This window comes from Panthera onca, chromosome X (assembly GCF_046562875.1).
Source record: "Panthera onca isolate mPanOnc1 chromosome X, mPanOnc1 haplotype 2, whole genome shotgun sequence".
Taxonomy (NCBI): Eukaryota; Metazoa; Chordata; class Mammalia; order Carnivora; family Felidae; genus Panthera; species Panthera onca.
The window spans coordinates 68,355,789-68,644,146 of record NC_138357.1 but is presented as its reverse complement, the minus strand read 5'-3'; the positions used below and the strand labels follow the sequence as shown (position 1 = coordinate 68,644,146).

The 288,358-nt window shown below is 36.8% G+C and overlaps 1 protein-coding gene and 2 pseudogenes across 1 annotated transcript; 2 read left to right on the top strand and 1 right to left on the bottom strand.

Moving 5' to 3' along the window:
* Positions 1–4,920: 4,920 nt before the first annotated feature.
* Positions 4,921–5,509, top strand: LOC145713772 (MARCKS-related protein pseudogene; annotated as a pseudogene).
* A 56,310-nt stretch (positions 5,510–61,819) lies between these two features.
* LOC145713508 (large ribosomal subunit protein uL3 pseudogene) lies at positions 61,820–63,044 on the top strand (annotated as a pseudogene).
* A 3,371-nt stretch (positions 63,045–66,415) lies between these two features.
* On the bottom strand, positions 66,416–229,576 carry ABCB7 (ATP binding cassette subfamily B member 7). Its single transcript, XM_081793471.1, has 16 exons — positions 229,377–229,576; positions 139,654–139,731; positions 137,361–137,447; positions 122,728–122,847; positions 104,911–105,043; positions 103,516–103,784; positions 102,793–102,881; positions 102,613–102,700; positions 101,572–101,746; positions 100,425–100,582; positions 99,700–99,863; positions 99,415–99,544; positions 96,173–96,344; positions 92,538–92,641; positions 88,664–88,771; positions 66,416–69,003 (listed from the first exon to the last, which is right to left on the bottom strand). Exons 1-16 carry the CDS (start codon positions 229,542–229,544, stop codon positions 68,788–68,790), a joined length of 2,259 nt encoding a protein of 752 aa, XP_081649597.1. The 5' UTR covers positions 229,545–229,576; the 3' UTR covers positions 66,416–68,787.
* Between the last annotated feature and the right edge of the window lie 58,782 nt (positions 229,577–288,358).

The following is a 288,358-nucleotide window of genomic DNA, read 5'->3' as shown; positions in this document are numbered from 1 at the left end:
AAGGGAAGGAGAACAAAAATAATATAAAAATAGGGAGGAGGACAAAACAGAAGAGACTCGTAAATATGGAGATCAAATTGAGGGCTGCTGGAAGGGTTCTTCGAGGGGGGATGGGCTAAATGGGTAAGGGGCATTAAGGAATCTACTCCTGAATTCATTGTTTCACTATATGCGAATTTTTATGTAAATTTTAAAAAATAGATAATAAAATAAAATAAAAAAGAATACTAGGTTGGGTTGAAAAAAGCATAGAAGACAAGAGAATCACCTTCAGCACAGACAAAAGAACTAAAACCCAGTCAGGCCAAAATTAAATGTTATAACCAACATGCAATATCAAATGGATGGATGCCATCATGGTGATGGTGGATGAATCGGTAGTGCATCAGTAATATAGAATATAGAATAGTAATATAGAAGATAAAATTATGGAAATTAATGAACCTGAAGAGAAAGAAACAAAGGCAAAATATTACGATACAACAGTTAGAGAATTCAGCAACTTACTAAAGAGGACTAACATTCGTATCATAGGGGCCCGAGAAGATGAAGAGTGAGAAAAAGGTACAGAACATTTATGTGAGCAAATTATAACTGAAGACTTCCCTAATCTGGAGAAGGGCACAGCTATCAAAATTCAAGAAGTACAGAGAACCCCAATTAAATTCAACAAAAGCTGACCATCACCAAGGCATACCATAATATCAAATCCACAAAATACACAGACAGGGAAAGAATCATGAAAGCAGCAAAGAGTAAAAAGTCCTTAACCTACAAGGGAAGACAGGTCAGGTTCACAGTTGATCTGTCCACAGAAACTCAGCAAACCAGAAAGGAGTGGAGGATATATTCAATGTGTTGAATCAGAAAAATATGCATCCACGAATTCTTTGTCAAGCAATGCTGTCATTCAGAATAGGAGAGATAAAAGAATTTCCCAGACAAACAAACACTAAAGGAGTTCATGACCACTAAACCTGCCCTGCAAGAAATTTTAAGGGGAATTCTTTGAGTGGAGAAAACAAACAAACAAACAAAAAAACAAAACAAACAAACAAACAAAAAAAAACCCAAAGCAACAAAGACTAGAAAGGACCAGAGAACACCACCAGAAACGCCTACTTTACAGGCAACACAATGTCATGAAATTAATACCTTTCAATAATCACTCTGAATGTAAATGGACTAAATGCTCCAATCAAAAGACATAGAATATCAGAATGAATAAAAAAACAAGATCCATCTATATGCTGCCTACAAGAGACTCATTTTAGACCTAAAGTCACCTGTATATTGACAGACAAACGAGATTTAAAAACAAGACTGTAACTAGAGATGAAGAAGGGCATTATATCATAATTAAGGGGTTTATCCATCAAGAAGATCTAACAATTGTAAATATTTAAGCTCCCAACTTGGAAGAACCCAAATATATAAATCAATTAATAACAAACATTAAAAAAAAAATCTTTGATAACAATACAAAAATAGTAAGGACTTTAACACCCCGCTAACAGCAATAGACAGATCATCTAAGCAGAAAATCAACAAGGAAGCAATGGCTTTGAATAACACACCAAAGCAGATGGACTTTACAGATATCTTCAGAACATTTCATCATAAAGCAGCAGAATGCACTTTCTTCTCAAGTGCACATGAAATATTCTCCAGAATAGATCACATAATGGGTCACAAATCAGCCCTCAACAAGTACAAAAAGATTGAGATCATACCATGCATATTTTCAGACCATAATGCTATGAAAGTTGAAAACAACCACAAGAAAAAAAATTGGAAAGACCACAAATACTTGGAGGTTAAAAAACATCCTACTAAAGAATGTATGGGTTAACCAAGAAATTAAAGAGGAAATAAATAGGTACATGAAAGCCAATAAAAATGAAAATATGACAGTCCAAAAACTCCAGGATGCAGACTGGGATGCAGGTGGTCATAAGAAGGAAGCATATAGCAATCCAGGCCCTTCCTTAAGAAGAAAGGTCTCAAATACATAACCTAATCTTAGACGTAAAGGAGCTGGAAAAAGAACAACAAACAAAGCCCAAAACAAGCGGAAGAAGGGAAATAATAAAGATTAGAGCAGAAATCAATGATATTGAAATTTAAAAAAAACACAGAAGAGATCAGTGAAACTAGGAGCTGTTTCTTTAAAGAATTAACAAAATTGATAAGCCCTTAGCCAATTGATCAAAAAAAAAAAAAAAAGGAAAAGACACAAATAAAATCATTAGTGAAAGAGGAGAAATCACAACCAACACCACAGAAATACAAACAATCATAAGAGAATATTATGAGAAATTATATGCCAACAATTTGGACAGTCTGGAAGAAATGGATGAATTCTTAGAAACATATAAACCACCAAAACTAAAACAGGAAGAAAGAGAAAATTTGAACAGACCCATAACCAGGAAAAGTATTGAATCAGTAATCAAATATCTCCCCACAAAGAAGAGTCCAGAGCCTCATGGCTTCCAGGGGAATTCTACCAGATATTTAAAGAAGAGTTAATACCTATTCTTTTGAAACCATTCCAAAAAAACATAAATGGAAGGAAAACTTCCAATCTCATTCTATGAGGCCATACTACCCTGATTCCAAAACCAGGCAAAGGCCACACTAAAAAGGAGAATGACGGACCAATTTCTTTTTAAATATGGATGCAAGAATTCTCAACAAGATACTAACAAATTGAATCCAAAAATACATTAAAAAATTATTCACCATGATCAAATGAGATTTATTCCTGTGTCACAAGGGTGGTTCAATATCTGCAAATCAATGTTATACACCACATCAATAAGAGAAAGAATAAAAACCACATGATCTGCTCAATATATGCAGAAAAAGTGTTTGACAAAATACAGCATTCTTTCTTGAAAAAAACTCTCAAGGAAGTAGGGATAGAAGGAGCATACCTCAACATTATAATGTCTATATATGAAAAACCCACAACTAATATCATCCACAATGGGGAAAAACTGAGAGCTTTCCCCCTAAGATCAGGAACACGACAAGGATGTCCACTCTCATCATTGTTGTTCAACAATAAAACTGGAAGTCCTAGCTTCAGCTATCAGACAACAAAAAGAAATAAAAGGCATACAATTTGGCAAGGAAGAAGTCAAACTTTCACTCTTCATGGATGACATGATACTGTACGTGGAAAACCTGAAAGAGTCCATCAAAAAACTGCTAGAACTGATACATGAATTCAGCAAAGTCCCAGGTTATAAAATCAACATACAGAAATCTGTTGCATTACTATACACCAATAATGAAGCAGCAAAAAAAGATATCAAGGAATCAATCCCATTTACAATTGCACCAAAAACCATAAGATACCTAGGAATAACCCTAACTAAAGGAGGTAAAAGATCTGTATGCTTAAAACTATAGAATGTTTATGAAAGAAATTGAAGAAGACACAAAGATATGGAAAAATATTCCATGCTCATGGATTAAAAAAAACAAATATTGTTAAAATGTCGATACTGCCCAAAGAAATATACATATAGAATGCACTCCCTATCAAAATGACATGAGCACTCTTCACAGAGCTAAAAAAAACAATGCTAAAATTTGTGTGGAACCAGAAAAGACCACGAGTAGCCAAAGTAATGTTGAAAAAGAAAACCAAAGCTGGAGGCATCACAATTTCGGACTTCAAGCTGTATTACAAACCTGTAATCATCAAGACAGTATGGTACTGGAACAAAAACAGACACATATATCAAAAGAATAAAACAGAGAACCCAAAAATGGACCCACAAATGTATGGCAAACTAGTCTTCAACAAAGCAGGAAAGACTATCCAATGGAAATAAGACAGTCTCTTTAGCAAATGGTGTTGTGAAAAATGGACAGCGACACGCAGAAGAATGAACCTGGAACCCTTTTTTATACCATACACAAAAATAAATTCAAAATAGATAAAAGACCTAAATGTAAGATAGGAAACCACCAAAGTCCTACAGGACAAAACAGGCAGCAACCTCTTTGACCTTGGCTGCAGCAACTTCTTACTTAACATGTCTACAGAGGCAAGGGAAACGAAAATAAAAATGAACATTGGGACATCATCAAAATCAAAAGCTTCTGCACAGCAAACAACCAACAAAACTAAACAGCAACCAACGGAATGAGAGAAGATATTTGCAAATGACATATCAAGTAAAGGGATAGCATCCAAAATTTATAAAGTCGTTATCAAAGTCAACACCCCAAAAACAAATAATCCAGTGAAGAAATGGGCAGAGGATATGAATAGACACTTTTCCATGAAAACATCCGGATGACTAACAGACACATGAAAAGATGCTCAAAATCACTCATCAGCAGAGAAATACAAATCAAAACCACAATGGGATACCACATCACACCTCTCAGAATGGCTAAAATTAACAACTCAGCAAACAACAGATGTTGGCAAGGATGTGGAGAAAGGGGACCCCTCTTACACTATTGGTGGGAATACAAACTGGTGTAGCCACTCTGGAAAACAGTATGGAGGTTCCTCAAAAAATGGAAAATGGGACTACCCTATGACCCAGCAATTGCATTACTAGGTATTTATCCAAACGATACAAAAAAACACAAAAAACAACACCCCATTGTTTATAGCAGTGCTATCACCAATAGCCAAATTATGCAACAAGCCCAAATGTCCATCAATGATGAATGGATAAAGTAGATGTGGTATAGATTCTGGCACAGGTCGGTGGGCACAGCTAGCGGGTCCTGAGATGGAAAGGGGGGTGAAGCTCTGTTCACCCCCATACTCCTCCCCCTCAGGTGCAAGCGTCACCCCTTTGCCAGCCAGGCCAACCCGGCTGAACTATCCACTGCAGCACAAGGGGAAGGGGGGGAGGCTCTGGGCGACCCCAGTAGACCCCCATCATGGGAAGCCAGAGTTCCAAGGCTCCCTGGGGCAAGGTGACCACCAAGGAGGCAGCTGGCACCTCCCCTGCTAAGGTAAAGTGACAGGAGAATGGCCACATGAAAAGCAATGGAAACTTATCCCCCAAGGGCGAAGGGGAATCGCCCTCCATGAACGGAACAGAGGAGGCAGCCAGGGGCCACTGGCGATCCCATTGAGCCAGTACCCCCTAGCCAGGGCATTGAGGTCAAGGGGGATGCCCCCACCAAGGAGACCCCCAAGAAGAAGAAGAAATTCTCTTTCAAGAAGCCTTTCAAACTGAGTTGTCTGTCCTTCAAGAGAAATGGGAACGAGGGTGGGGGTGATACATGACTCCTCACCCAAAGAGGAAGAGCAGAAGCAGGGGGAGATCAGTGCCTGTGGCAAGGAAGGCACAGCTCAGGAAAGGGCCAGGAGCCCCAGGCCAAAGGGGCAGAGGCTGGTGTTGCCTCCAAAGGAGGAGACACAGAAAAAGAGGCAGGGTCTACAGAACCATCCACTCCCGTGGGGCCAGATAGTGGCCCTACACCCACCAGTGAGCAGAATGAGCAGCTGGGTGAGGAAAGGTAGGTGAGCTCTAAGCTGCAAAAATTGTGCTGTCCTTGTGAGGTCACTGCCTGGACCTGGTGCCCTGGTTGCCTTCCTCTGCCAAGAAAGGAAGGGGCTGTTGCCCCCTCCCATCCACGTTCCCTCTCCTTTTCCCTCCTGTGGATTCTCCCATCCTCCATTTGGGCTTTCTCTTAAGGTCAGTTGAAGATGGTCCCTTGCAGTTTCCCAAGTTAAGTTAGTGATGTGAAATGCTCCTGTCCCTGACCTTACCTCTCCTGTCCCCACCCCTACAGAAGGCAATTGCTGGTTTTCTTCCCCAATTCTTTTCCAAGTAGGTTTTGTGTACTTTTTTCCCCAAATCCCTGAGCCAGATGTGGAGTACCTACACTCCCAAACCCTGAGGGTCCAGCATCCCCCTCCACCCCCATTGAGTTTTTAGTCTCTTGTCCTGTGCCTAGTGGCACCTGGGCTGGGGAGGACACTGCCCCTGTCTAGGTTTTTATAAATGTCTTACTGAAATTCAAACCTCCAGCTTGTGAATCAACTGTGTCTCTTTGTTGACTTGGTAAGCAAGTATTAGGCTTTGGGGTGTGGCAGGGAGGTCTGTAATGTGAAACAACTTCTGTTGTCTTCTTTTCCCCCTCCAAACCCCAGATTTGTACTTTTTTTCTAACTGCTAAAACCATTCATTTCCACGTGGTTTTAGTGTAACATTTGGAAAATGAATAAATGTCATCCCTTTAAAAGAAAAAGAAGTGGCTTTTATATATATATATATATATATATATATATATATATATATATATATATTGCATGTACATATGTACTATATGTATATATATAGTGTATGTACCTATGTAATATATGTACATATATACATATGTACAATGGAATATTATTCAGCCATCTAAAATAATAAATTCTTGCCATTTGCAACAACATGGATGGAACTAGAGTTTATTATGTTAAGCAACCTAAGTCTTTCAGAGAAAGTCAAATATCAGATGATTTCACTCAGATGTGGAATTCAAGAAACACAACAGATGAACATAGGTGAAGGGAAGGAAAAATACAATAAGATAAATCATAGAAAGAGGCAAACCATAAGATAATATAAAATACAGAGAACAAACTAAGGGTTGCTGGAGGGAAAGAGGGTGGGGAGATGGGCCCCTTGGGTAATGGACATTAAGGAAGGCACTGGGTGTTATATGTAAGTGATGAATCACTAAATTCTAAATTCTACTCCTGAAACCACTACTACACTATATCTTAACTAACTGAATTTAAATAAAATAAATAAAATAAATAAAATAAAATAAAATAATTTATTTCAAAGACTAAAACTATGCAGAGATCTCAAACTTTGATCCTCTCATTAGAAGGACCTGCTGGTTTAGATAAGGCTGGTCACTGTAAAGGAAATAAAACTGGTTAGTTTTTTGGTTTGATGCACATATTTGTGAAGACTGCAGAAACCCAGATTGCTTTTTCTAAGAGAGAAAATCCATGGCCAAGGTGTATACATCCCACTTCACCACTCCCTGCCCCTTCTCTTTATTTGAAGACCTACTTCAAATCTTTTAGTAGGTATCAACAGGGACTTCTGAGCAGAGTCAAAAAACAAAAAGAATGGCATGGATAACTAACTGAACTATCATTTCTCAGTCAAGACAAAGAAGTAGGGGAATTGAGTACTGGAGCTTGTAGCTTTGACTTGTTAGCTAATGGGTGGGTAGTTGCAGAGAATAAGAAGAGTGAATTGAACTATCCACAATGTAGTGCTTTGATAGGCAGCCAGTTCACAATATTCAGAACTTGTAAATGCTTCTGTGTTTTGCCTGAGTGATGAAAGGGGAGGCCAGAAAAGTGTTTTGATTAGGAAAAGACATTATGTGCTCTTTTTAAAGTTTATTTATTTATATTTGAGAGAAACAGAAATGGTGTGAACAGGGGAGGGAGGAGGGGCAGAGAGACAGGGAGAGATAATCCCAAGGAGACTCTGCACTGTCAGCAGAGCCTAATGCAGGACTCAAACTCATGAACCTGTGAGATCATGACCTGAGCTGAAACTAGGAGTTGGACACTTAACCAACTGAGCCACCTAGGTGCCCTTATACTTTATTTAATTATCTTAAATGCCTTTGTTTTTGTCAGATTTAATGAGGTACAATTGATAAATAAAATTCTAATATATTTAAAATATATATTGTCTTTATACACACAAACACACACACACATACACACACACACACACGCTGTGAAAGGATCCCCACCATCATCTAGTCAATCATCACATCCATCACCTTGCACATTTGTGAGTAGGGTAGTTTCATGAGAAAATTTAAGTTCTACTCTCTTAGAAACCTGAATTAGACATTTACACACCACTCTTGGATTTAAAAACTGTAACCAAGAGGGCTTAAATGTCTGCTGATAAAGTCTGCTGGGTAAAATCTAATATCTGGGTCTTATATGACCATGTCATAATGTGCTTAATGACAACAAGGAGTGCAGTGAGAATATACCATGTAGGAAATAGGTTCTATGGGGCTGATTTTACCAAATGAAGGTTGAAGTTGGGGTATCATTCATTAGACAAGTGTTTTTTGAGCACCTACTATGTGTAAAGCATTGTGCTATGCTATCTTATAGATCAATAAACTTTCACAAATATGGCAGATGCTATGGGGGATACATACTTCTGCCTTCAAAGAGGCTACAGTTTATTAGGGGAGATAAGACGTATACAAAAAAGAATTATAGAAATATAAAAGTAACAGTGGTTTAGTGTCATGTTAATGGTACACATGACTATGAAATTTCAGAGATGAAGAAATAATTTCCTAACAGAATGATCATGGATGTTTTACAGAGGGATGGACAGGATTTCGTGTATGCATGTATTTGGATTTCTTTGAAAATGTGAAAAGAGACTATAAGGAGGATGACAGAGCATCTGTTCTTGGATTCTAGCAACAGTAGGTAGGGAATAGGTTTAAAATACATCAGAGTAATTTGGGGTAACATATGAAAAGCATCTTCCTGATTCTATGGACAGTAAGACACTGGAAGACACAAGAAAACTTAGAAAGTTTACAACATTTTAAAGTTGAAGATTAGATAGTCATAAACCTGTGATAGTTTAAAATGAGTATTTTGTACAAGCAGGTAAATGGTACTACCTCCTTGGATGTTTTCCATAAGCACAGTTATAACATGTTTGAAAGGGAATTCATCTTTTTTCCTTCACCACCCTAAACTAGCTCCTCCTCTTGAGTTATCCATCTCAGTGAATAACTGGACCATTCACCTGCTCAAGGTCAGAATCCTTGATACTCTTCTCTCTCCTTCACTTCCTACATCTAAAATGCCACTAAGTCCTGGTTATTCTAGCTCCAGAATCTCTCTTGAGTTTCCCCACTTCTCCCCAACCCCACTGCCACTTCCCTAGTTCAGTTCCCCATCATTTTTCCCTAAAGTGCCATGTTAGTCTCCAAAGTGGTCTCACTGTTTACAAATGTAAGATAAAAGTTTCAAGGGAAACTCAAGAAGTGCTTTCATCTCCTTACCAGTGCATTTTACCACCATCCCCCAATATTATTGGAATTATCTTCCTAAGACACATGTCTAAAACTTCGGCTCACTTCTTAATAATAATTTTTCCCTACAAAGGCCAAATATCATTTTAGTGCACATTCTTAGTTCAATCTATGATAATAAAAGTCTGATGACTTCTTTTTCTTATTTTTTTCTTATTTATTTTTTTAAAATTTACATCCAAGTTAGTTAGTATATAGTGCAATAATGATTTCAGGAGTAGAATCCAGTGATGATTCATCCCTACATATAACAGTCAATGCTCATCCCAACAAGTGTCTTCCTTAAAGCCCCTTGCCCATTTAGCCCATTCCCCACCCACAACCCCTCCAGCAACCCTCAGTTGTTCTCTATATTTAAGAGTCAAAGTCTGATGACTGAGTAATAGGGAGAACAAGCTGGAGAGAGAGAGAATTACAGGAATAGAAAAATTTGTTCAGAGCTTTATTTGTTCACTGAAGGTGAACTCAAAGGCTACTACAAGAATTAAAAGGTGAGAAGCTCTACCACCAATGTTACACTAAGAATCTATTTTCATTTAATACACATTTACTAAACCTTATGCAAGGGCCTTAATAGATGCTGTGGGAGATACAAAAGTGGACAATTTGGTCACTGCTATTTAGGAGCTTACAGTCTAGTATGACATAGATAAGGGAAAAAAATCACAATGAGTACAAGCTTGAGTAACTAGAAGGATAACTGGTGCCTTAGCAGAGGTAATAAAAAAAAATCCATGTTTTTTTTTATTGGACCACCTGACTTTATTGTTAGAATCCATGGATTGTAACATGCCTTAAATGTTACACATTATTTATTTATTCTTGCTAAGTTTTTATTTAAATTCCAGCTACTTAACATATAGTGCCATATCAGTTTCAGGTGTTCACTTTGTTTATTTTAACAGTTCTCAAAATATGTGAATGAGTATAAATGGGGTATGTTGGGTTGGAAAATAAAAGACCACTTTATTCTTTTTTTCTTCCAAGATGTTATTTAAATTCAAGTTAGTTAACATATAGTGTAGTATTGGTTTCAGGAGTAGAATTTAGTGATTCATCACTTACATTTAACACCCAGTGCTCATCACAAGTGCCCTCCTTAACGGACATTACCATTGGGCCCATCCCCCCACCCACCTTCCCTCCAGCAACTCTGTTTGTTTTCTATATTTAAGACTCTCTTATGGTTTGCCTCCCTCTGTGTTTTTATCTTATTTTATTTTTCCTTCCTTCCCCCTATGTTCATCTGTTTTGTTTCTTAAATTCCACATGAGTGAAATCATGTGATATTTGACTTTCTTTGACTTCGGTGTTAGCATAATAGACTCTAGTTCCATCCACATTGTTGCAAATGGCAAGAATTCATTGTTTTTGATGGCAAAGTATTATTCCATTGTGTGTGTGTGTGTGTGTGTGTGTGTGTGTGTGTAATATATATACATTATTGGCTATTGTTGATTGTGATGTTATAAACATTGGGGTGTATGTGTCCCTTTGAATCAGTATTTTTGTATCTTTTGGATAAATACCTAGTAGTGCAGGGGCGCCTGGGTGGCTCAGCTGATTGAGCATCTGACTTCTGCTCAGGTCGTGATCTCGCAGTTCACGTGTTCGGCCCAACGTTGGGCTCTGTGCTGACAGCTCAGAGCCTAAAGACTGCTTTGGATTCTGTGTCTTCCTCTCTCTCTGCCCCTCCCCTGCTTGCACTCTGTCTCTTTCTCAAGAATAAATAAATATTTTAAAAAACTTAAAAACACCTAGTAGTTCAATTGCTGGGTCAGAAGATAGTTTTACTTTTAACTTTTTGAGAAATTTCCATACTGTTTTCCAGAGTGGCTGTACCAGTTTCCATTTCAACCAACAGTCTAAGAGGGTTCCCCTATCTCTGCATGCTTGCCAACATCTGTTGTTTCGTGAGTTGTTAAATTTAGCCATTCAAGACAGCTTTATTCTTAAGGCTAGCTGTGACATTCAACTTTTTATATTAAGGAATTCAATATATTTTCACATATAGTTTCACCCTCTTATGTCATTCCTTCAGGTACAGAGAGATAGACATTATCCAGAGTATGCAATAAAGTCATATTTCCAAAGTCCCTCAACAACAAATAGTAGAAACAGGACTGTAATGTAGGTTTTCTAATCCCCACTCTAATCTCCCCTAGTTTAAACTCCTCTCCTTCCCAAGATTATACGTAGAAAATGTTAAGTAAAATCTTCTCTATTCAGTACTGCTAACTATGATTCATTTATTACATTTTTGTTCACTTCAAATCTTAGTCACTGGAAATATCTTAAAGACATTGCATTGGAATTTACTGGAAATGGAATCTTAAGTATAGACAGACTTGGCAGGGTCTGCAGACTGAATTCCCAGTAATTTGTATGGAACCAGAAAAGACTCCGAATAGCCAAAGCAATCTTGAAAAAGAAAATCAAAGCAGGAGGCATCACAATCCCGGACTTCAAGCTATACTACAAAGTTGTAATCATCAAGGCATTATGGCACTGGCACAAGAACAGACACTCAGATCAGTGGAACAGAATAGAGAACCCAGAAATGGACCCACAAACGTATGGCCAACTAATCTTTGACAAAGCAGGAAGGAACAGCCAATGGAATAAAGACAGTCTCTGCAGCAAGTGGTGCTGGGAAAAGTGGACAGCGACATGACGAAGAATGAACCTGGACCACTTTCTTACACCATATGCAAAAATAAACTCAAAATGGATGAAAGACCTCAATGTAAGACAGTAAGCCATCAAAATACTCAAGGAGAAAGCAGGCAAAAGCCTCTTTGATCTTGGTCACAGCAACTTCTTACTCAACACGTCTCTGGAGGCAAGGGAAACAAAAGCAAAAATGAACTATTGGGACCTCATCAAAATAAAAAGCTTCTGCACAGCAAAGGAGACAATCAGCAAAACTAAAAGGCAACCGACAGAATGGGAGAAGATATTTGCAAATGAAATACCAGATAAAGGGTTAGTATCCAAAATCTATAAATAACTTATCAAACTCAACACCCAAAACCAAATAATCCAGTGAAGAAATGGGCAAACGACATGAATACACACTTCTCCAAGGAAGACATCCAGATGGCCAACCGACACATGAAAAAATGCTCAACTTCACTCATCATCAGGGAAATACAAATCAAAACCACAATGAGATACCACCTCACACCTGTCAGAATGGCTAACATCAACAAGTCAGGCAACAAGAGATGTTGGTGAGGATGTGGAGAAAGAGGATCTCTTTTGCACTGTTGGCGGGAATGCAAGCTGGTGCAGCCACTCTGGAAAACAATATGGAGGTTCCTAAAAAAACTAAAAATAGAACTACCCTACGACCCAGCAATTGCACTACTAGGTATTTATCCAAGGGATACAGGTATGTTGTTTCCAAGGGACACATGCACCCCCATGTCCATAGTAGCACTATCAACAATAGCCAAAGTATGGTAAGAGCTTAAATGTCCATCAATGGATGAATGGATAAAGAAGAAGTGGTATATATATACAATGGAGTATTACTCGGCAATTAAAAAGAATGAGATCTTGCCATTTGCAACTACGTGGATGGAACTGGAGGGTATTATGCTAAATGAAATTAGTCAGTCAGAGAAAGACAAAAATCACATGACTTCACTCATATGAGGACTTTAAGAGACAAAACAGATGAACATAAGGGAAAGAGAACAAAAATAATATAAAAATAGGGAGGGGGACAAAACAGAAGAGACTCATAAATATGGAGAACAAACTGAGGGCTGCTGGAAGGGTTGTGGGAGGGGCTATGGGCTAAATGGGTAAGGGGCATTAAGGAATCTACTCCTGAATTCATTGTTTCACTATATGCTAACTAATTTGGATGTAAATTTTTAAAAGTAAAAAGTAAAATTAAAAAAAAGAAAACAGGGGCGCCTGGGTGGCTCAGTCGGTTAAGCGTCCGACTTCAGCTCAGGTCACGATCTCACGGTCTGTGAGTTCGAGCCCCGCGTCGGGCTCTGGGCTGATGGCTCAGAGCCTGGAGCCTGCTTCCGATTCTGTGTCTCCCTCTCTCTCTGCCCCTGCCCCGTTCATGCTCTGTCTCTCTCTGTCTCAAAAATAAATAAAAACGTTAAAAAAAATTTAAAAAAAAAAAAAAAAGAAAACAAGTAACACACACACACATACTCAAAAGAAAGTAGTGGGGTATACTCCGTATCTTCATTCAGATAACAGAGGAGGATGAGCTTCAAATTGCCAAAAAGTTATTTATTATGAATAATCTAATTATTTAGTGCTATAATAGAAGAACACTTACCCTTGTTCTACAAAATATGAGGAGGCCATGCAAAAGTGAGAAAATGTAGGACTCAGGATGAGAAGTCCTTGTTTCTCTAAGATTTATCATTCTCTTATTCCTTTATTTAGATATGCATACAGCAAATACTTATTAAGAGTCTACATTGTGCTAGTTACTGGAGATACAATGGTGAACATTACTGTGTGACTATAGGTAAATTACCTCTCTTGAGCCCACATTTTTTCATCTATAAAAATGAAAGGCTGGCAAAAAAATGTCCCTAACTTACAAGGGAAGATCCATGAAGCTAGCTGCAGATTTCTTAACAGAAACATTTCAGGTCAAAAGAGAGTGGCAAGATATAGACAAAGTGCTGAAAGAGAAAAATCTCAGCCAAGAATACTCTATCCAGCAAGGCTATCATTCAGAATAGAAGGAGAGATACGGAGTTTCCAAGACAAAAACTAAAAGCGTTTGTGACCACTAAACCAGCCCTGCAAGAAATTTTAAAGGGAACTCTTTGAGTGAGAAATAAAGACCAAAAGTGACGAAAACTAGAAAGGAGTAGAGAAAGGTTCAGAAACAACACAAAACAAGTACTAAGATAGCACTAAATACATATATATCAATAATTACTCTGATTGTAAATGGACTAAACACTTCAATCAAAAGACACAGGGTGTCAGAATGGATTAAAAAAAATGAGAGCCATCTATCTGTTGCCTACAGGAGATTCATTTTATACATAAAGACACCTGCGGATTGAAAGTGAGGGGATGGAGAAATATTTATCATGGAAATGGACATCAAAAGAAAGCCAGAGTAGCAATACTTATATCAGACAAAGTAGACTTTAAAACAAAAACTGTAACAAGATGAAGGGCACTATATGATAATAAAAGGGACAATCCAAGAAGATCTAAGAATTGCAAATTTTTATGCACTCAACTAGAAACACCCAAATATATAAAATAATAATAAACATAAAGTAACTCATTGATAATAATACAGTAATAGTAGGGGAGTGTAACTTCCCACTTACATCAATGGACAGATCATATAAGCAGAAAATCAACAAGAAACAGTGGCTTTGAATGACGCACTGAACCAGATGAACTTAACAGATATATTCAGAACATTCCATCCTAAAACAGAATACACATTTTTTTCAAGTGCACATGGGACATTCTCAGAATAGATCACATACAAGGTCACCAAACAGGCCTCAACAAGTACAGAGACTGAGATCATACCATGCATATTTTCTGACCACAATGGTATGAAACTTGATAAACCACAAGAAAAAAATGGAAAGACCACAAATTATGGAGGTTACACAACATTCTACTAAACAGTGAATGGGTAAGCCAGTAAATAAAGGAAGAAATTTTAAAAATACATGGAAACATGAAAATAAAAACACAATGGTCAAAAATCTTGGGGATGCAGCAAAAGCAGTCATCAGAGGGAGGAATATAGCAACAAAGGCCTATTTCCAAAAAGCAAGAAAAATCCCAATTACACAACCCACAGTTACACCTAAGGAGCTAGAAGAAGAACAACAAAGAAGTCTGAAAGGAGAAGAAGGGAAATAATAAAGATTAGAGCAGAAATAAAATGATACAAAAACTAAAAAACAATAGAACAGACAAATGAAACCAGGAGATGGTTCCTTGAAAAAAATTGATGAAATTGATAAACACCTAGCCAGACATATCAAAAAGAAAAAATAAAGGACCCAAATAAATAAAATCACAAATGAGAATAGAGAAATAACAACCAACACTACAGAAATCAAAACAGTTATGAGAACTTTATAAAATACTTTATGCCAACAAACTAGACAACCTGGAAGAAATGGATGAACTTTTAGAAATTTATAAACTATGAAAACTGAAACAAGATGAAATAGAAAACTTGAACAGATTGATAAACAACAACGAAGTTGAATCAGTGATAAAAAAATCTTCCAATAAAGGGGCCAGATGGCTTCATATGTGGATTATACTAAACATTTAATGTTTATTTATTCATTTTTTGGAGAGAGAGAGAGAGTGTCTGAGCAGGGGAAGGGCACAAAGAGGGAGACACAGAATCTGAAGCAGGCTTCAGGCTCTGAACTGTCAGTACAGAGCCTGATGCGGGGCTTGAACTCATGAACTGTGAGATTATGACCTGAGCTGAAGTCGGCTGCTGAACTGACTGAGCCACCTAGGCACCCCTATACCAAACATTTAAATAAGAGTTAATATGTATCCTTCTCAAACTATTTCAAAAAAAACAGAAGAGGAAGAAAACTTCCAAATTCATTCTATGAGGCCAGTATTATCCCTGATACCAAAACCAAAGACTCCACTAAAAAAAAAAAGGAACTACAGGCCAATATCTGATGACATGGATGCAAAAATTCTAAATAGAATACTAGGAAAACAAACCAAACAGTACATGAAAGGAATCATTCTCCACGATCAAGTGGGATTTATTCCTGGGCTGCAAGTATGGTTGAATATTCACAAATCAATCAATGTGACACACCACATCAATAAGGCAATGATAGGAACCATATTATCCTTTCAATAAATGCTGGAAAAAGAAACATTTAACTAAACTACAATTCCATTCATGATCAAAACGCTCTAACAAAGTATGGTTAGAGGGAACATAACTCAACACAATAAAGACCATACACGAAAAACTCACAGCTAATATCATCCTCCATGGGCAATAAATGAGAGCCTTTCCTCTACATTCAGGAACAAGACAGAGGTGTCCACTCCCACCACTGTTATTTATCATAATACCTGAAGTCCTAGCTACAACACTCAGACAACAAAAAAGAAATAAAAGGCATCCAATATGACAGGGAAGAAGTCAAAATTTCACCATTTGCAATTGACATGATACTCTATATAGAAAACCCAAAGACTCCATCAACAATTGCTAGAACTGATACATGAATTCAGTGAAGTGCCAGGATACAAAATTAACGTACAGAAATCTGTTGCATTTCTGTACACCAATAATGAAGAAGCAGAAAGAGAAATCAAGGAATCAATACCATTTCCACATGCATCAAAAACCCTAAGATAATTAGGAATAAATCTAACCAAAGAGGTGAAAGACCTATATCTGAAAACTACAAAACACTGATGAAAGAAATTGAAGATTCACAAAGAAATGGAAAGATATTCCATGCTCATGGATGTCTATTGTTAAAATATTGTTAAGGGGCGCCTGGGTGGCTCAGTCGGTTAAGCGTCTGACTTTGGCTCAGGTCATGATCTCACCGCTCGTGAGTTCAAGCCCCACATCGGGCTCTGTGCTGACAGCTCAGAGCCTGGAGGCTGCTTTAGATTCTGTCTCCCTTTCTGCCCATCCCTGGCTTGCACTCTGTCTCTCTCTCTGTCTCTCAAAAATAAATAAACATTAAAAAAAATTTAAAATATTGTTAAAATGTCTATATTACCCAAAGCAGTCTACACATTTAATGCAATCTCTGTCGAAATACCAACAGCATTTTCCACAGAGCAAGAACGAACAATCCAAAAATTTGTATGGAACCACAAAAAAACAAGAATAGCCAAAATAACCTTGAAAAAGAAAAGCAAAGCTGGAGGCATCACAATTCCAGACTTCAAGTTATATTACAAAGCTGTAATGATGAAAACAATATAGTATTGGCACAAAAATAGACACATAAGTTAATAAAACAGAATAGAAATCCCAGAAATGAACACACAACTATATCATTAATTAAGCTTCAGGAAAGCAGGAAATAATATCCAATGGAAAGAGTTTCTTCAACAAAGGATGTTGGGAAAACTAGACAGCATCATGCAAAAGAATGAAACTGGACCACTTTCTTACACTATACACAAAAAGAAACTCAAAATGAATGAAAGACCTAAATGTGAGATAGGAAACCATTACAACTGTAGAGGAGAACACAAGCAGTAACCTCTTTGAAATCAGTTGTAGCGGGGTGCCTGAGTGGCTCAGTTGGTTGAGCATCTGACCAGCTCAGGTCATGATCTCACACTCTGTGAGTTCAAGCCCCACATTGGGCTATGTGCTGACAGCTCAGAGCCTGGAGCCTGCTTCAGATTCTGTGTCTCCCTTTCTCTCTGCCCCTCCCCTGCTCATGTTCTGTCTCTCTCTGTCTCAAAAATAAATTTTAAAAAATTAAAAAAAAATGAAATCAGTTGTAGCAACTTCTTACTAGGTATGTCTCCTGGGGTAAGGGAAATAAAAGCAAAAATAAACTATTGGTACTTCATAAAGATAAAAAAAAATTCTTCACAGTGAAGGAAACAATCAGCAAAACTAAAAGGCAACCTACAGAATGGGACAAGATATTTGCAAATGGTATATCTGATAAAGGGCTAGTATCCAAAATATATAAAGAATGTAGAAAATTCAACACACCAAAAACAAATAATCCAATTTAAAAATGTGTGAAAGACGTGAACAAAATTTCTCCAAAGAAGACATACTGATGGCCCACACACATACGAAAAGATTCTCAAAATCACTCATTATCATGGAAATAAAAATCAAAACTACAATGAGATATCACCTCACACCAGTCAGAATGGCTAAAATTAACAACACAAGAAACAACAGAAGTTGGTGAGAATGCAGAGAAAGGGTAACCCTCTTGCACTGTTGGTGGGAATGCAAACTGGTGCAACCACTGTGGAAAACAGTATGGAGATTCCTCAAAAAGTTAAAAATAGAAGTACCCTATGATCCAGCAATTGCACTACTAGTTATTTACCCAAAGAATACAAAAATACTACTTTGAAGTGAAACATGCAACCTGATGTTTATAGCAGCATTATCAACAATAGTCAAATTACAGAAAGAGTCCAAATGTTCATCGACTGATGAATGGATAAAGAGGTGGTATATATATATAATGGAATATTATTCAGTAATAAAAAAGAATGGAATCGACGAGGTGGAAGATGGCAGGTTAGGAGGACGCTGGGCTCACCATGTCCTGCGGATCACTTAGATTCCACCCACACCTGCCTAAATAACTCAGAAAACCACCAGAAGACTAGCAGAATGGATTCTCTGGAGCCAAGCATAGACAAGAGGCCCACGGAAGAGGGTAGGAAGGGCAGAGACGTGGTGTGCACTACACGGACTGGTGGGAGGGAGCCGGGGTGGAGGGGCAGCCCGCCGGCAAAGCAGAGCCCCTAAGTCTGGCTTCCAAAAGCAGAGGGGCCAGACGGAGTGTGTTCTGACAGCAAGAGGGACTTAAAATCTGGAAGGTTATAAGTTAACAGCTCTCCTTGGAGAGCGGGAGGGCTGGAGGACAACGGGAGGGAGAGTTGTTGAGCCTCAGACAACAGAGCTCAGCTTGGCGGGGAACAAAGGCACTTGCCAGCTCCATCTCCCTCGCCCATCCCCCAGCCAAAATCCCAAAGGGAACCAGTTCCTGTCAGGGAAATTGCTTGCACTGCGCAAACACCCAACACTGTGCTTCTGCGGATCCATCCCTCTGGTGGCAGGTCTGACTCCCTCCCGGTGCTGCAGGGCCCCTCCTGAAGCAGATCACCAAAGGAAAAGCGAGCTGAGCTTGCCCCTCCCGCTCTGTGCATCTTGCCGATCCACCCCAGCTAATACACCAGATCCCCAGCACCACAAGCCTGGTAATGGGTGGGTAGCCCAGATGGGCGACGCCACCCCACAGTGAATCCTGCCCCTAGGAGAGGGGAAGAGAAAGTACGCACCAGTCTGACAGTGGCCCCAGTGGTGGGCTGGGGGCAGACATCAGGTCTGAATGCGGCCCTGCCCACCAACGCAAGTTATTCAAGACAGCACAGGGGAAGTGCCCTGCAGTTCCGCACGACTCCAGGGACTATCCAAAATGACAGAACGGAAGAATTACCCTCAAAAAAACCTCCAGGATATAACAACAGCTAATGGACTGATCAAAAATGATTTAAACAATATAACAGAAACTGAATTAGAATAATAGTCATAAAATTAATCGCTGGGCTTGAAAACAGTATAAAGGACAGCAGAGAATCTATTGCTACAGAGATCAAGGGACTAAGGAACTGCCAGGAGGAGCTAAAAAATGCTATTAATGAGCTGCAAAATAAAATGGAGACAACCACAGCTCGGACTGAAGAGGCAGAGGAGAGAATAGGTGAACTGGAAGATAAAATTATGGAAAAAGAGGAAGCTGAGAAAAAGAGAGATAAAAAAATCCAGGAGTATGAGGGGAAAATTAGAGAACTAAGTGATGCACTAGAAATAATCTACGCATAATTGGTATTCCAGAGGAGGAAGAAAGAGGGAAAGATGCTGAAGCTGTATTTGAAGAAATCATAGCTGAGAACTTTCCTGATCTGGGGAAGGAAAAAGGCATTGAAATCCAAGAGGCACAGAGAACTCCCTTCAGACGTAACTTGAATCGATCTTCTGCACGACATATCATAGTGAAACTGGCAAAATACAAGGATAAAGAGAAAATTCTGAAAGCAGCAAGGGATAAACGTGCTCTAACATATAAAGGGAGACAAATAAGACAAGTGACAGATCTCTCTACTGAAACTTGGCAGGCCAGAAAGGAATGGCAGGAAATCTTCAATGTGATTAACAGAAAAATATGCAGCCAAGAATCCTTTATCCAGCAAGTCTGTCATTAAGAATAGAAGGAGAGATAAAGGTCTTCCCAAAAAAACATAAACTGAAGGAATTCATCACCACTAAACCAGGCCTACAAGAGATCTTAAGGGGGATCCTGTGCAACAAGGTACCAGAGACATCGCTACAAGCATGAAACCTATGGACATCACAATGACTCTAAACCCATATCTTTCTATAATAACACTGAATGTAAATGGACTAAATGTGCCAACCAAAAGACATAGGGTATCAGAATGGAAAAAAAACAAGACCCATCTATTTGCTGTCTACAAGAGCCTCATTTTAGACCTGAGGACACTTTCAGATTGAAAGTGAGGGGATGGAGAAATATTTATTATGCTACTGGAAGTCAAAAGAAGGCTGGAGTAGCCATACTTATATCAGACAAACTAGACTTTAAATTAAAGGTTGTAACAAGAGAGGAAGAAGGGCATTATCTAATAATTACAGGGTCTATCCATCAAGAAGAACTAACAATTATAAATGTCTATGCGCCAAATACGGGAGCCCCCAAATATATAAAACAATTACTCACAAACATAAGCAACCTTATTGACAAGAATGTGGTAATTTCAGGGGACTTTAATACCCCACTTAAAACAATGGATAGATCATCTAGACACATGGTCAATAAAGAAACAAGGGCCCTGAATGATACATTGGATCAGATGGACTTGACAGATATATTTAGAACTCTGCATCCCAAAGCAACAGAATATACTTTCTTCTCGAGTGCACATGGAACATTCTCCAAGATAGATCACATACCGGGTCACAAAACAGCCCTTTATAAGTATACAAGAATTGAGATCATACCATGCATACTTTCGGACCACAATGCTATGAAGCTTGAAATCAACCACAGGAAAAAGTCTGGAAAACCTCCAAAAGCATGGAGGTTAAAGAACACCCTACTAAAGAATGAATGGGTCAACCAGGCAATTAGAGAAGAAATCAAAAATATATGGAAACAAACAAAAATGAAAATACAACAATCCAAACGCTTTGGGATGCAGCAAAGGCAGTCCTGAGAGGAAAATACATTGCAATCCAGGCCTATCTCAAGAAACAAGAAAAATCCCAAATACAAAATCTAACAGCACACCTAAAGGAAATAGAAGCAGAGCAGCAAAGACACCCCAAACCCAGCAGAAGAAGAGAAATAATAAATCAGGGCAGAAATAAACAATGTAGAATCTAAAAAAACTGTAGAGCAGATCAAAGAAACCAAGAGTTGTTTTTTTGAAACAATAAACAAAATTGATAAACCTCTAGACAGGCTTCTCAAAAAGAAAAGGGAGATGACCCAAATAGATAAAATCATGAAAGAAAATGGAATGATTACAACCAATCCCTCAGAGATACAAGCAATTGTCAGGGAATACTATGAAAAATTACATGCCAACAAACTTGACAACTGGAAGAAATGGACAAATTCCTAAACACCCACATGCTTCCAAAACTCAATCAGGAGGAAATAGAAAGCTTGAACAGACCCAGAACCAGTGAAGAAGTTGAATCAGTTATCAAAAATCTTCCATCAAATAAGAGTCCAGGACCAGATGGCTTCCCTGGGGAATTCTACCAGACATTTAAAGCAAAGATAATACCTATCCTTCTCAAGCTATTCCAAAAAATACAAAGGGAAGGAAAACTTCCGGACTCATTCTATGAAGCCAGTATTACTTTGATTCCTAAACCAGACAGAGACCCAGTAAAAAAAGAGAACTACAGGCCAACATCCCTGATGAACATGGATGCAAAAATTCTCAATAAGATACTAGCAAATTGAATTCAACAGCATATAAAAAGAATTATTCACCATGATCAAGTGGGATTCATTCCTGGGATGCAGGGCTGGTTCAACATTCGCAAATCAATCAACGTGATACATCACATTAATAAAAGAAAAGAAAAGAACCATATGATCCTGTCAATCGATGCAGAAAAAGCATTTGACAAAATTCAGCATCCTTTCTTAATAAAAACCCTCGAGAAAGGTGGGATAGAAGGAACATATTAAAAACATCATCAAAGCCATTTATGAAAAGCCCACAGCTAATATCATCCTCAGTGGGGAAAAACCGAGAGCTTTCCCCCTGAGAACAGGAACATGACAGGGATGCCCACTCTCACTGCTGTTGTTTTTTTTTTTTAATTTTTTTTTAACGTTTATTTATTTTTGAGACAGAGAGAGACAGAGCACAAATGGGGGAGGGGCAGAGAGAGAGGGAGACACAGAATCGGAAGCAGGCTCCAGGCTCTGAGCCATCAGCCCAGAGCCCGACACGGGGCTCGAACTCATGGACTCACAGACCGTGAGATCGTGACCTGAGCTGAAGTTGGCCACTTAACCGACTAAGCCACCCAGGCGCCCCTCACTGTTGTTGTTTAAGATAGTGTTGGAAATGCTAGCATCAGCAATCAGACAACAAAAGGAAATCAAAGGAATCAAAATTGGCAAAGAGGAAGTCAAGCTTTCACTTTTTGCAGATGACACGATATTATACATGGAAAATCCGAAAGACTCCACCAAAAGTCTGCTAGAACTGATACATGAATTCAGCAAAGTTGCAGGATACAAAATCAATGTACAGAAATCAGTTCCATTCTTATACACTAATAATGAAGCAACAGAAAGACAAATAAAGAAACTGATCCCATTCACAATTGCACCAAGAAGCATAAAATACCTAGGAATAAATCTAACCAAAGATGTAAAAGATCTGTATGCTGAAATCTATGGAAAGCTTATGAAAGAAATTGAAGAAAATATACAGAAATGGAAAAACATTGCGTACTCATGGGTTGGAAGAATAAATATTGTCAAAATATCAATACTCCCCAAAGCTATCTACACATTCAATGCAATCCCAATCAAAATTGCACCAGCATTCTTCTTGAAGCTAGAACAAGCAATTCTAAAATTCATATGGAACCACAAAAGGCCCCGAATAACCAAAGTAATTTTGAAGAAGACCTAAGCAGGAGTCATCACAATCCCAGACTTTAGCCTCTACTACAAAGCTGTCATCATCAAGACTGCATGGGATTGGCATAAAAACAGACACATAGACCAATGGAATAGAATAGAAACCCCAGAACTAGACCCACAAAAGTATGGCCAACTAATCTTTGACAAAGCAGGAAAGAATATCCAATGGAAAAAAGTCTCTTTAACAAATGGTGCTGGCAGAACTGGAAAGCAACATGCAGAAGAATGAAACTAGACCACTTTCTTACACCATTCACAAAAATAAACTCAAAATGGATAACGGACCTGAATGTGACACAGGAAACCATCAAAACCCTAGAGGAGAAAGCAGGAAAAGACCTCTCTGACCTCAGCCGTAGCAATTTCTTACTTGACACATCCCCAAAGGCAAGGGAATTTTAAGCAAAAATGAACTATTGGGACCTCATGAAGATAAAAAGCTTCTGCACAGCAAAGAAAACAATCAAGAAAACTAAAAGGCAACCAACGGGATGGGAAAAGATATTTGCAAATGACATATCGGACAAAGGGCTAGTATCCAAAATCTATAAAGAGCTCACCAAACTCCACACCCGAAAAACAAATAACCCAGTGAAGAAATGGGCAGAAAACATGAATAGACACTTCTCTAAAGAAGACATCCGGATGGACAACAGGGACGTGAAAAGATGCTCAGCGTCACTCCTCATCAGGGAAATACAAATCAAAACCACACTCAGATATCACCTCACGCCAGTCAGAGTGGCCACAATGAACAAATCAGGAGACTATAGATGCTGGAGAGGATGTGGAGAAACGGGAACCCCTCGCACTGTTGGTGGGAATGCAAACTGGTGCAGCCACTCTGGAAAACAGTGTGGAGGTTCCTCAGAAAATTAAAAATAGACCTACCCTATGACCCAGCATAGCACTGCTAGGAATTTACCCAAGGGATACAGGAGTACTGATGCATAGAGGCACTTGTACCCCAATGTTTATAGCAGCACTCTCAACAATAGCCAAATTGTGGAAAGAGCCTAAATGTCCATCAACTGATGAATGGATAAAGAAATTGTGGTTTATATACACAATGGAATACTACGTGGCAATGAGAAAGAATGAAATATGGCCCTTTGTAGCAACATGGATGGAACTGGAGAGTGTGATGGTACGTGAAATAAGCCATACATAGAAAGACAGATACCATATGTTTTCACTCGTATGTGTATCCTGAGAAACTTAACAGAAACCCATGAGGGAGGGGAAGGAAAAAAAAAAGGTTAGAGTGGGAGAGAACCAAAGCATAAGAGACTCTTAAAAGCTGAGAACAAACTGAGGGTTGATGGAGGGTGGGAGGGAGGGAGGGTAGGTGATGGGTATTGAAGAGGACATCTTTTGGGTTGAACACTGGGTGTTGTATGGAAATCAATTTGACCTTAAATCTCATATATTACAAAAAGAATGGAATCTTGTCATTTGTAATAATGTAGATAGAGTGTATTATGCTAAGTGAAATAAGTCAAAGAAAGACAAATACCATATAATTTAACTCATATGTGGAATTTAAGAAACAAAACAAAGAGTCATAGGGGGGAAATAGTAAAACCAAGATGCAGTGTGTTTGTAAAGAACAAACTGATGATTATAAAAGATGAGGTGAATGGGGATATGGTTTAAATAGGTGATATGGTTTAAGGTATACACTTGTGAAGAGCACTGGCATTGCATTTAAGTGTTGAATCAGTAAATTGTACCCCTGAAACTAATATACTGCATGTTAACTAACTGAAATTAAAAAAAAACTTTTAAAAAATTATCTTTGGTTATGAAAATACGTTGCTTATGATAAAACATTGTAAAAATGTAATAGTATAACGCTAGGTATCCCATACCAAATATATCACATACTACAGTGTTTTGCCATAGTCATTGCCAAGGGTTAACTTACTTAATTTGCAAGGAGTTCAAATAGCCCACTCCAAGTCATAGCTGTGACAATGACTTCATCTGTTTAGAAACCAATGTCTTGGGGAATCTGGGTGGTTCAGTCAGTTGATTTCAGCTCGGGTTGTGATCTCTGGATAATGGGATCAAGTCCTGCATTGGGCTTTGTGCTGAGTGTGTAGCCTGCTTAAGACATTGTCTCTCTCTCTCTTCCTCTGCCTCTCTCCCTCACGCCTGTGCTCTCTCTCTTTTTCTCTCTCTAAAAATAAAATCTAGAAAAAACAAAACCAATTCTTTGTTTGACAAGAGCATACATTTCTAACAATTTTTGGAGATTTGAGTCATAAATTCAAGTCTTATAAGTAGAACACTTCTCAAACATTTTGGTCTTAGGACCCCTTTATAATTCATAAATTTTATCGAGGACCCCAAATAGCTTTTGTTCATATTGATTACATCTATCAATATTTACTGTATTGGAAATTAAACCTGAGAAAAATTTAAAATATCTGTTTATAAATTTATTTAAAGTGATAAACCCATTACATAACAGAAATGATATAACATTTCAGTAAGAAATATATTTTACAAAAAATTAGTAAGAATGGTGGCACTGTTTTACAGTTTTGCAAATCTCTGTAATGTCTGGCTTAAGCAAAGATGGCTGGATTTTCATATCCCTTTCCGTATTCAATCTTTTGTGATATGTTGTTTTGGTTGAGAAAAATTTGGCCTTACATGGATATATAGTTGAAAAAAGGGGGAGTATTTAAATAAATTTTTCATATAATTGTGAATATTCTGTTTTGATTGTACAATAAAACTTGACAAGTTGTAATTTCTTACAGTTTGCAGTGGGGAATCTGAAACCATGTTTATTAATTTTTCAGACACTTTTATGTGGAAATCCACTGTGTATATCTTGCACTTTGAATAAGTCTCTTTCCCATGCATGATTTTGTAAACACATCATTCATATGGGAAATACTAGTTCACTAAATTATGTAAGTTTCCATATGTTGATTCATTCCATTATAAAATATCCAAAATATCACATTTGTTAATATCACCAGTGATTAGTAAGTATTGGGAAGCTGTCAGGCTTGGAGTGTTGGATACAAATTTTTCAAAATTTGAATATATTCCTAAGAACTAAAATTTTATCACTGGTAATAAATACTGTTCATTACTCTCTTTGCTCATTTCATTAATACTTGAGAAAAAGTCTGTCAAACACGCAAATCTGAAGAGCCATGTTCTTTTGTCCTTCTTTCAAGTGAAAGCGGTGTTCCATGAAAAAAAGCTCAGCCCTCAACTCAATTGCACAAGTGCTTTTACTTAAGATAGCCAACATGTTTCAGTGTATGGTAAAAGTGCTTTATGTATATTTTCTATTTTATCCTACAGAATATTTTTTAAATGTGCTCAGTGGTCAAGATTTCACTTTCAGTGCTTTATCAAGAATATTTTTAAATAAAACTGCAAATTTATTTATTATAAGTACATGATGATGAAAAATACAATGACTATTACTACAGTTTGGTAACCACTATCTTGATTCATGCTAAGAGCCTGGCAGTTGTATCTACAACTGCTTTTGCACCATGAGTGCAAGTGTTGACATGGTTGTTCCTGGATAAACCATGAGATTCAAAAAAGTTATTCAGTAATTTGCATATTTCAACAATACCAGTATTTTTTCTTTTTTTTTTTTTAACTTTATTTATTTTGAGAGAGACAGAGACATCACGAGTGGGGAAGGGGCAGAAAGAGAGGGAGCAAGAGAAAATCCCAAGCAGGCTTTACACTGCCAGCTCAGAGCCTGATGAGTGACTTGAACCCACGAAACCACGAGATCATGACCTGAGCTGAAACCAAGAGTTGGACATTTAACCAACTGAGCCACCCAGATGCCCCATCATTTAAAAAATTTTAATTCCGGCATAGTTAACATATAGTGTTAAATTAGCTTTAGGTGTAAAATATAGTGATTCAACAATTCTATGATCCAGTAACTGCAGTACTAGGTATTTACCCAAAGGATACAAAAATACTAATTCGAAGGGATACATGTTCCCCAATGCTTAGAGCAGCATTATCAACAAAAGCCAAATCACGGAAACAGCCCAAATGTCCATCAACTGATGAATGGATAAACAAGATGTAATATATATTTACAATGGAGTATTACTCAGCCATAAAAAAGAATGAAATCTTGCCATTTGTAAGGACAAGGATGGAGCTATAGAGTATTATGCTAAGCAGAATGAGTCAGAGAAAGACAAATACCATATGATTTAACTTATATGTCAAATTGAGTGGCTAAAATGAACCACTCAGGAGACTATAAATGCTGGAGATGATGTGGAGAAATGGTAACCCTCTTGCACTGTTGGTGGAATGCAAACTGGTGCAGCCAACTCTGGAAAACAGTGTGGAGGTTCCTCAAAATATTAAAAATAGAACTACCCTATGATCCAGCAATAGCACTGCTAGGAATTTACCTGAGGGATATAGGAGTGCTGATGCATAGGGGCACATGTACCTCAATGTTTATTAGCAGCACTTTCAACAATAGCCAAATTATGGAAGGAGCCTAAATGTCCATCAACTGATAAATGGATAAAGAAGATGTGGTTCATATATACAATGGAATACTACTTGGCCATGAGAAAGAATGAAATCTGGCCATTTGCAGCAATGTGGATGGAACTGGAGGGTATTATGCTAAGTGAGATAAGTCAGTCAGAGAAAGACAGATACCATATATTTTCACTCATATGTGGATCTTGAGAAACTTAACAGAAGACCCTGGGGAGGGGAAGGGGAAAAAAAGAAAAAAAAGTTACAGAGAGGGAAGGAGGTAAACCATAAGAGACTCTTAAATACAAAGAACAAATTGAGGGTTGATGGGGGGTGGGGGAGAGGGTAAAGTGGGTGATGGGCATTGAGGAGGGCACTGGTTGGAATGAGCACTGGGTGTTGTATGGAAATCAATTTGACAGTAAGTTATATTAAAAAAAACAAAACAAAAAGGAAGCAAAATAAATGAACATAGGGAACAGAAGGAAGTAAACTAAGACTCAACTATAGAGAACAAACTGATGGTGACTGGAAGGGAGGTGGGGGGAGGGGGTTAAAACAGTGATGGTTGTTAAAGAAGGCATTTGTTGTAATGAGCATCGGGTGTTGTATGTAAGTGATGAATCACTAAATTCTACACCTCAAACTAATATTGCACTGTATGTTAACTAGCTGGAATTTGAATAAAAACTTGGAAAAAATTAGAAATATAAACCCTGGAGAGTGTTATGCTAAGTGAAATAAGTCATACAGAGAAAGACAGATACCATATGTTTTCACTCTTATGTGGATCCTGAGAAACTTAACAGAAGACCATGGGGGAGGGGAAGGAAAAAAAAGTTAGGGAGGGAGCCAAACCATAAAAAATGAGAATAAACTTAGGGTTGATGGGGGTGGGAGGGAGGAGAAAGTGGGTGATGGGCATTGAGGAGGGCACCTGTTGGGATGAGCAGTGGGTGTTTTATGGAAACCAATTTGACAATAAATTTCATATTAAAAAATAAATATAAACTTTGAATAAAAATAAAAGCAAAAACTATATATTGCTAATTGCTCATCAAGAGAAGTGTACTCAAACCGCGAGATCATGACCTGAGCCGAAGTCGGACGCCTAACCGACTGAGCCACCCAGGCACCCTGTACCTAGTTTATTTTGCATCTCATCTATAGCACTTTAAAATTTGCCCTATTTCTTATGTCTTTGATCTCTGAAGCAAGGGTTTCTCTGGTGTCTTCTATGCTTTTTTCAAGCCCAGCTAGTAGTGTTATAAATTTTTGTTCTAAATTATTGTTCAGATATATTGTGTATATCCATTTTGAGCAAGTCTCTGGCTGCAATTTTTTTTATATATATATATAAAGAAATTATATATATACATATATATATATAAAGAAATTTATAATATATATAATAATTATATATACTATATTAAAAAAGGCTCATACATTATTCAGGGCCTGGAACTCCAGAAAATATTTCTAGTGTTTGCTGCATGCACTCTGCTGTTGTTTTCTGGTTTCTCTTTCCCACTCGTCAGTCCTCTGCAGAGCTCCTCCTTGCTTGCAGTGGTGGAGTGTTTGGACTTTTAACTAGGTGTGCTTTGATTTGTTCGTTGAAGTAACTGTAGAATAAAAAGGTGTGTGTGTGTGGGGGGGGGGGGGAGCCTGATCCCATAAAAAGAGAAAAAGGAAAGGGGAGAAATGAAAGCCAAACAGAGAATCAAAAAACTATTCGGCTTATTCCAAGGAAAAAAAAGGAAAAGAAAGATGAAAAAGGCAGAAGAAAAGAAAAAAGAAGGAAAAAGAATTGAAAAAAAAAGGGTTGATAAAAAATAAAAATATATATAGTAAGAAATGGCAAAAAAATAAATAAATAAATCAGAAACTATGAGCCTGATTCCAAAAGAAAAAAAGAAGAGGGTGGAAAAAAGAAAAAAATAGTTGTCTGTTGGTGCCTGGGGGCAGCAGCTGTGCTGGTCTGGAGGAGAGGCCATCTGCATTGGGTCAGCAAATAAGCAGTTGCTAGGCACAGAGTTGCAGAGTTTGGTGTAAGTGTGTCCCACTTCCACTAAGGGACGGGGTTTGGTGTGAGTGTGTCCCACTTCCACTAAGGGACGGGGTTTGGTGTGAGTGTGTCCCACTTCCACTAAGTGGCCACTGAAGTCCCACCATGTTGGTGTTGGGGGAAAAATGGCATCAACCCACTCTCCACTCCAGAGCGGGGATTTCAACCCCCGCTGTTCAGGCAGCCCTCACAGAAGAGCAAGGACAGTCAGCTTGCCCTGTTCCACAATTTCTCCTGAGGCTTCTTCTAGGTGTTTGGCTGGGATTCAAAACCCAAAGTCTTTTTTTCTTAAAATTTTTAATGTTTATTTTTGAGAGAGAGAAAACATGAGCAGGGGAGGGGCAGAGAGGGAGACACAGAATCCAAAGCAGGCTCCAGGCTCTGAGCTGTCAGCACAGAGTCCAATATGGGGCTCAAACCCATGAATGGTGGGATCATGACCGGAGCTGAAGTCAGACACCCAACCAACTGAGCCACCCGGGTGCCCCAAAACCCAAAATCTTAAAGGATGTGTCATCATGCAGATCTGCTCCCCTTCTCAGGAGTAGAGCCTCTCCACCCTGCTAATGAAAGGCCTTTGGTTGGCACAGCAGGATCTTCCCAAAGTACACTAGGAAGGGGACTGTTCCTTCCCAGTGTGATCCAGGGATTACTACACCACAGAATGCACTTCAAGGTCAGCAACCTCCTCCCCAAGAGCACGGGCCAAGGCTCCACTCCACAGAAAGTCACGCACTTCCAAAACCTCAGTTTCAGCTCCAAAGGCTGTTTACAAAAGTGAACTGGGACACTCAGTACTTCTCACACCCTAGCCCATCATTCCAAGAGGATTTCCTCTTGTGCTAACTCAATGCTGCACTTTCACAACCCCTCTCTCTTTCTCACCCTTTTGTCTCTCCACGGAAAGGGTTCTCTCTCCTCCATAGCTCCACCATTTGATCTCCCTCAATTCATATACACGCACCTTGATCCTTCCAAACTATCTCCCTCCAACTGTGGAGTTCCTTCTGCTGCCCCCACAGATCTATTTCCTGGGGGTTCCAAGTGATCTGACCTCAATACAGCTGCGTTTGAGGGATGAGAAAATATCCTGTTCCTCCTACTCCATCAACTAATATCATGAGAAACACAAAATCTAGAGAGCACAATGGCACTAAATTCATATCTTTCAATAATCACTTTCAATGTAGGTGGACTAAATGACCCAAAAAAAAAAGACATAGGGTATCACAATGGATAAAAAACCCAAGATCCATCTATTAGCTGCCTACAAGAGACTCATTTTAGACCTAAAGACACCTACAGTTTGAAAGTAAGGGGATGGACAACCATCTATCATGAGAATGGACATCAAAAGAAAGCCAGAAAAGCCATACTTATAACAAACTAGATTTTAAAACAAAGACTGTAACAAGAGATGAAGAAGGTCATTATATCATAATTAACAGTTCTATCCATCAAGAAGATTTAACAACTGTAAATATTTATGCCTCTAACATGGAAGCACCCAAATATATAAATAAATTAATCACAAACATAAGCAAACTCATTGATAATAACACCATAATTTTAGGAGACTTTAATACTGCACTTACAACAATGGACCGATTATCTAAGCAGAAAATCAACAAGGAAACAAGTCTCTGAATGACACACTGGATCAAATCACTAATCACAAATCAGCATCAACACGTACAAAATATCGAGATCGTGCTATACATATTTTTAGATCATAATTCTATTAAACTTGAAGTCAACCACAAGAAAAAATTTGGAAAACCTTCAAATCCATGGAGGTTAAAGAGCATCCTACTAATGGATGAATGGGTTAACCAGGAAATTAAAGAAGAAATTTAAAAATACATGGAAGCATATGTAAATGAAAACATGACAGTCAAAAACCTTTGGAATGCAGCAAAGGCATTCCTAAGAGGAAAACACATTGCAATTCAGGCCTATCTCATAAAGCAAGAGAGGTTCCAAATACACAACCTAACCTTACACCTAAAGGAGCTAGAAAACAAGCAACAAATAAAGCCCAAAGCTAGCAGAAGAAGGGAAATAATAAAGATTAGAGCAGAAATTAAAAATATAGAAACCATAAAAACAGTACAACAGATCAATGAAACTAAGAGTTGGTTTTTTGAAAGAATAAACAAAACTGACAAACCCCTAGCCCGACTTCTCAAAGAGGAAAGAGAGAGGAGCCAAATAGATAAAATCACTAATGAAAGAGGAGAGATCACAACCAACGCCACAGAAATATAAACACTTAGAAGAGAACACTATGAAAAATTATATGCCAACAAACTGGACAATATGGAAGAAATGGACAAATTCCTAGACACTCACACAGTACCAAAACTCAAACAGGAAGAAAGAGAAAATTTGAACAGGCCTATAACCAGCAAAGAAATTGAATCATTTATCAAAAATCTCCCAACAAATAAGAGTCCTGGGCCAGATCACTTCCCAGGGGAATTCTACCAGACGTTTAAAGAAAAGTTAATACCTATTCTCCTCAAACTGTTCCAAAAAATTAGAAATGGAAGGAAAGCTTCCAAACTCATCCAATGAAGCCAGCATTACCTTGATTCCAAAACCAGACAAAGATAGCACTAAAAAGGAGAATTACAGGCCAATATCTCTGATTGACCTGGATGCAAAAATTCTCAACAAGGTAATAGTAAATCAAATTTAACAGCATCAGAAGAATTATTCATCATGATCAAGTGGGATTTACACCTGGGCTGCAGGGCTGGTTCAATATTCACAAATCAATAAAGATGATACACCACATTTATAAAAGAAAGGATAAGAAACAAATGACCCTGTCAACAAATGCAGAAAAAGCCTTTGACAAAATACAGCATCCTTTCTATATAAAAACCCTCAAGAGAGTAGGGGTAGAAGAAACATACCTTAACATCATAAAAGCCATATATGAAAGGCCTACAGTTATTATCCTTAATGGGGCAAAACTGAGAAGTTTCCCCCTAAAATCAGGAACACAACAGGGATGTCCGCTCTCACCACTGTTTTTCAACATAATAGGGGAGGTAACAGCCTCAGCAATCAGACAACAAAAAGAAACAAAAGGCATCCAAATCAGCAAAGAAGAAGTCAAATTTTCACTTTTTGAAGACGACATGACACTCTACATGGAAAACCTGAAAGACTCCACTAAAAGACTGCTAGACTGATACATGAATTCAGCAAAGTCACAGGATATAAAATCAATGTACACAAATAGGTTGCATTTCTATACACCAATAATGAAGCAGCAGAAGGAGATATAAAGGAATCAATCCTATTTATTGAAAACCATTAAGATACCTAGGGATAAACCTGCCCAAATAGATAAAAGATCTTTATGGTGCAAACTACAGAAAGCTTATGAAAGCAGTTGAAGAAGACATAAAGAAATGGAAAAACATTCCATGCTCATGGATTGGAAGAACAAATATTGTTAAATAGTTGATACTACCCCGAGCAATGTACACATTCAATGCAATCCCTATCAAAATAACACCAGATTTCTTCACAGAGCCAAAACAAACAAACCCAAAGTTTGTATGGAACTACAAAAGACCCTAAATTACCAAAGTAATGTTGAAAAAGAAAAGCGAAGCTGGAGGCATCAAAATTCCAGACTTTAAGCTGTATTACAAAGCTGTAATCATCAAGACAGTACGGTATTGGTACAAAAACAGACACATAGATGAGTGGAATGGAATAGAATAGAGAACCCAGAAATGGACCCACAAATATATGGTCAACTAATTTTTGACAAGCAGGAAAGACTATCAAATTGAAAAAAGATATAGTCTCTTCAGTCAATGGTGCTGGGAAAACTGGACAGCAACATGCAGAAGAATCAACCTGGACCACTTTCTTATACCATACACAAAAATAAACTCAATATGTATGAAAGACTAAAACATATGACATGAAGCCATCAAAATCCTAGAAAAGACAACAGGCAACAACCTCTTTGACCTCAGCCGCAGCAACTTCTTACTTGACATGTCTCCAGAGGCAAGGGAAATAAAAGCAAAAATGAACTATTGGGACCTCATCAAGATAAAAACCTTCAGCACGGTGAAGGAAACAATTAACGAAACTAAAAGGCAACCAACATAATGGGAGAAAATATTTGCAAATGGCATATAACGGGTTGGTATCAAAATCTATAAAGAATTTACCAAACTCAACAGCCAAAAAGCAAATAACTCAGTGAAGAAATGGGCAAAAGACATGAATAGACACTTTTCCATGAAGATATCCAGATGGTTAACAGACACATGAAAGGATGCTTCACATCAGTGATCACCAGGGAAATATAAATCAAAACGACAATGAGATACCACCTTATATCTGTCAGAATGGCTAAAATTAATAACTCAGGCAACAACAGATGTTGGTGATGATGAAGAGAAAGGGGAACCCTTTGTACTGCTGGTGGGAATGCAAACTGGTGCAGTCACTTTGGAAAACAGTATGGAGGTTCCTTAAAAAATTAAAAATAGAACTACCCTATGACCTAGCAATTGCACTACTAGGTATTTATCCAAGGGATACAAGTGTGCTGTTTCAAAGGGGCACATGCACCCCAATGTTTATAGCAGTGCTATCAACAGTAGCCAAAGTATGGAAAGAGCCTAAATGTCCATTGATGGATGAATGGATAAAGAAGATGTGGCATATATATACAATGGAATACTACTCAAAGATCAAAAATAATGAAATCCTGCCACTTGTAACAACGTGGATAGAACTAGAGCATATTATGCTAGTTGAAATAAGTCAGTCAGACAAAGATAAATATCATGATTTCACTCATATGTGAAAACACATGAACATAAGTGAAGGGAAGCAAAAATAAGATAAAAAACAGAGGGAGGCAAACCATAAGAGACTCTTTTTTTTTTCAATATATGAAATTTCTTGTCAAACTGGTTTCCATACAACACCCAGTGCTCATCCCAAAAGGTGCCCTCCTCAATACCCATCACTCACCCTCCCCTCCCTCCCACCCCCCATCAACCCTCAGTTTGTTCTCAGTTTTTAACAGTCTCTTATGCTTTGGCTCTCTCCCACTCTAACCTCTTTTTTTTTTCCTTCCCCTCCCCAATGGGTTTCTGTTAAGTTTCTCAGGATACACATACGAGTGAAAACATATGGTATCTGTCTTTCTCTGTATGGCTTATTTCACTTAGCATCACACTCTCCAGTTCCATCCACGTTGCTACCAAGGGCCATATTTCGTTCTTTCTCATGGCCATGTAGTACTCCATTGTGTATATAAACCACAATTTCTTTATCCATTCATCAGTTGATGGACATTTAGGCTCTTTCCACAATTTGGCTATTGTTGAGAGTGCTGCTATAAACATTGGGGTACAAGTGCCCCTATGCATCAGTACTCCTGTATCCCTTGGGCAAATTCCTAGCAGTGCTATTGCTGGGTCATAGGGTAGGTCTATTTTTAATTTTCTGAGGAACCTCCACACTGCTTTCCAGAGTGGCTGCACCAATTTGCATTCCCACCAACAGTGCGAAGGGGTTCCCGTTTCTCCACATCCTCTCCAGCATCTATAGTCTCCTGATTTGTTCATTGTGGCCACTCTGACTGGCGTGAGGTGATATCTGAGTGTGGTTTTGATTTGTATTTCCCTGATAAGGAGCGACGTTGAACATCTTTTCATGTGCCTGTTGGCCATCCGGATGTCTTCTTTTGAGAAGTGTCTATTCATGTTTTCTGCCCATTTCTTCACTGGGTTATTTGTTTTTCGGGTGTGGAGTTTGGTGAGCTCTTTATAGATTTTGGATACTAGCCCTTTGTCCGATATGTCATTTGCGAATATCATTTCCCATTCCGTTGGCTGCCTTTTAGTTTTGTTGGTTGTTTCCTTTGCTGTGCAGAAGCTTTTTATTTTCATAAGATCCCAGTAATTCATTTTCGCTTTTAATTCCCTTGCCTTTGGGGATGTGTCGAGTAAGAAATTGCTATGGCTGAGGTCAGAGAGGTCTTTTCCTGCTTTCTCCTCTAGGGTTTTGATGGTTTCCTGTGTCACATTCAGGTCCGTTATCCATTTTGAGTTTATTTTTGTGAATGGTGTAAGAAAGTGGTCTAGTTTCAACCTTCTGCACATTGCTTTCCAGTTCTCCCAGCACCATTTGTGAAAGAGACTGTCTTTTTTCCATTGGATATTCTTTCCTGCTTTGTCAAAGATTAGTTGGCCATACTTTTGTGGGTCTAGTTCTGGGGTTTCTATTCTATTCCATTGGTCTATGTGTCTGTTTTTGTGCCAATACCATGCTGTCTTGATGATGACAGCTTTGTAGTAGAGGCTAAAGTCTGGGATTGTGATGCCTCCTGCTTCGGTCATCTTCTTCAACATTACTTTGGCTATTCGGGGCCTTTTGTGGTTCCATATGAATTTTAGGATTGCTTGTTCTGGTTTCGAGAAGAATGCTGGTGCAATTTTGATTGGGATTGCATTGAATGTATAGATAGCTTTGGGTAGTATTGATATTTTGACAATATTTATTCTTCCAACCCATGAGCAGGGGATGTCTTTCCATTTCTTCATATCTTCTTCAATTACCTTCATAAGCTTTCTATAGTTTTCAGCATACGGATCTTTTACATCTTTGGTTAGATTAATTCCTAGGTATTTTATGCTTCTTGGTGCAATTGTGAATGGGATCAGTTTCTTTATTTGTCTTTCTGTTGCTTCATTGTTAGTGTATAAGAATGCAACTGATTTCTGTACATTGATTTTGTATCCTGCAACTTTGCTGAATTCGTGTATCAGTTCTAGCAGACTTTTGGTGGAGTCTTTCGGATTTTCCATGTATAATATCATGTCATCTGCAAAAGCGAAAGCTTGACTTCCTCTTTGCCAATTTTGATGCCTTTGATTTCCTTTTGTTGTCTGATTGCTGATGTTAGAACTTCCAACACTATGTTAAACAACAGCAGTGAGAGTGGGCATCCCTGTCGTGCTCCTGATCTCAGGGAGAAAGCTCTCAGTTTTTCCCCATTGAGGATGATATTAGCTGTGGGCTTTTCATAAATGGCTTTTATGATGTTTAAGTATGTTCCTTCTATCCCGACTTTCTGAAGGGTTTTTATTAAGAAAGGGTGCTGGATTTTGTCAAAGGCCTTTTCTGCATCGATTGACAGGATCATATGGTTCTTCTCTTTTCTTCTATTAATGTGATGTATCACGTTGATTGATTTGTGAATGTTGAACCAGCCCTGCATCCCAGGAATGAATCCCACTTGATCATGGTGAATAATTCTTTTTATATGCTGTTGAATTCAATTTGCTAGTATCTTATTGAGAATTTTTGCATCCATATTCATCAGGGATATTGGCCTGTAGTTCTCTTTTTTTACTGGGTCTCTGTCTGGTTTAGGAATCAAAGTAATACAGGCTTCATAGAATGAATCTGGAAGTTTTCCTTCCCTTTCTATTTTTTGGAATAGCTTGAGAAGGATAGCTATTGCTTCTGCTTTAAACGTCTGGTAGAACTCCCCTGGGAAGCCATCTGGTCCTGGACTCTTATTTGTTGGGAGATTTTTGATAACCGATTCAATTTCTTTGCTGGTTCTGGGTCTGTTCAAGCTTTCTATTTCCTCCTGATTGAGTTTTGGAAGAGTGTGGGTGTTTAGGAATTTGTCCATTTCTTCCAGGGTGTCCAATTTGTCGGCATATAATTTTTCATAGTATTCCCTGATAATTGTTTGTATCTCTGAGGGATTGGTTGTAATCATTCCATTTTCATTCATGATTTTATCTATTTGGGTCATCTCCCTTTTCTTTTTGAGAAGCCTGGCTAGAGGTTTGTCAATTTTGTTTATTTTTTCAAAAAACCAACTCTTGGTTTCGTTGATCTGCTCTACAGTTTTTTTAGATTCTATATTGTTTATTTTTTGCTCTGATCTTTATTATTTCTCTTCTTCTGCTGGGTTTAGGCTGCCTTTGCTGTTCTGCTTCTAGTTCCTTTAGGTGTGCTGTTAGATTTTGTATTTGGGATTTTTCTTGTTTCTTGAGATAGGCCTGGATTGCAATGTATTTTCCTCTCAGGACTGCCTTTGCTGCATCCCAAATAGTTTGGATTGTTGTCTTTTCCTTTTCGTTTGTTTCCATATATTTTTAAATTTCTTCTCTAATTGCCTGGTTGACCCACTCATTCTTTACTAGGGTGTTCTTTAACCTCCTTGCTTTTGGAGGTTTTCCAGACTTTTTCCTGTGGTTGATTTCAAGCTTCATAGCATTGTGGTCTGAAAGTATGCATGATATAATTTCAATTCTTGTAAACTTATGAAGGGCTGTTTCGTGACCCAGTATATGATCTATCTTGGAGAATGTTCCATGTGCACTCGAGAAGAAAGTATATTCTGTTGCTTTGGGATGCAGAATTCTAAATATATCTGTCAAGTCCATCTGATCGAATGTATCATTCAGGGCCCTTGTTTCTTTATTGACCGTGTGTCTAGATGATCTATCCATTTCTGTAAGTGGGGTGTTAAAGTCCCCTGCAATGACCACATTCTTAACAATAAGGTTGCTTATGTTTATGAGTAATTGTTTTATATATTTGGGGGCTCCGGTATTCAGCGCATAGACATTTATAATTGTTAGCTCTTCCTGATGGATAGACCCTGTAATTATTATATAATGCCCTTCTTCATCTCTTGTTCCAGCCTTTAATTTAAAGTCTAGTTTGTCTGATAGAAGTATGGCTACTCCAGCTTTCTTTGGCTTCCAGTAGCATGATAAATAGTTCTCCATCCCCTCACTCTCAATCTAAAGGTGTCCTCAGATCTAAAATGAGTCTCTTGTAGACAGCAAATAGATGGGTCTTGTTTTTTTATCCATTCTGATACCCTATGTCTTTTGGTTGGTGCATTTAATCCATTTACATTCAGTGTTATTATAGAAAGATACGGGTTTAGAGTCATTGTGATGTCTGTATGTTTTATGCTTGTAGTGATGTCTCTGGTACTTTGTCTCACAGGATCCCCCTTAGGATCTCTTGTAGGGCTGGTTTAGTGGTGACAAATTCCTTCAGTTTTTGTTTGTTTGGGAAGACCTTTATCTCTCCTTCTATTCTAAATGACAGACTTGCTGGATAAAGGATTCTCGGCTGCATATTTTTCCTCTTCAGCACACTGAAGATATCGTGCCAATCCTTTCTGGCCTGCCAAGTTTCAAAAGAGAGATCAGTCATGAGTCTTATAGGTCTTCCTTTATATGTGAGGGCACGTTTATCCCTTGCTGCTTTCAGAATTTTCTCTTTATCCTTGTATTTTGCCAGTTTCACTATGATATGTCATGCAGAAGATCGATTCAAGTTACGTCTGAAAGGAGTTCTCTGTGCCTCTTGGATTTCAATGCCTTTTTCCTTCCTCAGTTCAGGGAAGTTCTCAGCTATCACTTCTTCAAGTACCCCTTCAGCACCTTTCCCTCTCTCTTCCTCCTCTGGGATACCAATTATGCGTATATTATTTCTTTTTAGTGTATCACTTAGTTCTCTAATTTTCCCCTCATACTCCTGGATTTTTTTATCTCTCTTTTTCTCAGCTTCCTCTTTGTCCATAACTTTATCTTCTAGTTCACCTATTCTCTACTCTGGCTCTTCAATCCGAGCCGTCGTAGTTTCCATTTTGTTTTGCATTTTGTTTAAAGCGTTTTTCAGCTCCTCCTGACTGTTCCTTAGTCCCTTGATTTCTGTAGCAAGAGATTCTCTGCTGTCCTCTATACTGTTTTCAAGCCCAGCGATTAATTTTATGACTCTTATTCTAAATTCACTTTCTGTTATATTATTTAAATCCTTTTTGATCAGTTCATTAGCTGTTGTTATTTCCTGGAGATTCTTCTGAGGGGAATTCTTCCGTTTGGTCATTTTGGATAGTCCCTGGAGTGGTGAGGACCTGCAGGGCACTTCCCCCTGTGCTGTGGTGTATAACTGGAGTTGGTGGGCGGGGCCACAGTCAGACCTGATGTCTGCCCCCAGCGCACTGCTGGGGCCACTGTCAGACTGGTGTGTGCCTTCTCTTCCCCTCTCCTAGGGGCAGGATTCACTGTGGGGTGGCGTGTCCCGTCTGGGCTACTTGCACACTGCCAGGCTTGTGGTGCTGGGGATCTGGCGTATTAGCTGGGGTGGGTAGGCAAGGTGCATGGGGGCAGGAGGGGCAGGCTTAGCTCACTTCTCCTTAGGTGATCCACTTCAGGAGGGGCCCTGTGGCAGCGGGAGGGAGTCAGATCCGCTGCCAGAGGTTTGGCTCCGCAGAAGCACAGCGTTGGGTGTTTGCGCGGAGCAAGCAAGTTCCCTGGCAGGAACTGGTTCCCTTTGGGATTTTGGCTGGGGGATGGGCGAGGGAGATGGCTTTGGCGAGCACCTTTGTTCCCCACCAAACTGAGCTCTGTCGTCCGGGGGCTCAGCAGCTCTCCCTCCCTTTGTCCTCCAGCCTTCCCGCTTTCCGAGCAGAGCTGTTAACTTATGACCTCCCAGATGCTAAGTCGCGCTTGCTGTCGGAACACACTCCGTCCAGCCCCTCTGCTTTTGCCAGCCAGACTCGGGGGCTCTGCTTGGCCGGCAGGCTGCCCCTCCGTCCCAGCTCCCTCCTGCCAGTCCATGCAGTGCGCACCGCCTCTCCGCTCTTCCTACCCTCTTCCATGGGCCTCTCATCTGTGCTTGCCTCCAGTGACTCAGTTCTGCTAGTCTTCTGGTGGTTTTCTGGGTTAGTTAGGCAGATGTAGGTGGAATCTAAGTGATCAGCAGGACGCGCGGTGAGCCCAGCGTCCTCCTACGCCGCCATCTTCCTGGACCCATAAGAGACTTTTATTTATTTATTTATTTTTTATTTTTATTTTTTATTTTTTATTTTTTTATTTTTTATTTTTTATTTTTTAATATATGAAATTTACTGTAAAATTGGTTTCCATACAACACCCAGTGCTCATCCCAAAAGGTGCCCTCCTCAATACCCACCACCCACCCTGCCCTCCCTCCCGCCCCCCATCAACCCTCAGTTTGTTCTCAGTTTTTAACAGTCTCATAAGAGACTTTTAAATACAGAGAACAAACTGAGCATTGCTAGTGGGGTGCTGGGTGTGGGGGATGGGTCAATGGGTGATGGACATTAAGGAGGGCACTTGTGGAGCACTGGGTGTTATATATAAGTAATGAATCACTAAATTCTATTCCTGAAATCATTATTATACTATATGTTAACTAACTTGGATTTAAATTTAAAAAAATGAAATGGTTAGAAAAAAAAGAAACTAATTCTAGGTTCAAGGACATACATAGGCTCAAGGTAAAGGCAAGGAAAAATTATTTCATGCAAATTGCACGTAACCAAAACAGATCAGGAGTGGCAATACCTACTTCAGGCTAAGTAGACTTTAAGTCAAAAACCATCTCTAGAAACAAAAGTAAATACGCATTGATATATGGATCAATTCAACAGGAAGATATAACAAAGGCAAATACATATGCATCAAATATCTGGGCACCTAAGCATATAAAGCAAATATTGACAGATCTCAGAAGAGAAATTGACAGCAATGCAATAATTGTAGCAGATTTCAATGCCCCACTTTCAATAATGGATATAACATCTAGACAGAAAATCAATAAACAGCTGACTTAATACCAAATGTACCAAACAGACATATACAGAACCTTTCACCTAACAGCAGAATAATGCACATTCTTCTCAAATGTACATGGAACATCTCTAGGATAGATCATATGTTATGTCAAGAAACAACTCTTAATAAATTTAAGATCAAAGTCATACCAAGTATCTTTCCAACCACAATGAAATGAATCCAGAAACCAATATCAGCAAGAAAATGGAAAAATTCAAATACATGAAACTAAAGGACATACACTTGAACAATCATTAGATCAAATAGGAAATCAAAAGAGAATTGAAATAATTTCTTGAGACATGCCAAAATACAGTATACTAAAATGTATGGGATGCAGCAAAAGCAGTACTAAGGGAGGGTTTTATAGTGATTAATGCCTACATTAAAAAAGAAAGATATCATATAAAACAGCCCAAGTTTACACCTCAAGGAAATAGAAAAGAAGAACAAATTAAGCCCAAAGTTAGAAGAGGGAAGGAAAGTCAGAGAATGGAAAAAAAACAGTAGAGAAAAATCAACAAAACTATGAGTTGTGATTTTAAGAAAATAAAATAGACAAATTCATAGCTAGACTAGGAATAAAAACAGAGAGTTCTCAAATAAACAAAAGCAGATATGAAATAGGAGACATTTCAATTGATGCCTGAGGAATAAAAATGACCATAAGAGCCTATTATGAACAATTGTATGTCAACAAATTAGATAACAGGGAAAAAATGGATAAATTAACATACAACTTACCAAGACTGAATTAAGAAGAAATAGAAAGCCTGAACAGACCAATAACAATTAAGAAAATTGAAGTAGTAATTTAAAAAACCTCCCAAGAAAATCTCCAGAATAGATGGCTTAATAGCTGAATTCTAACACACTTTCAAAATAATTAATATCTATCCTTCTCAAACTCTTCTAAAAAAACAGTAAAGGGAATACTTCCAAACTCACTGTATGAGGCCAGCGTCGTCCTGATACAAAAGTCAGAAAAAGACAATATAAGAAAACTACAGGCCAATATCTCTGATGAAAGTAGATGCAAAAATCCTCAATAAAATACCAGCAAGCCAAATTCAACAACACATTAAAAAGATTATATACCATGACCAAGTGAAATTTAATCATGAGATGCAAGGTTGGTATACATCTGTAAATCAATGTGATGAACCACATTAATAAAAGATTAAAACTATATGATAATCACAATATATGTAGAAAAATTTGGAAAAGTTCATAATCATTCATGATAAAAACTCTCAATACAATGGGTATGGTAGGAACTTACCTCAACACAGTAGAAGCTATTTATGAAAGCTCCACAAATAACATAATCAATGGGGAAAAACAGAAAAATTTTACCTCTAAGGTCAGTACAAGGCAATAATACCCATTTTCACCACTTCTATTCAATATAGTACTGGATGTACTAGCAAAAGCAATTAGACAATGAAAGGAAATAAATGCATCCAATTCTGAAAGAAAGAAGTAAAATTATCTGTAGATGACATGATCTTATATGTGGAAAACTCTAAAGCCTTCATTAAAACAATTCTTAGACTTAATAAGCAAATTCAGTAAAGTTGGGGGACACAAGGTCAATGTGAAAAAATAATCTATATTTCTTTACACTATAAGTGATCTATTCAAAGAGGAAATCAAGAACACAATCCCATTTACAATAGCATCAAAAAGAATAAAATACTTAGGAATAAATTTAACAAAGGTACACTGAAAAGCAAAACATTGATGAAAGAAAAGAGCAAAACACTGATGAAAGAAATTGAAGGCACAAATAAACATAGATATCCCATATTTATGCAACAGAAGAGTATTGTTAAAATGTCCATACTACCCAAAGTGATCTATAGATTCAATACAATCCATAACAAAATTCCAATGTCATTTTTCACAGAAATAGAGCAAACCTAAAATTTGTATGGAAGTACAAAAGATTCTGAATATCCAAAGCATCTTGAGAAAGAAGAATAAAGTTGGAAGCATCATATTTCCTGATCTCAAATTATAATCTATAGTAATCAAGATAGTATGGTACTGATATAAAAACACATTGAGAAATAGAACATAATACAGAGCCTGGAAATAAACTCAAGCATATATGGCCAGTAAATTTTCAACAAGGGTGTTAAGAATACACAATGGGGAAAGGATAGGCTCTTCAAATGATGCTGGGAAAACTAAAAATCTACATGTAAAAGAATAATACTGGACCTGTAGATTACCATACAAAATAATCAATTTTCTTAAGTTTATTTATTTATTTTGAGAGGGGGGAGTGAGGATCAGAGAGAGAGAGAGAGAGAGAGAGAGAGAGAGAGAGAGAGAATCCCAAGCAAGTTCCGTGCCGTCAACACAGAGACCTGTGTGGGGCTCAATCTCACGAACTGTGAGATCATGACATGAGCTGAAATCAAGAGTCTAATGCTTAACTGACTGAGCCACCTAGGGGCCCCCCAAATAAACAATTTAAAGTGGATTAAAGATTTAAATGTAAGACCTAAAACCATAAAACTAGAAAAAAACATGAGAAATTCCGTTGACACTGGTCTTGACAATAAGTTTTTGGATACAACAACGAAAGCTCAGGCAACAAAAGCAAAAATAAACAAGTGAGACTACATCAAATGAATAAGCTTAGGCATAGCAAAGAAACTTTCCTGACTCAGGAAATTGATGAAAGCAAATATATTGTATTTTCAATTGCTTCAATTGTTTCATAATTTAATTTTTTTCCATAGCCCCTGATTTGCAAATAACTGCTTGGAAGTCTCCTGTGACTCTTAGAAATAAATCCCCATAGGCTTGTTTAGCAGAACCATATTAAAACTGAACATAGAAGAGACCAATTATAATTTATTAGGCTAATTGACAAATATAAATCTTATTATAACTTTCTTCCCTTGCACAAATACATAGTGTAAGGAATGTTTGTAGTTTTTGGACCTGGTATTAAGCTTCTAGGAGGCCAGATATGAAGAAGTATTTCCCACATGACCTTATTAAGAAAGGTTGTGAAAAAAGATTTATACCAACAGCTGGAAAGCCTGGTTTTTGTTTTGTTTTGAACTTTATTGTCTTAGAACAGCTTAGCTGTATAGACTAGTGGTTGGATTGAAAAATTAAATGTAATAAAATCCAGAAAAAGACATTAGATTGCCCATTTTAATTGATGTTCTCTCACCCTAGTCATTATGCACTCTAATTAGCTTTGCAGTATGATGCTGTCTGAATGGACTAAAAATAGAATCCTACAGTAGTTTCTGCTCAGACCCTGACTACATCCTTGGAAACTCTCATCCATTAGGCTTGGGTTCTTCACTTTCTGTGGGTTCTTCAGATACGGTGAGGATTTGAAGAAGTTGAGAACTACTTATTTACTCCAACAAAACTGCAGATCCATTAGTTAGCTGAGATGTGGAACAGATCCTACCTGTGCTTGGTGTCAGTTGGCTGACTTTGGGCTTGTTGCTCAGCCCATCTGTACTGCCACTTCATCATAGTTCTGAAGGTTAGACACCTAAAATTAAGGTGTTAGCAGGGCCATGGTCCTTTCAAACCTCAGGGGGAGGATTCTTTCTTGTATCTTCCAGGTTTTGGTAGCCCCAGACATTCCTTGGCTTGTGAATGCAATCACCCCAATCTCTGCCTCTGTCATCACATATCCCTGTGTTTATCCTCACATTTTTACATTTTTCTTCATACTGTTTATTGAATAAATGATATTGCTTACTATGAAATCTTTTACATGAACCCGTGTTACCCTGGCATGAAAACTTTTTATTGTTAACCAGGAAGTTCATTCAAAATTGTTACCTTCTCTGTGTTAGTCATGTTAATAATCACTTTCATAGAAAATTAACTGTAGTTTCAAACATTAAGTTAGAATGGCTACAGAAATGGATGCAGAGAGCATACAAATTGTATTCTGAGCTACAGATTAAATTATACATTGATGAATTTCATGTGATCTTAATATATGAAGAGGAATGTTAATATCTCTAAAACCTTATAGAGGCATGACCATTTGAAATCAATATGAAGGCTCCACTGAATTATACTTTTCACTTTTTTTCCTAAAACAGACAAATGATGAGAAATGGCAGTAACTTGGGATAACCAAAATACTGAACTGAAATATAATTTTTGAAAAGGACATTCAGCAACAAATCTAGAAAGATCTTTTCATTCTTTTTTGAGCGATCTGCTTGAGAAAGTTTTCCCATCAGAGTTTTATCAGGAGGGGAAGTCAGCTGGGAGAATAATTGATTCAACCAAGGGTTTACTTAGTCAATTTCCAATTATTCAATGGTTGAAAATTTGACTCCTAGATCATCAATGCCTAAACTTTCTGACTGGGCTGTTTTCTTACCGACTCTAGTGTTTGAGGGTAAGTTTTCTCTGGGATTTGGAGCAGTATGCCTTGTGTCTGAGCTCTTTAAGCTTTATTTGAGTTTTGTTTTCAGACCTTGGTTTTTGTTTTTATCTGTAAATGTATTCATTTGGCCTTCAGTGTGACTCCTTTTCAGAACTGGATTATTATTGATGGAACTGTGCTAGCCTTTGGTCTGACTCCTTTTAGGAGCCAGATTGTTCTTGCTGGAACTTTGCCAGTTGGAAATGTGTAGGCCTTTGGTCTGACTCCTTCTTAAGATTGGACTGTTTTGGTTGGAACTGTACCTGTTGGAAATGCACTAGCTTTTGATTCAAGTCCTATCTAGGATTGGACTGTTCCTACTGGAACTGTGCTGGTCTTTGGTCTGATTCATTCTGGGACCAGGCTGTTCCTAGAAAATCTCCAAGAAATGGGATTCCAGTCATCAAAATGTTTTGATCCCACCTCTCCTTTCTGAGACTCCAGCCAGTTTTATGGTTAAAACCTATGGTCCCTGGGCATTATATACTTTTATACTTATTATTATAATACTATATTATTATACTTTTATAATTAAGTGGAGTAACTTAGCCAGAAGTTCTTTTTTTCTTCGTTTTTACTCTTTAAGTTTTTATTTAAATTTCAGTTAACATACAGAGTAATATTAGCTATAGGTGTACAATTAAGTCATTAAACACTTACCTACCATACTCAGTGCTCATCACAAGTGCACTCCTTAATCCCCATCACCTATTTAACCCACCTCCCTCTGGTAACCATCAGTTTGTTCTCTAGAGTTAAGAGTCTGATTCTTGGTTTGTCTCTCTCTCTCCTTTTTTCCTCTTTGATTCTATCTTTTGTTTCTTAAATTCCACATATGAGTGAAGTCATATGGTATTTTTCTTACTCTGACTGATTTTGCTTAGCATAATACTCTAGCTCCATCCATGTCATTGCAAAGAGCAAGATTTCATGATTTTCATGGCTAATATTCCATTGTGTGTGTGTGTGTGTGTGTGTGTGTGTGTGTGTGTGTGTGTATCTTCTTTTCCATTAATCAGCCAATGGACACTGGGGCTCTTTCCATAATTTGGCTATTGTTGATAATGCTACTATAAAGGATTTCATGTATCCCTTTGAGTTAGTATTTTTGTGTTCTTCAGGTAAATACCTAGTAGTGCAATTGCTACTATTTTTAACATTCTGAGGAAATTCCATAATGTTTTCCACAGTGACTGCACCAGTTTACATTCCTACCAACAATGTAAGAGGGTTCCCCATTCCCCACATCCTCACCAACACCTGTTGTTTCTTGTGTTGTTAATTTTAGCCATTATGACTGGTATGAGGTGATATTTCATTGTAGTTTTGATTTGTATTTCCCTGGTGATCAATGATGTTGAGCATCTTTTCATGTGTTGTTGGCTATCTGTAGTTCTTTGGAAAAATGTCTATTCATGTCGTCTGCCCATTTCTTAACTGGATTATTTGTTTTTTTAGGTGTTGAGTTTGATAGTAGTTCTTTGTGGATTTTGGATACTAACCCTTTATCAGATATGTCATTTGCAAATATCCCATTCTTCAGTGTGCCTTTTAATTTTGTTGTTTTCTTCACTGTGCAGAAGCTTTTTATCTTGATGAAGTCATAGTAGTTTATTTTCATTTTTGTTTCCCTTGCCTCAGGAGACATACTAGTAAGAAGTTACTATGGCCAATGTCAAAAAAGGTTATTGCCTATGTTCTCCACGATTTTGATGGTTTCCTGTCTCACATTTAGGTCTTTCATCCATTTTGAATTCATTTTTGTGCGTGGTGTAACAAAATGGACCAGTTTAATTCTTTTGCATGTTGCTGTTCAGTTTTCCTAACATCATTTGTTGAAGACACTGCATTTTTTCCATTGGATATTATTTCCTGCTTTCCCAAAGATTAATTAAACATATAGCTGTAGGTTCATTTTTTTGGATTTCTGTTATGTTTTATTAACCTATGTGTCTATTTTTGTGCCAGTACCATACTGTTTCATCACTACAGCTTTGTAATATACCTTGAAGTCTGGAATTGTGATGCCTCCAGCTTTGTGTTTCTTTTTCAAGGTTGCTTTGGCTATTCTTGGTCTTTTGTGGTTCCATACAAATTTTAGGATTGTTTTTTCTTGCTCTGTGGAAAATGCTGTTAGTATTTTGATAGAGATTGCATTAAATGTGTAGATTGCTTTGGGTAATATAGACATTTTAACAATATTTGTTCTTCTGATCCATGAGAATGGAATGTCTTTCCATTTCTTTGTGTCATATTCAATTTCTTTCATCAGTGTTTTATACTTTTCAGAGTACAAGTCTTTCCCCTCTTTGGTTAGGTTAACTCTTAGGTACCTTGTGGATTTTGGTGTAATTGTAAAGGGAATTGATTCCTTGATTTCTCTTTCTGCTGATTTATTATTGGTGTCTAGAAATGCAACAGGTTTCCGTATGTTGATTTTGTATCCTGAAACTTGACTGAATTCATATATCAATTCTAGCAATTTTTTGGTGGAGTCTTTTAACCAAAAGTAATTTAGAAATTCAGGAAAACTTCCAGTCTCACCAAACTTGTTTCACTCAAATCAAATTAGAAATTCACGGCTTCTCAAGAGAAAAGGAAAAAAAAAACCTGAATGGTATACTGATTTTAAATGGTAACTTGAGGCTTCCAGATATTTTCAGGATTCTACATTTCTTCTGCAAAATACTATTTCTAAGTTAACTGAGGAAAACAATTTTAAAAAGTCAAAATGGCTTCTGAGGCCTCTTTTTTTCCTCTCCAGTCTTCTTTGTCTGTAGACATGTGGTGGCTACCTTGTCTTCAGGCCCTGCCTCTGGCACAATTTTCTTCTATTCTCTCTGCTAAACTTTCCTTGTCTTCTAAATCTTTCCCCACTCACTCATCTCCTGAACCTAGCAAAACCTGTCTCTTTAAATTTTCTGAGGATCACAATAAACCTCAACTTTCTTATGTTCCCTGGTATAAGGCTGAACTGCAAGCCATGGTTAAAGAGTTTCTTAAAGTGACTGAGGGCCTCCATAGATTTGCTAAGAATTTTAGTGTAGCTATTTAAGGTTATCAACCTGGTTTCTCAGATTTATATCAATTAGTACACATGTTTGTTGGTGAGGACCATGTCAAACATTGAATGAAACTAGCCAGAAGGGAACATTCTGAAGAGGATTTAGGGAAACAAACCCCTAAATTTGGCACGATGCTAGATCACTCATTGGAAATTTCCACAGAGCAATTACAGTAGCTTTTTTCTTAAGTTTTCATTTATTTATTTATTTTGAAAGTGGGGGAGGTAGGGCAGAGAGAGAGACAGAATCCCAAGCAGGCTCTGAGGTGTCAACATAGAGCCTGACATGGGGTTCAATCCCATGAATCATGAGATCATGACCTATGCCGGAATCAAGAGTTTGGAGCCACCCCACAGTTTTTTCTAAGCCTGCTGACTGGAACAAAATTCAGCCTTGCACACAAGTCTTATGAACCTGTTCACGACTATTACAATCAACTCCAAATTGTCTTTTAAAGAAAATTTTGGTCTTCCTTTAGATATTGAAACCACCTGGGTAGCATTTAACTCTATGTTCATTAATGGGCTGACTGAGGATCATTCCTTTTTAGTTAAAAGAACCAGCCAATTTGTATCCTAGATGAGTCACCTAAAAGAAAGACCATTCGAATTCTCAATTTTTAACTTCAGCAAATGCAGGCCCCTAAAGGAAACCAAAAACCTTCTAGTTTATGGTATTATTGCAAAGAACCAGGGCATTAAAAAAGAGATTGTTAGAAATTTAAGTGCTCCAGCAACCTTTAGGCCTCTAACCAACTTTTCCAATGTCCTCTTAATTCCCAGTGATGGGGCTCTGAGGAACTATAGGGGTTCTTCCAATCTTCCTTCTTTTTTAAAATGTTTACTTATTTTGAGAAAGAGAGAGAGTGAGAGAGAATGAGCATGAGAGAGCGAGGGAGTGGCAGAGAGAGGAAGACAGAGGATCTGAAGTGGGCACTGTGCTGACAGCACAGAGCCTGATGTGGGGCTCAAACTCATGAACAGTGAGATCATGACTTGAGCCGAAGTTGAATGTTTAACCGACTGAGCCACCCAGGCACCCCCAATCTTTCTTCTTAAATGGCTTAGAGAAAATGCTCTCCAGATTGGGAATGAAACTCTCTCCTTGTCTTTATTGACACCAGAGCTACAATCCTGGTGCTTAACCCCACTGCTATAAAGCAGTCCCTTCCTGAGAGTGCTAAAACAGTTCAAGTAGTGGTGGTATTTAATAAACCTCACAGGTTCCGTTCTCTTAACCTATTCCATTCTGCCTAGGCTCTTTGTGGGATACTCACCCTTCTTCTCCTTAATTCCTCCACTACTATTCATTTATTGGCCCCATATCTCATAGAAAACTATCATGCCAGAATTTTTCCCAAAAGGGGGAAACAATTCTATAATTCGACATTAGTAATCAAAATAGCGAACCAGGGGAAATAAATAACACTTCAGCATCTTTTCTATGTTCTATCTCTGATGGCACTATAGCTGAATCTGGGGACACTGATCATTTATACCTATTAGATCAACTACAATACTAATGGGCAAAAATGGACAAAATCCTCAGCTGATATTGCCAGAATCCATAGCGCACCTCCAAGATTCAAATAGATTGCTCAAAATCTCTCTCCAGAATTAATCAATGCCTATAAGTAAAGAAGACCTTGAGGGCATCAAACCCACAATAGATTATAAGGCCCATGGTCTCATTATTCCCTGCATTAGTCCTTGTAACACCGCTATTTTACCTGTGAGAAAACCCAATGGCTGAGGATTGAGGTGTGTCTAGGAGCTCTGAATAAAAACATAACATTGTCATCCCTTGGTACCCGATTGTTCCTAACCACCCCCTACCCCACACTACTGATATCCATTACCACTGAAAGCAAATTTTTCACTGTAATTGACTTATGCAGTGCATTTTTAGTATTCCAGTTGATTAGGGTAGTCAATATCTTTTTGCTTTCACTTGGGAAGAATGGAAATGCACCTGGGCAGTAATGCCAGAGTTTCACAGAGAGTCCTTTTTGCTTCTCACAAACCTTAAAAACTGATTTAAATGATAATAAAATTTTCTGCAGCCTCTAATTTGTTACAATATGCAGATAATTTGCTTCTCTACTCCCCTTCTCAAATCTCTTCACAGGAAAATAACATCCACCTGTTAAACTTTTGGCCTTACAGGACAGAAATTCTCCAGAGAACAATTGCAGTTTACCCGGATTCAGGTTAAATACTAAGCGTATTGGTTCTTGAAACAAGGACTACATTTGGATCCAGATGAAACACTTCACACCTGCTTAATACTGATAGGTTAACTTTTGACTCCCCATGATAATTTACAAGTAACTCTTCCAGCCAAGGCAGATTTTTCATGGTTTACTAATAGTTCTTATTTATTTTTTCTTTTTTCAAACATTTGTTTATTTTATTTTTTTCAATATATGAAATTTATTGTCAAATTGGTTTCCATACAACACCCAGTGCTCATCCCAAAAGGTGCCCTTCTCAATACCCATCACCCACCCTCCCCTCCCTCCCACCCCCCATCAGCCCTCAGTTTGTTCTCAGTTTTTAAAAGTCTCTTATGCTTTGGCTCTCTCCCACTCTAACCTCTTTTTTTTTTCCTTTCCATCCCCCATGTGTTTCTGTTAAGTTTCTCAGGATCCACATAAGAGTGAACCATATGCTATCTGTCTTTCTCTGTATGGCTTATTTCACTTAGCATCACACTCTCCAGTTCCATCCACGTTGCTACAAAGGGCCATATTTCATTCTTTCTCATTGTCACGTAGTACTCCATTGTGTATATAAACCACAATTTTTTATCCATTCATCAGTTGATGGACATTTAGGCTTTTTCCACAATTTGGCTACTGTTGAGAGTGCTGCTATAAACATTGGGGTACAAGTGCCCCTATGCATCAGTACTCCTCTTTCCCTTGGGTAAATTCCTAGCAGTGCTACTGCTGGGTCATAGGGTAGGTCTATTTTTAATTTTTTGAGGAACCTCCACACTGTTTTCCAGAGTGGCTGCACCAGTCTGCATTCCCACCAACAGTGCGAAGGGGTTCCCATTTCTCCACATCCTCTCCAGCATCTATAGTCTCCTGATTTGTTCATTTTGGCCACTCTGACTGGCGTGAGGTGATATCTGAGTGTGGTTTTGATTTGTATTTCCCTGATGAGCAGCGACGTTGAGCATCTTTTCATGTGCCTGTTGGCCATCCGGATGTCTTCTCTAGAGAAGTGTCTATTCATGTTTTCTGCCCATTTCTTCACTGGGTTATTTGTTTTTTGGGTGTGGAGTTTGGTGAGCTCTTTATAGATTTTGGATACTATCCCTTTGTCTGATATGTCATTGGCAAATATCTTTTCCCATTCCATTGGTTGCCTTTTAGTTTTCTCGGTTGTTTCCTTTGCTGTGCAGAAGCTTTTTATCTTCATAAGGTCCCAATAGTTCATTTTTGCTTTTAATTCCCTTGCCTTTGGGGATGTGTCGAGTAAGAGATTCTTACAGCTGAGGTCAGAGAGGTCTCTTCCTGCTTTCTCCTCTAGGGTTTTGATGGTTTCCTGTCTCACATTCAGGTCCTTTATCCATTTTGAGTTTATTTTTGTGAATGGTGTGAGAAAGTGGTCTAGTTTCAATCTTCTGCATGTTGCTGTCCAGTTCTCCCAGCACCATTTGTTAAAGAGACTGTCTTTTTTCCATTGGATGTTCTTTCCTGCTTTGTCAAAGATGAGTTGGCCATACTTTTGTGGGTCTAGTTCTGGGGTTTCTATTCTATTCCATTGGTCTATGTGTCTGTTTTTGTGTCAATACCATGCTGTCTTGATGATGACAGCTTTGTAGTAGAGGCTAAAGTCTGGGATTGTGATGCCTCCTGCTTTGGTCTTCTTCTTCAAAATTACTTTGGCTATTCGGGGCCTTTTGTGGTTCCATATGAATTTTAGGATTGCTTGTTCTAGCTTTGAGAAGAATGCTGGTGCAATTTTTATTGGGATTGCATTGAATGTGTAGATAGCTTTGGGTAGTATTGACATTTTGACAATAAGATACTAGCAAATAGAATTCAACAGCTTATAAAAAGAATTATTCACCATGATCAAGTGGGATTCATTCCTGGGATGCAGGGCTGGTTCAACATTCACAAATCAATCAATGTGATACATCACATTAATAAAAGTAAAGATAAGAACCATATGATACTGTCAATGGATGCAGAAAAAGCATTTGACAAAATTCAGCATCCTTTCTTAATAAAAACCCTTGAGAAAGTCGGGATAGAAGGAACATACTTTAAGATCATAAAAGCCATTTATGAAAAGCCCACAGCTAACATCATCCTCAATGGGGAAAAACAGAGCTTTCTCCCTGAGATCAGGAACACGACAGGGATGCCCACTCTCACCGCTGTTGTTTAACAGTGTTGGAAGTTCTAGCATCAGCAATCAGACAACAAAAGGAAATCAAAGGCATCAAAATTGGCAGATGAAGTTAAGCTTTCACTTTTTGCAGCTGACATGATATTATACATGGAAAACCCGACAGACTCCACCAAAAGTCTGCTAGAACTGATACATGAATTCAGCAAAGTTTCAGGATACAAAATCAATGTACAGAAATCAGTTGCATTCTTATACACTAACAATGAAGCAACAGAAAGACAAAGAAACTGATCCCATTCACAATTGCACCAAGAAGCATAAAATACCTAGGAATAAATCTAACCAAAGATGTAAAAGATCTGTATGCTGAAAACTATAGAAAGCTTATTAAGGAAATTGAAGAAGATATAAAGAAATGGAAAAACATTCCGTGCTCATGGATTGGAAGAACTAATAGTTCTTATTTAAAGAATGAAATGGTAAATATTGTGTTGGGTATGCTATTATAACTCCTTTTGAAGTCATTGAGATGGCACTTTTACATTTTGGCTCCTTGGGCCCAACAGGCTGAATTATACACCCTTACTTGAGCCTCTTGTACTTTAGCCAAGGCAAAACTGCAAGCATTTATACCATTAGTTGGTGTGCCTTTGGGGTAGCTCATGACTTTGGAATTAGTATTGAAACAATGAGATGTCCTTACCTTCAATAGGAACAATATTAGAAATGCCTATGTCCAAGCATTTATTTGATGCCATACTCTTGTCAGCGCTCTGGCTATTAAGGTTCCAGACTCCATATCCTGGAAGCCAAACTAATCCACCTCACTTATATTTCCAAAGAAAATGTTGCTCTCAAGGATACCAAGAGCCAAATCCCATCATATTACAAGGGGATGTTCTCCCAAATGATAAATTTTAGAAAAAATTGACAAGAGATACCCAACAATTGGCCCCAAAAAGGGAAAAACAACACTGGAAATCTAATAATTGATGGCTCAAGAAAAAGAGAACTCTGGTTTGGACCAAGTAACAATCTGGCCCTACCAGACATCCTAAAATTCCCACTATTTACAACTGTGCATGCATTAAACCATTGATCTACTTACAAAATGATAGCATTCATGAACCAATATTGGTGGGAAAAAGTTAATCAGGATGCAAAAGGTGCCTACTTTGCTTGTTCCACCTGTCCAAAATACAAACCAGGGAATCCAAAAACAGTACAAATGGATTTCACACACCTTTTCCATTTCATGGATGTACATGTTTTAGTCATGGTTTGTATGTTTTCTCACTGGACCAAAGCATTCTCTTGTAGACAGGCCAACACCACTTCCATGGCTAAAATTCTATTAGAAATGAGTATTCCTGGGGAACCCCTCTTGAACTTTATAGTGATTGAGGAACATATTTTACTGGTCAGGTGCTTTGACAATTGTGTTGTTTGCCTGGTGTTATAACACTTTCATTGTGCCATACCACCCTCAATTCTCAGAGTTAGTCACACTCACTAACAGCACTATTAAGACTTAATTGACAAAATTTGTAGTAACTCTCCAAAATCTTTGGCGTAAAGCCTGGTTACTGGTCCTTCTAAATCTCAGATGTACTCCCTTGGGAACTCATAAACTCTCACCCTTTAAGATAGTCATAGGATGTCCACTGTATTTGGCCCCTGCCTCCTTTTGACCCACAGTTGATAAAGGGAGATATGCTTTAATATTGTAAAGTCTTAATTGTTTCTATTAAAAATAACTATGCTTTGGTAGACTAATCTTTTCACAGTGCACTCCTGGGAGATGACCTTAAGCATGACACCTTGCAACCTGGAGATTATGTCTGTTGTAAAAGACACCTCCATAAACACCCTTCAACCTTGCTGGAAAGCCCCTCATCAGGAACTGCTAACCAACCTGTATGCCATCAAACTCCAGGAAATAGACTCTAGGATTTATGTGACACATCTAAAAAACACCAAACCCTGACTGAACCTGCACACCATTTAGTGACCTGAAAGTAAAGGCTTCCTGGAATTGAGGCAGATGACATCTGATGAGACAGCTTTCCCAAGATATCTGGACTAGGCTTGTATACCTTTTTTTTTTCACTGTCACATCTTCTAGCTCTCCTTTGGAAAGAAAATGCTCTTGTCTGCATTCCCCATACTCTTATAAAAGGAGGAAACTTCTCCTATAATTATGGCCTCTTGGAAACAGCATCATCAATGTCTCGTGACAAATTTATTTTTCACTTGTCTTTTCTGAAAGTTTGGAAGTTCAGAGTTCACAAAAGTCTTTCTTTCATCTAAACTTTTAACTAACTTTGGATTCTTATCCAAATTCATGGTCTCTGAATTTACAAGCTTGTAGACTATATTATGAAAACACATATGGTTCTAAACATTCAAGGTAAAAATACTTTGTCTTTGACGTTTTGCTGTTATATAAAAAGTGCACCAGCTATTTCTTCATGTTTATGCCTGTACTGTATCTTCCCAAATGCACTCAGTTAATCCTTTCAGTGTGCTCCTGCAGTATTCACTTTTTGCTTTCATTGCTGCTTTAAGCAGAGACTTCTAGGAGGCATACACGACTCCAGGTTTACCCTTATAGGGAGAAACTTACTCCCCTAAGTTGTAGTAAGTGCCAATAGATATTTCAGTTGGCTACTTTCAAACGTAGAGTCCTGGTTTAGAACTATCATATATAACTTGGAATTGCTATGCTACTACTGTCCTGTATAATTAAGTTTTGTAGTCTGTTGACTGTTGAACCTTTTTTTTCCGTAGAAAAGATGTACCCAGTAAGATTATGATGCTTCAAGATGATCTCCAATACTTATGACCTTGAGAAGATGTAGACTTTAGATGGGAAGTGCCTGAGAGATTCTCCCTCCTAATCTTCCTCGTTACTCACAAATGGCCTTAAGTGGTTTACTTCTACTACGCACTTTCCCTCTGATGTAGGACATGACAGTCAGAAAAGGTCCTTCCTGGAACTGTGGGAAAAAAAACCCACTAAATATAAAGGACCTGACTCTTGATCAGTGATGCTTTCAAAGAAAGATCTTGATCAAAAGGGGGAAATGTGAAAATTAATAAAGGGAAATCTCACTAAAATAGAGTTGGGAGGTTTGGCATGGGGAGCTCTCACACCCTACCACTCACAGTCAGTTGCAGACCCAACAGGAACGGATCTTGAACCATGGATACTACTTTACTACCCCAGCAGGAGGAAGAAAGGCTTCTTCCTCTACCAGCAACATCTCAGCCAATGAAAAGCCACTATATCTAGAACTCCCAGGTTACTCCAATGAACTTTTTGTTTATAAACAACTTTCCCAATTCCTCACTTTCTTCTATAAAAGAGCATTCCACTCCTTTGTTGGGTGGACTTGCCTAAGATTTTGTCATAGCTTGCTTTTCCTAGATTGCAATTATCTGCTATTCCTGAATAAACCTACATTTTGCTGGTAAAATAATGGACAGTTTTATTTTTTAAGGTTAAAACAGCACAGCATATGTACAAAAGACATCTTGAGTCATGAGCCACATGATAACACAGGCTGTAGTCAATATCCTTATTTTATACCCATTAGCAGTAACTTCCCATTCCTCTGCCACACACTCCTATCCCTAGGCAACCACTAACCTACCTTCTATTCCTATAGATTTGCATGTTTTAGAGTGGAAGAATACAATATATGGGGCCGATATGTAACATGGATTAGTACTTCATTACTTATTTTTATTTCCATGTAATACTCCATTATATGGATATAAAGTATTTTATTTATCCATTATCAGTTGATGGGCATTTGGGTTGTTTACAGTTTTGTGCTATTTTGAATGATGTTACTATCTAGGAGTGGAACTTGGAGGAACTATCAGACTGTTTTCCAATATAGTTGCAACATTTTACATTCCTATCAGCAATGTATGAAAGTCCAAATTTCTCCCCATCCTTACCAACATTCTTATTTTTTCTTATTTATTATAGCCATCCAGTGAGTGTAAAGTGGTATCTCCCTGTGGTTTTGATTTGCATTTCCCTAATGGCAAATGAAGTTGAGCAACTTTTCATGTGCTTATTGGATATTTGTATATCTTCTTTGGAAAATTTCTATTCAGATCTTCTGCCCATTTTAATTGGGTTATTAGATTTATTATTATTGACTATAATTGCATTTATATATTCTTTATATATTCTGTATACAGTCCTTATCAGATATATTATTTGAAAATATTTTCTCCAATCTAAGAATCTTTTCACTTAAAATTTTTTTAATGTTTTAGAGAGAGAGAGAGAAGGAGGGAGGGAGGGAGGGAGGGAGAGAGAGAGAGAGAGAGAGAGAGCGGGGGAGGGGCAGAGAGACAGGGAGACACAGAATCCGAAGCAGGCTCCAGACTCTGAGCTGTCAGCACAGAGCCCAATGTGGAGCTTGAACCCATGAACCATGAGATCATGAACTGAGCCCAAGTCAGATGCTTAACTGACTGAGCCACCCAGGCACCCCACACTTTTTTAAAAGTATTTTTTATTGAGGTAAAATTGGTATCTAAGTTTCAGGTGTACATTATAATTCAACATCTGTATGCACTACAAAGTGATCACCACTAAAAGTCTAGTTACCATCCCTCACAATTGATGGATATAATTGATCCCTTTAGTCTATTTTGCCCACTTCAAACCCCTCTTGCCCTTTGGTAATGACCAATCTATTTTCTATATCAATGAGTTTCTGTTTTGTTTGTTCATTTGTTTTGTTTTTCTTAGATTCTGCATGTGAGTAAAGTCATATGATATTTTTCTTTCTCCATATGACTTATTTCACTTAGCATAATACTTTTAAGGTCCATCCATGTTGATGCAAATGACAAGATTTTGTTCTTTTTTATGGCTGGGTAATATTCCATTGTGTGTATACATACCACATTTTCTCTATCCATCCACTGATCATCGTTTAGGTTGTTTCCATTTCTTGGCTATTGTAAATAATGTTGCAGTGAACATACGGTTGCATATATGTGCATAGGGGCACAAATCAGTGTTTTTGTCTTGGTATTCTTTGTATAAATACCCAGACATAGAATAGCTGGATTATATGGTAGATCTATTCTTAATTTTTGGAGGAATCTCCATACTGTTTCTATAGTGGCTGCACCAGCCAACATTCCCATCAACAGTGTGTGAAAGTTTCATTTTCTCCACATCCTCTCCAACACTTATTTTCTTTTTACTTTCTTGATGGCATCATTTGAAGCACAAAAGTTGTTAATCTTATGTCCAATTTATCTATTTTCTCTTATGTTGCTTGTGCTGTTGACCACTGACTAAATTCAAGGTCATAAAGATTTACTGTTTTCTCCTTAGAGTTCATAGTTGTAGTTCTTACATTTAGGTTTATAATCTACTTTAGTTTTTATATGTGGTGTGAAGGAGTTTACACTGTTTTTTTGCACGTGGATATCCAGTTCTCTCAGCACCATTTGCTGAAGAGCATCTTCTTTCCCCATTTAACCATCTTGGCACCCTTTCTCAGAAATCAGTTGGTCACAAATGTAATGGCTTATTTCTGGACTTTCAATTGTATTCCACTGATCTATATTTCCATCCTTATGCCAGTTCCACACACATCTTGATTACTGTAGTTTTGGGATACGTTTTGCATTTGGGAAGTTAGAGTCCTCTGTTTTTATTGTCTATTTGCCCTGGATAGAACCTCCAGTACAACAGCAAAATAGATGTTTTGGCAAAAGTAGATGTTTTGTCTGATTCCTGATGTTAGGACAGCATTGTTTTTCACCAATAAGTATGATTTTAACTGTGAGGTTTTTGTAGATGGCCTTCATCAGATTGAAGAAGTTTCCTCGTATGCCTACTTTATTAAGTATTTTTGTCATGAAAGGATGTTGGATTTTGTGAAATGTTTTTCTTCATCTATTGAAATGATCATATGTTTTTTGTCCTTTATTCTATTACTGTAGTATATTACATTGATTTTGGATTCCAGTAATCTTACATTTCCAGGATAAATCCCATTTGGCTATAATGTACAACCCTTTCAAAATGTTGGATTGTTTGCTAGTATTTTGTTGAGGATTTCTCTATCATCTATCTATCTATCTATCCATCTATCTATCTATCTATCTATCTATCATCAGTCATCTATCCATCACTAGGTATCAGGATCTCTTGAAATGAATTGGGAAAAAAATCCCTCATCTTCTATTTTTTGGAAAATTTTGTGAAGTATTGGTATTAATTCTTCTTGAATTACATTCAATTGGTGAAGCCATCTAGGACTGGGATTTTCTTTGTGGGTAGTTTTTGGATTAGTAATCTAATCTCTTTGCTTGTTATAGATCTGTACTGCTTGGCTATTTCTTCACAAGCCTGTTTCAGTAGTTTGTATTTGAGAATTTGTCCTTTTCATCTAAGTTATCTGATTTGTTAGCATATAGCTCTTCATATTTTTTGCAGTCTTTTTTACTTGTGTAAAATTGGCAGTAATATCCTTTCATTCTTTTTTGTTTGTTTACTAATTTGAGTCTTCACTGTTTTGTTACTGGTCTAGTTTAAAAAATTTAGTTTTGGGGGCGCCTGGGTGGCTTGGTCGGTTAAGCATCCAACTTCGGCTCAGGTCACGATCTCGCGGTCAGTGGGTTCAAGCCCCGCGTCGGGCTCTGTGCTGACAGCTCAGAGCCTGGAGCCTGTTTCAGATTCTGTGTCTCCCTCTCTCTGTGACCCTCCCCCGTTCATGCTCTGTCTCTCTCCGTCTCAAAAATAAATAAACGTTAAAAAAAAATAATAATTTAAAAAATTTAGTTTTGTTAATCTCTGCAAAGAAGCAACTTGTGGTTCTGTTAATTTTCTCTACCGATTTTCTATTCTCTATTTCACCAATTTATGCTCTAAACAGTTTTTTTTTTTTTTTTTTTGCTTGCTTTTGGCTCAGTTTGCTCTTCTTTTTCGAGTTTCTTAAGGTAGAAGTTTAGGTTACTGATTTAAGACATTCCTTCTTTTAAAATATAGGCATTTAGGGGAGCGTGGGTGGCTCAGTTAGTTGAGCATGGACTCCTGTTTTCTGCTCAGATAATGATCTCAGGGTTATGGGTTTGAGCCCCATGTTGGGCTCCACATTCAACATGGAGCCTGCTTAAGATCTTCTCTCTCTCTGCTCCTCTCCCCCTCTCGTGCTCTCACTCTAAAATAAAAATAGAAATAAAAAATAAAAAAATAAAATACAGGCATTTATAACTATAAAATTCCCTTGAGTGACAGCTTTAGCTGCATCCCATACATTTTTTTTCGATTTTCATTCATCTCTAAGTATTTTCATTTCCCCTTGTGATTTCTTCCTTGGCACATATTTAAAGTGTGTTAATTTCCTTCCTGAGCTGCCCAAGTTTTCCTCCTCTATTACTGATTTCTAATATTTTTATTGTAGCCAGAGAATATCTTTTGTATGATTTCAATCTTAAAATTTATTGAAGCTTGTTTTTTTGGCCTAGCATATGGTCTATCCTTAAGAATGTTCCATGTGCTGGGGAGAATATGTGTTCTGTTTGTTTTCTATTTCCTTGATCTTCTGCTTATTCTATCTATCATTGAAACTGGGGCCTTGAAATCTTCCAATATTATTGTTGAATTGTCTTATTTCTCCCTTCAATTCTGTCAGTTTTTGTTTCACCTATTTTGATAGGTTCTTAGGTGCATATGTGTTTAAAATTGTTATATCTTCCTGACAGATTGACTTTCTAATCTTTATGAAATGTACCTTTTTATCTTTAGTAGCATTTGTTTTAAAGTTATTTTGTCTGATATTAATATAGACACTTCAACTCTCTTATGGTTGGTGCTTGCATGATATGTATATTTCCCATCCTTTATTTTCATCTGATTTGTATCTTTGAATATGAAGTTCTTTTCCTATAGACAGGATAACCATTGGATCAAGTTGGAGCTTGATTTTTTATTCAATCTGACAATCTCTGCCTTTTGACTTGATTATTTAATCCATATCTAATATTGTTACATCTTCCACTTTAATTTTTTCTATATGACTCAGGTCTTTTTTTCTATTCCTACTTTATTGTCTTCTTTTATATTAAGTGGATATGTTCCAGTGTAACATTTTGATTTCTACAATGTTTTAAGTATATTAAAGCTACTTTCTTAGTGGTTTTTCTAAGGCTTATCAAAATTTACTTCATATTTACACTGATTAGTTCCAGTGAAATATATAACCTTTACTCCTATATAGCTCCTTTCCATCCCACCTTTTGTACTATTATTGTTATACCTATTACATTTATACATTACATTTATATGCATATACATTTTTATATATGTCAAACTCAACAATACATAGTTAAAACTATTAGTTTATATGATCTTATATCTTTCAAAACATCTAAGAGGGAAGGTTTATATTCATAGTTTATGTTAATCATCTTATATACTATTTCTGGCTCTCTTCATTTGTTCTTGGGGATTCTAGGTATCATATGGTTTCATTTCAAAGAATTATTTTCATTATTCCCAGAGAGCTTTGTTTCCACCCCCAACAAAAGAATACACATTGATTCATGTGGTTGTTTTCTAAGTCAACTTAAGTGAAGTTCTAAAATTCTCTTGCTCTACCGGCAGCATTAGGTGGCAGAATGTCTCACAGGAAATTCTCCACTCCCAAAGCATGGGTCCCTGGGTTTTGTGTCCTAGAAATGCAGTAGCTGGCACTATGGGAAGGTGAAGAATTTTCCCAAGGATGGCTCTTCCAAGCCTGTCCCCCTCACAGCCTTACTGGGCTACAAGGCTGGCCAGACTCACATTGTGCGGATGTCAACAGGCCATGATCCAAGGTGAACAAGGAAGTTATGGAGGCTGTGACCATTGTGGAGACACCACCCATGGTGGTTGTGGGCATCATGGTCTATGAGGAAACCTCTCAATGCCTCCACACTTTTAAGACCATCTTTGCTGAGCACATCCATTAGGTGTGCAGAAGGCACTTCTATAAAAACTGGCATAATTCTAAGGCCTTCACTAAAAACTGCAAGAAGTGGCAGGATGATGATGGCAAGAAGCAGCTAGAGCAGGACTTCAACAGCATGAAGAAGTATCACCAGCTCATCTGTGTCATCACCACATGCCAGATTGCCTCTATGCCAGAAGAAGGTCCACCTCGTGGAGATCCAGGTGAAGGGAGGTACGGTAGCTGAGAAGCTGAGCAGCAGCTGCCTGTGAACCAAGTTTTTGGATAGGATGATATAATAGATGTCATTGGTATCACCAAGGGAAAGGTTACAAAGAGGTCACCAGCTGCTGGCACATCAAGAAGCTACCCTGCAAGACCCACCAGGGGCTGCACAAGGTTGGCTGTATTGGGCATGGCATCTTGCCTGAGTGGCCTTCTCTGTGGCACGGGCTAGGTAGAAAGGCTACCATCATCACCACACTGAGATCAACAAAAAGATCTACAAGATTGGCCAGGGCTACCTCATCAAGGATGGCAAAATGATTAAGAACAATGCTTCCACTGATTATGATCTCTCTGACAAGAGCATCAACCCTCTGAGTAGCTTTGTTCACTATATGGTGAAGTGACCAGAGACTTTGTCATGCTGTGTGGTGGGAACCAAGAAGCAAGTGCTTACTTTCTGCAAGTCCTTGCTGGTGCAGACCAAATGGTGGGCACTGGAGAAGACTGATCTTAAGTTCATTGTTACCATCACCAAGTTTGGCCATGGCTAATTCCAGACTGTGGAGAAGAAAGCATTTATAGGACCACTTAAGAAAGACTGAACTGCAAAGGAAGAAGGAGCTTAATGTCAGGAGCAGATTGTACAGCTGGTGGGATCTCAATAAACATTATTTTCCAGTGGGGAAAAAAGTAAATTCTCCTAAAAGAAAGAAAAAAACATGCAATTATACCGTCTTTTATTAATATCTACAATGAGTGACTTTATCGGTGGTGGTGGTGGTGGTGGTGGTGGTGGTGGTGGTGGTGGTGTGTGTGTGTGTGTGTGTATTTGGATTACTGTCTGGTGTCACCTGCTTTTTGCCTGAATTTCCTTTGTATTTTTGGGTAATACATATTTACCAGCAATGATTTTTTTTTTAATTTATAACATCTTAGAGGTTAGAGTGGAAGAGAGCCAAAGCATAAGAGACTCTTAAAAACTGAGAACAAACTGAGGGTTGATGGGGGGTGGGAGGGAGGGGAGGGTGGGTGATGGGTATTGAGGAGGGCACCTTTTGGGATGAGCACTGGGTGTTGTATGGAAACCAATTTGACAAATTTCATATATTGAAAAATTAAATAAATAAATAAATATTTATAACATCTTTATTTCACTTGACTTTTGAATGATAGTTTTGGATGATAGTTTTTAAATTTCAGAAATTTGAATATGTAAATCCTTCTGTCTTCTGGCTTTCAGTGTTCCTTATGAAACTTTACCTGTTAATCATACTGTGGTTTCCTTGCATGTAAGGAGTCATTTTTCTCTTACTGCTTTTACAATTTTCTCCTTATCTTTAGCTTTGAACATCCTAATTGGTGTTTGTTGATCTTTTTTGGCGTGTAATGTTTTTCATCAAATTTAGATGTTTCCATCCATCTCTTTGAATGTTTTTTCTCCTTTCCTCTCCTCTGCTTACATTATGAATATGTTGGTATTCTTAATGGTGTCCTACATTTCTCGAAAATATTTTTCATTATTTTTAATCTCTGTTCTTCAGATTACATAATCTCTTATTGATCCAAGTTTGCAGATTCTTTTTTCAGCCAGCTCAGACATACTATTGAGCTCCTCTAATAAATTTCTTTTCAGTTACTTTACTTCTCAACTCCAGAATTTCTATTTGGTTCTTTTAAAATAATGTCTATTTCTTTACTGATAAGGCTTTGTGTGCAACATCCACCATCTGTACCCCTTAAGGTATTATTTATTGCCTGCTTTTCTTGTGTATGGGTGATGCTTTCCTGTTTCTTTGCATTTATTATAGTTTTTTGTTATAAAGTAGACATTTTACAATAGTATCTTATAACAACCTGGATAATGATCCTCCTCCTCTGGGGGATTGGTATTTGCTTGGTTGTTTATTTGCTCCACAGTGTGCAGACTGATGTTATTTCTTTTAGTCTAGCTACCTAAGGGTTGTGTCTGGGTGGGCATAATGCACTTGCTGGCAAGATTTTTACTCTTGGACATGCATGTGGTTGGAGGTTGCTATATGTCAGAGGATTTTCTTTTGATCCACATTCAACCAGGGACTAGTAGCTGGGAGGTTCCTGCTCTGTTCTGGAGAGCACAGTTTTACACAAATACATAGTCTTCCAGATTGCCAAGGATGTGTATTTTACTTTTAAGGCTGTGTTCCTAATAGTCACCTCTAGATCAGAGCAATTTTTGTGTTCCTAATAGTCACTTCTAGATCAGAGCAATTTATTGTTCAGTGTCTGGTCAAGTTCCCTGTGCCAGCAAAGCTTTTACTCTGTGTGATGGGTCTGCATGTATTAAGAAATGCTTTTAAGTCTGCCCCATGTTCTGCTCTAATTGTCCTGAGTAGGTGTAGCCCAGCACATGCATACAGCCTTTTCAATCTTGAGTTGACTGTGCTCCCAGGAGGGCTCTTTTTGGTTTCCTCTTGGTTTCCCTTTATTAAAATTCTGGCTGCTCTGCTGCTTTGCTTGCACCAGCTCCTCCTAATTGCTCTCCACCAAAATCTCGTTTTTGACAATGTCCTTAGGGACAGAGTTCTCCATGCCGTTTCAAATGAAGCCAATTCCCTCAGGCAGAGTGGTGGAATTCTTTGTCCTCACTGTATACCTTCCACTTAGAAAGAAGCTGTGCACCACTGAACTGAAGCTGGGGGTAAGGGGCCTAGAGTAAAACCACCACTTTATGAGTGGGCACTGGGGCATGGTGGAAGTCCCTGGTTTTCTGGGTTTTTTTCCTCCTTGAGTGGAACACCCAAACTTTGAGTAAGCTAGGGTGGAAAAAATCAGGGCCTTAGTATTCTCAGCCTGCACACAGAATAGTGCTTCCACTCAAAGAATGGAGGCTTGGTGGTGGAAGGGATCACCAGTCCTTTTGGCTGTGCCTGTGTGGAATAAATTTCTGCTACACAGGGTTGAGGGGATAAGAAATACAGGCAGCTACTCATGCCAGGTTGAAACCACAGCCCCAGAGTGGGAGCTGGGGGGAGGATCCCTACCTCCTCCCAAGATCTTCACCGTAGCTGCCGAGAATAGAGTACCCAAGGTAGAGCTTCTGTAACATAGACCTGGTATGGTAGAGGATATGCAGGTAATTCTCCAAATGCCACACACTCTTGCTGTTCCTACTGATATTTAATAGGTTTTCTTGAATCAGTATTTTTCTAATTGCTATATGCCCTTTGGACATTTTCTGGAAACTTTAAATGATTGTTTTTTCAAAAATAATTCCAAATAGTTAAATTGTTTTTCTGGAGAGAGGGTCTACTGAGCTCCTTACTTCACCATTCTGGAAATCTCACCCTTCAATATATTTTTAAACTTAACTTCTGAGTGGAAATGTGGTCCAGCAAAAAGAGAAATGGAGAGGTGTCAAGAGCCAGGATTTTCATTCCAACTTGGCCTCTAGCAAGCTGAGTGACTTCACTTGAAATTCAGTTTCCTCATTTGTAGAAAAAGGAAATTGTATTAAAGACCTCTACATTCCTTCCAACTCTAAAATCCTATGATTTTATGAAGGTGAAATGGAATAGAAAGTAATTAGTGAAAAAAAATTCTTCTGTAGCTGTGTGAGAACAGGAAATAATAAAATAATCCACTGCTTTTTTTAAACCAAAACTGTTCCTGCTTGTTTTTAATTAAAACAAGCACTTCATTTCCAACTTTAATCAAAATGTTACCTTAATGCATGCTTTACAGTCAAGAAATTTCTTCACCCCAAAGGTTTCCTTTCTAACCATTAGAACTGAAAAACTTGGGGCAACGGAAAGTTGCCTTTCACTGATTGGTCATCAAAAATATGACAGCTTAATGCTAAGTGAAAGCACTACAATTTAATACCATTTTACCCATATTATGAATTCTGCAATTACTTTCTCTCTGAGACAAGTCCAAGTTTTCACCTTCTGCATAAGGCTCTAAGGCCATACTCCCAAGAGTGTCTATTAATTATCCATACTTATTTCGAATATGTGAATGACAAAATATCAGTTCTCCCTATGCACCACAGAAAAGAGATGCTTCACTGGGCCACCCATTTCTAGTCACAAACACATAGTTTATTTAGTAATAATTATCTGCACAAATTGTTATAACAATAAAACTGTGATAAAGAGTCTCTCTTTCTGAGTAGTTTTGTCTTACTAATCAGTTTTAACCTGTTTATTTGACTTAATATTGTCATTTAGTATAGTTTATATTCAAAATCTATATACTCAAAGCAGGGGGAGAAAGGACTTTATATAATTTAAGAAAACTGCCAATGCAAATATATTTCAAACCTTTCAACTACTAATCCAAGACAGAATATCCTATGATAAAGCTACAAGGTATATATAAATTATGAATATATATTGGCAAAAGTTGCCACTCATGGACACATCCAGCAATTAGGAAGAATGAGAGCAAGATGGCAATATGGACAAAGTGAGCCAGAACCAAGTAATCATAAATCTTTAAATACCTTGCCCTTAAAGCAAAACTTATTTTTAAACTAACCATCTGTGCCAACCAATCATTGTCAACAGCTAAAGGGAAAAGGCAAAATATTTATCTTAAGGTGTATTATAGATGCAGATCCCTGTAGAGGAAACGTAAATGCATACTTTGAGTTTGTCCAAATGCCAAGGCCTCTTTCTGGTTCTCACAGCTGACCCTTAGACATGAACTGTTCAATAATTTCCAAATCAGCTTATCTGCTCACCAAGATATTTCTATGTTAAAAACCTTCAGGAAGGCATTTGGCTCAAATGATTTCTATGATTCCCTTTCTATGATTCCCAAATTTCCCTAGTTTCAACTTAATTGTTGTAAGCTGGGATTCCCTTAGGAAGAAAATATATAATCTTTAAAAAAAAGGAATATAATAAAACCCTATCATCTTACTCCATTTTCAGAGCCCATATTCTAAAACTGTAGATTATTCATTTCAATCCATTAAAAAATAGTTTCAACACTGATTTAAAAATTTATACTTTATAACGTCTTATATGAATATGTATTGTAATGTAAAATTATGAATATACAATATTGTAATGTAAAATTATTATGCTATAATAAATGCCCCTTTTCTTGATGTTTCTTAGTGAATCATCCTAGGAAGGTTTTCTTTCATTTTGTCTATTATTTCACTGTATAGAACCATCTTAATATGATGAAGTTAAGAGAAAAATATTTAAGATTTATTTAATGGCCCTTACAATAACTGTGTTTTTCAGGTAATTCAAGTTTTCATTAGCTGAAAATACTGGTTAATGACCACATGATCCAATGGTCTAGAGACACCTCTAATCATATGAACAGATAATAGCTTCTTCAAAAATAAAAGAAGCTATTCAAATTGGAAAACAGAGGAGCTTCTAAGTGAATATTTACCAACATTTTATTCATTACTTCTAGCAGGTAAAACTTGATTATTTTGTTTGGGTTCTTCCTTGTTATGTCACACTTAAAGGAACTTATTACATTACTGAAAAAGGAAGGGAAAAATCTTGTAATAAATTCTGAACTGTCAACACAGATTCAAGTCCTGATCACCTAGAGTACATATACATAAATCTTCTCCTACTTACCTAAAGGTCATTAATAATTTTTAAGTGGTTGTTGCTTTATCTACATGTGTGAGCATGTGCACACACACACACATGTGCATGCATACATTCCATTTAGTTTGTTTGTATAACTTTAGACAGCAAAAGCACTATAGTTAAGATAGAAATAAAAAAGGGAATTAACTTCCTAAGCTTTTTAGATATTCCCAGGATGACAACTGTCAAATTACATCAGGGTTTTAAGTATTTAAAGAGAATGGCATAAATTTTGGTTCAAAACAAAATCAATGCCTCATTTGGATGAAAAAATAAAATTCCCATGACTAGGAATGCCAGTTAATGATGAAGAACATTCTACATACATACATGAGAATTAAGGAAGGTTTTTCTTCCAAAAGATACAGTGGCAAATACTTTTAAAAACACCCTTTCTATAATTGTAGTATTTCAGTGGGGAGGGAGGCAGAGAAACTACCCTCTTTTGTTGTTTAAGAAATGGATAATTTCCATCTAAATTATCAGCATAAAGGAGATTTAAAAAGCTACAAAAATTTGGAAGCCAATATAATTCATCTGGTTATGGGTATCAAATGGCTATTAGGCCGCAAAAATGGAAATGGGGTAAAGTCAAATAGTAACAAAAACTATGTTTTGGGTACAACTAAGGCAGTAACAAGGAAATAATCTTGGAATAAATATAGATGTCACATTAAACAGACTGTGAAAGATGTAAAACTCAAATTCCTTTTCAAATAAATCTTATCTAAACGAACAATTATAGAAAATGGGAATGTAGGATTTTTTTTAACAAAACAATTCTGCTTCAGTGCAAATGTGTCAAAAAAATGTCTCATGCACCTTAGCAGGAACAGTTTCCACAGCCTTTTACACTGTTGACAATTTCTTCTTGTAGTTTCTTCCTTTCCTCCTCTTTGGACATATTTTCTTCCTTTGCATCCCATTTGGGGTTATCATGGTTCTGTACACGACTGCTCTGTGTGTGCCACATTTCTGAATAGATACTGCCAGGGTTAGCAAGCAAACCATGGTGGGTACCACGTTCAGCTATCTTACCCTAAAAACCAAAAGCAAGAGAAACATAGAAAAAGGTCATATAACTAGCATAATAACTGAAAATACACAGTACTTTCTAACTAAGGATTTTTAAGGATTAGTATTCGTTAAAATACCTCTCCCAATTCCTCATCCATAGTACAAGTAGAAAAAATGAGGTACGAATGCTTTCTTCACTGTTAAGCTATTAGCCCAGAAAACAAACAAAAAGCTATGAAATCCTATGTATTGTAAATCACTTCACTCAAAAGAAATAAAATTCTAAACCAATTTGACAATCTCATATTAAAAAATACAGATAATAAAAAACAAAATAAAATTCTAATGTTCCATTTTTCATTTTGAAGGGAAGAAAAGGAAGGTGAAAAAAATTTAAAGGCAATTATAATTGGTAAATATTTAATCAAAAGCACTGTTATTTATTACAGGGACTTAAAAACAGTATCTTGAAATACTTGTGTGTACTTTAAAATAAAAAAGATTTCTCCAAGAAAAGCTTACTTCTTCCAGTAGCTATTTTTGTGAACAATGGATATTAAACTTAACATTGCACAGATTTGGTATAGATTCCAAACTCTTATCTACAATTAGTCTCTTGACAGCTACTGTTAAACATGCTGGGAGACAAAAGGAATTTTGTCACTTTTACTGGTACTCCTGGTTATAGGACCTTTACAAATACACCCTTAAGCAAAATAACTAAAATTTGTTCCCACATCTGAGTGTTTAATTTAAGGCTCTTTTATTGCTAGCTAGGCAGTTTAAAAAAGAACTGTTTTGTTCAGCTATTTAATTCCCTAGGATTATGAAGAATGTAGTCTCAACCTTGGTATATGTGGACCACTTCACTGGTACAAAACTCCCCATGGATTACATACACGTAGAACCTGATGTGGCGTTCAATCCCATGACCTTGGGATCATGACCTGAGCTGAAATCAAGAGTCATATGTTCAAACAACTGCACCACTCTGGCACCCCTATTTTCTAGGCCTTTTCACTGAACAGTTAGGAATTTTATCATCATCTTGAATTCATGCTGATAATTCTGCTCCAGTATAACATTACAAGGGTGCTCCTTTTCTCCCATTCCCTATTTGTACTCTTCTCCCAAGTAAGACCACTGTTTTCTAACAACATCAATATATTTACTCACAAGCTCAGTCTTAAAATATACACAAAATAGTTTCAAAATGGCTACTCCTATACCAATATCAATAACACTTATTATTAGGTTCAAATTTTGAGTTATTTTTGTCTTATGTTCCACTGAGGTTAAATAATCAAAATGATGTGTCCAACAGTTATTTGGATTGTTTTTCCTTTGCATATTTATGTTATGAATTTGTTATGCAGTTAGTTTCACTTTTTTCTGCTTGTAATTACTTCCTATATTTCCCAATCCTTGTTGAGTTTCAATATTTTAAGTATATAAAAACATTACCATGGTTCAAAAGTAAAAATAATGTAAAAAAGGAGTTAAGATGGCAGTGTAGTAGGAGGACAATAGGCTTGCCTTGTCCCTCAAACATAGCTAGATAACTATCAAATCATTCTGAATATCTAAGAAATTGATCTGAGGATTGACAAAACAAAATGTACAACCAGAGGGAGAGAGAAGCCCACACCGTAGAAGGTAGGAGGTGTGGAGATGTGGTTTGTTGGAGAAATGAGTTTCAAGTGCTGTGGAGTGGAGTCGAGAGAGGAGTGCACAGGGGATCACACAAGGAAAATACTTCCTCAAAGGCACTGACTGGGAAAATGAGAGGGGCTGACTTTGGTGAGGTTTTTCAACCAGTGGGGCTCAAAGACTGAAGTTTTAGAGGTCCTTGGTGTGGCTGGTATAGAGCTCTGAGGATGTGGCAGTGCTCTTGTAAAGAAGGCAGGCAGGTAACCTGGGGGCAAATGGCATGATCTGAAGATCTCTTGAGATACTCCCCTTTCTTGGAGCCATCTGAGAGAGGTGGTATTGCCTCTCTAGGGACAAGGAGCCAGCAGACAACACAGAAGACACCAGGGAGTTCCTTAGGGCAGAGATAAAAGAGCTTAAAACCAATCAGGCCAAAATGAAAAATATAATAATCAAGATTTGAAACTGACTTGATGCAATCACCACAAAGATGGAAGAAGCATTGGAATGAATACATGATACAGAAGATAGAATTATGGAAAATAAGGAACCTGATCAAAAGAGGGAAAGAAAAATCTTGGATCATAAAAGTAGACTTATGGAACTCGGTGACTCGTTGAAATGTAATAACATTCACATCATAGGAGTCCCAGAAGAAGAAGAGAGAAAAGGAGGCAGAAGACTTATTTGAGGAAATTATAGCTGAAAACTTCCCTAGTCTGGAGAACAGACTTCCAAATCCAGGAGGCACAGAGAACTCCATCAAAATCAACAAAAGCAGGCAAACCACAATACATACTGTACTTAAACTTCCAAAATATAAGGAAAAAATCCTAAAAGCAGCAAGAAAAAAGAAGTCCTTAACTTACAAGGGAAGACAAATAAGGTTAGCAGCAGATCTCTCCATAGAAACTGCAAGCAAAGAGGGAGTGGCATGATATATTCAACATGCTGAATGAGAAAAATAGGCAATCAAGAATACCCTATCCAGCAACGCTATCATTCAGAAAAGAAGGAGAGATAAAGAGTTTCCCAAACAAATACTAAGGGAGTGTGTGACCACTAAACCAGCCCTGGAAGAAATATTAAAGGAGACTCCTTGAGTGGGAAAGAAAGACCCAAAGTGGCAAAGGCTATAAAAGAAAAAATCTCCAGAAACAACAAAAAGTTAATATCAATAATTCATATCTATCAATGAATTCAAATCAATAATTACTTTGAATAAAAATGGACTAAATGCTCCGATCAAAAGACACAGGGTATTAGAAGGGATAAAAAAAACCAAGCCCCCTCTATATGCTGCCTGCAAGAGAATCATTTAGAACTAAAATCTGCAGACTGAAAGTGAGGGGAATGGAAAAACATTTATCATGCAAATGGATGTCAAAACAAAGCCAGGGGCTCCTGGGTGGCTCAGCTGGTTAAGTGTCAGACTTCAGCTGAGGTCATGATCTCACAGTTTGTGAGTTTAAGCCCTGCATTGGGGTCTGTGCTGAGAGCTCAGAACATGGACCCTGATTTGGATTTTTTGTCTCGCTCTCTCTCTGTCCCTCCCCTGCTCGTACTCTCTCTCTCTTAAAAATAAACATTAAAAAAATTTAAAAAACGAAAGCTGGAGTAGCAATAATTGTATCAGACAAACTAGATTTTTTTAACCAAAGACTGTAAGAAGAGATGAAGATAGTAAGAAGATGAAGATAGTAAAGGTGTCTATCCAACAAGAAGATCTAACAATTGTAAATATTTATGCCCCCAACTTAGAGGCAACCAAACATATAAAACAATAACAAACACAAACTAACTCATGGATAATAATAAAATAACAGTAGGGGACTTTAACACCCCACTTACAACAATGGACAGATCATCTAAGCAGAAAATCAACAAGGAAAAAATGGCTTTGAATGACACACTGGACCAGGTGGACTTAACATATATTCAAAACATTTTAACCTAAAGCAGCAGAATACACAGTCATTTCACGTACACATGGGACATTCTCCAGAACAGATTAGATACTAGGTTACAAATCAGTCCTCAACAAGTACAAAAGGATTCACATCATACTATGGGTATTTTCTGACCACAACATTACAAAAGCTGAAGTCAACCACAAGAAAAAATTTGCAAAAACCACAAATACATGGAGGCAAAACAACATGCTACTAAACAATGAATGGGTCAACCAGGAAATAAAAGAAGAAATAAAAAATATACATGGAAACACGGCAGTCCAAAATCTTTGTGATGCAGCAAAAGCAGTCATAAGAGGGAGTATATAGCAACACAGGTCCACATCAAGAAACAAGAAAAATCTTTTTTAATGTTTGTTTATTTTTGAGAGAGGGAGAGACAGACAGACAGAGACACAGTGTGAGTAGGGGAGGGGCAGAGAGAGAGGGAGACACAGATTCTGAAGCAGGCTCCAGGCTCCAAGCTGTCAGCACAGAGCCTGATGTTGGGCTCAAACTCATGAACCATGAGATCATGACTGGAGCTGTAGTTGGGTCTGATGTTCAACTGAATGAGCCACCCAGGTGCCCAAAGAAACAAGAAAAATCTTAACCCTATCTTACAGTGTCTAAAGGAGGTAGAAAAAGAACAACAAATGAAGCATAAAGCCAGCAGAAGAAGGGAAATAATAGTGATTAGAGCAGAAATAAATAATATAGAAACAAAAAACCAGCAGATCAGATCAATGAAACCAGAAGATAGTTCTTTGAAAAAAATAAAATTGATAACCGCCCCCCCCCCAAGCCAGATGTATGAAAAAGGAAAATGAAAGGACCCAAGTGAATAAAATCACAAGTGAGGGAGAAGAAATCACAACCAACACCACAGAAATACAATTATAAGATAATATTATGAAAAATTTTATGGCAACAAATTGGGCAGTCTGGAAGAAATGGGTAAGTTCCTAGAAACATATAAACTATCAAAACTGAAACAGGAACAAACAGAAAACTTGCACAGACTAATAACCAGCAAAGAAATTGTATCAGTAATCAAAATACCCCAACAGACTAAAGTCCATGGTCAGATGGTTTCACCGGGGAAATCTACCAAACCTTTAAACAAGAGTTCATACTTATTCTTCGTAAACTATTCCAAAAAGTAGAAATAGAAGGAAAACTTCCAAATTCATTCTATGAGGCCAGAATTATACTGATTCTAAAACCAAAGTCTCAACTAAAAAAGAGAACTATAGGCCAATATCCCTGATGAACATGGATGCCAAAATCCTCAACAAAATACTAGCAAATTGAATTCACTGGCACATTAAAAGAATCACCATAATCATGTGGGATTTATTCCTGGGTGCAAGCATGGCTCAGTATTCCCAAATCAGTCAATTTAATACACCACATTAATAAAATAAATGATAAGAACCATATGATCCTCTCAACAGCTATAGAAAAAACATTTGACAAAGTACAGCATTCATTCTTGATAAAAACCCTCAACAAAGGAGGGATAGAGGGAACATACCTCAACATCAAAAAGGCCATACACAAAAACCCCACAGCTAATGTCATCTTCAATGGGGAACAACTGAGAGCTTCCCTTCTATATTCAGGAACAAGATGGGGATGTCGACACCAATGTTAGTTAACATAATACTTGGAAGTCCTAGTCTTAGCAAACAGACAAGAAAAGGAAATAAAGTGCATCCAACATGACAAGGAACAAGTCAAACTTTCATTATTTTCAGATGACATGATACTTGCAGAAAACACAAAAGACTCCACCAAAAAATTGCTAAAACTGATACACCAATTCAGTCAAGTCATAGGATAAAAAATCAAGGTACAGGAATCTGTTGCATTTCTACATACCAATAATGAAGTAGCAGAGAAAAGAAATCAAGGATATCAATCCAATTTACAATGGCACCAAAACCCATAGGATACATAGGAATAAATCTAACCAAAGAAGCAAAAGATCTATACCCTGAAAACTGTAAAACACTGATGAAAGAAATTAAAGATGACACCAACAAATGGAAAGACATTCCATGCTCAAGGACTGAAAGGACAAATACTATTAAAATGTCTATACTACCCAAAGCAATCTACACATTTAATTTAGTCCCTATCAAAATATCAGCACCATTTTTCACAGAGCTAAAACAAGAAACCTAAAATCTGTATGGAAACATAAAATATCCCAAATAGCCAAAGCAACCTTGAAAAAGAAAAACAATGTTGGAGGCATCAAAATTCTGAACGTCAAGTTATATTACAAAACAGCAGTGATCAGAACAGGATGTTACTGGCCCAAAACCAGACACATAGATCAATGGAACACAATAGAAAACCCAGAAATGGACCGGCAACTGTAAGGTCAACCACCTTTGACAAAACAGGAAATATCCAATGGAAAAAGGACAGTCTCTTCAACAAAGATGCTGGGAAAATTGGACAGCAACATGAAGAATGAAAATGGTCCACTTTGTTACAGCATACACAAAAATAAATTCAAAGTGGATGAAAGACCTAAATGTGAGACAGGAAACCATCAAAATCCCAGAGGAGAACACAGACAGTTAACCTCTTTGACATCAGCCATAGCAACACCTTACTAGGTATGTCTCCTGAGGCAAGGGGAAAAAAAACCCAAAAGTAAACTATTGGGGCCTCACCAAGAAAAAAGGCTTTTGCACAGTAAAGGAAACAATATAAAAGGCAACCTTTGGAATTGGAGAAGATATTTTCAAATGACATATCTGAGAAGGGGTTAGTATCCAAAATGTATAAAGAACTTATCAAACTTAACCAAAAAACAAATAATCCAATTAAAAAATGGGCAAAAAAGACATGAAGAGACTTTTCTCCAAAGACGTATAGATGGCCTACAGAAACATGAAAAGATGCTCAACCCCATCAGGGAAATACAAATCAAACCTATAATGAGGTATCACCTCACACCTGTCAGAATGGCTAAAACAACTGGTGTTGACAAGATGTGGAGAAAGGGGTACACTCTTACACTGTTGGTGGGAATGCAAATTGGTGTAGCTGCTATAGAAAACAGTATGGAGGTTGCTTAAAAAGTTAAAAATAGAAATATCCTATGACCCAGCAATTGCACTACTAGGTTTGTATCCAAAATATACAAAAATACTGGTTCAAAGGGATACATGCACCCTGGTGTTTATAGCAGCATTATCAACAATAGGCAAAATATGGAAAGAACCCCAATGTCCATTGACTGATGAATGGATAAAGAAGATGTGGTATATATGTATACACAAACACACACCAGTATTACTCAGCCATCAAAACAAATAAAACCTTGCCATTTGCTATGATACAGATGGATTTAGAAAGTATTATGCTAAGCAAAATAAGTCAGAAAGACATATACCTTATGATTTCACTCACATGTGGAATGTAAGAAACAAAACAGATGAATATAGGGGAAAGAAGAGAGGCAAACCATAAAACAGACTTAACTAAAGAGAACAGAGATGCTGGAGGGGATATGGGCAAGGGTTTGGGTTAAATGGGTGATAGGTATTAAGGAGAGCACCTGTGGTGAGCATACCTTGTATGTAAATGATGAATTACTAAATTCTACTCCTGAAACTAATATTACACTGTATGTTAACTATGTGGAATTTAAATCAAAACTCGAACTACAAAAAATATATATAAAAAAGTATAATCAGGAGAGTCACGTTCCATTTCCTATCTCTTTTTACCCCTTTCTCTCCCCACTCTGTAAGTAGTCAATTTCTTTGGTTTCAGTTTATGTTGCCTGAGAGGTTTTTTTTTTTTTTGCCAAGAGTTTATTTGGCATTGAAACACAAAAAATAAAGGCTTTAGTATATTTTATATTAATCAGACTATTAAACACTTCTGAATAGCCTTCTTATAATAATAATATCCATGACCATACCTCTAAGCCACTCAAAAGATTATGAATCATTAGATATTAAATTTTTTTCAGAGCAATTTAGGATATTCTTTTTTTTGCGATTTGTATCTATCTATCTATCTATCTATCTATCTATCTATCTATCTATCTGAGAGGATGAGTGGTAGAGGGGCAGAGGGAGAGGGAAACAGAATCTTAAGAAGGGTCCATGGCATGGAGCCTAATGCAGAGCTCGAGCTCAGGAATTTGAGATCATGACCTCAGCTGAAATCAAGAGTCGGATGTTTAACCAGATGAGCCACATAGGAGCCCCGTATTTTGCAAGTTTTTATAATATAATTGGCATACAATGTCATATTACTTTCATGTGTATGACACAGTAATTTGATAATTGTATACACTACTCAATGCTGGCCATGGTAAATGTGGTCACCATTTGTTACCACAAGGCATTTTATAATATTATTGACTGTATTACTTATGCTGTACTTTTCATTTCTGTGACTTATTTATTTTATAACTGGAAGTCTCTACCTCTTAATTAAAGAACAAACTGGTAGTTGCCAAAGGGGAAGTGGATAAGAGGACAGGTAAAATGAAGTCGATTAAGATGTTAAGAACACCCTGAGTTTCTTTGTTCCTTTTTTTCCCATCCTTCTTGCAAATGGCAGCATAGATTTTCCATTGTTCTTTCATTTAACAACATATGTGGAACTCACACCATATAAGGCTCACTTTACTTTTCTTAATAGCATTTGCCCCTATTTTAGAAATGCTTTATTTTCCATGACCTGTGATATTAATATTTTTAAGTTGTCTTATGTTCTGTGCATTGTCTACATTTTCTACTGAATTCTTTTTATTTTTTTTAATATGTGAAATTTACTGTCAAATTGGTTTCCATACAACACCCAGTGCTCATCCCAAAAGGTGCCCTCTTCAATACCCATCACCCACCCTTCCCTCCCTCCCACCCCTCCCCCCCCCATCAGCCCTCAGTTTGTTCTCAGTTTTTAAAAGTCTCTTATGCTTTGGCTCTCTCCCACTCTAACCTTTTTTTTTTCCTTCCCCTCCCCAATGGGTTCCTGTTAAGTTTCTCAGGATCCACATAAGAGTGAAAACATATGGTATCTCTCTTTCTCTGTATGGCTTATTTCACTTAGCATCACAGTCTCCAGTTCCGTCCACATTGCTACAAAGGGCCGTATTTCATTCTTTCTCATTGCCACATAGTACTCCATTGTGTATATAAACCACAGTTTCTTTATCCATTCATCAGTTGATGGACATTTAGGCTCTTTCCATAATTTGGCTATTGTTGAGAGTGCTGCTATAAACATTGGGGTACAAGTGCCCCTATGCATCAGCACTCCTGTATCCCTTGGGTAAATTCCTAGCAGTGCTATTGCTGGCTCATAGGGTAGGTCTATTTTTAATTTTTTGAGGAACCTCCACACTGTTTTCCAGAGTGGCTGCACCAGTCTGCATTCCCACCAACAGTGCAAGAGGGTTTCTGTTTTTCCACATCCTCTCCAGCATCTATAGTCTCCTGATTTGTTCATTTTGGCCACTCTGACTGGCGTGAGGTGATATCTGAGTGTGGTTTTGATTTGTATTTCCTGATGAAGAGCGATGTTGAGCATCTTTTCGTGTGCCTGTTAGCCATCCGGATGTCTTCTTTTTTTTTTTTAATTTTTTTTTCAACGTTTTTTATTTATTTTTGGGACAGAGAGAGACAGAGCATGAACGGGGGAGGGGCAGAGAGAGAGGGAGACACAGAATCGGAAACAGGCTCCAGGCTCCGAGCCATCAGCCCAGAGCCTGACGCGGGGCTCGAACTCACGGACCGCGAGATCGTGACCTGGCTGAAGTCAGACGCTTAACCAACTGCGCCACCCAGGCGCCCCCGGATGTCTTCTTTAGAGAAGTGTCTCTTCATGTTTTCTGCCCATTTCTTCACTGGATTATTTGTTTTTTGGGTGTGGAGTTTGGTGAGCTCTTTTTTCCTGCTTGTTTTAGAGGTCTTTATTATCCATTGACACTTAACAATGGAGCATTAGAAAGCTGACTGGAAACTCTAAATGCATGGGAATGGGATTTTTCCACTGTGGAGTTTCACTGAAGGTGATCAAATGGATACCTGGTCATTTTGCTGCAGTCTCTAAATACAGTATCTTTTTTTTTTTTTTTTTTTCTGGGGCTACTTTTGTTTCTGTAAAGAAGAATTCTCCAGTTATCTCCTGATGAAGGAAGGAGTGGCGATAGTAGAAATAAAAAAATGGCTAGCAAGATTCTTGGAGCCAGTCACAGAAGAGGATCTGTGGTCTTCATTGGTGTGTTTTGTTTTCCAGTTAATCTCCATGTTTGTTCATGTGTTTTACAGTTCTGTATTTACAGCCTGTCTGACTCAATTTCCTGACAAGTAAATCTACAGCCTCTTGCCAAGGCTGGGAAGGGGTAATTACCAGCCTGTGGGGGTAAGGAAGGGCCTTGGGAAATCTATTTCTTATGTAGAGGCAACAATAATACTACAAGATACTGCTGACATAACACATGAGGTCACATAAGTTTCACTAGAAAATGAAAGTCTCTGATCTTCATAATCAAGCAAATATAGAATATCAAATTATAAAGATATTTTACATATATCTGCTATAATCACTAATAAATTAGTTCCAATTATAATCCAAACTTCAAGTGGCAATGTTGTGATATAACTACAGATACCGTCAACCTCATGCCAAGACACAAGAGAGCACAAGCCTGCTCAAGTACCTTTAGCATTTTATATTTATAAAAAAAAGATTATCTGCATGTCTACATACAATGGAAAGTTCAGCAAAAAAACATAAACAGCAGATTTTATTTCAGACTATAATTTTTTTTTAATTTTAATTATTTTTAAAGTTTTTATTTAAGGGGCGCCTGGGTGGCTCAGTTGGTTGAGTGTCTGACTTCGGCTCAGGTCATGATCGCACGGTTTGTGGGTTTGAGCCCTGCATCGGGCTCTGTGCTGACAGCTCAGAGCATGGAGCCTGTTTCAGATTCTGCGTCTCAGTCTCTCTCTGCCCCTCCCCCACGTGTGCTCTGTCTCTCTGTCTCTCAAAAATAAGTAAAAATGTAAAAAAAAAAATAAAGTTTTTATTTAAATTCCAGTTGGTTAACACAGTATAATGTTAGTTTCAGGTGTAGAATTTAGTGATTCATCACTTACATACAACATCTAGTGCTCATCACAAGTGTCCTCTTTTGAACATCAATTGAATAATGAAGTATATTTACAACATTTCACACCTAAGGCATTACAGTATATCATCATAGTGAAAAAAATTATTTTATAATGAATGTAAGCACTTATGACCTAGGGATGCTCAAGTACACAGGTAACATAAAAATATACATATATATATGTGTGTGTGTGTGTGTGTGTGTGTGTATATACATATACACACAAATATACATGATATATATACACACACACCACAGAAATGTATAACCTATAAGAAATTTTAGTGGTGTGAAAAATTCTCTCTCAATAACTCAATATAGAAAGTACATGAGAATGCTCTTTCTCTCTCAACATCCAGTATTCAGGCATTCAAAATGATAATGAACTGAAGGTTTACTTATTATAAGGGAAACATAATCATAGAAAAGGCTGAATGGGAGGTGAAAAACTGAACAATGTTAGATATAACCAAGTATTAGGGGGTCAGAAAATATATCCTTACAAAGAGGAGAAAAAGGAAAACTATCACAATTTTTGAAACCTACCAATCATTATAGTGGTATTCTGATTTGATCAAAACATTTAGATAGTACATTCTTACAGTAATTCCCTCAGAAGAGATAAAGCAGTCTGTCCTTTTTCTTACTTTTCCCCATGAGGAAAAAAAAAAAATAAAAACAATCATGTTTGCAAATGACTTTACTTTATGGTAATTTTATTTTAGACATCAAGGGTATGTGCAGATATTAGAAAAATAAAAAATACAAAGACGATAATGGGCAATGATTCTGTACAGAGCAAAAGTGAATGCAGATAAATTATTTTATACATACACCCTTTAAAACCTTATTCTATCATGAGGCTTTAATGCTTTCCTGATATAATTTTACTTTTAATACTAAAATGAAGAGTGATTAATAGTTTATTTCTTCCTAGAAAAAAATGAGTTTGTTTTCCTATCAAAAGGCAGTAAAAATGGGAGTCCTATTGGGATTCAGTTTCATTTAAATTCAATTTTATTCTGAAAAATAAATATTTATATTTCTTTAGAAACAATATTTAACTTGTTTGTGTTTGTGATCATTTCCAATGTTCTTCACATACTATTTTTTACTGAACTACAATTAAGATATGTTATATTAGTTTAAGGTTTAAAATACAATGATTCAACAATCTATACATTTCTTAGTGCTAATCAAGTTAAGTGTACTCTTATTTCCCTTTATCTATTTCACCCATCCTTCCCACACCACCCTTATGACAACCACCAGTTTGTTCTCTGTATTTAAGAGTCTGTTTTGTAGACTGCTTTGGGTAGTATTGACATTTTAACAGTATTTATTCTTCCAATCCATGAGCACGGAATGTTTTTCCATTTCTTGGTATCTTGATACCATTCCTTGGTATTTTATGACTCTTGGTGCAATTGTGAATGGGATCAGATTCTTTATTTCTCTCTCTTTCTGTTGCTTCATTATTGGTGTATAAAAATGCAACCGATTTCCGTACATTGATTTTGGACCCTGCAACTTTGCTGAATTCATGTATCAGTTCTAGCAGACTTTTGGTGGAGTCTGTCAGGTTTTCCATGCAGAGTAGTATCATGTCATCTGCGAAAAGTGAAAGTTTGATGTCATCTTTGCCAATTTTAATGCCTTTGATTTCCTTTTGTTATCTGATTGCTGATGCTAGCACTTCCAACACTATATTAAACAACAGTGGTGAGAGTTGATATTCCTGTAATCTTCCTGATCTCAGGGGGAAAGCTCTCAGTTCTTCCCCACTGAGGATGATATTAGCTGTGGGCTTTTTATAAATGGCTTTAATGATGTTTAAGTATGTTCCTTCTATCCTGACTTTCTCAAGGGTTTTTATTAAGAAAGGAGCTGTATTTTGTCAAAAGCTTTTTCTGCATCGATTGACAGGATCATATGGTTCTTATCTTTTCTTTTATTAATGTGATGTATCACACTGACTGATTTGCAAATATTGAACCAGCCCTGCAGCCCAGGAATGAATCCTACTTGATCATGGTGAATAATTCTTATTATATGCAGTTGAATTCGATTTGCTAGTATCTTATTGAGAATTTTTGAATCCATATTCATCAGGGCTTTTGGCCTGTAGTTCTCTTCTTTTGCTGGGTCTCTGTCTGGTTTGGGAATCTAAGTACTGCTGGCTTCATAGAATGAGTCTGGAAGTTTTCCTTCCCTTTCTATTTGTTGGAACAGCTTGAGAAGGACAGGTATTATGTCTGTTTTAAATGTCTGGTAGAATTCCCCAGGGAAGTCATCTGGTCCAGGACTCTTATTTTTGGTAGATTTTGATAACTGATTCAATTTCTTCACTACTTATGGATCTGTTCAAATTTTCTATTTCTTCCCGTTTGAGTTTTGGAAGTGTGTGGGTGTTTAGGAATTTGTCCATTTCTTCCAGGTTGTCCATTTTGTTGGCATATAATGTTTCATAGTATTCCTGATAATTGCTTGTATTTCTGAGGGATTGGTTGTAATAATTCAATTTTCATTCATGATTTTATCCATTTGCGTCCTTTCTCTTCTTTTTGAGAAGCCCGGCTAGAGGTTTATCAATTTTGTTTATTTTTTTCATAAAACCAACTCTTGGTTTCATTGATCTGTTCTACTGGGGTTTTTTTATTTTATATTGTTTATTTCTGCTCTGATCTTTACACATTCAATGCAATCCCAATCAAAATTGCACCCGCATTCTTCTCAAAGCTAGAACAAACAATGCTAAAATTAGTATGGAACCACGAAAGACCCCGAACAGCCAAAGTAATATTGAAGAAGAAAACCAAAACTGGAGGCATCACAATCAGAGACTTTGGACTCTACTAAAAAGTTGCAGTCTGAAGACAGTATGGTACTGGCACAAAAACAGACCACAGGCCAATGGAATAGAACAGAGACCCCAGAACTGAACCCACAAATGTAAGACCAACTAATCTTTGACAAAGCAGGAAAGAGTATCCAATGGAAAAAAGACAGTCTCTTTAACAAATGGTGCTGGGAGAACTGGACAGCAACATGCAGAACAATGAAACTATACCACTTTCTTACACCATTCAAAAAATAAAATCAAAATGGATGAAGGACCTGAATGTGAGACAGGAAACCATCAAAACCCTAGAGAAGAAAGCAGCAAACAACCTCTTTGACCTCAGCTGCAGCAATTTCTTACTCAACACATCTCTAAAGGCAAGGGAATTAAAAGCAAAAATGAACTATCGGGACCTCATCAAGATGAAAAGCTTCTGTACTACAAAGGAAACAATCAACAAAACTAAAAGGCAACCAACGGAATGGGAAAAGATATTTGCAAATGACATATCAGACAAAGGGCTAGTATCCAAAACCCATAAAGAACTCACCAAACTCCACACCTGAAAAACAAATAATCCAGTGAAGAAATGGGCAGAAAACATGAAGAGACACTTCTCTAAAGAAGACATCCGGATGGCCAACAGGCACATGAAAAGATGCTCAACGTCACTCCTCATCAGGGAAATACAAAGCAAAACCACACTCAGATTATCACCTCAGGCCAGTCAGAGTGGCCAAAATGAACAAATCAGGAGACTATAGATGCTGGTGAGAATGTGGAAAAACGGGAACCCTCTTGCACTGTTGGTGGGAATGCAAACTGGTGTAGCTGCTCTGGAAAACATTGTGGAGGATCCTCAAAAATTTAAAAATAGAACTACCCTATGAGCCAGCAATAGCACTGCTAGGAATTTGCCCAAGGGATACAGGAGTGCTGATGCATAGGGGCACTTGTACCCCAATGTTTATAGCAGCACTTTCAACAATAGACAAATTATGGAAAGAGCTTAAATGTCCATCAACTGACAAATGGATAAAGAAGATGTGGTTTATATATACAATGGAATAGTACTCGACAATGAGAAAGAATGAAATCTGGCCATTTGTAGCAACGTGGATGGAAATGGAGAGTGTTATGCTAAGTGAGATAAATCAGGCAGAGAAAGACAGATACCATGTTTTCACTGACACGTGGGTCCTGAGAAACTCAACAGAAGACCAGGGGAGAGGGGAAGGGGGAAAAAAGTTACAGAGAGGGAAGAAGGCAAACCATAAGAGACTCTTAAATACTGAGAACTGAGGGTTAATGGGGGGTGGGAGGGAGGGGAAAGTGGGTGATGGGCATTGAGGAGGGCACCTGTTGGGATGAACACTGGATGTTGTATGGAAACCAATTTGACAATAAATTTTATATAAAAAATAAAATAAAATAAAATGGCTAAAAAAAAATTTACCTGTGAATCCATGTGGTCCTCAACTTTTCTTTGTTGCAAACTTTTAAATTATGGTTTCAGTATCATTGCTAGTAATTGGTCTGTTCAAATTCTCTATTATGTCCTGATTCAGTTTTGAAAAGTTTTATATTTCTATAATTTATCCCTGTCTTCTAGTTGTCCAAATTGTTGGCACACAGTTTTTCATAGTATTCTCGTATAATCTTTTGTATTTCAGTGGTGTCAGTTGTTATTTCTTCTCCTTCATTTCTGATCTTGAGTCCTTTCTCCCTCTCTCTCTTTTCTGATAAGTCTGGCTAAAGATTTATCAATTTTGTTGATTTTTTTTCAAATAACCAGCTCCTGGTTTTTCTGATCTATTCTTTTATTTCTTTCTTTAAAAAAAAATTTTTAATGTTTATTTATTTTTGAGAAAGACAGAGACAGAGCATGAGTGGGAGAGGGCAGAGGAAGAGGGAGACACAAAATCCGAAGCAAGTTCCAGGTTCTGAGCTGTCAACACAGAGCCCGATGTGGGGCTCAAACCCACAGCCTGTGAGATCATGACCTGAGCCGAAGTCGGTCACTTAACCAACTGAGCCACCCAGGCGCCCCTCTTTTATTTCTTTAAACCTCTATTTCACTTACTTTTGCTCTAATCTTTACTATTTCTTTCCATCTACTGGCTTTGGCCTTTGTTCCTTTATTTCTAGCTCCATTAAGTGTAAGGTTAGGTTATTTATTTGAGATTTTTATTCTTTCTTGAGACAGGCCTATAGTGGTATAATCTTACCTCAGAACAGTTTTGCTGCATCCCAAAGAATATGAGCTATTATGTTTTTATTTTCATTTGTCTCCATGTATTTTTTTATTTTTTCTTCTTCTGTTGAACTATTGGTTGGTTAGTAGCATGTTGCTTAGCTTTGTGTTTTTTTTCGTATTTTTCTTGCAATTGATTTTTTTGGTTTCATATCTTTTTTTTTTTTTTTTTTTGGAAAAGATGCTTGATGTGGTTTTATCTTCTTAAATTCATAGATACTTGTTTTGTGCCCTAACAAGTGATCTATTCTGGAGAATGTCCTAGATGCACTTGAAAATAATCTATTTTTTGATGGAATGTTATGAATATATATGATGTTAGTTTCATCTTGTCCAATGTGTCATCCAAAGTCACTGTTTCCTTAATTTTCTGTCTGGATGAAATATCCATTAATGTTAAGTGGGGTGTTAAATTCAATTATTATTATTGTATTAATTTCTTCCTTTATGCCTGTTAACACATGCTTTATGTTTTTGGGTGCTCCCATTTTGGGTGCATAAATATTTACAACTGTTATATCTTCTTGTTGGATTTTTACCTTTTATCATTATGTAGTGTCCTTCTTCTCTCCTATTACAATCTTTGTTTTAATGCCTGTGTTGTCCAATATTGCTGTCCAATTGCCTGTGTTGTCCAGTATTGCTCTCCTGGCTTTCATTTCACTTCCATTTACAAAGTGAATGTTTTTCCAAACTTTCAACCTCCATGTGTCTTTAGGTCTGACCTGAGTCTCCCGTAGGTAGCATTTAGATGGGGCATGTATTTTTTATCCATTCAGTAATCTTATGTCTTTTGATTGGAGCATTTAGTCCATTTACATTCTAAGTAATTAATAATAGGTATGTAATTATTGCCATTTTGTAACTTGTTTTATGGTTTGTTTTTATAGTTTTTCTCTTGTTTTTCCATGTTTACTTTCTCTCTTCCCTTGTGATTTGATGGCTTTCTTCAGTATCATGCTTTAATTACTTTCTCTTTACTTTTTGTGTATCTACCACAGGTTTTTGATTTGTGGTTACCCTTAGGTTCATATATATTTTATGCATATAGAGTCTATATTATGTTGATGATCAGTTAACTTTGAAGTCATTTTAAAAGTACTAAAATTTTACTTGCCCCACGTTTTATATATATGTCATACTTTACATTCTTTTGTGAATCTCTTGACTTAATTTTTATAGATACATTGATTTTACTGTTTTTGTACTTTAATCTCCACACTGGTTTTATAAGTGATTAATATACTACTTTTACTATGTTTGCATTTACCTGTGAACTTTTTTCCTTTCATAATTTTCTTACTCCTAATTATGGCCTTTTCTTTCCAGTCAAAGAATTCCTTGGGATGCCTTGGTGGCTCAGTTGGTTGAGCGTCCGATGTCGGCTCAGGTCATGATCTCACAGTTCGTGAGTTCGAGCAGGCTCTGTGCTGACAGCTCGGAGCCTGGAGCCTGCTTCAGATTCTATGTCTCCTTTTCTCTCTGCCCCTTCCCCACTCATGCTCTGTCTCTCAAAAATGAATAAATGCTAAAAAAATTTTTTTTTAGAATTCCTTTTTTCTTGAAGGCTGATTTAATGGTGATAAACTCCTTTAACTATTTTTTTTTGCCTGGGAAACACTTTATCTCTACTTGTGTTCTTAAGATAGCCTTGCTGAGTGGAGTATTCTTGGTTATAGGTTATTTTTCTGTCAGTACTTTGAATATACCATGCCATTTTGGTCTGCAAAATTTCTGCTGAAAAATGAGGTGAAAGCCTTGTGGGGTTTCCTTTGAATATAACTGTTTTCTCTTGCTGTTTTCAACATTCTCTATCACTAAATTTTGCCATTTTAATTATTTTGTGTCTTAGTATGGACCTCTGTGGGTTGATTTTGTTGTGGGTTCTGTGTGCCTCCAGAATCTGGATGTCTGTTTCCTTCCCCAGGTTAGGGAAGTTTTCAGCTATTATTTCTTCAAATAAATTTTCTGTGCTCTTCTCTCTCCTCCTTCTGGGATTGCTGTAATGTGAATGTTGGAATGCTTAGTGATGTCACTGGGTTCCCTTAATCTATTCTCAATTCTTTTTTTTTTTTTGCTATTTGGCTTGGTTTCTTTCCATTACTCTTTTAGCTCACAGATACATTCTTCTGTCTCCTCTCATCTGCTATGGATTCCCTCTAGTGTATTTTTAATTTTAGTTATGAAGTTATTCATCTCTGATTGGTTCTTTTTTATATTTTCTATCTCTTTGTTATATGTTCATTGAGATTCTCCACTCTTTTGTCTAGTCCAATGAGTATCTTTATGACCATTACTTTGAATTCTTTATCAAGCATATTGCTCATCTCTGTTTCATTTAGTTATTTTGCCTTAGTTTTGTCCCATTCTCTCATCTGGGGCATATTCCTCTGTTTCCTCATTTTGTCCATCTTTTTGTGCTTGTTTCTATGTATTAGAAAAGTAAGCTAAGTCTTTGATCTTGAAAAGGGGTGGCCTTATGAAGAAGAGGTCCTGTGGTGTCCTGTAGCATCATGTCCACTGTTCACCAGAACCAGGAGCTTCAGGGGTGTCTCCTAGTGGGTTGTGTGCACCCTAGTGTTGTGGCTGTGTTTGCCTGCAGTCATGGGCATACCAGGCAGGGTTTGGTCCCTGTGCTGTTTAGGAAAGAGTCTGGGGTCACTACAGGGCTGTAATTCAGCCTCTCTGCCTGGGCTGCCATCATACCAAATTGCAGGGTGCTCTTGCTCTGTTGTCCTCTGAGAGGCTTTCAGTGGTTGGTGGGGCCTACAATCAAACCATATGTCTGCCCCCATCCTTCTATTAGGGCTGCAGTAGCATTGATCTTCAGGGTACTCTTCCTGCCTTTTCCTGAGAGGTTTTTATTGGTGGGCAGGGCCAACAGTCAGACCAGATGCCTGCCCAGTCTGTCTGACATTGCTGCAGTTGCACTGCTATGTGTGGTTATCTTCTCCTCTCCCCAGGACAGTAGTCACTTTGGAGTGGTTCAGGTCTCTGTGAGGGCTGCTTACAGGGTGTCTCTTGGCAGGAGCTGCTTTGAAAGGATGCTTGCTAAGTGGGGTGGATATCCAGAATGCAGGATATAGTGTACGTTGTGTTGGCAAGATAGGTAGACAGTGTTCCTGCTGGTTCCTGCAACTGAATGGGCTATCTAGACTGGGGGCTGGGGTAGGGAGAAGTGGTAACCAACAGCTCTTCCGTTCTTAGAGAAATCTCCTAAAGATCCCTACCTCTCCTGCACACATTCTGAGATTAGTAAATAAATGTACTTCATGTATATCCCAGGCACTTTTAGAAGTGGTGCTTCTATGCTATATCTTGGCGGGTTTTTTTTTTTTTTTGTTATGCTGGCTCTTTAAGGCAAAGGATTTCATTTCTTATTGCCCTGAGGGCCTCCCACAGCTAAGCCAGCTGAGTTTTAAAGAACCTGGCATTAAATCCCAATGATTGTCAAAACTCACAAAGTTAAGCCCCATGGTTTTCAAAGCCTAATGTTATGGGGACCTGTCTTTCCAGTGTAGTTCTCCCTTGCCTGGGGTGCTTGGTGTGGGGTCTGCTCCTCCCCTTTTCCCTGCTTGTGGTGTTCCTTCTGTTCATGATTAGTCTCAGTAGGATTTTGGTTCCAGACTGCATCTGCCCCTCCTACCGTTTTCAATATGGCCTTCCCTGTGCAAAGTCTGTTCTGCCAGTCTTCTAGGTATTTTCTGTGTTAGTTGCACTCATGTGGCTATCTATGTGTGTCTGTGGGACCAGGTAAGCTCAGGACCCTCCTACTCTGCCAACTTCTCAAGTCTCCCACATACTAAACTTTAAAGTTAAATCTTTTACCTGGTCCAAGACAATGATTTCATCTGCATCAACCACTGTTGACAATCTGTGTGCAATGAAAATAGAAGTTCTGTGTTTGACTGCATCCCTCATGGCACCAAGAATAGTCTGCAAGTTTGACAACAAGAGTAAGAAAAAAATCTATTAGGTAAATGTAAATTAAAATAATCATACATTTCTTAAAGAAACATATACAATGCCAATTTTGTATTATATAAACTTTATACCACTACCAAATATTTTCCCTAATGTAAATAATTACTAAGAAGAGGAGAAATTGATCAACACGAAAAGGCAAATATAACCACATTATTGTGGAAAAATTATCTGAGATAGGCAACATTTCTTAAAATTACAAAGACTGGAAGAAGGTGGATATTTCTATACATAAAAACAAACATAATAATGATGAATACAGTGATATCAGGAACATGCTGGTTATATTTATCGGCCTATGAGAACAAAAATAAAATGAGGTAGGAATCAAGTAACAGGATACAGAAAATTACAAAACAATCAATAGAAAGGAGACTCAAAGGGTACAGAAGCATTTGCTTTTCATTATTTCAAACTTAGAGGACGGAAAGGGCAACAAAGACAACTGTGTATGTTTAACTTGAGCAAACTTCCCTTTCAAAAGTATTCTGACTTCTTTATGTACCATTGATCGATGGACACTTGGGCTGCTTCCACATCTTGGCTATTGTAGATAATGCTGTTATAAGCACAGGGGTGCATGTATCACTTCAATTAGTGTTTTTGTAATTTGGGGGTAATTACCCAGTATCACAATTACTGGACCAGTAGCACAATTACTGGATCATAGAGTAATTCTATTTTTAACTTTGAGGAACCTCCATACTGTTTTCCAGAGTGGCTGCATCAGTTTGCATTCTGATCAACAGGGCACCTTTGTTCCTTTCTTTCCACATCCTCACCAACACTTGTTATTTCTTGTGGTTTTGATTTTATCCATTCTGACTTGTGTGAGGTGATATCTCCTTGTAGTTATGATTTGCAATTCCTTGATGATGAGTGATGTTGAGCATCTTTTCATGTGTCTGTCTGCTATCTGGATGTATTCTTTGGAGAAATGTCTGTTTATGTCTTCTGCCCATTTTTATAAATTAAAAAAAAATTATTTAAATATACAATGGAAAATAATTCAGCCATAAAAAAAAATGAAATCCTGACATTTGCAATGACATGCATGGAGCTACAAAGTATAATGCTAAGTGAAATATGCCAGTCAGAAAAAAGACAAATACCATATGATTTTACTCATAAGAGGAATTTAAGAAACAAAACAAGCAAAGGAAAAAAGACAGAATGAGACAGAGACAAATCAAGAAGCAGACTCTTAACTATAGAAAAGAAACTGATGCTTATCAGAGGGGAGGTGGTTGGGAGGATGGATGAAATTGGTAATGGGAATTAAGGAGTGCAATTGTTGTGATAAGTATTGAATGATGTATCAAATTGTTGAATCACTAAATTGTACACCTGAAACTAATATAACACTCTATGTTAACTATACTGAAACTAAAAATTTAAAAAGAACAAAAACCCTTATGTCATGATGAACTGAAAAAAAAAAAGGTTTTTTTTTCACCTTTGCTTACACAGCAAAGTTGTCACTTCAGAAGACAATGAAATAAAGCTGAGAATGAAATGTCTAGCTCCATTTCCCCTTGCCACAGAAGCAAGGACAGCTTCTTCCCAACACCTCTGGCCTTTTTTGATCACAAGCATTCTATAGAAGGCACGTTGAAATGGCGAGGGGCTACCTTTGTCAAAAGAATTCTGAAAAGCAAGTTTTTAGAATCCATTTTCCCCAAAATATCCAAGACTCAGAAGAAATGGGCCAAACTGCCCAGTTATAAACAGAGGGAATGACTCTGAGACATTGGCCCTGAATAGTCAACAGGGAGAGCCTAACTGAATAAAGAGCAAAAGGAAGGAAATAGGGAAAAAAAGGTATTCTGACTTCTTAATGAATTCTGGAAAACATTTTTTATTACAGTATAATTAACAGTGTTATATTAATTTCAGGTATATGATATAATGATTCAATAGTTTGTTTTTTTTTTTTTTTTTGAGAGAGAGAGAGCGAGCACAAACAGGGGAGACAGGCAGAAGGAGAGAGAGAAAGACAGAGAGTGTGAGTCTTAAGCAGGCTCCATGTTCAGCACAGAGCCCGATGCAGGGCTCGATCCCACAGCCCTGATCATGACCTGAGCTGAAATCAAGAGTTGGATGCTCAACCAACTGAGCCACCCAGGCAACCCTGATTCAATAATTTTATGTGCTATTCAGTGCTCATCATGATGAGTTAATCCCCTTTATCTATTTCACCCATCCTCCCACCAACCTCCCCTCTGGCAAGCACCAATTTGCTCTCTGTATTTAAGAATCCATTTGCAAAACACATTTTTGTTTACTGCCTTTAAAGTATAAGGGAGTTGTGTATATATTCAGTTATACTTGGAAATACGGGTCTAAGTATACCTAGCAGGATGGAAATAGCAGTGTGGGGCTGGGCATATATCCAATGGCTCCCTAAAGATATTTCTAAACATTGTATTTATTAAAGGAATAAAATGATCAAGAGTAGATGGTTACCCAGGAGGGAAGACCTTATGTTTTACTAGGGCAGACTAAAAATTACGTGCAGGGCCAATTCTAAGAAAAATTGTGATGTCTGTGGGGACTCATTGTCCTTATTCTCAAGAACTTAAGGTCTGACATCCTACTAAGTGCTCTGGACCTTTTAAAAGAGGCCCACTAAAATTTACCAAATCTTCTAGTAACTCATTCCCTTGGTGGGGAATTGTCTACTAGCTCTTATTGGGTTATACTCTGGAAGATAATAAAGATACATGACTGTTAAGAATTATAATTTGTGGTAAATGTGAATGATACACTTTTAGGTATATAGTTCTTGTAAGCAGATTCCTATTTTGCCTATGAATGGGTGTGGTCCTGCTTAAGGTTCCCTTTAAATATAACAAATCCTCATGCTAAACAAGCCACTTAGATATTAAACTATTTTAAACATATGGCAGATCAAATAATATGCCCTGAAACTTAACTACACATGCAAATATTATCCCATACATGCTGTAAAGCTGAAATTAGGCATATGCTTCAACACTAGGTTTTTACTACATATTTGAGTAAAACGTAGGTGAATGGAGGTAACAGATAACATATGCCTATTTTCAGTTCTATATTAAGGGGATCCATTCATGAAATTGCCATTATTATTAAGACTTTTATATTTAATGCAAAGATGTTGTTATGAAGTATAATGTAGTTGCTGGGTAGTACCATGACATCAGGTGTCACAACATCTTGTGACTGCAAAACATCTTGGTGCTGCAAAACCTTTTTTGTGAAATGAATATAAATTTATACTACCACCACAGGCTGTGTGTGCCTGACTTGTACTATCAGTGAGTTGCTCCACGATAAGTGAAAGGCTTTCTGGTGTATACTGTCACAATAATTTACACGACCTGTTTTCATGAGTGTTAAGTGGCAATGGCAGAAAGACTAAAATGTTTTTCCTTTGCAGCAGAGTAGGCAAGTCTTACAAGCTTTTCAAGAGGCAAGGATGATAACAGTCACACGGTTCTAAAAGGAGACACTTTTGCAAATGGACTTAGCAATGTGATAGTTCAATGCAACTTAGCATTCTTGATAGTTATCAATACTTGCTATATAGGGGAAAAGGGCCAGGTATTTTGCTCTATCCTACCTCCTACTGAAGTTCATTCAGAATACAAAAGAATGTAGCCATTTTACTGTAACTTCCAAGGAGAAAAGTTAAGCATTGAGAATTGAAGAGCATGGCATTTTCATCATCATTTACCTCTTCAGTAATTGAATCTAATGATGAAGTGGCTTCATCATAGAGAATGACTGGGGGGTCCTTCAAAATGGCTCTTGCAATTGCTACTCTTTGCTTTTCTCCTCCTGGTAAAGAAAAATTTAGTTTAAGGATATATAACATAACAACATTTTATGTTTCTAGTATTTCCACTGATCATAACCACCAAGTAATGCCTTTAACATTTACCTCTGATCACTGTTCATTTTACTCAGTTTTAAGAGTCTAAGTTCATATATGATATCCTTTGACAAACTATACACTCTGCTCTGGAACATAAATATAATTCTGGATTCTGACTTTGTGGCAGGTAAAGAGAAAAAGGAGAAGTAACAGCTTTGATTCCACAATTATTCCTCTCACCGTAAATATGCTCATTACATTTGTTACTTTATATTACTTCCCAATTGACAGCATCTCAGAACAATTTCAATATTAGAGAACTAACAAAGACAAAACTAAATTCAATATCTGAAACCTGGAATCTTGGAAAACACAAAACTGAATATCTAAATGTATTTCTTGGGGTGCCTGGGTGGCTCAGTCGCTTAAAGCGTCTGACTCTTGATTTTGGCTCAGGTCATGATCTCATGATTCGTGAATTTGAGTCCCACATCAGGCTCTGCACCGAGAGTGCAGAAACTGCCTGCCCTTCTCTCTCTCTGCCTCTCCCTTGTACCTTCTCTCTCTCTCTCTCTCTCTAAACAAACAAACAAACAAACAAAGGGGCACCTGGGTGACTCAGTTGGTTAAACATCTGACTCTTGATTTCAGCTTCGGTCATGATCTCATTGTTCACGAATTCAAGCCCTGCATCGGGCTCTGTGCTGGCAGCACAGAGCCTGCTTGGGATTCTGTCTCCCCCTCTCTCTGCCCCTCCTCTACTCACACTCTATCTCTCTCTCAAAAATAAATAAACATTTAAAATAAAACTTAAAACAAATAAAGAAATAAATTTATTTCTTAACAAAAAAGTACCATTCAGCCAGTATTCTTCTCAAGGATTTTTTCTGGAAGATATTACTTTTATTGCACCCTTCAAAGTTAAAGGTATATACTCGATACCTCGTATTTCACCTTAGTTACTTGCTATGGTCTCTAGAAAAGCAGAATTTTAAAACAGAAAGGAACAGAGACCCAGAAAGGTTTACTGGGTTTAGTCAAGGTCACAGAGCAAATTCCAGTGGAATCTGGGCTAGACCTGACTCTCATGCCAATGCTCTTCCTATCATAATATGCAAGCCCATATTTATTCCTAAATATACTCTAGTGAAAACAAAGAAATCTTTTCCTCCCTTACTGGGAAGGGAAGTAGGTCTAAAGTCATCAATCTTACACAAAACTACAGTTGGAAATATAGAAGATGATGTTTTGCTGAATATGCCCCTCTTGGCTTCTTTTCTGTTATCCAGTAATTTATCAATGTCTGAACAAACTTGTATTTTTCAGCTTCAGTAACCTCTTCAGGAAGCAAGCTCCACCTATTTATTGGTACACTTTATATTTCTTCTGCAATTATTATTTCCAACCAGTAAAGGGAGCTCCTTATGTCTAATACTAGTACATAAGTTTATATTTATACTATCCACATTCTTCCCCATTCAATAAGATCAAAATTCTCCTACCAAAGCAGGCATCATGCCAGAACTATCTGCTTACCCACCTGGCAACTCAGTGGCAGAAAGCGCCTAAAAGAAGTAGATACTCAGAGGAAGGACTAGTTTAGACATGCCTCCCAAATTTCAAGCGGAAACCAACTCAGTTTCAATTCTATTCAATAGAATTTTGGAAATTGAAGAAGAAACATTTGTTTGTTCCCTACCATAAATATTAGCATAGACACTAAATAATACAAATGCTCATTCAGAGAGGTCTAGCTGTAAGGCGATGGGTATTAGGTAAGAATACAATTTCTTTAGCCATTCTTACTCCCAAAGGCATGCAGATAGGAAAAATTTGATTGGAAAATGGCATGTGGCATAACTATCTGAAGCAGTCATATATTGAGAGGCCTAGTTTATACTATGTGAAAACTTGTATATCTTTAGAATTAGGCAACTGGACAAATCATCTGGAGGTGGTCTGGTTAGCTGGACACTACTACCATTAAGAGCAATGGTAAAGTATAAAGGGGGACTGGAATGATGCAAGTATCTTATACTATCAGGTGATAATCAAAAAAAACCACTACAGGGGCACCTGCGTGGCTCAGTCGGTTAAGCGTCCGACTTCAGCTCAGGTCATGATCTTGTGGTTTGTGAGTTTGAGCCCTGCATTGGGCTCTGTGCTGACAGCTCAGAGCCTGGAGCCTGCTTCGGATTTGATGTCTCTCTCCCTCTCTGCCACTCCCCCACTCATACTCTCTGCCTCTCAAAAATAAACATAAAAAAATTAAAAACACTATAAACCAACCTAACTTGAAAACAATCTTTGCTTAACATTTCCTAAACCTAGATCAAAACTTTCTAATGGACTGCAAATTCCTTGAGAGCAAGTCCGTTTTTGCTTCATCTTTTTAACTCTTAAATCATTTAGCATATTAGCTTGTACACAGTATGTACCTAATCAATGTTGTGAATAAATGAAACCAGTTTGTAATGAAAACAAATGGGGACTCATTAAAATTCACGGAGTATTCTTCATTTTCTTTTCGCCTCACCTCCATCCTTAATCTACCTATTTCCTCCCTAAATTAAACTAGAGTGGAGAATAAATGTAAAGGGTATAGTGTATTTATGAGTTACAGTAATACTTTTAGGCATTAGATAGCATTACACTTCTGGAATTCAAATAATTTTTGGTGAAAAAATATTTTTATGGATCCTCCAAAAAAATTCAGTTTTTTTTTTTAACGTGTATTTATTTTTGAGACAGAGACAGACAGAGCATGAATGGGGGAGGGGCAGAGAGAGAGGGAGACACAGAATAGGAAGCAGGCTCCAGGCTCCGAGCCACCAGCCCAGAGCCCGACGCGGGGCTTGAATTCACGGACCGTGAGATCGTGACCTGAGCTGAAGTCGGATGCTTAACTGACTGAGCCACCCAGGCGCCCCAAAAATTCAGTTTTTATAAGATAATGATTATTAAACCTAGCAATCTCATTATTAAACACTTAAATAGAAACCTACAAGCCCCAAAATTTACTTGATCACTGAACCAACAAGAACATGAAAATGAAGTTAACTGTAAAGAAACTACAGCAGTTAAGTATATCAAGTGTAAGGAAGTCTAAAGCATTGAAAACATCCTGCAACAAACTAGGAAATTATGATGAGATACACTATTTACTATAAAATTACTTTTGCCTCCTCTTAGTACTTTCTCAGGTGAATAATGATCTTCACTTTCCTTTAATACTAAAATTATGGATAATAAGTTAACACTGATCTGAGCACATATCAGTAATCTACTATTAAGTACTTACTGTTTGCAGCTGCAAGTGAAAACAAAACAAAACAAAAAACATCTGCATGACTTGAGAAGTTATTTCCAACATTATTTGCAGTGATGGCTGAGACCTTCTTGAAAGTGACTGGATGAGCACTCGGTATGTACTCTGTCATTACATTTTCTAGAAAATGGCTCTATACAATGGGACAGATCTAAAATCTGATTACCTGAAAGTTTGAGTCCTCGTTCCCCTACTTGTGTGTCATATCCATGTGGCATTCGAAGAATTGAATCATGGAGTCCAGCTAATTTTGCCACTGCATACACTTCCTCAGGTGAAGCATGGATGTTTCCATATAAGAGGTTGTAGTAAATAGTATTGTGGAAGAGGACAGCATCCTGGAGCAGATTTATGTATACATACATATACATGTATATCCATTATAAAAAATTCAAACAATTTAGTAAAGACATAAAGAGTAAAATATAACCCCTTTATCATCCCCCTCATCCCTGCAATCCCATTTCCCTCCCCAGTACTAATCACCACGAACAATGTATTGAATATCAATCCAGATTTTTGATACATTTATATGCCATACACTTTTTTTTTCACATAGGGGAGTCATACTGTATCTATATCTATAAATATATAATTTTATAAATTGCATTTTTCACTTAACATACCCTGGAAATTGTTCACATCAGTAATCCTACCTCACTGTTTTTAATAGTTGTATGATACTAACAATGTATTTATTTATTTCTCTATTGATAGACATTAATGTAGGTTCCAAATTTTTGCTATTACAATGTTGGAATAAAATAGCATTACATATAGGAATTTGTGCACTTGTGTATTTCTGTAAGAAGGATTCCTAGGAGTAGATTGATGAGTTAAAAGGGAAGCATACATTCATCCTTTGAGAGTACTGCCTGTCTTCCAAAATGCTCCAACAGTATACACACTTCAACCCATATTTTATGAGTTTGTCAGGTCCCTGTTTTCTCAACAGGCCTGCATATTAATAAGTTTCAGTTGTTGCTACTTTTGTGGGTAAAAATTGCTTTTCGTTTAAATTAGCACTTCCCTAATTACTAATGAGGCTGAATATGTTATATGTTCCTCAGAAGCTTTTAAACTGGACACAGAAAACAAAGGATTTATACACTATAGATATTTTTTGGAGAAAGTTCACTGCAAGCATTCATTTGATATTTCATCTTATTTTGACTTAGTCTCTAAATGGTTGAAAGGCAACAGTTAGTAAAATGAAATAAAATGGCTCCATTACTTTACCTTAACCAAGATAATTAATATCTTCTTTAATATCACAATCAGCCCCAGAGTTTCAGGTATTACTTCAAATAATATTTTAAACATTTTAAGCCAACTACTAATATAAAAAAGTTTTTATATTGAGATGGTACTTAACCCCAATAAGCTTGAAGTTCTATAAAAAGAAAATACTTATTTTTAAATATTTTATATTCAGAAGAGTTAATAAATGCTATCTGGAAACTTTGAAAATTCAAAAAATATGGTAAAATAAAAATTAATTAAATAATCCATAATCCTATCATGTAGTGATAACTGCTATTAACATTTGGTGTGTTTTCTCCTTTCTCCTCTACTTAACATGTATTCCTTTAATATTATAAAATTGAGATTTTATATTTTGCTTGGTATCCTCTTTTTCAACAAACTTTTATTTTAGTATTTTTCCATGACACTCAATATTCTTTACAAACAGCTCATTTATAAATGGCTTTTTGCCACTTGATTCTATGGTGATAATTTAACCATCTACTTATTGTTTTGGATATTTACACTGTTTTCAACTTCTGTTATTATAAATGTTTTTAACTTCTGATATTAAAAATAATAATGTAATGACCATCTTTGCATATAAAAATCTGTTCACATCTCTGTTTATTTCCTTACTAAAACATCCTAGAGGCAGAATTATTGGAATAAAGGATTTGAATATTATTCTGGCTCTTGCTGCTTGTCAGGAAAGCTGTATACTTACACCAGACAAACACCAGACTAGCCATTTTACACAGCCTTGCCCAAACTGCACATTATGAATTCTAAAATCCTTGCTGACAGGTGAAAAATGGTATCCCATTGTTGATTTAATTTACATTGGTAAGGCCTCCAGTGAGGATCAGCGTCTTTTTATTAACCATATATATTTTCACTTGATATACAGTTTAGGTTAGTGTTTCTCAACATAAAGTCTATTGTGAATTATCTATATCAGAATCATGTAGGAAGCATATTCAAAAATGCAGGGTTCTGGGCCCCACACAGCCCTCCTAAATTAGAATTAAGGTGTGTGAAAGAGCTGGAATTTCAATAATCTCCCTAGGCGATTCATGCACACTAACATTTGGGATTCTCAGTGAAAAAGAGGGAGGACGGGGCAGAGTGGCATGTGTCAGATCACTTAGAGGCCTTTTATAAGCTACATATCCCTGTCTGATCCCTTTCTTACAGTTCTCCTAGGAGTTTAATTCAGATTCTAGTCTGAAACTAGTTTCCGGGTCTCTCTGTTGGCTTTTAGCATAAGAAAAATTTACATCCTATAAGGCATCCTTGTCTTCTCAGATTTTGCTCAGAATTTATTTTTCCCCTAAAGTCATTCAACAAATATTTGTTAAATGCTTGCTATGGGTCAGGCACTGTAGGTGGTTCTAAGAAGTCAGTGGTAAACAAGGCATAAACATGGAAGCAGATAACCAAACTGCTTTTCTAAGTTTTATAAATTCACTACATTGGGGTACCTGGGTGGTTCAGTTGGTTAAGCATCTGACATTGGCTCAGGTCATGATCTCATGGTTTTTGAGTTTGAGCCCCCCAACTGGGCTCCGTGCTGACAGCTCAGAGCCTGGAGCCTGCTTTGGATCTGGGTCTCCCTCTCTCTCTGCCGTTCCCCCTCTCGTGCTCTATCTCTCTCTCAAAATTAAATAGATATTAAAGAAAATTTTATAAATAAATAAATTCACTATGTCAAAAACTGTTCAAAATTATAGTAATAGCTTTAAATTACTGAGCATTATGTGATGGATATTGTGCTTAGTGCTTTATAGATATTCTCTAATCCATAAAAATTCTATCCCATAAGACAGATGGTTATTATCCTTACTTTAAAGATAAACTGAGGACCAAGACCACAGAACTTACAAGGGTTAGAGCTAGGGTTAGAATCCATATCTGTCTGATTCTAGCCTGGGCTCTTTCCATTATATTATGCTATCTTTCTAAGATCTAAAAAATTTTTTTTCCATCATTCAGATTTTTCATTCACATTTTTTTAAGGCTTTTTGGTAACAGAATTTACCTGTAGGGTCTAATGCTTCCTACTTAGTTAGCAATATACTCTTTGGATTCAAATTATTCTAACAAAAATCTACCAACCCAGTAAGTTTTTCCCCAAATAGGTTTTCTTCCTTTTTTAAATACCTGAGGTACTACTCCCACTGCCCGCCGAAGGCTTTCCAGGCTCACATCTTGTATATTTTGACCAGCAAGGTAAATGTTACCCTTTTGAGGCTCATAGAAGCGAAACAACAGCCTTACTATTGTGCTTTTTCTGAAATTGAAGACAAGAAAAGGTTAATTAGCTCTTACTGGCATTAGGGAATCCCTGTTTTAAACCACTGTAATCATTTTATGATAAAGAAAAAATATTACATTGAGAATCATCAATCAATGATGTAGAATTTTATAAATAACTAAATTACCCACCCTGACCCACTACCTCCTACAATGGCCACTTTCTTTCCTGCAGGGACTTCAAAAGATACTCCATCAAGGACTTTCTGCCCCTCAACATATTCAAAATGCACATTATCAAAGACAACCGTAGATGTCTGTGGTGTGATCTGAATGGGAGATGCCATTGCCTTGTCCTAGTAGGGAAGAGAAAAAAAGCCGCTTTATATACCATGTAGACTACAGCTATGTAGACAATTTTCTAATTCACAGAAAAAGGGAAAAAATGGGGAAAGAGGAGGTTTATAAGTAGTGTTAGACCACTTCCAAGCATGCTTTTAAAGTTTTTTTTTTTTAACTCCTCACTAAGGTCAAGAACTCCTAAATGTTTTGATTTTTGAGCAATTTTGGGGGGCAGGTAGAGGGATGGTGGGCAGGGGAGTAAGGATGTTTAGGACATGAGGAAAGGCAATCACACATTTTATACCATGATTAGCAAAAGTAAATCAGGTGCAAGTACAAATAATTCAAGTTAACAAAATTTAGCTTCTAGGTATAATATTCTTTGCTAACATTGTAAGGTTTCTAAACATGGAAGTAAAAGCTCTAACAACCTCTTAATACACATCATAGCCCCAATTCCTGCAAAAAAGAAACTGGTTTGCTAACATGGTGATGTAAGAATATTCCCTTAGAATAATCCTATTAATGGGATGATGCTCACATGCTGTTTAAAAGGTACTAAATAGATTACTTACTTTAATTCGAGTGTCTACTTTGAGTAGAGTAAACAAGGTGTTCATATCTATCAGTGCTTGTCTAGTTTCTCTATATACAGTCCCCAGAAAGTTAAGGGGCAATGAAAGTTGAAAAAGCAGTCCATTCACCATTACTAGATCTCCAACAGTAAGGGTACCTTAATATGTAGTTGACAGAAGAAAAAAAAAGGTATTTTAGATGTTATAAACTTTTCCAGCTTAAGATAGAGAAGTTTATTAGTCTGGAATATAATATTCTATAACTATAATAAATTTTAAAAATTTATGCTATAATTTTCATAGCATAAAATGCACATAACCAGTAACTCTTAAGGTCTATGCAAATTTAAAAGCATTTTAATTCATGATTTAGGAATATAGAGAACTTGATATAAGTGGAATGGGAACCACCTACCCATACACTATACATAATATACGCACACAAAAAAAGAATAGTTTAAGTGAAGATAGAAATGGATGGCTAAATATCTCTCTCCTTTCTTCCTAAGACACTAGCAAGTTTCTTTGCAATGTGAAATAGAAAAAAAAAAATTTAAGTATATATTAAAAATTGGAACAAATGGGTATCATGATTGGGAATGAAACCATATATTAAGGTCACAGTGAATGAATAAATCTTAACTGAGTGGGCAGATTACAGAAAAGAGGCAGAGACATTATTCACTTTTGAAATGTTTTGCAAATGTAAAATTAATAGAAAGATTAAAATGTAACTTGTAATTGTAAAAAGTATGTGTGGTGCATTTTAGTTCTTTGGACTAAACACTAAATTAATTACATTGCTTTCCAGGTCTACAAGAGAAATTAGAAATATCAGATGCTAAAAAAAGAATTTACTCCTGAAAGAATCAATATGTAGCCTCACAAAATGGATAAACAGTAGTTCTAATTAATAAGGGAGCCAGTGCTAAACTTGTAGTGTCAAACAAAAGGAAGTTAAAAAAAACCACTATTATACAATTAAGAAAACACATTCTGATATAAAAAGGAAAGTAATCCAAGGATGTTAAAGCACTCTATTGAATATGCTTTATAACTAAGACTAATATATACATTCCTTTCATCAATCCTTATTTATAAAGGTTAAGAAAAACATCTATAAATGTGAAAACTGCAGATCCATTACCTGCCACGATTCCCTGACTGGCGAGCACCATAATAGCCGTTAAACCAACACTGAAAATAGCACTTTGACCAAAGTTCAGCATAGCCAGAGTAGAGGTACTTTTCAATGAAGCAGTCTCATATGTCTTCAGAAATCTATCATATCTTTGTGCTTCATAGTTCTCATTATTAAAATACTACAAAATATACAAAAATAGTTATTACATGCAAGTACAATTATAATTTTTCTCTTAAGTGATTAGTATCCTTTTCATCAGACTTTATGTATGGATTCAATTTTGTATTGCCATACTCCACTTTAAAAACTTTCAATACATTGAGCTATGGTACTCCTGCAGTTTTCCACAATGAACTATATTTGAAAAGTCCATAAAATTCATTGCATATTTACTGAAGGCCTGGTTAATTTAAACCCAAATCTAAAAAAAAGTGTTAATGGCACTTCCTTTACAAAGCTTTCTTCCCCTGATCCTCTGAGACTGAACTGACAGTTCTCATTGCCCCCACCACTTTATGCTTTCTTTTATAGTCAACTGCATACTTAACTATAATTCTCCCAATTTACGGGACTTAATTCTGGGAGGGCAAGCCTTTTATCAATCATTTTTACCACACTTCCCCATCACAGGACTTAGTGTAGTGCTTTGGACACAAGAACCATTCAGGAATATTTGTTAAATGGAAAAATGGACACATAAATGAGAATTAATGAAAATCACTATATGCTAGGTCCTCTGAGGGACAGTCAAGACCTTAATGTCAGTTTGATTAGCTTAGTGTTAATTCTGAATCAAGATGCTAAATATACTCATCACTTACAAATTAATTCAGAAGGTAAAATTCTGATGTTGCCACACAAAAACTGAGGTGGAAAGAGAGGAGAATTTCCAAATAAAGAAAAATAATAAAGTACAATTATTTCATCACACTTAGAGATCCTATCCTAATCTGAAGCTCTAACTTACAGCACCTATTCAGCTAAATGGCAGAACAAATCTCTGTGCAGTGTGAAAGGGAGAGGAAGTATAATTAAACATATTACCTTCACAGTTTCATAATTCAGCAGTGAGTCTATGGCAGCATTACCTGCATCATTATCTGCTTTGTTCATCTCTATTCTAAATCTAGTTCTGTAAGACAAAGATTCACATAGGCATGAAATTTTTGCTATGTAAATGTAACTAATTTCTGAACCTTGACTGGCCTCTAGGAAATACTTTACCTCCACCGTGTAACAGCAACTGTGAATGCTGTGTATGCACCAAGTGTCCCGAGGGTTACTAATGCAAACTGGGCACCACATCTATAATACTGGAGAAGGCAAAATAAGAAATGATAAACAGTCACTGTTCTTGCAAATAGCTTATAATATGTAACAGCAAATATCAATCAAAAGATTTTAATAGAAATATGTTGATGGGAATTGTATAAATAAATAATTTTGTGAGATATCAAATACCTTAGAAAAGCTACTTTAGGTAACAAGGGAAGAAAGCCACTACACTTGCCACATTGATACTACTGTCATATGCTAGGATAAAAATAATGCAATAAGCCTTAAGAGGAATAAAATGTATATATACAGTCTTAATTACAAAATATGAAATTGCTTAAATGTTATAAATGGTGAATAAAAATCTAGATAATCTGAGTATACCAGTCCAAAGTCATATACAAAAATCTCTATTAACAAAAAAATTACAAGCACTAAATGACTGATCTATGTGTAGAAGTGACCAGCTCTTTACAATAACAACATGATAAAGATTTTGAATGGTCCCTTGAAGCCTGTAGCAAAATAATTAAATAAACTGCATAATCCTTCTGGTACCGTGGAATTTTGCTTTCAAACCATGAGCATTCAATAGCACTACAGCTTCCAGTACTAAATAGCTTCCAATGAGAATGTAAGATAAAAGCTTGTTATGAAAAATTTTTTACTTACCAAAATACCACTGACAAGAGTCACCTCGAACATGATGGGAAGAAGATTAAATACTAAAGCACTCAGGACAAAACTGATACCCCTTGTCCCTCTGTCAATAGCTTTTGATAAAGCTCCTGTCTGTCTACTCAGATGGAAAGCCAGATCCAGGTTGTGAAGATGGAGAAAGACATTTCTGGCTATTCTTCGGATTGAATTTTGGGCTACCTTGCCAAATACTGCATTTCGAACTTCATTAAAAAAGGCAGCTCCAGCTCTTGATACACCATCTGACAAGACATTCAAAAGAAAAAGTGGGATGTGAAAACATTCGAATCATAGGAGTGTAAAAATGATAAACATATGGCAAGTAAGAAAGTACTTACACAATAAATGAATACATCACAGAATACTTCCATTAAAAGAAACCTAGAAAGCAAGCATCTAGCCTAGTGAGTACCAATCCTTCCACCACCCTGAATCCCTTTCAGTGTTATTTTCCTCTATAAACTCCAGATGATGAAAGATTTTTTCCAACTAAATACTTGTTTTTAAGTTTTAAAAAAATTTAATGTTTTTATTTTATTTTTGAGAGACAGCGTGCTAGTGGGGGAGGGGCAGAGAGAGAGGGAGAGCGCTGTCAGCACAGAGCCTGACGTGGGGCTTGAAATCATGGACTGTGAGATCATGACCTGAGCTAAGTCAGATGCTTAACTGACTGAGCCACCCAGGTACCCCTCCAACTAAATACTTTTAATAAGTAGCACCCCGCATGGCCTTATTGTGGATAAATGTACAATATCTGTACAGGTTTTTTTGATCTAATCCAATTCCCCCGAATAACAAATGATAAAATCGAGATCCTGAACAATCAAGTGCCTTGACTAAAGCATGCCCCCATTCAAACCTCCTGAGTCTCATAAAGTGTCCTTTCTAATGCAGGAGTAAACAAAGCAACATATTCTGTTCTTTAAAAATGGTAAATGTGTCAAGGCTATTGAATGTAACTTAATGAAGCATTAATATACATATAGCATTATTTAGCTATTTCCCATTAAGCAGTTAACAACAATAACAAGAAAATAACTAGCCTTATTTTCAGGAACCTTATTAACAATTATTAGAAGTGGTAATTATGAATTTATTATTAACTAACTACTATTAGAAGTGGTAATTATGAATTTAATATCTTATTTCATGTTATATTTTTCTAGAACTTAAAAAATGAAACTGTTTTTACAGAATTTTAGAAAACATAAAGAATTTTTTTAAACTACCTATCAAAAATCACATGTAAAACGATAAACATCCAAAATGCTAACTTGTGTTTGTGGTAAAAAGGTCATCTGCTCAGATATGATGAAACCCTCTTGAAGAAAGTCAACACCTGTAGATAGATTAAAGAATCACACATACAGCCAATCAGAACTGCCGTTGCCATGGTTGCAACTGTATTTGGTGCATCACTCAGGTTCAGCATGTTTCCCGACATCTGGTTGAGGCTGTCTACAGCATATTTAAACATGAAGGGAACCACAATATTCATGGCCTAAAAATATAAAAGCAATTATCCATCATATACAAAATATTTTCTAAAAGTACAAGTATTTACCTTAAATTAGTGTTTATGGGAATGTTTAGATATTAATCATTTACTAGTATTGAAATGATTTTCCTAGTTTATAAAGATAAAATCTTTGGCATTGGAGAGCTGTCATTTCAGGACTCCTACCTGACACTGACTGCCATGTTAATATTAATTTATAACTTACGTGCATTAGTCAAATGCTTGGGCCTCCATGAAATAATCCCTGATCATTTACTCGAAATGCTCTCTCCATTATCTGAAATCCTACAGAGCTTCTGGCACTTAAGGCAAACTGCCTTATGTGATAGTTCTTTATATATATATCTTCTATAGTTCTATATATATATATCTTCAATCATACATACACATTCAATCAAATATGTAAAATTATTTGTTCACCAATATAATAGTAAAACTAAAATTATATAGCAAAAAAGTATCTCAAAAGCAATAAATTACAAGTATCTCTGTGGCTGACTCACCATTGGGGGGAAAAAAAAACCACACACACATAACACTGATAGATCTATTTGCCCCACAAAAAGATTCCTTTGTTCAGAGAAGAGGTGGGGGAATTAGTGAAACAGATGAAGGGAATTAAGAGGTACAAACTTCTAGTTACAAAATAAGTCACAGAGATGAAAAGTACAGCATAAGAAATATAATCAATAATACTGTAATAATGTTGTATGGTGACTACATTTATTGTGGTGAGCACTGAGTAATGTATACAATTACTGAATCACTGTATCGTATACCTGAAACTAATATGACATTGTATGTCAACTATAATTCAATAATAAAAATTTAAAAAGATTCCTTTGCTCCAATACTAAAGAAAACCCACTAAATACCAAACTAAGCTTTTAAAAACCAACCTATTTCTCCATGAGAATATACCAAAAAATATGAAAACTATGGGTATAATGCTTTCATATGTTCAAGGCAAATATTCAATCACTCACATTTCACATTTTCTGCAAGGTTACAGTATCAAATACACCAACTATCATTTAAGAATAGAAAACTGATTAGAATGCCAAAGCTTTAAAGAAATTAAATTCATATACAATAACATGTGAAAGCAATTCTGTTAGGCTTACCAAAAACAATGAAATCCCACCCCTTGTAAACATTCCATTTAAAGTATTGTCAACAAGCCTAAGTTTAGCTGACAACTGACAAGAGCTATGTAAATCTTACCAACCAAGATTTTGAAGTAAAGTGTACAAGTGTCCTAGCAACCAAGCAGGTACTCTCATTCAATAATATCATTAAAATACACAGCAGATGTTGGAACACTTTTAAGAACGAAACAGTATGGGATAAATTGCTTAAAGTTTTTTTCTGACTTCTAAAATATAATCTAATATAATAGCAAGTTTCAAGTATGACAAAATTGTCGATTCTGATTCCTATATAATCATATAATCTCAAGCTCTTGCTTCTGCTTGAAATGGCCTACCTGCCAGATTTACCTGCCTCTCCATTCTTCAAAACCCACTCTGAATACCATTCCCTTCTCTGAAACTTTCAGCCCATGTGACATTCTTCCGATTTTCCAACTCCTCTTTTTGATGGTTTATACATCACTATCTATCATTTTTATTATATATTTATCATTCACATTCTAGGAGCAATGTGCACGGATATACTGGCTTCTCAACCTCAGTTCACAAACCTTTTGTGGCAAACAAACATTTTGTGAACAATACCTACAGGAATCAGGTATGGTGCTATGTACCTTCACAAAGGTAAAAGCTGAATGAAATAACAATTCCATTAAATGGATATCCGTGTAACTGAGGAAACTCAGGTTCCATGAGGTTTAATAACTTGTCTGGGAAGCAGCAGAGCTGGGATTAAAATCCAAGACTGACTTGAAATTCAGAATTTTCTTCTAGTATACCATAGCCATATTAGCAGCTCATAAAGCAAGAGACCATATTATTTTACTACATTTGCACCCTAAAGTGGATGCTCTCATATGTGCTGTTGAAACCAGCTATAAAGTATGACACAAATAATTTAAATAAATCATAGCTGATTCCAGGGTTTCCGTATAATAAGACCACATCCCCTCACTTGCATTCCAATACAATTTCTTGAGTGGGAGAAAAAGTGATAGTTACAGCTAGCACGCAATTCTCATAACTTACAGCCTATTATATCTTTGCCACAGCCAGAGTGCATAGTGACCAAAACTAATTAATGTATCACCAAGAAAGTTGTGTAATTTTACTTTCTTGAAAATGTGTTTGGGTTGGTCAAATATGTGAGCATCTTCAATTTTTTTTTAACATCGATTCATTTTTTGAGAGACAGAGAGAGACAGAGTGTGAGAGGGGAAGGGGCAGTGAGAGAGGGAGACACAGAATCTGAAGCAGGCTCCAGGCTCTCAGCTGTCAGCACAGAGCCCCATGCAGGGCTCGAACCCACGGACTACGAGATCATGACCTGAGCCAAAGTCGGATGCTTAACCGACTGAGCCACCCAGGCGCCCCAGGAGCATCTTTGTAATATGAATGTCATCTGTCCTGTATTTTTATTGGCAGAAAAAAGGCAGTTAGCATAATGCTAAGAACATAGTACTACCTCTAATAATAATTGTTAATTACTTCCAGTTCTCCCAAAAACGTAATTTTAGAAAGGAAAGAAATAAAAAACACAAAAGAAATGGAAAGGATTATATTATGCGTAGATATTTTTATTAGTACATGTGTATTGGCTGCACTGGCCTTGTGATATTTTGAGCATGGGGAGGGTGACAAATACTGGTTTTCCCTAATACTCTGCTTTCACTAGAACTACACTTAAACCATTTCAGAGAAATGTGAATTTTCTAAAAACATTTTCTTTTGAAACAATTGTAGACTCACAGAAAGTTGCAAAAGTAGTACAAAGAGACTCGACCCTTCACTCAGCATCTCCTAATGATGACATCTGATATAGCTATAGTTCAATATCAAGACCAAAAATGTACATTGGCTCATTACTGTTAACTAGACTACAGAACTCGCTCAGCTTTTACCATATTTAAATATGTATTCAGTTTCTACCATATTTAAATGTGTATTCATGTATGTGTGTGGTTTGTATGTATTACCAAATGGTCCTACGCCATTTTATCCCATGTTCAGATGCATGTAACAATCACCACAGTCAAGATACAGAACTACCCCATCACAACAAAAGAAATCTCTTGTGCTACAGTTCTTTATATTCACTCCCATCCCACCTCCCCCGACATCTCAGTCCCTGTCCCCTGGCAAGCACTAATCTGTTCTTGATCTTTATAGTTTAGTAATTTTAAGAATATTATATACATGGAATAATATAATTTGTAATCTTTTGAGATCGACCTGTTTTTTTTTCTCAGCGTAATGCCCCTGAAGTTGATCAAGGATGATGCATGCATCAATATCTCATCTTTTATAGCTGAGTACTATTCCATGGATGTACCGAATTTATTCAACCATTCATCCCTGAAGGACATTTTGGTTGTTTCTAGTTTTGGACTACAAATAAAAAGATGCTTTGGAAATTTTCATACAGGTGATGATAAGTTTTCATTTCTCTAGGATAAATGCCCAAGAGTACAACTGCTAAGTCTACACTGAACTTTTTAGGCAACTGTCATGCCCTTTCTGAGTGGCTGTACCATTTTACATTCCCACCAGTAAAGTATGAGTGATCCAATTCCTCCACATCCTCACCAACATTTGATATCATCACTATTTTTTATTTTGAAACTATTTTAATAAATGTATAGTGATATCTTTTGGTTTTAATTTGTTTCCGTGACAGCAATGATGTTGAACATCTTTTCATATTTTGATTTTCCACCCATATATCCTCTTCTGTAAAATATCTGTTTGTGTCTTTTGCAAATTTTAGAACTGGGTTGTTTTTTTGTTTTTGCTATTGAATTTTAAAGTTCTTTATATATTTCTAGATATAGAGGCCTTTGCTGGATATGTGATTTGTAAAAATTTTCTGCTGGTGTGTAGTTTGTCTTTCATCCTACTGAGAAGTCTGAACTACCCCACCTAGCAGTCAGGAGGGGTTCCTTCCTGTAGGAGTCAGTGGAGGCGAAGGTAAGAACCTGTACTTTCAACCCCACCTGCAGTAATGAGGCAACACTCCATCCTCACTGGAACAGTGTCACAGGAGGCCTCCTAACAAACAAAAGATTTTAAAAAGATCCAGAATCTTATAGCATAATACCCAAAATATCTGGATTTCAATAAAAAAAAAAAATCACTCCTTATACCAAGGACTACTAAGATATCAACTTGAAATAAGAAAATACAATCAACAGACATAAATATTAGAACTATCTGATGAGGATTTCAAAATAGCCATCATAAAAGTGTTTCAATGGGGCACCTGGGTGGCTCAGTCAGTTAAGTGTCTGACTTCAGCTCAGGTCATGATCTCACCGTCCATGAGTTTGAGCCCCACATCGGGCTCTGTGCTGACAGCGCACAGCCTGGAGCTGCTTCAGATTCTGTGTCTCCCTCTCTCTGCCCCTCCCCCACTCATGCACGCGTGCGCCTCTCTCTCGCTCTCAAAAATAAATAAACATTAAAAAAATAAAAGTGCTTCAAGGAGCATTTATGAACATGCTTCAAACATCAAAATATATAATGTCTCAGGAGATAAACAGAGGACATAAAGAAGAACCAAATGAAAAATCTAGAAGTGGAAAGTAAATGGCAGAATTCAAAAAAATCTGAATGGATGGGCTCCGTGGCAGAATGGAGAGGACAAAGGAGAGAATCAGTCAACATGAAGACAGAACAATAAAATTTACTGAATATGAACAACAGAGAGAAAACACTAAAAAGGGGCAGGAGGGCCTCAGGGATCTATGGACTATAAAAAAAAAAAAAAATCACTCCTTTTTAGAGTCCCAGAAGAATAGGAAAGTGTGAAGCTGGAAAAAGTATTCAAAGAAATAATGGCTAAAAATTCCCCAAATTTGGCAGAAGACATAAACTTACAGATTCAAGAAGCTGAGCAACCTCCCCTCCAAATAGGGAAAACCCAAAGAAATTAAATTTTAGAACATGAGAGAGTGTGAGCTGGAGAGAGGGGCAGAGGAAGAGAGAGAGAGAATCTTAAGCAGACTTCATGCTCAGCACAGAGCCTGATGTGGGCTCGATCCCATGACCTGAGGTCACAACTCAAGCTGAAATCAAGAGTCAAATGCTTAACCAACTGAGTCACCCAGGTGCCCCTCAAGATACATTATAACTAAAATTCTGAAAGCTGAAAACAAATTTAAAAATCTTAAAAGAAGCTACACAAAAACAATACATTATATATAGGGGGAAAAACAATTTGAAGAAACCAGATTTCCAGGGAGGCCAGCAGGAAGTGTCAAAACATTTTTCAAGTGGTAAAAGAAAAGAACTGTCAAATTAAAATCCTATAACTAGCAAAACGAGCTTTCAAGAATGAAAGGAATATCACAATGTTCTCAGGTTAAGGAACACTAAAAATTAGTCACCAGCAGACCTCCTCTAAAAGAACTGCTACAGGGGAGCACCCGGGTGCCTCAGACGGTTAAGCGTACGACTCTTCATCTTGGCTCATGGTTTGTGAGATCGAGTCCCACGTTGGGCTCTGTGCTGACAGCACTGAGCCTACTTGGGAATCTTTCTCTCCCTCTCTCTCTGCCCCTTCCCTGCTCATTCCCCCCCACCTCTCTTAAAAGAAATAAATAAACTTAAAAAAAAAAAGAACTGCTAAAGAAAAGTCTTCATACATATGGGAAATAGAAGCAGAAGGAAATCTGGAACATCAGGAATGAAGAAAAACCAACAGAAATAGTTAAATATCTGTGCAAATATAGTAGCCTATTCTCTTAAGTTCTTTAAAATATGTTTGGTGGACAAAAGCAAAAGTTAAATCATTGACCATGGGGTTTTCAATGTATACAGATATAATACATAAGATAACCTGTAAACATAAGGGGGGAAGGTAAAGTGACTTATAGGGCATAGTAAGGTTTTTACATTCCACTTGACATGGTAAAATGTTGATTCTAAGTAAGCTGTGAAAAGTTAAGTACCACTATTGTAATTCGTAGAGTAACTGCAAAAAAAAATTACACAAAGAGATAGGCTAAAAGGCACAATAGATAAATTAAAATGGGATAGTAAAATGTATTTAAGTAACACAAAAGATAGCAGGAAAGGTGAAATAGAGTAAGAAAGACGAACTGGCAAAAATAAAATAAAATGATAGACCAAACTCCAAACATATCAATACTTACCAATATAATTATCAACATATAATGACCAATGTAAATACATAATTATTAATGTATCAATATGCTAGCAATGAACAACTGGAAACCAACATAAAAAAAAAATTACAATCCCCCTCCCCCCAAAAAGAAATCCCTAAGTATAAACCTAACCTAGGGTTTCTCAATCTTCAGCACTATGGACATTCTGGGTTAAATAATTCTTTTTTATGGGAAGAAATATTCTGTGCACTTTAGGATGTTTAGTAGTATCCCTAACTTCTACCTACTACATGCTAGTGACACACTCATCCTCAACTGTGACCATCACAAATATCTCCAGATAGTGCCAAATATCCCTCAAGAGCAAAATCACCTCTGGCTGGAAACCAGTGGTCTAATCAAACATGTTCAGTGTCTGTATGCTGAAAGCTATAAATGCAGATGAAATAAAACAAAGGAAATTCAAGTAAATGGAGAGAGATTCTATGTTCACTGACTAGAAGACTCAATATAGTAGGGATGTCAATTTTCTCCAAATTGGTCTACAGATTTAAAAATCCATTTAAAAGTCCTATATGGCTTCTTTGTAGCTACAGACAAGATTACTCTAGAATTATATATACACATAAAGAAATTAGAATAGCCAAAACAATTTTAAAAAGAAAAACGTTGGAAGAATCTATCTTTATGCCTTAAGAGAAAGCTACAACAGTGAAGTCAATGTGGTGTTGATGAATGGAGAAACACATACACATTGATCAATGGACAAGAACAGAATACAGAAAAAGATGATTACATAGAGAGAGAGAGAGAATAATGGCTCCCTAAAATCTTCATCTACTAATGTACTAATCTCCAGAACCTGTGAAGAGGATACCTTACATGGCAAAACAAACTTTGCAAATGTGATTAAATGAGAATATGAGCTGGGGAGAGTATCCTGAATTATCTGGGTGGGCCAAGTGTAATCAAGAGGGTCCTTATGAGAAGGAGGTGGGGGGGGGGTCAAAGTCAAGAGAAAAGATAGGAATACGGAGGCCAAGAGTCAGAGTCAGAAAGACTGAAGATGCTGCTGGCTTTTAGATGGAGGAAGGGACCAAGAGCCAAGGAATGCAGATGACCTCTAGAAGGTAGAAAGGGCAAGGAAATGGATCCTTCCCAAAGAGCCTCTGGAGGGAATACAGCCCTGACAAATGTTTTTATTTTGACCCAGGAAACCTAATTTTGGACTTTTGACCTTTATAAAATAATGAATTTGTGTTGTTTTAAGCTATCAAGTGTGAAAAGTTTTTACAGCAGCAATAGGATCCAAAGGAAATTCAATTGGGAGAGAAAAGCCTTCATGTAGGAACAACTGGACCAAACGATAAAACTTCAACTAAACTAGATACAATAATTAACTCAAAAATGGAACATAGATATAAACGTAAAAAGTAAAAATATAACTTTTAGAAAAAAACACAAGAGAAAATTGTAATGATCTTCAGTTAGGTAAACAGTTCTTACATGTTAACAACTAAAACATAATCCATGAAGGGAAAAAATGATAAACTGGAAGCCTATCAAAATTAAAAACTCTTGTTCTATGTAAAATACTATTAAGGGATTTTTTTTAAAAAAAGCTACAGATGGATTCAGGACACCTGGGTGGCTCAGCTGATTGAGTGCCCAACTCTGGATTTTAGTTCAGGTCATGCTCTTGCGGTCATGAAATTAAGCCCATGCTCAGGATGGAGCCTGCTTAAGATTCATTCTGTCTCTCTCTCTCTCGATCCCTCCTTCCCTCCCTCCCTCTGCCCCTCTTTCCCCTGTTCGTGCTCTCCCTCTCCCTCTCTCTGTCTCTCTCTAAAATAATAAAAAGCTACAGATGGGAGAAAATAATTGCAAATTATATATCTGACAAAGTCTCATATCCAGAATATATAAATAGCTCACTAAACTAAACAGGAAAAAAAATGGCCCAACTAAAAATGGACAAAACACTTGAACAAACATTTCACCAAAGTGGATATATACCTGCAGCCAAGCACATGCAAAGATATTCAACATCATCAGCCATTAGGAAAATGGATATTGAAACCATAAGATAACACTAAATGCCTGACAATATCATATGTTAGCAAAGAAGTGAAACAACTGGAACTCTCATACACTGCTGGTGGTAAGATGAAAATAGCCATTCTGGAAACCAGTTTGGCAGTTCCTTATAGAGTTAAAAATATACTAACCATGACCTATAAATTCTACTCTCAAGATATATTTACCCTGGAGAAATGAAAACTAAGGTTCACACAAAAAACTATACCTAAGTGTTTACAGCCACTCTAGTTATAACTGTCAAAAGGTGGAAAGAAACCAAATGTCCACCAGTGAATGAACAAAGTGTAGTACATCCATACCATGGAATACACCTCAGTAATAAAAAGAAAATGAACTGATATACTCAATGACTTGGATGAATGAAGAAAGCATCATGTTATGTGAGAGGAGCAAGCTCAAAAGGCTATGGTATTCTCAAAATGATAAAACTATAGGGATAGAGGACAAATCAGTACTATCCAGCTATTAGGGGTCTGAAGAGGATATACCTACAAAGGGGTTACACAAAGGAGATTTTTAGGGTGGTAACACTTTTCTGTATCCTGACTGTGACAGTAATTATATGAATATATGCATGTGTTAAAAATCACAAAAGAGTGCATTTTGTTGCATGTTTATTAAAAGTAAAATTTTTAAAATAAAGCCAGTGTCTCAGGGCATACCAGACCTCACTCCCTAGAGGCTTAAGAGGTCTAAAACTAAGGCTAGATATTAATAAATTTCAACAAAAATTGACTCAATATGAAACTTAATCCCCCAGGTGTTTTCTAAAAATTGAGAAACTGTTTTTACTAGATTATACTCATGTGACAAGTTATGTTTCATCTGTAACTGCAATGTGTCCATTAATTTAAGTACAAGAGAAATAAAGAGAAAATTACTCTCTCAAGACTTATTCTCACAAATTTTTTTTCTTTCCTAGATCAAAAGTTTAAATCACATAAATAAATAATCCTCTAAATTCTTGAATTTTCACAGAGACTGGTATATAATTATGAAATGAATTTGTTTAATTTTAACATGGAAATGCACAATTTGGGACACAAATTAAAGAATGGACTTAAAGAAAAAGTACAATCACCATAAAGGACAGCCAAAAGTATGTTGTTATCTATATGATGCCAAATGTACTGGTCAATATCATCAGTTTACCGAGGGTCTCCAATTCTAGATTTTAAAATGACTTTTCCCTTCTTAATAACGAAAGTATTGTCTGCCATCTGAGGAACCTAATTCTTACAAACATTTTTAATACTTTAATTCCTTAAAAACTAATCTCTTTCACACCAGCCTCTGATAATTAAGGACTCTGTAACTAGTGTCACCAAGAAGGGCCCAATATATGTGAATAGGTAAAAGAGAATTTTGTTTACCTCTAGTAAACAATCCTCAAAAGGATCAGAAAGAGAAAAAGAAAATAAAGAACGAGAGTACTAAAGGGAGATAAAATTAGCAAGGCAAAACAAAGAGAAAAGAAAAATGGACAAAGTACTCAATTTGTAAATACCATATTTTCCAAAAAACAGAGACGGAGGGAAAATTTCTAAACTCGTTCTAGGAGGCCAGCACTACCCTAATACCACAACCAGGCAGACATTACAGGAAAGGAAAATTCTGGACCATTATCTCTTATGATCACAGATAAAAAATTCTCACCAAAATATTAGCAAAACAAATCCAATAATATATAAAAATAATTATACAACATGACCAAGTGGAATTCATTCCAGGTATACACAGCTGGTTCAACATTGGAAAATCAATGTAATCCATCACATCAATAGGCTAAAGAAAAAAATATATCAATAGATGCAAAAGAAGTACTGGACAAAATCCAACACCTATTCAAGATAAAAACTCTCAGCAAACTAGGAATAGAATGAAACTTCTTCAACTTGATTAAGGACACCTACAAAAACCCCTATAGGTAACAACATACTTAATGATGAGAAACTAGAAGCTTTACCCCCAAAATTTAGGAACAAAGCAAAGACACCCTCACTTATCACTGTTGTTCAATATGGTACTAGAAGTCCTAGCTAAAGCAGTAAGAAAGGAAAATAGAAGGCACACATATTAGGAAAGAAGAAATAAAACCGTATTTGCAGATAATATGATTATCTATGTAGAAAATCCAAAAGAACTGACAATAGAAATAAACCTCCTGAAACTAATAAGCAACTCTAGCAAGGTTGCAAGACATAAGGCTCATAAGGCTCAAAAGTCAATTGCTTTCCTATATATCTCCAGTGAACAATACATAATTTGAAATAAAAAATAATACCATTTAAATTAGTACCCAAAATGATATAACTAGGTATAATTCTAACAAAACATGTTCAATATTTATATGAAGAAAACTTCAATACTCTGATAAAAGAAATAAAAAAAAAACTAAAGGAATGGATTTCATGTTCATGGATAGAATGATTCAATATGGTCAAGATGTCAGTTGTTCCTGAACTTGATCTATATATTCAATGCAGCCCCAATCAAAATCCCAGCAAATAGTTTGGTAGATATGGACAAACTGATTCTAAACTTTACATAGAAAAACAAAAGACCCAGAATATCCAACACAATATTGGAAGAAAAAAAAAAAGCCAGAGGGCTGACACTATTTGATTTCAAGAATTACCGTAAAGCTACAATAATCAAGACAGCGTGGTACTGGCAAAAGAATAGATAAGTAGATCAACAGAACAGAATAGAGAGTACAGAAATAGACAAATATACATAAATATATTATACTGATGTTTGACAAAGGAGAAAGGCAGCCCAGTGGGTAAAACAGTCTTTTCAAAAAATGGTGCTAGATGTGCATTGGTAGTATAGTGGTGAATATACTTTCAAAAAATGGTGCTAGAAAAACTGAACGTACAAAAACGAAATCTAGACACTGACCTTACACCTTTCACAAAAATTAACTCCAAATGGATCACAGTCCTAAATGTAAAGCACAAAGCTATAAAACTTCTAGAAGATAACATAAAATAAAATCTAGGTGACCTTTGTTTCACAATGACATTAGATACAACACTAAAAGCACAATCCACGAAATACTGTTAAGTTGGACTACATTAAAATTTAAAACTGCTGTTCTGTGAAAGACACTGTTAAAAGAAGGAAAATACAAGCTACAGACTGAGTGAAAATATTTGCAAAAAATCTGATAAACGACTGGTATCCAAAATATACAAAGAACACTTAAAATTCAACAATAAGAAAATGAACAACTCAATTTAAAAATGGGCAAAAGACTTGACAGATATCTCACCAAGGAAGAGATACAGATGACCAATAAGTATATGAAAACATGCACAATATCATACATCATTAGGCAATATCAAATTAGAACAAAATTGAGATAGCATTATACATCTATTAGAAAGACTAAAATCCTGAACACTGACAACACCAAATGCTGACAAGGATGTGGAGCAACAGAACTCTCTCATTCACTGTTGGTGGGAATGCAGAATGGTACAGCCACTCTGGAAGACAGTTTGGCAGATTCTCACAAACTAAACATAGTCTTAACATATAATCTAGCAACTGCACTTCTTAGTAATTACCCAAATGAGCTGAAAACTTATGTCACACAAATCCTGCACACAAATGTTTATTACAGCATTACTTTTGGCAAAATCTGGAAGCAACCAAAATGTCTTTCAAAAGGTGAATGGATACACACACTATATGGTACATCCATACAACGCAATATTTTTCAGCAATAAAAAGCAATGAACTATCAAGTCAAAAAAAAAAACATAAATGACTCTGAAATGCATATTGTTAAGTGAAAGAAGACAGTTTGTAAGAGCTACATACTATATGATTCCAGCTATAAGATATTATGGAAAAAGGCAAAACTACAGAGACAATAAAATGATCAGTGGTTGTCAGGGATTTAGGAGGATGGAGAGATGAATAAGTGAAACTATTCTGTATGATACTTCAATGGTGGATAAATGGCATTATGCATCTCCCCCAAACCCATACATAAGTACACAACACAAAGAGTGAATCCTAATGTAAACTATGAACTTAGCTAATAAGAATAATGTATTTTTAAGTAATTGGTTCATTCATCATTTGTAACAATTGTACTACATTAATGCAAGATGTTAGTACCAGAAGAAATTGAATGGAGTTTTTTGAGGGGGGATATATAGGAATTCTCTGTACTTACTGCTTAATTTTTCTGTAAGCCTAAAGCATCTCTAAATTATAGTGTTTTAATTAAAAAATACTACAGGATATAAATTATACTTCTCAATTAAAGGTCAGATACCATTGTTTCATTTTAAAAAGTGTTTTTCAGAAAATTTTTAAAGAATCAAAGTGAAAGTACATGAATCTTCTGAAGTTACCCATGTCAAGATAGTAGTTCCTGGAAAACTCCAGCTCTTCCATGAAGGCTTCCCTAAATGCCTAATTGCTGGAACTCCCATATATCTTCATTTGTGACTCCCTTTGGATATCTGGGTATTACATTATATATATTTTATCATTATTTATGTATTTTTCTCCTTCAGTACACTGCAACTGCAGGAGGGAAGGCAAGGCACATATTTTATTCATTTTTTTATTCCCAGCTGCCTAGCATAGTATCTTGTATCTAAAAGTCACTTGACAAATGTTGCTCAATACATAATGCTATGATCTGAATATTTGTGTACCCCTGCCAAATTCACATGTTGAATTCCCCCCAGGGTAATGACACTGGAAGTGGGGTCTTTAGGAGGTGATTAGGCCCTTATGGGATTAGTGCCCTTATAAACAAGTCCCCAAGATCCTTCTTGCCTCTTATATCATGTAGGTCATAACAAAAAGCCATTTATGAACGACCTAGTTTATGGTGCTTTTTACTGCAGTGTAAATGGACTAAGACACATATATGATCCCTTACTTTATATAACAGATGCATTCTTGAAGAAAAGGGATATTGATTATATTTTTACAAAATACACTCTCCCTTGAAATTATTTTATAATGTTAAATATAGCTTATTTTCATTTGCAACAGATTCTTAATTGAGATCTTTTTTACTTTAATGTCCTATACTCTCAAGTTCTCTGTCAACTAAGTGGTTCCAAAGATGGTGTTGATTGCAGAGTATAAGTAAACTTTTTTATAACATTAAAAAACACACTTATTTTATGAAAACAGATGATTTTAGTAAATATGTTTTATATTTTCCTTAAATCCTGGCACGGCTATTATGTGATATACTAACAGAAAGATTAAATTTTTTAAAATCTTTTTTAATGTTTATTTTTGAGAAGACAGAGTGTGAACAGGGGAGGTGCAGACACACACACACACACAGAATCCGATCCAGGCTCTGAGCTATCAGCACAGAGCCCAATGCAGGGCATGAACCCATGAACCGTGAGATTATGACCTGTGTCAAAGTCAGATGCTTAACTGAATGAGCCACCCAGGCACGCCCAGAAAGATTACATTTTTTAAAAAAATCCTTAGATCTCAAAATCCCCAGATTAATGATAATGTGATACTCCTAGGATAGATGTGTGGATGGTAAGAAAAGGCAATGCATATGATTTGTAGGGATTTAAGGAAGGAAGGCAGATTGTGTTCTCTCTATCTCTGTCTCTTGGTGGCAGAACCCCTAAAATATATCTCATAGAGGACCCAAACATATTAAAAATAGAATTGCTGCAATTCAGAAGAAACACCAACCCATTCTTCTTGGCCTTGTCTGGGCTGCAAGACATCTTTGCATAATACAGTTTATCTTACAAATCTTTGCTGTAGACAATGATAGCCTTAAGACCTTCAGAATGAAAAGAGAATTAATAGGCAAATAAGTAAGCAGATGGCATGCTGTGACCCCATATGTTAAACATGAAATCCTCCTCCCTTCTGTTTCTTCTCACTTGATATTTCTGTCTTTCTGCCTCCGTTCTCCCTCATGGATGCCTCTGGTCTTGCTATGAAACTACCACATGCTGCTCATATGGCTGGGTAGCATTCATTTATAGCTGAGAAGATCCCTGAACTTCTTAAAATTCCCAGAAGTATGTGGAGGAGGTAGGGAAGACCAGAGTATAAAGGAGAATAGATTGGTCCAAAGTGCTTATACACCAAGGCATGTTGAGAAAAAATAGGAAGCCAAGAAATGAAAGGGATAACAATCCATCTTTGCACACCCAGTATAAATCACACCACCAATACTAACAAAATTAAACAATGACCAGGTTTTAAAGATTGAGAGAGTAACCACTTTAAAGTAAAGACAGTATAGAAATTAGAAAAATGATGTTAGGAATAGTTAAAAGTTACCACTATATATTCCTAAAGCTATTCTATGGTCTAGTTCCTGTTTAGTAAAAAAAAAAAAACAAAAAACTGCTTCTCTATATGCTCTGAAAGTACAAGCATGAACTCACCATAACATCGGGCAATTTATTCCTTTTCCTAACTCAAAAGTAATCAAACATACTTTCTGAGGACTAATTTTCTATATTCATTGCTGTTTACTTGTAATTAGTTTATATGAGGTTAGTACAGCATATCTATTCTATGGGTGCTCAATATTTATTGATAGAAGAATCAAATATTAGCCTTCTAAAAATATTTCAGTCTTTACGGAAGTTACCTTGATCTAGGTTTTATACCAACATTGACCTGTCACCAAGGAACAGAAATTTGTATTTTGAAGGGTTGAAATTCATTCTAAAACTAAAATCACGTATTAACACTGCTCCTTTTGACTAACCTAATTAGCCATGTTCTAAACTGTTCTCTTCAATTCAAAAGAAAGTCCAGAAAACAATCTGCCTTCAACTTGTCAGCAAAGTACTTTAATTCAGCTAATAAAGAATAAAGGCCAATTTGCTAATTCTGCCTTGCACAAGAGCTGAGAATAATCTTTATCTTTAAGCAATTTGTAGGTAAAAGACAATTCAGCAATCAGTACTGAACTAAAAATTTAAGAGTTAAAAGAATTTTAACTGAGAACAAACTGAAGGTTGATGGGGGGGGTGGGAGGGTGGGCGATGGGTATTGAGGAGGGCACCTGTTGGGATGAGCACTGGGTATTGTATGGAAACCAATTTGACAATAAATTTCATATTAAAAAACACATATAAAAAAGAGTTAAAAGAATTTCAATGTTAGCTACCAAATTTAGATTTGTATTATCCTCTCTGTTCAGCTTAAACAGAATAAAGTATGGATCTTAGTCTATTGTTCAGTATCTTGATTTAGTCCTCTCCCAGGCAAGGGGTCCAGTTCATTGGGAGTACTCAACAGAACCCACAGATGAGAAAGGAGAAAAGACAATGAACAGCTAGACTGAATTATTCTAGTTTTATTCTCCAATCACTCCATCCCTGTTTCCATTACTGTTTGCTTCCCTACAGGAACACATTTATCACAGGTTCTGTCTGTAGTCACCTTCTATTTCTGCTTCTTTCCTTTGGTGAACTAATTTGCATTGTTTCTACTATTACTTCTTTTTCCCCCCAACTATTACCCCTAATTTCTCTAGCCTGGGGCTCCTTCCTAAGATTGTCTAGCATTTTGTATTATCAGCTACATATCTGTCTCAACATTCCATTAGCATCTCAAACTTAACATGCCTCAAACCAAAATTTCATCTTCCCAAACAAGACTTCCTAACTTCCTACCTACTTCTGTTAAAAGTATTTTATTTCTCTTATCCTTGGCATCAACTTTGAAATCTTATTTCTCTTTTACTAATATCTGATCCGTTGCTAAGTCTTGTTGACTCTACCTCCTTCACCTCACAAAATCTCTGGCATCTTTTCCCTGCATATTACCATTTCTACCACTACTCCAGTACAAAGTGTCATTACTTTTCATCTAGACTATTACATTAGCCTCATAACAAGGTCGGCAAATATTGCCTGAATGAATACATGAAATGAAAATCAATGGTATCCCTATTTTAGTTGTCTCACCACCCTAATCCATTTTATGCAAAAGGGTCAGATTAATTTCCTAAAGCACAGCTCTAACCTTATTACTCTGCTACTCAAAATACATGTTGCTACTTCCAACATAATTAAATTTTTGTTTCACAGTTAAGGTATTTCACATGGAGCTCTATCTTTTAAGGTTACCTATAATTTCTCTGAAACACTATCCCCTCACTGGAGCAAAGCTGGACTACTCACTACTCCACACATGCTTACGTCCTCTCTCAATCTGTTCATTTTACCCCTCTACCTTTAACAAACCTACTCATCAATCCAAGACTATCTTAGACATCACTTCCTCTCCAAAACCTTTCCTGACTCCCCATCTTGGTAGTTCTTTCCTTTGAAATCCCAACACGTGAATGGTACTTCTTTCAAATCATTTATGACTTACTTTGGATCATAGCAATAAAGTATAACTTGTCTTATCTTGGATGATTTGAGACAAGAAATGTGCTCTTATTTATGTTTGAATACCCTGCAAAGCCAAGAACAGTCCTCTGATAAGTTCTCAATACTTATTTTTAGGGTAGGGAAAAGAATGAGTAAATAAAAAGGAACATACATGACACAGAGAAAAAAGTAATAAGATCTAGGTTCTAAAACAACATATTAACCCTAACACATAGCAAAACCTCATTTATATTTTTCAACTGGTTTTTTTTTTTTACCATATTTTTGATGAAATCTAAATTATTCTTAACACATATACTTTACTATGTGCCAAGCATTCTTTTTAGCCTTTTGTATGCTGATTTAATTAATCCTTATAACAACTGTATTTAACCTTATTTTACAAATTGGGAAACTGAGGCATGAAGACTAAGCAATTTGCCCAATGTTACAAGGTTAGTAAGTGCCAGAGCCCAGGAATTTCTTTTAACTTTTCCTGTTTGTTTTTTTCCCCCTTCACACTATTGTTTACCACTTATGGCATTCAATGTGCCTAAATGTGCCTTCATCATCTTTTCAAATTACTAGGAACTGAGAACCAAGCTTACCAGAAATATGTATTAAGAAAGAACCAACAGGTCTCTAAGGAGTTTCTTTTATAAAGTTCCTTATGCTTTGTTACACAATGATCTGGTTTCAGGACTAAATCCCATTAAGTTGAGGCCATTAGAAGTCTGATCCACAGATAAATTGGGCACTACCATGTAATTTCTGATGGTATAAAATAGTTATGTAAATGAGGGTCATAAAAGTTAACAATGCTCCCCCCAAAGTAGCTTATATCAGCCCTTTTCATTATTAGAAAATGTCATACTATTTTTTAGTTATAGCAATGATCAATGTATAATTTCTCCTGTTCTTACCTTTGCGCCCCCCAAAAATCCCAGAGAAATGGCAACCCTAGCTCGTAGATCTGGCCGGTCTTTGGGCCACACATACGAAAGCATTGCTTTTATGATTTTCCGAGTATCAACATCTTTTAACTGTTGAAAGAGAGAAAACAAAGCAATAATTAACATGTCATTTCAAATATAACTATATTTCAATAATGTAGAATTATGTAAATATTTAAGAAAAATTTGAAAACATTACAAACATAACTTTTTTAATTCAAGTACAACTATCATACAGTGTTAATGCAATCCCTATCAAAACACGAACAACATTTTTCATAGAATGAGAAGAAATAATACTACAATTTGTATGGAATTACAAAAGACCCTGAATAGCCAAAACAATCTTGAAAAAGAAGAACAACCCTACAATCCAGCAATCACACTACTGGGTATTTACACAAAGAATACAAAAACACTAATTTACAGAGATATATGCACCCCTATGTTTATAGAAGCATTATTTACAATAGCCAAGATATGGAAGCAGCCCAAGTGTCCACTGATTAATGGAATGGATAAAGAAGTGGTATACATGTGCGTGCGCACACACATGCACACACACACACACACACACACACACACACACACACTGGAATATTAGTCATAAAAAGAATGAAATCTTGCCATGTGTAATGACATGGATGGAGCTAGAGAGTGTAATGCTAGGCGAAATAAGTCAGTCACAGAAAGACAAATACCATATAATTTCACTCATGTGGAACTTAAGAAAGTGAACAAACATGCAAAGGGGAAAAAGGAAAGAGGGAGAGAGAGACAAACGAAGAAAGAGTTTCTTTTTGTTTTGTGTACTTTTGAGAGAGAGAGACAGAGACAGAGACAGAGAGAGCACGAGTTGGGGAGGGGCAGAGAGAGAGGGGGGGAGACACAGAATCTGAAGTAGGCTCCAGGCTCCAAGTAGTCATCACAGAGCCCAACATGGGGCTCAAACCCACAAACTCCGAGATCATGACCTGAGCGGAAGTCAGACACTTAACCAACTGAGCCACACAGGTGCCCCAACAGATTCTTATTTATAGAGAACTGATAGCAGAATAGAGGGGAGTGGGAGGATGGATAAAATAGGTGATGGGGATTGGGGAGGGCACCTGACATGATGAGCACTGGGCGATGCATGGAATTGCTGAATTACCATATTATACACCTAGAACAAATAGTACACTGTATGTTAACTGGAATTAAAACAAAAACTTAAAAAAATGAAACTGGAGGTATCACAATCCTGGATTTCAAGATATACTACAAAGCAGCAGTAATTAAAACAGTATGGTACTGGCACAGAAACAGACACGCAGGTCAAAGGAATAGAATAGAGAGTCCAGAAATAAACCTGCACTTTTATGGTGAATGACTCTATAACAAAGGAGGCAAGAATATCCAATAGGAAAAAGACCGTCTCTTCAACAAATGGTGCTGAGAAAACTGAATAGCTACAGGCAAAAGAATGAATCTGAACCACTTTCTTATAGCATACAAAAAAATAAACTGAAAATGGATTAAAGACCTAAATGTGAGACCTGAAACCGTAAAACTCCTAGAAGAAAATATTGACAGGAATCTCTTTGACATCAGCTGTAGAAACGTTTTCCTAGTTATTTTTCTTCTGGCAAGGGAAACAAAAGCAAAATTAATCTATTGGGACTATACCAAAATAGAAAGCTTTTGCACAGGGAAGGAAATCATTTTAAAAAAGGCAACCTACTGGGACTTCAACACCCCACTTACAACAATGGACAAATCACCTAAACAGAAAATCAATAAGGAAACAATGGCTTTGAATGACACACTGAACAAGATGGACAAAACAGATATATTCAGAACATTTCAAACTAAAGCAGAGGAATATACATTCTTTTCCAGTATATATAGAACAATCTCTAGATTTCTGAGACACAAATCAGCTCTCAACAATTACAAAAACATTGAGATCATACCGTGCATAGTATCAGACCATGACGCTATGAAACTCGAAATCAACCACAAGAAAAAATTTGGAAAGATAACAAATATTTGGAGACTAAAGAACATCCTACTAAAGAATGAATGGTCTAACCAAGAAGTTAAAGAGGAAATTAAAAAGAACATGGAAGGGGCGCCTGGGTGGCTCAGTCAGTTGAGTGTCTAACTTCAGCTCAGGTCATGAACTCCTGGTTCATGAGTTCAAGCCCCACATCGGGCTCTGTGCTGACAGCTCAGAGTCTGGAGCTTGTGTTTCTGTCTCTCTCTCTGCCCCTCCCCTGCTCACGCTCTCTCTGTTTGTGAAAAACAAGTTAAAAAAAAAAATTAAAAAATTAAAAAAAAAAGTACATTGAAGCCAATGAAAATGGTAACACCATAACCCAAAACCTCTGGGACATAGCAAAGGCTGTCATAAGAGGAAAGTATATATCAATCCAGACCTTCCTAAAGAAGGAAGAAAGGTCTCAGATAGACAATCGAACCTTACACCTTAAAGAGCTAGGAAAAAAAAAAGCAAATAAAACCCCAAACCAGCAGAAGACAGGAAATAATAAAGATTGGAGCAGAAATTAATGCTATCAAAACCAAAAAAAGAGTAGAACAGATCAATGAAACCAGAAGTTGGTTCTTTGAAAGAATCAACAAAATTGATAAACCACTAGCCAGTTTGATCAAACAGAAAAAGGAAAGGACCCATATAAATAAAATCAAGAATGAAAGAAGAGACATCACAACCAACACATCAGAAATAAAACCAATAATAAGAGAATATTATGAGCAATTGTACACCAATAAAATGGGCAATCTGGAAGAAATGGACAAATTCCTAGAAACATATAAAGTACCACAGCTGAAACAGGAAGAAATAGAAAATTTGAACAGACTCATAACCAGTAAAGATCAAATTAGTAATCAAATATCTCTCAAAAAACAAGAATCCAGGGCCAGATGGATTTCCAGGGGAATTCTACCAAACATTAAAAGAAGAGTTAACAACGTATTCTCTTGAAGCTGTTCCAAAAAATAGAAAGGGAAGGAAAACTTCCAAACTTTATGAAGCCAGCAATACCTTATCCAAAACCAGACAAAGACTCCCCTAAAAAAGAGAACTATAGACCAATTTCCCTGATGAACATAGATGCAAAATTCCTCGACAAGATATTAGCCAACTGGATCCAACAATGCATTAAAAAAAATATTCACCATGACCAAGTGGCATTTATACCTGGGATGCAGGGCTGGTTCAATATATGCAAAATAATCAATGTGATTAATCACATCAAAAAACTAAAGAACAAGAACCACATGATCCTCTCTATAGATGCAGAGAAAGCATTTGACAAAATACAGCATTCTTTCTTGATAAAAACCCTTAAGAAAGTAGGGATAGAAGGATCATACCTCGAGATTATAAAAGCCATACATGAAAGACCCGACGATAATATCATCCTCAATGGGAAACAACTGAGAGCTTTCCCCCTAAGGTCAGGAACAAGACAGAGATGTCCACTCTTGCCACTGCTATTCAACATAGTATTGGAAGTCTTAGCCTCAGCAATCAGACAACACAAAGAAATAAAAGGCATCCAAATTGGCCAGGAGGAGGTCAAACTTTCATTCTTCGCAGATGACACGATACTCTATATGGAAAACCCAAAAGATTCCACCAAAAAACTGTTAGAACTGAACTATGAATTCAGCAAACTGGCAGGATATAAAATCAATGCACAGGAATCACTTGCATTCCTACACAACAACAATGAAGCAACAGAAAGAGAAATCAAGGAATCGATCCCATTTACAGTTTCACAAAAAACCATAAAATACCTAGGAATAAATCTAACCAAAGAGGTGAAAAATCTATACCCTGAAAACTATTGAAAGCTTATGAAAGAAACTGAAGAAGACACACAAAAAAATGGAAAAATATTGCATGCTCCTGGATAGGAAGAACAAATATCGTGAAAATGTCGATACTACCCAAAGCAATCTACACATTCATTGCAATGTCTATCAAAAGAACACCAGCATTCTTCACAGAGCTAGAATAAACAATCCTAAAATTTCTATGGATCCAGAAAAGACCCCGAATAGCCAAAGCAATCTTGAAAACGTAAACCAAAGCAGGAAGCATCACAATCCTGGACTACAAGCTGTATTACAAAGCTGTAATCATCAAGACAGTATGGTACTGGCACAAGAACAGACACTCAGATCAATGGAACAGAATAGAGAACCCAGAAATGGACCCACAAACATATGGCCAACTAATCTTTGACAAGTTAAGTTAAAAAGAATATTCAATGGAATAAAGACAGTCTCTTCAGCAAATGGTGCTGGGAAAAGTGGACAGCGACAGGCAGAAAAATGAACCTGGACCACTTTCTTACACCATACACAAAAATAAACTCAAAATGGATGAAATACCTCAGTGTAAGACAGGAAACCATCAAAATGCTCAAGGAGAAAGCAGGCAAAAACTTCTTTGACCTTGGCCTCAGCAACTTCTTACTCGACATGTCTCTGGAGGCAAGGGAAACAAGCAAAAACGAACTACTTGGGACCTCATCAAAATAAAAAGTTTCTGCATAGTGAAGGAAACAAGCAGCAAAACTAAAAGGCAACCGACAGAATGGGAGAAGGTATTTTCAAATGACGTATCAGATAAAGGGTTAGTATCCAAAATCTATAAAGAACTTATCAAACTCAACACCCAAAACCAAATAATCCAGTGAAGAAATGGGCAAAAGACATGAATAGACACTTCTCCAAAGAAGACATCCAGATGGCCAACTGACAAATGAAAAAATGCTCAACATCACTCATCATCAGGGAAATACAAATCAAAACCACAATGAGATACCACCTCACACCTGTCAGAATGGTTAACATTAACAACTCAGGCAACAACAGATGTTGGCGAGGATGCGGAGAAAGAGGATCTCTTTTGTACTGCTTGTGGGAATGCAAACTGGTGCAGCCACTCTGGAAAACCATATGGAGGTTCCTCAAAAAACTGAAAATAGAACTACCCTACGACCCAGCAACTGCACTACTAGGTATTTATCCAAGGGAACAGGTGTGCTGTCTCAAAGGGGCACACGCACCCAATGTTTATAGCAACACTATCAACAATAGCCAAAGTATGGAAAGAGCCCAAATGTACATTGATGGATGAATGCATAAAGAAGATGTGGTATATGCGTGCACACACACACACACACACAATGGAGTATTACTTGGCAATCAAAAACAATGAAATCTTGCTGTTTGTAACTACGTGGATGGAACTTGAGGGTATTATGCTAAGCAAAATTAGTCAGGGAAAGACAGATATCATATGATTTCACTCATATGAGGACTTTAAGAGACAAAAGAGATGAACATAAGGGAAGGGAAACAAAAATAATATAAAAACAGGGAAGGAGACAAAAATGTAAGAGACTCTGAAATAGCGAGAACAAACAGAGGGCCACTGGAGGGGTTGTGGGAGGGGAGATGGGCTAAATGGGCAAGGGGCATTAAGGAATCTACTGAAATCATTGTTGCACTATATGCTAACTAATTTGGATGCAAAGTAAAATAAAATAAAATAAAATAAAATAAAATAAAATAAAATGGTAACGTACTGAATGGGAGAAGATATTTGCATACATAACTTTCATTCTGAATCTGAGGTCAATATCTTTCAACCTCAAAATATCCTGGAAAAAGAGAAACTATTTCAATTGCTTTTAAAAAGCTACTTATATCCTTAAGTTTTTACTTCCACCTATAGCCATCTTCATATTGCCAAAAAGGTATTCAGTGGAGGCAAAGGGACTTGTACTATACACTTATTTCTCATCTATTAAGCTATCAATGCATTACACAAAATTTAAGAAATATTTCAATAGTTCCATCTTTGTGGTTAAAACCTCTATATATTTTGGGCTCTTTATCAATATGTTTATTTAATACAGTTTGCAGCCCTCAGTAAAAACTCATGATAAAGTCGAGTTATAAAGCAAAGTTTAGGAAAGTAGGAGTCTTGGTATTAACTATATAGAACAAAGGTTGGGTTATTAAAAATTTCAACAAAAACACAATTTTCTAATCATGCTTAATCTCATTACTAAATCATCTCACATTTTTCTTTCTCTCAAGTTCCTGAGGCAACATTCCCATGAAATATGTAGTTTCAGCTTTTGGAGGCAGAATATTAAGAATCAAAACCAGGGGCGCCTTGGTGGCTCAGTCGGTTAACTGTCCAACTTCGGCTCAGGTAATGATCTCATGGTTTGTGGGTTCAAGCCCCCCGTCGGGCTCTGTGCTGACAGCTCGGAGCCTGGAGCCTGCCTGGGATTCTGTGTCTCATTCTCTCTGCCCCTCCCCCACTTGTGCTCTGTCTCTGTCTCACAAAAAGAAATAAATGTAAAAAAAAAATTAAAGAAAAACAAAAAAAAAATCAAAACCACACTCTGTAAAGCCAAAATAAGATCAATACATATATGTTCCAAAACTATGTTATTATCGTTGGCAAAATAATCTCCATTTTAAAAACTGAAGTATCTACTCCATTTCTGGAATAGATATTTTAAAAAAAGTTGATGCTCATTGCTGGTGAAGTTGTATTGAAATGGGTACTCTAACACGCTGTTAGTGGGAGAGTACACTGAAACAATCTTTTCAGAAAGCATTTGATACCCACCGTCAGCTTTTAAAATAATTTGCCCTTTGTGTCATGAATTCCATTTCTGGAAACTTATGCTTTAAAAAATACTTAAGAATATTCTCTAAGTTGAATCAAATTTACTTTATAAAAATTTCTTGAATCTATTTTCACTACCAACCTAATCCAAGCTATCAAATTCTCACCTAAACCACTGTAACCATCTCCTAACTGATTTCTCTGCATCTACTCTGCTCCCTATTCAATTAGTTCACCCTGCAATCAGATATTACTCCCAGTTTAAAACCCTTCAACTGCATCCTATTGCTCTTAAAGATCAAAGTCCATAACATGGCTTGTGAGGGTCTGCTTGGCTTGGTTCCTGACCGCTTTCAGTGTTCATGCCATACTAGCTTTCTTTTCTTTTAGTTCCTCAAATATGCTATAATCCCTCCTGCCACAAGGCATTTGCACGATATCACTCATTCTGTCTGAAATAATCTCCCTCTGTACAACACCAATCCACTCCCCAATCTCTTCTAATTAGTTAACTGCCAACTCAAGCAGCACTTCTTCAGTGAGGCCTTCTCTAACCCCACTCAGGATTCTTGGCTGTATTCTTTCACATTGGAGTATTCCTCTCTTCCAGAGCATCCATTTTAGTTATAAACTACATATACAGAAGTGATTTGATTAATGTCTGCTGTCCTGTTAGAATTTAAATTCCATATGAGTAGCAACTTTGTGTTTGGTGCTCACTGTTGTAACTCAATACCAAATATAGTGCCTGACATACAGTAGGTACTCAACACGTATCCATTGAATAAAAGAATGAAAAACTTAGCTATTAAGGATGTTTATTCTCATGCAGTTTTAACAGGAAAAAAGTTGGAAGCAGCCTAAATGACCAATAATGGAGAACTGTGTAAACAAATTATAGTGAATGTATAAAACAAACTGTAGCCATTCAGAAATATATGTAGTGACACAGAAAAATGTGAAGTGAAAAAAGCAGAGCACAAAACTTATTTTTCATGTTAAAAAAGTGACGTGTGTATGAGTTTACACATGCATACAAATGGGTCTGAAAGCAATTCCCCCCAAAGTGTTAAAATAAGTAGCTGTGAGTAGATGGAATCACTGATGATTTTTTATATTCTTTTTGCTTGCTTGTATTTTCTGTAGTTCATATAGAGTAAGAAAAAAATTAGTTCATTTTGTGGGAGGAAAGTTACCCAATTTCAAGTAAATGTACACACACAGCAAGGAATGGGGGGAAACTGCCAACATATAAGAAACCCAGGACAACACATTATATTATTCAGGGTAGTTTTATATTATGGTTATTGCCCCCCAAATTCAGCAAACTATTTTTCTAGTCTCTTTCTCAGTGATTTCTCAGTCTGTTTACTGAGTAAAGTGCAACAGAAATAAAACTGTTCATATTGTACTAAAAACAGGACTACATTCCTGGCTGCTTTAAAGATAAAAGGTGGTGCTTAGAATTCTCTCTTTCTCTCTCTCTCTCCCTCCCCTTCCCTCTCTCCCTCTCCCACTCACTCTCCGTCAAATAAATAAACTTTAAATATATATATATATAAGTTGGCAAAAATATGAAATGCTGAAAATACAGTTCTTAATGTTTTATTTTATACACACATATACTCACATATGTTCTCATAACCAGTAAGGTATTTTTAAATGGGGATAAGGCTATAATTTTAAAAGTCACTTTTTCAATTGAACTATTACTAAATAAATATAATTTAATGCATTATAACTCAAATTGAGGCATTCAACCACTTTCCCATTTCACAGGTTTTATCTTATTTTTCTTGATGGAATAATGACAAAAAGGCCCTGCTTCTGCATATCTTTAGAAATACTCTCTCCTGTCAAAACCATCTACAACAGATCCCAAAATTTTTCAATTACGACACAGAGAAGTTATGGCTAAGAGCAAGAAAATTATTCTAGTTGGCTTAATAGTGCATAAAATGTCACCATTTCATTTAACAAAATGGGTTCTGAAGTTGTGTAATCATGCATTATGAGTCCATTCAGCTATAAAGTACATGACTTAAGTTATACATTAGATACCTATAAAGTTTGAAAAACATCTTTTTTATAAGTGGAGGCTAAATCAAAAAGGAATTTCAGAGGCTGAGGCACAGTTTTAAAGAATTTTAAACCAACTCATTCCGGCTGTACAAGAGTAAAATAAAATAACATGGGGAGGTCTCGATACAGATCCTGAAAGATCATATATCACATTTCAAAATCACCACAATCATCATACTGTGAACAGCCATAATTCATACATTGGATACACAATGGTAATCCTAAAAGACAAAAGGGTTATCTAAAGCCACAAGCTTGAGACTGAATTCAAAATCACCTTCATATCAACTTACCTTTTCATTTCAGACTAAGAAACACAAATAGTATACATACCCTTTTAAGATCACATTCTTAAAGAAAGGGTAGAAAATATTGGAAATGGTTAATGAGGATAACAAGAAATTGGCTTATTTGAAAACATACTGTGTAAGGAGTAATCACAGTATAGGAAAACAAACAAACAATGATTTAAGGAAAGGAAGTTCTTTTGCAGGGGTAAAAATTCCTGAAGTAGCCAGTGGTTGAAATCATAATTTTTATTTAAGCCTCACTTACACATAAACAGAACACATAAATTTCTTTCACTTTTCTGTTTATCATTTTCAAAATAAATAGAATTTAAAAATTATTTTAAAAACATAACTGTGAGACACCTGGGTGGCTCAGTCAGTTAAAGTGACTGACTTCAGCTCAGATCATGATCTCATAGTTCTTGGGTTGGAGCCCCACGTTGGACTGTGTGCTGACTGCTCAGAGTCTGGAGCCTGCTTCTGATTCTGTGTCTCCATCTCTTTCTGCCCCTTCCCTGCTTGCGCTCTTTCTGTCTCTCAAAAATAATAAATAAATGGTCAAAATAAAAACATAACTGTGATGACATATTATAACAAAAGCTCTCTAAATTTGAATGCTTTAGAAATATCATTAAAAGGCCTACAAAAGTAGGAGTGAATCTACTTTCCTGTTTGCTAAATAACAATATATACAATGCTGCCTTCTTGCTAAAGCTAAATATAAATAGCCTCAAATTTAAAATATGGAACTGACATTTTAAGCCCCATTAAAACTAGTACTATGTTATAGTATGAGGAATAAAAGTTTTTACAGAGGTCTCAACTACGTACTGGAATTAGCTTGCTATACTAAAGGAAATCAATTGGATTCAGAAAAAAAAAACACAAAAGTAATGTAAGAAGGAATGTAAATGGGCTAAGATTTCTGTATGATAACAAAATGAGTTTGGAAGAAAATACTTAGGAACATCAGAGAGCTGTTAAAGAGGAGATGAAAGTAACTGAAAATAAGGTGGGCCAACATAAAAAAAATAGGTGCTACAAAAAGAGATGATACCAGAAACAACACTCAATAAATATTTATTCAATTAATAAATTATCTATTCTTAAACACATGAGGATACATTGTCATTAATATTCAGAAGGCATAGCTATTATTTGATTTATTAAATCATCTTAATAATCTAAGTGAGAGATCTTTAAATATTTAAATTTTTTTAATATTTATTTATTTTTGAGAGACAGAGAGAGACAGTGTGAGCAGGGGAGGGGCAGAGAGAGAGGGAGACACAGAATCAGAAGCAGGCTCCAGGCTCTGAGCTGTCAGCACAGAGCCCGATGTGGAGCTTGAACCCACAAACCGTGAGATCATGACCTGAGCCGAAGTTGGACGCTTAACCAACTGAGCCACCCAGGTGCCCCCAGATCTTTAAATATTTTTAAATATTTACTTATTTGGTACTAATACAGAGCTTCATAAGCCTTATGAGGCTAGACAGACAAAAAGAAATAATGAAAGGAATATCTACTTGTGCACAGGGAGCTGAAACAGCACAATCACAGCATGGTGAGCCAAAAACAGATGCATAAATAAAATTAGGTGCATATGACTCAATAGGGTATAACTGTTTATATGGATCAGTGTTAAATTCAGTAGTGTGACCTGAGGGAGAGATGTAGTCCCTCACAGCCATAAGCGCTGTAAATGAATACCTATAGCTAATAACTATGTGAGCAGGGCACAAAAAGGAAAATAAAAAAATTAAAACACATCTGAAGCAACTCACTGGGTAGAATTTTAAGATATTAAAGAAAACTGTGTATTAATAAGCTACATGTATGCTTTGCTTCTCAGGTCAGTAACTTCATATCTTTTACTAGAAAAGGTTATCAAGCACTGATTCAAGAACAATTTTTTCCACCAAGAGTCCATTGCTTCCAAGGGTGTGTAGCCTAATGGACTTTCATAAGAAAATAAAAGAGTAAGAAAAAAAGAAAATGAGCTTTTGATAAAGGTAACAGAATCACCTTTTCTTTAACTGATATGGGATTTATCTAAGAATTCTAGTTTTAAAGACATTGCTAAATTCAGGGGGTTCCTGGCTGGCTCAGTCAGTAGAGCATGTGACTCTTGATCTTGGGGTTGTGAGTTCGAGCTCCACATTGGGTGTAGAGATTACTTCAAGAAAAAAATCATATTCCTGAATTCTAATAGCAAGAAATGTTCTAATCCTAGATCAAGGGACTAGTTTATAAAGAAACTACTTAGGGGCAAAGTTTGTGGTGAGGAAGAATAAAATATATACTAAAAATTTTGGATGCAATTTGTTTTGTATAAATGTGTGCTACAGACTGAATGCTTTTTCCCTAAAGAACCAATTAAGCAGCAAATAATGTGGAAATGCCCACAATTTCATGGATAAGCAAACTGTCCAGAGAAGAGAACTGTCTCTTCAATCCATGCTAAAGGTAAGTAACTGCAATTAAAGGAATAAATTCAATCACTACTTCAATACTGTTAGAAATAACAGTGGCTTGATAAAAGCTAGGTCAAAATGTAAGGGTTAAATTGCAGTGTAGGGCTAACCTGTAGCCTTGGGAAATAACAGCTTTGTTTTGACACTGTAGGTTAAGAGATAACAGCCTTGTCCTATCAATCAAGGGAACAAAAGTTCAAGGGAAATCAACTGGATTGGTGTTTGACTGGATTGGGACAAGGGCATGTTGAGAACTTTGAAAAAGTGGGCCAGAGGCAGGGTCAAGGAGGTCAACTGGTTGCGGCTTAATGGCAGAAGGTCTGAACTGTTTCCACCCCCATCTGGGAACTATTTCTTTGTTCTGTTCCCAGGTGATGAGGAGATGATGTGGTCGGCTATAAAAACTCTGTACCCCGGCTGTTCGAGGCCACACTCTGGTCAAGAGTGTCGGTCCCAATTGGTCGGCCTTGCCTCTCATTGCAATAAACTTTGCTGTGACTGTCACTGGTGCCTTTAGCATTCTGTTTCAGGAGTCATGTGGATGCAACAAAAAGACAAGCAAGTTGAGCAGATGTCTAATGGAAAAATTGAGAGGGTAACTGAAGAATTTCTCCAATATTACTGGGAATATAAGTATACAATAAGTTTATAGATAACAGATGAAAGATCTATTATCAGGAAAAGCTCTATTATTATTAATTTCTCTGTACCTTAAGGTTTGTTTTCTATACTCTATTAGTCTGATACTAGAGTGAAAAGGTCCTAAAATGGCTTATGGTACATACGAAATATATTTGTACTCAACAGTCAACTTAATAATGTATAATAAAAAAATAACAAGCTGACTGATATTCACATTGGCCAGTCAGTAAATTCCCTATCCCAAGGGAAGTCAATTGGAAAAATGAGATGAAGATCATAAGGCTACTTGATGATGTATAAAATCAGAGCTAGAAAACAGCCTCTCCATGTCATCCAAGTATTCTTGTCCATTGGTCTAAGTGTCCATTCAGTTGAACAAGCCTGGAGAATTGTTATTCCATTATCTCCCCAGGACTCCAATTTTTTAATACTCCAAGCTGTTGTTCCACTCCTGATTATATCAAGTTTTATACCAAAGCTCTCTGATTGCTCTAGTACATGTTAATCTCTCTTGTAATACTACTAGCTTCTGACTATATCCAATGAGGATCTGCTTCAAACATAAAAAAAGAGTATGTCAAGCAAAGTCTGGAAAGTAGTCCTTATTTTAAGTTCTTCATTACTCATGTTATTATCAGCACAGAATTAACTAATTAGTAAACTAACTCATTCTTCAAAAGAAGCACATTATAAAAGGTTAAATGCAGGAGTATAGCACCGAAATTCTTCAAAAATCTGAAGATTCTATTATAAAACAAATAATTTGTTAATTTCTCTATTTTTTAATATGAAATTTATTGTCAAATTGGTTTCCATACAACACCCAGTGCTCATCCCAACAGGTGCCCTTCTCAATGCCCATCACCCACTTTGCCCTCCCTCCAACCCCCATCAACCCTCTAATTTATCCATTTTAAAAACAAGAGCTTCCAGGGGTGCCTGGGTGGCTTGGTCGGTTAAGTGTCCAACTTTGGCTCGGGTCATGATCTCACGGTCCGTGAGTTCGAGCCCCGCTTCGGGCTCTGTGCTGACAGCTCAGAGCCTGGAGCCTGTTTCAGATTCTGTGTCTCCCTCTCTCTCTGCCCCTCCCCTGTTCATGCTCTGTCTCTCTCTGTCTCAAAAATAAATAAACGTTTAAAAAAAAAAAAACAAGAGCTTTCAAATACTGAAACCACCACTGTTTTTCCATAATCCCCTTTACTACAGAGATTGGATAAACAGATGATTTAAATACCTCCTGAGCAGCATTATTATTTTTGTTAGTAGTGTTAAGAACATCCAAGTGGTGCAGCCCACTGTGGAAAACAGTATGGAGGTTCCTCAAAAAGTTAAAAATAGAACTACCTTAAGATCCAGCAATCACACAAGTGGGTATTTACACAAAGAATACAAGAATCTAATTCAAAGGGATACATGCACCCCTATGTTCATAGCAGCATTATTTACAATAGCCAAGATATGGAAGCAACCCAAGTGTCCACTGATTGATGAATACACACACACACTGGAATATTATTCAGCCATCAAAAAGAATGAAGTCTTGCCATTTGTAACAACATGGATGGAACCTGAGAGTATACTGCTTAGCAAAATGAGTGAATCAGAGAAAGACAAATACCCATATGATTTAATTCATACGTAGAAATTTAAGAAACAAAACAAACAAGCAAAGGGGAAAACAATAGAGAGAGACAAAAAAGGAAACAGACTCTTAATTACAGAGAACAATCTGATGGTTACCAGACGGAAGGGGGTGGGGAATGGGTTAAATAGGTGATGGGGAGGGATTAAGGAGTACACTTGTTTGTTGTGCTGAGCACTGAGTGATATATGGAAATGCTGAATTACTGTATTATATACCTGAAAATAATATAACACTGTATATTAACTAACTGGAATTAAAATAAGAACTTTAAAAAAATATGAAAAAAAGAATATGGATAATTAAATGAATGGAACAGGTAGATGGAAGATTTATCAGGAAGCTAGGGGACATTCTAGGATCTTTCTAAACTAAGTGTACAGAAGGGGAAATGTTAACCACAACACATACACACACACACACACACACACACACACACACACAAATTGCTTCTAAGTGCTAAATCTAATTTACCTATTTATTTATAAGGCTGGATTATATAACAAATAACATCAACCAATGCTATTTTAAGTGAATAAATAAAATATTTAGGTTGATAACTTTTTTCTTTTTTTAGTCAATCATGATATTTTTTGTTTGTTTTAAGCCCAAGAAAGTCTCAGCCATATAACCATGGTCAATTCATAACGTTTTGCATTAGAAAACCTGTGGTAATAAGAGTCAATCAAAATACTCTGGAAGATAATAATCTTGAATGTGTGTGTGTGTGTGCGCGTGCGTGCATTCTGCGCAAATACAGTATGTATAAGAATTTGTAGTTACTTGTTATTCACTCTTACCCCTTCTTTTGGGTCTGTGTGGAGTCCTCCTCCTGCATGACCATGCCAACATGTCCTCTTTTCTATCAGTGGCCATGCCTGGAGAGCCTAGTTGAAGATGATACCAAGTCATCCATTAGCTATTACAGAATTTCAGATCTTTAAAACTCTGACTTAGCCTAATCTAATGAATGTATCACATACAAATTCATAGGCATAGCTTTTAACCTAGCATAACAAAGCAAAACACCTTCACAATTAGCTTACAATACACTTACACAAAGATACTGAAATATAACTAATATTCATTCAGAATTACTTTCTCTAAAGAGCTTTTGAAATGAATGTTTAAGAACTTTGACTTATATTACACTTCTATTTGATTTATACCAGCTTTCTTATTGTCATTTGCTACCATAGTACTATGTAATCTGTTACTCTTATCATTGGCAAAGAATATCCTAGGGTTAACTAATTATATCCCACTTGTTTTCCACATGTATACATTTTTGCTTTATAATTTAATATAGTTCATTTTATATAACTGATTCTTTTCCTTATTCTTTCTCATATATATATATGTGTGTAGATATATATACATATATATATATATATATATATATATATATATATACATACATGAGTATTTAAAAAAAATTTTTTTAACGTTTATTCATTTTTTGATAGAGACAGAACATGAGTGGGGCAGGGGTAGAGAGAGAGGGAGACACAGAATCTGAAGCAGGCTCAAGGCTTTGAACTGACAGCACAGAGCCTGACATGGGGCTTGTACTCATGGACTGTGAGACCATGACCTGAGCTGAAGTTGGACACTTAACCAACTGAGCCACCCAGGTGTCCCTATATATGTATTTTTAATGCTTACTGTCTATCTTATGCTATAGTAATATGCATGCGTGTTGTGTCTTTCCTATTACATGGTAAGTTTCTTGAAATTAAGCCAGTCTCTTTTATCCTTGTATCTCCCATGGTTTATACCACAGTATCTTGTATGTGGGCAGGGTAGTTTTCAATGCTTAATGGATTAGCTTATAAAACAGAGCTATCTATAAATCTCTCAACTAGCCTTGAAAATATGAAACATCTTGCCTACTACAAATTTCTAAAATAGGTCTTAAGAATGATTCTTAGGTTAGAGAAATATATAAGTTAAATTATTTGAGAAATATAAAGTTACTAAGACAGTAAAGATTAGACTCAAAATTTAAATTGGTAATATTTAAAGTTTTCCTCAGTTAAAACTTATGAAATGAATACATATAATAATGTATACTAATGCTTCTTCAGTAGCCATAATAATCAATAATTAATGAATTAATGAAGGAAACAGTACTTTACAAACACAAATGTGTATCAGTGCTAAATCCTAATAGTATGAGCTTTTGGGTCAAGCTATGAAAATGGAATCACAAAAACCAAAAGTGTCTTCCTATTTGCACCAGTTGAGAACAAAAAATATAATTGCCATAAATGGGTAACTGATTCTTGGATCAACAATCTTAAAGCATTTTTAAAGGGAAAACATCAAAACACAAATTTTAGTGTGATAATGTCTCTGTGACATTTTTTTCCATCTAAAAGACTGAGTAACAAATTATATCAAGCACTCTGATGAATACCACAGAAGATAATAAGTTCTCAACAAAGCAAAAGTTTGAAATGTTATTCACTTTTATAGCCTCTGCATAAATTAGAACAATGCCTTGTACTTTAAAGGCAAATAACTGTTAGAAATAATAAACGTAGTACTCAGGGTTTAGACTGTCTTCTAATTTTCCAACCTTTCCCATCTTGGAGAATTGCCTGTATAATTTCAGAACACTGAGAAATTTTGAAGTTGTCTTTCACTTATATTAACAATGAAAAATAACGTTTATCAACAAGTAAACTAAGCATCAGGCTCTAATAAGCATAGAGTCTCTGAACATCTTCTAAGGTAAAGGGCTTTCACTCATTTGAAAATCTTATAGCATTCCATACATCAGATACAAATTACCAGGATAATTTTAAGGTCAACAAGCTGATATTACATTTATAAAAAGTATTCTGAAAATGTTACTGTAGCTGGCACTGATCTCAAGAGATTCTGATAGATCTTTCCAGGAGTGAAAAAATAATCAAGATATCTATCCCTATTTCTATGAGCAAAAACATAATTTCTTATTCATCTTTCTATTTAGAAAAAAATAAAAAGAGGAATTGAGAAATACAAAATCTATAGTATAAATTTGAAAATGCTGAAAGAAATGCACACTTTTCTGAGTTATATGTAGAAGTATCTGCTTAATCTTACCCTGGTAACATGTAGTATCTGTCTTAAGTTGCCTTTTCCCAGTCTCTGCCATGTAGTATGTCTTAATGACTCTGGGATCTACAGAAGAGAAAAAAAGGAAGAACTTTCAGAGTAAATAATATTAAGAGATTTCCTCTATTCTCCTGTATACAGCTGTTACATCCATCTGATCTAAAATGTCATTGAAATTTACTATTTTCTTGTTGATTTTCTGACTGGATGATCTATCCATTGATGTAAGTTGGGTGTTAATGCTCCCTACTATTATTATATTACTATCAATTTCTTCCTTTATGTCTTAGACCAGTTGCTTTATATATTTAGGTGCTCCCATGTTGGTTGCATAGGTATTTATAATTGTTGATTTCTCATTCTGCATTATTCCTTTTATTATTATGTAGTGTCCTACTTTGTATTTTGTTACCCTCTTTATTTTAAAGTGTATTTTGTAAATACTGCTACCCCAGCTTTCTTTTCACTTCCATTTGCATGATAAACTTTTTCCATACCTTCACTATCAATCTGTATATATTTAGGTCTGAATGGAGTCTCTTATTAAGAAAGGGTGCTGGATTTTGTCAAAGGCCTTTTCTGCATCGATTGACAGGATCATATGGTTCTTATCTTTTTTTTTTGTTAATGTGCTGTATCACGTTGATTGATTTGCGAATGTTGAACCAGCCCTGCATCCCAGGAATGAATCCCATTTGATCATGGTGAATAATTCTTTTTATATGCCGTTGAATTCGATTTGCTAGTATCTTATTGAGAATTTTTGCATCCATATTCATCAGGGATATTGGCCTGTAGTTCTCTTTTTTTACTGGGTCTCTGTCTGGTTTAGGAATCAAAGTCATACTGGCTTCATAGAATGAGTCTGGAAGTTTTCCTTCCCTTTCTATTTCTTGGTATAGCTTGAGAAGGATAGGTATTATCTCTGCTTTAAACGTCTGGTAGAACTCCCCTGGGAAGCCATCTGGTCCTGGACTCTTATTTGTTGGGAGATTTTTGATAACCGATTCAATTTCTTCGCTGGTTCTGGGTCTGTTCAAGCTTTCTATTTCCTCCTGATTGAGTTCTGGAAGAGTGTGGGTGTTTAGGAATTTGTCCATTTCTTCCAGGTTGTCCAATTTGTTGGCATATAATTTTTCATAGTATTCCCTGATAATTGTTTGTATCTCTGAGGGATTGGTTGTAATCATTCCATTTTCATTCATGATTTTATCTATTTGGGTCATCTCCCTTTTCTTTTTGAGAAGCCTGGCTAGAGGTTTGTCAATTTTGTTTATTTTTTCAAAAAACCAACTCTTGGTTTCGTTGATCTGCTCTACAGTTTTTTTAGATTCTATATTGTTATTTCTGCTCTGATCTTTATTATTTCTCTTCTTCTGCTGGGTTTAGGATGCCTTTGCTGTTCTGCTTCTATTTCCTTTAGGTGTGCTGTTAGATTTTGTATTTGGGATTTTTCTTGTTTCTTGAGATAGGCCTGGATTGCAATGTATTTTCCTCTCAGGACTGCCTTCGCTGGGTCCCAAAGCGTTTGGATTGTTGTATTTTCATTTTCGTTTGTTTCCATATATTTTTTAATTTCTTCTCTAATTGCCTGGTTGACCCACTCATTCGTTAGTAGGGTGTTCTTTAACCTCCATGCTTTTGGAGGTTTTCCAGACTTTTTCCTGTGGTTGATTTCAAGCTTCATAGCATTGTGGTCTGAAAGTATACATGGTATAATTTCAATTCTTGTAAACTTATGAAGGGCTGTTTTGTGACCCAGTATATGATCTATCTTGGAGAATGTTCCATGTGCACTCGAGAAGAAAGTATATTCTGTTGCTTTGGGATGCAGAGTTCTAAATATATGTCAAGTCCATCTGATCCAATGTATCATTCAGGGCCCTTGTTTCTTTATTGACCCTGTGTCTAGATGATCTATCCATTTCTGTAAGTGGGGTGTTAAAGTCCCCTGCAACAACCACATTCTTATCAATAAGGTTGCTTATGTTTATGAGTAATTGTTTTATATATTTGGGGGCTCCGGTATTCGGCGCGTAGATGTTTATAATTGTTAGCTCTTCCTGATGGATAGACCCTGTAATTATTATATAATGCCCGTCTTCATCTCTTGTTACAGCCTTTAATTTAAAGTCTAGTTTGTCTGATATAAGTATGGCTACTCCAGCTTTCTTTTGGCTTCCAGTAGCATGATAAATAGTTCTCCATCCCCTCACTCTCAATCTAAAGGTGTCCTCAGATCTAAAATGAGTCTCTTGTAGACAGCAAATAGATGGGTCTTGTTTTTTTATCCATTCTGACACTCTTTGTCTTTTGGTTGGCGCATTTAATCCATTTACATTCAGTGTTACTATAGAAAGATACCGCTTTAGAGTCATTGTGATGTCTGTATGTTTTATGCTTGTAGGGATGTCTCTGGTACTTTGTCTCACAGGATCCCCCTTAGGATCTCTTGTAGGGCTGGTTTAGTGGTGACAAATTCCTTCAGTTTTTGTTTGTTTGGGAAGACCTTTATCTCTCCTTCTATTCTAAATGACAGACTTGCTGGATAAAGGATTCTCGGCTGCATATTTTTTCTGTTTAGCACACTGAAGATATCGTGCCAAGCCTTTCTGGCCTGCCAAGTTTCAAAAGAGAGATCAGTCACAAGTCTTATAGGTCTCCCTTTATATGTGAGGGCACGTTTATCCCTTGCTGCTTTCAGAATTTTCTCTTTATCCTTGTATTTTGCCAGTTTCACTATGATATGTCGTGCAGAAGATCGATTCAAGTTACGTCTGAAGGGAGTTCTCTGTGCCTCTTGGATTTCAATGCCTTTTTCCTTCCCCAGTTCAGGGAAGTTCTCAGCTATAATTTCTTCAAGTACCCCTTCAGCACCTTTCCCTCTCTCTTCCTCCTCTGGGATACCAATTATACATATATTATTTCTTTTTAGTGTATCACTTAGTTCTCTAATTTTCCCCTCATACTCCTGGATTTTTTTATCTCTCTTTCTCTCAGCTTCCTCTTTCTCCATAACTTTATCTTCTAGTTCACCTATTCTCTCCTCTGCCTCTTCAATCCGAGCTGTCGTCGTTTCCATTTTGTTTTGCATTTCGTTTAAAGCGCTTTTCAGCTCCTCGTGACTGTTCCTTAGTCCCTTGATCTCTGTGGCAAGAGATTCTCTGCTGTCCTGTATACTGTTTTCAAGCCCAGCGATTAATTTTATGACTATTATTCTAAATTCACTTTCTGTTATATTATTTAAATCCTTTTTGATCAGCTCATTGGCTGTTGTTATTTCCTGGAGATTCTTCTGAGGGGAATTCTTCCGTTTGGTCATTTTGGATAGTCCCTGGAGTGGTGAGGACCTGCAGGGCACTTCCCCTGTGCTGTGGTGTATAACTGGAGTTGGTGGGCGGGGCCGCAGTCCGACCTGATGTCTGCCCCCAGCCCACCGCTGGGGCCACAGTCAGACTGGTGTGTGCCTTCTCTTCCCCTCTCCTAGGGGCGGGATTCACTGTGGGGTGGCTTGGCCCATCTGGGCTATTTGCACACTGCCAGGCTTGTGGTGCTGGGGATCTGGCGTATTAGCTGGAGTGGGTAGGCAAGGTGCACGGGGGCAGGAGGGGTAGGCTTAGCTCTCTTCTCCTTAGGTGATCCACTTCAGGAGGGGCCCTGTGGCAGCAGGAGGGAGTCAGATCTGCTGCCGGAGGTTTGGCTCCGCAGAAGCACAGAGTTGGGTGTTTGCGCGGAGCGAGCAAGTTCCCTGGCAGGAACTGGTTCCTTTTGGGATTTTGGCTGGGGGATGGGTGGGGGAGATGGCGCTGGCGAGCGTCTTTGTTCCCCGCCAAGCTGAGCTCTGTCTTCCGGGGGCTCAGCAACTCTTGCTCCCTTTGTCCTCCAGCCTTCCCGCTTTCCGAGCAGAGCTGTTAACTTATGACCTCCCAGACGCTAAGTCGCGCTTGCTGTCGGAACACAGTCCGTCCGGCCCCTCCGCTTTTGCCAACCAGACTCGGGGGCTCTGCTTGGCCGGTGAGCCGCCCCTCCGCCCCGGCTCCCTCCCGCCAGTCCGTGGAGTGCGCACCGCCTCGCCGCCCTTCCTACCCTCTTCCGTGGGCCTCTCGTCTGTGCTTGGCTCCGGAGACTCCGTTCTCTGAATGGAGTCTCTTATAGGAAGCATACAGTCTTACAATTTTGTCAATTCAGTCACCTTTTGTCTTTTAATTGAAGCAGTCCATTTACATTTAAATCAATTATTGACAGGTATGTACCTACTGCCATTATGTCACTTGTTTTACAGTTGTTTTTGCAGTTCTTTTCTCTTCCTTTCTTCTCTTGCTGTCTTAAATTGTGGTTGGATGGCTTTCTTTAGTGTTATGCTTGATTCCTTTCTCTTTATTTTTTGTGTATTTACTATAGGTTTGGGGTTTGTGGTTACCATTAGGTTCATATATACCATCTAAAGTGTGTAGCAGTCTATATTCAGTTGGTGGTCACTGAAGATGGAACCCATTCTAAAAGCACTCAATTTTTTTTACCACCCCCATGTTTTATGTATATGATACTATACTTTATATCCTTATATTTTGTGAACCTCTTGACTGATTTTTGAATATATAATTGATTTTAATGTTTTTGTACTTTAACCTCCATACTGGTTTTATAAGTTATTAATCTACTATTTCTATTTTATGTTTGCATTTACCTATGAATTTTTTCCTTTCATAATTTTCTTACTCCTAAGTATGGCCTTTTCTTTCTATTCAAAGAATTCCCTTTAATTTTTCTTGAAGGCTGCTGTAAGGGTTATGAACTCCTTTAACTTTTGTTTATCTGGGAAACACTTTATCTCTCCTCCTATTCTGAATGATAACCTTGCTGGGTATTCTTGGTTGCAGACTTTTTTTCCTTTCAGCACTTTAAATATATGCCACTTCCTTCCAGACTGCAACACTTCTGCTGAAAAATCAGCTGAAAGCCTTATGTGGTTTCCCACATGATATATATAATATATATTCAAAAAAATTCCATCCAAAAAGAGCATAATACACATTCTCTTAAAGTACACATGGAACATTTTCCAGGACAAATCACATATTAGGCCACAAAACAAGTCTCAATAAATTTGAAAAGAAAGTCATATCATGCATGTTTTCTGACCACAACAGTATGAACCTAGAAATCAGTAGGAAGGATAATCTGGAAACAACACAAATACATGAAGGCTAAATAACATGCTACTAAACAATGAATGACTCAAGAAATCAAAGAGGAAATAAAAAAATGCATGGAGATAAATGAAAACACAACAGTAAAAATCTTTGGGATGCAGAAAGGCTGTAAGGGGGAAGTTGCTAGCAATAGAGGCCTACTTCAAGAAACAAGAAATATCTCAAATAAACCACCTAAACTTACACCTAAAGGAGCTACAAAAAGAAGAACATGAAAAGCCCCCAAAAAGTAGAGGCAGTACATGATAAAAAATTACACAAGAAATAAAGGAAATAGAGACTAAAACAATAGAACACAAACCAGGAGTTGGATGTTTGAGAAAATAAATAAAATTGATAAACCTTGACCCAGACTCATAAAAAAAAAAGAGATGACTCAAATAAATAAAATCAGAACTGAAGGAGGAGAAATAACAACCGACAGCACAGAAATACAAATGATAACAAGAGAATAGTATGAAAAATTACATGCCAATAACTTGGAAAAGTAGAAAAAATAGGTAAGTTCCTAGAAACATATATCCTTCTAAAACTGCATCAATAAGAAATAAAAAATTTGAAGACTAATTACAAGCAAGGAAATTGTATCAGTAATCCAAAAACTCCCAACAAGTAAAAGCCCAGGACCAGATGGTTTCACAGGCAAATTCTACCAAACATTTAAAGCAGAGTTAATACCTATTCTCAAACTATTCATAAAAATTAATACCTATTCTCAAACTATTCATAAAAATAGAAGAGAAAGGAAAGCTTTCAAATTCATTCTATGAGACCAGCATTACCCTGATACCAAAATGAGATAAAGACAAACATAAAAAAGAAAACTACAGACCAATTTCCCTGATGAACATAGATGTAAAAATCCTCTAAGGAAAGCAAATCCAATAATACATTAAAAGTATTGTTCACCACGATCAAGTGGGATTTATTCCAGGGATTCAAGGGTGGTTCAATATTCATACATCAATCAACAAGATACATCACATTAACAAGAAAAAGGATAAAAAAAAAAACCCCTATGATCATCTTAATAAATGCAGAAAAAGCATTTGACAAAGGATCACATCCATTCATGATAAAAACTCTCAACAAAGAAAGTTTAAAGAAAACATACCTCAACATGATAAATGACATATATGAAAAGCCCAAAGTTAATATCATACTCATTGGTAAAAAACTGAGAGCTTTTCCTCTAAAATGAGGAACAAGACAAGGGTATCTACTCTCATCACTTTTATTCAACATAGTTTTAGAAGTCCTAGCCACAGCAATCAGACAACAAAAACAATATAAATAAAGCATCCATATTGGTAAGGAAGGAAAAAATTTTCACTATCTGCAGGTGACAGGATATATTAAAAACTCCAAAGCATCAAAAAATAACTAGAACTGATAAATTCAGTAAAGTCACAGAATATAAAATTAATACACAGAAATCTGTTGCATTTCTATGAACTTCTACTTCTAATAATGAAGTAACAGAAATAGAAATTAAGAAAACATTTACAACTGCACCATGAGAATAAGATAACTAGGAACAACCCTAAAAACAGATTTCTTTTATTTCTCACAAATATACATAAATACCAAACCATAGCCAATGTTAGAGAGATGATTATGCTTTTATACATGCCTAAAAAGATAAAATATAAAATGTGTGAAAGTAAATTATATCACTTATTGAAAGTGTCAAATTGTATTTTTCCCTCTTTTTAATCTTTCTTTTTTTTTTCCTAAAGCCTTCAAAGTCTTCAACCCCAATTCTTTCTTAAATGGCTTTTATGCACTCTTCAAACACTCCTCCATTTACTAACCCCTTTACTGTATTTTATTATGTTCTACCTTGCATATGTTCCCTCTTTAGCCTTAATCACAATGCTAAATTTAGACAGTGGTCCCAAGATCAGTTTTGCGAAATACCTCTATGTAACAAGCCAATGGACTCCAACGAAAGATTCCTTGGGCCAACAATTTTGTTTTGATAATGTTCGAAAAGTCGAGCTGAAAGCAGGCAGAATAAAGAACCTCTCCATGTTAATACCAGAGACATCTATAAAATGAACACACATCCTTCTGAAGTGCACCATCAATTTGGTGAGGAAAAAATGTGCTTCTTAGATCAAATCTCTCCCAAATGGCAGGTAATACTTAGGATTTCCCTAAGCTATAAATACATTGAACAAATGAATTCATGTCTTAATATGAATGCTAATGTTGTACACTGTGAAACAGAAAAAAAAAGTCAGATCAACCAAAAACTAACTTTCATATACAAAAGAGCTAACCAAATTATTGAGAAAATTAACTCAGTTGTTTTCCAAAATGTATTGAACAGTATTACATTCCTGCTTATGGATATTCCTGAATTATAAAAATTTCAACAATAGTGATGACCGTTTGCACACTGACTTGTCAAACCCGAGCTACTACATGACTCCATGTATCCTCAAACTCCATAAGGCATCCACTGTCATGGTGTCTTTCTAGGGCTTAACTCAATTGTTTCCCTCACTGACTTTTTCCATACTCATATCTCACACAATCTTTACTTCTAAACTTCCTATTTTACATAAGCTCCCAGCTCAAGTAACTAGACATCAAGGAAGATCTTGCACATGTTTGCACATTCATATGCAATTTAATCCTCTTTGACTTTCAAAATCTACCCAGTTATCTCAAGTAAATGACTATCCACCTTCTTTCCTCTCCCAAAATGATGGCTCATATATGACCAATAGCTAACAGATGAATGTGGATAATACACTTAACAGCAAAACATACATTCTGAAGTGATGTTGGTCAAGCTTAAAACAACCTACCATAAAATATAAGCCCTTTAAAGTATCTATAAACCTCTTCAGAATTACCAGTTATCACTTTAAACTTCTTTTAAATTTTTAATTAATTAGTTTATTATTATTATTTTAGAGAGAGAGAGTGTAAGTGCGGGAGGGGCAGAGGGATAAAGAATCTTAATCAGGCTCCATGCCCAGTGTGGCGCCTGACATAGGGGTCAACCTCACGAACTGAGAGATTATGACCTAAGGCCAAAATCAAGAGTCAAATGCTTAACCAACTGAGCTTCCCAGGCACCCCTAAACTTTTTAAATCAAACAATTTTGTCACATAAGCATCAGGATTCAAGGTGAATAATTTTAACATGTTTGTGTTCAAATTGAACTTCTAGTACTAAAACAGCATTGTTAAAATTATAAACTGTTTCAAGTATATAAAAACTTAAGAAACAAGAAAATGAACACAGGTGTAGTCAGTATCCAGCCTAAGAAATAACAGATAAAAAGAAAGCTCTAACATGCTCCTCTATGTTACCTCTTTCCTGTTCCTCAGAATCAGCACTGATTATTTAAAATATCTTCCACTACAGGGGCGCCTGGGTGGCTCAGTCAGTTAAGCGTCCGACTTTGGCTCAGGCCATGATCTCGCGGTTTGTGAGTTCGAGCCCTGTGTCGGGCTCTGTGCTGACAGCTCAGAGCCTGGAGCCTGCTTCGGATTCTGTGTCTCCCCCTCTCTCTGCCCCTCCCATGCTCATGCTCTGTCTCTCTCTGTCTCTTGATAATAAATAAACATTAAAAAAATTTTAAATATCTTCCACTACAAAAGTAAAAATAATGGCCACATAAGGGGTTAGCTTCTTTTGAGAGCTAGTCCCTCCACCTAAAATACCATTTCAATTACACTGAGGGAAAATGACAGAGTAGGAGGATCCTGAGCTCAACTTGTCCCACAGACATAGTTATATCTATGTGCTGTGAAAATGATCTGAAGACCGACAGAACAGACCTTCCATGGCTAATTGTGAAGGCCCCATAGAAAAAGGTAAAATGTGTGGATACATGGTTGGTAACTAAACCCCCTACACAACTAACCACAACTGGGAGGGACATCACAAGCACAGAGAAGGAGAGGATCAGATCACTAGGGCATCCCCCTCACTGAGAACCCAAATCCCCATAAAGTCTGGCTTTGAATATCAACAGGGCATAACTCTAGGAGGACTGAGGGTGATAGGAAACCCAGTCCCTACCCTTAAAGAGCCACCATACTAAATAACTGTGGCCTGAGGCACAACACAGAAGCAGCAGTTTAAAAAAGCATCTGAGGTGTAAGTGAAGATTTACTGATTAATCTTAGAATGTGTGCTAGAGAGGAAATGATCTGCAGATTTCTCTAGGAACAAAAGTGCTGGCATGTGCCATTTCTCTTCCCCTCTCCCAACCTAGAAAGCTGAATGTTTGCAGGAGCTAGCACTAACAATCTTCATTTACCTTGCTAGCATTGCATGCCCCACCCCAGAGAAAACAGGAATATTTCCCAAATTAAAGAACAAGGCAAAATCACAGCATAAAGGTTAAATGAAATGGAGATAAGCAATATGCCTGATAAATAATTCAAAGTAATGGCCATAAAGATACTCATTGGACTTGAGAAAAGAGTGGATAAACACAGGGGCGCCTGGGTGGCTCAGTCGGTTAAGCATCCGACTTCAGCTAAGGTTATGATCTCACTATTTGTGAGTTCAAGCCCCACATGGGGCTCTGTGCTGACAACTCAGAGCCTGGAGTTTGCTTCGGAATCTCTGTCTCCCACTCTCTCTCTGCCCCTCCCCCTGCTCACACTCTGTCTCTGTCTCTAATAAATAAATAAATAAGCATTAAAATTAAAAGAAAAAGAGTGGATAAGCACATTGAGAACTTCAACAAAAAGAATGAAAATGTAAAAAGAACTACTCAGAGCTAAAGAATTCAATAACTGAAGCAAAAAATACACTACAGGGAATCAAGAACATATTTGAGGATGAAGAGTGAATCATCAATCTACTAGACAGGGTAATGGAAAGTAACTAAATGGAAGTGCAAAAAAAAGTAAACAATAATAAAAATGAGAAAAAGCTAAGGGAACAGTGCAACATCATCAAGCATAATAACATCTGCATTACAGGAATCTCAGAACAAGAGAGGAGACCAACAACTTTTTTGATATAAATTGACACAACCACTGTGGAAACTAGTGGAGAGTCCTAAAACAATTAAAAATAGAAATACCATATCATCCAGTAATGCCACTACTGGGTATTTACCCAAAGAAACCAAAAACACTAATTTGAAAAGATGAAAAATGATATGGTTTCAACTATTGGGAAAATGGCAAAGCAGGAAGATCCTGGGCTCACCCCATCCCACGGACACACAAAAACAACAGCTACACGAACTCTGAAAATGACCCGAAGACTGGCAGAACAGACTTTCCGCAGTTAATCTTAAATCTTAGAGAGAAGGCCATATCAAAAAGGGTAGGAGGGACAGAGATGCAGTTGAGAACGAAACCTTTGGTGAGACCAACCACAAAAACGATGGACACCAGTAGCCCAGAGAAATGAGAGGATCAGAACATACAATGGGTACCACAGGCACAGGTCACCCTCACTGGGAAGACAAATCCCCATAACATTTTGCTTTGAAAACCAGTGGAGCTTTTTACAATCAGTGGGGATAAACTCGGTACTTTATAAAACGGGCTTAGCTCCAGGAGAGCCAGAGGGCCATAGGAAACTGAGTGCCCGCCCTTAAAGAGCCAGCATAAAAAATAACCCAGCAAAGGCACAGCATAGAACCAGCAGTTTAAAATGTACCTGGGATGTATCCAAAGGACATTTATTCATTAAGCACAGCATGTTTGCTGGTGGGGACAGGGATATTTGGGACATTTTTCCAAGAACAAGTGCTAGCAAGCACAATTCCCCCCCACACACACCCCCAACCCCCAGGCTAGATAGCCAGACACGGGGAATGAGCCAGAACAATCTCCTCCTATCTTGCTAGAACATGCCTCACACCCAAGTTTTCCTATCTGCCGCATCCAACCCAGCCCACTTGGCAGGCATCCCTCTGAAGACACTCCCGCCCCCCCCCACCCCCCCCACAATCAACCCTGACAGTAGCTGGCGTCACTACAAAGTGACTCCTGCCATGGGGAAGAGGACTACATACAACTGTGCACCCACACCTGAGCAGCTGAATCTTACTGCTGAGAGCTAAAAAGGGGTGCCCTGCAGTTTGACGTGACTGCAGCCCTGGCAGATGGACTGTAGGTAGGCATGTGATCTGACTTCTGTCCTGCCCATCAACAAAAAGCTCCCAGGAGGTGTCATAGGGAGAGAGTCCTGCAGTTCTCTGTGACTGCAACCCCCAAAAAAATTCTGGGGGCAGGAATCTGGTCTGAGTACTGGCTACATCTGCCAATGAAAGTCTCTCAGGAGGCAGCAAAGGGAGACCATCCTGCCAATTAGTGCAACTATTGCCCTGGCAGATGGAGTTAGAGGAAGCATTCTGTTCTGACCAATGATACCAACCAACTACAAGCCTGCAACGTCCTCAGACAAGTCCATTAACAACAAAGATACAAATCTTACCCAGTAAGCCCCAAACAGGTAAAGTGAGCAACTGTACTGACTAGACTGAGAGCAAATATGACAGCCGGTAGAGTAGGGCCCATGCAGCCCACATAGGACATAGCAACATCTGGTTCTTATGAAGAAGGGTCACTGCACTACAGGAAACCATAGGCTTCTTTTTAGTGAGGCCACTACTTTATAGATCAGGAGACACAGCAGACTTTCCTAACAAATAGAAATAAACCAAGAGCTATATAAAGTAAGGAGACAGTGGCAAACACTATGGAGGTTCCTCAAAAAATTGAAAACAGAAAGTGAAAAAGGGATACTAAGGAAACCCATCAAACCACATGGGAAGAGGGAAAGAGAAGAAAAAACAGAAAGAAACTATAAAATAACCAGAAAACAATGAAAACAACAGCAATAAGTACATAAGTATCAATAACTTTAATCATACCAATGACTTTAAATGTAAGTGGAATAAATTCTCCAATCAAAAAACACAGAGTAGCTGCATGAATTAAAAAAATAAAACATCTATATACTGCCTACAAGAGGCTCATTTCAGAAGTAAGGACACATACAAACTGAAAGTGAAGGGATAGAAAAAGATGTTTCATAAAATGGAAATGAAAAGAAAGGTGGTGTAGCTACACTTATATCAGACAAAATAGACTTTAAAACAAAGACTTCAATAAAAGACAATGAGGAGTATACACAATAAACAAAGGAGTAATTCAGCAAGAAAATATAACATTCATAGGTATATGGGCACTCAACATAGGAGCATCAAAATATATAAAGCAAATATTAACAGACTTAAAGGGAAAAATTAAAAACAATACAATCATAGTAGGGGATTTTAATGCCCCACTTGCACCAATGGATAGATCATCCAGACAGAAAAGCAATATGGAAACATCAGCCTCATGTGACACATTAGACCAGATGGGCTACAAATTATGTAGAGAGAACATTCCAGGCTAAAGCAGCAGAATACACATCCTTCTCAAGAACACATGGAAAATTCTCCAGGATAGATCACATTAGGACATAAACCAAGAGTCAGTAAGTTTAAATAAATTTAAGAAGACTGAAATCATACCAAGCATCTTTTCGACCACAATGGTACAAAACTAGAAATCAAATACAAGAAAAGTGGAAAAACTACAAATATGTGGAGATTAAACAACATATTACTAACCAACACTGCCAAACACAGGGTGATAGAAGAAATCAAAGGAAAACTCAAAAAATACTTAGAGACAAATGAAAATAGAAATATAACATGTCAAACCTATGCAGGAAAAGCAATTCTATGATGGAATTTCATGGTAATACAAGCCTACCTCAAAAAAGAGAAATCTCAAATAAACAATCTAACTTTATACCTAAAGGAACTAAAAAAAAAAAAAAAAAACCACATACACACAAAGACCAAAGTTAGTAGAAAGAAGGAAATAATAAAAATCAAAAGGAGAGATAATGAAATAGAGACCAAGACAATAGGAAAAAAAAAATCAATGAAACTAAGAGTTGGTTCTTTGAAAAGAGAAACAAAACTGACAAACCTTTAGCTAGATTCACAAAGGAAAAAAGAGGGATCAAATAAATCAAATAAGAAAAGGAAGAGAAGTTACACTGATACCACAGAAATACAAAGGATCACAGCAAACTACTATGAACAACAAACTGAAAAACTTAGAACAAATGGATAAATTACTAGAAACACTGTCTTCCAAGACTGAATCATAAAGAAATAGAAAATCTGAATAGACTAATTTCTAGTAAGAAGATTGAATCATTAATCAAAAACACCCAAAAAAGAAAGCCCTGTACCATATGGTTTCACTAGTGAATTCTACCAAATATTCAAAGAAGATTTAATACCTATCCTTCCAAAACACTTCCAAAAAATTGAAGAGGATGGAAAGCTTCCAAACTCACTTTCCAGGGCTGGCGCTACCCTGCTACCAAAACCAGATAAGGATTCAACAAAAACAAATAACAAAACAAACAAAAAACAATCAACAACCATAAAAACTATGGGCAATATCCCTTAAGAACATAGATGCAAAAGTCCTCAACAAGATACCAGCAAACTAAATTCAACAATATATTAAACAGATCATACACCATGATCAAGTGGGATTTGTTTCAGGTATGTAAGGATAGTTCAACACAGGCAAATCAATCAACATGACACATAATGTTATCAAAATGAAGATAAAAATCATATGATCATTTCAATAGATGCAGAAAAGCATTTCACAAAATTGAAATTTCATTTATGTTTAAAAACTCAACAGTGTGGACACAAAGGGAATGTACCTCAACATAATAAAGGCCAAAATATGAAAAACCCACAGCTAATATCATATTCATCAGTGAAAAGTTGAAAGCTTTTGCTCTAAGATCAGGAACAAGACAAGGATGCCTACTATCCCCTTTTATTCAACACAGCACTGGAAGTCCTAACCACAGCAAATAGGCAACAAAAATGAAATAAAAGACATCTAAATCAGAAAGGAAGAAGTAAAATTTTCACTATTTGCAGATGACATGATACTCTACATAGAAAATCTTAAAGACCACCAAAAAACTATTAGAATAAATGAATTCAGTAAAACTACAGGTTACAAAATTTACATACAAAAATCTGTTGTTTCTATAAACTAATAACAAGATATCAGAAAAAGAAATAAAAAAATCCATTTGCAATCACATCAAAAAAGAATAAAATACCTAGGAATAAGTTTAACCAAAGAGGTGAAAGACCTTTACAATAAAAACTATAAGACACTGATGCAAGAAAAGGGAGACACAAATAAATGGAAAGATCCTCCTTGCTCATGTTTTGAAAGAAATACTATTCTTAAAAAGTACATAATATCCAAAGCAATCTACAGATTCTATGCAATCCTTATGAAAACTCTTTCACAGAACTAGTAAAAATAATAAAATTTGTATGAAACCACAAAAGACTGAATACCCACAACAACGTTAAGATAAAAGAGTAAAGCCAGATATATCACACTCCCTGATTTCAAAGTATACTACAAAGCTGTAGCAATAAAAACAGTATGGCATTGGCATATAGAAACAGATATATACATCATAGAATACAACAGAGAGCCTAGAAATAAACCCATGCATAGATGGTCAACTAATTTACAATGAAGTTGTCAAAAATATACAATAGTCTCTTCAATAAATAGTTTTAAGAACACTGGACAGCTGCATGCAAAAGAATAGAACTGGACTACTATCTTACATCCCATATAAAAATTAATTCAAAATGGATTAAAGACTTGAATGTAAGACCTAAAACCATAAAACTGCTAGAAAAAAAAAACATATGGTAATAAGTTCATTGACATTGGTCTTAGTGGTGAATTTTTGAATTTGACCTCAAGGACAAGGGAAACAAAAGCAAAAATAAACAGGTCTACATCAAATTAAAAAGCTTCTGCCCAGCAAAGGAACCATCAACAAAACAGAAAGGCAACCTACTGAATAGGAGAAGATATTGCAAATCATATATCCAATAAGGGATTAATATTCAAAATATATAAAGAACTCATAAAACCCAATACAAAAAACAAACGATCCAATTTAAAAATGACAGGATCTGAATAGACATTTTTCCAAAAAAGCCATACACATGGCCAACGAACACATAAAAGATATTCAACGTCGCTAATCAGAGGAAAATGCACATAAAAACCACAGTGAGATAGTGCCTTACACCTGCTAGAATAGCTACAGTCAAAAAGACAAGAAATAGCAAGTATTGGCAAGGATGTGGAGAAAAGGAAATCCTCATGCACTGTTGGCAGGAATGTAAACTGGTGCAGCCACTATAGAAAACAATAAGGAGGTTCCTCAAAAAATTAGAAATAGAAATACCATGTGATCCAGCAATTCCACTACTAGGTATCTATCTAAAGGAAACAAAAACACTAGTTTGAAAAGATAGATGTATCCCTATGTTCAATGCATCATTGTTTATAATAGCAATACAGTGTCATTGGTGCTTGCCAGAGGGGAGGGGATGTGGGATCTCAAAATGGGGGAAGGAAATTAAGAAGCACAAAGTTAAGCACAAACTTCGGGGCACCTGGGTGTCTCAGTTGGTTAAGTGTCTGACTTCAGCTCAGGTCATGATCTCGTGGTTGGTGGGTTTGAGTCCTGCGTCGGGTTCTGTGCTGACAGCTCAGAGCCTGGACCCTGCTTCAGATTCTGTGTCTCCCCCTCTCTCTGCCCTTCCCCCGCTCACATTCTGTTTCTCTCTCTCAAATAAAAACATAAAAAAAAGAAACACAAACTTCTAGTTATAAAATGGTCATGGGAAAGTAATGTGCAGCATGGGGCATATTGCCAATAATATTGTGTTAAGTGACAGATGGTAACTAGACTTATAGTGGTTACCATTTTGCAACGTATACAAATATTGAATCACTATGTTACATACCTGAAACAAATATAATATTCTGTCAATTATAATTCAATAAATAAAAGGGTCTTGGCATCAAGAGAAAACAAGATGACTAATCCTGTGAAACTTGATTTGAAAATTAAGAAGGTTGGATTAGATGTCTTCTAAGGTCCCTTCCAAGTCTGAAATTCTATGATTTTTATGAAAAGGATACTATTGTTAACATGATTTTTAAAATCTTAACTGAGCAGATTACAATTTATTTGTTCAATAAATCTAGCATCTGAATTTATTTAAAACACCATCCCTTGAAACACACACAAGCAACAAACTATATGTTACTAAAGTTAACAGACATGACTAATGTGCACAGATACAAAATAAACAAAGTATACTGAAAATGACAATCTGCCAATCCATTTGAAGAGGTAAGTTAAAAAGTTTATACTGTAGAGTTATGTTTATTTTACCTAAAAAAAAAAAAAAAAAAAAATTCTGGAAGAACCTAAAACTTAAGGATTCTGTGCCTTCCAAACTTAATAATGTATACTCTCATTTATATCAGCACTATTCACCCACTAATCATCAAAAATATTAATCCTTGTGGGGGATGCAGGCTTCTATATGTCACAGGAATAAAAGGCACAGCACACGGAATATGTCAATGATACTGTAATAGTGTTATATGGTGACAGATGGTAGCTACACTTGTGAACATAACATAATGGATACAGAAGCTAAATTACTATGTTGTACACCTGAAACTAATGTAACATTGTGTATCAACTATACCCAAAATTAAACCCTTGGTAGACAGTTGCATAGGCACAATATCTTGCTCTATGTAGACACTCAATAAATATTTATAAAATAAATATCAACATTAAAATCATCAATTTGGGAGACAAAACTACCTCCATGTAAAAGACCAAGAACTAAGCAAGGAGGATAATAAAACTGAAACATATTCCATTACAACTACATTCTTCCTTCAATATTTACTAAAAATAATCCCAAGAACTTTAGTAATTACTACATATGAATGTATCCTTTTTTATAATAGTTAACCTTCATAATTGAAGTTATACTCAGGGTTTATGACACTTGATGAATTATCTAATAAAAATAAGAGATTAGAGAACAATTTATAAATTGTTGACCCATCACGGATTTTGGAGCCAATTGTATATTCTGCAATCTTGAAGCGTTGGAAACAAAACTAAGTGTACAAATATCTATCCATGGTGCATGTAATGCTGAACAGTATCAAACAGTCATGTGTGGATATTGTTATCATCTGATCATTACAAAACTTAAAATATTTAAAACTAAGCTCTCAATAAACTTTTTAAGAGAAAGTGTTATAGTTGAGAATTACATTTAATCTATTTTAAAAGCACAAAAGTCTGATATACATGTAATTTAAACTTCTAGAAACTGCCTAGAAACTAGCTGAGAGGGAGAGGGAGGAAAGGGGGGAGGAGGAGTGGGAAAAGAGAACAGGAGATGAAGTGAGAAAAGACAGAGGGGGAAAAGGAAAGAAGGGGAGAAAGGGAAAATATGACAGACTTTTTAGATTTTATAATGAAATTTCTTAGCTAAAGTTGAAGCATAAGGATATTAGACAACTCCTGTCACCTGGGACTTCATTCATTAAGCCACCAAATCATCAGATTGAATTCCACTGCTATCAAATTTGATGACTCTAGAATAAGGGCTGGCAAACTTTTTCTCTAAATGGTCAGATAGCAAATATTTTAGGGTTTGCAGGCATATAATCTGTCACAACTACTAAACTCTGTCACTGTAGTATAAAAGCAATCACAGATAATACATAAATAAATGAGCATGGCTGTGTTCAAATAAAACTTTAGGGACACTGAAATCTGAATTTCATATAATTGTTGTCATCAGTCATAAAAACATTCTTCTTCTTTTGATGGTTTTCCCAACCATTAACAAGCGTAAAAAAAAAAAATTCTTAGCACAGAGGCCTAAAAATAGGTAGCATACTGCATTTGGCTCAAGGGTCATAGACTGACAACTCTTGATCTAGATGATCTCTAAAATCCCTGCAACCTCCAAATATTCTGTGAATGCCACAGCAAAGCAAAACACTGCCACCACCACCATCACAGAAAACCAACTCATGAACAAACAGTATCCACAAAATTCCCCTCTTCCTCAACCAAATTTTCACAGCTCTAGGGACATAACACTAGCAGCAAGGTATATTTAGCACACGGCATAAAAACTCTTCATAGAGTTTTTAAGTGTTTTAGGCAACTTCTGTGGAGTTTAGATGTTGTTCCCATTCATATAACAATTTGACATTTTTGTCATCGTGAAACTCGGTCAATGCTTCCTATATTTCAGCTAAGTGGTGTGAGATTTCATGCTGTTTCTTAATAGAGCAACAAAGAACAATGAATATGCCAAATTAAAGGCAATGAAAATCAATGATGAAATACTAAAGTAAGAAAAATCTTTAGAACTAATTCCTTTTAAATAATGAAATTAGGGGACACCTGAAGAGAACTTTATTGTTAGTAAGAGTAATTCACTAAAGATATATTTTAGACACATTTAATAATCAATTATTTCATTGAGTTGGATTAGAACCCAAGAACTTTAGGAAATTAGTATGAATCTCTCTAGTCTTTTAAGATTCCTAGCCCTACTCTACTTGTGCACAGAATGGAAACATTACCACACATTCCCCACTATATCTGGAATGATGAGATAATATGAGAGAAGTTGAGACAGCAGAATTGGACCTATGTTCTGCTACTTTACAGTATTAACTTTCAGTCTTTATGTTTACTAATATGGACTTGGGAGAGAACTCTCAAGCACATTTCTTAAAGTTCCATAGCTGGACAGCCTGAATCAATAGCAGACCTGCCACTCTATTTATATTTTTCTATATATGTTCACTTATGTTTGCTTTTTATGGATGTGTCAGATTGCTGTTGATGTGTCAGTTACCTGGAAAATTACACTAAATTCAAACAAGATAGGATAGTCATTGACTTGGTTACTCTGCAAGACTCATGCAAATCATATCCAAAAAAACCTTGGTTTTCTTTATAAGCATTCTAACCAAGTCTAGTAGCAGGCAATCCTTTGGTAGGAAGTGTGTGGCATAAGCTTTGCTTAATAACACAGGTGCAGAGTTAAGAGAACATTGATGTAAACACAAACACAACTTTAGGGCTTACAAATGCTACTTAACATGTTCCTGTTAAACACTAGATGGAAAAGGTATTTTAAGGTATTTGGTTTTGTGATTTTTAAATTCCTTTTGGCTTATCCATATCAAGTCTCTTTCTAGCATGCTCAAAGTAAATTTCTACTACAGAGGTAGGTAAACATGGGCCTTTGGGGCTGATAGCAATCTGTCACTGCCTTTAACACAGGTGTCTTTTTATTTCCTTGCTACTTCTTTTTTGTTTCTTTTTGTGTGTTGGTAGATTTCTCTTTCTCTCTGTCCGCATATTTTTAATTGTTAGTTTAGTATTGTTAATGACACTCAAGCCTGAAAAGGTTGCTAACCTCTATTCCATTACCTCCTCATGGTCTAATTAAACAGAGACATGATATAAAACACAACTATGTATTTCTGTAACACAATTATTGCCCCAAACAATTGAATTAGCTTCTCAAATGAGAAAAAAAAATGACCTTTTCAAAAGATACCGTACTCCCTCTCAAATATACATATACAAAAATTTCTTAATTTTGCTTTCTCTCATTTATCTTGTTTATCTATTTCAGCCTTGGAAACCTGTCAGAGTTTTTTCTAAAAATATCCACTCTTCTTTTCGACTGCACTTTGAAAATTCCATAAGGTGACCACAGTTTATACAATGACTAGAACACCTGTTTTCACATAATGCCAGGAAGAAAACTGGTAGCTCTCTTAGAAGTGTTCTAAGAGCAGTAATTTCTTCTAAATGCCTTAAAGAGAAGCACCAAAGCCTTAAAACTACTCTAGAATGTTTCAAGAGTAAACAACCTTTGTTCTAAATTGCCATTATCAACTTTCTTAAATTGTATTCACTGTTCTAATACCAAAAGATTATTATCTTACTGTGTGCAACAGAAAATTTAAATGCATGATCCTTATGTTTTGGGGGTTTATAATCTAAAACTAACAGATGTTGGCATAAATATCACAGAAATACAGATGCAATGGTAAGATATGTCTTGACTGCCTTACCAGTATCATCCAGCCAAAAACCCTTCAATTTTAATTCATCTTTAGAGATGCTCAGCCCACAACAGAATAGATTCACTGAAGGCTAGTGTGGTTAGTATTGTATCTACTTTTCATATTTTCATATTGCTCTAGGTTTGCCAAAGTATTTTTGCATTACAAGCAATATGGATTAGAAACAGCTATAATAACTTTTAGTAAGAGCCACAGTAGCTACCATTCACTAAGCAGTCACTATTTGGCTGGTCTTCTGCCCAATCTCACTGCCCACTATCTCATTTCATTCTTACCACAACCCTACAAGGTATCTATTGTTATTATTCCCACTTTACATACTAGACACTGAGACTCAGCAAAGCTGCTCTGCCCAAATTAACACACCAGTAAGTGGTGGACTAGAGATGAACATCCCTAACATTATCGATACTAAGAATATCAATGATGTCACTGGACCTAGTAAGTTTACCATCATTTTCCTGGTTGAAAACCTTGAAGTGTCTACGTTAATTTTCTATTATTAATAAGACACATGTGATGTTTTGGGTAAGAGCATCAGTGCAATTGTGATAATAAAAATAAAGAGTGGCATCACCAAAAGTGCCAGAGTATGGAAATTCAAAAATGCATACCTCCACTGAAGCAATGATTAGGCTGTCAAAAGCTGACAGAAACAACTTTTTCAGAACTCTGGAGTCTAATTTAAAAACTTATAACAACCAGAGAGTTAGAATAATGAAGAAATGAGTCACTAAATTTCAGTAGAAAATGTTGACATTTGTGCATACTCGCCCACCATCCCCAATTCCCCAAATCAGAAGCAGCCATGGGGATGGCATCTCTCATTTCTGGTATGGCTTCCTAGTACCAGAAGGGGAAATATGGGCCTTGTCCTCAAAGAACTGTGCTTGTTTGTTTTGACTTGTCTGGCAGCTTCTTTGGGCTCAGGGGGCTTAACTTATTTTGTACCCATCAAAACTCTCTTCAGATTGGAGCACCCTTCAGTGTTGTTGTTTGTTAGAAGTATATAAAGGCATATAATAGCTGCAGATGCCTGGGGCAAGGACTAACAGGGGCAAGCAGGAGACAGAATAAAAAGCCCAAGGAGAAAGAGTGGGGAAGGAGATACATGGAAGAATAAGTGCTTTGAAAAGAGAATAGCAATATTAGATTTTAAAAGTAAGAAGAGTTAAATAAACACAAAGTGTTAAGTATTAACAACTATTTAATGTGATACCAAGAAAAAATTAAAATGTAAAGAAACTGGATATTCCTCAGAAACTTAAAACAGAATTACCATATGATCCAGTTATTCCATTACTTCATATTTACCCAAAGGTAATGAAAACATTAATTGAAAAAGATATATGCACTCTTATGTTTACTGCAGAATTATTTACAATAGCCAAGTTATGGAAGCAACCCACATGCCCATCAACAGATGACTAGATAAGGATGTGATAAATGTGTGTATAACATGCACACGCACATGTGCACACACACACATACACACACAAATGGAATATTATACTCAGCCATAAAAAAGAATGGTATCTTGCCATTTGAAACAACATGGATGGACCTAAAGGATATAATGCTAAGTAAAATAAGTCAGAGGAAGACAAATACCATATTATTTCACTCATATCTGGAATTTAAGAAACAAAGAAAAAAGAGACAAACAAAAAACCCATACTCTTAAATACAGAGAACAAACTGGTTGCCACAGGAAAGGTGGTTGGGAGGATGGGTAAAACAGGTTAACAAAATTAAGAGTATACTTATCATGATGAGCACTGAGTAATGTATAGAATTGCTGAATCATCATATGGTACACCTGAAACTAAGATAACATGGTATGTTAATTACAATTTAGTTAAAAAACAAAATAAAATGTAAAAAATACTGACAGACTAAATTAGCCAAAATTAAAAATGAAAGATTTCATATTGGAAGAGCACATAGAGTACCAAGAAGAGAAATAACAAAAAAAAACTTATCATCTAAACATATTTACAATAATATTGAGGAATGTCAAAATAAAATAATATATTCTAAAAGAATCTAGAAAGAAAAAATAATAGAAGCTAAAAAATGATCAGACTTGCATCAGACTTCTCAGCAAGCTACACTGAATACAAAAAAGGGGAGGATTTTCAGAGCATTGAAAAAAATGTCAAACCAAGAGTTTTACCTACAACTAAATTGCCCTTCAGATATGAAAGCATTCTGGATACAGATTTATGTGGATCTGTTCAGTTTGTAAAAAGTCATCAAGCTGTAAACACAAGATGTTTGCATCTTTCTGCTCATATATTACACTTAAAGGAGTGACATCACAAGATGTCAGAATAGAAAATCCTAGCATTCTGCCACAGAAACACTGATTTAACAACTATACATGGACCAAAATGACTTTATAAGAATTCTACATTCCAAGTTGCAGTACCTGAGACAAGGACAAAGTTGAGCATAGCTGCAATGAAGCAGGTAAGAATAGCAAATTCACTTTAACCACAATGAGGCCCTTCCCTAAGTCAGCTCAGTGCCAAGACAAGATGATACCAGCTTGCAACTCTTCCCTCAGGGCAAGAGAGAGTGGAACATGTGTTCAACATCCCTAAATTATACAGCACTGCCCAAGGTACTGGTTTCTATCTCAGCTCACCTGGAGTACTGATGGAACCAGAATAGTTTGGAAGTCTTGGGGCAGCTAAGGACAAAGGAAAGTGGCTGGTGCATTACCACAGTTGACACAGCTTTGCACAACTGGGAGGAGGCACACAACTTGAAGCTTCCTTCCTGAAAGTGAGGGAGATAAATGGAACATACATCCAACATCCTAGCCTTTCAGAGTGCTGCCCAAGGGGATGGTATTTGTCTTACCTCGCTCCAAGCTCTGACAGAACCAACATAATCTGGATGCTGGGGGGCTGCTGAGAACAATAGAGAGCAGTGAGCAGTATACTCAACATGATAAGAAGATGCACAACTCAAGGCCTCTACTTTGGGAAGGAGGAAAAGGAGTGTAGCATGCATCCAACATCCTGGCTTTTCATCAGGCTGTCCAAGGGGCTGGTTTCTGTCTTGCCTGACTTAGAGTGCTAGTTAGACCTGGCACATTATACATGCATGGGGAAGCTGAGAACAAAAAAATACCTTAGTGATGTGTTACTGTTTCAGAGAACCAGCAGTATAGCAGACAGATACCCAAGAGAGCAAGAAATTACAAGATTGAAAAATAAAGAAACTAACAAACCCCTCTAATAAAAAATCTACATACACAAGTCCAGAGAATATATATCCACAGGCCCTCCTCATGTCTAGCTGGGATGACTGGTGAAGGTCTTCTCTGCCAGAGCCAGTAAACAAAGATTAGGAAATATGTGTATTTCTTTATATGTGCAGATACCAACACAAAGCTAAAAGGAACATGAAAAAAGAGAGAAATAAGGTCTCATCAAAGGGACAAAATAAAGCTGCAGAAACTGACACTAAAGAAATGAAGGTATATATATGAAAGACCTTGCAAAAAGTTCAAAACAATTCTCAAAAAGATGTTCGATGAGCTTAGTAAAATGGTACATGAACAAAATGAGAATATCAAGAGAGAACATATAAAAAAGAAAATTTTTTACCTAAACAGTATAAAGCCTGAACTGAAAAATTCAATACCTGGGATAAGAGCAGATTTGACCAAGTAGAAGAAATAATTAGCCAACATGAAGAAAGGTCATTACAAATTATCCACTCAGAAGAGTAAAAAGAAAAAAAGAATGAAAAGGAGTGAAGAAAGCCTTAGGGACTTACAAAACACCATACAATAAATCACTCTTCATTTTACTGGAGTCTCAGAAGAAAAAAGAGAGAGAAAGGTACCTAAAGATTATCTAAACAGGTAATGGCTGAAAACCTCCCAAATCTGGAGAGAGAAATGGATAACCAGATTCAATAAACCCAAAACAGAGCATGGAGGAGTAAAGATAGCAGAGGGCTATGGAGATCCTAGGTTTGCCTCGTTCCTCAAACACAACTATGTAAATATGAAATTATTGTGAACACCCAAGAAATTAATCTGAAGACTGAGAGCAAAAATGCACAACTAGAGGTTAAAAAAAAAAAAAAAACAACTGCCAAATCATGGCAGGTAGGAGCTGTGTTAAGTGGATTTGGGGGAGAGAAGAGCTGTGGGTGCTACAATGGGGAGGGAGCCCTGATAATGGAGAGAAGAGCGAGAGAAAGAAAAAGAGTAAAAGAATGTGCAGAGAGTTGCACAAAAAAAAACTTTTCTCCAAAACCAAGGACTGGGAAAGGGAGAGGCTCTAAACACCTCAAGTTTTTATAAACAGCAGAGGGCAGAGTCTGAACTTACGGAGGTCCACATCATTGCCAGGGCATGCCTGGCTGGGTTAGTGGTGCTCTGGTGGGAAAGGAGGATGGAGACCCAGGATTGGGCAGCATGATCTGAAGATCCCCTGGGTCATACAGGGAGAAGCAGTTCCCCTACCTGGAGTGCATTTTGAAGAGGCGGTAAGGCCTCTCTGGGGGAAAAAATCCAGCAGTGCCACTGACTTGCCCCAATCATTAACATAGGAATGGAGATGCCAGCTAAGTGCCAAGAGACTTGGTGCTGCCTTTCTGCTGGGATTTACCATAAACTCCGAACTGCTGCGTGGTTGTACAACCAATTTGTGAGACAAGCTGGCACCAGCTACAGAGCAGCAAGAACCCTCCCCTAGAGGATCAGCACAGGTCCACGATGTCAGATCACTAAAATTTATAGTTCTGAAATCCAGCCACATGCCTGAGATAAAACACAGGAGTGATGTGCTGCCTGGCAGGTGGACAGCTCAGATGCTGGCAGGGTGAAGGTAGGGATCTGAGAGAAGCTGGGGACACAAAGGAGGTGGCTGTTTGCTTTTCTGTGAGGGCTTCCTGAAGAGAGGTGGGCACAAGCTCCCCACTCCAGTGACAAGAGAGCAGGGCTATGAAATCCACCCCTCTCCACTGCCCACAAGCACTGATAGACTTCAGTAAGCAACACAGGGCCACCAAGTGGAGTTTGGAGCCCATTACAAGAAGGCCCACCTCCCTATGCACTGTAGGTGCACCTCCACTAGGGTAAGCACACCTGAGAATCAGTACAGCAGGCCACCCCCAGAACACCAGGACAAACCCCTCTCACGCACCAAGTCTACTGATCAGAGGGTGCTGGAAAGCTTCAGCTCTACGGGAAATGGAAATTAACTTCATTTTTTTTGTTGTTGTTTGTTTGGGCTTTTTTTTTTTTTTTTTTGGTGGACCTCTTCTTAAGATAGCAATTACTCTCAAGAACAGGAATATCATGGGCTTTCCTAACAATCACACAAAAAACAGTGACCTTGATGATATGAAAAGATGGAAGAATTCACCACAAAAGAAAGAGCAGGAAGATGTAACAGCCAAGAAATTAATCAATACAGAATATAAGTAAAATGTCTGACCTAGAATTTAAAACAAGACCTATAGGATACTAGAAGGGTTTTCAAAAAAGCATAGAAGATGTTAAAGAATCCCTTACTGTAGAGATAAAAGAACAAAAATTTACTCAGGCCAAAAATAAAAACACTATTACTGAGATGCAAACCTAAATGGATGTCATGACAACAAGGATGGACAAAGCAGTGGAACTAGTCAGTGATACTGAAGATAAAATTATGGCAAATAATGAAGCTGCAAAGAAGAGGGGAAGAAAGGTATCTTTTCTGACAAAACAGAATGAAACTAGAAATAAAATGTAGAAGAAAAATTAAAACCTCAATGAGATATCACTTCATAACTGTTAAGATGGTCATTATAAGCAAAAAACAAATGCTGGTGAAGGTGTGGAAAAATTGGAATCTTGGGCACTGTTGGTAGAATCATGCAACTGCTATGGAAAACAGTATGGAGACTCCTCAACAAGTTAGATACAGAACTACCATATAAGCTACCAATCCCAGACTGGGGTATTTATCCAAAACCAACTGAAATCAAAAATCATGAAGAGATATTTGTGCTCTTATATTGACTGAAGCATTATTCACAATAGTGAAAATATGAAGGCAACCTGTATGTCCATCAGTTGATGAGAAGATAAAGAAAATGTAATATATACATACAATGGAATGTTCTTCACCCTTAAAAAAGAAGTCCTGTCATATGTAGCAACTTGGATTAACCATGCTAAATTAAATAAGCCACTCACAGAGGGACAAATACAACACAATTCCACTGAGGTATGTAAAGTAGTCAAACTCATAGAAGCAGAAAGTAGAATGGCGGATGCCAGGAAGAAGAAATAGGAAGTTGTTCAATAAATAAAAAGGTTCAGTTATATAAGATCAAAAAGTTCTAGAGATATCCTGTACAACACTGTCCTTACAGTTAACAATACTGTACTGCACATTCAAGATTCTTTAAAAGATTGATATCATGCTATGTTTTTTTTCACCACAATAAAGAAAAAAAGAGTTAAATGTGACAGGGAAGATGGCAGGGTGGTGGAAACATAGTATTTTCATATTCTTGAAGTCTCACATTACAGACAAATAACTACACAGAACCAAAAACAGAACTTATAAACAACATTTACAACAAAATTAGGACATAAGACATTCCCTTGAACCTCAATATACAAGCACACGAGAGAAACCAACAACAGCCACATGATCTGCAAGGTATCAGCAATTCTGTGGTAATAAGAGGTCACATGCAGATCTGAAACCAAGTGAATATCTATATAGCATTCACTGGAAAACATATTAATCCCATTGGGAACAGCAGATGAAACTGGAAGGCCTTTTGTCCATTCAAGTAGTGGACGAATACAAGGAGTCTAGAATACTAAGTTCTGAAACAGATGGAGCAGCGTAAACCCAAGAGTTCTCAAAACTGACCAACAAAGCCTCCTTTTCAAGACACAATGAGGACAAACTGTTGGAAGTAGCATTAAAATTGGTCAGGATAAAGACAATAAAAACAAAGGAAAAGAAGGCCCACACAAAAGTTAAGAAAGGGAAAGAGTTCAGAAAATAAGCTGAAAAACACAAAAGGGAGTCTGTGAAGTTAGAAAAGCAAGTGGAACTAAGCCTCCTTCTAAAAGCTCAGGCAAAATCATTTCACATAAAAATGAGCAACAGAAAACGATCAAGATCAAACCTCATTCAAACTTGGTATTGAGAAATAAACTGAATGACATCGTCACAGACATGGAAAGCATAATAGAAACACACGCTTATAAAACAGATCAGAACTATAAAATATCGCAAAATAAGCCAAAAAATTTTAAGCGAAAGATACAATATATAGAAAAACATAAAGCAAAATTGGGTAAACTCAGAAATAAGAGGAGAGAATTCAAAAAATAATTAGAAAAGAGAAAAAGCACATTTTAGAAATAAAATCCATAGTAGAAGGAATGCAAGAGCAAATACAAAAGGGCAAATAAACTCAACAAATAATATCAACAAAACCAGAAGGAGAAGAATATATTAATAAAAATGTGTAAGACAAATAAGGATTCAAGATAAAGTGACATAACTGGAGATAAAAGATGATCCAGCATATGAATAATAGATGTTCCTGAAAAAGAAAATTAAAGTGTGTTTCTTGATCTCAAAACTTACTAGGAGACTACAGCCATTAAGACAAGGTGATACTGGCATAGACACAGAAATACAGATCAATGGAACAGGACTGAGAGTCCAGAAATGAACTAATACATTTACTGTCAACTGATTTTTGACAAGGGTGTCAAGAAAAAAATGTGAGAAACGATACTCATTACAACAAATGATCTTGGAGCAACTGGATATCCACATGCAAAAGAATGAACTGGACCTCTTCCTTAGCTGTACACACACAAACACACAAATGCACACACAAATCCTTAAATGGACTGACTGCCAAATTATGAAAATATGAACTATAAAACCCTTAGAAGAAAACATATATAGGAAAAATATTGTATTCTTGCTTTTGTTGCCTGTGCTTCTGGTTTCACATCAAAAAATTTTTCCCAGGGCACCTGGGTAGCTCAGTCGGTTGAGCGCCCTGACTCCAGTTCAGGTCATGATCTCACAGTTTGAGAGTTCGAGCCCTGCATCGGGCTCTGTGCTGACATCTCAGAGCCTGGAGCCTGCTTCGCATTCTGTGTCTCCCTCTCTCTCTGCCCCTCCCCTGCTCAAGCTTTCTCTCTCTCAAAAATAAACATTTAAAAAAAAAGTTTTTAAAAACATCTTTGCCAAAACCAATGTCAAGGAGCTTTCGGCTGTTTTCAGCTAGGAATTTCATACTGCCAGGTCTTATAAGTCTTCAATGCATTTTAAGTAGACTTTTGTGTATGGTGTAAGGGTCCAATTTCATTCGTTTGCATGTGAACATCCAGTTTTCCCAACACCATTTATTGAAGAGATTATCATTTCCCCATTGTATATTTTTAGTTTCTTGGCTGAAGAGCAGTTGACCACATTTGCCTGGATTTATATCTGGGCTTTTGATTCTGTTCCACTAATCTGTATGTCTGTTTTTATGTCAGTACAACACTGTTTTGATTACTATAGCTTTATAATATAATTTGAAAGCAAGAAGTGTGATGCCTCCAGGTTAGTTCTTCTTCAAGATTGCTTCCGCTATTCACAGTCTCTTGTGGTTCCATATTAACTTTAGATTGTTTTTTCTATTTCTGTAAAAAAAAATACCATTGGAATTTTGGTAGGGATTACAATGAATCTGTTGATCACATTGGGGAATATGGGCATTTTAACAATATTAATTTTTCCAATTCATGAACATGTGATATCTTTCCATTTATTTGTGCCTTCTTCAATTTCTTTCATCAATATTTAGTTGTTTTCAATATATAGATTTACCTTAGTTACATTTCATAAGTATTTTATTCATTTTGATGCTACTGTGCAAGGTACTATTTTCTTAATTTCTTTCTCAGTTCATTGTTAGTGTATAAAAACACAACTGACTTTTCTATGTTGATTTTATATCTTTCAACTCTGCTAAATTCATGTATTAGTTTTAACAGTTTTTTGGTGGGGTCTTTAGGGTTTTCTATATATAAAATCATGTCATCTGCACACAAATAATTTTAATTCTTCCTTCCTAATTTGAATGCCTTTTATTTCATTATCCTGACAAATGTCTCTGGCAAGGACTTCTAGTACCATGCTGAACAAAAGTAGTGAGAGTGGGAACCTTGTCTTGTTCCTGACCTTAGAGGAAAAGCTTTTAGCTTTTCACTATTGAATATGATGTTAACTGTGCACCTGTCATATATGGCCTTATGTTGAGGTTTTTCCTTCTATACCTAATTTTTGAAATTTATTTTATCATAAAAGGACATTGGATTTTGACAAATGTTCTCTCTGCATCTATGGACATGGTCATATGATTTTATCCTTCATTCTGTTGATGTGGTGTATCAATTTCTTTAATTTTTGGCCAAAGAGCCAGGGTCTAGAGCACAAGCATGTGCAAGATGGTCACAGTTTTAAGGTACAGGGCATGAGTATATGGTCAGGAGGCTGGCAGTGTAACAGCAGGTCCTTCTTGGTGGGAAGACAGCAGTCTCTCTCTCTCTCTCTCTCTCTCTCTCTCTCTCTCTGGGGGGGGGGGGGGAGGTTGGTCCATGGTGGTGATGGCTGTTGGTTACCTCAGTGGCAAAAGCTGCCAGTGTCTTCAGTAGAGAAGGCCGCTAGGGTCTACACAGAAAAACATGAGAACATCAGCTGTGAAACCTGCAAGGAAGGCTGAGGCTGTTGCAGAGGCTGTTGAGGTCTTCAGGAGAGCAGGCCACTGGGGACTATGTGTTATCTGCCATATGGTTGATAATGATGTCTCCTGCTCTTCTTTGTTCCTAGTCTCTCCAGATGTCTCTGCTATGCCCATGTCCCCAGCAACCCTTTCTGCATGGTTGCTCTCCATTTAGTTTTCGCTATACTGTGTTCCTATAGTTTTTCATTACATTCTGGAGCCCCTTCCTCCGGGGCTATTTTTTTCATAGGTAGTTAACTGTTCTTTTTAGTGGGGGTCAGAAAACTAGTATCACCTACTCTACAATTTTGCAGACATCTCCCCAAGCATAAACTTAAGGTTTTTGATTCATTTGGCAAACTGCCCTCCAGAAATACTATGCCAACTTACATTTCCAGTGGCACTGCATAACTAACATTTCACTACTGGAACACTGGGTGTATGTGTGTATGTGTGCACGTGCACGCACGCCTATGTTTTTACTATTGTCAACAGCAGAATGTTAAGAATCAGCTGTTGTTTAGAACTCATTATTTCTTTGGATTTTTTTTGTTTTTATTTCTTGGGACTTTTTTTATACTGAATTGGAGAATCTTTTCATATACTTATTGAATATTCATCTAGTATTTCTTTTTCTATGAATGGCTTTTTCACTTCTTACCTATCTTTGAATTGACATTTTTGTCTTTAAAAATATTTTTTCATTGATTTAAGCTTTAATTTTATAATATTTAATCATTAATATATTCACAGTTTATTTTGTATATGGTATTAGATAAAAACCTAAGTCTTTTTTCCCCTACTAATCTGAAATTTAAAGAACCTGTCAAACACTAAATTTATATTTAGGTCTGTTTTAAATTTTATATTTGATCTCATTAATCTCCCTGTCTATTCATATGTCACTACTACTATTTAATTTATACAGTCTAATACCTGGTAGAATAATTTCCTCCCTCTAAAAATACATGCAGTACTTTTATCCACCAAAATCTTTGTGGCTTTTCTCACCAGTTTATTTTTCCAGAGAAGCTACTGAGATAATTTTGTGGAGATCTCAAAATATCCTGTAGGAATTTTGACTGGAATACAATTAGAGCTATTAATTGATCTGGGGAGAATCAACATCAGTGTAATATTGAATACTCTTGTATCTTTATTCAAATTTTTTTTTATGATCTTCAGTAATGATTGCTAGCTTTCGTCATAAGGGTCTTATATAGTCTACATCAATTTATTTCAAATGTGTGTATGTGTACTGTTGATATGAGAATCCCCCCACATACATTGTATGTCCTATAAACTAGGGCATCTTCACAATGCGTGAAAGACTTTAGAATTGTTTTACTAGTATGTACAATCATACATGTATAGATTAAAAGCTTATATGCAGAAATTTGCCTTGATCTTATATTATCTATCAGAATCATTTGAGTTTTTAAAAAATATACTATCCCCCCCACTCCTACACAAGCCAACACAGTTTCTTGAAACACCTACTTCATAAGTACCTAAGTTGTTACTATTATTAACATTACTGGCTTCCAAATATGACCCAGAAGGCCCTGCATTTTTACGTTGTCACCTATCCCTCCAGTTGCATCTTGAAGCTTATCATGTGCTCCTATTCTTCATATCACCACAGAGCTTTTAGACATGTGTGTCCCTCACCCTGGAACTCTTCCTTTTCTTCTTTGCCTTACTTACATTCTACTCATTCTTCAGAATCCAGCTTTGGCATAACTATCTCAGGAAAGCCTTCCTTAACTTCTCTGATTAGGTCAAATCTAATCTAATATCATGGCAATGGGGCACCTTGGTAACTCAGTAGGATAAGCTTCCGACTTCAGCTCAGGTCCTTATCTCAGGGTTTGTGAGTTCAAGCCCCACATCAGGCTCTGTGCTGACAGCTCAGAGCTTGGAGCCTGCTTCAGATTCTTTGTCTCCCTCTCTTTGCCCCTCCCCCACTCGCCCATGCTTCTCTCTCAAAAATAACATTAAAAATAAACTTTAAAAAAAGAATATCATGGCAGCATGAATCTCTGAGTACAACAGTTGTTACATTTCCAATTTTCCATTTTAATTTTCTGTCATTATTTAACGTTTGCATTCCCATCACCCCTTCCATTTGGTCGATGAATATAAGGTCCAAATCTGTTTCCTGTTGTGACCCACAACCTACCATACTTCCTGGCACTCAATAGAGTCTAAGAGTAATTGCCAAATAAAATTAAAAGAACAATCATGAATATGATATAATTCAATATTTTTATTACTAGCAACTCTCATTCAAAATTTGCTCAATTTTTCAGTTGGTTTTGAATATCCTGATGATACAGAAGCCCAAAAAATAGAGAATGACAGCTTCATTGATAACCCAGATTTCTTTCTCAATTTTTCTCTAACAATAGTGCTTATATTAGAATCCCAGGAAGAGTTGAGCAAGGATTAACTATACAAAATAAAAGTAATTTGAAATCAACTGAATAAAAAAAGTCCAAAATGATGTAGACAGACAAACATTCTACTAGAAGTTAGGAGATCTTGACTCTAATTGTGATTCATTCAGTATCTCTTTGCTACTGGGCATATCATTATTCAGTTTCTCACCTGTAAGATTAGCAAAATAGAGTAGATTACTCCCAGAGTCTATTTAAATGCTAACATCCGATGAATCTATGACTCATGTGTAATTGCTTTGTGTACTTAAAAAAGCAACTGCCTTTGCTGGCAATTAAAGCATTAGTTAACTGCAAATTCAAATGTCATCCAAAAGTAAATAAAGCTTACTTAAATGAAATTTGGATAGAATACAATATTTGGCCTTCCCACAGGGCTATCACTGAAATCTGTCCATTATTCACTACAATTTTATTTTATAAAGTATAACTCTTAAATAAAGTTCTTATGCAGTTTCACATGTTAATAAATCAAAATTCAAAGTAAACTCACTAAAAGCTATGTTATATAATTATACATGTTCTCAGCCAATGTAATAAAATTAAATATATAAAGACAGTGTGTTCTATGACTAAACACTAAAATCACACCAGCTCTAAAACAATGTTCTCACTTGCTTTTCAGAGTTCTTCTATCATATGTGCCAACCTAAATTATTAAATTATGAATATTAATGTGAAAAGATTAATAAACATTGATATGGTGAGGGCTCAGATATAGGGAACTCAATTTTATTTGATTTTTATTGAAGTATAGTGAACACACATTGTTACATTAGTTTCAGGTGTACAACAGTGATTCCACAAGTCTATACATTATGCTATGCTCACAAGTGTAGCTACCATCACTCACCATACAATGCTATTACAATACCATTCATTACATTCCCTATGTTCTACCTTTTATCCCCATGACTTAGTTTTTTAAGATATAAATGCTTAATTGAAGTCTAATTAATATACAGTGTAATGTTACTTTTAGGTGTATACTCTAATAATTAAATAATTCTATTATTACTCAGTGTTCCTGAAGATATTTTTTCTTCAAATTTTTATATTTATATTCTAGTTAGTCAACATACAGTGCCATTTGGTTTCAAAAGTAGAATTCAATGGTTCATCACTTACATACAATACCCAATGCTCATCATACCAAGTGCCCTCCTTAATACCCATCCCCCATGTAACCCATCCCCCACCCACTTCCCTCTATCAATCCTCAATTTATTCTCTATTGTTAAGAGTCTCTTATGGTTTGTTCCCCTCTTTTCCCCCTCCCATATATTCATCTGTTTTGTTTCTTAAATTCCACATATAAGTAAAATCATATGGTATTTGTCTTTGAATGACTTACTTGTCTTAGCATTACATCCTCTAGGTCCATCCATGTTTTTGCAAATAGCAAGATTTCATCTGTTTCTGGCAAAGTAATATTCTATTATATATACACACCACTTCTTTATCCATTAATCTATCAATGGACACTTAGGTTCTTTACATATATTGGCTATATTGCAATAAGCATAGAGATATGCTTTTCGAACTAGTTTTGTTTTGTTTTCCATGGGTAAATATCCAGTAGTGGAATTAATGAACAATTTGGTAATTCTGTTTAACCTTTTGAGGAATCTCCATACTATTTTCCACATTGGATGCACCAATATGCATTCCTACCAACAGCGCACAGGCTTCGTTTTTCTCCATACCCTTGGCAACACTTACTATTTCTTGTCTTTTTTATTTTAGCCATTCTGATGGGTTTATGGTGATATTTCATGGTGCTTTTGATTTGTATTTTCCTGATAATTAGTGATGTTGAGCATCATTTCATGTTGTCTGTTGGGCATCTGTATGAGTTCTGCATACTCTATACTCTACTACTTAGTAGATTCCCTCTGGTGAACTAACTTTCAGTTAGTTAACATATAATGTAACATTAGTTTCAGGTGTATAATTTAGTGATTCCATACTATCAGACAATACTCAGTGCTCACTACAACAAGTGCACTCCTTAATCCCCATAGCTATTTAACCCATCCCCCCAACCCTCTGGTAACTATCAATTTGTTCTCTAGAGCTAAAAGTCCATTTTTTTAGTTTTTTCCCTGTGCTTGTTTGTTTTGTTTCTTAAATTCCACCTGAGTGAAATCATATGGTATTTGTCTTTCTCAGAGTTATTTTGCTTAGCAATGTACTCTCTAGATCTATCCATATCATCGCAAATGCCAAGACTTCATTCTTTTTTATAGCTGAGTAATATTTCATAGATATATATAAAGATATAGAGAGAGGTATCCTCACTTCTTTATCCATTCACCAGTTGATGGACACTTGGGCTGTTTCCATAATTTGGCTCTTATATATAATGCTAGTATAAACATCGGGGTGTGTGCATCCCTTCAAATCAGTATTTTTGTATCCTTTGGGTAAACACCTAGTAGTGCAGCTGCTGGATCATAAGGTAGTTCTATTTTTAACATTTTGAAGAATCTCCATACTGTCTCTACAGTGACTGCACCAGTCTGCATTCTCATCAACAGTGTAAGAGGGTTCCCATTCCTCTACAACGACACCTGTTGTTTCTTGTACCTTTGATTTTAGCCATTTTGACAGATGTGAGATGATATCTCATTGTAGTTTTTATATTTTCCTGATTATCAGTATATTTTTAATGTTAGTTATTGAGTTCTTCATCTCTGATTGAATCTTTTTTATATTTTCTATCTCTTTGTTGAAGGTCTCACTGAGATCCTCCATTCTTTTCTCAAGTCCATTAATACCTTTATGACTACTACTTTGATTCTTTATAAAGCATACTGATGATCTGTTTCATTTAGTTCTCTTGCTTGGTTTTTGCTGCTCTTTCATGTATGCATATTCCTCTGTCTTCTCAATTTGTCTCTCTGTTTGTTCCTATGTATTAGGTAAGTCAGGTATGTTTGCTGATCTTTAAAGTGATCTTATGAAGACTTCATAAGAAGTCTTATGAAGTAGTCTTATGAAGAACAGGTCCTGTGGTATCTTGAAGCACAATGCCCGCTATTCATCAGAATCAAACACTTCAGGGGTGTTTCCTATGTGGGTTGCATGTGCTCTATGGTGGCTGAGCCAACATGTATGCCTTCAGTAGAGTTGGCTGCAATGCTCACTTTGCCTGCTGTAAACGCACAGGGAAGGATTTGGTCCCTTCGCTATTATGGGTCCAGTCTGGGGCTGCCATGGGCTTGTAACTGGGGATGTCAGCAGTCAAACCAGATGTCTGCCAGGCTTCAGATCATTTTCAGAGTAAGTTGCACTGTTGTGGCTGTTATCTCAGTGTCACTATGAGATAAAGTGATCTCAGGGTACTCCCTACAGTGCTATCTTCCCAGAAAGGCTAGAAGTTCTATAGCAAGGAGCCAGCATGGTCCTGTAGATGGCCCTCTTCTACCCATGACTTGTTCTTTCTATAACTGAAAGCCTTTATCTCCCACTCCCCTTCACCCATTTTTCCCATCCTCGCACCCCTAAGATACAGGTGATTTTAAATATCACAAGCTAAATAAACTCACAGAAAAGTAAACAGAATAATTAACTTAGGTTATAGTGTCTTAGCTAATGAAATGATTGCAAAATGGCAGAGTAGAGAGCTTGAAATACCCATTCCTCAATAGAAACAGTGAAAACAACCAGAAACTGCTAGAACCAAATTTATCAGAGACTATTTGTAGGTAGTCAACCTGTCTTACAAGAAATACTAAAGGAAATACAAGGAAAAGAACACGAGACACTATCTCAAAGACATATAAAGAAATATAAGAAATACTAAAGGAAATGCAAGGAAAAGAACACGAGACACTATCTCAAAGATATATAAAGAAATAAAAGTTAAAAGTTAAAGGTAACTACACAGGTAAATATTAAAGTTAACATTATTGTATTTTTGGACAATAACTCCAAGTTTTATTTCCCACATAACACAGAAGATAAACATGTAAAAATATTTATAAATCCATGGTAAGGGTAACAATGTATAAAGATGTAATATATGATAACAATGTACAGGGTGGGGGGGAGAATCCACCTATATAGCAGCAGCATTTTCTTTATGTTATCATTAAATTGGTATTAATTCAAACTAGATTGTTATAAATGTAGAATATTATTCTAATCCCTATAGTAAACAGTAATTTCTAAGAAAATATCCACAAAATGGGGGCTCCTAGGTGGCTCAGTCAGTTAAGCATCTGACTTCAGCTCAGGTCATGATCTCACAGTTTGTGGGTTTGAGTCCCACATCAGGCTCTGAGCTGTCAGCACAGAGCCTGGAGCCTGCTTCAGATTCTGTGTCTCCCTCTGTCTCTGTCCCTCCCCAGCTTGTACTCTGCCTCTCTCTGTCTCTCAAAAATAAATAAACGTTAAAAAATTTAAAAAAAGAAAGAAAATATCCACAAAATGAAATGAGAAGTGAATAACCATGGAACACCAAATTAATCAACTAAACCTGAAAAAGGCAAGATATGAGGGATAAAAATGGTAAACATAGTGAAATTAAATAGAATGATAGCACATCAGAAGATGGTAGAGTAGTAGGAAGACTCTGTGTGCCTCATCCTTCAAACACAGCTAGAAATATCAAATCATTTTGAACATCCAAAAATTGATCTGAGGACTGAGAGAACAAACTGCACAACCAGAGGGAAAGAAGAGGCCACGTCGTGGAAGGTAGGAAGTGCAGAGAGGTGATTTGGGGGAGGAAAGGATCAAGGTTCCTGCAGAGGGAAGACAGTCCTGATCATGGAGAGAGGATGGAGGAGAGAGGATGGAGGAGAGAGGATGGAGGAGAGTGGAGAGAGGGAGGGAAGAAGAGAGAGCAGAGCATACAGGGGATTGCACAAGAAAAACATTTCCCCAAAATCACACACTGGGAAAAAGAGAGGGGGAAATTATCATGAGTTTTTACAACCAGCAGAGCTCAAAAAAAGGAGTATTAGAATTCCACACCACAGTTGCTGTGGAGCCTGGCAGGCATAGTTGCTGTGAAGCCTGGCAAGCATAGTTGTGCTCCTGTGGAGGAGGAGGGTAGAGGCCTGGGAGTGGATAGCACAATCCAATCTGAGGATTTCCTGGGACACAAGACAGTTTCCCCTCCTTGGAGTGCATCTTGGAAAGATGGACTTTTGTCCCCTTGGAAACTCTCAGGGGACAAAAGAGAAAGCAGGTGACATTGAGCTGCCCTGCTGCCCTGTTCTTCAGCATAGAGGCAGAGACACCTGCTGATGGCAGCAAACCAGGGCACTGGCTTTTTACTGCACTTTACTCTAAAGTCCAAGGTCCTGTGTGTTGGTGCAACTGCCGGTCTGGGAAAAATGCACACCTGCCCCAGCACAGCAAGACTCTTCACTGAGAGGACGAGCACAGGTCTGCACTGCACCGGGTCCCTAAAGTCTGGAGTTGTAAAACTCAATCAGCATTATTAAGATAAAATACAGGTGCACTGTGCTGTCAGGTAGGCAGATGGTACAGACAGACAGGGTGAAGACGGGGATCTGAGGGACACCGGGGACACACAACGAGAGGTTGCTCATTCTTTCTTGAAAGCTTCCCAGGCAGCGGCAGGTACAGACTACCCCTCTGAGTATGAGGGAGAGGGCTGGTGCCATTTTTCTCGCCCACGCATCAGCACAGACTGACTTCAGTGAGCATAACAGCACCAAGAGTGGAGGCCTTAGCTGCTTACATTAAGCCCCACCCATCCTGTGCTCTGCAGGTGCTTCTGTACAAGGGCAAGTGCACCCAAGAATCAGAACAGTGGGCCCCTCTCCCAAAAGACCAGCACAAATCCCCCACAAGTACCAGGTTTATTGACCATACAGTGTTGCAAAGTTCTATCTCTAGTGGAAATAGGATCTGGCCTATATTAACCAGCAGACCAGAGCACACATAGTTAAAATTTGCCACACTCTGGATAAGGTCCACACACTCCCAATGACAGGAAAAGAAAAGCTCTACACAGGACTGACCCGACAGAAAGAGTAGCCAAAACACAGCAGAAGCGTGCACACTGCATACACCAGAAACACTTTTTGAAGTGCCACGTCCTGGACAGTATATGAGCTTGTCTTCATAAAGGCATTACTATCAGGAGCAGGACACATAGCAGGCTTTCCTAACACAGAGAAAAGGAGAGAGACCTAGACAAAATACCAAGATGGAAGAATTCATCCAAAAGTAAAAAAAAAACAAACAAACAAGAAAAGGTCACGGCCATGGATCTAATTGAAAAAGATATGAGTAATATGCCTGATCCAGAATTTAAAACAACAATCATAATGATCCTTGGGCTTGAGAAAAGCACTAAGGCAACAGGGAGTCCCCTACTGCAGAGAGATAAAAGATCTAAAAAGTAAGTAGGTAAAAAATAAAAAATGCTATAAACAAGATGTGAAACTTGCCACTGAATGTAATGACAAGGATGGAAGAAGCAGAGGAATGGATAAATGATATAGAAAACAAAATTATAGAAAATAAGGAAGCTGAAGAGAAGAGGGAAAAGAAAAATACTGGATAATGAATGCAGACTTAGAAAGTCAGCAACTCCGTAAGTCATAAAAGCACTCGAATCACAGGAGTCCTAGAAGACCCTAAATAAGGGCCCGAAGTACATTTGAGCAAATTAAGCTGAAAACTTTCCTAATCTTGGGAATACCACCAAATCTGGGGGAAGACAACAAAATCCAGGAGATACAGAGAACTCCCATGAAAATCAACAAAAGCAGGCCAACACCAAGGCATGTCATAGTAAATTTTGCAAAATACAGAGATAAGGGAAAAAAATCCTAAACACAGCAAGGAAAAAGCAATCCCTAACTTACAATGGAAGAGAAACAAGGTTAGCAGCGGGTCTATCCACAGAAATATGAGAAACATGGCAGGTCAGAAAGGAGTGGAATGATATATTCAACGGTTAAGCCTCTGACTCCTGATCTTGGCTCAGGTCATGATCTCTTGGGTTCAAGCCCCACATCATGCTCTGCGCTGATGGCACAGAGCCTGCCTGAGATTCTCTTTCTCCTTCTCTCTGTCTCTCCCCCATTGTGTTCACTCACTCTGTCTTTCAAAATAAATGAATAAAAAAAGTTTTTTTTTTTTATAAAAGAGGACTCTTTCAGTGGGAAAGAGAGACCAAAAGATACAAAGAATTGAAAGTAACAGGAAGTCTCCAGAAACAATGACAAAACAAGTAATAAAATGATACTAAATTATTATCTATTTAAGATTACTCTATAAATGGAATAAAGGATCCAACCAAAACATATAGGGTGTCAGAATGGATAAAAAAAACAAGACCCTTCTAAAGTTGCCTACAAGAGACTCATTTTAGACCTAAAGACACCTGGAGATTAAAAGTGAGGGGATGAAGAAAGATTTATCATCCTAACGGATGTCAAAACGAAGCTGGAGTAGAAATACTTATAACAGAAAATATAGATTTTAAACTAAAGACTGCAACAAGAGATGAAGAAGGCCACTATATCATAATGAAGTCGACAACCCAACAAGTTCTAACAATTTTAAATATTTATGCCCCAACTTGGGAGCACCAAAACAGAGAATTTATTTACCAAAAAACCATAAAGCAACATGTTAATAATAATATAATACTAGTAGGGGACATTAACACCCTATTCACATCAATGGACAGATCATCTAAGCAGAAAATCAACAGGGAAAAAATCTCTTTGAATGACACACTGTATCAGATGGACTTCACAGATATATTCAGAACATTTCATCCTAAAGCAGCAGAATGCACATTCTTTTAAAGTACACATAGAACATTTTCCAGGATAGGTCAAATACTAGGTCACAAATCATGCCTCAACAAGTACAAAAAGATTCAAATCATTCCAGGAATGCTATCTGCCTATAACACCATGAAACTTGAAGTCAAACACAAGAAAAAACTTGGCAAGACCAGAAATATATAGAGGCTAAACAACATGCTACTAAACAATGAATGAGTCAAACAGGAAATAAAGGATGAAATAAAAGAATAGATGGAAATAAATGAAAATGAAAACATGTAAGTTCAAAACCTATGAAATAAAGGAAAAGCCCTTCAAGAAGGAAGCACATCTCAAATACACAACCTAACCTTACACCTAAAGGAGCTAGAAAAGAAACAGCTAATGAAGGCTAAAGCCAGCAGAAGGGAAATAACAAATATTAGAGCAGAAATAAATGATATACAAACAAGAAAAAAAGTAGAACAGATCAATGAAACTAGGAGCTGGTTCTTTGAAAGCATTAATAAAATTGATAACCCCCTACCCGAACTTATCAAAAGGAAAAGAGAAAGGATTCAAATGAATAAAATTACCAATGAGAGAAGAGAGATCACGAACAATGCCACAGAAATACAAGCAATTATAAGAAAATATTATGAAAAATTGTATGCCAACAACTTGTGCAACGTGGGAGAAATGGATAAATTCCTAGAAACATATGCCACCAAAACTGATACAGGAAGAAATAGAACACTTGACTCTCTCTTCTGCTCCTCCTCCGCTCGTACTATCTCTCTTAAAAATAAATAAACATCAAAAAAAATTTAAAAAAGGGGAGTGCCTGGGTGACTCAGTCAGTTAAGCATCTGACTTAGACTCAGGCAGTTTGTGAGTTTGAGTGGTTTGTGAGTTCGAGCCCCACATCCGGCTCTGTGCTGACAGCTCAGAGCCTGGAGCCTATTTCAGATTCTGTGGCTCCCTCTCTCTCTCTGCCCCTCCTCGACTCGTGCTCTGTCTCTGTCTCTCTCTCTCAAAAATAAACACTAAAAAAATTTTAAAAAAAGAATACTTGAACAGACTGATAACCAGCAAAAACAGTGAATCAGTGATTAGGAATTACCCAACAAACAGAAGTCCAGGGCAAGAAAGCTGCACAAATTCTATCAAACATTTAAATTTAAGTGAATACTTACTCTTCTCAAACTATTCCAAAAATAAAAATGGAAGGAAAACTTCCAAACCCATTCTACGAGGCCAGCATTATCTTGATTCCAAAACCAGCCAAAGACACCACAAAAAGTAATTATAGGCCAATATCCCTGATGAACAATGATGCAAACTTATCAACAAGATATTAACAAATCAAATCCAACACTACATTAAAAAAATCCTGCACTATGATCAAGTGGAATTTATTCCTGGGATGCAGAGGTGGTTCAATATTCACAAATCAATCAAGGTGATACACCACATTAATAAAAGAAAGGACAACAACCATATGATTCAGTAGATGCAGAAAAACCATTTGATAAAGAACAGCATCCATTCTTAATAAAAATCCTCAACAAAGTAGGGACAGAGAGAACATACTTCAATGTCATAAGACCATAGAGGGAATGGGACGCCTGGGTAGCTCTGTCAGTTGAGTGCCAACTCTGGCTCAGGTCATGATCTCACAGTTCATGATTTCAAGCCCTGCATTGGGCTCTGTGCTGACAGCTTAGAGCCTGGAGCTCCTTTGGATTCTGTGTCTCCCTCTCTCTGCCCCTCCCCAACTTGTGCTCTCTCTCACTCTCTCTCAAAAACAAATAAATATTTAAAAACAATAAGACCATATAGGGAAGAATCAAAGCTAATATCATCCCAAATGGGAAAAAACTAAGAGCTTGTCCTCCAGGCTCAGGAACAGTACTGGAAGTCCTAGCCTCAGCAATCAGACAAAAGAAACAAATAAAAGACATTCAAATTGAGAAGGAAGAAGTCAAACTTTCACTATTTGCAGATGATATGATACTCCATGTAGAAAACCCAAAAGACTCCACCAAACAATTGTTAGAACTGATAAACAAATTCAGTAAACTCACAGTATACAAAACCAATGTATATAAACCTTTTACATTTCTATACAGCAATAATGAAGAAGTAAAACAAGTAATCAAGGAATAAATCCCATTCACCTAAGAATAAACCTAAGCAAAGAGGTAAAATATCTGTAGTCTGAAAAGTATAGAACATTTGAGAGTAACTGATGATGACACAAAGAAATGGAAAAATACTCCATGCTCATGGATTAGAAGAACAAATATTGTTAAAATGTCTATACCACCCGAAGCGATTTACAAATTCAGTGCAATCCCTATCAAAATACCACCAGCAGTTTTCACAGGGTTAAAATAAACAATCCTAAAATTGGTATACAACCACAGAAGACCATGAATAGATAAAGTAATCTTGAAAAAGAAAAGCAAAGCTGGAGGCATCAAAATCCCAGATGTCAAGCTATATAACAAAGCTGTAGTCACCAAGACAGTACGGTACTGGCCCAAACCCAGACACATAGATCAATGGAACTCAAAAGAAAACCCAGAAATGGACACACAACTATATGGTTAATTAATCTCGAAAGAGCAGGAAGGAATATCCAATGGACAAAAGACAATCTCTTCAGCAAATGGTGCTGGGAAAACTGGATAGCAACATGCAGAAGAATGAAACTGGACCACTTTCTGACACCATTCACAAAAATAAATTCAAAATGGACACAAGACCTAAATGTGAGACAGGAAGCCATCCAAAATTCTAGAAGAGAATACAGGAAGCAACCTCTTTGACCTCAGCCTCAGCAACTCCATGACCTCAGCCTCAGCAGCTCCTTAGTAGACATATCGCCTGAGGCAAGGGAAACAAAAGCAAAAATGAACTATTGGGACTTTATCAAAATAAAATGTTTCTACACAGCAAAGGAAACAATCAACAAAGTAAGACAACCTTCAGAATGGGAGAAGATATTTGCAAATGACATATCTGATAATTGGTTAGTTTCTAAAACATATTCAAAACTTATAAAACTCAATACCCAAAAAACAAATAACCCAGTTACTGGGCAGAAAACATGAATAGACATTCTTCCAAAGAAGACATAGATGGCTAACTGACACATGAAAAGATGCTCAACATCACTCATCATCAGGGGAATACAAATGAAAACTACATTGAGATACAACCTCACACCTGCCAGAATGACTAAAATTAACAACACAAGAAACAGCAAGTGTTGATGAGGATGCAGAGAAAGGGGAACCATCGTACACTGTAGATGAGAATTCAAACTGGTGTAGACACTCTGGAAAACAGTATTGATGTTCCTCAAAAAGTTAAAAACAGAAGTACCCTAAGATCCATACCCTAAGTATTTACCCAAAGGATATAAAAATACTGATTCAAAGGGGCATATACACCCTGATGTTTACAGAGGCATTATCAACAATAGCCAAATTATGGAAAGAGTCCAAATGTCTAGTGATTGATGAATGGATAAAGAAGCTATGGTATATATGTACAACGGAATATTACTCAGCCCTCAAAAATAATGAAACCTTGCCATTTACAACAACGTGGATGAAGCTAGAATGTAATCTAAGTGAAATAAGTCAGAGACAGACAAATACCCTATATGATTTCACTCATCTATGGAATTTAAGAAACAAAACAGACAAACGTGGGCAAAATTTTTTTTAAAAAGGGGAGGGGCGCCTGGGTGGCTCAGTCGGTTGAGTATCCAACTTCAGCTCAGGTCATGATTCCACGGTTCCTGAGTTCAAGCCCCGCATCGGGCTCGGTGCTAACAGCTCAGAGTCTGGAGCCTGCTTCGGATTCTGTGTCTCCCTCTCTCTCTCTGCCCCTCCCCTGCTCATGTTCTATCTCTCTGTCTCTCAAAAATAAATAAATGTTAAAAAAAATTTTTTAAATAAAAAAAAGGGAGAAAACCATAAGAGACTCTTAAGTATAGAGAACAAACTGGAGGTTGCTGGAGGGGAGGTGGGCAGGGATGGCTAAACAGGTAATGTGTATTAAGGACAGCAGTCATTGTGATGAGTACTGCTTGTTACATGTAAGTGATGAATCACTAAATTTTACTCCTGGAACTTATATTACACTATATGTTAACTAACTAGAATTTAAATGAAAACTTGAAATGTTGAAAGAAATTAAAAAATAAATAAAAATTAAAATATTTATATTTGGCTACTTGAAAAATAAACACAAACAGGGGCACCTGAGTGGCTCAGTCAGTTGAGTGTCTGACTTCAGTTCAGGTCATGATCTTCTAGTTCGCGAGTTCGAGTCCTGCATTGGACTCGCTGCTGTCAGCACAGAGCCCATTTCAGATCCTCTGTCCCCCTCTCTCTGCCCCTCCCTTGCTTCTGCTCTCACAAATAAACATTTTAAGAAAGGACTCAAATCAACCAACTAATTTTATATCTCAATGAACTAGACAGAAAGAGAACTGCAACCAAGGTTAATGAAGATGGGAATTATAAATATTAGAGCAGAGATTTAAAAAAAAATGAGAAGAGAAGATGCCTAGGTGGTTCAGTCCATTAAGCGTCTGACTTTGGCTCAGGTCATCATCTTGCAGTTTGTAGGTTCAAGCCCCATGTCAGGCTCTGTGCTAACAGCTCAGAGCCTGGAGCATGCTTCGGATTCTGTCTCCCTCTCTCTTTGCCCCTCCCCTCTTGCTTTCTCTCTCACTCTCAAAAATAAACATTAAAACAAATTTTAAATGAGAAAAAGAATAGAAAAAAATACGTAAATGAAATTGAGTTGGATTCATAAAAACATTAACACAACTAAAAAAAACCCAGCTAAACTAAGGAAGAAGACTCTAAATAAAATCAGGAATGAACATGGGGACATTACAACTAATGTCACAGAAATAAAAAGTATTACAAGAGAACATTATGGAAAATAATATGCCAACAAATTGGATAACCTACAGGAAATGGATAAATTCTTACAAACACACAAATCTACTAAGACTGAATTATAAAAAAGAAAAAATATGAACAGACCTATAACTTCGTAAGTTAATTGAATAAGTAGTCAAAAATCTCCCAAGAAAGAAAAGCCCACAATGAGATGGCTTCATGGGAGCATTCTACCAAATATTTTATTGTTTATTTATTTATTTTGAGAGAGAGAGAGAGAGAGCGAGCATGTACGTGGGGGTGGGCAGAGAGGGAGAAAATCCCAAGCAAGGATCACATGAACCTTGAGATTATGACCTGAGCCAAAATCAAGAGTCAGGCACTTAACTGACTGAGCCACCCAGGTGCCATGTCTACTAAATATTTTAAAAATTAATACCAATCATCCTCAACCTCTTCCAAACTGCTGAAGAGGAGAAACCACTTTGAAACTTCTACCCTAAAAACAAAATCAGACAAAGACACTAAAAAAGGAGGAAATTATAGATTAATATCCCAAATGAATATTAATACAAATATGTTCAACAACATATTAGGAAACCTAATTCAACAACACATTAACATGAGTATATACCAAGTAAGTACTCATTCTTGACATACAAGGATATTTCAACACATAAAAATCAAACAATGTGGGGTACCTGGGTGGCTTAGTCATTTAAACATCTGACTCTTGGTTTCGGCTCAGATTCTCACAGTTCACGAGTTCGAGCCCTGTGTCAGGCTCTGCACTGACAGCATGGCACCTACTTGAGATTCTGTCTCCCTCTCTCTGCCCCTCCATCATTCACACAACCTCTCTCTCTCAAAATAAACTTAAAATAATCAAACAATATAACATAGGCATAAATGGAATGAAAGATAAAAACCACATTACCGTATCATTTGATACAGAAAAAGCACTTGATAATGTTCAACAAACTTTCATGATGAAAACACTGAAAATTCTAGGAAAAAGGGAAACCACCTCAACATAATAAAATTCACACATAAAAACACACAGCTAACATCATACATAACAAAGAAAGCCTGAAAGAATTTTGCTAAGATCAAGAACAAGAAAAAGCATTCACTTTCACCATTTCTACTGAACGTGGTACCGGACATCCTAGCCAAGGTAATTAGAGCAAAAAAAAAAAAAAAAAAAAAAAGAGGGGGAGAGAAACAAAGGAAGGAAAGGCATCCAGAATAGACATAAAGAAGTAAAATTGTCTCTATTCACATAAGACATAATTGTAAATAAGAAATCCCTAAAGATTCCTGAACTAAACTGTTAACACTAATAAAAGAATTCAGAAAAGTTTCAGAATGCAAAATCAACACAAAAACAGATGTTTCTATAAACTACAAATGAACATTACAAAAACAATCCCATTTACAACAGTATCAAAAATAGTACAGCACTTAGGAATAAACTTAACCAATGAGGCAAAAGACATCTACTCTAAAAACTATAAAATATTGCCAAAAGAAATTAGACACAAATAAAGGTAAGACATACTGCATTCATGAATTGCCAAGACTTAATAGTGTCAAAACACTCATACTACCCATAGCAATTTACACAGTCAATGCAATCCTAATCAAAATCTCAATGGAAATTTTTGGAGAAATTGGAAAACAAGTCCAAAAATTCATATGGAAACACAAGGGTTCCTGAAAATCCACAACAATCTTGAAAAAAAAAAAAAGTTGGAGGCCTCACACTTCCTGATTTCAAAATATATCACAATGCAACCATAACCAAAACAGTATGGGACAGGGGGCACTGGGGTGGCTTGGTTGGTTGAGTGTCCGATTTTGGCTCAGGTCATGATCTCACAGCTCGTGAGTTCAAGCCCCGTGTCAGGCTCTGTGCTGACAGCTCAGAGCCTGGAGCCTGATTCGGATTCTGTGTCTCCCTCTCTCTCTGCCCCTAACCCACTCGCATTCTGTCTGTGTCTCTCTCAAAAATAAATAAACATTTAAAAAAAAAACAGTATGGGACTGATGTAACAACAATCATACAGATCAAAAGAACAGAATACAAAGCCCAGAAATATAATCCTGTCTATATGTTATAATGGTCTTCAATAAGAGTGTCAGAACCACACAATGGGAGAGGACAGTCTCTTAAACAAATGGTAAGGGTAAACTGGATATTCACACACAAAAAAACTAAAGCTGGACTCTCACCTAATACCATACATAAAAATAAACTCAAAATAGATTAAATATCTAAATATGAGATATCTAACATCTAAAATCTATAAAACTTCAAGAGGAAAACAACATGATGTTGAATTTGGCAATGTTTTCTTGGATACAACATCAAAAGCACAAGCAAGAAAAGTGAAAATACACAAATGAGAGTACATCAAACTCTCAAACTTCTGCACATCAAATGAAACAATCAACACAGTGAAAATGCACCCTATGGAATGGGAGAATATATCTGCAAACCATATTAACTCATAAGGGCTTGATATCTAAAATATATACATGGAACTCCCACAACTTAGTAGCAAAATAACACTGTAATTTAAAAATGGGTAGAGTAGGGGCGCCTGGGTGGCGCAGTCGGTTAAGCGTCCGACTTCAGCCAGGTCACGATCTCGCGGTCCGTGAGTTCGAGCCCCGCGTCAGGCTCTGGGCTGATGGCTCGGAGCCTGGAGCCTGTTTCCAATTCTGTGTCTCCCTCTCTCTCTGCCCCTCCCCCCTTCATGCTCTGTCTCTCTCTGTCCCAAAAATAAATAAAAAACGTTGAAAAAAAAAATTAAAAAAAAAAAAATGGGTAGAGTAACTAAACCAGCATTTCTCCAGAGAAGTCATACAACTGGCTAATAGGTACATGAAAAGGTATTCAACATCATTAATTATAACAAATGCAAATCAAAACCACAATGAAATATTACCCCACACCGGTTGGAATGGCTAAAATAAAAAATACAAGAAACAACAAGTGTGGAGAAAAAAGAAACCCTCATACACTAGTGGTAGAAACGTAAACTGGTACAGCCACTGTGGAAAACAGTATAAAGGTTTGCCAAAAAATTAAAAATATGTATACCATATGATCAAATAATTCCACTACTGTATTTACCCAAGGAAAATGAAAACATTAATTAGAAAAGATTAATACACTCCTATGTTTATTGCAGCTTTATTTATAATACCCAATATATAGAAGCAACCCAAGTGTCCATCAACAAATGAAAGGATAAGGAAGATGTACACACACACACACACACACACACACACACACACACACACCAGAATATTACACAGCCATACAAAAGGATGAGAATATGCCACCTAAGACAACATGGATGTACCCAGGGGGTATTATACTAAATAAATACCGTATGATTTCACTCATAAGTAGAATCAAAAAAAGAATAAATACACAAAACAAAAAGCACAGTCAGACCTATAAATACAGAGAATAAACTAATGGTTGCCAATGGGGATGCAAGTGGGCTGTTGGGCAAAACAGGTGAACAGAAGTGGGAGATACAGACTTCCAGTTATGGAATGCATGTCATGAGAATAAAAAACACAGCATAAAGAATATAGTCAATAATATTATAATATCAATGTATCATGATAGATGGCAACTATACTTGTAATGAACATGGCATAATATATAGACTTGTTAAATTCTATGCTGTATACCTGAAACTAATATAATACTGTGTGTCAATTACATATCAGGAAGGAAGAAAGGAAGGAAAGAAGGAAGGAAGGAAGGAAGATTTTGAAAAAAGCAAACAGAAAAACACAAAATGCCAAAATTTGTGATACAGCAAAAGTAGTAAGACGAAAGTTTATAATGAAGTGATTTTCAAAAAAAGATCTCTTGGGGCACCTGGGTGGCTCAGTCGGTTGGGCGACCGACTTTGGCTCAGGTCATGATCTCGCAGTCCGTGAGTTCGAGCCCCACATCGGGCTCTGTGCTGACAGCTCAGAGCCTGGAGCCTGTTTCAGATTCTGTGTCTCCCTCTCTCTCTGACCCTTCCCCGTTCATGCTCTCTGTCTCAAAAATAAATAAACGTAAAAAAAATAAAATAAAAAAAGATCTCTGCAACAAAGTGCATTTTTGTGCCCCTCACCCAAATACATTGTTAAAACCTAATCCACAATGCAATACTATTTTGAGGTGGGGCCTTTCAAAAGTGATTAGGTCATCAAGGTATAGCAGCATTAACAGGATTAGTTCCCATATGAAAGAGATCTCAGAGAGATCCCTAGGCTATTCCACCATGTAAGGATACAACAAGAAGACAGTCATCTATAAACCAGAAAGTAAGCCATCATCAGACACTGAATCCTGTGACACCTTGATCTTGGACCTTCCAGCCTTCAGATTGGTGAAAAATAGATTTCTGGTGTTTATAAACCACCAATCTATGGTGTTTTTATTAGAATAGCCTGAACTAGGAGAATCTCAAACAAACAACCTTACTTTTTACTTCAAGGAAGATAAAGAAGAACAAACTAAACCTAAAGACAGTGGAAGAAAGGAAATAATAAAGACTAGAGCAGAAATGAAACAAAGAGTAGTGAAAAATTATAGAAAAAAATCAACAAACTGAGAGTTAATTTTTTGAAAACAAAATCAAAAAATCCTTACTTAGAGTAAGAAAAAAAGATTAACATAAAATAAGAAAGAACAGGCAATACTATACTTCTTTCAGAAATAAAAAGGAACATAAGAGACTATTGTGAACTAGATGTCAGGAAACAAAAGCCTAGAATAAATGGATAAATTCCTAAAAACATACAAAATACCAATACTGAGTCAAAAAGAAATATAAAGACTCAACAGACCAATGAAAAATAAAGAGACAGAATCAGTAATTAAAAACCTCCCAAAAGGAGGAGAAAAAAAGCCCAGGATCAGATGGCTACAAAGATAAACTCTACCAAAAATTCAAAGAAGAATTCATACCAATCCTTAAACTCTTCCAAAAACTAGATGAAGGAATAATTCCAAACCTATTCTATGAGGCCTGCATCACACTACTACCAAAACCAAAGAAATTACAAAAAAGAAAACTATACACCAATATTCCTGATGAATGTAGATGCAGAAAACCTCAATAAAATACTAGTAAACCAAATTCAACAGCACATTAAAAGGATCATGCAACATGACCATGTGGGACTTTCCCTGGAGTACAATGATGGTTCAGTGTAAGTAAATTAATCAATGTGATATACCATATTAAATGAAGGGAAAAAATAATCATCTGAGCAGAAGCAGATAAAACATATAACAAAATTCAGCAACTATTCACAATTAAAACTTCTCAACAAAATATAGTAGAAACTTACCTGAACATAATAAAGGCCATATATGAAAAGCTTACAGCTAACATCATACTCAATGGAGAAAAACTGAAAGCTTTCCCTTTAAGATCCAATACAAGGAAAGTATGCCCACTCTGGCCAATTCTTCTCAACATAGTACTGGAAGTCCTAGCCAGAGCAATTAAACAAGAAAAAGAAATAATATTAGGCAACCAAATCAGAAAGGAAGAAATAAAATTATCTTTGTTTACAGATGATACGATCATACATGTAGAAAACCCTAGACTCAACAAAAATACTGTTAGAATAAACAAACTCAGTAAAGTTGCAGGTACAAAATTGATACACAAAAATCAAGTCATGTTTCTATACACAAAAACCAAAATATCCAAATAGTTAATTAAGAAAAGGATCTCATACACAAAGGCCAAAAAATAAAATAGAAATAAACTGATCTATAAAGGAGAAAGACTTATATGCTAAAAATTATAAATACTGATAAAAAAAATAAAGAAGACGTTAATGGAAGGAAAGACATCATGTCATTGGTTTGGAAATATTAATATTATTAAAATGTCCATACTACCCAAAACCTTTATAGTCAATGCAATCCCTATTAAAATTACAATGGCATGTTTCATGGAATAAAATCCTAAAATTCATAAGTAACCATGAAAGGCCCAAAAGGGTCAAAGCAATGTTGAGCAAGAACAACAAGAATGGAAGCATATTTTCTGATTTCAAAGCATATTACAAAGCTTCAGTAATCAAAATAGCATGGTACTATCATAAAAATAAACACAGAGACCATGGAACAGAAGAGAGCACAGAAATAAGGCTACATATATATAGTCAAATGATCTTCAACAATAGTGTCAAGACCAGTGAATGGGGAAAAGGACAGTCTCTTCAACAAATCATGCTGACAAAAGTAAATGTCTACATATAAGAAATGAAGGTGGGCACTACCTAATACCAAATACAAAAATTAACTCAAATGAACCAAAGACATAAATATAAGAGCTAAAATTATAAAACTTTTAGGAGAAATTATAGTAAAAGTTTTATCGCATTGGATTTAGCAATGATTTCTTGAATGTGACATGAAACACATAGGCAACAAAAAAAAGACAAACTAGATTTCATCAACATTAAAAACTTGTATATAAAGGCTATTATCAACAGAATCAAAGGAAATCCATGGAATGGGAGTAAATACTTGCAGATTATATATCTGATAAGGATTATCATCCAGAATATATAAAGAACAACAACTTGGCAACAACAAAGAAAACCTCAGAAATTGAGTGAAAGATTTCGGTAGACATTTCCTCAAAGACATAAAAGTGAACAAAAAACATATGAATAGATGCTCATTACCACAGATCATTAGAGGAATGTTTATCAAGATCACAATGAGATAACATTTCACAATTCTTAGGATGGCAATTATCAAAAACAAAAAATAAAACAAAGCCACAAACAGAAAATAAAAAGTGTCGGCAAGGATACGAAAACTAGAATCCCTGTAAAGAGATAAGATGGTGTAGACGTAGGCGGACCCTGGACTTCCCTAGTCCCTCAAACACAGCTGTGTTGAGGTCTGATTACTTGGAACACCCAGGAAAACAATCTGAGGACTAGAAGAAGGATCTCCACAGTGAGAGGGAGACAGCTTGGCAGGTGCGAGGTGTGTGGATGTGAATTAGAGGGAGAGAGAGAAAGGTGGTGCCAGGAAACACTTTCCTTGGAGAAACAAAAGGGAGAGAAAGAGATGGGGGGTTGAGAAAGTGCGGCATCAAGTTAGCACAAGAGGAAAACCTCTCTGGACCACGGATGGGGCAGCGAAAAGTACTGAATGTCCCAGTTCTTTTTTCCAAACAGCTTTTGGAGCACAAACTCTGAGGATTTGGAAGTGCATGACTTTCTCCAGAGTAGAGCTGTGGTGCATACTCCTGGGGTGGAGGGAGCTGTGGTGTAGAGATCTGGGGTGAACTGGGAGAGAACAGTACCCATCCTGGAGCACTTTTGAAAGAGGGATTATTACCTCCCAAAGACAAAAGACCCTGCGGGTGCCAGCCAAAGGCCTTTCATCAGCAGGATAGGGAGGCTCTACTCCTGAGGAGGAGAGCAGATACACGCCATGCTGCTCCTTTAAGACTTGGGTTGGGGCACCTGGGTGGCTCAGTCGGTTAAGCGTCCGACTTCGACTCAGGTCATGACCTCATGGTCCGTGAGTTCAAGCCCCACATCAAGCTCTGTGCTGACAGCTGGAAGCCTGAAGCCTGTTTCGGATTCTGTGTCTCTCTCTCTCTGCCCCTTCCCCCCTCTCATGCTCTGTCTCTCTTTCAAAAATAAAATAAACATTTAAAAAAAAAGACTTGGATTTGAAATCCAGCCACATGCCAAAGAACAACTGCAGGAGAGTTGTGGCGCAGGACAAGATGACTGCTATTGCTATTCGTTGGGGGCTGTGTAAACAGGGAGGGTTGAGATCCCTGGTACAGGAACGAGAGATTGGGTTGGCGTGTTTTCCCCACAACACCAACACAGTGGGGTCTCAGAGAGCAACAAGCAGACCCCAGAAGAGGCAGGAACCACTTACACAAAACCCTGCCCCTCTGTGCCTGGAAACAGCTTATTTACTGGGGCAAGACTGACTGAGTCAATGCAGCTGGGCTCTCCTCCAGACCAGAAGAGCCAGCAACCCCCATATACCAACAGACGACTCTTTTTCTTTTTTTCCTTTCTTTTTGTCTTTTGGAATCAGGCTCAAAGTTTCTTGTTTGTTTTCTTCATTTCCTTTTTTGTTTTTGGATCAGCCTTTTTTTATTCTTTGCTTCTTCCTTTTTCTTTTTCTTCTGTTTTTTTTTTTTCCTTTTTGTTCCCTTTCTTTCCCCTTACAATCAGCTGTATAGTTTCTTGATTCTCTGGTATTTTTTGTTCCATTTCCTTTCCTCATTTTTTAGGATGAGGCATCCCCCTTTTTTTCCCAAGGTTACTTCAACAAACAATTCAAGGCACACCTAGTTAAAGGTCCAAACACTCTACCACTGCAAGCAAGGAGGAGCTCTGTGGAGACTGACCAGTGGGAAAGAGCAGGCAAAATGCAACAGCAGAGTGCACACAGCATACACCAGAAACACTTCTGGAGGTGCCAGGCCCTGGACAGTGTATGACCCATTTTTTAAAATAGTAGTTCTCTCAGGTGCAGGAAACATAAGAAGCTTTAAAACACACAAAAGACAGAAACTTAGCCAAAATGACCAGATGGAGGAATTTTCCCCAAAAGAAAGGTCAAATTACAACCAGGGACTTGCTCAAAACAGATACAAGCAATAGATCTCAAAAAGAATTTAGAACAACAATCATAAGGCTACCAGATGGGCTTGAAAAAAGCACAGAAGACACCAGAGAAGCCATTGGTGCAGAGTTCAAAGACCTAAGAATTAGGATGAATTAAAAAATTCTGTAATTGAGATGCAAAATAAACTGGATACAGTGACAGTGAGGACTGAAGAAGCAGAGGAGAGAATAAATGAAACAGAAGATAAAATTATGTAAAATAATGAAGCTGGAAAAAAAAAGAAAAGGAAATTGCTAGATCATGAGGAGTAACTTAGAGAATTAAGTGATTCCATGAAATGAAACAATATCCATATCATAGGAGTCCTAGAAGAAGAACAGGAAATAAAGGGCAGTTGGTTTATTTGAACAAATTATAGCTGAGAACTTCCTTAATATGTGGAAGGAAACAGGCATCCAAGTCCAAAAGACACAAAGAACTCCTTGAAATTCAACAAAAACAGGTCAACACCACAACATACCGTCGTCAAACTTGCAAAATACAAAGATAAAGAGAGAATTCTAAAAGCAGCTGAGGACAGAAAGTCCTTAAACTACAAGGATTAGCAGAAGACCTGTTCACTAAATCTGGGCAGGCAAGGAGAGGCAGGAAATATTCAATGTGCTAAACAGGAAAAATATGCAGCCAAGAACCTTTATCCAGCAAGGCTTTCATTCAGAATACAAGTAAAGATAAAGATTTCCCAGACAAACAAAAACTAAAGGAGTTTGTGACCACTAAACCAGTCCTGTAAGAAATTTTAAGGGTGATTCTGAGTGGAGGAAAAAAAAAAGACCAAAGCAACAAGGACCACAAAGGACCAAAGAACATCAACAGAAACACGAACTCTACATGTAACACCATGGCATGAAATTTATATTGTTCAATAATCACTGTGAAAATGGAAGGGCTAAATGCTCCATTCAAAAGACATAGGGTATCAGTGAATAAGAAAACAAGATACATTTATATGCTGTCTATAGGAGACTCATTTTAGACCTAAAGGCCCCGCAGACTGAAAGTGAGGGGATGGAGGGCCATCTATCACGCTAATGGACTTTAAAGGAAAGCCAGGTAGCCATACTTAAACAATACAAACTAGATTTTATTTTTTTTTAATTTTTTTTTTAACGTTTATTTATTTTTGAGACAGAGAGAGACAGAGCATGAACGGGGGAGGGTTAGAGAGAGGGAGACACAGAATCTGAAACAGGCTCCAGGCTCTGAGCTGTCAGCACAGAGCCCGACGCAGGGTTCAAACTCACGGACCGCGAGATCATGACCTGAGCCGAAGTCGGCCGCTCAACCGACTGAGCCACCCAGGCACCCCCAAACTAGATTTTAATACAAAGACTGTAACTAGCGATAAAGAAGCGCACTGTATCATAATTAAGGGATCAAGAAGATTTAACAATTGTAAATATTTATGGCCCCAATGTGAAAGCATCCAAATGAATACATCAATTAATAACATAAATAAAGTCATTGATAATAATACAATAATGGTAGGGGACTTCAACATTCCACTTACAGCAACGGACAAACCATCTAAGCAGAAAGTCAACAAGGAAACAATGGCTTTGAATAACACACCGGACCAGATGAACTTAATATATGTATTCAGAACATTTCATCCTAAAGCAGAATACACATTCTTCTCTATTGCACATGGAACATTTTCCAAAAGGCATCACATACTGAGTCACAAATCAGGCCTCAAAAGGTACAGAAAGACTGAGACCATGTCATGCATATTTTCAGATCACAACACTATTAAACTTGAAATCAACCACAAGAAAAAATTTGGAAAGCCTGAAAATACATGGAAGTTAAAGAACATCCTACTAAAAAATGAACAGGCTAACCAAGAAATTAAAGTAGAAATAAAAAAAAAAAACACGGAAGCAAATGAAAATAAAAACACAACAGTCCAAACCCTCTGGGATGGAGCAAATGCAGTTCTAAGAGGAAAGTACACTGCAATTTAGTCCTATCTCAAGAAGCAAGAAAGGTCCCAAGTGCACAATGTAACCTTACACCTAAAGGAGCTAGAAAAGAAAGAGCAAATGAAGCCCAAAATCAGAAGAAGGGAAATAATAAAGATCCAAGCAGAAACAATATAGAAACAACGAAAGAAAAAAAAAAACAGCTGAACACATCAATGGAACTAAAAGTTGGTTTTCTGAAAGAATAAACAAAATTGATAAACCCCCAGTCAGACTTTTCAAAAACAAAAGAGGGCCCAAGTAGATAAAATCATGAATGAAATAGGAGAGATCACAACCAACACTACAGAAATACTAAAAATTTTAAGAGCAAACTACATAAAAATTATATGCCAACAAACTGTGCAGTCTGGAAGAAATGGACAAATTCCTAGAAACACACGTACTACCAAAACTCAAACAAGAAGAAATAAAAATTAGAACAGGTCCAAAACCAGCAAAGAAATTGAATCAGTTATCAAAAATTTCCCAACAAGTAAGAGTCCTGGGCCAGATGGCTTCCCAGAGGAATTCTACCAGACATTTAAAGAAGGTTAATACCTATTCTTCTCAAGCTGTTCCAAAAAATGGAAATGGAGGAAAGCTTCCAAACTCATTCTATGAAGCCAGCATTACCTTGATTCCAAAACCAGCTAAAGACCCCAATTAAAAGGAGAAGTACAGGCCACTATCCCTGATGAAACTTGGATGAAAAATTCTGATTTGATACCAAATCAAAAAAATTTGATACTAGCAAATCAAATTCAACAGTACATTAAAAGAATTATTCAAGTGGGATAAATTCCTGGGCTACAGGGATGGTTCAGTATTCACAAAGCAATCAGTGTTGATACACCACATTAATAAAAGAAAGAATAAAAATGATATGATCCTTTCAATAGATGCAGAAAAAGCATTTAACAAAATACAGCAGCATCCTTTCGTGATAAAAACCTTCAAGAGGGCACCTGAGTGGCTCAGTTGGTTAAGCATCTGATTTTGGCTCAGGTCATGATCTCACGGTTCATGAGTTCGAGTACCACACTTTGTGAGCCTGACCCCCGCTTCAGGTGATCTCCAGCCCCACTTTGGGAGAGCTCAAGCCCCACTTTGGCAAAAACATGCACCCCGCTATGGTAAAAACATAAGCCCTGCTTTGAGTGAGCCCCAATTCTCTCTGTCTCTCTGTCCCTCTCTCTCTCTGCCCTTCACTCACTTGTGCCCTCTCTCTCTCTCTCTCTCAAAAATAAAAATCTCAATAAAGTAGGGATAGAAGGAACATACCTCAACATCCTAACAGCCACATACAAAATAAGCTGAGAAACTGAGAGCTTTCCCCCCCAGGTCAGGAACACGACAGGCATGTCCACTCTCAAATTGTTCAACATAGTACTGGAAGTCCTAGCCTCAGCAATTAGACAACAATAAGAAATAAAAGGCATTCAAATTGGCAAAGAAGTAGTCAAACTTTCACTCCTTGCAGATGACATGAAAGTCTACATGGAAAACCCAAAAGACTCAACCAAAAAACTGCTAGAACTGACACATAAATTCAGCAAAGTTGCAGAATATAAAATCAATGTACGACGACACTGTATTTCTATACACCAATAATGATGCATGAAAGGGGCTCCTGGGTGGCTTAGTCGGTTAAGCATCCAACTTCAGCTCAGGTTATGATCTCACAGTTCATGAGTTTGAGCCCCGCGTCAGGCTCTGTACTGACAGCTCAGAGCCTGGAGTCTGCTTCGGATTTTGTCTGTCTGTCTGTCAGTCTGTCTGTCTGTCTCTCTCTCTCTCTGCCCCTCCTCCACTTGTGCTCTGTCTCTCTGTCTCTCTCTCTCTGCCTCAAAAATAAATAAAAGCATCAAAAAAAATTTTTTAATGATGTATTAAAAAGATAAATCAAGGAATTTATACCATTTACAATTGCAGCAAAAACCATAAGATCTCACGGTCCATGAGTTCGAGCCCCGCGTCGGGCTCTGTGCTGACGGCTCAGAGCCTGGAGCCTGTTTCAGATTCTGTGTCTCCCTCTCTCTGACCCTCCCCTGTTCATGTTCTCTCTCTCCCTGTCTCAAAAATAAATAAAAATGTTAAAAAAAAAATTTAAAAAAAACCCATAAGATACTTAGGAATAAACCTAACCAAAGAGGTAAAAGACCTGTATGCTGAAAACCATAGAATGCTTGTGAAAGAAACTGAAGAAGACACAAAGAAATGAAAAAACATTCCATGCTGATGGATTGGAAGAACAAATATTGTTAAAATGTCTATACTCCCCAAAGCAATCTACATATCCAATGCAATGCCTATTAAAATAACACTAGTATTCTTCACACAGCTAGAACAAACAATCCTAAAATTTGAATGGAACCAGAAAAGACCCCAAATAGTTAAAGAAATGTTGAAAAAGAAAACCAAATCTGGAGGCATCACAATTCCGGACTTCAAACTGTATTACAAAGCTGTAATCATCAAGACACTATGAAACTGTCACAAAAACAGACAGAATAGAGAACCCAGAAATGGACCCACAAACATATGGCCAACTAATCTTCGACACAGCAGGGAAAAGCATCCAACGGAAAAAAGATGATTTCTTCAGCAAATGGTGCTGGAAAAACTGGACAGCAACATGGAAGAATGAAACTGGACCACTTTCTTACACAATACAGAAAAGTAAATTCAAAATGGATGAAACACCTAAATGTGAGACTGGAAACTATCAAAATCCTACAAAAGAAAACAGGCAGCAACCCCTTGGACCTCAGCCACAATAACTTCTTACTAGACATGCCTTCAGAGGAAAGGGAAATAAAAGCAAAAATGAACTATTGGGACTTCAAGATAAAAAGCTTCTACAAAGCAAAGGAAACAATCAACAAAACTAAAATGCAACTGACAGAATGGGAGAAGATATGTGCAAATGATATATCAGATAAAGGATTAGTATCCAAAATCTATAAAGAGCTTATCAAGCTTAACACCCACAAAGCAAATAATCCAGTGAAGAAATGTGTAAAAGACATGAATAGATGCTTCTCCAAAGAAGACATCCAGATGGTCAACCAACACATGAAAAAATGCTCAACATCACTCATCATCAGGGAAACACAAATCAAAACCACAATGAGGTACCACCTTACACCGGTCAGAATGGCTAACATTAACAACTCAGGCAACAACAGATGTTGGTGAGGATGCGGAGAAAGAGAATCTCTTTTGCACTGCTGGTAGGAATGCAAGCTGGTGCAGCCATTCTGGAAAACAGTATGGAGGTTCCTCAAAACATTAAAAATAGAACTACCCTACAACCCAGCAATTGCACTACTAGGTATTTATCCACAGGATACAGGTGTGCTGTTTCAAAGGGACACATGAACCCCAATGTTTATAGCAGCACTATCAATGATAGCCAGATTATGGAAAGAGCCCAAATGTCCATCAACTGATGAATGGATAAAGAAGATATGGGAGGAACCTTGGTGGCTCAGTTGGTTGAGCGTCTGACTTCGGCTCGCGTCATGATCTCACAGTCCATGGGTTCGAGCTCCACATCGGGCTCTGTGCTGACAGCTCAGAGCCTGGAGCCTGCTTCAGATTCTGTGTCTCCCTCTCTCTCTGCCCCTCCCCTGCTTGCACTCTATCTCTGTCTCTCAAAAATGAATAAATATTTTTTAAAAATTTTAATAAAAAAAGATTTGGTGTGTGTGTGAATATATGTGTATATGTGTATATATATATGTATACATATGTATATGTATATATATATATACACACACACATATGTATACATATATGTATACATATGTATGTATATATATATATATATACACACACACACATACACACAATGAAATACCATCGGGCAATCAAAAAGAATGAAATTGCCATTTGCAACAACGTGGATGGAACTAAAGTGTATTATGCTAAGTGAAATAAGTCAGTCAGAGAAAGACAAATATCATATGGTTTCACTCATATGTTGAATTTAAGAAACACAACAGATGAACATATGGGAAGGGAAGGAAAAATAAGACAGAAACAGAGAGGGAGGCAAACCATAAGAGACACAAAGACAGAACAAACTGAGGGTTGCTAGAGGGGAGGAAAGGTGGGGGCATGCGCTAAATGGGTGATGGGCATTAAGGAAGGCGCTCGTTGGGATGACCAGTGGGTGTTTTACGGAAGTGGTGAATCACTGGGTTCTACTCTTAAAACCAATACTGCACTGTATGTTAACTAACTTGAACTTAGAATTTTTTTTAAAAAAAGAACTGGAACCCTTGTGTTTTGCTGGTGAGAATGTGAATAGTGTAGTCACTGTGGAAAACACAATGGCAGGTCCTCAGAAAATTAAAAATAGGGATTACCATATGATCTAGCTGTTCCACTTTTGGGTATATAACCAAAATAATTCAAAGCAGGTACTCAGATGCTTATACACCCACATTCATAGCATTATAGCCAAAAAGTGGAAGCAACTCAAGTACCCACTATTGGATGAATGGATAAACAAACAACAGTACATGCATAAAATGGAATACTATTCAACCTTAAAAAGGAAGGAAATTCTGACACAAGCTACAACATGGATAAACCTTGATGACATTACGCTAAGTGAAAAAATACCAGTCACAAAAAGACAATACAAATATTTTATGATTCCACTTACATGAAATACCTAGAATAATCAAATTTATAGGGACAGAAAGTAGAATGGTGGTTTCCACATGCAGGAAAAAGGAAGGAATAGAGAGTTAGTTAGTATTTAATAGGTACAGAGTATCAATTGGGGAAGATGAAAATATGGAGATGGATGGTACTGATGGTTGCACAACAAAGTGAATATAATTAATGCCACAGAGCTGTACACTTCAAAGTAATGGAAGTGCAAAATGTTATGGTATATATATTTAAGCATAATAAAATTACACCCAAATTTTGAAAACAAACCAACATATCAAAACATATGGCATGTAATGAAAGCAGTGCTCAGAGGGAAAGTTATAGCACTAACTGCCTACATTAAACACAAAGACATATCTTCAATAAATCTATAATATATGTATAATAAATCTAACTTTACATATTAAGTTACCAGAAAAAGAAGAGTAAAATCAAAGCTATCAGAAGAAAGGAAATAATACAAATATGAGTGGAGATAAATGAAACAAAGGAAAAAAGACAAAAGAGGAATCCATGAAAGCAAAAGTTCATTCTTTGAAAACAACAAAATTGACAAACTTTTAGTTAAAATGTCAATGAAAGAAAGAACAAACGACACAATTAAAATCAGAAATGAAAGGAACATTACTACTGACCTTACAGAAATAACAACTGTATAAAAACAAATAAGATAACTTAGATAATAACAACAAATTCCTATAATAAAAATTACCGAACACAAGTTATTTCAAGAAGAAGTAGAAAATCTGAACAGACCCATAACAAATAAAGACAATCAATCAGTAATGAAAAATTCCCAATAAAGAAATTCTAGATATCATATAGCTTCACTGTTGATTTCTACAAGCATTTAAGGAAAAAAAAAATAAATTGTTTCTCAAACTCTTCTATAAAAAACTGAAAGGGAGTGAATACTTTCTATCTCATTCCATGAAGCTAGCATTTACCTGGATAACAAAGCCAGATAAAGACATTAGAAAAAAGCTATACACCAATATCCCTGATTATAGATGTAGAAGCCTTAACAACCTACTATCAAACTGAATTAAGAAGTATGTTAAGAGGGGGTGCCTGGGTAGCTTAGTCACTTAAGTGTCCAACTCCTGGTTTCAATTCAGGTCATGATCTCACAACTCGTGAGTTCAAGTCCCACTTTGGATTCTCTGTCTCTCTCTCTCTCTCTCTCTGCCCCTTCCCTCCTCTCTCTCGCTCTGTCTCTCTCAAAAATAAACATTAAAAAAAGATGTTAAAAGGATTATACATCGTGACCAGGTGGGATTAATCCCAGGAAAGATAGGGTTGTTCAACATAAGAAAAGAAATCAATATAAAAAACTCATACTATCAGCTGGGGAGGGGCTTGGGAAGATGGCAGCATAGGAGGACTCTGAGCTTACTCCCTCTCACGGTTTCAACTAGATCTCATTCACATCCAAGTCAATAAACCAGAGTGATCCGAACATGGGAGAACAAACTCCACAACTAAATATAGAGAAGAAGCTGCATCTGAAATGTTAGCAAAGTTAGAAAGGCAGAAGAGGGAGCTGTGCACACAGAGAAGGCAGAGAAACAGACCCTTACATCAGGGAACTCACACTAGGAAGACTAATCCCCATTGTGTTTGGCTTTAAAAACCAGAGGGGCTGAATTCCCTGAGTTTGTAGAACTATGGGTCTTAAAACCTGGAGCTTTAGGTCAGCTGATTCAGCACTGGACAAACCAAGAGGGCAAGTGATAGCTGCATCACCACCCTAAAAGAGACAGCAGTCTGGGAGGAGAAACAAAATAAAAAGGGCAGTTTAGACAATGCAGTGGGCAAACAGGAGACAGATCTGTGCATACTGATTTCAGAGTGTGTTGGGTGACTTCTCTGAAAATGAGGGAGTTGGCAGGTGCCATTTTCCTCCCCCACCCCCCAGCATAAACACATAGACACCTATGGGTGCTCAAGGCTCCAGAGACACTTGCTACCTAACCTGCTGGCAGTGGGCCCTGCCCACAAGTTCTGACTACTTGCCCACTCCAAGCCTGCTAACCTCCACTCTGGGCTCAGAGCAAATTTTGTTAAAGCCTAGTGACCAGGTGCACAGCACTTGTTAAGCACCCATCCATCCCACCATGCCCAAGTGTGTGTCCCCAGCTACCATCATGCCCCATGCCCAGCTTCATGCCCCCAGCTGCCCCAAACCACAGGCCCAATATGCCTCAGCACCTTGGGGCATCTGGGAAAGGACTAGTGCCCAGGACTAGTGCTAACATCACTGCCCCACTCCCAAGTTACCCAGCAGGCATACACCCTCAGAGCAGGCCTTTCTGGATCCCACCAATACCTCAGAAAGCAAGCACAGACACAAAAGGCAGAGTCAGTACACATAACAGCAATGAATGTAAAAGTGACACAGACACAACGTAGGGCATAAGTAAGACACATAGGATATTCTCCAGAAGTACCAGGTTCTGGTGAACAAGGGACACAGCACTGCAGGGGATGCTAAGACCTCTTCATAAAGTCATGACTTTCAAGAGCAAAAGACAACTGACTTTCTTAACACACAGAAAAAGACACAGAGAAGCAGACAAAGTGAGGAGACAGAGAAATTTACCCAAAATGAAACAACAGGACAACGGACCATCAAAGAACCAAGCAAAACAGATATAAGTAACATGCCTAACAGAGAATTTAAAGCAATGATAGTAAGGATGCTCACCAGACTTGAGAAAACAGTGGAAGACATGAGTGAGACCCTTTACAGAGATCAGGAATAATATAGCAGAGATAAAGGGCACAATAAATGAAATGAGAAATGCGCTTGATGTAATGCAGAGCAGGATGAAAGAATCATAGGAACAAATTAGTGACCTAGAAGACAGACTGATGGAAAGTAATCAAACCGAACAAAAGAGAAAGAAAGACTTAGACAAAATGAGAATAGAATTTGGGACTCAGCAACTCTATAAAACATACTAATATTAATTTTACAAGAGACCCTGAAGAAGAAAAGAGAAAAAAAATGCGGAAGAAAATGTGTTTGAAGAAATAATAGTTGAAAACCTCCTACCTAATATGGGAAGGAAATAGATATCCAGATCCAGGAGGCAAAGAAACCTCAACAAAATCAACAAAAGCAGACCCACACCAAGACATACTGTAATTGAATTGGCAAACAGAGTGATAAAGAAAAAATCTTCAAAGCAACAAGACAAAAAAATGTCAGTAACTTACAAGGGAAAACCCATAAGACTAGCAGGGTATTTTTGAACAGAACCACTGCAAGTCAGAAAAGAGTATCACAATATATTTAAACTGCTGAATGGGAAAAATCTGCAGCCAAGAATACTCTATCCAGTAAATCTATCATTCTGAATAGAAGGGGAGATAAAGAGTTTCCCAAACACTGAAGTAGCTTGTGACCACTAAATTACATCTGCAAGAAATACTAAAAGGGAGTCTTTGAGTGGAAAGGAGAGACCAAAAGTGAAAGTAAAGGGACACCTGGGTGGCTCAGTTAAGTGTCCAACTCTTGATTTCGGTTCAGTCATGATCTCCCGGTTTCTGGGCTCAAGCCCTGCAGGCTCAGAGCACAGAGCCTGCTTGGGATTCTCTCTCTCTCTCTCTCTCTCTCTCTCTCTCTCTCTTTCTCTCTCTGCCCCTCCCCTGTGCACGTGCTCATGCTCTCTCTCTTAAAATAATAAACTTAAAAAAAAATAAAATCACAAATGAGAGAGGATAACAACCACCACCACAGAAATTCAATCATAAGAAAATATTATAAAAAACTACATGCCAACAAACTGGACAAACTAAAAGAAATTGATAAATTCCTAGAAACATAAGAACTACCAAAAGTCAAACAGAAGGAAATAGAAAATTTGAACAAACCAATAACCAGCAAAGAAACTGAGTTAATAATCAAAAACTTGCCAACAAATAAAACTCCAGGACCAGACTGGCTTCACAGGCAAATTCTACCAAACATTTAAAGAAGAGTTAATACCTATTTTTCTCAAACCATTTCAAAAATAGAAATGGAAGAAAAACTTCCAAATTCATTTTATGAGGATAAAATTACCCTAATACCAAAACCAGATAAAGACTCCACTGAGAAAGAGAACTTTAGGCCAGTGTCTCTGATGAACACAGATGCAAAAATTCTCAACAAAATACTAGCAAACCCAATTCAACAATACATTAAAAAAATCATTCACAACAGTCAAGTGGGATTTATTCCTGGGTTGCATGGGTAGTTCAACATTCACAAATCAATGTGATATACCACTTCAATAAGAGAAAGGATAAGGACCATATGACCATTCAACAGATCCAGAAAAAGCATTTGACAAAGCACAACATCCATTCATGATAAAAAAAAAACCCTCAACAAAGTAGGATCAAAGGGAACATACCTCAAACATCATAAAGGTCATATACAAAACACCAACAGCCAACATCAGACTCAATGGGGAAAAATTGAGAACTTTTCGCTTAGGCAAACAAGACAAGGATGTCCACTCTGACCACTTTTATTCAACATAGTACTTGGAAGTCCTAGCCACAGAAATAAGACAACAAAAAGAAATAAAAGGAGCCAAATTGGTAAGGAAGAAGTAAAACTTTCACTATTTGCAGATGACATAATTCCATATATAGAAAACCCAGAAGACTCCACTAAAAAGCTGCTAGAACTGATAAATGAATTCAGTAAATTGCAGCATACAAAATCAAATGTACAGAAATCTGTTGCATTCTTACATATCAGTATGAAGCAGCAAATACAGACATTATGAAATCAATCCCACTTACAACTGCACCCAAAATAATAAGATACCTAGGAATAAATCTAACCAAAGAGGTGACAGACCTGTACTCTGAAAACTATAAAACATTTATGAAAGAAACTCAAGATGACACAAAGGAATGGAAAAACACTCTATGCTCATGGATTAGAAGAACAAATATTTTTAAAATGTCTATTCTGCCCAAAGCTATCCACATACTTAATGCAATATCTATCAAAATACCAACAGCCTTTTTCACAGAATTGGAACAAACAATCCTAAAAAAAATCCCTAAAAGGGAAACCTGAAAGACCAAGAATAGCCAAAGCAACTTGGAAGAAGAAAAGCAAAGCTGGAGGCATCACAATTCCACACTTCAAGTTATATTACAAAGCAGCAGTGATCAAAACAGTATGGTACTGGCACAAAAACAGACACACAGATCAATGAAACAGAATACAAAATCCAGAAATAAAACCACAAGTATATGGTCAGTTAGTCTTCGACAAAGCAGGAAAGAATGTCCAATGGTAAAAACACAGTCTCTTCAACAAATGATGTTGGCAAAAAAGTGGACAGCAACATACAAAAGAATGAAACTGGACTACTTTCTTACACCATACACAATACACATACACCATACACAATAATAAATTCAAAACGGACTCCTGAAATCATAAAAATCCTAGAAGATAGCACAGGCAGTAACTTCTTTGACACTGGCCTCAGTAACTTCTTTCTAGATTGTCTCCTGAAGCAAGGGAAACAAAAATAAACTACTGGGACTACATAAAAAAAAGTTTCTGTATAACAAAGGAAACAATCAATAAAACTAAAAGGCAACCTACAAAATGGGAGAAGATATCTGCAAATGACATATCTGATAAACAGCCAGTACCCACATTATATAAAGAATTTATAAAACTCAACACCCAAAAGCCAAATAATCCAATTAAAAACCGGGCAGAAGACATGAACAGGCATTTCTCCAAAGAAGACATTTAAATAGCCAACAGACACATGAAAAAAATGCTCATCAGCAGTCATCATCAGGAAATTTCATATCAAAACTACAATAAGGTATCACCTCACACCTGTTAGAATGGCTAAAATCAACAATACAAGAAACAACAGGTGTTGGTGAGGATGTGGACAAAGGGGAATGCTCTTGTACTAGCGGTGAGAAGGCAAACTGGTGTGGCCACTGTGGAAAACAGTATGAAGATTCCTCAAAAAGTTAAAAATGGTCTCACCTTATGATCCTATGATAGCATTACTGAGCATGTACCCAAAGAATACAAGAACAGTAGTTAAAAGGGATACATGCACCCCGATGTTTATAGTAGCATTATTTACAATAGCCAAGATATGGAAGCAGCCCATGAGTCCATCAACTGATGAATGGATAAAGACAATATGGTATATATCGATATGTATACGGTATTACACACACACACACACAACCATAAAAAATGAAATCTTGCCATTTGCAAAGACATGAATGGAACTAGGGAGTATAATGAAAAGCAAAATAACTCAGACAAAGACAAATACCATATGATTTCACTCATGTGTGACATTTAAGAAACAAAACAAGCCAAGGAATAAAAGAGAGACAGAGGAAGACAAAGCAAGAAACAGACTCTTAATTACAAAGAACAGTCTGATGGTTACTAGAGGGGAGGAGGTTGGGGGATGGGTTAAATAGGTGATAGAGATTAAAGACTGCACTTGTTCTGATGAGCACCAAGTATTATATGGAAGTGTGGAACTACTATATTGTACACCTGAAATTAACATAACACTGTAATTTAACTGAAATTAAAATAAAAACTTAAAGTGTACAAAATTCAAAACTTAAAAGGGCTAATGTTTTGCTCTCTCAACTTCAACTATCATGATATAATAAGATTGAAACGTATATTGAGATTTTTTTAAAGCTACCCAGACGATTCTAATGTGTAGTAAAGTTTTGGAACCCCTGGTATATGCGTTGCATAAAGAATCATCACATGCAATATCTGAATATTCCCCAATACTCTTTGATTTACTGATTCATTCTTTTATTCACTGTGCATTTGCATGAATAAACACCATACCAACTACCTGCTAAGCAGTATAAAGATGTGAGGCACATAGTGGTGAATGAAAAAGAAATAGCCCTGCCCTCATGGGATTTTATTTTTTTTTTTTTTTTTTTTTTTTTTTTTTTTTTTTTTTTTTTTTTTTAAACTCTTTTTTTTTTTTTTTTTTTTTTTTTTAAATTTTATTTTATTTTTGGGACAGAGAGAGACAGAGCATGAATGGGGGAGGGTCAGAGAGAGAGGGAGACACAGAATCGGAAACAGGCTCCAGGCTCCGAGCCATCAGCCCAGAGCCTGACGCGGGGCTCGAACTCACGGACCGCGAGATCGTGACCTGGCTGAAGTCGGACGCTTAACCGACTGCGCCACCCAGGCGCCCCGAACCCTCATGGGATTTTAGTCTGGCAAAGGAAAACAGACAATATACAAGTAAATAAATTGACACTCATAAATGTTATTGAAGACTGTGGAAAGTGAAAAAAAGGTCATGAATAAGATGCTATGATGGAGAATATATTGAGGTTCAGGCAGCAAGAGAGCTTTGATTAATAATCCAAGGCAGGATACAGGTTGGCAAGTCCTAAGGGCTAACACAGGGCTGACATGACTCATGGGAGAGGCTAAGGAGGAAACTGGAGAGGGGCATCTGATGCAAGGCTCTTAGAGCCACGTCAGTAGCTTTGACTTGGACTTTGAACACTGTGAAGTTGTTACTTTTTAAGCAGGGAGTAATGAGGGAGAAGAGACAAGTTTCCAATTAACTGCTTTATTTTTTGAAAAGAAAAGATGTTTCTTTAGCCACTTAATGAAAGTGATTACTTAAAACACATTCTTCTAGAATACTGGGTGATATACAGAATTGTTGAATCACTCTATTGTACACGTGAAACTAATATAACAGTGTATGTTAACTATACTGTAATTAAAAAATTTTAAATCCCAATCAACCATGTTAAAAGTTAAAAAAAATTTTTTTAAATAAAAATCATACTATCATCTCAATCGGTGAAGAAAAAGCACTTGACAAACTCAACATCCTTTTGTGATAAAAACACTCAGAACTGGGAATAGAAAGAAATTTCTTCAACATGATAAAACATGTAAAAACCATAGCCAACATCATACTCACTGGTGAAAAACTCAGTGCTCCCCGTAAGCTCAGAACAAGACATGGACAACAGTTTTCCACTACTGCTACTCAATGTTGTACTGAAAGTTCTAGCCAGAGCAATTAGGCAAGAAAAAGAAGGATTAGGGAGTTGGAGGACACACACTTCCTGATTTCAAAGCCTACTACAAAGATACAATAATTGAAAGTGTGGTGGTGACTTAAGGATAGACATATAGACTAGTAGAATAGTATTTCGAGTTCAGAAATAAACCCATAAAACTACGGCAATTGATTTTTTTTTTTTTACAAGGGTGCCAAGTCCATCCAATGGGAAAAGAATAGTTTCTTCAACAAATGGTACTGGGACAACTGGATATACACATGCAAAAGAATAAAGTTGGACACCCACCTCAAATCACATACAGAAAGTTAACCACAAATTGGACCAATGACCTAAACAGAAGAGTTATAACCATAAAACTCTTAAAAGAAAACATAGGGAGGAAATTCTCATTACCTCAAATTTGGCAATGGATATACAAATGGCCAACAAACACATGAAGATATTCTCAACATCATTAGTCATTAAGGGAAATGCATATCAAAACCACCATAAAGTACCTCTTCATATTCACTAGGATGGCTATACTAAAATTACAAAAAACAAACAAACAAACAAAAAAGACCAGAAAATAAGACATTTTGGAAGGGATATGAAGAAATTGGAACCTACACACATTACTGGTGTGTAGGTATGTAGGAATACAAAATGGTTCAGATGCTGTGGAAAACAGTTTTGCAATTAAACACAGAATTACCATATGACCCCATAATTCCACTCCAAGTTACGTAATCTAAAGAACTGAAAACAAGGGCACCTAAATAGATAGAGCAAATACAAAACAGAACTAAAAGGAGAAATAAACAGCAATATAATAATAGCTGGGGACATTAATACATCACTCTCAACAACAGATCATCCAGACAGAGAATTAACAAGGAAACAGCAGATATGAACAACACTTATAGACCAATGGACCTAACAGACCATTCCATCCAAAGGCAGAACACACATTCTTTGCAAGTGCGTGCAAAACATCTTCTAGGATAGCTCATATGTTGGACCACAAAACTAGCCTTAGCAGATTTAAAAAGACTGAAATCATACCAAATATCTTTTCTTTGTTTTTTAAACTTTTTAAAATGTTTATTTCTTTTTGAAAGAGAGACAGAGCACGAGCAGGGGAGGGGCAGAGAGAGAGAGGGAGACACAGAATCTGAAACAGGCTCAAGGCTCTGAACTGTCAGCACAAAGCTCAATACAGGGCTCAAACTCAGGAACGGTGAGATCATGACCTAAGCTGAAGTCGGACGCTTAACCGACTGAGCCACACAGGCACCCCACCAAATAACTTTTCTGACTACAATGTTGTAAAAGTAGCAATCAATAATAGGAGAAAAGGTGGAAAAATAACAAATACATGGAAATTAAACAACACATTCCTGAACAACAAATGGAGCAAAAAGAAAAATCAAAAGGGAAATTTAAAAATATCTTGAGACAAACAAAAGTGAAAATGCAATATACTAAAATTTATGAGCCACAGCAAAAGTACTTCTAAGAGTAGTTCTTCATTTACAGCAATATGCACGTATATCAAAAAAAAAAGAAAAAAAAAGAAAAATCTGAAATACACAACCTAATTTTACATCTCAGGTAAGAAGAAAAAGAACAAACTTAGCCCAAAATTAGCAGAAGGAAGGAATTAATACAGAGTAGAGCAGAAATAAATGAAATAGAGAACAGGAAAACAACAGAAAAGATTAACAAACTAAGAACTGGTCTATTGAAAAGATAAAATTAACAAACCTTTAGGTTAACTAACCAAGAAAAAAGAGGACCAAATAAATAAAATAAGAAATTAAAGAAGAGACATTACAACTGATACCACAAAAATACGGAAGATCATAAGAGACTACTATGGACAACTATATGCCAACAAATTGGCATCTAGAATAATAATAGATAAGTTCCTAGAAACATACAACCTACTAAACCTGATCAAGAAGAAATACGAAATACAGCATGGTGACTATAGTTAATAATTCTGTATTGTATATTTGAAAGTTACTGAGTAGATCTTAAAAGTTCTCATCACAAGAAAAAAAAACTATGAGAGATGATGGATGTTCACTAAACTTACTGTGGTAATCATTTCACAATATATACATGCATCAAATAATTATACTGTACAACACCTTAAACTTATACAATGTTATATGTAAATTATATCTCAATAAAACCAGAATAAAGAGAAAACAAGAGAAGTGAAAACAGGTACTCAAACAAGTACATGCACATGTGTGTTTATAGTAGCGCTGTTCACAACAGCCAATAGGTATAAACAGCCCAAGTGTCCTCCACAGATGAATGGATTTAAAAACTGTGGTATATACACACATATGAAGAAATATTATCTGGGGGTGCCTGGTGGCTCAGTTGATTAAGCATCCAACTTCAGCTCAGGTCATAATCTCATGGCTTGTGGGTTCAGGCCCTGCATCAGGCTCTGTGCTGACAGCTCAGAGCCTGAAGCCTGCTTCCTCTCTCTGACCCTCCCCCACTCATATTTTTTCTCTCTCTCTCTCTCTCTCTCTCAAAAATAAATATTTTTTAAAATTATTAAAAAAAAAAAGAAATGTTATATCCAGCCATAAAAAAGGGATGAAGTACCAATACATGATACAATGTGGAGAAAGCTCTGAAAGATTATGCTAAGTGAAAGAAGGAAGACACAAAACATTACATATTATATGATCCCATTTATATGGAATATCTAGAATAGATAAACCCAGACTAATGGTTGCTGGGGTAAGGGAAAAAATGGGAAGAAAGTGCTTAATGGGTAAGGACTTTTACTTTGGAGTAATGGAAATGTTGTGGAATTAGACAGAGTTGGTGGTTGTACTACATTGTAAATGCACTACATTATTCACTTTAAAATGATTAATTCCATATTATGTAAATTTCACCTAGCAATTTTTTAAAGAGTAATCTATGAAAGTAATCTATCTATTAAGAGGATTTACTCAAAAGTAACAAATGAAAAGTTAAACACACTTCTCTGAAGACACAAAGTTTATCAATTAAAATAATAATCACATTTTTCCCAAGACTATTTACGAAAAAGGTAATGCTCTCATTGATTAAATGTTCTCACAAGTCTTATGTGAAATTAGTTAACATTCCTAGTAGAAAGCTTATTTATTTTATTAGTGAGGCCAGTAAATAAATTTATGGATATTGGGCAATCTCGAGAACTTAAGAACTTACTATGCTTTAAAAATGTATCATCGTCTAGTATTCAGATCTTCATTTTTAAATGCCATTCTCCATAATTCTATTCTAATGGATTGGAAGAACAAACACTGCTAAAATGTCTATACTACCCAAAGAAATCTACACATTTAATATAATCCCTATCAAAATACCACCAGCATTTTTCACCGAGCTAGAACAAATAATCCTAAAATTTGAATGGAACCAGAAAAGGCCCGGAATAGCCAGAGTAACGTTAAAAAAAGAAAAACAGAACTGGAAGCATCATGATTCCGAATTTCAAGCTATATTATAAGCTGTAGTCATCAAGACGGTATGGCACTGGCATAAAAACAGACAACAGAACACAACAGAAAACCCAGAAATGGAGCCACAACTATATGGTCAAATTATCTTTGACAAAGCAGGAAAGAATATCCAATGGAAAAAAGACAGTCTCTTCAACAAATGCTTTTGGGAAAACTGGACAGCAACATGCAGAAGAAGGAAACAGGACCACTTTCTGACACCATCCACAAAAATAAATTCAAAATGGATGAAAGACCTAAATGTGAGACAGAAAACCATCAAAATCCTACAGGACAAAACAGGCAGCAATCTCCTTGACCTTGACTGCATCAACTTCTTACTAGACATGTCGCCTGAGGCAAGGGAAATAAAAGCAAACATCAACTATTGGGAACTCATCAAGATAAAAAGCTTCTGCACAGGTAAGGAAACAATCAACAAAACTAAAAGGCAGCTTATGGAATGGGACAAGATACTTGCAAATGACATATCTGATAAAGGGTTAGTATCCAAAATCTATAAAGAACTTATAAAACTCAACACCCTCAAAAAACAATCCAGTTAAGAAATGGGCAAAAGACATGAATAGACACTTTACAAAGAAGACATCCAGATGGCAAACAGACACATGAAAAGATGCTCAACATCACTCATCATCAGGGAAATACAAATCATAACCACGATGAGATACTACCTTACATCTGTCACAATGGCTAAAATAAACAACTCAGGCAACAACAGATGTTGGTGAGGATGTGGAGAAAGGGAAAAACTCTTGCACTGTTGGTGGGAATGCAAACTGGTGCAAAAACTCTGGAAAACAGTATCCAGCTTCCTCAAAAAGTTAAAAATAGAACTACCCTACGATTCAGGAATTGCACCTAGGCATTTACCGAAATGATACAAAAATACAGATTCAAAGGGACACATGCACCCCAATGTTTATAAGCAGCATTTTCAACAATAGCCAAACTATAGAGAGAGCCCAAGTGTCCATGAATGGATAAAGAAGATGTGGTATAGGGGCGCCTGGGTGGCTCAGTTGGTTAAGTGGCCGACTTAGGCTCAGGTCATGATCTCACAGTCTGTGAGTTCGAGCCACGCGTTGGGTTCTGTGCTGACAGCTCAGAGCCTGGAGCCTGTTTCAGATTCTGTGTCTCCCTCTCTCTGACCCTCCCCTGTTCATGCTCTGTCTCTGTCTCAAAAATAAATAAACATTAAAAAAATTAAAAAAAAAAAGATGTGGGTGGTATAGATACACAATGCAATATTACTCAGCCATCAAAAAGAATGGTATCTTGCCATTTGTGATGACACGGATGGAGCTAGGGTGTATTATGCTAAGCCAAATAAGTCTGTCAGAGAAAGACAAATACCAGATGATTTCACTCATATGTGGAATTTAGAAAACACAACAGATGAACATTATGAGAGGGGGAAATAAAAAAAAAGAGACAGGGAAACATACCATGAGAGATTCTTAAAGATAGAGAACAAATAGAGGGCTAAAGCATGGATGGGGGATGGGCTAGATGGGTGATGGGTATTAAGGAGGGCACTTGTTATGATGAGTACCGGGTGTTATATGTAAGTAATAAATCACTGAATCCTACTCCTGAAACCAATATTGTACTATATGTTAACTAAAATTTAAATAAAAATTTGAAAAGAAAAATAAGTAAATAAACAAACAAATGCCATTTTCCAATGGAAGGTACAGGGTTCTTTGTAGAAACAGCTGATCTCAGGGCCAGGGCAGGGAAAATATAAGATGAACCTGGAAAATCGTGTGTTGCCTAAAAGTAAGGAAGTGCTTGAAAACAGATAGGCACATGTCCAAAGGACAGAGGAGCTGGAGACTGGAGCTTCCAGTGGCTTAGAGCTGGGACAACGAGAGCAACAAAATAAAACTTGAGAGTACTGGGTTATAATTCATAGAATATAGTTTATTAACATCTATGAGTTCATCCTGATATAAATAAATAAGAAATTAAGTTAGGGAGAAGTGACAGCTCTTCCTTACAGAAGAATTCCAATTAACAAATGTAGAAGGAATGAGGGAAACAGAAAAACATAATTAGGCAAACATCACAGTAGTAACTGTAGACAAGATCCACTGATGCACGTTACTAGCTAGTGAAAGTTTTAAGAGAAACATGATTGTTTGCATACTCTCAAAGAATTTCCCTTAAGGTATGTTTTAATTACAAAAGAGAAAATAGTATTTTTCATTGGAGAAACCTGGTAGACACCACCTTAACCAAGCAATGAAGGTTAACTTCACCAGAAATAAGATGTAACAACACCATGTACCCCCAAAATGATGCACTGAGAAGGACACACCACTAATGTCTCACTGCTTAAAACACTGTAATATGGCTTCTACCCCCAATCACTACTGAAACTGTTTATCAGAAATACTAATTGCTAAATTCAGTAACATTTTGCATATTCATTTTACATACCCTCTCCGTTGCATAACACTACTGACCATTCCTTTCTTTCTGAAACTGTCTCTTCTCTTGACTTCTAGAATATCAATCTACCCCCATTCCTTTAACCTCTCTGGCCACTGTGAGATCTTCTTCAACTATTGTTTGATTTAAATACTGGGAAACTCAAGAGTTTCTTCTTTAGCCCTCTATTTTGTTCTCATTTTATACAGTCTCCCAAAGGTATCCATAGCCACTATAAAAAAATTACCTCCACAATTACTCTCAAACTTTATCTCAAGCCCAGATCTCTTTGACAAGTATCTACCCCATATATACAAGTGTTCATTAGACATTTTCATCATATCTCACAGATAGCTTAAACCCCACATATCCCATGGTGAACTCAGCATTTTCTCTATCTTCTCCAACCCCTCAAACTCACTCCTCCCATCTTAGTTAATCACTACTCAGTATCACTACTCAGATGCCTAAACCAGATACCTGGGAACTTTCTTTCCTCTTTATTTCTTATTATCCTGTGCATCAAACCACTCATAACTCCTGTCAACTTTACCTCTTAAATAGCTCTATAATCACTGTCATAGCCTTAGTTGAGGTTATCATCCCTTGTCTCCAATATTACCATTAAACCCTCTAATGTTCCATCCAAACCAAATGTCTCCCTACTTCCAATCTTGTCCACTACCAATCCACCTCCAAACTACAGCTTTTCTAAAGAAGACAAGGCATTTAATATCTTTTTTCCTAAAATAACTTTCACTCATCCACCAAGCCAACTTCTACCTACAAATCCTTCAGTATTCATCTATAAATTCTTTGCAAAGTGTTCCCTAACCTCACTAGATTGAGGGTGGTTCTTCACCTCTGGGCTTCCATATAATTCTGCATATACCCCTATGAGAGCATTCATCACACCTTATGTGAATAGTTGGTTACCTGTTTTTTCCTTTAAATTGCAATTTCCTGGAGGGCAAAGATTATGCCTTGCTCATGGTTGTAGCCTCAGTGCCCTATACAATGTCTGCCAAATAGCAGGTACCCAATAAACATTTGCTAAAAGACTGCTGAGAATGATAGTGGCATATTCTTTTTGTAAATTTAGAGTTGTGTTAGGCGGTGGTAAACTCTAAAGACATTAGTGTAGTATGATTTTACTACTTCTGTATGTATTACAATACTGTAATATGTAATATGTAATACATAATATATACGAATTCATTTAAAAGACAGTTTTCTAATAGTTTTAATTAAATTTTTTAAAAATTTTTTAAAATTTATTTAAATTTAAATTATTTAAAAGTCTAACAGTTTTATTTAAATAAATTTACTTTAGCTATTCATCAATGCAATAGAGTATAATTGCACAAAAAGTCCTAAATAAGTAAAATTCATCTGTTCAAGTTGTGAAAAGCAGAGCTAGTGAGATGAAGGAGAAAGAGATGAATGAAAAGCCTTGGGTTGTCATGTCAGTTCTGTCACTAATTAGCTAGAGTGCAACTGGACTGCTGGATAAGCATTCAAAAACACATGTGAGGGGGAACCTGGGTGGCTCAGTTGTTTAAGTGTCGGACTTCGGCCCAGGTCATGATCTCTCGGTTAGTGAGTTAGAGCCCTGCATTGGCCTATGTGCTGATAGCTCAGAGCCTGGAGCCTGCTTTAGATTCTGTGTCCCCTTCTCTCTCTACCTCTCCCCTGTTCGCTCTCTCTCTCTCAAAAATAAATAACAACAAAAAAAAATCTTAAAAAACATAAGTGAGGGTAGCCTACCAACAAGAGTTCTATAGGCGGTCCCCACAAAATCGATTACAAAAGATTATGTTTTATTACAGAACCATAAGCTAAAATTGTAATAGCAAAATTCAAACCACTTTACAATTCACAAACTGCTTTCACAATCTATTTTTTCACTTGATCCTCCCCAGAACTGTGGGAGATAAATAAGGTTAAGTCTTTGTCAAATGCCCATTTTATAAAAACACTGAGACTAAGTTAAGTAGCTAAGACAAAGTGATACTCTCCTGTTTCAAAACCTTTCAAGATCTTTCAAAGCATTTCAAAATCATGTCATGATACAAGAATGCTTGGTGGCAAATCCCTGACAACGCTTCGTCAGGACAGGCAGTGCAGGTTTTTTTATCACTTCTCTCCTATATTACTTCAATATCCTAAATCCTATCTCCAATCCCTATTTTCAACCTATCTTTCAAACTGCAGCCAGAATAATATTCCAAAAACATATCTGATAATATCATTCCCTATTTAAAATTATCTACTAGGCCAGCCATATCCAGCAGAACTTTCAGTGATAACAGAAATGTTCTATATCTGTGTGGTCAAATACAATAGCCACTTAGTCACATGTGGCTATTGAGCACTTGAAACGTGTCTAGTGTGACTAAGCTGCTAGTTTTTTATCTTCTTTAATTTTAATTACTTTCAATGGAATTTGAAGTAGCCACATGTGGGTAATGTCTACTGTACTGGGCAGTACAGCTCTAAGCAACAGGAAGTCTTTATTTTTTGGATCCTGGTGAAAAACAATGAATAAAATAGGAACAGGAAAAAATGAAATGTTAAAGCATTTTGTAAACTATGAACACTAAAATTCTAAGTATAGGTTTATACCAAAGTGTTAGAGAATAGCTGCTTTTTTCTTTTTTCTTATTCTTTCTTCTTTGTTTTCCCCATATTTCCTAATCTTTCAGTACTGTTTTGGTAATTTTTTAAAATACAAGAGCTTAATTTTGATAAAAGAAACATGATTACAGTTCCCTATTAGGCAGCACCAAATATGCAAAATACCTATGTTACATACTAATTGAAGAAACCAGTGAAATGAAGAGGAAATACTGAGACTCAATCTTAAAAGCATTCCCCAATTCCCTAGTAAACTGATAATCAAAAATTAGCTAAATTGAAAAATTATAGAATACTTTCAGGAAAGTTTCTTTAAAATTTTAAAGATCTTTGGGGCGCCTGGGTGGCTCAGTTGGTTAAGCCTCCAATGAGGGCTCAGGTCATGATCTCAAGGTTTGTGAGTTCAAGCCGCCACATCAGGCTCTGTGCTGACAGCTTCGGATTCTGTGTCTCCCTCTCCCTCCGCCCCTCCCTCTCCTTGCACTCTGTCTCTCCCTCTCTCCCTCAAAAATAAATAAACATAAAAAAACTAGAAATAAATAAATGTTAAAGATCTTTTTACATTACACAAAATAACCACTGAGTCATATACAAGGATGTACACAAAACTAGAGTTGAACAAATAAGTTAATACAACCTATTAAAAAGGTCAGACCACCAACTGAAAAGCTTACACATGAAATTTTTCTTATAAAATGACAAAGTATCTTTAATAACAAGTTAAAGGTCCCTTACTATCCTTTAGTTTCACAAGCCATCCCCTCCCTCTTCAGAGCTACATTTAAGTATATACTTCCAGGTTTCTACGTATTTGCACACACACACAGTTATGGACTTAACTGTGTCTCTAGCAAAACTTTAGGAAGACAAATTTTAGAAAAGGAGGTAAAAAACCAAAACAAAGAAAATGTCACCTTTTGTAGACAGTTAAATATACACCTATTAAAATTACTAAAATATTAATTAAAAGACCTAATTTTGTAAAGACTGAGCACCAAGAAAAATAATGCTTATAAGTAAAAAGAAACAATTTAAAGTTATCTCAGAATTGTAAAATTTATGTACATATAACAACTAGAATTCAAGGGGAAAATGGAAAATTACTTAAGAGGTAAGACTGTGGGTTACTTTTCTCACATTTTTATTACAGGCAGTTTTGTACAATTAAAAAGGGAAAATATATAAATAAAGAGAGAAAACAATAAGGATCATATACAGAACAGGCAATTTCGCCTCTATTTTAAATTCTATCTTATGACATGGAAGGAACATACTCCTTTTTGAGAAGCCTAACTTTCAGATCAACACTGAGAATCAACATTACTGTATTTTTCATTTAATCAAAGTTTTGATACAAGCAAAATAAGTTTCCATTCCACTTCTATCCCCCACTGCCCAGTGATAAGTGCCCTTTATTCTGCCACTGGCTACTCAGGAACTCCATTAGAAATGCCCCCCAGTCTTCATTATTATATTTATCAGGGATCTCTGATCTCCCCCCCCCCAAAAAAATGGTGTGAAAAATGAAGCATGTATGCCCGTTTTTCCAGGGAGAAGGTTCATGGCTTTTATCAGATTCTTGAAGGGCCTAGTGCTCTAAAAGAAAACTTAGAAATAATATTATGAACTTTTCTTCCCCCTCATGTTAATTTTAATAACCAATTCAATAAACTATATCAATGGCTTAAATAATGTTATTTATTTGACTATTTCCAATAAGGGGTCTTCTGAATTCCTCTTCTCAATCTCCAAAGCCACTTTCAGACTAAGACCTTTATATTTCTTTTCTTTATCATTTATAGGCCAGGTAAACTTCATCTTTATTTACAACTTTTACAAGCACTGCTGCTACTCTCCACCATCTATTTGGAACCTATTTCTACCTTCATAGATTATTTTAGAACCTAGCTTTCTCTTTCCCCACTCTAATTTCATCTCCCCAACACTAAGCAAATACTAAACTCATCATCAATCTCATTTTTTCTATTCCTCTTCTTAGATCAACAAGTACTATAAGAGGCAGAACAATATAAATTTGCCCCCATTAAAAACTTACGTGAATTTAAATGTAGCCTATGTTGCTACTAGAAACCTACTTACTACCAGTAATAAACTAGGATCACAAAGTAGAGATTCTATTTATACAAAGTCCCTGCAGATCAGAGTCAGGAAACTACAGAATTGGAAGAAACTTTAGAGATCAAGTAGTTGAACCCTTACAGAAACTGAAGTCCGGAGGACTAAACAATCTGTCCAAGATAATTAAGAGTAGAAATAGAGCTCAAGTATTCAGATGTCCTAGTGACAATATTCATTCCATTACACCATGCTATGTCCTTTGTACACCAGTTGTTTATCCCCTTTAATATTTATAAATCAAACTCTTTCAAATTATCTGTATTTTCTCTGGTAAGATTTTCTTACTACTACACTACTACCTCAAGACCTCTTAACAGTTTGCAATACCATTTCTTCCTGGCTTGTTGGGTGAGAATGATATAGGGGACAAGATTTGAAAGCTTTACTGAAATCAACATAGACTACACTTCTAAGTAAGTACCCTGTCACTCTCTCTCATATGAAGAACTGAATTGGTTTGGTCCTGCTCTTCTCAAAACCAAGCCACTGCTTCTTCATAACTCATATTTGTCTAATGATTGCAAATTACTATTTAATGATTGTTCACTTGTCTCCTAACACCAAAGCCAAGACTAGAATCCAACTCTTCTGACCGTTTACCAATGTTCTTTCTGCCAAATCACCCCTTTTAAAGTGAGTTGTGATGCTGAATAATATAAATTTAAGCCAGTTCTATCATTAAGAAGATATCTATTTAAATTATAATCAATGGTTATTTGTTCTGCCACTTAGGTCATTTAAAAAGTCATTACTGCTCTCCCAATAAAAAGACTATTAATTTAAGAAATTAATTTTATATGTATATTAAATCCGTCTTCCTGCAACTGAAGTCTATGTTCCTAATGAACTAATGTTCCAGGTAAGTTCAGGTATCACTGAATTATTAGAATGATATCTTTTAATTTAAAAAAATTGTCCTTGGGGCACCTGGGTGGCTCAGTCGGTTGAGTGTCCAACTTCAGCTCAGGTCATGATCTCGCAGTTGGTGAGTTCAAGCCCCGCATCAGGCTCTGTGCTGACAGCTCGGAGCATGGAGCCTGCTTCAGATTCTGTGTCTCCCCCTCACTCTCTGCCCCTCCCCTGCTCATGCTGTGTGTCTCTCTCTCTCAAAAATAAATAAATGTTAAAAAAAATTTTAATTAATTAACTAATTAATTTAAAAAAATTGTCTTTCAGGTACTTTAAATTTCACTGAATCACCTCTCACCCTCTTAAGTTCCATGCAAAATTTACTTAAAAACACCCTTAATTTTTTCCTGTTGTTTTTAATTTTCTTATTACATTTCATATCTTCTCAGTAATCACTGCCATCTCTTGATATGCATCTTATAATGAAAAACTTATATCTTAAAACTAGGATCTCTAAAAAGCAAAGCAGCATCATTTCATTAGTATTATTATATTCCACTTCAGTTAATATGATGTCCAGAAGCAAAGTCTCTTAGTAGCAGCCAGTCAGCAGTGGGGAGTATAGGAAGAGGGAATTTTCTACAGGAAGATATTAAAGTTCTCATTCCTTGCCCATGATGTAAACAAATGAAATGTGAGCCAGCAAATGAAAACAAAACAGTACCTATCCAAAAGAACTACTAAATAGAGCATACAAGATAAGTACACTAAAACAAAAGGTGTGCCAGATCTAAATGGAAATCATCTTCTACAAACCAAAGAAAAAGGACAGACCACTTTGCTGCATGCAGTAAGCCAAACGACATGAGAGAGTCAAAAACAAATGAAGAGAGTTCCACTTCTGGCATGACAACATAAGGATCTCCTTAGACCCACTCCCCAGAAAAACTGGTAAAATTTATAAAAGGACAACCATTTAAAGCCCCTAGAAATGGGACTGGGGGCATATAGCAAATAAAGTAACATTTACTCAAGAAAAGCAACTATAGTTCAGTAAGAATAGCAAGTCTGTAGCGTCTGAACCAGGACATACTCCCTGCCTCCCCACTCCCAGTTTGGCAATATGGAAACTCCCCTTGAGACTGGTGCAGCCAAAAGCACAGTACATTACCCCCCTCTCTCCTTCATAAGTTCCTAATCAGAAGACTATCCTCCTGGGAAAGTCAGGATATCAGCATTTTTCGTCTTTCCCCCAGAAACCTATTGCTGAAACTACATGCTGGGATAACGTGGTCAAGAAGGAGGGGCTCCATTGTTCCACACAGCTCCATGGGAGGGACAAAGGCTCTACCTTGGGTATGGTGCCACTGAGAATACTTGATTGCTAAAGGCCCAATCACCCTGACCATGATTCCTAAGAGGCTGGTTCCATACCAGGAGAGGCAGTCAAAAAAAAAAACTCCTCTTACTCTACCTAGCACTCAACTCCTAAAGGGGAGGTTTAACTAAGAGACAAATGACCATTGTCTCCAGCCCCAGCTTCAGAGCTGTGGCTGACAGATTTTTGTCTGGAAGGAGAAGAAGGCACTAAAACAAATAGCTCCTCATCTCTTCCCAGAGGAAATGTCTTCACTTACAACTTGATGTGAGGAAGTTCAAGCCTCAGGTTGCTCTCAAAAACAGTGGAGGTTCTGGTGAAAGCTAAGTAGTAGAACACTAATGAAATCATTGGACACAGAAGCTAAACCATAGGTCAGCTGGTATGTCCCAGAGAACCAGAAAACCAAGAAGGGAGACAGATGGGAGGAGCCTGCCTGCGGTCAGAACAAATCTCCAAAGTTGACCTCAGAGCTTTCACTTCAAAGGAACCTCAATTTGACTGCTTCAGTCTGTGCAACAATTTCTGCCTCAAGAAAATGATTGATTTCAACAGTGCAATTTGCCAGCAACTAATGGAACATAATTGGGAAAGAGGCAAAGAAAGCCTCACCAAAACCACTGTCATTCCAGGGTAACTGTGGACATACCCTTTAAGGAGCAACATAAGAAGCACTAAATACTGTGAAGTGGAAGCAGGGAGGTGGGCGGAGAGAAACAGCACTAAAATAATCCATCCAGTCTTTAACCAAATAAACAAGCAAGTAAATAACAAGAAGCCCTGAGAAGGAGGGGACTAGTACCCAGAGTTACATTATCTAAAATGTCCAGTTTCCTGGGGCGCCTGGGTGGCTCAGTCAGTTGGGCATCCGACTTCGGCTCAGGTCATGATCTCGCAGTTGGTGGGTTAGAGCCCCGTGTTGGGCTCTGTGCTGACAGCTCAGAGCCTGAAGCCTCCTTCACATTCTGTGTCTCCTCCTCTCTCTGCCCCTCCCATGCTCATGCTCTGTCTCGCTCTCTCAATAATAAACGTAAAAAAAAAAAACTTTAAATGTCAAGTTTCCAAAAAATTGCAAGACATACAAAGAAACAGGAAAGTATAACCTATACACTGAGAAAAAAGCAGGCAAGAGAAACTGCCTGTGGTTTTGACCAAATGTCACATTGAAAAGTAAAGGCTTCAAAGTAGTCATTATAAATATGTCCAAAGACTAAAAGAAACCACGTTAAAGAAATAAAGGAAGGTGTGGGGCGCCTGGGTGGCTCAGTAGGTTGAGCATCCGACTTCAGCTCAGATCATGATCTCACAGCTCATGAGTTCAAGCCCCACGTTGGGCTCTGTGCTGACAGCTCAGAGCCTGGAGCCTGCTTCAGATTCTGTGTCTCCCTTTCTCTCTGCCCCTAACCCACTCACATTCTGTCTCTGTCTCTCTCAAAAATAAATAAACATTAAAAAATTTTTTAAAAAGGAAATAAAGGAAGATGTGATGATGATATAACATTACATGAAGAATATCAACAAACAGGAATTATTTAAAAAGAACTAAATGGAAATTCTAGAGTTAAAAAAATACAACAACTAAAATGAAAACTTTACTAAAGGGGATTGACAGCAGATGTAAATTGGCAGCAGAATTAGTGAACTTGAAGACAGAATAGAGATTATGCAATATGAAGAACAGAGATAAAAGAGAGTGAAGAAAAATGAACAGAGCCTCGGAGAAATGTAGAACATTAATAATCACACCAACATATGCATAATGAGTGTACCAGAAAGAAAGAAAGAAAGAAGAATGATAAAGGGGAAGAAAAACTATTTGCTGAAATAATGGCTGTAACCTTCCAAAGCTTATTAAAAAGAACTTATTAAAATATAATTTACTCATCCAGGAAATACAACAAACTCCAAGGAGGAAACATGCAAAGAGAGCCACACATACTTTATAGTAAAAACATTAAAAGCCAAAACAAAGGGAACTTCTTGAAAGTAGCAAGAGAAAAAAAAAAAACTCCTCACTAACAAGGGGACCCAATAAGAGTAACAACTGATTTCTTAGCAAAAACAATGCATTGGCTGGAAGGCAGTAGGATAACATTCAAAGCACTCAAAGAAAAAAAACCTGTCAAGCAAGAATACTATATACCGAAAACTTACTTTTCAAAAATGAAGGCAAAATAAAGACATTCCCAGATAAATAAAAACTAGGAAAATTTGTTACTAACAGAACTACCCCACAAGAAATACTAAAGTAAGTTCTTTAGGCTGAAAACAAATGACCTCAGACTGTAATTGAAACACACACACACACACACACACACACACAGCACCAGAATGTATAAATGCACACTTTTTAACCTTCTTCTTTGAACTGATTTTAAAAAGAAACTATATAAAAAACTTGTGCGCTCTCTCTCAAAAATAAATATTTTTTAAAAAATAAAAAATTAAAAGCAACTGTATAAAATAATATGGATAAAAATTAATTGTTGAGCTTATGACCTGTAGCGATGCAATATATTTGCCAATAACACCACGAAGGAGATGGATGGGAGCACAGCTATACTGGCATAAGGAAATGATTCCAGATGCTAAATCAAACACAAGAGAAGATATGAAGAGAAACGTAAATGATAAATACAAAGGCTAGTATAACAGGGGCGCCTGGGTGGGTCAGTCGGTTAAGCGTACAACTTGGGCTCAGGTCATGATCTCGCAGTCCGTGAGTTTGAGCCCCGCATCAGGTTCTGTGCTAACAGCTCAGAGCCTGGACCATGCTTCGGATTCTGTGTCTCATTCTCTCTGACCCTCCCCTGCTTGTGCTCATACTCTCTCTCTTTCTCTCTCTCAAAAATAAATAAATGTTAAAAATTTTTTTAAAAAAAGGCTAGTATAACAAAATAAATATTTACTTGCCTTCCTGTCTTCTCTCAGCTTCTTTAAAAGTCATAAATTATATAAAACAATAATTATGACAATATATTGTTAGGATTGCAACATTTACAGATGTAACATATATTAAAATAAAACAACAAAGTGGGGAAAGGAAACTATAACTATACAAAAGTTGTTTCTATATATCACTAGAATTACATTATAAAATTCTTAGAAGAAAACATGGTAATTCTTCATGAACTCAAATTTGGCAATGGATTCTTAGGTATAACACAAAAAGTATGACAAAAGAAAAAAATAAATTTGACTTTATGAAAATGAAAAGCTTTTGTGCTTCAAAGGACATTATCAAGAAAGTAAAAAGATAACCCACAGAATGGGAGAAAATATTTGCAAATCATATTATCTGATAAAGGACCTGAATGTAGAATATATAAAGAATTCTCATATCTCAATAATAAAAAGACCAATAACCCAATTAAAAAATGGGCAAAAGACCTGAATACACATTCCTCAAAAAAAGATATGCAAATGGCTAATAAGCACATGGATAGATGCTCAGCGTCTTTTGTCATTAGGGAAATACAAATCAAAACCACAATGAGATAACACTTCACACCTACTAGGATAGCTAGACTAAAAAAAGTAAGATAACAAGAACTATTGGCATTGTCGAGGATGTGGAGAGACTGGAACCCTCCTGTATTTCTGAGGGTGATGTAAAATGGTGTAGTCCCTTGAAAACCAGTCTAACAGTTCTTAAAAGAATTAAACATAGAGTTATCATATGATCCAGCAATTCTACTCCTAGGTATCCACTCAAGAGAAATGAAAATTTGCACATGGATGCTTATAGCAGCATTATTCATAACAGCCAAAAGATAGGGAAAAAAACCTATGCCCACCAACCAATGAATGCATAAAGGCAATATTGCATAACCACACTGAATATTATTTGGCTATAAAAACAAATGAAGTACTGGGGCGCCTGGGTTGCTCAGTCAGTTAAGCGTCTGACTTTGGCTCAGGTCATGATCTCGTGGTTCATGAATTCGAGGCCCACATCCAGCTCTGTGCTGACAGCTCAGAGCCTGGAGCCTGCTTCACATTCTGTGTCTCCCTCTCTCTGCCCCTTCCCTGCTCATGCTCTCTCTCTCTCTCTCTTTCTCTCTCTCTCTCTCTCTCTCTCTCTCTCTCTCAGAATAAATATTAAAAAAAAAAAAATGAGGTACTTAATATATGCCATAACACAGATGCACCTTAAAAACACAATACTACTAAGTGAAAGAAGCCAGTCTTAAAAGACCACATATTATATGATTCCATTTATGTTAAATGTCCAAAATGGACAAACTATAGAAACTGAACATAGATTAGTGGTTTCTTAGGGCTGGTGAGGGAGGGAAATGTGGGCGGGGGGGGGGGGGGGGGGAAGGGTGATAGGCAAAAGGGTAGTAAGGTTGTTTTTAAGGTAATAAAGATGTAAAATTGGCTATGGTGACAGTGATACGTATCATTACATATACTAAAATCCATTGAATTTCAGGGCACCTGTGTGGCCCAGTTGTTTGAGCATCCTACTCTTGATCCATGCTGAGCTTGGAGCCTGCTTAAGATTCTCTCTCTCTCCCTTTACCCCTCTCCCCTACTCGTGCTCTAAAATTTAAAAAATTAAGTTAATCATTGTTAATTATAAGTGTGCTGATTGATTTTACAAAAATAAAAAAAATAAAAACCACTGAATTGCACACTTTAAATAGGTGAATTATATGGTATGTGAATAAATCTCAAAAAAGATTTTTTTTTTAAAAACAAATGAAGAAAAGTATATGATCAGGATCAGGATCTAGAATTAACTCTTTAAACATAGATAAAAAGCACTGTGGACTAACCACATACCATATAAGTATTGATGAAAAAAGTTCTATCACTCATAATTCATGTCTTTTTATTTTAGGGAGAGAGAGAGAATGAGCATGAGTGGGGGAGAGGGGCAGAGGGAGTTCAGCACAGAGCCCGATGCTGGGCTCAATCCCACAATCCTGAGATCATGACCTAGGCCAAAATGAGTCGAATGCTCAACCAACTCAGGTACTCATCAGGCGCCCCAAAACTCACGTCTTTTTAATATTAACTAATGTAGTAGAGAGGCAACTGTATAATAAATCATTACAATTTAAATCTTATCATATTTTAAATCATTACAATTTAAATCTTACCACACTTACAATTTTAACAAAAAAACTTTTATGTTTAAGGTGTTTCCCTCTATTAACAGTGCTCTAATGTAAGTATCTTTACAATTCAACATTTATTGTATGCTTAATGCCTGCAAGAGTCTTATTTACCTTTATATGAACACCTGACAGAGAAGGCAATAAATGAATGAATGGCCTTAAAGGCTGCCATTTATCTATACTAGGATTTAGTTACCTCATCTGCAAAATTAGAAGGCTGGACATGATCTTCTCTAAAGCAGCACTGTTGGACAGAACTTTCTGCAATGATGGAAATGTTCCATATCTATGTACCTTTTTAGCCCTTGGAATGTGGCTAATGCAACCAAGGAATTAAAATTTTAATTTAATTTAAATTTTAACAGCCACATGAAGCTGGTGACTACCATATTGCACAGCATAGATCCAGTAAATAATCCTGTGTGAAAAACACATTTTACAATGCATCCCAGTAATCGCATACATGTGTCAATGTACATATACACGTAAAACAGTACATAAAACAATACTTCCCTTAATATGTATAAAGCACTGACATTTTCTTTCTTATTCTACTGAATTTCATATAAAAAAAGACTGATCCAACTTATTAACATGTTTCATAACACTGCACTAAGGTTCCTTTCAGCTCTAAAATATTATGCTATATACTAATGATTGTCCTAAAAGTATGAAAGCCTTATAACCATTCCTTCATCTCCCAGTTAAATCTACATTTTTTCAAATTATGGCAAGAGTTGCATGCCTTTAAGAAGCAGAAAACAAAAGTAACATCTTTGTTTTTCACACTTTGGAAATGTTAACCACAGGGAATGGTAGGATGTACAGAAGACAGTGGAAGAAGAAAGTTGTGGGGACAGTGTTCATGAAAAGAGAAATTTATTTCCATCACTTCCTCTGAAACTCCCAGTAACTTCTCCTTCCCCCCATCCCCCCAGCCTGACAAAGTCCTACAAATATTATCTTAACTTCATTAGGCTTATTAGAGGACTACAGAATAAGAATGGTTCCCAAGAGGTCATGTGTTACAAAATTTCAACTATAAAGTGTTTTAAAACCTTTAATAAAATGATCTGGATTTGCTTCTAGATCTAGGCTGATCTGCCGCTTCTTTTTTTTTTTTTTTTTAATTTTTTTTTTTAACGTTTATTTATTTTTGAGACAGAGAGAGACAGAGCATGAACGGGGGAGGGTCACAGAAAGAGGGAGACACAGAATCTGAAACAGGCTCCAGGCTCTGAGCTGTCAGCACAGAGCCCGACGCGGGGCTCGAACCGACCGACCGTGAGATCATGCCCTGAGCCGAAGTCGGACACTTAACCGACCAAGCCACCCAGGCGCCCCTGATCTGCCGCTTCTATCCTGAACTCCTCAGTAGCCTAAACTACATGCAGTTCTACAAATGGTCCATACTCTCTCTTACCTGTGGGCCTTTGCACACACTATTCCCTCTTTAGCTAATTTCTCTTAATTTTTTAAGGCCTTGGCTTAGTAGATATCAGTTATTCAAGGCATTTTCCCACCTCAAAATTAGATTAGATGCCCTTCAAGTATACTCTTTCAGTACTCTGTACCCTTCCCATCATTGCACTACTGTATTATAATTGCCTGTTTACTTACCTTTTTCCCTTACTAGATTTTAAACTCTTCAAGGACAGGGCCTATATTTTATTCTGCTGTAACCTCTACTGCTGTAAAGGTGTTCAATAATCACTGGATGAACAAATGCATATAATTTCTCCGGCATTCCACATGCCTAGTGTCATTCTCTATTCTCCCTGCTTAAATCTCCTCAGTTCTATCACCAGCATGAGATCCTCTCTATAATCTGGTCCTTAATTATCCCTATTTCCTCTAGATGCTTACTGCCCTTATTGTTTATACTATTCATTTGATATTTAACCTACTTACATTGTTTAGTTATTCTTGTAATACATAGATACAAACTCCTTAACTAAACTGATCAATCTTGAAGGCATTAATTTATGTTTCTCTTGGTACCCTCATTATCTAGCATAGCGCTATGTACAATGTAGACATTAAATATCTGTTCACGTGGAATCAAAATTTATGAGGGTGCTTCTCAAACAAAACTGACAATGCTTCAGCGATACTGATGAACAAGGGGTGGCAATTAAACATTTTGCCAATATATAGGAAATAAAAAGATATACCAAAGTACAAATATGAATATTTTTTTGTAACTGCTAAGAGAGAATTATGGACACAAGTTAAGAGACACTATAACAAAAACTACATTCATTAATTAAAGATAAGCAGCCTTATGGCTTCCAAAGCGACCTGTGTACACAGAAGAACACTATTTTCAGATAAAAAGACAATCGTGTTTACATACGAATTTAGGGCGGTCTATGTTTTGGAGAGAAAGATAGGTATGGTTTTTGGCCTATCAGGAAGCACTGTCAGCAGAGAGTTAACTGGTGCCAACTCAGCCTCTTGTTTACAGGTAGTTCTGCTGTCATGTTACAATGCTCCCCAAATACTACTTTCAAGAGAGTAAAATCTGAACCATGGCCATATTAGTCCCAAATTCCATTACTAACTTCGGAAAAGTTGCCAGTTTTCCTTGCATTTAGAAAGGTAAGCAATCTGGGGATCCCGTCTACCCCATCTTTTAAACTACGAAGGGCAGGGGGAGGGAAACAAACACGTAAATCCTTTGAGAATAACTAGTGCTCCAGGTGCCCTCTGCCCAGAACCTTCCGTTCCATTCCCTTGCCGTACCACAAAGGTTTTCTTCCCCCCTTCCTCAAATTACCAACCCTAATTTCCTTCACTTACTGATGTTCTGAGTTAGCCCTGACAACCTTTCTTCTTGGCTTTCTCTCTGACCCGAGGACGTGAGAGCAAACTTTTCCATAGGTCCCTTTGTCCTTCACCCTACTCTTCCACGTGAATGTCATCTCACCTGGGAAATTCGAGCAGCTCCCGAGGCGCCGAGCTGACGTGATCTCCGCTGAGGACCTGCACCACGGACAGAGCCTAGAGACCGAATCAGAATCGCCACGTGCCGACACTTTTCAAAGGCAGTCGCTGCGGCTGCCCAGCGTGAAGAATGTATCACGAGCAGCGCCATCTTGAGCGAGGAAAGAGGAACCTAGAGCAGAGAATTGTGGGACGCTGGCGGACTCCACTCAGCTACCTTAATCTTCTCTCTCCTCCCCCTCATTTTCTCAGGGCCCGAGACCGGAAATAGCTTCTCTGCAAGGAGTCAGGTACTTGGGCTTAACAGCTATATTTTCTAGGGCCTTTGAGTGTTTTACACAACCGGGAATTGCAGAATAACGTCTTTCTCTCTTTTTTTAGATTTGCCACATAAAATACAGGATGCACAATTAAGTTTGAACTTGGGATAAACGAGTCATTTTTTAGTATGTCTCAAATACTGCATTTGCTAAATCCGCCAACCCCTATCTTGTCCAGTCATTCTACTTTTCTCTTACAGCCTTCAACTCAGTGCAACGCTTCACTCCGTTTTCCCTCTGCATATTTTTCTCTTCACTCTCTTGTCCACTAACGCTTAGATTAAACTACAGATACTAATTTCCCCAGGGTGGAGACTTCAGGAACCTTGAGATTCACTGGGTTTCGGGCTTATTCGCTTTCGGGCAATCCTTGGGGCAGTTTTCCTTTGGTCTGTTGCTCTTGGGACACACACACACACACATATTTACTCTGCTAATTTGCATCTCTTTCTAGCTTTTCCATTTGGTTTCTGCAGCATCCCTAATTACTGCAAAACAGCTAGATTGGCTAATGGATGGTAAAGTGAAAATGTATGGAGGAAAAGTCCATTTTTAAAAACAGGTTTATATTCTTTTTTTTATCATCAAGCAAAATGATACCAAAATAAATATGTTACAGTTTTCCAGAAAACTGCATTTCCAAATGTCAGCGTTGCCTAAAACCCTGTAGACAGTGAAGCAGTTGCAATTTTATATACATTACTGCCTTCTCAAAGTTTTTACACGAGACAGGTAAATAATTATGAACTCCTTATATAGAGGCATGATGGACTGATAAGTCTGATGAAGACAAAAGAAATGCATGGCCCATGTAGTTACTTTGTTTCAAGATTCATCCTACACTCAGGTTTCCAGAAAAGAGGATGCTTGAGCAGAGTTATTTAAAGAATAAAATTTCCAACTGAAGAGGCTGAACGGAGTACCATATAAAAGAAATGTCATGTTTAAAAGCAAGAAGGTATAAGAAAACATTTCCATGTTCGAGATTCTAGGGAGCATATGATAGAGTAGCAGGAGAGAAGCTCGGATAAGCAGAGGCCTGATGGGGAAGGACCTCATATTTCATTCTTAGAAGTTAGTGCTTGATACTACAGCCAGTGGAGAGTTTTAATCAGGAGAGTAACATGATCAGATTTGTATTTACATTATACCATTCTGGATTAAGTGGAAAGGTCGGACTGAAGGGAGTTCAGATTGGAGTCATGAAGTTAGTGCAATAGTTCAGTTATAAAATAAAGGCCTGAACATGGCAGTAGCAGTGGAAATAGATCAGTTCCAGAGATATTATGAGATAGCATTGACAGGACTTACTAATTGTATGTTTCTGGCTTATTATTGTCTTGTTAACAGATTAGTAATGGTCTCTTTTATTAATGCCTATGTCATCATCAGTAAATATTTATTCAGCATAGATTCTGGGTTAGAGAGCAACACTCTACAATAGAGAAACCCTAGACTCTTACAGCAATTTCTTTTAGGGCTGAATATTGCCACTGAATCTTTCTACCCAGGTAAAGCATTGTCCAATAATGCTCTATTTTAAAAAAAAAAAATATATGGGAATCAGGGCGCCTGGGTGGCTCAGTCAGTTAAGCGTCTGACTTCGGCTCAGGTCATGATCTCATGGTCCGTGAGTTCGAGCCCCGTGTCGGGCTCTGTGCTGACAGTGTAATGCCCCCGATTTCGAATCCAAGAGACCACCAAGGAGCCGATACCAATGCAAACGCATGAGGGTTTATTTGCAAGCTCCAGCTTGGGCCCAAGTATACCCGACACAGCAGAGCAGGGACTTGGACCCCTAGGTTAAGAGCCGTAGCAGTTTTATAGGGGCCAGGGGCCAATGAGATTGTAACACACACAGAAAGTTGCGCATTCATGTCAGTCCACACGCAGGTGGCCAATTGAATTACAATTTACCCTATAGTAACTGTTCGAACTAGCCTATCACTCTGGTCAGAATTGGCGCGCAAGTTTGGCGACCAAAAGGCAGGGTTTACATTCTTTGGCGGTTAGGGGTTCCGCATTCCTAAATGAGCCGGTTTCCAGTAAGGGTGTGCTCAGCGGCTTGACTAGGGTGGGGGAGTGTCTTAAGCAATAAGTAGGTCATGTGGGGGTTATACATGAGATGGTGGGTGTAGCACAAAATGGAGTTAGTCTTGCTCTGCTTGTCCAGGGGTAGGGGATTTTTGCAAAATTCCTTGGGTCCCACAACAGCTCAGAGCCTGGAGCCCACTTCGGATTCTGTGTCTCCCTCTCTCTCTGACCCTCCCTCGTTCATGCTCTGTCTCTCTCTCTGTCTCAAAAATAAATAAACATTAAATGTTTTTAATGGGAATCTATATACCATATATTTTGTGAGAAATTATTAGATATTGTGGTAGGGTTCCCTCCCTAAGCAAAGAAAAAAAAAAAAGACCTCAAGACAACCTTCCTATTTGCTTACTTGACAACATCCCTCACTACCTTATATTATGAGACCACTTAATCAGACTATAGGTTTGTATGTTACCTTTTTGAGAGACAAATTTAAAAAATGTAAAAACTACACCACATGGCATTCGGGGCTCAGTTCTTTGGGTATGAACCCAGCTGAGTGGTGCTGGCAGGAATAAAGTTGCTTCCTGGAAAGAAAAGCCTCAGTCTCATGACTCTCTGTGTGAGAATCCTGCTACAATATAATGTGACAAAAGAATATTTTGAATTTTTATACTTCCAGAAACACACATTATTTTGCTGGATCTTAACAATAGATTTTGGAGGGTATTCCTTGTTCCTAATAGATAAAGAAGACCAGGGCCTTGTGGTTTTAGAGTTAGAGTTAGAACTAGACCAGGGGTAGTCTGGCTGCTATTCCATTGCTCTGTACACTAAAGATGTTGCCTATATTCAAAGACAAGATTTAATTAAAAGTCTCTAGAGTCCATATACAATCAAAAGATTTTAAATTAGGAAAGACCTCAGAATTCTAAAGCACCTGACCCTACAGATGATTTCTCAGGATTCTTGATAAGTTTCATTAGAATCGTCTAAAGACATTATTGGCATGGAACAATAGTTGTGCAGTCTTTGAATGGAGTCAACTTATTTTTACTGAAGTACTGTTTGTTCATTGTAAGTCAACTCTTCTGATTAAGAAATGTGAATCACAAAACAGAGTGCCTGGGTGGCTCAATCGCTTAAGCACCCGACTTTGGCTCAGGTCATAATCTCACGGTTTTGTGGGTTCGAGCCCCGCGTTGGGCAATTTGCTGGCAGCTTAGAGCCTGGAGCCTGCTTCGGATTCTGTGTCTCTCTGTCTCTTTCTGCCCCTCCCCTGCTCACACTCTGTCTCTATCAAAAATAAATAAACTTAAAAGAAAAAAAAAAGGGAACATTCCTCGTGGGGATGTCACATCCTGGGCAACCCTTCTTTAAAAGAAAAAAAAAAAGAAAAAGAAATGTGAATCACATTGGAATACACAAGTAGTTACTCTATGATGAGCTAAAGTGGATCAAACATGAGCCAAAAGAGTCAAAGAAAATTTCCAGTGCTCTCAAAAATAGAACATGAAGCATCGTGAGAGTTGTGCACTGCTGGAGAACTGCAGCAACAGACAGACCAACTTGGCCTGCAGCAACTTGACACATAAGTGTCTGAAATAATCAGAGACATAGCACACAGTAAAAGCCACTGTATTTGGCTATTTCAAACTCAGATCAGATGATAGCACTTTATTTATGCAATAATTATATGTGTATAGTGTTTTGCAATTTACAAAGTGCTTTTTAATACCTTACCTTATTTTATCCTCACGTCAACATTGGAGAATAGATATTATTCATTAATATTCATATATTTATAAGGAAACAGGTTGTGGCTTGACAGAGGTCACAGAGCTAATGGGGTGAAGACCAAACCTAGGTTTTATGACTCCAAATACAGTGATCTTTCCACTTAATTACACCTGGAATGTGGAAGAAACACTTAAATACTTTAAGGCCACAGTGGCTTTTTCTATTTCTATAAAATGCCAGAAACTATTCCTACCTGAGTGCCTTTGCACTTGCTTTTTTCTCTACTTAGAACATCATTTCTGAAGAATTTTAATGACTCAAATATCACTATTTAGAGAAGTTTTTCAAGAGACCTAATCTAAAGAAGCTACTTCCTGTCCCTGCCACTCTCTATCACATTGCCTTGTTTCATTTCCCTTAAAATCTTGCTACTCGAATGGTGGTCCATGGACCACCAGCATTGACATCACTTGGGGGCTTATAAGAAATGAAGAATCTTGGGGTGTCTGGGTGGCTCAGTTGGTTAGGTGTCCGACTGCGGCTCAGGTCATGATCTTGTGGTTAGTGAGTTTGAGCCCTGCATGGGGCTCTGTGCTGGCAGCTCGGAGCCCGGAGCCTCCTCCAGGTTCTGTGTCTCCCCGCTCTATCTTCCCCTCCCATGCTCTTGCTCTGTCTCTCAATAATAAATAAAGGTTAAAAAAATTTCAAAAAAAGAAATGGAGAATCTCAAGCCCCACTCCAGACCTAATGATCCAGTATCTGCATTTTAATAAGAGTTCCCTAAGATATTCATATGCACATTAAAATTTGAGAAGCACTTTTAAAGCACATATAACTCTCTGAAACTAACTTATTTGTCTATTTTTAACATTAAGAAATATTTCATCATTACTAAAAATTAAGAAAGAAAAGACAATGGACACCCATATACCTGCAACCCAGCTTAGTCATATCATAACATTTTATTATATTTGCTTTAGATCTTAAAAATAATAATTTAGCAAAGACTCCTGTGTTGCTCCTCTCTAATCTTAGATTCTTTGTCCATGTAGGTGTATTCCTGTTTTATTCTTTATGTTATTTTGGTGGAATTTAGAAAGAAGAGGGGACAAATAAACTTAATCCACTGCAATAATCTGGATGTCCTACATATTTTATGAGGCTAGTATAAACACCAAACATGGACAAGGATTATATAAGAAAATTACATGTCAACATAAAGAGAAATCAAGGAATCGATCCCATTTACGATGACACCAAAACCCATAAAATACCTAGGAATAAATCTAACCAAAGAGGTGAAAAATCTATACACTGAAAACTCTAGAAAACTTATGAAAGAAATTGAAGAAGACACAAAAAAATGGAAAGATTCCATGCTCCTGGATAGGAAGAACAAATATTCTTAAAATGTCGATACTACCCAAAGCAATCTACACATTCAATGTAATCCCTATAAAAGTAACAACAGCATTCTTCACAGAGCTAGAACAAATATTCCTAAAATTTGTATGGAACCAGAAAAGACCCTGAATAGCCAAAGCAATCTTAGAAAACCAAAGTAGAAGGCATCACAATCCCGGACTTCAAGCTATACTACAAGGCTGTAATCATCCAGACAGTATGGTACTGGCACAAGAACAGACACTCAGATCAATGGAACAGAATAGAGAACCCAGAAATGGACCCACAAATGCATAGCCAACTAATCTTTGACAAAGCAGAAAAGAATAGCCCATGGAATAAAGAAAGTCTCTTCAACAAGTGATGCTGGGAAAACTGGACAGTGACATGCCGAAGAATGAACCTGGACCACTTTCTTACACCATACACAAAAATAAACTCAAAATGGATGAAAGACCTCAATGTAAGACAGGAAGCCATCAAGATCCTTGAGGAGAAAGGCAAAAACCTCTTTGATCTTAGCCGCAGCAACTTCTTATTCAACACGTCACTGGAGGCAAGGGAAACAAAAGCAAACATGAACTATTGGGACCTCATCAAAATAAAAAGCTTCTGCACAGCGAAGGAAACAATCAGCAAAACCAAAAGGCAACCTACAGAATGGGAGAAGATATTTGCAAACGACATATAAAGGGTTAGTATCCAAAATCTACAAAGAACTTATCAAACTCAACACCCAAAAAACTAATAATCCAGTGAAGAAATGGGCAAAAGACATGAATAGACCCTTCTCCAAAGAAGACATCCAGATGGCCAACTAACACATGAAAAACTGCTCAACTTCACTCATCATCAGGAAAATACAAATCAAAACCACAAAGAGATACCACCTTACACCTGTCAGAATGGCTAACATTAACAACTCAGGCAACAACAGATGTTGGCGAGGATGCGGAGAAAGAGGATCTCTTTTGCATTGTTGGTGGGAATGCAAGCTGGTGCAACCACTCTGGAAAACAGTATGGAGGTTCCTCAAAAAAACTAAAAATAGAACTACCCTATGACCCAGCAATTGCACTACTAGGTATTTACCCATGGGATACAGTTGTGCTGTTTTGAAGGGACACATGCACCTGATGTTTATAGCAGCACTATCAACAATAGCCAAAGTATGGAACGAGCCCACATGTCCCTCAATGGATGAATGGATAAAGAAGCAGTGGTATATATATACAATGGAGTATTACTCAGTAATCAAAAAGAATGAAATCTTGCCATTTGCAAGTACGTGGATGGAATTGAAGGGTATTATGCTAAGTGAAATTAGTCAGAGAAAGACAAATATCATATGACTTCACTCATATGAGGACTTTAAGAGCCAAAAGAGATGAACGTAAGGGAAGGGTAACAAAAATAATATAAAAACAGGGAGGGGGACAAAATAGAAGAGACTCATAAATATGGAGAACAAAGTGACGGTTACTGGAGGGGTTGTGTGAGGGAGGATGGGCTAAATGGGTAAGGAGCACTAAGGAATCTATTCCTGAAATCATTGTAGCACTAGGGGCACCTGAGTGGCTCAGTCAGTTGAGTGTCGGACTTCAGCTCAGGTCATGATCTCGCACTCCATGAGTTCGAGCCCCACGTCAGGCTCTGTGCTGACAGCTCAGAGCCTGGAGCCTGCTTCAGATTCTGTGTCTCCCTCTCTCTCTGCCCCTCTCCTGCTCATGCTCTGCCTCTATCTCAAAAATAAGCAAAAACATTAAAAAATAATTTAAGAAAAAAAATCAGTGTAGCACTATATGCTAATTTGGATGTAAATTATAAAAAAAATTTAAATTAAAAAAATTATAAAAAATAGAAAACTACAAGTCAATCTTATGAGCATAAATGAAAAACTAGAAAAATAAAATCGTGAACTCAATCCAGCACTGATGTATAAAAAAATGCATCAAAACCAAGTAGGCTTTATCCCAGAAATGCAAAGATGGCTGACTATATATACATATACTAACATGTATTCTTTAGCTTTTGGGAGTAATTTACCTATATATCCCTTATATCAAAGTTGTTAATTGTCTGTATGATAGGCAAATTTTAAACAGAATATATATAGAAGAAGCACATAATTCAGAAAATGTATTCAATAAAATTCAACACTCATTCAAGGTTTCAGTTTAGTTTAGTTTATACTGTTTATTCTTAATATTGTTTAAGTATCTTTTCACATTTTTCTCAACATTGCACTAACCCTATTTTGTTATTAATTTTATTCATTTTTTATTATATGTAATATCAGTTCTAAAATTTATTACAAATATTATACATTATTATTATATATTACCTGCATTGCTCAAATCTTTGTTGTTTAAATTCCAGAGTTTGACATCTAGCACACATACTGTCAGGCATCTTCTACTCTAGTATGCAAATTTGCAGCTATCTCATTTCCCCTTCGTCCAAAAAATTCTAATTATTCGTTAAAAGTATTGCCCACTGTTTAATATTTAAAATTATTTAGTGTACTGTGTCAAAAGTATTATTACTTAAGGGGCAACAGAGTTAATCCCTTTGGTTGAAGTATTTTGTATTTGCAGGGCGCCTGGGTGACTCAGTCGGCTAAGCATCAGACCTCAGCTTGGGTCATGATCTCTTGGTTCATGAGGTCAGGCCCTGCTTAAGACTCTGTGATGACAGCTCAGAGCCTGGGGCCTGCTCTGGTTTCTGTGTCTCCTTCTTTCTCTGCCCCTCCCCCACTCATGCTCGCTCTCTCTCTCTCTCTCTCTCTCTCTCTCAAAAATAAATAAACACTTAAAATTTTTTAATAAAATAACTAGTGGGGTGCCTGGGTGGCTCAGTCGGTTAAGCATCCGACTTCGGCTCAGGTAATGATCTCACGGTTTGTGAGTTCGAGCCCCGCATTGGGCTCTGTGCTGACAGCTGGGAGCCTGGAGCCTGCTCTGGATTCTGTGTCTCCTTCTCTCTCTGCCCCTCCCCCACTTATGCTCTGTCTCTATCAAAAATAAATAAATGTAAAATAAACAAACAAATAAATAAAATAACTAGTTGTCAGAGTACATATTGGCAACACTTTAAAAAAATAAAATAGAGGGGGCCTGGGTGGCTCAGTTGGTTGGGCGTCCGACTTTGCTCAGGTCATGATCTCACAGTTCGTGAGTTGGAGTCCCGCATTAGGCTCGGTGCTGACAGCTTGGAGCCTGGAGCCTGCTTCGGATTCTGTGTGTGTGTCTCTCTCTCTAACCCTCACCCGCTCACACTCTGTCTCTCTCTCTCTCTCTCAAAAATATATAAACATTAAAGAAAAAAAATTTTTTTAAATAATAAAATAAAATAAGGCCCTTACTATTATGGTATTACTGTCAATTTCTCCCATTAGGTCTGTTAACATTTGCTTTATGAATTTAGGTGCTCCTATATTGTGTGCATAAATATTTACAAACATTGCATCTTCTTGTTAGACTGCTCTCCTTGCCATTATGGAATGCTCTTCTATTTCTCTTATTACAGCCTTTGTTTTATGTCTATTTTCCCTGATACAAGTATTGCTACTCTGGCTTTTTTTTTTTTTCTTTTTACTTGTTTGCTTGAAATATCTCTCTGCATCTCTTCACTTTCAGTCTATGTGTATTTTTAAATCTGAACTGAGCCTTTTGTAGGCAACATTTAGAGGGGTATTTTTTTTTTATCCAGACAGTAACCCTATATATTTTGATTAGAACATTTAGTCCATTGGGGCTCCTGGGTATTTCAGTTGGTTAAATCATCCGACTCTCGGTTTTGGCTCAGGTCATGATCTCACAAATCATGAGTTCAAGCCCTGCATAGGGCTCTGTGCTGATGGTATGGAGCTTGATTGGGATTCTCTGTCTCTCTCTCTGTCCCTCCCCATCTAATGCTCTCTCTCTGTCTCTCTCTCACAAAAATAAATAAACGTTAAAAATTAAAAAAAAAAACTAACTAGTTGGGACGCCTGAGTGGCTCAGTCGGTTAAGCGGCTGACTTCAACTCAGGTCATGATCTCGCGGTTCATGAGTTCCATCCCTGGGTCAGGCTCTGTGCTGACAGCTCGGAGCCTGGAGCCTGCTTCAGATTCTGTGTCTCCCTCTTTTTCTGCCCCACCCCCTCTCACACTCTGTGTCTGTCTCTCAAAATAAATAAACGTTAAAAAATTAAAAAAAAATAAATAATTAGTTGTCAGAGTATATATTGGCAACACATTAAAAAATAAAATAAAATAAAATATTTCATATTTGTTGAAACGTTCTTTGAGATTAGTTTGTTTCAGTTGTTTCATATGTAAAGCTTAGGTTCAATATAGGTTTATCTGGTCAAGTTTGTTCACTGTATTGTTAAAATTTTTGAATCCTTAATAAATTTAATCTGCTTTATCTAACAATAATCACAGAGGGTCTGTTGACATTTTTCGCTAAGGCCAAACAATTTCCTTGTTTATTTCATGATTCTGTCAGATTTTCTCCTTTGGATATTTCAAACAGCCATACTCCAATCTCAAGAGGGACCATGACCTTCACTCCCAGATGTTTTTCTTCAGCTTCTCCATAGACTATGAATGGTTGCACCACAGAAACATTTCTCAAGAGTTCAGCATATGTGCCCCACCATTGTGCCTCTTTCACAACAGGACAATTGGGATTATTGCTAAATGCTAAATAGTCTACTTTTAAAGAGTTCCCAAAACCCACTCGGTTTTCTTTATGACTTTCATATTTATTAGCTTCAAATTCAATTTGAATTAAAGCCTCTTAGTATGTTTCTTGTGTTCACTCTGCCCCCCACAAAACATCACATATTTCAATGACTTTCTTTTAGAATTTAAGGAGAAATGGCAAAAACTGGTCTTAGATATCCTGCAATGTCTGATAACCTTTTTTCCCCTCCAGATCCACTGCAGGCCACTAGTTATGGAGTCACAGTTTTGCCTTCTCACTTTCTTGATCATCACTCATGTGTTTCCATTTCATTAAACTCTTCTTACAACCCTGTGCCTAGTTAATTCTAGGGCAACTTTAATTAAATGTTTTAAGGCTACATATTAATATAAGGTTTTCATTGTGTCCAAAGTATTAGAGGCCCTATTTTTTAGATTTTATTTTAGTTCCAGTATTATTAATATACAGTGTTATATTTGTTCAGGTGTACAATATACTGCTTCAACACTTACATATAAAACCTAATGCTCATCACACGTGCACTCCTTAATCCCCATCCCCTATTTCACCCATACTCCCACCCACCTCCCCTCTGGTAAACACCAGTTTGTTCTCTATAGTTAAGAGTCTGTTTCTTGGTTTGTATTTATCTCTCATTTTTTTTCCTTTGCTTATTTGTTTTGTTTCTTAAATTCCACATATGAGTGACATCATATGGTATTGTCTTTCTCTGACTTCCTTTGCTTAGCATTACACACTCAAGCTCCATCCATGTTGTTGCAAATGGCAAGATTTCATTCTGTTTATGGCTGAGTAATATTCCATTGAATATATATACCACTTTTTTATCCATTCATCAGTCAATGGACATTTGGGCTGCTTCCACTACTTGGCTATTGTAACTCCTAGTTAACTAGGAATAAAAAAATCTTCTCTAAACTGGTAAAGCATATCTCTCATCACACAAAAAACTCTATCAAATGCTTTACTTAATGATGACACTTTAGTAGTTTCCTCCTCAAATATGGGAATATGTCAAGGATGCCCACTTACCCAACTACTATTTGACACCATATTGGATGGAAGTAATGGACAATGCAAGGAGATAAGAAATAAAAACAAAAAGTGTAAGGATTGAAAGAGATAAAATAGTAGAAATTTGTAGATTATAACATTTTCCAGATTAAAAAAAAGATCTATATATAAACTAAAACAATAAGAGAGTTATATAAGGTTGTTACGTATAAGGTCAACTCAAACTATTAGTACCTTGTAGAGGATATACATTTTTTTAACATGTCAAGATTTTCTGCACTTTTACTACTTGTGTGATTTGTTCTAAGAGTGTTAAAATGTCCCATTATGAATGTGGATTTGTCTATCTCTTCTTGTAATTTGCCCAACTATTGTTTTATGTATTAAGCTGATATTATGAGTACATATAGGTTCATGATTGTTATACTTTCTTGGTGGCTTATAAAAGATTAAATCATTTCCTTGTTATTTATATTAATAATTTTCACCAGGAATTCTCTTTTGTATGATACTAATATTGCCATATCTTTGCCTAGTATATCTTTTTCTACCCCCTTATTGTTATCCTTTTGTTATTCTGTTTTAGGTGTGTCTTCTGTAAGCAACATACACGTGTATTTTGTTTTTATATTCAATCTGAGAACCTCCTTTAATATACACCTATGATTGATTTACATTTATATATTAATTATAAATATATTTGGGCTTATTTCTATTATATTCTTTTATATTTCATGTTTGCCAAGATTTTTGTTTACTTATTTTTCCCTTCTTTTCTGCCTTCAGATAAATTGATTGAGCTTTTCCCCCTACTGGTTTGAAAGTTATGGGTGTTATTTAAATTCTTTCAGTGATCACACTTAATTTTAAAGATACATATTACTGTACATTTTTCCAGCAGTCTAAAGTTAATACTTCTAGCCTTCTTCCCAAAGTGACAAGAATCTTAGAACTCTCAACTTTCTCTTTCTGTATTCCATGTTATAGTAGTTTAGATTTTCATTTTATAAACTTTATCAATTAATTATTATGATATTTTTACAGTCAATATTTACTTGAAATTTTCAACAATATTTACTGATTTCTTTACTCAACATTGCTTAATTACATCACACTCCTTACCTGGTTTCAATTTCAGTCTTGCTGGAATGCATCCTTTAGTAGTCCATTCACTGAAGTTTGGTAAATAGTAAACTTTGAGACTTGGGATATCTGAAAATATTTTTATTTCACTGTAATTTTTGTATAATACTTCACGTTCTAAGTGGATAGATTATTCAGTTAGATTTCCTTTAGACCAAAATTTTCCTGTTATTACATATTCTGGGTTGTTTTGTTTTTATTTATTTTGGTTTTGGTAGTAAGAGTTCCTGTTTGCTTTGTAATTTTTTGTTATGGTATCTTCTTTAGAGAGAGTTGTCCTACCCATGAGTTGTGCAGATACACTAGGTTGTAATGGTGTCACTGTGGAACAGTTTTGTGTTTGCTTCTGCAGAGTCCCTTAGAATTTATCGGTTTGGGACCAGTCTTTTTTTTTTTTTTTTTAAGCTTTTCTTTTCCAGTGAAGTTTTTTCATGGAGAACCCGTAGCTGAGAACGGATTTTCTGTTTACAAGCCCACATTTGTAGGCCAATAGTCAGGGTTTTTGTAGTACTACTTATTTCAAGAAGCCTAATTCCAGCTTACCACACAAACTGGGTCTGCAGCTTCCCACCCATTTCAGCAGGGCATTAAAACTCCAGCCATATGGAGGTGGAGGAAGGGTTTGACTACAAAGGAACATGAAAGAATTTGGGGGATGATAGTATTATTTCTTATGTTAATTGTCATGGTTATTACAATATTATATTCATGTACTAAAAGTTGAAGAACTCTACACCAAAAGGATGATTTTATTTTATATCTTAATTTTTAAAAGAAAGGAAAAAATACCCCAGATTTTGTCTTACATCCATATCTGATTCCTTTATGGGTTGTGAGGCTTCAGCACTATTTACTGTTCTGGCTTTGAGTTTCCTCTTTATTTATGACCCCTACAGAGTTTCTTTGTTTGCTTTCAAACTCACTTATGTAATTTTTAAAACAGGGTGGGGACTAATTTAAACTAATTTAAAAACTAGCTTTTAAAACTAAAAACAACTTGTGTACGTGTTTGGAGTATGTAAGGTAAATTGCCTAAAGATATGTATATTAGTATTATTAGCAACTTTTGAAAAACAATCCCAAGTCTTCAAAAAAGCAATTCAGTGAAAAACTTCAACAACAATTACATGAAAAGTATATGGATTTGTGTTGGTATGTGGAAGAATATATATGAAATAATGTTGAGTAAAGCAGAACACACATATATATCACATATGTATATACATATCATAGATATATGTGTATGTATGTATATATACACACATATCCACATTTATTACTATTAGGATTTCAAAAGAACACAGTATAAAATAAATAGTTGACATTATAAAGTTATGTTTATCAACATTTTCCCCTTTGGGGGGGAATATTTGTTGAACATTTATTTTTTTCTAAGCATTGAACTAGGTACTTTAACTCGTATCATCTAATTTTATACTCTGAAAAGCCCATGTAGAGTAGGTTCTAATATAACCCTCACTTTTCAAATGAAAAAAAGGAAGTTCAGGCATTTCCCAAAGACACATAGTTTGTAAGTGGTAGAGATGATACCCAAATCCAGAGTGTCTGACTCATGAGCCCATGCTCCTTATTACTATACTCTACAGTGTTTAAATTATAGTTGCTTATTTAAAATTTTTCTTGGGACACCTGGGTGGCTCAGTCGGTTATGCATCCTAGTCTTCATTTCAGCTCAGGTCATGATCTCACAGTTCATGAGATGAAGCCCTTCACCGGGCTCTTTGCTGATAGCACAGAACCTACTTAAGATTCTCTCCTTCTCTCTCTACCCCTCCCCCACTTGCATGTGCACTCTCTCAAAATAAGTAAATACTTTTTAAAAATTTTCTTCCTTCATGTAAATTTTCAGTTATGTTTTTTCTTCAAATTTTTAATTTAAATTCCAGTTAGCTAACATAGTGCTGTGGGGAGATGCAGGAGAGAAGCATCAAAGGAAAAGACTTCAAAAGGGAAGGGCTGGAGAAGGTGCAAGGCCTTAGGACATGTTTACACAGCTGAACGCCACTGCAGCTCCTAAGGAATGCCTAGAGCCATTAACATTGTCCAGGGCTGAATCCTCCTTCATACCTGACCCTTCTTAGTGATATAGAAACCAATTAATTCAAAATTCAACCTTGAAAAGCTAAACCATTAGATTGATTAACACACTTGCTTAGCTGACTTTATGCACATAGTCTTTAGCAATTATCCTAATAAAAAGAAGCTTCATTCTGGAGTCGGGGCCTCATTCCGACTGGAGTATGAGGACCATCACTTAACTGCACTTTGTTTGCGGACTCATCTTTTGTGACTTTGGCCATACTCCCTGCAACATTGCTATATTCGTTTCAGGTGTAGAATTTAGTGATTCATCACTTACATACAACACCTGGTGCTCATCAAAAGTGCCCTCTTTAATCCCCATCACTTATTGAACCCATCTCCACACCTACCTCACTCCAGTAAGCATCAGTTTGTTTTCTATGGTTAAGAGTATATTTCCTGAGTCTTAGTCTCAGCAATCAGACAACACAAAGGAATAAAAGGCATCCAAATAGGCCAGGAGGAAGTCAAACTTTCACTCTTCTCAGATATTATGATACTCTATATGGAAAACCCAAAAGATTCCACCAAAACCTGCTAAAACTGATCCATGTATTCAGCAATTTCACAGGATATAAAATCAATGCACAGAAATTGGTTGCATTCCTATACACCAATAGAGGAAGCAACAGAAAGAGAAATCAAGGAATCGATCCCATTTACAACTGCACCAAAAACCATAAAATACCTAGAAATAAATCTAACCAAAGAGGTGAAAAATCTATACACTGAAAACTATAGAAAGCTTATGAAAGAAATTGAAGAAGACACAGAAAAATGGAAAAATATTCCATGCTCCTGGATAGGAAAAAGAAATATTGTTAAAATGTCGATACTACCCAAAGCAATCTACACATTCAATGCAATCCCTATCAAAATAACACCAGCATTCTTCACAGAGCTAGGATAAACAATCCTAAAATTTGTGTGGAACCAGAAAAGATCCTGAATAGCCAAAAGGATCTTGAAAAAGGAAACCAAAGCAGGAGGCATCACAATCCCAGACTTCAAGACATATTACAAAGCTGTAATCATCAAGACAGTATGGTATTGGCCCCAAACCAAATACATAGATCAATGGAACAGAATAGAGAACCCAGAAATGGACCCACAAATGTATTGCCTACTAATCTTTGACAAAGCAGGGAAGAATATCCAATTGAATAAAGACAGTCTCTTCAGCAAATGGTGCTGGGAATGCTGGACAGCGACATGCAGAAAAATGAACCTGGACCACTTTTCTTACACCATACACAAAAATAAACTTAAAATGGATGAAAGACCTCAATGTAAGACAGGAAGCCATCAAAATCCTTGAGGAGAAAGCAGGCAAAAACCTCTTTGATCTTGGCCACAGCAACTTCTTACTCAACACATCTCTGGAGGCAAGGGAAACAAAAGCAAACATGAACTATTGGGACCTCATCAAAATAAAAAGCTTCTGCACAGTGAAGGAAACAATCAGTAAAACTAAAAGGCAACCGACAGAATGGGAGAAGATATTTGCAAATGACATATAAGATAAAGGGTTAGTATCCAAAATCTATAAAGAACTTATCAAACTCAACACCCAAAAAGCAAATAATCCAGTGAAGAAATGGGCAAAAGACATGAATAGACACGTCTCCAAAGACACCCAGATGGCCAACCGACACATGAAAAAATGCTCAACTTCACTCATTATCAGGAAAATACAAATCAAAACCACAAAGAGATACCACCTTACACCTGTCAGAATGGCTAACATTAACAACTCAGGCAACAACAGATGTTGGTGAGGATGCGGAGAAAGAGGATCTCTTTTGCATTGTTGGTGGGAATGCAAGCTGGTACAGCCACTCTGGAAAACAGTATGGAGGTTCCTCAAAAAAACTAAAAATAGAACTACCCTACGACCCATCAATTGCACTACTAGGTATTTACCCAAGGGATACAGGTGTTCTGTGTTGAAGGGACATGTGAACCCCAATGTTTATAACAGCGCTATTGACAATAGCCAAAGTATGGAGAGAGCCCAAGTGTCCATCAATGGACGAATGGATAAAGAAGATGTGGTATATATACAATGGACAAATTCTTGGCAATCAAAAAGAATGAAATCTTGCCATTTGCAAGTACGTGGATGGAATTGAAGGGTATTAGGCTAAGTGAAATTAGTCAGAGAAAGACAAATATATGACTTCACTCATACATATGAGGACTTTAAGATACAAAACAGATGAACATAATGGAAGGGTAACAAAAATAATATAAAAACAGGGAGGGGGACAAAACATAAGAGACTCTTGAATATGGAGAACAAACAGAGGGTTGCTGGAGGGGTTGTGGGAGGGGGATGGGCTAAATGGGTAAGGGGCATTAAGGAATTTCCTCCTGAAATCATTGTTGCACTACATGCTAACAAACTTGGGTGTAAATTAAAAAATAAATAAATTTAAAAAAATAAAAGACGTCACCTCTCAAAAAAAAAGTATTTTTCCTGGTTTGCCTCTATTTTTCCCCCTACGTTCATTTCTTTTATTTTTTAATTTCCACATATGAGTGAAATCATATGGTATTTGTCTTACTCTGACTGATGGATTTTGCATAATATAATACTCTCTAGCTCCATCCACATCATTGTAAATGGCATGATTTCATTTAATGGTTGAGTAATATTCCATTATATATGTATAATGTTTCATTATATATGTATATAATATATATATGTTGTTTATATATATGATATATTATTATGATACATGATATGATATATATGTGATATGTTATATATATATGATACATATCATATATATATGTCATTACTTTTCATCCAATCACCAGTTGATGGACATTTGGGCTCTTTCTATAATTTGGCTATTGTTGATAATGCTGTAATAAACATCACAGGGAGTAAATCCCTTCGAGTCAGTATTTTTGTGATATTTAGGTAAATACCTAGCAGTGCAATTGCTAGATCATAGGGTAGTTCTATTTTTAAATTTTTGCGGAAGCTCCATACTGTTTTCCAGACCTGCTGCACCAGTTTGCATTCCCACCAACTGTGTCCCCCTTTCTTCACATCCTCTCCAATACCTGTTGTTTCCTGTGTTGTTAATTTTAAACATTCTGACTGGTGTGAGGTGATATCTCATTGTAGTTCCCTGATGATGAGTAATGTTGAACATTTTTTCATGTGTCTGTTAGCCATCTATATGTTTTCTTTGGAAAAATGTCTATTCATATCTTCTGCCCATTTTGTAACTGGATTATTTGTTTTTGGGGTGTTGAGTTTTATGAGTTCTTTGTATATTTTGGGCACTGGCCCTTTATCAGATATGTCATTTGCAAATATCTTCTACCATTCTATAGGTTGCCTTTTACTTTTGTTGATGGTTCTCTTCGCTGTGCAGACAAGCCTTTTTTTTTTTTTTTGATGAAGTTCCAATAGTTCATTTTTGCTTTTATTTCCCTTGCCTCATGAGACTTATCTAGTAAGAACTTGCTACTGCTGATGTCAAAGAGGTTACTAACTGTGTCCTCCTCTCAGATTTTGATGGTTTTCTGTCTCACATTTAGGTCTTCCATTCATTTTGAATTTATTTTTTGTGTATGGTATAAGAAAGTGGTACAGCTTCATTCTTCTGCATGTTACTGTCCACTTTTTCCAACACCATTAGGTGAAGAGACTGTCTTTTATCTGTTGGATATTTTTCCTGCTTTGTCAAAGATTAGTTGAAAAAGATTAGTTGTGGGTTCCTTTCTTGGTTTTCTATTCTGTTCTACTGATCCATGTGTCTGTTTATGTGATAGACCAACTGTCTTGATCACTACAGCTTTGTAATATAGTTTGCAGTCCGAAATTATGATGCCTCCACCTTGGCTTTTCTTCTTCAAGATTGCTTTGGCTATTCGGGGTCTTTTCTGGTTCTATACAAATTTTAGGATTGTTTGTTCTAGCTCTGTGAAAAATGCTCCTGGTATTTTGATAGGGATTACATTAAATGTGTAGATTGATTTGGGTGATATAGACATTTTAACAATATTTGTTCTCAAAGCCATGAGCATAGAATGTTTTTCCATTTCTTTGTGTCTTCTTCAATAACTTTCAAAAGTGTTCCATACTTTTCAGAGTACAGATCTTTTACCTCTTTGGTTAGGTTTATTCTTAGGTATCTTATGGTTGTGGTGCAGTTGTAAATGGGATTTATTACTTGATTTCTCTTTCTGCTGCTTCATTATTGACGTATAGAAATGCGACAGATTTCTGTACATTGATTTTGTACCCTGTGACAATACTGAATTCATGTATCAGTTCTAGCAATTGTTTGGTGGAGTCCTTTGGATTTCCTATATAGAGTATCAAATCACTTGCAAATCGTGAGAGATTGACCTCTTCCTTGCTGATTTGGATGCCTTTTATTTCTTTTTATTGTCTGATTGCGGAGGCTGGGACTTCCAGTACTATGGTAAATGGCAGTGGTAAGAGTGGTCATCCCTGCTTTGTTCCTCACCATAGAGGAAAAGCTCTCACCTTTCCCCCATTGAAGATGATATTACCTGTGTGTTTTTGCTATATGGCTATCATGATGTCGAGGTACGTTCCCTCTAACCCTACTTTATTGAAGGTTTTATCATGAATGGATGTTGTACTTTCTCAAATGCTTATTTTTGCATCTATGGAGAGGATAATATTGTTCTTATCCTTTCTACTATTAGTGTATCATGTTGACTTGTTTATGAATACATAACCACCCTTACACCCCAGAAATAAATCCCACCTGATCATGTTTAATGATTCTATTAATATATGATTGTATTTGATTTGCTAGTATTTTATTGAGAATTTTTGCACCCATGTTCATTAGAGATACCCGCCTATAGTTCTCTTTTTTTAGTGGAGTCTTTGATTTTGGAATCAGGGTAACGCTGGCCTCATAGAATGAGTTTGGAAGTTTTGCTTTATTTTCTATTTTTGTGGACAGTTTAAGAAGAATGGGTATTAACTCTTCTTTAAAAGTTTGGTAAAATTCCCCTGTGAAGCCATCTTCCCTGGACTTTTGTTTGTTGGGAGATTTCTTTGATTACTTATTCAATTTCTTTGCTGGTTAGTGGTCTCTTCAAGTTTTCTACTTCTTGCTGTTTTAGTTTTTGTAGTTTATATGTTTCTATGAATTTATTCATTTTTTTCCAGGTTGTCCAGTTTGTTGGCATGTAATTTTTCATAATATTCTCTTATAATTATTTGGATTCCTGTGCTGTTGGTAGTTCTTCCTCCTCTCTCATTTGTGATTTTATTTATTTGGGTCCTTTCACTTTTCTTTTTGATCAACCTGGCTATGGGTTTATCAATTTTATTAATGTTTTCAAATAACCACCCCCATGGCTTTATTCATCTGTTCTATTGTTTTCTTTTTTTTACTTTCCATATCATTTGTTTCTGCTCTAAATTTTATTATTTCCCCTCTTCTGCTGGCTTTAGGCTTCATTTATTGTTCTTTTGCTAACTCCTTTAGGTGTAAGGTTAGGTTTTTTATTTGAGATTTTCCTTGCTTCTTGAGGTAGGCATGTATTGCTAAGTACTTCCCTCTTATGACTGCTTTTCATGCATCCCAAAGATTTTAGACCATCATGTTATCATTTTCATTTGTTTCCATGTACTTTTTAATTTCCTCTTTGATATCCTGGTTGACCCATTCATTCCTTAGTAGCATGTTGTTTAACCTCCATGTATTTGTGGTTTTTCCAAATTTTTTCTTGTGGTTGACTTCAAGTTTCATAGCATTGTGGTTGGAAAAGATGCATGGTATGATCTCAGTCTTTTTGTACTTGGTGCCTGATTTCTGACCTTGTACGTGGTCTCTTCCAGAGAATGTCCTATGTGCACTTGAAAAAAAATGTGTATTCTGCTCCTTTTAGATTAAATATTCTGAATATATCTGTTAAGCCCATCTGGTCCAATGTGTCGTTCAAAGCCATTGTTTCCTTATTGATTTTCTGCTTAGGTGACCTATTCATTGATGTAAGTGGGGTGTTAAAGGCCCCTACCATTACTGTATTATTATCCAGGAGCTACTTTATCTTTGTTACTAAATATTGTATATATTTGTATGTTTCCATGTTGGGCCATAAATATTTACAATTGTTAGATGTTCTTGTTGGATAGACCCCTTTATTATGATACAGTGCCTTTCTTCATCTCTTGTTATAGTCTTTGGTTTAAAATCTGGTTTGTCTGATATAAGTATTGCTACTCCAGCTTTCTTTTGCTATATAATTGCATGGTAAGTATTTTTCCACCCCTCACTTTCAATCTGCAGGTGCCTTAGGCCTAAAATGAGTCTCTCATGGGGCAGCTTGGTAGCTCAGTTTGTTGAGTGTCCGACTTTGGCTCAGGTTGTAATCTCATGTTTTGTGGGTTCAAGCCCCACGTCAGGCTCTGTGCTGATAGCTCAGAGCCTGGGGCTGTTTTGGATTCTGTGTCTCCCTCTCTCTGCTCCTCCCCCACTCATGCTCTGTCTCTCTCCTTCTCTGAAAATTAATCATTAAAAAATAAAAATAAATAAAAAGAATAAAACAAGTCTCTTGTTGGCAGCATATAGATGGGTGCTGTTTTCTTATGCATTCTGACATCCTATGTCTTTTGATTGGAGCATTTAGTCCTTTACATTCAGAGTGATTATTGATACATATATATTTAGTGCTATTTTATTACTTGTTTTGTTGTTTCTGGAGATTTTATCTGTTCCTTTGTCTTTGTCACTTTTGGTCTTTCCTTTCCAATCAAAAAGTCCTCTTTAATATTTATTGCAGGGCTTTTACCCTTGCTCATTCTTTTACTTTGAATCTTTCTTTCAGGAAAAGCCTGGATTCTCTTATATAGGGCTTTCTAATTATGTGTGGCCTGCTCTGAATAATTCCCCTTTTGATTAACTTAAAATAAACTGATTGAAGGGGCACTTAGGTGGCTCAGTTGGTTAAGCCTCAGACTTTGGCTCAGGTCATGATCTGATGGTTCATGGGTTCAATTCCTGCATCAGGTTCCGTGATGACAGCTCAGAGCCTGGAGCCTGCTTCAGATTCTGTGTCTCCCTCTCTCTCTGCCCCACCCTTGCTTGCTCTCTGTCTCTCTCTGTCTCTCAAAAATGAATAAATGTTAAGAAAATTTAAAAAAAAACGAATGATTAAATACCTTAATACATTTGTAATTTCCTTCACCTTTGCCATATAATATATCTAAATCAAGAGAGTGATATCCCATTATATTCACAAATTCTGTCCACATTCAAGGGGAAGGGATTATGTAAGGCCTGTAAAGTAGGGGGCAGGAATCTTAGGGGCTATCTTAGAATTTTGCCTATGATCAAAAATGGGTTCAAGACCAAGTTGTGAATGAAAACATGTCTACACAAAAACATGTACATGAATGTACATAGTAGCATTATTCTTAATAGACAAGAAAGTGAAACCACTCAAATGTCCATGAACTGATGACTAGATAAACAAAAGCGGTATATCCATACAATGGAATATTATTTGGCCATAAAAAGGGATGAAGTATTGATACATGCCATAATATGGATGGACCTTAATGACCATGCCATTATATGGATGAACCATAATGAAAACATTATGCTAAGTGAAAAAAATTCAAAGGAACATATGTTATATGGTTCTGCTTATATCAACAACTCAAAATAAGCACATTTATAGAGACAGAATGTAGATTAGTTTTTGCATAAAACTGAAGTTTAGAGGTAAATGGTGTAGTGGATGTTCATGGGAGTAGGGTTTTCTTACTGGGGTGATAAAATGTTCTAAAATTGATTGTGGTTGCACAACTCTATAGATAAACTAAAAACCATTGAATTTTATACCTTTAATATGTTAATTGTATAGTATGTGAATTATATCTCAATAGAGCTGTTAAAAGATTGAATTGTAGTATTTGGTAACTTCTCTGAAATTCAGGAACTCAAACTCAATTTCATCATCTATCTTTCAAAATTTTTTTATGTTTTTATTTTATTTTTGAGAGACAGAGAGAGAGAGAGACAGAGTGCAAGTGGGGGAGGGGCAGAGAGAGAGGGAGACAGCATCTGAAGCAGGCTTCAGGCTCTGAGCTCTCAGCACAGAGCCCGACATGGAGCTTGAACTCACAGACTGCAAGATCGTGACCTGAGCCCAAGTCAGACTCCCAACCGACTGAGCCACCTAGGTGCCCCAAATCAATTTCCTCATCTTTAAGTGCATGTAATGCCACTTCACAAGGCTTCTGTGAGGATCAAATGAAATAATTATGGGGAATTGGTTTGTAAACTGCAAACTGCTATCCACATTTTAAACCGTTATTAATGTAGTCTGTAATTTTGCAATTAAGTCAAGATCAACTTAATTTTTTCAGTCTCTCTTCATAATAGCACTCTATACATTTATTCTGATAGCTGGATATGAATCTATATTTCCAAACCTAATTCCTCCTTGTCTCAGTATATACATTTCTTTTCACTCTCAAAAGAAATGGAAAACAATTGCTCAATCCTATGTTTCCTTTCATCTGTCTGAAATCTTTTATTTTCAATTCCTCAAACTTCTCACCCAAAAAGCTAATTTAGTTTCAATTTCTATAATCTTCACTTATAAATCCTCATAAATTAAATGTTATTTCCCCTCACTAATCCTTTTATATGTAGGAGATAAACATGGGCTACAGGCTTAAAAGTAAGATCTGCCTTGAGGTTTATCTACAACAGGCAATGTTTAAAGCAAGGGTCAAGGAGTAGATAAGAGATCAGAAACTGGAAGATACATTTTATTTGATTGAAACTAAAAAGAATCAACAGAGATTACAATTCTCTAGGGTTTGAAGTAACAGATGAAATCACAAAGGAAAAGGTTCACAGACATGTCAATGATATGTTGAAATGCTTGCAGTATATTACTAAAGGGATAGGCTAAATTAAAAAAATAGTAGATACAATATATTTATGTGGAGAAAAATTGAAAAATTAGAAACAGCTGATTGGTCATTTTTTTAATAGTCTATTATTAAAAGTGTAATATTTCTCAAATATTGTTTTCTATTTTTTTGATAATAAATATAGTACATATAAAAATAAGAAAATATTCAAATATTATGGAAAATTCCTGAAATAAATCATTCTATAGTGTGATTCTGGAGACAGATTATTAATAAGGTCAAGGGGAAAAAGACAAACGTATGGAAGGTAGAGAGAAGATATTTGCAAATGATGTATCTGATAAAGGATTAGTATCCAAATTATATAAGGAAATTATAAAATTCAACACCCCAAAGCCAAATAATCCAATTAAAAAATGGGCAGAAGACATGAACAAACATTTCTCCGGAGAAGATATACAGGTGGCCAACACACAAATGAGAAGATATTCATTGTCACTGTCACTTACCATCAGGGAAATGCAAATCAAAACTACAATAAGATACCATGTCACACCTGTCAGAATAGCTAAAATGAACAACGAAAGAAACAATAGGTGTTGGCAAAGTTGTGGAGAAAAAGGAACCCTCTTGCACCGCTGGTGAGAATGCAAACTGGTACAGCCACTATGGAAAACAGGATGGAGTTTCCTTAAGCAGTTAAAAACAGAACTACTCTATGATCCAGGAATTGCATTATTGGGTATTTACCCAAATAATACAAAAACACTAATTCAAAGGGGTACATGCAATGTTTATAGCAGCATTATCTACAATAGCCAAATTATGGAAGCAGCCCATGTGTCCATCGATTGATGAATGGATAAAAAAGAGATGGTATATATATATATATATATATGTGTGTGTGTGTGTGTGTGTGTGTGTGTGTGTGTGTGTATATGTATATGTGTGTGTATATATATATGTATATATATATGTATATATATACATATATATATGTATATACACACACACACACACACAATGGAATATTATTCAGCAATAAAAATAATGAAATCTTGCCATTTGCAATGACATAGATGAAGGTAGACAGTATGATGCTAAGCAAAATCAGAGAAAGAAAAATACCATATTATTTCATCCATATGTGAAATTTAAGAAACAAAACAAATGAACAAAGAGAAAAAAAGAGACAAAGCAAAAAAAAAAAAAAAATGAGACTGTTAACTACAGAGAACAAACTGATGGCTAACAGAGGGGAGGTGGGTGAGGGGAATGGTTAAATAGGTGATGAGGATTAAAGAGTGCACTTGTAGTGATGAGCACAGCGTGATGTAGGGAAGTGTTGAATCACTGTATTGTACACCTGAAATTCATATGACACTGTATGTTAACTAACTAGAATTAAAATAAAAACTTTAAATAAATAAAATGGAAAGCTACATTTAAATAAAGAACAGGGGCTCCTGGGTGGCTCAGTCAGTTGAGCGTCTGACTTCGGCTCAGGTCATGATCTCCTGGTCTGTGAGTTCGAGCTGAGAGAGAGAGAGAGAGAGAGAGAGAGAGAGAAACAGGCAGAGTGCGAGCGGGGCAGGGGCAGAGAGAGGAAGACACAGAAATGGAAACAGGCTTGAGGCTCCGAGCTGTCAGCCCAGAGCCCGATGCAGGGTTCAAACCCATGAACCGTAAGATCATGACCTGAGCCAAAGTTGGACACGTAACTGACTGAGCCACCCAGGTACCCCGAGTAAGCATGTTTTTATAAATATGTGAATAGAGACTGGAAGGAAACATTGAGAAATAAAAATAGATTTGTTATATTAATGGCGATATACAATTTTTTTTTCTTTGCAAGAATTTTATGGTGTATTTCTTCAATATAATTCTTTTTTCTTTCTTTTTGTTTTTTTTTTTTCTTTTTAAAAGTAAGTAATGCTTGTGACAAAATGTTTTGGGAGTAAAGAACTGTGGAAAGGAAGAAATAAAAATTCCCAAATTCAATCTTTACTCACATTAATTTACACATATTTCTGCATATAATAGAAGGATGAGTCCAGATCCTAATTTTAGACAATTAAGGAATTACTGAAGATTCACTGTTGGTTCTCTTCTTTTCTCACTGTATCCTCTTTTTATAGCTGGTGTCACAAAATGACTTCAGCTGCCATGTTTTAATGATTCTCAAATCTTGACTTCCATTGTAGGTTTCACTTCTGAGCTTCAGACTTATATATCCAGCAGCTAACCAAATGATTTCCACCTGGATATACCATAGGTACCTCAAATTTAAAATTTCTGTCACTTCCCCGCCTCTCAAAACTGTGTCTCCTCTTTATTTCCTACTTTATTTATTTATTTATTGTTTCCTTATTTCCTACTTTAAATAATCATCGCTGTAGTCATATAAATGAAATTCCTTTGCTCCTTCTTCTGCCTCTTTAGTAACACTAAAGTAATTTGCCTATTCCATTTATTCCACTTCCAGAGTATCTTTTTGATCTAGCTTATTTCTTCTATCTCCTTTGCCATTGTCCTAGTGAAAACCATCACCATCTCTTATCTGAGCTATTGCAATAACATCTCCCTGTTTCTAGTATTGTTACCTTTTGCTATAAGCTCCACACTGCTGTCAGAATTATTCTTTTGAAATGGTTTGATTCACATCATTCTTTTTCTCAAAAATATGCCTACATATTTAAGACTAAACACTCAACATGGCTTTTCAAGTTTTCCACAATCTGGCCTTCTGAGTCATCTTCTATAAGATCCCTCTACTCATCCTTCAATCCTATAATTTTTGCTTGGAGCCAAGTCAGTACATTTCACACCTCCTGGCCTTTGTCCCCTGCTTTTGCACTTGTTCTCTAGTCATTAAATTCCTAAACTTCATAGCCTAACTCAAATATAATTCTTTTTATGAAGCTAATCTTGCGTGTCTCACTGGAAAGTAACTGTTTTTCCTTTTCTACTGTCACAGAGCACTACTTGGTTTTGTTTTTTTTTTATAGCACTGTTTCAAACTTCTTTGCATCATACTAATTTGTGTTCGTGACAGTGAACTTTACTAAGCTGTAAGTTTCTTGAAGACAGAAACAGTGTCTTCATTGATTGCTGTGTCCCAGGAAATATCACAGTGCCTGGAACATTGAAGAGACTATTTTGAACGGAATTAAATTGAATTAAATTGAATTGACCAGAGTTTTTCCTTCCTTGCCTTTTCTCACAACTACAGGCTTAGGATATGATTTGTTTATAAAGAAACCTGTATATAAGAGAGCTCTTCTTAACTAGAATGTGTTCTGTTTTCCTCTGACCTGGAAACAAGTTAAGAAACCAAGTCCCAGGCCCAAATCTCTAAGTGTTCCTTTTTCCTTCCACTAATAAACCTAGACTGGGCACAGGGAGGCCAGTGGAAACAGCAGCAATCCTGTCAGAGTAGTGAGAAAGACATGATTCATTTACCATCTAGCTGGAATTTGGAAAGGAATTGAAAAAACCATCTGTCGAAATCTTACCATCAGCAGTACATTGCCCTGGGCACCCAGCCTGCTGTTGGAGACTAATTTTAGGTTGTTTTGCTCTTCTCACAAAGGTTATTGGGTTAACTTATGGACTATATAAGAAGAATCAGAAAAACTACCACAAACTGTGGGATTAACATTGACTCAAGTGTCAGGAAACGTGGACTCTAATCATTATTCTGCTTGTAACTTGCTATAAAATATTTTTTCAATAAATTGCTTTCTTCCTCTGAGCTTAGTTCCTCTAATATGTAATCTTTTTTAAAAAAATCTTTTTTAAATTTTTTTAAGGTTTATTTATTTTTGAGACAGAGAGAGACAGAGCATGAACGGGGGAGGGGCAGAGAGAGAGGGAGACACAGAATGGGAAGCAGGCTCCAGGCTCTGAGCCATCAGCCCATAGCCCGACGCGGGGCTCGAAATCATGTACCGCGAGATCGTGACCTGAGCTGAAGTCGGACGCTTAACTGACTGAGCCACCCAGGCGCCCCTAAAAAAATCTTTTTTTATCGGTAATCTAATCTATAATTTTTTTAAATGTTTGTGACAGTTTTAATTAACAATAAGAATTTCATAAAAGGAAAAAATAAAGAATGCCATGGAGGACTATTTCGTCTTAATAAAGCAATAGATCTATTATCAAAGATCATTTAATTTAAAATTTTTACATGTTTTTTTGAGAGAGAGAGAGAGAGAGAGAGAGAGAGAAAGAGCTAGTGAGCATGAGTGGGGGAGGGGCAGAGAGAGAGGGAGACACAGAATCCGCACTGTCAGCACCAAGCCTCCTGCAGGGCTTGAACTCATAAACTGTGAGATCATGACCTCAGCCAATGTCAGATGCTTAACTGAGCCACCCAGGTGCCCCTCCCAAGATCATTTAATTTTTAAAGATCAACAATAACAAAAGCATAAAGTGGAGTAGAAGAAAATATTTTTATAACTATGACTTAATTAAAGCTCTTTATAGTTATCCTCTCCCACAGTAGTAAAACATGGATTTAAAAAAGAATAAAAGATGAGAAAGACAACCAGACATAGCACACAGGGTTGGAGGGAGCCAACATGAAAAGTCTGTAAAAGGAATAAGTTGGACTCAGTGAACCTAAAGTACTTTTATGCTGTGATGTTGTGTAGACTGTGACAATGATGATAAGCCCAGCAAAATAGTAGGTGCTCAACAAATCCTTATTGAACACATTGGGTAAAAATCGTTAAGTGCTTGATTTGTGGCATACGTTCTAGGTGCTAAAGAAATTCAGATAGAAGCAGGTTTGGATAAAAAGAGAAAAGGGGGAAGATATTCCAACGAAGAACATCACTTTTGTGTTTAAATTTGAGTTTTGGGGTAAAATTTTAAAAGTCCAGCAGAGTTAGCATACAGTGTTATATTCATTACAGGTGTACAATACAGTGATTCAACAATTCTATACATTACTCAGTGCTCATTATGATAAGTGTACACTTTAACCCCGTCATCCATTTCACCCATCCTCCCACCCACCTCCCCTCTGGTTACCATCGCTTTATTCTTTATATTTAAGAGTCTGTTATTTGCTTTGTCTCTTTTCTTCGTACATTTGCTTTGTTTCTCGAATTCCACATATGAGTGACATCATGTGGTATTTGTCTTTGACTGACTTATTTCGCTTAGCATTATTTTCTCTAGATCATCCATGGTGTTTCAAATGGCAAGATTTTATTCTTTTTATGACTGAGTCATATATATATATGTATATATATATATGTATATGTATATATATACATAATTTAATGAAGTCACAGAATACAAAATACAGAAATGTGTTGCATTGATATGCACTAATTATGAAGTAGCAGACAGAGGAATTAAGAAAATACACACACATATATACACCACATCTTCTTTATCCATTCATCTATGGATGGATACATGGGTTGCTTCCATAATTTGGCTATTGTAAATAATACTGCAATAATCATAGGGGTGCATATATCTTTTCAAATTACTGTTTTCATTTTCTTTGGGTAAATACCTAGTGGTGGAATTACTAGATCATATAGTAATTCTGCTAATTTAAATTTTGGAGTAACTTCCATATTGTTTTCCACAGTGGCTGCAACAATTTGCATTCCCATCAGGAATGCATAAGGGTTCCTTTTTCTCCACATCCTCACCAACACTTGTTATTTTCTTGTCTCTTTTATTTTACCCATATGATATGTGTAAGGTGGATATCTATCCCCATAGATGAATAAAAAGCATTTGACAAAATACAACATCTAGTCATGATAAAACCTCTCAACAAAGTAAATTTAGAGGAAACATATCACAACATGATAAAGGCCATATATGAAAAACCCACATCTAACATTCTACTCAATGGTGCAAAACTGAGAGCTTTTCCTCTAAGATCAGGAATGAGACAAGAATGTACACTCACACCATTTTCATTCAACATAGTACTGGAAGTACAAGCAAAAGCAATCAGACAACAAAAGGAAGTAAAAGGCATCCAAATTGGTAAGGAAGAAGCAAAACTATCACTATTTGTAGATGACATGAAAACCTGAAAGATTCCATCCTAAAACTTCTAGAACTAAAAGTGGATTCCGCCAAGTCATAGAATACATTATTATACAGAAATGTATTGCTATGCACTAATAATTGCACTAATAAAAAGCAGACAGAGGAATTAAGAAAATAACCCCATTTACAATTACAACAAAAAGAATAAAATACCTAGGAATAAACTTATCCATGGAGGTGAAAGACCTGTGCTCTGAAAACCATAAAACACTAATGAAAGAAATTGAAGACAAAACAGACAAATGGAAAGATATCCCATGCTCATGGATTGGAAGAATTAATATTGTTAAACTGTCCATAACTACCCAAAGCAATATACAGATTTAATGCAATTCCTATCAAAATACCAACAACATTTTTCACAGAACTAGAACAAATAATCCTAAAATTTGCATGGAACCACAAAAGACCCTAAGAGTCAAGGCAATAATGAAAACAAAAAATAAAGCTGGAATTGGCAAACTCCAGACCCAAAATAGATTTCTAAAAACAAAAACTCCCTAAATCTCTGAGCTCCTGATGGGAACACAAGAACAACAACAACAACAACAACAACAACAAAGTGAGTTTTTGTGACACATGAGCTAAAATAAGTAAAATCACTTCTTCACCTTCCAAGAGCCTTTTTTATCCATGTAATTGTTTTAAATATACCCTTATCGTAGGAGATAAAAAGACATGTGGGAGGATTTTTCTGTTTGTTTTGTTTAATTTGTAGGAAAATAAATTACTTTTTATTTGAAATAAAAAAAAAAAAAAAAAAAAGCTGGAGGTATCACAATCCCAGATATCAAGATATACTACAAAGCAGTAGTAATCCAAACAGTATGGTAATGGCACAAATATAGACACATATATCAATGGAACAGAATAGAGAATCCAGATACAAACTCCATACTTATATGGTCAATCTTTGACAAAGAAGGCAATAAGATACAATAAGGTAAAAGACAGTCTATTCAACAAATGGTACTGGGAAAACTTGACAGCTACATGCAAAATAATGAAATTGGACCAATTTACTTCACCACACACAAAAATAAATACAAAATGGATTAAATACCTAAATGTGAGACCTGAAATCTTAAAATTTCTAGAAGAAAACAAATAGTAGTTTCTTTGACATCAGCCATAGAAACAGTTTTCAAGATGTGTCTCCTCAGGCAAGGGAAACAAAAGCAAAAATAAACTATTGGGACTACACCAAAATAAAAAGCTTTTGCACAGCAAATAAAACCATCAACAAATAACAAGGTAATCTACTGAATGGGAGATTGTATTTGCAAACGATATATCTGATAAGAGGTTAATATTTAAAATATATAAAAACATATACAACTCAAAAACCAAAAGAAACAAATAATCCAATTTAAAAATGGGCAGAGGATCTCTTTTGCATTGTTGGTGGGAATGCAAGTTGGTGCAGCCATTCTGGAAAACAGTATGGAGGTTCCTCAAAAAACTAAACATAGAATTACCCTACAACCCAGCAATTGCACTACTAGGTATTCATCCAAGGGATACAGGTGTGCTGTTTTGAAGGGACACATGCACCCAATGTTTATAGCAGCACTATCAACAATAGTCAAAGTATGGAAAGAGCCCAAATGTCCATCTATGGATGAATGGATAAAGAAGATGTGGTATATATATATATACACACAATGGAGTATTACTCAGCAATCAAAAATAATGAAATCTTGCCATTTGCAAGTACGTGGATGGAATTGGACAGTATTATGCTAAGTGAAATTAGTCAGAGAAAGACAAATATCATATTACTTCACTCATATGAGGACTTTAAGAGACAAAAGAGATGAACATAAGGGAAAGGGAAACAAAAATAATATAAAAAGTGGGAGGGGGACAAAACAGAACAGACTCATAAACATGGAGAACAAACTGAGGGTTACTGGAGGAGTTGTGTGAGGGGGGATGGGCTAAATGGATAAGGAGCACTAAGGGATCTCCTGAAATCATTGCTGCACTATATGCTAACTAATTTGGATGTAAATTATAAAAAAATTAAAATAGAAAAAAAATGGGCAGAGGACTTGACTAGACATTTCCCCAAAGAAAACATACAGATGGCCAACAGACACATCTTAGATGTTCAACATGACTAATCATCAGGGAAATGAAAACCAATACCAGATCCTAAACTATTAAGTCTTTTTCAGAGACTATCTGACCTGAAGAAGAGGAAATATCCAGCCTTAACCCTCTCTGGCCTTGCAGGTGGGGGAAGGGAAATGCACAATTCCAGCCCACTTAGCTGCCATGTTCCACCAAAAGAAAGTGGAGTGAGAAAAATTTGTGAAGTTCACAGTCCAGAGGTGAAGGCTTGCTAAAAGACTGAAACATAATTATAGGACTATAAATGCTTCTCTTTTCCCCACACCTCACACCAAGCTACTAAAGTTTTATGTATTGCAGTTCCTTTTACTCACTATATCATGTCTGGCTATCAAGAAAAAATTACAAGGCATACTAAAAGGCAGAAAACACAATTTGAAGGGACAGAGCAAATTTTCAAAACCAGAATCAGATATGGTAGGGATGTTGGAATTACCACACCAGAAATTTAAAAGAACTGATTGGTATGCAAAGAGCTTTAATGGATGAAGTAGACAGTATGCAAGAACGTGGCAATGTAAGCAAAAAGTTGGATGTTGTATGAAAGAACCAAAAAGAAATGCTAGAAGTAAAAAAAAACAAAAACAAAAACAAAAACATTGTAATAGAAAGAAGAATGCCTTTGATGGCCACATCACTAGCCTGAATGTGGCTAAGTAAAGAATTTCTGAGTTTGAGGATATGTCATTAGAGACTGTCAAAACTAAAAAGCAACAAAACAAACAAACAAACAAAACAAAAAAGTTTAACAGAATGCCCAAGAATTGTGGGAAAACCAAGAAAGGTGTAACATCGCATAATGAGAATACCAGAAGAAAAAGAAAGAGAGAAAGGAATGGAAGAAATGTTTGAAACCATAACTGAGAATTTCCCCAAATTAATATCAGACATCAAACCACAGATACAGGAAGATGAGAGCACTCTAAGCAGGATAAATGACAAAAGAATTATTTCCAGGCATGTCTTATTAAAATTGCGGAAAACCAAAGATAAAGGAAAAAGATCTTGAAAGATACCAGAGTAAAAAAGCACCTGGGGCACCTGGGTGGCTCAGTCAGTTGAGCACCCGACTTCAGCTCAGGTCATGATCTCGCGGTGAGTTCGAGCCCCGCGGGGGCTCTATGCTGACCACTCAGAGCCTGGATCCTGCTTCAGATTCTGTGTCTCCCTCTCTCTCTCTGCCCCTCCCCTGCTCATGCTCTGTCTCTCTCTGTCTCAAAAATAAATAAAAACATTAAAAAAAATTTTTTTAAGCACCTTAACTATATAAGAGTGAAGATAAGAACTGTATTCAACGTCTCCTTAGAACCTGCAAACAATAAAGAGTGGAGTAAAATATTTAAAATGTTGAGAGAAAAAAACCCCACTATTCTATAATTCTGTGCTTGGTGAAATTATCCTTCAAAAGTGAAGAGGAAATAAAGACTTTCTTAAACAATCAAAATTGAGGGGCCTTGTTTGCATTAGATTTGCCATGCAAGAAATGTTAAAAAGAAATTCTTCAGAAATAAGGAAAAGAATATAGGTCACAAACTCAGATGTATATAAAGGAATGGAGAGCACCGTGAAGGAATAAGTGAAGGTAAAATAGAAACTTTTATTTTTCCTATTCTTAATTGATTTAACAGATAACAATTTTCTTAAAATAACAATAGCAAAAATAGTATTCCCTATGTATGATGAATTGTATACCATACATTTATGTATAAGTGAAATGAATAACAGCAATCAAATATAGGATGTGAGGGAATAATTAGGATTATTTTGTTATTAGAAGGGACTTACACTACCCATAACGTAGTGTGTTGTTAATTTGAAAGTGGACTTGGGTTAGTTGTAAATTTATATTGCAAACTGTAGGGCAAATATGAAAAAATGTAAAAAGGATTAATAAAACTGATTTGCTAAAAAAGGACAGAATGCAGATCATATAAAATGTTCAATTAAACCAAAAAAATTCAGAACAAAATTGGAAGACAAAAACAGGAACAAAGAACAAGGGAAACAAATAGAAAACAGTAATATGTGAAAAATATTGACCCTATGACATCAATAATCACTTTAAACATTAATGGTGTAAATACACCAATTAAAAGAAGTTGACAGAATGAACCAAAAAATTATACACAACTATATATTGTGTGCAGAAAACCAACTTTAAGTATAAAGACACATATAGATTAAAAGTAAATAAAAAAAACAGACTCTTAACTAAGGATAACAAACTGATGATTACTAGAAGGGAGGTAGGTGGGGGGTTGGTTGAATAGATGATGGGGATTAAGGAGTGCACTTGTTCTGATGAGCACTAGCTGTTGTATGGAAGCATTGAATTACTACTGTATTGTACACCTGAAACTAATACTACACTGTATGTTAACTAATTGGAATTTAAATAAAAACTAAAAACAACAACAAACAAAGAAACAAAAATGGAAACAGACTCATAAATACAGAAAACAAACTGATTGTTGCCAGAAGGGAGGGAGGTGAGGAGATGAGTAAAATAGGTGAAGGGGATTAAGAGGTACAAACTCCCAGTTAAAAAATGTCATGGAGATGAAAAGTAAAGCATAGGGAATATAGTCAATAATATTATAATAATGTTGTATGGTGACTACATTTATTGAATCACTGTGTTGTACACCTGAAACTAATATAACATTGTATGTCAACTATGCTTCAATAATAAATATAAAAAGGATGTTAGTTCTTCCCAATGTGGTCTATAGATTCAGTGCAATTCAAATCAAAATTTCACCAAATAATTTTGTAAGTATCAGCAAACTGGTTCCAAAATGTGTATGAAGAGGCAAGATCCAGAATAGCCAATACACTATTAAAGGAGAAGAACAAATTTGGAGGACTGACACTACTCAACTTCAAGGCCTACTATAAAGCTACTGTATTTAAGACAGTATGGTATGTCAAAAGAACAAATAGATCAATGGAACATAAAGAAAACCCAGAAATAAACCCACATAAATACAGTCAACTGATTTTTGACAAAGGAGCAATGGAACAAAGATAGTCTTATTCTACAAATGGTGCTGGAGTAACTGGACATCAACATGTAAAAAAAAGTAAATAAAAGAAAAAAAAAGAATCTAGACACAGACTTTATTTTTTTAACTTATTTATTTAAATTCAAGTTAGTTAACATACAGTGTAGCATTGGTTTCAGGAGTAGAGCCCAGTGATTCATCACTTACATATAACACCCAGTGCTCATCCCAACAAGTGCCCTCCTTAACACCCATCATCCATTTAGCTCATCCCCCCACCCACCTCTGCTCTAGCAACCCACAAGTTATTCTCTGTACTTGAGAGTTTCTTATGGTTTGCTTCCCTCTCTGTTTTTACCTTATTTTTCCTTCCCTTCCCCTATGTTCATTTGTTGTGTTTCTTAAATTCCACATATGAGTGAAATCATATGATATTTGTCTTTCTCTGACTGACTGATTTCTCTTAGCATAATACACTCTAGTTCCAACCATGTTGTTGCAAATGGCAAGATTTCATTCTTTTTGATTGCCAAACAGTATTCCATTGTATGTATGTATGTGTGTGTGTGTATATATATATATATATATATATATATATATATGCCACATCTTCTTTATCCATTCATCAGTTGATGAACATTTGGGCTCTTTACATACATTGGCTATTGTTCATAGCACTGCTATAAATACTGGGATGCATATGTCCCTTCAAATCAGTATTTTTGTATCATTTAGACAAATACCTACCATTGCAATTGCTAGGTAGGGTAGTTCTATTTTTAATATTCTGAGGAACCTCCATACTGTTTTCCAGAGTGGCTGCACCAGTTTCCATTCCTACCAACAGTACAAAAGTGTTCACCTTACTTCACATTCTCACCAAAATCTGTTGTTGCCTGAGTTGTTAATTTTAGCCATTCTGACAGGTGTGAGGTGATATCTCATTGTGGTTTTGATTTGTATTTCCCTGATGATGAGTGATGTTGACATCTTTTCATGTGTCTGTTCAACATCTGGATGTCTTCTTTGGAAAATGTTTATTCATGTCTTTTGCCCATTTCTTAACTGGATTATTTGTTTTTTGGGGGGGTTGAGTTTGATAAATTCTTTATAGATTTTGGATATTAACCCTTTATTCAATATGTCATTTGCAAATATATTCTCCCATTCCATCAGTTGCCTTTTAGTTTTGTTGATTTTTTCCTTTGGTGTATAGTTTTTTTATCTTGATGAGGTCCCAATAGTTCATTTTTGCTTTTATTTCTCTTGCCTCCAGAGAAATGTCTAGCAAGAAGTTGCTGCAGCCTAGGTCAAAGAGGTTGCTGCCTGTTTTGTCCTGTAGGATTTGGATGGTTTCCTGTGTCACATTTAGGTCTTTCATCCATTTTGAACTTATTTTTGTGTATGCTGTAAGAAAGTGGTTCAGGTTCATTCTTCTGCATATTGCTGTCTAGTTGTCCCAGCTCCATTTGCTGAAGAAATGGTATTTTTTCCATTGGATACTCTTTTCTGCTTGGCTGAAGATTAGTTGGGCATACATTTGTGGGTCTATTTCTGTGTTCTTTATTCTGTTCCATTGATCTATGTGCCTGTTTTTGTGACAGTACCATACTGTCTTGATTACAGCTTTGTAATACAGCTTAAAGTCCGGAATTGTGATGCCTCCAGCTTTCATTTTCTTTTCCAACATTTCTTTGGCTCTTTGGAGTCTTTTCTGGTTCCATTCAAATTTTAGGATTATTTGAAGAATAATGAAGAATTATAATGAAGAATAATTATTTTCAATTATTTGAAAAATAATTACAATTATCGAAGAATGCTGGTGTTATTTTGATAGGGATTGCATTGAATGTGTAGGTTGCTTTGGGTAGTACTGACTTTTTAACAACATTTTTCTTCCAATCCATGAGCATGAAATGCTTTTCCAGTTCTTTGCAGATACAGGCTTTTTCTAATTTTTTACATTAAATATAATTTATTGTCAAATTTTTTTCCATACAACACCCAGTGTTCATCCCAACAGGTGCCCTCCTCAATGCCCATCACCCGCTTTCCCCTCTCCCCCACCCTCCATCAACCCTTAGTTTGTTCTCAGTTTTCAAGTGTCTCTTATGGGTTGCCTCCCTCCCTCTCTGTAGCTTTTTTTCCCTTCCCCTCCCCGATGGTCTTCTGTTAAGTTTCTCAGGATTCACATAAGAGTGAAAACATATGGCATCTGTCTTTCTCTGTATGAATTATTTCACTTAGCATAACACTCTCCAGTTCCATCCACGTTGCTACAAAAACCTATATTTCATTCTTTCTCATTGCCAAGTCATATTCCATTGTGTATATAACCACAATTTCTTTATCCATTCATAAGTTGGTGGACATTTAGGTTCTTTCCATAATTTGGCTATTGTTGAAAGTGCTGCTATAAAAATTGGGGTACAAGTGCCCCTATGCATCAGCACTCCTGTATCCCTTGGGTAAATTCCTACCAGTGCTATTGCTGGGTCATAGGGTAGATCTATTTTTAATTTTTTGAGGAACCTCCACACTGTTTTCCAGAGTGGCTGCACCTGTTTGCATTCCCATGAAGAGTGCAAGAGGTTTCCTGTTTCTCCACATCCTCTCCAGCATCTATAGTCTCCTGATTTGTTCATTTTAGCCACTCTGACTGGTGTGAGGTGATATCTCAATATGGTTTTGATTTGTATTTCCCCGAAAAGGAGTGACGTTGAGAATCTTTTCACGTGTAGACACAGACTTTAAATCTTTCACAAAATTAACTCAAAATAGATTGCAGAACTAAATGTAAAATGCAAATCTATAAAATTTTTAGAAGACAACATGAAAGAAAACCTAAATGAACTTGGGATGACAATAACTTTTTAGAAACAACAAGCAAGGCACAATCCATAAAAGAAAGAAATAATATGATGGATTTCATTAAAATAAAAAAAATCTGCTCTGTGAAAGACACTGTGAAGAGAATGAGAAAACTAACCACAGACTAGGAGAAAATATTTGCAAAACAGAGATTTGATGAAGGACTGTTATCCAAAATATATAAAGAACTCCCAAATTCAGCAATAACAAAACAAAAAACCCAATTAAAAAATGGGCGAAAGATTTGAACAGATACTTCACCAAAAAAGATATATAGACGATAAATAAGCATATGAGAAGATGCTCAGCACATATTTCATTAGGGAATTTCAAAGTAAAAACAATAAGATAATACCGTACACCTTTTAGAAAGGCTAAACTTCCAAGCATTAACTCACATGCTGGCAAGGATGTGAAGCAACATAATCTCTCATTCACTGCTGGTGGTAATGCAAAATAGTACAGCCTCTGGAATACAGTTCATCAGTTTAACAAAGCTAAACATACTGTTACTACATGATCCAGCAGTTGTGCTCCTTGATACTTACCCAAATGAGTTAAAAACATAAGTCCACATAAAAACCTGCACATAGGAAATTTTAGAGGAAGATGGCAGCATAGGAGGGCCCTGGGCTCCCCTCGTCCTGCTGATCACTTAGATTCCACCCATATCTGCCTAAATAACCCAAAAAACCACCAGAAGAATAGCAGAACGGACTCTCCGGAGCCAAGCATAGACAAGAGGCCCACGGAAGAGGGTAGGAAGGGCAGAGAGGTGGTGCATGCTACATGGATTGGCAGGAGGGAGCCGGGGCGGTAGAGCAGCAGTCTGCCTGGCAAGGCAGAATCCCTGAGTCTGGCTTGCAAAAGCAGAGGGGCTGGACTGACTGAGTTCTGACAGCAAGCAGGACTTAACATCTGGAATGCTATAAGTCAACAGCTCCGCTCAGAAAGCAGGAGGGAGAGAGGACACCGGGAGGGAGAGGTGTTGAGCCCTGGAAGACAGAGCTCAGCTCGGTGGGGAACAAAGGCACTGGCCAGTGCCATCTCCTTCTCCCATCACCCAGCCGAAATTCCAAAGGGAGCCAGTTTCCGTCACCGAACTTACTTGCACCGCACAAACACCCAACACTATGCTTCTGTGGATCCATCCCTCTGATGGGTCGGCCTCCCTCTCGGTGCTGCAGGGCCCCTCCTGCAGCAGACCACCAATGGCAAAGCGAGCTGAGCCTGCCCCTCCTGACTCTGTGCACCTTGCAGATCCACCCTGGCTAATACGCCAGATCCCATCAAAGCAGCACCACAAGCCTGGCAGTGTGCAAGTAGCCCAGACAGGGGCCACACCACTCCACAGTGAGTCCTTCCCCTGGGAGAGGGGAAGATAAGGTACACACCAGTCTGACTGTGGCCCCAGCGGTGGGCTGGGGACAGACATAGGGTCTGACTGCAGCCCCACCCACCAACACAAGTTACTCCAGACAGCACAGGGGAAGTGCCCTGCAGTTTGGTGCCACCCCAGGGACTACCCAAAATGATGAAACAAAAGAAATCTCCTCAAAAGAAACTCCAGGAAGTAGGAACAGCTGACAAATTGATCAAAAACTATTTAAGCAATATAACAGAACAAGAATTTAGAACAATAGTCATAAAATTAATCCTTGGGCTTGAAAAAAGTATAGAAGACAGCAGAGAATTTATTGCTACAGAGATCAAGGACTAAGAAATAGTCATGAGGAGCTAAAAAATGCTATATATGAGGTGCAAAATAAAATGGAGGCGACCACAGCTCGGATTGAAGAGACAGAGGAGAGAATAGGTGAATTAGAAGATAAAATTATGGAAAAAGAGGAAACTGAGAAAAAGAGATATAAAAAAATATCCAGGAGGATGAAGGGAGAATTAGAGAATTAAATGATGCAATCAAATGGAACAATATCCGTATAATAGGAAATCCAGAAGAAGAAGAGAGAGAGAAAGGGGCTAAAGGTGTACTTGAACAAATCACAGTTGAGAACTTCCCTGATCTGGGGAAGGAAACAGGCACTGAAATCCAAGAGGCACAGAGAACTTCCTTCAGACATAACTTGAATTGATCTTCTACATGACATGTCATAGTGAAACTGGCAAAATACAAGGATAAAGAGAAAAGTCTGAAAGCAGCTAGAGATAAACATGCTCTAACATATAAAGGGAGACCGATAAGACTAGCAATGGATCAATCTACTGAAAGTTGGTAGGCCAGAAAGGAATGGCAGGAAATCTTCAATGTGATGAACAGAAAAAAATATGCAGCCAGAAATCCTTTATCCAGCAAGTCTGCCATTCAGAATAGGAGAGATAAAGGTCTTCCCAAACAAACAAAAACTGAACGAATACATCACCAATAAACCAGCCCTACAAGAGATCCTAAGGGGGATTCTGTGAATGAAATGCTGCAAGGACCATAAAGTACCAGAGACGTCACTACAAGCATGAAACCTACAGGCATCACAAGGATTCTAAACCTATATCTTTCTATAATAACACTGAATGTAAATGGACTAAATGCTCCCACCAAAAGACATAGGGTATCAGAATGGATAAAAAAACAAGATCCATCTATATGCTTTCTACAAGAGACTCATTTTAGACTTGAGGACATCTTCAGATTGAAAGTGAGGGGAAGGAGAACTATCTATCATGCTACTGGAAGTCAAAAGAAAGCTGGAGCAGCCATACTTATATCAGACAAACTAGACTTTAAATTAAAGGCTGTAACAAGAGATGAACAAGGGCAGTATTTAATAATTACAGGGTCTATCCATCAGGAAGAGTTAACAATTATAAATGTCTATGCACCAAATACAGTAGCCCCCAAATATATAAAACAATTAATCACAAACATAAGCAATCTTATTGATAAGAATGTGGTAATTGCAGGGGGGGACTTTAATACTCCACTTACAACAATGGATAGATCATCTAGACACAGGATCTATAAAGAAACAAGGGCCCTGAATGATACATTGGATCAGATGGACTTGACAGATATATTTACAACTCTGCATCCCAAAGCAAAGAATATACTTTCTTCTGGAGTGCACATGGAATATTCTCCAAGATAGATCATATACTGGGTCACAAAACAGCCCTTCATAAGTTTACAAGAATTGAAATTATACCATGCACACTTTCAGACCACAATGCTATGAAACTTGAAATCAACCACAAGAAAAAGTCTGGAAAACCTCCAAAAGCATAGAGGTTAAAGAACACCCTACTAAAGAATGAATGGGTCAACCAGGCAATTAGAGAAGAAATTTAAAAATATATGGAAACACATGAAGATGAAAATACAACAATCCAAATGCTTTGGGATGCAGCGAAGTCAGTTCTGAGAGGAAAATACATTGCAATCCAGGCCTATCTCAAGAAACAAGAAAAATCCCAAATACAAAATCTAACAGCACACCTAAAGGAAATAGAAGCAGAACAGCAAAGACATCCAAAACCCAGCAGAAGAAGAGAAATAATAAAGATCAGAGCAGAAATAAACAATATAGAACCTAAAAAAACTGTAGAGCAGATCAGTGAAACCAAGAGTTGGTTTTTTGAAAAAATAAACAAAATTGATAAGCCTCTAGCTGGGCTTCTCAAAAGGAAAAGGGAGATGACCCAAATAGATAAAATCATGAATGAAAATAGAACTATTACAACCAATCCCTCAGAAATACAAGCAATTATCAGGGAATCCTATGAAAAATTATATTCCAACAATTTCTTCCAGGAAGAAATGGACAATTCCTAAATACCCACCCACTTCCAAAACTCAAACAGGAAGAAATAGAAAACTTGAACAGACCCATAACCAGCAAAGAAATTGTTCAGTTATCAAAAATCTCCCAACCATTAAGAGTCCGGTACCAAATGGCTTCCCAGGGGTATTCTACCACACATTTAAAACATATATAATACCTATCCTCTTCAAGCTGTTCCAAAAATAGATACAGAAGGAAAACTTCCAGACTAATTCTATGAAGCCAGCATTACTCTGATTCCTAAACCAGACAGAGACCCAGAAAATAAAAAGAGAACTATAGGCCAATATCCTTGATGAATATGGATGCAAAATACTCAACAAGATACTAGCAAATCGAATTCAACAGCATTTAAAAAGAATTATTCACCATGATCAAGTGGGATTCATTCCTGGGCTGCAGGGCTGGTTCAATGTTCACAAATCAATCAATGTGATATATCACATTAATAAAAGTAAAGATAAGAACCATATGATCCTGTCAATCAATGCAGAAAAGGCCTTTGACAAAATTCAGCATCCTTTCTTAATAAAAACCCTCGAGAAAGTCGGGATAGAAGGAACATATTAAACATCATCAAAGGCATGTATGAAAATTCCACAGCTAATATCATTCTCAATGGGGAAAAACTAAGAGCTTTCCCCCTGAGATCAGGAACACGACAGGGATGTCCACTGTCACTGCTGTTGTTTAACATAGTGTTGGAAGTGCTAGCATCAGCAATCACACAACAAAAGGAAATCAAAGGCATCAAAATTGGCAAAGATGAAGTTAAGCTTTCACTTTTTGCAGATGACATGATATTATACATGGAAAACCCAATAGACTCCATCAAAAGTCTGCTAGAACTGATACATGAATTCAGCAAAGTCTCAGCATACAAAATCAATGTACAGAAATCAGTTGCATTCTTATACACTAATAATGAAGTAACAGAAAGACAAATAAAGAAACTGATCCCATTCACAATTGCACCAAGAAGCATAAAATACCTAGGAATAGACCTAACCAAAGATGTAAAAGATCTGTATGCTGAAAACTATAGAAAGCTTATGAAGGAAATTGAAGAAGATATAAAAAAATGGGAAAACATTCTGTGCTTATGGATTGGAAGAATACATATTGTTCAAATGTCAATACTACCCGAAGCTATCTACACATTCAATGCAATCCCAGTCAATATTGCACCAGCATTCTTCTCGAAGCTAGAACAAGCAATCCTAAAATTTGTATGGAACAACAATAGGCCCCGAATAGCCAAAGTAATTTTGAAGAAGAATACCAAAGCAGGAGGCATCGCAATCCCAGACTTTAGCCTCTACTACAAAGCTGTCATCATCTACACAGAATGGTATTGGCACAAAAACAGACACATAGACCAATGCAATAGAATAGAAACCCCAGAACTAGACCCACAAACGTATGGCCAACTAATCTTTGACAAATCAGAAAAGAATATCCAATGGAAAAAAGACAGTCTCTTTAACAAATGGTGCTGGGAGAACTGGACAGCAACATGCAGAAGGATGAAACTAGACCACTTTCTTACACCATTCACAAAAATAAACTCAAAATGGGTAATGGACCTGAATGTGAGACAGAAAACCATCAAACCCAAGAGGAGAAAGCAGAAAAAAAACCTCTCTGACCTCAGCCGCAGCAATTTCTTACTTGACACATCCCCAAAGGCAAGGGAATTAAAAGCAAAAATGAACTATTGGAACCTCATGAAGATAAAAAGCTTATGCACTGCAAAGGAAACCATCAACAAACTAAAAGGCAACCAACGGAATGGGAAAAGATATTTGCAAATGACATATCGGACAAAGGGCTAGTATCCAAAATCTATAAAGAGCTCACCAAACTCCACACCTGAAAAACAAATAATCCTGTGAAGAAATGGGCAGAAGACATGAATAGACACTTTTCTAAAGAAGACATCCAGATGGCCAACAAGCACATGAAAAGATGCTCAACGTCACTCGTCATCAGGGAAATACAAATCAAAACCACACTCAGATATCACCTCACGCCAGTCAGAGTGGCCAAAATGAAGAAATCAAGAGACTATAGATGCTGGAGAGGATGTGGAGAAACAGGAACCCTCTTGCACTGTTGGTGGGAATGCAGACTGGTGCAGCTACTCTGGAAAACAGTGTGGAGGTTCCTCAAATAATTAAAATAGACCTACCCTATGACCCAGCAATAGCACTGCTAGGAATTTACCCAAGGGAAAGAGGAGTACTGATGCATAGGGACACTTGTACCCCAATGTTTATAGCAGCACTGTCAACAATAGCCAAATTATGGAAAGAACCTAAATGTCCATCAACTGGTGAATGGATAAAGAAACTGTGGTTTATATACACAATGAAATACTACTTGGCAATGAGAAAGAATGAAATTTGGTCTTTTGTAGCAACGTGGATGGAACTGGAGAGTGTTATGCTAAATGAAATAAGTCCTACAGAGAAAGACAGATACCATATGTTTTCACTCTTATGTGGATCCTGAGAAATTTAACAGAAGACCATGGGGAGGGGAAGGGGAAAAAAATGTTAGAGAGGGAGGGAGGCAAAACATAAGAGACTCTTAAAAACTGAGAACAAACTGAGGATTGATGGGGGGTGGGAGGGACGGGAGAGTGGGTGATGGGTATTGAGGAGGGCACCTGTTGGGATGAGCACTGGGTGTTGTATGGAAACCAATTTGACAATAAATTTCATATTAAAAAAAAACCTGAACAAAAATATTTATAGCAGCTTTATTCATAGTTGTCAAAATTTGGAAGCAAAAAAGATGATTTTTATTAGGTGCATCAATGAATAAACTGTGGTACATCCATGCGATGCAGTATTATTAAAAAGAAATGAGCTATCAAGACATGAAAAGACACGGAGGAATCTCAAATGTATATTACTCAGTGAAAGAAGCCCATATGAAAAGGCCTCATTCTGTGTAATTCCAACCCTATGACATTCTGGAAAAGGCAAAACTATGGACCCAGTGAAAGGATCAGTGGTTGCTAGGGGGTTGAAGAGGATCAAGGGATGAATAGGCAAAGCATAAAGGATATTTAGGGCAATAAGCTATTCTGTATGATAGTATAATGGTGGACACATTTAATTACATATTTGTCAAAACCCATAGAATGAGTTTTAATATAAACTATGAAATTTGCATGTGTCAATGTAGGTTTATTGACCGTAATAAATTTACCACTCTGAGGTGGGATTTTGATACTGGCGTAGATTGTGTTGTGTGAAGGCAGGGGATATATGGGAACTCTCTTTACCTTTTGCTCTATTTTACTAGGACCCTAAAAATGCTCTAAAAAATAAATTATATTTATTCTTTTTCTTTTTCAAGGTTTATTTAAATTTCACTTAGTTAACCTACAGTGTAATATTAGTTTCAGGTGTAGAATTTAGTGACTCATCACTTATATTCAACAGCCAGTGCTCAACACAATTGCTCTCCTTAATACCATCACCCATTTAACCCATCCCCTGCCCACCTTCCCACCAGCAATACTCAGTTTGTTCTCTGTAGTTAAGAGTCTGTTTTATGCTTTGCCTCTCTTTTTTTCCCTATTTTTATCCGTTTTTTTCTTATTTTCCACACATGAGTAAAATCATATGGTATTTGCCTTTCTCTGACTTATTTCACTTAGCATAATACTCTCTAGCTCCATCCATGTTGTTGCAAATAGCAAGATTTCATTATTTTTTGTGGCTGAATAAAATTCCATTGTATAGATATATACATCACATCTTCTTTATCCATTTATCAGTCGATAGACATTGGGCTCTTTAAAAAATTTGGCTATCGTTGGTAATGCTGCTATAAACATCAGGGTGCATGTTTCCCTTTGAATCAATATTTTTGTAATTACCTAGTAGTGCAATTGCTAGATCACAGGGTAGTTCTATTTTTAACTTTTTGAGGAAGCTCCATCCTATTTTCCAGACTGCATTCCCACCAACAGTGTAAGAGGACTCCCCTGTCTCCACATCATCACCAAATCTGTTGTTTCCTGTGTTAATTTTAGCCATTCTGACAGGTCTGAGGTGATATCTTAGTTTAGTTTTGAGTTGTATTTCCTGAATGATGAGTGATGTCGAGTGTCTTTTCATGTGTCTGGTAGCCATCTGGATGTCTTTAGAAAAATGTCTGGATTTTAAGTGGACATTTTTTAACTGCATTATTTGGCTTTTGGGTGTTGAGTTTTATAAGTTCTTTATATATTTGGGATACTAGTCCTTTATCAGATATGTCATTTGCAAATATCTTCTCCCATTCCGTAGGTTGCCTTTTATTTTGTTGATTGTTTCTGGCACTGTGCAGAAGCTTTTTATCTTGATGAAGTCCTAATGGCTTATTTTTGCTTTTTTCCCCTTGTCTCAAGAGGTATTTCTAGTAGCAAGTTGCTATGACTGATGTCAAAGAGGTTACCGCATGTGTTCTCCTGTAGGATTTTAATGGTTTCCTGTCTCACATATAGGTCTTTCATCCATTTTGATTTTATTTTTGTGTATGGTGTAAGAAAGTGTATGCTGTACAAAAGTTTCATTCTTTTGCATACTGCTGTACAGCTTTCCCAACACCATTAGTTGAAGAAACTTTTTTTCCATTGGAAATCCTTTCCTGCTTTGTTGAAGATAGTTGACCATATACTTGTGGGTCCCTTTCTGAGTGTTCTGAGTTCCATTGATCTATGTGTCTGTTTTTGTGACAGCACCATACTGTCTGGATCACAGCTTTGTAATGTAAATAGAAGTCGGGAAATGTGATGCCTCTAGCTTTCTTTTCTTTTTTAGGATTGCTTTGTCTATTTGGGGTCTTTTATGCTTCCATACAAATTTTAGGATCATTTGTTCTAGCACTGTGAAAAATGCTCCTGGTATTTTTATAGGGATTGCATTGAATGTGTAGGTTGCTTTGGGTAGTATTGATATTTTAACATATTTGTTTTTCCCATCCATGAACATGGGTTTTTTTTTTCCATTTTTTTGTGTCATTTTCAAATTTTTTCATCAGCATTTTATAGTTTTCAGAGTAGAGATCTTTTACCTCTTTGGTTAAGTTTATTCCTTGGTATCTTAAGGGTTTTGGTACAATTGTAAATAGGATCGATTCCTTGACTTCTATTTTGCTGCTTCATTATTGGTGTATAGAAATATAACAGATTTCTACAGATTGATTTTGTATCCTATGATACTGAATTTGTGTATCAGTTCTAGAAAATTGTTTGGTGGAATCGTTTGAGTTTTCCATATAGAGTATCAGGTCACCTGCAAATAGTGAAAGCTTGCTTTTTCCTTGCTGACTTGGTGCCTTTTATTCCTTTTGGTTGTCTGATTGCTGAGGCTAGGACTTCCAATAGTATGGCAAATAACTGTGGTGAGTGTGGACATCCTGGTCTATTTCCTGACCATAGAGGAAAAGCTCTCACTTTTTCCCCATTGAGGATGATATTAGTTGTGAGTTTTTTGTATATGGCCTTTACGATGTTGAGATATGTTTCTTCTATCCCTACTGTATTGAGGGTTTTCATCAAGAATGGATGTTGTAATTTGTCAAATGGTTTCTCTGAATCTATTGAGAGGACCATATGGCTGTTATCCTTTCTTTTATTAATGTGGTGTATCACATTGATTTATTTGTGTATACTGAACCACCCTTGAACTCCAGGAATAAATTTCACTTGATCATGATGAGTCTATTAATTCTATTAATGTATGGTTGTATCCAATTTGCTAGTATTTTATTGAGATTTTTTTGCCCCATGTTCATTAGAGATACCTGCCTGTAGTTGTCTTTTCAGTGGAGGCTTTCTCTGGTTTTGGAATCAGGGTAATGCTGGCCTCATAGAATGAGTTTGGAAGTTTTCCTCCTGTTTCTGTCTTTTGGAATAGTTGAAGAAGAATAGGTATTAACTCTTATTTAAGGATTTGGTAGAATTCCCCTGTGAAGCCATCCGGCCCTGGACTTTTGTTTGTTGGGAGATTTCTTTGATTACTTAGTCAATTTCTTTGCTGATTATTGGTCTGTTCAAGTTTTCTATTTATTTCCGTTTCAGTTTTGGTAGTTTATATATTTCTAGGAATTTACGCATATCTTCTAGATAAAAGCATATGATTTTTCATAATATTCTCTCATAATTATTTGAATTTCTGTGTTTTTGTTTGTTCTTCCTCCTCTCTTATTGTGATTTTATTTGGGTCCTTTATCTTTTCTTTTTGTTAAGTCTGGCTATGGGTTTATCAATTTTATTAATTTTTTCAAAGAAACAGCTCCTGGTTTCATTGATCTGGTCTACGGTTTTTTTTGTTGTTGTTGTTTCTAAATCACTTATTTCTGCCCTAATCTTTATTATTTCTCTTCTTCTGCTGGCTTTACACTTCATTTGTTGTTCTTTTTCTAGCTCCTTTTAGATGTAAAGATAGGATATTTGTGATTTTTCTTGTTTCTTGAGGTAAGCCCATATCACTATATACTCCCTCTGAGGACTGCTGCTTTTGCTGCGTCCCAAAATTCTTGGACCCTTGTCTGTCTTTCTTTCTTTCTTTCTTTCTTTCTTTCTTTCTTTCTTTCCATCCTGTTTTCATTTTTATTTGTTTCCATGTACTTTTTTATTTCCTCTTTTGATTTCCTTCATTCTTTAATAGGATGTTCTTTAATCTCTGTGTATTTGTGGGCTTTCCAAAGTTTTTCTTGTGGTTGACTTTAAGTTTCATAGTGTTGTGGATGGAAAAGATGCACAGTATGATCTCAATCTTTTTGTACTTATTGAGGCCTCATTTGTGACATTGTATGTGATCTATTCTAGGGAATGTCCCATGTGCACTTGAAAAGAATATGTATTCTGTTGCTTTAGAAAGAAATATTTTGAATATATCTATTAAGTATATCTGGTTCAGTGTGTCATTCAAAGCCATTGTTTCCTTGTTGATTTTCTATTTGAATGACATTTCCATTGATATATGTGGGTTTTGAAGTCCCCTACTATTATTGTATTATTATCCATGTTTTCCTTTATGTTTGTTATTAAGTGTTTTATATATTTGATTTCACTCAAGTTGGGCACATGAATATTTACAATTGTTAGATCTTCTTGTTGGATAGTCCCCTTCATTTTGATAAAGTGCCCTTCTTCAACTCTTGGTACAGTTTTTGGTTTAAAATTTAGTTTGTCAAATATAAGTATTGCTACTCTGGCTTTCTTTTGATGTCTATTTGCATGATAGATGTTTCTACATTCCCTCACTTTCTTTTTTTTTTTTTTTTTTTAATTTTTTTTTTTCAACGTTTTTTATTTTTATTTTTGGGACAGAGAGAGGCAGAGCATGAACGGGGGAGGGGCAGAGAGAGAGGGAGACACAGAATCGGAAACAGGCTCCAGGCTCCGAGCCATCAGCCCAGAGCCTGACGCGGGGCTCGAACTCACGGACCGCGAGATCGTGACCTGGCTGAAGTCGGACGCTCAACCGACTGCGCCACCCAGGCGCCCCTCCCTCACTTTCAATCTGCGGGTGTTTTTAGGTCTAAAATGAGTCCCTCGTAGGCAACAGCATATAGATAGGTCTTATTTTTTTCTATCCATTCTGATATATCCATTCTGATAGCAATTCTATGTCTTTTGATTAAAGCATTTAGTCCATTTACATTAAAAGTAATCTTTGATAAATATGAATTTAGTGCCATTTTATTACATTTTTTCATTGTTTCTGGATATTTTCTCTGTTACTTTCTAGTGTACTCAAGAAGTCCCCTTTACTATTTCTTGCAGGGCTGATTTAGTATTCATGAACTCCTTCAGTGTTTGTTTGTCAGGAAAACTCTTTATATCTCCTTCTATTCTGAATAATAGCCTTGCTGGATAAAGTGTTCTGGGCTGCATATTTTTTCCCATTCAGCATTGGTGTATATCATGCCACTCCTTCTTGCCTGCCAAGTTTTTTACTTCACATCCGTGGCAACATCTGTTGTTTCCTGAATTTTTAGTTTTAGTCACTCTGAGCAGTGTGAGGTGGATCTCATTGTGGTTTTGATTTGTATTTCCCTGATGATGAATGACGTTGAGCATCTTTTCATGTGTCTGTTTAACATCTGGATGTCTTCTTTAGAAAAGTGTCTTGGGGCGCCTGGGTGGCGCAGTCGGTTAGGCGTCCGACTTCAGCCAGGTCACGATCTCGCGGTCCGTGAGTTCGAGCCCCGCGTCAGGCTCTGGGCTGATGGCTCGGAGCCTGGAGCCTGTTTCCAATTCTGTGTCTCCCTCTCTCTCTGCCCCTCCCCTGTTCATGCTCTGTCTCTCTCTGTCCCAAAAATAAATAAAAAAAAACCCAAACGTTGAAAAAAAAAAAAAAAAAAAGAAAAGTGTCTATTCATGTCTTCTGCCCATTTCCTCACTGGATTATTTGTTTTTTGGGGTTGACTTTGATAAATTCTTTATAGATTTTGGATACTAACCCTTTATCTCATATGTCATTTGCAAATATCTTCTCCCATTTCCATCAGTTGACTTTCAGTTTTGTTGATTGTTTCCTCCACTGTGCAGAAGCTTTTTATCTTGATGAGGTCCCAGTAATTCATTTTTGCTTTTATTTCCCTTGCCTTCAGAGACATGTCAACTAAGAAGTTACTGCAGCTGGGGTCAATGAGGTTGCTGCATGTTTTCTCTTGTAGTTTTTTTTTCTCCTGTAGGATTTTGATGGTTTCATGTCTCACATTTATGTTTTTCATCCATTTTGAATATTTTTTTTTTATGTATGGTGTAAGAAAGGGGTCTAGTTTCATTCTTCTGCATGTTGCTGTCCAGTTCTCCCAGCACCATTTGCTAAAGAGACTGTCTTTTTCCACTGGATACTCTTTCCTGCTTTGCCAAAGATTAGTTGGCCATGTATTTGTGGGTCCATTTCTGGGTTCTCTATTCTATTCCACTGATCTATTTGTTTTTGTGCCAATACCATACTGTCTTGATGATTACAGCTTTGTAATACGGCTTGAAATCCGGACTTGTGATGCCTCCAGCTTTGGTTTCCTTTTTCAATATTACTTGGCTACTTGGGTTTTTATGTGTCCCATACAAATTTTATGAATGTTTTTTCTAGTTCTGTGAAGAACGATGGTGCTATTTTGATTGGGATTGCAGTGAATGCATAGATTGTTTTGGGTAGTATCGACCTTTTAACAATATTTCTTCTTCCAATCCATGAGCATGAAATGTTTTTCCATTTCTTTGTTTCTTCTTCAATTTCTTTCATAAGCTTTCTACAGTTCTCAGCGTACAGATCTTTTACCTCTTTGGTTAGGTTTATCCTACTATTCTTACAGAATTGTCTTTTGGGCACAGGATCACCACCTAAGTCACTAGGACGACTTCCAGTCTTAAGATTCCCCTGTGATATTTCCTCCTCATTGGTCTAATGTGATCCCCTCCACATCTCTGGTCTGGCCACTCTGGCCCTGAGACCTCTACTGGGAGCTGGAAAAACCAGTGACTGATTAAACTAAAACCCAACCAGGGACCATTTTCTTGGGAAGCTGGCTGTAAAGACTACTTGTGTTGAAATATTGCTTAGACCATGATGGATTTCTATCTTTATTATTTTTCATCAGTTTCCTCTATTAAGTTACAAAATTGGATAATTTCCCTTTGAAAAACTTTTCTGGTATTTTCCACGGGTTACAAATGGGAGTTTTCTCACAGCATGGCACGACCTTCACAGGCACAGCCCAGCATGGCTCTTCCCATGCCCTTCAGCCCACAGTCAATTTTTGTTTCCTAATTTTTGTAACTTTTCTTGAGTAGATGTTTCTTCACTTGCTTTTTGCTTTTAGGAACATTTCCAGATGTCTAAACATTTTTAAAAATAATCTTTACTAGTTTCGCTGGAGAGCAACTAATGCTGTCATGCTAGAAATCAATTTTTCAGAGTTCTGCCTTTAAACCTCTTTTATCTATCTATCTATCTATCTATCTATCTATCTATCTATCTATCTATTACATCTATCTATCTATCTTCACTCCCTTGATTTCATCCAGTCTTATGACTTTAAATATCAACTAAACACTGATGATTCTCAAATTTACATCTCCTGTAAGGCACTTTCCCTCTAAATTTGTGCCATATATCCAACTTCCTAGTTAACATCTCCAGTTAGATATCTAATAGTCATCTCAGGCTTCACATTTTCAACATTGAACTATTGATCTATGCTTCATCCTAAATCCTGCTTTATTCAGTCTTCACTATCTCAGTAAATACAAATTCTAATCTCCCTATTGCTCTGGTCAGAAATCTTGGAGTCATTCTTGACTCTTTTCCTTCTCTCTCCATATCAAATCTCCTGGCCAAAAATCATAGGCTTTATCCTTAACATATTTCAAGATTTGCCCACTTCCCACCCTCTTCCACCAGATACAAGATACTATTATCTCTTCCCTGGATTGTTTCAGTACCTTCCTAACTGGACTTCTTGCATCTAGACTCCTCATCGTTCTTTCTCCTAACATGCCAGAGTGATCCTGTTAAAACTTAAATCATCATATCATTTCTCTGCTTAAAATCATCTAACGTATTCTCATCTCAGAGAATTTTATGCTCTTACAATGGCCAAAAAGTCTCCATAAGATCTGCACACCCATTCTCAGTTTACTCTGACCTCATCTGATATTGCTGCTACCCCTCACTCTGCTCTGTTCTTACTTTGCTCAACACACCAACCTCACCTGACTTTGCTCCTTAACACACCAACCTCACTTGTACCTTGTAATTTTTGCACTTGTTATTGCCTCTGCCAGCAACACTTTTCTTAGGTATCTTCACAGATTTCTTCCTTTCCTTATTCAGGTATTTCTCTTTAAGTCTTAATCTCATAAGGGCTTTTTCACCACCCCATTTAAAATTACTGACTTCTTTCTGTCATTACTTCTTATTCCCCTTCCCTGCTTGCAATCATCTAACATAATGTATATTTCAATTATTTATTTTATATATTGTCTGTCTCCCTGCCAATGGACTATAAACTTCATGAGAACAGGGATATTATTCTGTTTTGTTCACCACCCAACAGCTAAGAATAGTGTCTGGCACAAAATTGATTCTTAATAAATACTTGTTGAAAGAATTAATAGATTTTAATGGAGGGAGAGAGCATAAGGGCACTTTCTGGAATGGGAAAATGAGACATAAAAAGTGGTCTTGTGACCTTTTTATTTGCCTCACAAATTGATCACAAACCAGCTTTGCTCTGGATTGAATGTTTGGGTCTCCTCAAATTTCATGTTAAAGTCCTAATCCCCAATGTGATGGTACTTGGAGGTGGGGACTTTGGGAAGTAATTGAGTCATGAGTGTGGGGCCCTCATAAACGGGATTAGTACTCTTACATGAAGAAACATGAGAGAGATGATATCTCCTGTCCCTACCATGTGAAGACACAGCAAATAGGCAGACATCTGCAAACCAGAAAGAGGGCTTTCACCAGAACCCAACCACTCAAGCACTCTGATCTTGGACATCCAGCCTCCAGAACTGCGGGAAATAAGTTTCTGCTTTTTAAGCCACCCGGTCTATGGTATCTTGTTATAGCAGTCAAACTGACTAAGGAAGGCATGTATGTGAGCTCATATGTGCCTCAGTGTCAGTGCTGCTTCCCTCTCACCCATAATCCAGTCAAGTCTCATTAAGTATTTAATCGGTAAATCATGACTTGGGTCATGGCATTGTTTGGCCATGGACACAGTATCCTCTCACCAGATCTAGACAAACTGGCGGATTTACAATCCTCTCCAAATTCTGCCAACTATTGTAGCCACATGCCTTTGATTACATATATATATATATATATATATATATATATATATATATATATGGATAAGAGTGGTGGAGGTGGTATTTGAAATATAACTTGTGGGCCTGGAGTAATATCCATACTTCAGCCACACTCATTACTTTGCTCAGAACTTCAGTATCCTACTCAAGGATCTTCCACAGCCATTGTGTAAATATCTTATTAATAAGATTTGCAAGGGGCCCCGAAGCCTTATTTCCATATTTACTGAATAGAGATCCTGGGTCCCAGAGAGGGGAATAAACTCGCCCAATGTCCTATAAATAAAAAATAAGAGAAATTGAAATCCTTTCTTCTTGACTTCTTGTCTGATGTTCTTTTAAGTAGTAGACATTGAATTGCCTCTTGTGGGATGCTCCAATTGCAGAGAAATTCTACAGTCAACAGAAATATTGTAACAGAAGCTGGATGCAAAAAATACATGGTGCCAGAGTATTTCATCTCAGTAATAGTTAAGGGATGTGTTGGAATTTTTGCAAACAAGTGCATATTGGTTTATAGTCTTCAGAATTCTTTTTAACTAATCAAAGGCGGAACACATTTAATTAATCTTGTCAATCCATTGTACTGATTACTAGGCCTGATACTGCAATTTACAAAGTAGGGGTTTAATCAACTGTACCATTGCTTCTTTATATACTTTTAACAGTTTGAAGTATGAGTTCACACAGACATTTTGAGAGTGGGGTTATTTGGGATTCTATTTCTCTCTGTAATAGATTAGGTGCCTTTGGAAATAAGTTCCAAGGTAGTGATTTGTGTGTAAGAAGTTTAATAGGGAGTGCACTTTGAGAACAACGCTTGAGAAGGATTAAAAGAAGTAGGATTGTAGAGGAAGAAGTTGCAACAGGAGACTCAGCCAACTTTAGAGGAGCTCTGGGGTTGAATGGCCTTCCAGAGATATTTCATACTGAAGCAAGGAGGCTTGCTTAGTCTTTATTTTTTTCTTATGTTTTATTATTTATTTTTCTTCTTTTTAAAAATATTTATATATTTTTGAGAGAGAGACAGAAAGACAGAGCATGAGCAGGGGAGGGGCAGAGAGAGAGAGGGAGACACAGATATTGAAGCAAGCTCAGGCTCCAGACTGTTAGTGTGGAGGCCTAACTGGGGCTCGAAGCCACGAACTGTGATTATTACCTGAGCCAAAGTCAGATGCTTAACCGACTGAGCCACCCAGGCGTCCCTATTTTTATTTATTTTTCTTCCAAGATGTTATTTAAATTCAAGTTAACATATAGTGCAGCACTGGTTTCAGGTGTAGAATTTAGTGATTCATCACTTACATATAGCACCCAGTGCTCATCACAACAAGTGCCCTCCTTAATGCCCATCACCCATTTAGCCCATCCCACCAACCATTTCCCCTCCAGCCACCCTAAGTATTTGGTCTATGTTTAAGAGTCTCTTGTGGTTTGCTTCCCTCTCTGTTTTTATCTTATTTTTCCTTCCCTTACCCTATGTTCTTCTGTTTTGTTTCTTAAGTTCCACATATGAGTGAAATCATATGGTATTTGTCTTTCTCTGATGGACTTATTTCACTTAGCATGTTAATACACTCTAGCTCCATCAACATTGTTGCAAATGGCAAGATTTCATTATTTTTGATAGCTAATATTCCATTATGTATATCACATCTTTATCAATTCATCAGTTGATGGACATTTGGGCTCTTTCCATAATTTTGCTATTGTTGATAGTGCTGCTATAAACATTGGGGCGTATGTGGCCCTTTGAGTCAGCATTTTTGTATCTTTTGGATAAATACCTAGTAGAGCAGTTCCTGGGTCATAGAGTAGTTCCACTTTTAACTTTTTGAGGAACTTCCATACTGTTTTCCAGAGTGGCTGCACCAGTTGGTTTTCTTACCAACACTGTAACAGGGTTCCCCTTTCTCTACATCCTTGCCAACATCTGTTGTTTCCTGAGCTTTAATTTTAGCCATTCTGACAGGTGTGAGGTGGTATCTCATGGTGATTTTGATTTGTATTGCCATGATGGTGAGTGATGTGGAGCATCTTTTCATGTGTCTGTCACCCACTTGGATGTCTTCTTTGGCAGTGTCTATTCATGTCCATGGCCTATTTCTTCACTGGATTATTTGTTTTATGGGCATTAAGTTTTATGAGTTCATTATAGATTTTGGATACTAACCCTTTATCCAATATATCACTTGCAAATATCTTCTCTCATTCTGTAGGTTGACTTTTAGTTTTGTTGATTGTTTTCTTTGCAGAAGGACCAGTATGTGATTTATTCTGGAGAATCTTCCATGTCCACTAGAAAATAATGTGTATTCTGTTGCTTTACTATGAAATGTTCTGAATGTATCTGTTGAGTCCATTGGGAAACTGGACTACTTTCTTACACCAAACACACAAAAAAATTCAAAATGGAAAAACACCTAAATGTGAGATATGAAACCATAAAAAATCCCACAGGAGAAAACAGGCAGCAAGCAACCTCTTTGATCTTGGCCACAGCATTTTCTTACTTGACATGCTTCTGAAGGCAAGGGAAATAAAAGCAAAAATGAACTATTGGGACCTCATCAAGATAAAAAGGTTCTGTACAGTGAAGGAAACAATCAACAAAACTAAAAGGCAACTGATATTTGCAAATGACATATTGGATAAAGGGTTAGTATCCAAAATCTGTAAAGAACTTATCAAACTCAACCCCCAAAAAACTAATAATCCAGTTGAGAAATGGATAGAAGATATGAATAGACACTTTCCGAAGAAGACATCCGGATGGCTAACAGACACATGAAAAGATGCTCAAAATCACTCGTCATTAGGGAAATACAAATCAAAGTCACAATGAGATACCACCTCATGCCTGCCAGAATGGCTGAAATTAACAACTCAGTCAACAACAACAGATGTTGGCGAGGGTGCAGAGAAAGGCAAACAGTTTAGCACTGCTGGTGAGAATGCCAACTGGTGCAGCCACTCTGGAAAACGGTATGGAGGTTCCTCAAAAAATTAAAAAGAGAACTCCCCTAAGACCCAGCAATTGCACTACTAGGTATTTACCCAAAGGATACAAACATGATGATTTGAGGGGCACATGCACCACAATGTTTATAGCAGCACTATCAATAATAGCCAAATTATGGAAAGAGCCCAAATATCCATCAACTGATGAATGGATAAAGAAGAAGAATGGAATATTACTTGGAGTTCAAAAAGAATGAAAGCTTGCCATCTGCAAAAACATGCATGAAACCAGAGTGTATTGTGTTAAGTGAAATAAGTCAGTTAGAGAAAGTCAAATATCATATGATTTCACTCACATGTGGAATTTAAGAAATAAAATAGATGCACATAGGAGAATGGAAGGAAAAGTAAAATAAGATAAAAACAGAGAGGGAAGCAAACCACAAGAGACTCTTAAACATGGACAAGAAAACAAGGGTTGCTGGAGGGGAGGTGGTTTGTGGGATGGGCTAAATGAGTGATGGGAATTAAGGAGGGCATTTGTGATGAGCACTGGTGCTATATGTAAGTGATGAATCACTTAATTCTATTCCTGAAACCAATACTACACTATATGTTAACTAACTTGAATTTAAATGTTAAAATAGTGGCCCAGTTTTCCTAGCACCATTTTCTGAAGAGACTTTTTTCCATTGGATAATTTTTCCTGCTTTGTCAAAGATTAGTTGACCATATAGTTATGGGCCTATTTCTGGGTTCTTTTCTATTCCTTTGATCTATGTCTGCTTTTGTGCCAGTACCATACTGTCTTGATGATTACAACTTTGTAATGCAGCTTGAAGTTCAGAATTGTGGTGCTTCCTGCTTTGGTTTTCTTTTTCAATGTTACTTTGGCTAGTTGGGGTCTCTTCTGGTTCCATACAGTTTTAGAATTGTTTGTTCCAGCTCTTTGAAAAATGTTGGTGTTATTTTGATAGGGATTGCATTGAACGTGTAGATTGCTTTGGGTAAAATAGACATTTTAATAGTATTTGTTTTTCCAATCTATAAGCATGGAATATATTTCCATTTCCTTGTGTCATCTTCAATTTCTTAAATTACTATTCTATAGTTTTCAGAGTACAGATCTTTTACCTCTTTAGTTAGGCTTATTCCTAGGTGTCTTATGGTTTCAGTGCAATTGTAAATGGGATCAATTCCTTGATTTCTCTTTTTGCTCTTTCAATATTGGTGTATAGAAATGCAACAGATTTCTGTACATTGATTTTGTATAGTGCAACTTTACTGAATTTGTGTACTAGTTCTAGCAATTGTTTGGTGGAGTCTTTTGGGTTTTTTATATACAGTAAAAAGTCACCTGCAGATAGTAAGATTTTGACTTCTTCCTTGAAGATTTGTATGCCTTTTAGTTATTTTTGCTGTCTGATTGCTGAGGTTAGGACTTCTAGTAGTATATTGAACAACAGTCATGTGAGTGGACATCTCTATTGTGTTTCTGACCTTTGTGGGAAAGCTTTCAGTTTTTCCCCATTAAGGATGATATTACCTGTGGGTCTTTCATATATGGCCTCTATGATGTTGAGCTATGTTTTGTCAAGAGGGCTGAGTCTTTGTGTCCTCACCTAGCGTTATCAATAGATGCAGGCTGTTCTGGAGACGAGAAGGGGGTGTGCGTAACATTGAGTGGGGAAGATCCTTCATAACAGGACAGTTACTGGCAAGGGAATAAGTTATGAGGCTGGACCCAGACCCACAACATTCTAGGCAGCTGTGGGAGAGTATTTGGGTTTTCATGGGGGATGAGGGTGGCACAGCATAGTATTATTTAATACATTTTCCATCCTTTAGATTTTGGTCCTCTCCCACTCCCCCACCTGTCATCCTCAAATGGTTTTTTTCACTAATTCCTTGTCTTACTCTTTGCACAATTAAGCTTATAGCAAGGTTCAGCAGAATGGACTCACTTTCTCTCACCTGTAAAACGGGAATCATAATACGGAGCCTAACTACTCCACGATGTTGAATGAGATAGCCTATATGTAAGTACTTTCCAAAGGCACTATGTAAATGCATGTGAAGGAGTTCTATTGATACAAGCAATTGGTTTCTTGCTTCCCATAATTTCAGGGATTATATCAAACTTAGAGCTCAAAACCTAAAATAAAGTTTATAATCATCTCAATTTCTACAGGAAAATTTTCCAGCTTTTGCTTTATCAGGCTTTGTAACTCCATAAAAATGTAAGCAAGAGAGCTAAATTCAAACTTGTCAATTCTGCTACTAGTCTCTTTGGTGTAGGTCTCCATGCTGCTTAATATTGTCCTTTGGTTTCCATGACCTCTGTGACCATGGAGAATATCAAGATCTTCACACATTTTTTTTGTATCTGTTTTAGCACCTAGCAACGTGCCTGGTATATAGTAATGGCTCAACTAGTATTCGTTAACTGAATGAATGATTTCATAGTTCTGCAGGTGTGTGTAAAGAAGGCTGGATTTGAAGTCAAAAGACTGGGGTTTCTGTATGGCTCTGCTTCTTTTTGGATATGTGATCCTGGACAAGTCACTTTAGGAAAAAGAATCACACAGATATTATCTATAAATGGGGACTGGTAATCCTTAAGTTTTTTTTTTTTTTTTAAATTAAATGAGAGAATGTATAGAAGCTCTTTGTAAACTACGAACCACCAAATTTTAGGTGTTATGATTAATTATTAGTGAATTGTGCTTTTAGTAGCATCTTAAATAACTAGATACATAAATTTGCTAATGATTATTGGTTAATATAAGTAAGCGTATATGTGGGTATTTCCTATAAGAGTGAAACACAAGACACACTGGCAATTGTACTGTTCTAATTCCTATTCTGTGGCATTGACAACAAAGCCATTTGCCTGATGA

Coding starts and splice junctions, on each gene's coding strand:
- ABCB7 (XM_081793471.1), bottom strand. CDS start 229,544: ATGGCGCTGCTCGTGATACATTCTTCACGCTGGGCAGCCGCAGCGACT. Junction 99,545..99,699: donor GTAGGAGGTAGTGGGTCAGG/GTGGGTAATTTA, acceptor CTTCAATTTCAG/AAAAAGCACAATAGTAAGGC. Junction 69,004..88,663: donor AAATCATTGTCTTGGACCAG/GTAAAAGATTTA, acceptor TTTGGTTTTTAG/GGTAAGATAGCTGAACGTGG.